This window comes from Amblyomma maculatum, chromosome 6, assembly GCF_055883805.1.
Source record: "Amblyomma maculatum isolate TAMU_Amacu chromosome 6, ASM5588380v1, whole genome shotgun sequence".
Classification (NCBI taxonomy): domain Eukaryota; kingdom Metazoa; phylum Arthropoda; class Arachnida; order Ixodida; family Ixodidae; genus Amblyomma; species Amblyomma maculatum.
In genome coordinates this window covers 143,645,188-143,933,545 of record NC_139349.1, presented here as the reverse complement: position 1 = coordinate 143,933,545, position 288,358 = coordinate 143,645,188, and the positions used below count along the sequence as shown (strand labels likewise).

General features: G+C 48.1%; 1 protein-coding gene and 1 long non-coding RNA gene across 3 annotated transcripts; both read right to left on the bottom strand.

Annotated features, from left to right (window-relative positions):
• Window positions 1-50,303: 50,303 nt before the first annotated feature.
• Window positions 50,304-180,837, bottom strand: LOC146186950 (uncharacterized). 2 transcript variants are annotated; one of them, XR_014707885.1, is made up of 3 exons: window positions 180,426-180,837; window positions 177,959-178,077; window positions 50,304-50,897 (listed from the first exon to the last, which is right to left on the bottom strand). It is a non-coding gene; the product is annotated as an uncharacterized LOC146186950 (long non-coding RNA). The 2 variants fall into 2 exon arrangements; XR_014707886.1 differs by lacking the exon at window positions 50,304-50,897 and adding an exon at window positions 171,556-172,078.
• A 4,592-nt stretch (window positions 180,838-185,429) lies between these two features.
• On the bottom strand, window positions 185,430-195,470 carry LOC146186949 (uncharacterized). Its single transcript, XM_084607516.1, has 2 exons — window positions 195,080-195,470; window positions 185,430-191,629 (listed from the first exon to the last, which is right to left on the bottom strand). The coding sequence occupies exon 2, from the start codon at window positions 191,624-191,626 to the stop codon at window positions 188,273-188,275; it is 3,354 nt and encodes a 1,117-aa protein (XP_084463642.1). The 5' UTR covers window positions 191,627-191,629; window positions 195,080-195,470; the 3' UTR covers window positions 185,430-188,272.
• Window positions 195,471-288,358: the final 92,888 nt, after the last annotated feature.

Genomic DNA, 288,358 nt, shown 5'->3' with positions numbered 1-288,358 from the left:
ACTTCCCGCAACACATAGTTGTAAACGCTCAAAGTAACCCAGCAAAAACTCTGAACTTGCAAGGAAAATTTAGCAAACTGTCACACTCCAAATATGCCTATGTTATCAAAATCTTCTTGAACGTTGGCAAACAAGAACTGAAGGAATTGGGAATTGATTGTTTACGCGCGCGAAGCAAGTAAAGATTCAACGAAACTACGCTTGTGCTCGCAATGCAATATTTTGACTGTGGCAATGCAGAGAACATGACTAGAATCCGTTGACATGCAACCAGTTAGCACAATCTATGAACCACAAGTATTGAATACGTAGTATCTGAAGGATATCTCAAACATAAATTTAGAACATCGCAGTGTGCCGAAATGTTTTGTGCGAATATAGGTTTCATAATTTTGTTGAAAACATATATCCGGAAAAATGCTTAGCGTTCATATTCTTTTGCTCCGACGGCCATGAAAATCGCTTCAATGTAGCGAAAACTTGAAGATCCCGTGCAGATTTTAGTATTCAGCTCTTTGCTTTAGAGAGGGTTAGGAACACGGATTGGAAATTGAAGTAGGCGCAACATAAGTGATCGCACAGGTCTCAAGACAAATTACAGGAAACTGATTAGTGTGGGGATATTGAGAACGCCCATATATAGTGTAACATGTTGCATTTTCTGAGAGGCATCTGGGTAAACCTTCGAAAAGCACAGGACAACATTCCTTCTCAACTTTCCGCCAAAATCATGAGACCGCAGTGCCTAATCCGAGTCTCCTGAGGAAGAGTTGCGGGATAGAGCAGACAGAGAGCTGGTGCTTTTCCAACAACTGAAGGAAAATTAGGGCCACATGAAGATCAGCCAAGCGGATACGCTGATGAGGGCTCCTGACACTAGAATAATGTCTGTTCTGTTTCGTTGGGCGTAAAGAAGCATTTCTTTCGACAAATTAATCTATGCTTTAATTTCGCGTTTCAAGTCACCAAAGTGAACAGTTCAGGTTAGGCGTTGCCTCTATTGGCCTAATTGCGCTCGCCAAATGTGCTCTTTAAGGTAGATGTTGCAGACTAGCCCAATGGCCCCATGCAGTGTTTTAACATATATGTCTAACTCCTCAGAATATGTTTTACGTGCTCCGACTGCGCAGTTAAGGCTGGTTCCCACTGGCGACACGCGGAGGTGGTGCGGCTCGATTCGTCACGGAGGGGGCGACCCGCGACAAGCGCCGATCGACAACGAGTGTTCACATCGGCATGCGACCCGCTTCACAACCCCTTCACCGAACGAGATTTGAACGAAGAGCCGACTTTCGCGCCTTTACGGACTCTGCTACAGTGCTAATGGTAGATCAATTCGGACTCATTTCGGGTATGAATATGTGTAATTATCAGCGAGGAAGTATATCTTATGGTTATGCCCATGTTTAGGGCGGTTTCAACCGTGAAAAGCGCTCTAGTTCAACGAAGACGGAAGCGGCGGTGGTGTGCGCGCTGTTATTTGCGGTCTCGCGCAAAGGCAGATCACGAAATCACCTCATGCCAGAGCTTCGAGCACATGATAAAGATTACGAATACAAACCCAAATTAGTGCGTTTCACTCTCGCAGTGATCCTTGACATGTGTGCCCAAAAACGGCGGGTGCTGTAATTTGTGCATACGCATGCACGCACTTTAATTTTCCTGCCCAAGGAAAAAGGCAGAAGCGCCACGGCTTGGCTGAGGAGTTCTGCGACTTTAAGTCGCGTCGCAAGAAATCGGTCAGCAAGCGACTCTCTCAAACTACCTCGGGTCGCTGGAGACTCGTTCGGGTCTCCCTCTCCGTTACTAATCGCCCCCTCCTTGACGAATCGTTTCGCGCTACGTCCGCGAGTCGCCAGTGTGAACCAGCCTTCACTGCTACATCATTATATAACTTGTTCCCATAACGAAAGCCAGTGCAATTTCGCCTTTTCTTTTACTGCACCAATGAAGGAAAAACTGTCCATTATTCTTCTGCAGTCACATTGCGTTAACGACGAACCAATAGGCCGTGGACTGGGTGCAGATGCAGCCCTTACTTTTGACGCACCAGGTACCACCACAGGGCTTAAGGCAGCATTCCAGGCCCTTGGTCGCGCATTCCTCAGGGGTACACTCAACGTACTACAGTCGAAGAAACCTGTAGTCTTCGGACACTTGGCTTCGGCAACGTTTGTTTAGGAAGCAGCGGCAATCAAGACGAAGGCGAGGAAGAGCGTGGTTATAAGTGCGGTGGTGCTTCTGAAGCAGAGACAACAGAAGTCGACACCCGTCGCCTGCGTTTTAATTTCTAGTCATTGTAGTGGTTGTTGCAAACGAACTAGCTAAAAGTATGTTAGGCGCACCTGTGTCTGTGCTTTGCGATGACCCTGTAGAAATTCAGGGCATACACGCAGAACAGTGAGGAGACAAACACATCCTTATTTTTCTATGTATTAAGTTTTCGCATGCCGCTATCAAATGCACGTGCCGGGTTCGGATCGTCTTTATTGTACGTATATATACTTACATAAAAAACATCCCTAGTTTTCCATGTATTGAGTTTTCGCAGGCTGTTATCAAATGCACGTTTCGGGCTCGGGTCGTCTTTATTGTACGTCGCATTATTGCAGGCCTGTTGCTCTGCGATGCGATGGAAAACATTTTTGAATACTGAATCCATGCAGAGCTTACGTGAATAAAAAGAACAGATTTTAATCATAATTTCATCTTTCAGTTAATATTCTCTTTTTCATTCCACTGCTCATTTCAGCATTTAAAAAGCCATGAAAGACTAGCGGTCGTTGAATGCGGCTTTCTGTTTTATGCGAGATGTTTTTTATAGAGCATCTTGCAGCATGACGGATAATTGAACAAATATTGACCAATGTTTCAGTGATGACTGTGTGTACCTCAGGGCCACTTTCTGAGCTCGCAGGGTTGAGTATTAACGTCGCACCCATCGTTGTCAACTCAAATACGACTGCCGTTCAGACATTCCTCTACGCTTCTTAGTGTAACTATTCTTAACGCCGCTCAGAGATTTTAGTTGTGCATGGGAAGAAAATGTGGAATTTCATAAAATAGCACCAACTTTCCTAAAGCTTATTGCAACAGTAGGACATCTTTAGTTGCCGGCGTGCGTGATAGTGTATTGACCGAGTTTCTCATGCGCAGGTTACACATGTGCAAGAGCTTTCCGAGTAGGCGCCGAACCTTAGTGAAAAACCCCGTATGAGTCACAATAACCTTATACAGATTTCTCTACTTAACTCATACAAATCTCATTAATTCTTATATATTTCTCATATAATTATTGAGTTTAGTTGGAGATTATATCACATTAGTGTGGGTTTAGTATGAAAATTTGTATAAGGTTATTGTGACTCAGGGTTTTTTCACATGCGGACATCGTCGATAGCCGATGCACTTCCAAATGTAATGATGGCTGAGGCTACAGAGCAGATAATTCGAACTTTCCTAATGTAAGGAGATTTGTCGCAAATGAGGTGCAGAGAAAGGGAAAGAAGACGGCAGGTCTGTTGTAGTTTTTTCGGCGTGTGTGGTCTGTGTTTGCTGTGACAGCTGAACAATCTTTTGCTGCTGTAACATTTGGCTAAAGAGAAAGGACGGCTCATAAACGTGTCGCGGATAACACTATGGCCGTTCGTTCCTTTGCATTCTATCACATCGCGACGGGTACACATTTCAGAAGGACGTGCATGTGGACGTGCATGGGAAGTTTTATGTTTATCTTGGTCTGGATATGATCCTGAAGCTTGTTCCTATTGATAGACACACTGGGCTGGGTTTCTGTTTAGTTGGGCGTGGATATGATCTATAATCATAATCCTGGTAAAGGTGCAGTGGACCTTGTGGCTGTTCTGTCTGCTGGAAATACACCTTTATGGAATGAAATTATTATAAACTGCTCACCGGGAAGGGCTGGATTTCACGTATATAGAAGTGAATATGCTGAGCAAAAATATCAGTGAGTGCATTGCTGTCGGAAATACGATGCTCTCTTCCGGTAATAGAAGCGACGTATCACCGTACTACGCAGAAAATCAGCATGCAATGTAAATTTCAGCAACTCTTTACAAACATTGCAATTCGCTTAATAACACCAAGATAAAAAGCTTTATAAGAAAAACCACGGGTGTTATTGTGGCTGGCCTTTGCCTACACTCGAAGTATTCTAATTGTAAGAGCCGCAGATTCAGCACAGGAGGAGTGTGTATATATTTAAATAGGAGAACACAGGCATAGGCCAGATGTCTCAACTCTTAGACATGTCTGTGTCTTTGACCCCTTCTGCTCTCGTCGAGCAGCCGGTATTTCATTTTGGCAGCTTTGATGGTTGTAATAGGGACCGCCATGAAATTGTTTTGTTTCGACGCGGCATTTACAACTTCCTGCCTGCTGATACTCAAAGTGCAATGCCCAACCCGCTTTTCCCTTCACATGTAGAAATATTCACCCCAGGGATATCACGCAGTAGGAAATTACAATCGCTTCAGCCTCATGGTACAAGTCATCAGAGCTAGATCAGAGACTAGCAAATTTATCAACACAATGCCGACGTCCCGCATGACACTCCTACGATAAAGCTCCTTTTCCACTAATACAGAACTGCCGCTTATGAAACACTAATACCCTCAATACTATTACCTCTATTTGTTGCTGAGAACTATAGACCGCATCATGGCCAGCGTTAAGCTATCCGAATCGAATACTTCCGAACGGTATCTTTTGCCGTAGAGCAACTACAACACGCCCGAGCCAATTTAGCTCTTTGTGAACCTAGTTGGGGCATACTTATAGATCGGAATATTCGTAACAACACTGAAATAACAGTCAAATCGGAGGACGGAGCTGGCTCATAAAGCTGACACTCCCAGACTTAGCCATTCTGGCTCTCAAACGGCGACAGGAGAAAACGCTGGTATAAACGCAATTCCTTGGTTTTTTGACGCCTCAGGCAGCTCGGCTGGCGTCACAGCGACCTTGCCTTGTGCCACACCTGTATATAGCATTTGCTAGCGGACACCTCCACCCCATTCGCCTTTTCCGGCGTCATTATGATTAAGTGTCGATATTTTATGCCATTTAAAATGTTCGAAGGCAGTACAGTGCTTAAATTTTGATCCCTGCAGTGAGCTATTGAAGGTGAAATAATAGTACCAACATAAGGAGAAGGTCACAGTAGGTCAGGGAACCAGAGCAATTAATTTGCATTCCAATGGAAGTGAAAAGAGAACGGCGCGTACAGGCTTATAATCGGCAGGGGAGAAAGCCGATGCTTCTAAAAGGTAACTCACTGAATTTGCGAAAGAGAAAGCAATCATAAGCGCCAGAGGGGCAGGCGGGAGATTAGATTAGTTCGGACAGGCTTCCGCACCTGACAGGATTGATAGGATGGATGTGGGGGATTTTTGTCCGCTGTTCACGTAGTCAAGCTATCATGGTGATGAAGAAACTGCTACTGAGGATTCGATTCCGGCAGTGGCCAAATTGGCCGTCTATCAGATTCCGTATCGATTCGTTTTCTGCATCCGCATATTCCGTACCAATAGGCTCCGTGCACACCGGCAGGCGCGCCATCTGGGACAATGCGCTCAGCGCCACTGGTGGCAACTTCTACATTCCGATTGGGATCTCACCCCATAGAAACACATGTACCGAAAATACATAAAATCATGTTCATTATTTCACATTGTAGCTACCTCGTCATGTCTTCGTGAAAGACGCCAAGTAAATCCTAAAACAGATGGCAAAAATGTTAAGTCTGATATCAAAGGCGATATATATTTAAAGGTTCGCGATAGGATATTTGTATTACCCGGCTGTCGGAATACCACAGGAGCGCCACACATAGAGATGCGCAACCAAATGAAATGTCTTGTTTCATCGTATGCTGGCGTCGATTGCCGTTAAAGGGGTGATGACAGGGTCGTACGATGTATTGTCGTTTTATATTTTTTGTGAATAATATACAGGTCTGTGATTCTACTCGCAAAGTTTCAGTGCTTAGTGCGCGGCGCATATTACAAAACAGTGCGATAGAAATCGAAATCGGGCAGCTACTCCCACCGAGAACAACCGCCATTTTTAAATGGTCGTGTCACTCCAGAAGAGAATATGCAGCGCAGCTTTGTCTGCAATGCAGGCTGCAGTATAAAAGGACACGTCTCTTTTTACTTTTTCGTGGACGATTGACATAGTGGTCGTGCCTCATGCAAAAGTGCTTGATGAAGATGTTACCGCACAAAAGCGATATAGAATAAGGCTTTTTTTTTCAACATAATTAAGGCGCGGTCACACTAGTGGGCTGCGCCGATATGTCGTTTGGGTCCTTAGCTTATCGACGCACTGATCTGTCGCATTGCACCGGCGACAACGCGATCACGACCCATGGTCACCTATCACCGTAGTGTGAGGTTGTCGTCCCCGCAACGCTGATGGAATTGATCAGCGGACAGTCACCCGATCTGTTTTTGTCGGATCGGAGGCCGAGCGAGAACTTTACACCCGATGAGTGAACGACCTGAACAGCTGCGCTTGTCTGTAGCTTAGCCGTATTGGAAAATTAAAAACAAGCAGGTAGATTTTATATGTCCCCCTTCTCATCAGCGACGAGTAGACCTAGTACGAGTACACGGGACTCGGGTATAGACTAGGGTACACGGGACTCGGGTGTAGACTCGGGTACACGGGACTCGGGTATAGACTCGGGTACACGGGACTCGGGTATAGACTCGGGTACACGGGAATCGGGTATAGACTAGGGTACACGGGACTCGGGTATAGACTCGGGTACACGGGACTCGGGTATAGACTAGGGTACACGGGACTCGGGTATAGACTCGGGTACACGGGACTCGGGTATAGACTAGGGTACACGGGACTCGGGTATAGACTCGGGTACACGGGACTCGGGTATAGACTAGGGTACACGGGACTCGGGTATAGACTCGGGTACACGGGACTCGGGTATAGACTCGGGTACACGGGACTCGGGTATAGACTCGGGTACACGGGACTCGGGTATAGACTAGGGTACACGGGACTCGGGTATAGACTCGGGCACACGGGACTCGGGTATAGACTCGGGTACACGGGACTCGGGTATAGGCTCTGGTACACGGGACTCGGATATAGACTCGGGTACACGGGAATCGGGTATAGACTAGGGTACACGGGACTCGGGTATAGACTCGGCTACACGGGACTCGGGTACACGTGACTCGGGTATAGACTCGGGTACACGGGACTCGGGTATAGACTCGGGTACACGGGACTCGGGTATAGGACTTGGGTACACGGGACTCGGGTATAGGACTTGGGTACACGGGACTGGGGTATAGACTCGGGTACACGGGACTCGGGTAGAGACTCGGGTACACGGGACTCGGGTATAGGACTTGGGTACACGGGACTCGGGTATAGGACTTGGGTACACGGGACTCGGGTATAGACTCGGGTACACGGGACTCGGGTATAGGACTTGGGTACACGGGACTCGGGTATAGACTCGGGTACACGGGACTCGGGTATAGGACTTGGGTATGGCGCTTTCGAAAATGTCGGCAGCAGCTACGTTGTCAAGCCGCCTGATGGATAAAGGAGGGGCGCAGATGAAATGTGATGACTACGATGTTCCTTGAACAGCGCCAGTGTGTTGTAGTTGGAATTCAGTTAGAGACCTTCTCGCTAGATTAGGTCTTTTTCTGACAACGCGATTCTCATCTGCTTCGGTGAAGCGCCAAAGCATATGCTTTAAAACCAGTGTGTGCTTCTGTTCACGATTAAGTAAATTCATCAAATAGACTCTTCTGCTTGAGAGCTAATTCATCGCTTTTTTTCCTTTTGATCTTTTTCTTTAAATTCAAGTTTAACACTCATGGTTTCCCCTATAGTCCACTTCTCATATCTTTAGTTTCGGCAATGCACCCAGGCCAATACCCCGCCATGGGTATGTGCCATTATGACTGAATGCATCATCATCATTGCAGGAGTGTCATTTTTATTTGGAAACTGCCTCCTTCCTGTCAGCTTGCCAATGCTGTTCTACCACACAAGAATCAAAGCCTTTTCTATGTCATTAACACTATGAGACTGAACTCTAACTCCTATTCTGGTGAAAATGGTGGAGCGCATAATTCATGCCCGCTTATCTCAGTTTATTTCAAAAAATAAACTTCTTTCTCTCTGGCACACTGGCTTCGTCCAGAATGCTCAGTGGGGTCTGCACACATTGACCTGGAGAGCAGAATTGGTTTGACTTGTCGGTCTCGTGAAATTTTTGTTCTAGGTACTTTGGATATTTCAATAAAGTTAGAAACAGGCTTGATAACAGGCTTCTAATTTCTCACATAGACATGATCCTATGCAAATTGCTCGGTAACTCCTACTAGTTCTGCCTACGCCGCCGTCGCTCCTACGAGACAAGAAAATATTTACGATCCAATTTCGCATAAAACTACCTCCACTGGATCAGAATAGGACACACGTTGTGCTGCTGTAAAGTATATCTGTTAACAAACTCAAAATTGGGATGTGTTCTGTGATTATAAACGTGGCCTACAATCTCTTCAATCTGAGCAACAGCAATCATGAGCAACTTGTCGCAGGGGTATGACATCTGCACCATCATGCATTGCAAGAGGGCCACTAATCATCTACCAGTGGTTACCAGGCCACAGTGGAATAGTTGGCAACGACTCAGCTGAGGATGCTGCTCAACCGGCTTATGATGCAACCAACCTCGTCCAGATACTATTCATAGGAGCCGACGCTGCAAGGCACCTTCGACTGCTCTACTGAAACGGGACTAGACAATCATGGTCTACGCCAGGAGGCTGGACATCGCGCTCGCACCACTTTGAACAATTACTTCAACTGCACATACCACTCGGCCTCCGCGCAGTGATACTATAATGTTGTCCCGCCTCTGGCTAGGACTAGCGCTTACAAACGCCTATTGCCCATCTCGTCGGAATGGCAGACTTTCCAACGTGTGAGCAGTGTGGATGCGATGAAACGATTGCGGAGGCGCTTTGTGACTGTCCTCAGTTTGAGCGAGGGCGTGCCCTTCTGGCTGCTACACTCTGCCTCTTGGACTCTCGCCCTCTTAGAGAAGCTAAGATTGTACGACACCTTCTTCAGAAAAGAAAACAGTGAAAGCGTTCCTTGAGATATTAAAGCACTCGGTGTTGACTTTTAGACTTTAAGTGTATGCTCTCTAACCCCTTTATCTACAGATCTCTGGAAAAGTGAGACTCCTTTCTTTGGAGCTCTTCCTTTTCTTTTTCTACTTTGTTCCCCTCCCACGTGTAGGGTAGCCTATCGGGTGCCGCCTAGTTAATCCCGTTGCCTTTTTGCTCTAGTATTTCTCCCGCTCCGATTACTCATTTGATAAAAATGAAATATCAAATTCAAGCATTTTTACCAGGAAGATTCTTTTTATTGTTATCAGGGCGGTATTCCATCTCGCAGATATATACTCAATTTAAGTGCATCCCTCACCAGTCGGTCCTATCTCCTTTATTCAAAATTTTCCTTTCTGCAACACCTATGCAAGACGATGTTCACCTGCACGTCTACGCAGATGGTATTGCCTTTTTCGCTTAGTTTACAGATATCCCTACCTTATATCATACCTTATAGAATTACCTAACCGATCTTGAATCCTGGCTATATATCCTTTCTTTTACTCTGGATGTCAATTAATGTTTCAATCTAGTATTTCCGCTCACTCAGTCTGTTTTTGCTTCTCTCTAATATCAAAAGCCTTTCTTGACTTCACTTAATTGCTTGGGTGTTTTCTATATTCCAATGAGTTGGAGACCTCATATTGAACGTACTAAGCGTAAAGGGTTCGTCGCATGAGCCACAGGAGGTATGGAATGAGATGACCGGCCCTTGTTATGATCCATAATTTTCTTGCGCGGCCTATTCTGGAATTCGTTTGCGTATTGTTTACAGGCTGCGCTGGTTACAATCTTCGACCTCTTCTTTTGAATAATTGGGCCTTCCTATTTTTACGGCAATGCAATAAATGTCCTGTACTCTGAGGCTCGGGTCATTCTCATGGATTCCCGTTTCCAGCAACTTACGTGAAAGTTCATTCTAAAAAGTGTATGATACTTTTCTATCGTGTTCAGGAACAATTTCAATACTTCCCCTAATTTATTTTTTGTGCATATCGATCTGGCCGTCAAAGACCGCAGGTCGTAAAAGTGCAGTCGCTTTTAGCTCCGCTGTCAGTAGATGTCTTCTCTCTTTCACAAGCCAGTTCTCGTCTATTTCAGCTTAATATGGTCTATGTGGACATTTATTCCAATCACGCCAATTATTTGCCAGTGTCTACCTTGGTTTCCATTTTGCATGTTCACATACACCATTTTCAAATATACTTCATAACTGCCACTGCTGCTGCACAGCGTGAGGAAGAAGGGGGGTTGTCGACTTCTTTCTTCAACTTGATTGGTGCTGTTTCACTCTGTCTACCTGATCATATCCTCATTATTATTGCAAAATATTAAGTCATTCTGTGGTCATCCGGAGAGTCTGTTTACATCACTGCAATGTTACTATGTTCACGGACGCTCTTTCAGTTAGCGCTGCATTTACTTCTTCTAATGCATCTTTTCGTTGACAGATTTTTGACCCAGCGCTGTCTCATATCCGGGAAATTAAACTTGTCTAGGTTCCCGCCAAATTGCGGAATTTCAATGAACGAATCCACGGACTATCTTCCGTCATCTTCCTAGTTTCCTTAAATGGTTCTATCCTTTATTTACCTCCCTACTTCTCTTTATGCATATGGCGACGTGATTCAAACAATTTCTTTGGATGCAGTCCTCAAATGCGCCCTTTCTAACGTTTGACGAATTCCGGCAATTGAAATATAAATGGAATACCTGTCTGTACCTTTTTCGCCAGTGCGAGGTTTGTCTGACAAATTTCAAGTGTGGGATTCTATCTCCTAACTTTCATCTTGATAGGTCTGGCTGTTCTTGTGTTCATACTCCAATGAATCTTGAACGTTGGATCATTTTTTCCTTTCGCGTCGCCGTTTGACCTCCGTATGAAAACATTTCCTTGAAATTCCTTGCGAAAATTTATCTATACTCTTGACTGTTCCAAATGTACTTTCACTTAGCATTACTCAGCTGGGCTTCAGCGGCAGGACAGATCGCTGCGCGGAAGATTAACAGCTAGGTATGCGAGTCTACTGTTCCTCCCCTTCAGGCTCTTATTGACTTGAAATTATTCATTTTCTCTTATTAGTGTGGCGTTTTTTCTATCTTAATTGATATTTACATCTATTAGTGTATAAATGTATAGTCTTATATAAAATAGTATAACACCCATCTCTTCTGTGACGAATCCGCCTCGTAAGTGCGTGCCATTGTCTAAAGGCAAAACAACAGCAATTCGTATCTACAATGCATCGTGCCATTACGACAGAGGACATAACCATCACAGCCATGTGTGGCAGTCTTGCGGGAGGAGTGATCGGCTGCGGTGATAGCGTAGTGTTCTAGTCTCTGGCCCATGGTCCTCCTGCTGCCATTAAAATATATCACTCTCTCTCGCTCTGGGCCAAGGAAGATAATATTTTTAATCTGGAGTTATAGTTCTGCACCTAGCCACGGGGATGGTTTTTTTCACAGTATCGGAATTAAACAAATTGTGGCGTAAAACGACCTTGACCAACGTCCGCAGTAGATGTAGCGCTTTAGAAAAGCTAAAGCATTCGCGTGATGGGTACTGCGTTCAACGCAATTGGCGTGCATCTCATGTTGTAGGAGAATACGGTTCACTACGGATGTGACTCTAGACTCCTGCATGCACAAATGTGCGCAACTGCATGAGCGACAGTTTCAGTTGAATAGCCCTGGGTCTGAAATTAGCCGGGACATACAAATTTGAAATTAAATCTATTAAAAAAGGCGCTGGTTTGTGCGCGTGGCCTTGGCTAGAGAATGTGATTTTACTGGTGCTGGCAGTTATAACCCAGAGATCGAGAGAATTTGTGCAGATTTTTGTCACCTCCAAGGAGGCATTAATAATCTGAGTGTTACCTTAGTCTCAGAAAGCAGCTTTTAGCACAGACGAACTTTTAAAGAACACTTGTTAAAGTATATTTATTGTCAGCCACAATCTTTGAAGGTTTTGCCGCATCGAAGGGCTCGTGGGTAGGCGTCGGACAGAGAAGACGTCAAAGGGCAGGTGTCCTTACTCATTCCCCTGCATGTTGGAAATAGAAAACATCAGCAAAAGGAGATTTTCTAGGCCATCAAAAAGCAGAAAGAATTCTTGATGACACAATTGGATCTACGCTTTCGATCCCGGCAGAAAGCAGGCATATTACGAGGTAGTTATTGCTGGTTTCCGTATTAAAGAGTTGAAAATGATTGTGCTCCTATAGACACCCATTTACTGTAGACGTTTCGGCAGGAGCACTGCCTTCCGCTAGAATTGAGAAAGGCAGGGCTTCTGCGAAATGTCGAAGATTTCGTTTTGCTCAGCCGTTCTCAATTTCAATAATGTTCTGCACCCTGCTGCTTCTTTTCCATTAATTTATTCAATTTTTATATTTGTGTTTTACGTGTCTTGTCCAAGTGCCCCTAATTCCCTCCTACCGGCTGTACCCTACAATAACCTATGCTTCATTATCCCGGCCTCTTTTCGCCCATTTGCCCTAACAAACGCTTCGAGGTTTCCCACATTTTCCAGTTCTTCGATTTCGCATACACCGAAATATCTCTATTATGCCATTCTGAAGATTCAGTAGCGCGCCGCCTGTTAGCTACCAGTACTAAATATTTGCACTTCACTTGTAATATTTTAGCTTTCGAGAACTTCATACTGTCATGAGTGGTTCTGTGCAAACTTGGTGATTATCGTATTTTGCTGTACCGCTGTTGTGGTTCAGCCTTTAAGATGTCCGTCTACTGTGTCGGACTTCTCGGGTTTAGTCCAGACCAACCGCGGCAGCGTTTCTATGGAGGGGAAACGGAGTGGAAATATCCGTGTACATTGAAGAACCCAAGGTGGTCGAAATTTCGGAGTCCTCCACTAAGCCGTCTGTCACAGCGTGAGTCACTTTGAGAGGTTAAATCCTGCAAACCAAACCTCCTCGCTGAAATATCTGTCATACAAAATGCCCCTCGTGCTCACAATTATTTCTACTGACCATATAAACATTCATGACCCATCGAATAACTGCAACTTTTCGAGTATTTTAGTGCAGAAAGAATCAGGACTTGCAAATCGAGCTCTGGAAATACATTCGATTGCGACGCACGTTTTTAAACTGTTCTACAAACAAAACGCAGGAATGATTTGTGTGGGCATATCCACAGCGTCCGGACGTGGTGTTTCATGGTGTTAACTTTGAGAAATCTAGAGCAAAGAACCATACACCTTCCAACCTTTTCGAGTTTATTACGCGGCTGAAATGTCTGCTCCAAGTCTCCATAGGCACAGTTAGTTGCCTCAGAGCTCAGCAGACTGTGTCTAAATTTGCAACACTAAGGCATCTCAGCGTGAATAAAGGAAAAACGCTCAAACCGCTGCTCTGTTGAGAACTTTGGACACCTTAACCATCGCTACCCTGTCCCGTTGTGCAAAACGCCCTTTACGCTCAATCACTCCAGGCTTTCTTCTCACATGACTGAAGCCCACACCCATACTACACAAATTGTCTGAGGCATTGGGGATTTTAGCCTCCCTGCTTTTTTCGAAATTGTACTTTTTATGACACTGGAAGTATACAAGCTGTCTATTTGCGAGGATTGAACAAAGGTTTAAGAATCTCGATGTCGAATAATGAGATTTAAGATCGGTCAAGGAATCTGGCAGCTGCTGCTCAATCCTTTACAGGCCTCACCTGCTAAGCTATTGCTCACAAGATAGTGTTATTCGGTAATACGAAAGGCCTGCGAGAAAGGTTCGCCTTTAGCGCTTACTGAACGTAAAAAAAAAATATTATTCCTAATCTTTCTAGAAGCACGCTACGGTAGCGATAAATTATAGGAGAGGTCGTAGATTGGGAGCATAGACTGCACTTACCTTTGACGCACCAGGTGCCACCGCATGGCTTGGGGCAACATTCCAGGCCCCTGGCCGCGCATTCTTCACGCGTGCATTGGGTGAATAGGCAGTCGGAGAAGCCTGTATTCTTCGGGCACTTAGCCTCAGACATGGCTGTCAGTGAACCGGTGATGATTATAACGGCGAGGAAAAGGGTGCGCATCATGACTGCGGTTGTTCGTCCTAGGTTGACTATACAGAACGGCTGGGCATCACGGTGAATATATATGTTGCGCATAGTAGTGAGCAGCCAAAAATAGCCATATTTTTCCTGCCAGTACTGTTTTCGCTGTCGGAAATAAAATACACGTGTCGACTTCGAGGTCGTTGATACGTTTATATGAGGACATGGGCGCACCTACTGCTCTTGAAAAGCTTGAATACCGCGTGATAGCGGGAGAAAAGCTTAGTTTGACTAACTTTTAAAAAAAAGTCTGTTATTAAAATTGTTGGTCGTAACGGCTGCGTTTTTTATGGCTCAACATAGACAAGTGCCGAAATTCGTTTCCGCTGAGGGCGGTTTTCCAATCTTTGCTTGTTTTTTGATGAATACGTTAACATTAGTCATTTAGAAAGCGGAGAGCATATGCACAGCTTCTTAGCGAAATACATATTCTAGAAAGCCACTTTTCGAGCCCAATCTTTTGAGTTCTATTATTATGAAGCCCACTGTCATCGTCAGTTAGGCGCTAATTTTTTGCGATGTCGTGCAGGTTTGGTAGAAATTACCCAGAGCCTTCTACTATGGCATGTCAGATAGCCGGGCAGTAGATCGTTTTGGTGGTCTAGTTGCTTAACCATAGATTGGGATAGAAGTGCACGAAAAGAGACTGGACAAGGGTAATATGAACAAAAAAGACACTACGAGCGCAGAATCTGAACAGGTGGTCGCAGCGCTGATGTTTGCACACGTAAAAACAGTATCTTGCCATCTTTACACAAAAAACAGAGCCAGGGTAGAATTGTAGTAGAAGTAGTGTAGTAGAAATTTATATCGGGCTAGCCGGGCCATAGTAAGAGACAAGCGTCTACTGGCATGTGTTCGTCGGGGGAAAGGTCGGCTGAGGTTGCGGAGAGAGGGTGTAGGAAGTGGGAATGGTAAGAAGTTGGGTGAAGCGATTTTCCATTACTTGGACCATTTTGTTGAGCATCGCGTCCATGCGCTGCGCCAGCTTTTCGGTAAGGGCGGCGGCAAGGTGCCTGAATTTAGCCTCAAGGCGGGCGTCTAGTTCTGTTACCGCATCCAGGCAAACCTACACGTGTTGCATGACTCTACCCATCACTCCAGCAGCCGAGATGATAGGTACGGGGGAAAACAGCTAATTGAACCCGAGCAGCGCTGCACCGACGGGCGTGACTGGTTTTCGCTAGACTGAGCATGGACGACTGTGTGCCTGTTTACGAATGAATAGCAAAGTGATCCAGCGGCGCTGCATAAACAGGACTTCTGTGAACTGCATTGCGTGCAGGGCATAAGGAACTGAGACCTGGTGCGAACGTTTCGCATACTGTGCAGTGACTGGGCACGAGATATATGCGTATGCATATTCTGAGGCAAGAATTGAATTGTGACCAGCTGTGCATGCGCAGCATGCCATGAAGGGTCCTTGAAAAAGGATTGTTCATCTAGGCTGTGTTCTAGGGAACGAAAAGACGCGGCCTTCAGTAAGTGTTCGGTTTGGCTGGGCAGATAAGTTCCAGCAATCCTCTTGTGCTTGGGTGTGTAAGGCCGTGTTGGCCCGCTTTCAAATGTTTCTGCGCGCACACTGTAGGAAGCTGCGCAGATGAAGTAACAAAAAAATTTCAGACGGAAGCGCAGCCGATTACGCAATTCCGGCCACCGCGCTTCGCCTCCTCGTCCTCGTCGACATGAGCGAAAAGACACGTTGACTCACGCGTGCACCTCACCGCGTGGACCGAATCTTCCTCCCTTTGAGTCCTTGGGAAGGCGGCGTAGCAGCCTATGGCTTCAAGAAACTTCCGGATTTCTCTATCGGGCCGGAGGAGAGGAGCATAATTTTTTCTGCGTTGCGGTGTTTGCACGCGTCCTCTACGTCTCGAATATTCGGCGGCGGTTATTTGCGCGCCGTGCGGTGATCGCCGGCTCTGGTTCTCGACGAAGCTACGGTAGCGATAGAAGGCTGGTCTCGGAAAGGAAAGCTATGAGCTCATGTTTCAGGTAACGCGCCTGCTCGTGGAACAGGGTGCAGCATGAGTCAGTCCCTTGCGTCACGTTTAGTCGCCTCGCTGTCTTTTGTAGGTAAGTTTTCTGTACTTCCTGTTTTTGTTATATAAAATTCAGTTTCGTCTTTTTGCTTCATGTTATTCGTCCTTCGTCTCAATGTGTGTGTCAACTACAAGTCTCCCGCAGGAGAGAACATAATGATCTGAATTTACTGCAAGATAGAACTGAAGCATTGCTTTGAAATGAACCACACTTAACCTACAATCCGTTTGTCAATTCTTAATCCACCTGCGGATACTGCACATACGCCTTACCAATTCACTAAGCCTTTAGTTGAAACCTCTACCAACTCACATATGCTCAAGAGAGTACAGTCGTAAGCTGACATGTCATGTGAAAGACATATCAACGTGGTGGCCAACTTTAGCTAAAATGTACGATCGCCCTGCACGGCCAAGCAATAACTTGCCTGACTTGGTACCTATGGCCTTGAATGGTAGATTCCTGTGCCACCCTCCCAACTGGGATGTTCTACCCGAAAGATTTACAAACATTATTGCTTCATATCGCTTGTTTCGACCATAGAGCCTGTCGGCAAAATACTGCCCGTTATGTCATCTGTAGAATTCTGCCTGCGACAGCTATGCGCATAAAGTTTCGCTGTCAACGCCGACGCAAATGTTAGATTTTGAGTGGAATGGGGGCTTTAACACTACTTTGTGAATAATGAAAGCACAAATATTGTCGACCTGTCTGCAGCACTGTCGCGAAAGTATCAAAATGGAGGAGAGAACGAGACCCGATTGTGTGCATTTGCAGATGTCATAAATAAAAGGCGGAGAAGGAAGACTCCGCAGAACATTCAGGGCAGCAAACGGTGATTACTATATGAAGCCCATCACACGACAAATTACCACTCTTTTACAGTGTTATTGTCCTAGCTGCTGAAATTTCGTTGTTGAATTTGATGCTTCTCCTGAGAAAGTTGTGTGCACATTCCCGCAGGATGATACCAATATATTCCTGAATGACTGTTTATTACTTCGGTATTTATGCCCTTACTAAATTGAACGGAATGGAGTGATCGTCTGCAATTCTGGTATATACTGAGTGAGCACTCGTTTCGCATGCACCAATTTACTGCTTTGATATGGGCTCAAGAAACCAATCGATATACACCAACCCAAATAACAGAACTTTGATCGAAATTTATCCAGAATGTGTCAAGCACGGACTTCCATGTACATACTCTTCCTGTGTCTGATAACAGCCAGAGAACGCTTTTCCGTTTCCTTTTTCTTCGGATAGAAGATGAAGATTTCCAACGGAAAATAGAAGCTCCCTACAAAAACAAATTGCTGTTATACTCAGTTCTACTTCAGAATTATGCGCACATTCTGCGTAAACCGGACGGTAATAGGTAACCCAAGCTGGAGTTCGCTCCGTGACGCCTAGCGCTCGGTTTCGGAAAGAACGGAAAGAAGCGACAAAACCTACGCGCTAGCCGCGGCCGCGCAGCGCATGGGGAGTTCACCTCGAGCGCGCACCAAGGGCTGACGTGTTTTCCGTTGGCTCCGGTGCCTCTCGCCGCGAACTGCGACCCGCCGACCCAAGCGGGGCTGAAATTCGCCGAAAAGCGTCTGGCCCAGGCCGCGCTGCCGCGGCTGCCTCCTCCGCCCGGCGGCTGACGCCGTCTCTGAGCCGAGGAGCCCTTCCGGAGAATATGGCCGCTCTGCAAGCTCAGCGAGGCTACGATCCCGAGACTATGGCCTGGTCCACGGTCCCGGTTGCCCCAACCGAAGAGCTTCCGCCGGGGTCAGCTCTCCGGCATGAAAATCTGTTCAAGCTCGTGGAACGCCGCTCCCAGCGACGAGCCAAGATAGCGTCCTCCGCCGCGTCAGCGAAGTCAGCGCTCTCAAATCAGCAAAATGGCGTCCAGCGCGAGGATGCGTCTCAAGGCGGTTCAGCTCATAAGCCGACACCGAAGTGGAAGCCCAGACCACTTCCAAGATTCCATCGGGATGACTATCAAGTCGTCCTCAAACCCAGCACACCGGTGGCCCTCCGGGATTTGTATCAATGCGGTCAGTTGGGAGAAGCTTTCAAGGCCCTACTGGGTGAGTCGGCAGCAGCTACTCTCACTCTGCTTCCTTCATGGGAGCAAAATCTCGTTGTCACGGGCACCCCGGTTGCCGACGTGGCAGATCGCCTCATTGGCGAATTTCAACTTGCCTCTCTGAAAGGCTCCATTGCCATGCGGGGCCATCTTAAGCAAACCGACAATGTTTCTAAAGGTGTCATCACCGTAGCGAGCTGCGAGACCACTGCGTCCCTGCAACAAAAAATTCAATGGCGAGCCGGAGAGATCGTCGACATCCGAAAATACGGCACAGCTCCAACGCGGCCCAGCTCACCTTCGCCGGGAAGACTGTGCCTCGGTATGTGCATTACAACTCAGAAATTGCCCTGGTCCGGGCATACAAAAGAACAATTCCGGCATGTGTGAAGTGCGGCACAGTTGGACACCGGGCGGACACATGTCCCAACCCGAATGGTGAAAACTGCGGCCTGTGTGGCCAAAAAGTGCCGGAAGTGGAGGGGGTGCGGGCTCCTCACGACTATCAGCCGAAATGTGCGACATGTGGGTTCGGGCACCCAACAAACTCTCCTGAGTGCTCGAGGAAATTCCGCTCGCCCTCTACGGCCAATCGCTCGGGGCCTGCAGACACACGGCATTCTGACGGGAAGCCAAAACACTCCGGCGACCAACATCACAGCGAAAAAGCAGCAAGAGTCCCCTGATGGAGGTGGCGCCAAGGGACAGACGCCTCCGCCACCACCGAATGGGGGAAAAGGCCACAAATCCCATACTAACAAGACGGATGGTACAGCTGACGCTTGGGCCCGTGCCGTGAAAAATGACAAACAGGTGAGTGGCATGGGTGGGGTTGCCTCCTCTCCTCCCCCTCCCTCCCATTCTCACGTTGATATCGAGCTCCAAAAACAGATGGCAGCAATCCGGGCCCAAAATGAGATGCTGCTTACCAAAATTCAAGCTTTAGAAAGCAGATTGGCTTCTAATCCTCCCTGCCCTCCTAGCCCGGAGAACATGGAGAGCGAGCCGGTGGCATCATCACCAGCCTTCCCGGCGGTCCTTGCTGAGATGGAGGCCCGCCTGACTATGAAACTTACCTCAATGATCAGTGCAGCAATGGAGCAGGTCCTGACCAAGGTCATGGAGACTGTTCCGGCTATGATTTCAAAACATGTCAGTGAAAATGCCCGCCTTCTCCGACGATCGGGACCCCTTCGGGTTGTGTCCTCTCGACTTCCCAAAACAAGCCGTCGAGTCATAGACTCGGACTCCGAGGAAGCTGCCCCTCACCCGGGGACTGAGCTCCATGCCCAGCCTTTGGGTGCTCGCTCTGAGGTAGTCGCTCCCTCCAAATTTATATTTAATCCTAATGATGGCGGGGCCCCCTAAAAGTAGGCGCTTTCCACCTTCAAACTCGGCTTCCCCATTTACAATAACACAGTGGAACTGCAGAGGTTTCCGTGCCCGCTGTAAGCGGGCCAACTTTCGTCTTTACCTCGCAACTTTTGAATGCTTACCAGCCGTGGTAGCCCTCCAAGAGCCAGGGATGGGCGCTGCACTCACAAGCTATACGACATTCCAACAAGACCCCTCGACTTGTCTTTGTGTCCACAAAAATTATACAGCTAATCTTGTCGACCTCGACCTCCAAATTGTATATTCCTATGTGATGGTGACTCTCCTCCCTCTCCGCAAGCAGGACCCACCACTTCACATTCTCAATGTATACTGTCCTCCTAAACTGCAACACATTTCTTTTTCAGACCTCTTCAGCCGAGCGCTGGGAGTCGCGGGTCGAGACCCCCTCCTGATTGTAGGCGACTTTAACGCCCCCCGTCGGCTTTGGGGCTACCACCGTGAAGAAAAGCGAGGGCGCAGGTTGGCGGAGCTTGCGTCCACGCTGGGCCTCACTCTTCACACTGACCCCGTCCACCCAACCCGACTTGGTAACTCCGTGACAAGGGACACCTGTCCGGACTTCACCTTTACTTATAACATCCAACATGCAGACTGGGTCAACACCGAGGAAACCCTCGGCAGCGACCACTGCATTATCAATACCACAATCAGAACTCGTCCACTCTCTAAACCCACAACACAAGCCCGTCTCCCAGATTGGACGAAATTCAGACAAAATTTCGACAACACAACATCCATTACAGAGCAAGGGTACACCTCATGGTCCCAGCATTTGGTTTCACACCTTCGCTCCACCGAAACTCAGATTCAGCTTTCAGAGGTGGTATCGGATGTGGACAACCACCTACTCCACCTCTGGGAAGCTCGGCACTCCCTCGTCCGCCGATGGCGCCGGCAGAAACATAACAGAAACCTTAAAGCTCGAATTGCCGAGCTCACCCAGCGAGCGGCTGAGTATGCGGCCCAGCTCGCCGACTCTAACTGGGTGGATAGGTGCAACACGGCAGCGCGTCAAATGTCCAGCCGAAACACATGGCGCCTCTTTCGCGCCCTCATTGATCCAACTCAGACCCGTAGAGAAACACAAAAACATCTTCAGCGTGTAATCCACACCTTCTCTGGTAATACTACACAACTCGCGCACAAACTCAGGGACCGATATTTGTGCAACATACAGGACACCCGTGGGCAGGCATACTCTTATGCAGGCTCTGAGAACGCTGAGCTTGATCAGCCGTTTAAGCTCCACGACTTACGGGCAGCCCTGGGCAAAATGAAACGTGGTACTGCACTTGGCGGGGCAAAATCACTGTTAAATTACTAGCTAACCTTCCCGACTCAGCTTATACCCCTTGAAAGGGGTTTTTTACTGTGCTTTAACAGGGATAATAGCCCTGTCGAAGTTTCACGGCGAACCACACAAGAACACAGCCAGCCTCAGTCTCCACAAGCGAGCACGAGCAGCGCAGCGGCACTTCGTCGTCCTTATCCTCGTCTTCGTGATATTCTCACCTACTTAATGCTCGTCTTCGTATATCCTCGTGTAGTTCACTACAATTTCCACCGGAGCGAGGAGGAGCCATCCTGGCGACCTATGGTGAGGGCAAGAGGAGCGGATCGTAGTAGGTTTTGAGGCGGCTCACGTGCACAGTTTCGCGGCCGCGATGACGCATGTCCGAAGAGGTAGTAAGTGGCTCCACGATGTAATTCACAGGGGAGGTTTGACGGACAATGCGGTAGGGGCCGTGATACTCGGTTCAAAATTTTGATGACAATCCCGGTGGGGTGCCGGGAACCCAAAGCCAAACAAGGGATCCTGCAGGAAAAACGTGTGGCGTCTGATCTTTGTCGCGGTGATGCTTTTGGCGGCCTTGAGATTCCGATGTAAAACACCGGGCCAACTGGCGACATTCCTCCGCATGTTTGGCAACGTCTGAAAGGAGAGTACACTCGGAGGAGTCGGGACGATATGGTAAAATAGTGTCCATCGTGGACGACGCCTCACGCCCATAAAGGAGGAAGAAAGGGCTAAATCCAGTAGTTGACTGCGTGGCGGTGTTATAAGCGTATGTCACGAAAGGAAGGACAGCGTCCCAGTTAGTCTGATCGGCGGCAACGTACATCGTCAGCATATTTCCGAGAGTGCGATTGAAGCGCTCAGTCAACCCGTTTGTTTGAGGGTGGTAGGCTGTTGTGGTCCGGTGTATGATGCGACATTCGGCTAGTAGAGATTCAACGACGTTGGAAAGGAAGACGCGTCCTCGGTCACTCAGCAGCTCTCGCGGCGCGCCGTGGCGAAGAACAAAATGATGTAGCAAGAACAGGGCAACTTCACGGGCAGTAGCGGCGGGTAAAGCGGCGGTCTCGGCATACCGGGTGAGGTGGTCGATGCCGACGATAATCCACCGGTTCTCTGAAACCGTGCAGGGAAGTGGCCCGTAAAGGTCAACGCCAATGCGGTCAAAAGGGCGGGCCGGGCATGGAAGTGGTTGTAAGGGGCCAGAAGCACGAGGTGTGGATGACTTTCGACGCTGACAGGCGATGCAGGAGCGGACGTATTTGCGATTATACCTGTACATGCCGCGCCAATAGTAGCGTTGAGAGATCCTTTGAAACGTCTTCACTACACCAGGATGGGCACACTGAGGGTCGGCATGGAAAGAGGTGCAAATTTCATGTCGTAAATGGCGGGGAATGACGAGAAGCCACCGTCGGCCATCAGTCATATAATTGCGGCGGTAGAGAAGACCGTCTCGTAGGGCAAAGTGTGGTGCTTGACGGCGTAAAGCCCGAGAAGGCGCAGCAGCGCTAGGAGAAGTGGACACGATCTCGATAAGAGATGCGAGCCACGGGTCTTTTCGCTGCTGCGCAGGCATGTCAGCGATGGTTAGAGAGGAGAGGACGGGATCAGCCGCCGTAGAGCAAGCAGGTTCGTTGGAGACGGGAGAACGAGATAGTGCGTCGGCGTCCATGTGTTTACGGCCAGAGCGATATATAACGCGGATGTCAAATTCCTGTAGGCGGAGAGCCCATCGTGCGAGGCGGCCGGACGGGTCTTTAAGAGAGGACAGCCAACATAACGCGTGGTGGTCCGTGACGACGTCAAACTGGTGACCGTAAAGGTAGGGTCGGAATTTTGTTAATGCCCACACAATTGCCAAACACTCCTTTTCTGTAACTGAGTAGTTGCGTTCAGCTTTAGAGAGGATACGACTCGCGTACGCGACGACGTATTCGTGAAAACCGTTTTTCCGTTGTGCCAAGACAGCTCCGAGGCCAACGCCACTCGCATCAGTATGGACCTCGGTGGGTGCTGTCGGGTCGTAGTGGCGAAGGATTGGTGGCGAAGTCAGAAGACGGCGCAATGCGTTGAACGCTTCGTCGCACTCGACCGACCACGCAGTTAAGTCACTGTTTCCTCCGAGTAGTTTCGTCAGGGGTGCAATTATCGAAGCAAAATTCTGTACGAAGCGCCGAAAATAGGAGCATAGACCTATGAAGCTTCGAAGTTGCTTGAGAGAAACCGGCTTTGGAAACTCCGCCACTGCGCGCAGCTTGGCCGGATCAGGGCGAACACCTTCCTTAGAGACGATGTGCCCCAAAATAGTCAACTCCCTGGCACCGAAGTGACACTTCTTGAGATTCAGCTGCAGGCCGGCGTCAGTAAGGCAAACCAAAACTTGCCGCAAGCGCTCTAGGTGCGTAGCGAAGTCGGTGGAAAAGACAACAATGTCGTCCAAGTAGCAGAGGCAGATGTGCCACTTGAACTTCCGCAAGATGTTATCCATCATCCTCTCGAATATGGCGGGCGCATTGCACAGACCGAAGGGCATCACATTAAATTCATAGAGGCCATCTGGCGTCACAAATGCGGTCTTCTCTCTGTCACAGGCGGCCATTGGTACTTGCCAGTAACCTGAACGTAAATCAAGAGATGAAAAGTACTCGGCACCTTGGAGGCAATCAAGAGCGTCGTCTATACGCGGAAGGGGGTAATTGTCCTTGTGAGTAATTTTGTTGAGGCGCCGGTAATCAATACAAAAGCGAAACGAGCCATCTTTCTTTTTCACTAGCACCACTGGTGAAGACCAGGGGCTTTGTGATGGACGAATTACACCACGTTGTAGCATGTCCTCAACTTGTTCATTGATCACGCGACTCTCTGCCGCTGACACACGATAGGGGCGCTGTCGAAAAGGCGAGTTAGAGCCGGTCTGAATGTAATGCGCGACTGTGGAAGTGCGGCCGAGAGGTGTGTGGGCAGCGTCGAAAGCAAAGCGAAATGTCTGTAAAAGGGCCACGAGCTGAGTCCGGTAGGTGGAAGGAAGAGCGTCATCGATGGCGGTTCGGAAGAAGTCGTCTGGCAACGAATCAGGCGTCGGATCGGACTGCAGAGCATCAATGTAGTTACTGCGGTAGGTCTCGGAGGCATCCAGGTCAGAGAGAAGGTGGGCTGGTTGAATGGAACCGGGAGATTCCCCACGTAGCAGAGTAATCGGGCGTGGGGACGGATTGTAGATGAGTAGCTTCGTGAAGCCACCGTGAACATCGAGAACAGCAGATGGCAGCGGCAGGTGCTTGCGGTGGATGAAGGATGCAGACGGTGTAAATAAAACACTAACGTCTGACGCGGCAGGACACGAAAGAGGCACAAGGGCACAAGCCTCTGGTGCTACGTCGACATCTTCAGCGATGGTCAGCTTTTGAGGACACACTGAACGGTTGTCGTCGGGCAGTGCGTCGCACAGTGCAGAAAATTCTACTTCAGCTCGGGCGCAATCGATCACGGCGTTATTTTTAGACAAGAAGTCCCATCCGAGGATCACGTCGTGAGAACAAGATGACAAAACTACGAACTCGGCACTGTACAAAATACCTTCAATGACGACACGCGCTGTACATGCTGCTAAAGGTGCAATCCTCTCTTCACTGGCAGTGCGGAGCGACAAACCGTTAAATGACGTCGTAACTTTTCGTAATCGTCGGCAGAGTTGCTCATGAATCACTGACACTGCAGCACCCGTATCGACCAGCGCATATACGGACAGACCATCGATAGAAATCATTATAATGTTCGTGGGCGGAATATGAGGCCTTGAGCTTTTCGCAGAGTACGCAGTTCTTGCCTCAGGAACCGCGGAGCTTAGTTTCCCTCGTCAGCAGGTGGTGGTCGCCGGCGCATTGGTGACAGTGACCGGCGACGCGGAGAAGGAGAACGACGCGTTGTATATGAACGCTGTTCTGGGGCATACGCAGGCGGAGAGTGGGCAGAACGAAGCAGCGGTGGCGAGTAATCAGAAGACGCAGGCTCGGCCATGCGACGACGACATCGGCGGGCCACATGTCCAGCGAAACCACAGTAGTAGCAAATAGGACGATTGTTCGAAGTACGCCAAGGGTTGTAATAGCGCGCAGTGGGCGGATGAAGCGGGGCCGTTTGAGAAAGCGGTGCAGGGCGTAGAACAGGCTGCATGGGTTGTGACGGCTCAGGCGGTGGCCGCGCAGCCACAGCCGCGTAGGTCAAAGGGGCTGGAACAGCAGGTTGACTATACTGGACTGGTGCTTCGACGTATGTCAAAGGAGCAACAGAAGGAGCTTCAGGAAGCGTGGGGAGTGCTTCCGCAACTTGTTGGCGGATGACTTGCTGCAGCTTTGGCACTAAAGGAGTGGGAGCGTCAGGACGTTGACGAACGAGGGATAGTTGACGGGCAACTTCTTCTCGAACGAACTGCTGTATTTGTGGCAGCAAGGTGGACTGGTCTGCTTCAGGTGTTAAAGCTGCAAGCGGCGCGGGGTTTGGCAGCGAAGAGCGAGTGATGTTACGGCGCTTGCGTAATTCATCAAAGTTGTGGCATGCGTTGATAACGTCGTGGCTGGATTTTTAGCCAGAAGCATCTGGAACGCGTCATCATCAATGCCTTGCATAATGTGATCTATCTTGGTGCTCTCTGACATTGAAGCGTCCACGCGCTTGCAGAGGTCTACGACATCTTCAATATAGCTGGTAAAATTCTCACCAGGAAGCTGTGCACGGCCGCGCAGGCGTTGCTCAGCGCGCAATTTGCGCACTGCAGGCCGGCCGAAAATATCGGCAAAACTAGCTTTGAAAGTAGACCACGATGTGATATCGGCCTCGTGGTTGCGGAACCATAGGTTTGCAACGTCCGTTAGGTAGAAAATGACGTTATTGAGTTTTTGGTTGTCGTCCCAGTGGTTGTGAATACTGACCCGCTCATATGAGGCCAGCCAGTCTTCCACGTCATGGTCGCCGGTTCCGCTGAAGATAGGAGGATCACGCTGGCGTAAAGCTCCAGCGCAGAACACCGCGGATGAGGGGCTGGTTGGACTGGGGGTAGTAGCGTCGGTCATTGCTTGTGTCGGGAGTGTGCGGCTGCGGAGCTCCAGGGCGGCAAGAAATGCTCACCACCACCAAGTGAAAGGGGTTTTTTACTGTGCTTTAACAGGGATAATAGCCCTGTCGAAGTTTCACGGCGAACCACACAAGAACACAGCCAGTCTCAGTCTCCACAAGCGAGCACGAGCAGCGCAGCGGCACTTCGTCGTCCTTATCCTCGTCTTCGTGATATTCTCACCTACTTAATGCTCGTCTTCGTATATCCTCGTGTAGTTCACTACACCCTTTATTGGACTACATCAATGCAATATGGCGAGGAGATACGCCACTCCCCATTGATTGGAAAACCGCTGTGGTCACATTCATACCAAAGGCCGGCAAAGCAATAAACACGGACAACCTTCGCCCCATCTCTCTTACCTCTTGTGTGGGCAAACTTATGGAGACGATGGTGCGGGACCGGTTGTCTGAGTACCTTGAGACACAACATGTCTTCGCGGACACCATGTACGGATTTCGCCCACATAGATCCGCACAGGATGTCTTGCTTCAACTACATCGGGAAGTCCTTGACCCCCTCGAGTGCCCTCATAACGACAGGGTCGTACTCGCCCTGGACCTTAAGGGGGCTTTCGACAATGTAACGCATGATATTATTCTCACTCATTTAAGTCAAACCAACTGTGGCCACCGTGCCTTCCAATATATCCGCCAATTCCTCACAGACCGCCACTCTTGCATCCGCATTCAGGATAACGAACACGGCCCCTTCCCCTAGGTACCAGGGGAACGCCGCAAGGCACAGTGCTTTCTCCCCTGCTATTCAATTTGGCCATGATGCGCCTGCCGGCCCAGCTGGGTGCTGTCGAGGGCGTGCAGCATGCTCTGTACGCCGACGACATCACCCTGTGGGCTACACAGGGCTCACTTGGACACATTGAGGCCAGCCTGCAGCAGGCGGCGACTATAGTAGACCGCTATGCTAGCCGCTGCGGCCTTCAATGCTCCCCACAGAAATCGGAATTTGCGCACATCCGCCCCTCTCCAAAATGCACTACTAAAATTCAACTTACTCTTCAATTAGGTCCAATTCCAGAAACACAAGAAGTCCGAGTACTGGGACTCTTCATTCACCAACACCGCCAGCCAGACACCACATTGGCTAAACTCCGCAAGGTGGGGGACCAGGTGGGCCGCATGGTCCGCCGGGTTTCCAATAAACGCGGAGGGTTACGAAGCAAGGATGCCTTGCGGCTGGCAAACGCCTTCGTAACCAGTCGAATCCTTTATTCGACTCCATATCCCCACCTGCGGAAGCAAGATGAGGATGCCCTCGAGGTCATTCTCCGCAAAATCTATAAGCGGGCCCTCGATATTCCGGTGACTACCTCAAACCAGCGCCTCATGGCACTGGGAATGGTGAACACCTTCAGGGAATTGAGGGAAGCGCACCTCACAAATCAACATACGCGTTTGTCGCAGACGCAGTCGGGCCGCCGCCTTCTTGCCCGGCTCCACGTCAAACATACGACACTTATGGAACAACGGGCACGCATTCCAGCGCCGTGGAGATGCGCCCTCCGCGTACGCCCTCTTCCCGCCAAAATGGCACGCGAAGACCATGATGGCAGACGCCTGGCGCGGGCGGAAGCCCTGGCACGCCATTATGGTTCTAAACCCGGCGTTTTTTATGTGGACGCCTCTGGCCCACACCATGGGGGGTGGTACACGGCCGCAGTCGTCCACGAGGCGAAAACAGTCAACGGTCTTAGCTTCAGGGCCCGCAACATAACTCATGCGGAGGAGGTCGCCATAGCATTGGCTGCTTCCCACTCTGACTCGAAATATATAATTTCCGACTCACGAGGGGCCTGTCGGAATGTCGAACAAGGCTGGACCCCTTATCTAGCCTACCGAATACTTCAAAATAGCTCCTACATTGGGGACCCCGCTACCCGATATATTATTTGGGCTCCTGCTCATCAGGGGCTGGCAAGAAACGAGGCTGCCGACGCCGCCGCCCGCGCGCTCTCTCTCCGGGAAGTTTCCTCCTCCTCCCCCTCCGACCAGGACGCTGATCCTAATCCGGCTTATACATTCAAAGATATCGTAAATTACTACCAATCTAGCCACAGCCTTTACCCCCGCCCATGTAAAGGCATTTCAAAGGCGGATGAGCGGCTCTTACTCCGCCTCTATACAAACACACTGCTGTGCCCGGCAGCTCTAAAACACTTCGACCCTGCTTTCTCTGGCAGCTGCCCGCACTGTGGGGTGGTGTCTTCGAACATCTACCACATGGTGTGGGTCTGCCCCTCAAATCCGGCTACCCCCCCTCACCCTAACCCAACCCGGGAGGACTGGGAGGCGACCCTGCTCGGCTGCTCCGACCTGAAGGCCCAATGGGCCTTAGTCGGGCGAGCCCGAGCGGCGGCAGACGCCACTGGGGTCCCGAACTAGGGACCTCCACCTAGTGTTTGTGAGGGTTGGCCCCTTCAGGGTCAGCTCACGCCTAACCTCCTGTTTTTGTCCTATATAAATGTTTTCTACCACCACCACCAGCGCATGGTTATCTGGGGAACGTGCGCACCCCGGCTGCGCGGGAGCGCGTGCCAGGCGCGGCCGCACGTGCACACGGAGCAGGTGAAGGAGAATAAGGAGGAGGGGGAACAGTCGCGTAAAGACGCGCAAAATGCAGGCCCTCCTTGCAAGTGGTGTTTCTCAAATTTGCTTTTTTTTCGGTTTTCCGGCTGAAGAGGCTTGCTGAAAACGTGTTTTTATCCGTGCTATCGAAAGCGAGAAATTATGATTAACTGATTGACTGTCGCCAGTGCTCGCCGCTTCAGGTCCTAAAAGGCGATCGCCGCGAAAATTGTTTTTAAATAGCGCTTGTTGAAAGGCTCTGAGTCATAAAGAAAAACGCGGATTCGCTACTCGAAGGCGAGAACCAGCGACAGGTATTTTCAGGCACTACAAGTGGCACCTCTGGAGTTGATAAGGCATAGGAGAGTAACGAATAATGCAGAAGCCACGATGTCTCTGTTCATGCTGTTCAGAGAATGAAGGGTGCAACCTCCTCGTGGAGAATCACTGATACGCGTGCACACAGCGACGAGTGCTCCGGGAGCCGGTTGTGGAGCTTCCCTTCCCTTTGTGACTGCTCACTTAAAAGGGCCCCATTGAACTCTGGGGACAGGCATTTCAGGCAACCCCCAACAAGATCAACGAAATTAAATGTTACGCCCCTAATGACCCATTCGCTTCAGCATGGTGCCGACTACACAACATGCTACCGGCGCCGTGATGCCTATTTCCTGCGCGTTCTGGACGTGTTCCCTACAAAGGCACAAAGGATACTGCCTTACCCTTTGGGTCTTGCCAACAGCTGCCAGGGGAAGTTCTCTGCTGCGGCGCTACCGTCCGTAATCAATTACCTTTAACGATGAGGGGTTTCTAACGACTTGGGTCACAGACGAGACGTCCAGGCACGCCATTTTTTGAGGCAGTTGTCTCTCTCCACGAGGCGAACACCGAGGAAATGCGTTATGACTTTCAGTGCAGGCGTGGATAGTTCTCCAGGGAGACATTTGGCTCCGTAGTTCTACAGCTACTCTGTGCAATCCCTAGTTCAGTTATCTTCTCTTTCGAGTGCGATGTTTGAGCCCCGGAAGCACGATCGCCTAAGAGGACAGAACGATTGACATATCTGTTGTTTGAGACCGACTCGGTTCCGCGATCGCCGCTGCGTCACCACCAGGGACAAACAGCGGTGCGAGATGCGAACTGTAGAGATACTTTAGCAAAAAGGGTTGACAACCACCCTGTTACCGCGTCTACCACACCAGTTGTACGAAAGAACGCGCCGAAAGTAAATCATTGTAGTCTTTTACTTCCTTTCTTAGAACGCGACGGCAGCCAGATCGCGGCAGGAGGAAGAAAGGAACAACCACGCGCGCGCACGTGAACACGCACTCGAATGCGGTGGGGAGTAGACGCTAATATGCGTTTCAATGCAGCGCGGAGCAACCGACGCGGACGTGCTGCGCAGAGGTTTTGCACAGCGCTCCACGGAGGGCGCTGGCACACAGAAAGGCATAGCGCCGCCTGGCCCAGGTTGTCTCCTCTATTGAGGTGGGCTGGTTGTACATACTGAAGCTTTTAACAACCTGCCGGTGCAGGGAAATTGCACACGCACGACCACACGATTGTGTTCTGTTCCTCGTCGTTGTCCTACGTGCACAGTTGCACTGCAGTAGCATGAAAAACTTTATATTGCAGCGTACGTTCCGCGTAAACAAGTTCTGTGCACCTCTCCAGCCTTGCGTGAAGCAAGCGGGCTTGGCCTTGGGAAAGTTGCGAGCAGCGAGAAACGCAGGCCAGCTGTAAAAACACGCGGTGTTTTTACAGCTTGTTGTTGAATGTGCGTGCCTATTTCCAGTTTTATTTTTGTCCAAGGGAAGAAATCGTTACTGCTACAGCTCTGTAATAAACATGAGAGCAGTAGAGACGGAGAAGTGCGGGTATTGCATAGCAAAGCCAGATCTGTGTGGTGCCTGCAATCTCTTGTGCCGTACAACATGATCATTCTGCGTAATACCATAACTGTCGCATTTGCTGACGTTGCCTACTAAGCATCAGTTGACTCTTAAGTGGACAGTGAAAACTGGGCAGAGAGGAATATTCTTGAAGGAAACATACCATATGCAAACAGGCCATCATCTTCAGTATCAATAATAATGTTGACACTAAAGTGCCAATGCCTTCTGCTACCAGTGCCACAAGAGCGCGAAAATTTGCAAATGGCTTATAACAGCCTGCTCACCTAAATCTCATGCGTTTATTTTTTAAAGCGAAAAAATGTAACAATTGTAAGTTTGGCTAGCCGTGGATACAGGGGTAGCTCACCACTATAAGAGGGCGGAAGATTGGACATCAGGTATTGCAGGCACACCGATAATAGTGTTCGTTCCAGCTGATTGTTATATTACGCATATATCTAAAACTTACATGGACGATCGAGACAAGAAGTGGGAAAGTCCCAGACATACTAATGGTAACTCTCCCTATAAAGAAATTGCTTATTTAATGCCAAAGCATAAGATCCTTATGTCAGCATGATCATGTCCGCAAAATGTACCACCGCAAGTTACTATCTTGTGATGTGATCGCAGAATGACCTCATCTGGCATATGTCATCAGGAGTCATGTAAATCACCACATATTTAAACGTGCGGTCATTGTCACAGGCATCAGGCATGAGTAATCGGATGCAAAAGTAGATGACATCTTAAGTTGCGCGATATCATGAGTATGACACCAGTACCAGTGACATGAGCGGCTTGACGACGCCACTGTCACTGCGATGTTCATTAGTCATAACACGTCATGAGTCATGTGACATCACTGCGACATTGTCAGAGAGATTTTACGAGTCCTGTGCGGCATAGTTGATTGCGTAGAGTATATAACGTCACTAACAGTGACGCCAGTGGTTTGACGACGTCACACAGCCAGATAATCTGAAGGCTGCTTGTTACTGCCCTGAATGCCGCGCTACATCGGTCTCACTCCAAAAAATGCAGCCTTGGCCATAGGTATTGAAAACCGAGAGCGTAAGATGGTATGTTTGAAGGATTAAAGCATGTTTTCTAAATATGACACCATGTATGTTTTTTCATATTCTTTATTCATTTTTTGCATCATGTTTAAACAGACCCATACAACACTGCAACACTCTGTGGTGGCCGCTGAAAAAGTGCGATATTGCAAATTCGGTCTATATTTTCAGATTCTCCCCCGATTAGGAAAGTTCGAAAACACCAAATTTAAAGCAGTTTTCCGCTGGGTCGTAGGCACATATGAGTTGGGTTTCATCTTAAGTCCGCAGACGTCCACCTACGCCACGCACGGTGGCTCAGTGGCCATGACACTCGGCTCTGAACCGGAGTACCCGGTTTTGCTCCAGACCGTGACGTTATAGCGATGTTAGTGTACGTTAAATATCCCCAGATGGTCGTTATTGTTCCGGAACCCTCCACTACAGCATCTATTTTTCTCTTTCTTTTTCGAATCCCACATTCCTCCCCTTGCTTAAGGCTCGGTTTATGTGTCCACCTAGAAGTTACAAATGCATCATTTTAACAATACATCGTCACGGCTCCTGGACGTTACACCCCGTTACGGCTTCAATGACCAGAGGTCGTCGGTAAGACTCCCTCACACATTTTAAAGCTCGAGTCGACAAGCAGGTTCATGTGCATTAACCCGAAGAACCGTTTAACAACTGTCCGAACCTCGGGTGACCAGCAATTAGAGGACAATTTTGGGACAAAATTGTGCCTCCCCTCCCCCTCCCCCTATTTTTCAAACAGGAATTTGGAGTCGCCGACAGACCAAGTGTCACGAAATCGGCGCACATTTTTACTAAGCCGCAGCAGCGCGAGGCCCGCGCGTCGCCGCATGGTACCTTCCACAAGATTCGAGAAAAACCTGCTTCCCCTCGCGAGAGAGCGCGTCGCCGTCGCCCTCTTTCTGACCACCCGACGATGAAGGTGGCTCGCCAGATTGGAAAACGCCAGACGTCTCTAGAACATTCTACGGGACCTAGCCAATGACGTCGCGCGGCTCGACGGGAGGAAGAGAGAGCGCTCTAACCAGCGAAGCTAAGTGTGTGTGCGCGCTAGGTTTGGCGCGTGCTAACAGACAGACGCGGCGCGCCCTATTTAGAGAGAACGCGCCGCTTGTGTAGTGAGTTAATCAGTCAGCCAGTGAGTTGCGTCGTGTTCGCAAGTGGGACAACTGGACTCCCAGGGATCACCCGCTGCTGGCAAGCCCACGAGCCTCCGAGGAACGGCGATCGTCTTGCATGGCGGCCACATCGTGACTCTCGAGGCGTCGGACTGCAACAGTGCCCTGTGAACCATTTGGTTTTTGTTTATGTGACTCTATCGTGTATTAATTGTTCTGTATTGTAAGCCCCTTTGTTATTGAATATATCTGTAGTTGCATGCTCAGCGTTTGTATTCTGTGAACCTCTGGTCTGTGAATTTCAAGTGTTCTTGTGTATTCTTTTGTATTGTCTCTTCATAAACTGTGTTGTTTGATACTTCTGACTCCGAACCTTAATCTGGCTTGAACCGGCGACAGCTGGGTACCAAACGGCCACCCCCTTCTTTCACTACAAGATAGTTGAATTCCGGCTGAGCTTGCCACGCAGGTCGAGGGCATCTCCTTTGCGACCGGAACAGCTACCCCCACTCACTCTAAGGGTGTCTGGGAGTGTGCGCACAGTTAAGGGAGCATCGTTAATAATACCTCACAATTATTGACGGGTGACACCAAGACATCGCCAAAGGTGAGGTGAGCTTACTGTCCTAAAAATTAAACACCGTCGAGTGGTAGCGTCAAAAGTCGCAATTGGCGTCCGGATCTGAATTGTTTGGGATTGATTGATTGATTGATTGATTGATTGATTTAAAACTTTATTGAGTGCATGGGAAGTCTCGGAGTTGTGGGTGGTCCGCCTATTCCGGCAGCCCAGTGACCTTCGCCGCAGCCTGGGCCCTGCTAACCAGTCCTCGTTGTTTGTCGGGGTCCTCGCTGTACAGAATGGCCTCCCACTGCTACAAATTATGATTAAGAAGATTATCGATAAAGGGATTTAATATTTATGTCCACACCATGTGAAAACCCGTAGCTATTTCTCCACAGTGTGGGTGCACTGTGGTGTGTAAAGTGATGGGTACCATTGGTGGAGTTTAAATGGTGTAACGAGAGTGTCTGTTTGCAGCCGGCGGAGGGTGTATTCTTCCGCCTTATCTGGAGTTTTGTGAGGTGTGGGGTATGTCTGTCGGGCCAGTCTGTAGGCCTGCTGATTGGAAAACGGTATGCAGAAAGTCGTCGTGTAGTATTCATCAGCGTCGATGCAGCGCTAATGCGTTCGTATTAATAATAATAATAATTGAGTGCCGTTTCTGCAATATTTGCTCATTTCGCACACTAACACACACATAACTCTGAAAGATGGAAGGGAAAGAATGTATGACGTTTTTAAAATTATATTTCCTGTGCTTGAAGATATCAGCTTCAAACGCGTGATTTAGATGCGCTAACGTAAGACATACGATAGTGTAACGTAGGTGATAGACCTCGCTCTATTGGACACTGCCTTATAACCGCTATATGGTTCAGAGCTGGCAATACAGCTGCAGCTATTTCATTACAGGTAATTAATAGGTGTACTTTAAAAGGTGTAAAAATGACTTTTGAGGTGACACGTGCGATGCAGACGGCGTGAATCAGGAGTTGAATGTCAGCTGATCTCCCCCCCTTCGGACAGTTCGCCGATCTGTCGCAAGGGGGAGGAACGTCCGACGAGCTGTGGTTCAGGGGGTGCACTGCCGCGCTGAATAGCAAACTAGTTTTCTGCACATTGATCTTCGCGTAACACTTTCATACTACAAAACGCATCCATACAGATGGACTAATCGTAGAAAAAACTGGCCTTCGGGAGCTTTACGAGTCTACAATCCTAATGATCAGCAGGGAGGCAACACAATGTTTTATACAATTTTAAGAACAAGCACATTAAGGAAACACGAAACAATACACGAAACAGCAATATGTATTCATAAGGAAACTGACACAACGTTGTTCAAAAACAAATTATGAAGTTCTCAACGTGAATACGAAAACAAATCGAAATTATTGTGGATATAATCATTTAAACGAGATGGAAGAGTGTATTGAATGCTTTTTTACCAAGATTTAGTCGAGGTGTCAGCACTGTCCATTCTTCGCCATTTCGTGTTGGATACACTGATTCTTTTTTCTTTAGTTCTGCTAAATTCCTAAGGTTTGTTATATTATTCCTGATTTCTGTTTCGGGAAGGTGACAATAAGGCGATATTTATGCAGAATATGTGCTTTAATCACTCTGGAACGACAAAAGAAAGCTGCACTTGGATTTCCTAACGGTGAAATATATGTATTTCAGAGATATCCTTTTTGCATTAAATAAATACGCTGAAGGTTAGTGAGTACGAAATATGTTAACCGTGTATCAGTTGCGAACCGACCGATAAATCTTATGCAAGCTGTTATAGTCAATTCTCTATGAGCGTAGCGATGGCTGGACACGAGTTTAGAACTGAATTTACGGTGCTCCCTCGCTCTACGCACGACGTTATTCTAGGAGTTGACTTTTTACAGCAGTGGGAGGCGGCCCTGACCAGCGACAACCCGGACCAGCAAGCCTGGATTATCCAGCTAGTCCGCAAGTCAGCTGCTGCCAGCGGAGCCCTGGACTAGGGGCACCGACCACCCAGCTCCTGCAAATTTTTACCGATTATTATGCTCATTAAAAGTTTTCTCTCTCTCTCTCTATGAGCATAAAAAGTATTGCGAAGCCGCCTTCGGCGTAGTGCTACGTACATAAGTCTTTTTCTGACACAGAATTAAAAGCAGCCTCTAAGCAAACTGGTTGTGTCACGAGAATGTTGAGCAGCTTTTAAACGTTCTGGTGAAATTCGGAGTCACTGTCATTGAAGTCGTAAGATATTGTCAGGCATGCGAACAGAAGAGAACTAGGAAGTGCAAAAAGAGGCTCTCCGGAATAGAAGTGGAAGAAGAGGAAGCTCACTATATCTTGGTTAGCACATCAGGCTAAGGGGCAGAACCACTTTGTAAATAAACCTTAACAGTGTGGTGGAAGGTGCTGAAAGATCACCACGGATTCCTCACTACCTCGTTCGAGTCGACGACTCGCTGGGCTCCCCACTTTGACACCCACAATGATTCAAGACGGCGATGCACGCCAGCCAGGTCCAGCGGCACCCGCATGGCAGCATTACCGTGAGCCGCGGACCTTTACTCGCAAGGCTGGCGAAGACGTGGACGACTGGCTCACGAATTACTAGCGGGTGAGCAAGTACAATCGCTGGGATGCCACTGTAATGCTGGCAAATGTTTTTTTTCTTCGCCTCCACAGCCCTGACATGGTTTGAGAACCATGAAGCGTCCTTAACGAGCTGGGAGCGTTTTGAAGAGGAGATTCGAAATTGTTTCGGGGATACCACGGCAAAACGGAAATGCGCTGAGCAGACTTTATTCCAGCGAGCCCAAGGACCTGGTGAAACATGCACAATGTACATATAAGAGGTCCTAAATCTCTGCAAAGCGGTGAATTCGAGCATGTCTGATGAAGACAGAGTTGGCCACCTCTTAAAGGGCATCGCGGTGGACGTATTTAACTTTTTAATTACAAAAGAAAACTTAGATTCTCCCACGGCCGTGATCAAGCACTGTCGTACGTTCGAAACTTTAAAGCTGCGTCGCATAACCCCGAAATTCGGCCGTCTCCCTAACGTGACCACTGTTGCAAGCGTGGATTCTCACGAGCATTCACATGAGCCTCCGCATTTGGCCGACATGATTCGCCAAATTGTCCGTGATGAGCTCTCCCGCCATCAAGATGTGAACTGCAGTGCAATCTCCTGTGATAGCTGCTCCCTGCAGGCAGCTCCCATCCAGCGCTCTTCTTGGCGTTCTACCGCTCCTCCTCCCGTCCGTGACCACCGAAACGCCACCTCCTCCGCAACAACCCCAGCGACTGGACTTTGCTGATCGCTTCGATCTTGTTACCGAGGACTATTATTTGGACCGTGCTCGTGAACCACCCGTCTGTTACCGCTGTGGTATGCTTGGCCACATATCCAGATTCTGCCGCCGCCGGAACCCGCCACCACGCTACCACCGCCAATGGACAAATCGCCGTTCTACCGTGAATCCAGAAGTCCGTGACCCGGCCTATCCCCCTCCTTCGGTCTCCTACCGCTACGTACCACCACGCAACGACTCACCAGTTTCTGATCGCAGCCTGACTCCTCCTGCCCGCCGCTCCCGACAATCGCCTTCTCCCTGCCGTTCTTCTCCGCCACCGGGAAACTAGCGTGTGCGGCCGATGGAGGTGCGGTCGCAATGTCATCGATATTGCCAATTCCTCTACCGGTCGTTATGCTGAAGAACCGCTTGGAAGTGTTAGTGGATGGTGTTTGTGTTATGGCCTTAGTGGATACGGGTGCTACAGTATCCGTGATGAGCTTAGATTTTAAGAACCGTTTCGGCCGCAAAATTATGTTTGGCTGGGATAGAACTGTCATATTTCGAGGTGTAGGGGGAGAATCGTTGCTTCCGCTTGGTATTTGTTATGTAAATGTAGCGATGGCTGGACACGAGTTTAGAACTGAATTTACGGTGCTCCCTCGCTCTATGCACGACGTTATTCTAGGAGTTCACTTTTTACAGCAGTGTGGCGCAACTGTCGACTTCAACAGTGGCGAGATACCAATAAGCCCCAGCCTTCGATCGGCCCTCATAGAAGAATCGCCGCGGGCGGTCCAAGTGTTTTCTGTCTTCGAGGATACCGTCATTCCGGCGATGTCCGCCATCTTCGTCCCAGTTGTGCCTTCGGGCGAGGTTCCCAATGCCTTCGACGCTCTGGTGGAACCCGCTTCCCTTTCCGGTGCCAAAAAGAGTGTGTTGGTGCCCTGCAGCGTTGTTCGAGTGAACGAGGGCCGTGCCACGCTTTGGACTGTCAACCATACCAATGAACCTATCGTATTGCCGCGTGGTTTGAAACTCGCCGACTTTGAAGAAGAACGCCTTTCTATGCACATCGCCGCGTTCAGTGACGGCGTTGCTCGTTCAACTAGACGTCCCGATCATGCCGATTCCCATTTTCAGTCCATGATAAATGAATCGCTACCCACCAATGACCGCCGAATATTGATGGAGGTACTTATGAAACATGCGGACGTGTTCGACTTTGCTCGAGATCAGCCACCACCGATTCCGCCTTCCCGCACCCATCACATGATCGACGCTGGATCTGCACACCCGATTAGACAGACACCATACCGTGTTTCACCTTCAGAACGTAAGATAATTGACGAACAGGTCTGTGATATGATGCAAAAAGGAATCATTCAGGAATCATCTAGCCCATGGTCCGCCCCTATGATTCTCGTGAAAAAGAAAGATGGCACCTGGCGATTTTGTGTCGACTATCGCCGCCTCAATACTGTCACCAAGAAGGATATTTACCCGCTCCCGCGTGTTGATGATGCCATTGACTGCCTCCATTCAGCTTCCTACTTTTCATCTGTTGATTTACGGTCCGGATACTGGCAGATACCGATGCATCCGAAAGACAAGGAGAAGACGGCATTCGTGACTCCCGATGGGTTATATGAATTTAACGTGATGCCTTTCGGCCTATGCAACGCTCCGGCTACCTTTGAAAGATTTATGGACACTCTTTTGCGTGGACTGAAGTGGCAAATTTGCATGTGTTACCTAGATGACGTAGTGATTTTCGGGAGGACCTTCGCCGAGCATAACAGCCGTTTAGCGGTGGTCCTTAACTGCATGGAGAAAGTGGGTCTCGTGCTGAACTCTAAGAAGTGCCGCTTCGGTGAACGACAGATCGTTGGGCTTGGGCATTTGGTTGACAAAGACGGTGTTAGGCCTGACCCACAGAAGATTGAAGCTGTGAGCTGCGTCAAAGAGCCCAAGTCTGTGAAAGTACTCAGGAGCTTCCTGGGACTTTGCTCTTACTTTCGACGCTTCATCCCTAAGTTTGCTGACGTAGCCTACCCCCTCACATGCCTCTTGCAGAAAGATATTCCTTTCAAATGGACTCCTGAATGTGATTCTGCGTTTCGCCAGCTCAAGTTTCTTCTTACCTCGGGCCCATACTACGTCATTTCAGCCCGTAAGCTCCCACTGAACTCCACACTGACGCAGGTGGCATCGGCGTGGGTGCTGTGCTCATACAACGGCATGAAGGAAACCAACACGTTGTCGCTTATGCAAGTCGCATCCCTAGCAAGTCTGAACGCAACTATACCGTGACGGAGCAAGAGTGTCTTGCCGTCGTTTTCAGTGTACAGCGGTTTCGCTCGTACCTTTATGGATGTTCCTTTACGGTCATCACCGATCATCATTCACTTTGCTGGCTGGTGAATCTACGCGACCCCTGCGGTCGGTTGGCCCGCTGGGCATTACGCCTTCAGGAGTTCAACTTTACAGTGTCGTACAACAGTGGCCGCCAATACACTTACACTGACTGCCTCTCGCGGCTGCCTCTCGCAACTACCCTCTGCGATGACAACTTTGACGACTATCTTGCCGCCGTTTCCGTACAATTTCCGGGTCTTGGCCCTTTCCAGCGAGAACAACGAAAAGATCAAGACTTGGTATCACTTTTTGAAAAAGCTCGTGATCCGGCATCTGCGAACCCTTTCTGCATTCGCGATGGTTTGCTGTATCGAAAAAATTACTCGTCTGGCGGTGCACGCTTTCTGCTAGTCGTTCCGGCTAGCCTCTACTCCTCTGTTCTACAATCTATGCACGATGACGTTACAGCTGGGCACTTGGGGTTTGCCAGGACTCTTACGCGCATTAAGGAACGTTTCTACTGGCCAAATATGCGTCGAACGCCTCAGCGTTACGTGAACTCCTGCGTGCAGTGCTAGCGGTTCAAGCTCCCCACGACTTCTCCGCCGGGCCACTTACATCCGGTGACACCACCGACCACACCGTATGAGCAAGTGGGTGTTGACCTCATAGGCCCGTTTCCCCGCTCGTCCAAAGGCAATCGCTGGGTCATCGTGTGCGTTGATCATCTCACTCGTTACTGTGAAACTGCCGCCATCCCTTCCGCCTCCGCCGCCGTCTCGTCCTTTCTTCTCCACACTGTCGTCCTCCGTCATGGGCCTCCTCGTGTAATTATCAGTGACCGAGGCCGCCAGTTTACGGCAGATGTTGTGGAGCAGCTTCTGCGCTATTGTACTTGCCAGTTGCGTCACTCTACGCCGTACCATCCCCAGACAAATGGCCTCGTCGAACGTACAAACCGGACACTGACGAACATGCTTGCGATGTATGTTGACTCGCGGCACAAGAACTGGGATGACGTGCTTCTTTTCATTACTTACGCCTATAACACCTCGAAGCATGAGACAACTTCCTATAGTCCATTTTTCTTCCTGTACGCCCGTCCGCCTCGACGTTCTCTTGATACCATTTTGCCGTTCTCTCTCGACACCGAGCCGTCTGTTTCGAGCACCCTCTGCCGCGCTGAAGAGGCTCGTAGGGTCGCCCGATTACGCACTCTGGCCTCGCAGGACCGCTCTAAGCAGCGCTACGATCGTCGGCATCAGGATGTCTCCTACCTTCCCGGCGACTTATGCCCGTATTCACAAACGCGCATCGACTCGACGCTCCACCTCCACTCGTTGGAGCGGAGAATACAGTCGCTACTCCACTCCAGGGCCCATTCGGATTCATGAACGCCCCTCGGCGTTTCCTCCGACAAGTTCTCCTCGAGAATACCTCCTCCACTCGGAGCAGCGCAAGTGGCATATGGGGACGAGATTAAGATGAACTTTTGGCCCGAAAACTGCGTGCTGAACTATGTAACATGCTTAGTTTTTCATTTCAAGTCTTCTAAACAACTTTCGCAACCGACCTCGACGTTAACAGCATAGTGTAACTTGTTTTGTGGGCTGGATGAAAATGGCGGCTGTGAAAAATGGCTGAAAATGTTTTCGCATCTGGCAACAGTCGCTGCTGGTGACGTCAGTTTCGAGAAATGGTGTGAATACTTCGGTTTATTTTTTGGTGTGAGATCTACACTCGGCCTTTGCCGCTTTGCCTTTTTTTATTGCCAGGCTTTGACAGACGTTTTTTATTATTATTTTTTTTTTGACAGGCTTGACCAACTTTTTTTTTACCATGCTTTTTTTTATTGCCGGGCGTCAAAATACATTGCAGGAAAAAAAGTACAAGCCACGAACTCCTACCGGCATGGCTCTGGCCTGCTCGGAGGCGAGCTAAACATGCGTGCTGCTTCGCAGCGCACTGCAGCTCATGCACGCTGAATTCGACCCTCCAGAAGAAAATGCCGCGTGCGGTTTCCAAACAAGTAGGGAGCCCTAATTGAAAACGTGCTTGAAAAGCCATGCTCTTCGTCGGCCGCGAATATCCCTCCGTAGGAGGAGCACACCAACGCGCTCCCTCAACACTGCCGCGCCGGCCGCGCGTCCGCAGACGTACTACGTACCCTCGGGCGACGGGCAAGCCATTTATGTCCGCACAATACAACACGCTGTTCCCCCACAAGTTCGGCGCCGTCTGCGGAAGCGCGCGGGGCGAGCCACGGAAAGTGCGCCGCCGCAGCTCGACTCCGGCCGCGGGCGAGCTCACCATTTGGCCAAATCGCGCCTCAACTCTGCACTCGGTGGGCTCCGAAAAGGTTATCCATTTATCCAGTGACGACTTATTGAAATGTACCCGCGCCACACACGCGCAGTGCGACGATGCGACGATCAAACAACACAGACGTCGGTGGCTAATCACGGCTATCCATGTTCGGCGTGAGCGGCAAGGACGGCCGGAGGCTATCCATGACCACATTCGTAAAACGATAGCGTGCCAGAAGTCCCGGGTCACTATCACTTTCAGCTGATGCTTTAGCGAAAGGTTCGGTGCATCCTTGTCGTATCTTCTTTCGTGAAACTTTTGGTATACCGGTAGAACGAATTCCACACAGCGAGCGAGCGATGCGATGTCGGCCATGTTTACAAGTGGAGTGGCGGTCGAGGAGCGGCCAAGGTAGCGTCGTCGCAGACTCGAGATTCTCGAGAAAACTCAAGTTTTCTCCGCCACTGGAGGAGCGATTCGAGTGGAGATTGCTTTGTGAAACGAAAAACAGGCCTCAAGGGCCGCTTGGAGTAGAAGTTCGAGTGAAGGCGTGTTTGTGAATACGGCGGTTAGTGTGGCTCTGGACACCTCTCCGCAAGCGTGGTTTGTCCCAGAAGCTGTTGTCGCACTACACAGGCCCATTTATTGTGCTCAAACGCATCAATGAGTTGAACTACGTCGTGTCTCGCCAATGTTCCCAAGGTCGCCCCTCTCGGAAAACACAGGTAGTTCTTGTCGCAAGAATGAAGCGCTGCCACTCTCGCTCGGGACTCTGACTGACAGCTCAGGGGCTTCGTCTGCGAAGGGGGAAATGTCAGGCAAGCGAACAGGAGAGAACAAGGAAGTGCAAAAAGAGGCTCTCCGGAATAGAAGTGGAAGAAGAGGAAGCTCACTATATCTTGGTTAGCACATCAGGCTAAGGGGCAGAACCACTTTGTAAATAAACTTTAACAATATACAATGCAAGGATAGGCCACCACCTCACTCGAGAGCAGCATTTAATATTTCCAGGCATACTTACCTGTGCAGCACGATTTCTTTGACGACAGCGCCTTTGACCCGCGAGGGTGAAACGAGCCCTGTGGTGGAAGCAAAATCAAAGCGCTGTATAAGTGCAGAATTATAGTACTTTCGGAATGTACATGTACAAGGAGACGATAAGGGGATGTACACGTTACATGTACTTACAAAACAAGCAAAAGCAGAGGCTGTGGAAAGGAGAGTGGATCCAATAAAAGTGGCGGAAATAGCTGCTGCGCATGGCCTGGTGTGCCTGTTGATTTCCATTGATCCTTTAATGAAAAAGTACTCTTGAAATAGGGTATGGAACTCCTTTCTCCGATGACGGACGTCTACTCAAATTGTCTTGACTGCTGCATAGTGTGTTGCTCCTGAGCGACTGGTGGTGCAAGCTGCTTGCTAGTCAGTGTGAACATTATAAGTGCGATTAAAAGATCGGTTCTGTCTTTCTAACCCCCCCCCCCCCCCCCCCAGGGATGGCAAGATACATGGCTATCAAGATTAGTAACAGTGTGTTATCAGGAAGCTGGAACAGCAGCTTGGACTTTTGGTTATTCATCTACAGGTAAGAGCGCAGAAAACATGGACGGAACACAAGTGCAAGAACACTCAAAAAGCGCTACGTAAGATATACAATGCGATATACAGCGCTCGTTGTGTGTTCTTTCTCTTGTGTCCCATTCATGTTTTTTGCGCCTTTGTGAAAAATCAGGAAGCAGTTTAACAATATTGAGGTCTGACTCGGAATCATAATAATCTATGCCGGATCCATATTGGCCCAGAGCAACATCTATGAGCCAATAGATTGATGGCCCTTCCTCGGCTAGCCTACATGATATCTTTGTATGACATTTGGCAGCTCTTGTATTCCTTTGTGGATTAACAGAATGAGTTTTTGGTAATTGGATATCAACTACTAAACTATCAAATCCCATGGTGGGGCTGGTGATGAGAAACGGACACTCTCGGCTATGGATTGCTGCCCTAGCACATCTTGAAGACCATCGATTTTGCTGAACGCATGTAGTCCTACAGAGCGATGCGGCTGTAGACCACTAACCAGACTTATCGCCTTATGGTGGATGGCTCTATGCTGCCGGCATTGGGTCGTTCTAAGACGCATATACAGATATGCGTACTGGGTTTTGATGTAATTGTGGATAGCGCTCGAAAATAATTATTTGGTTGAGACCGTGTCCCTAAAATGAAATCCGAGGACTATGCGAATGTATTTAACTGCCACGTGTACTCGGTCATGGTTTTTCTAAACTCTGCCCTCGCAAGTCAATGTCCTGTCCCATATAGCAAGCATATAATGGGAATACGAACACAGACGAGCAACTGTGACTGCCTAAAGAAATGTACGTGTAGGTTCCGATGACATTCGCTTGCGATTCGGTTGGAATAAGTTGTAAGCAGGACACTACGGCCAGTTTTCATTTCTCTAGAGATCACTGCTGCCAACACGCCCAAGGTATGCGCCCAGCCCAGAAGGAGGAACGAATGACAGCAGAAACGTGTCCGAGTGTCCAGGGAATTCTTTTTGCCGGTCATGAGATATCAACTATGCAAGAGTAAGAATTAATATGAAGTTACTGTGTGAAACAACTTCAGAAGTGTTTGCCATGGCAGCCTGTGAAGGACTGTTCAATGACCATAGCTGAGTGCAAACGAGTAAAATGTCTTGCAATTAAAGGTAATGGTTACAGCGACTGGGCATTGTTCATAATGACAAGAAAACGACCAGTATTTCAAACCACGACTTGAAATGACTGCAACTACTGGAAACAAGTAACAATGCTTAGCGATGAGCCATAATGAATAAATGATTAGACATGACCCATAATGACTGCGAATGAATGCGTAAACCGATATGTGAAGCGAAGACTTCAATGACTGCAACTTACTGCAAAACTACGAAAAATGCTTAGTTATGAGAAATAATCCCTGCAATGACTTAGCATAACTCATCATGACTTGAATACTACAATGATTGTAAGACAACATTTAAAATAGTCATATCACAACCTGAATGCTGGGACATCAACAAATAACCTCCAAACTCTGAAAGCTTCCTTAGCTCATTAAGGAAGTCTTCACTAGCGGTTAGGTTTCTTCGTGTTATCCTGGAAGCTTCCTTACTGAGGAGCCCTTAGCAAAGCCGTCCTTGGTGCTTCCTTTGAGCAAGGTAGCTAGCAGCTGCCTTCATGCGCCCTCGTCGAGCTCCGCGCTATATCCGCGCCCTGGGAGAAGCGCTTCACCTCACTACTGCCACACGTGATTCCACTTTTGCGCGCGCATGGCGAGGCGCGAGCGACGCGATCCCGGCTGCACCAAGGTATATGTACCACTTCAGCCATGGCTGCACCGGCGGTGTGACGGTGTGACGCCTGAGCGTGGGGGCGTGGGCGCACCGCCATGGGCGCACCCATGGGCGCACCAAGGTTCATGGGCGCACTATCGCGTCTATTCACGCCATGGAGAGCAGGCAGAGTTAGGGCAGAGTGGGCAGGCAGCTACCCCTAGGGGGGTAAAAAATAGCCCGCGGGCGCGGCATCTCGCATTAACAGCGTCAGATGGCGCCAGTAAAGCACGGGCTGTAGGTAGCTAGCATACGCACCGCATTTGCTGCGCTGAGAAGGCTGTGCTGTGCGCGCTTTGCGTAGCACCAAAAACTGACATTTGCTGCTCAACTGCATATTTTTGGAAAATTTGCTACCATGCGAAGATTCTCTGAAAAGAAAAATGTGGACGAGTGACAATAAAGCCGACGAAACGAGTGAAGAGACGGAACAGTAGACGATGCGGTTGATTTCAAAACTCACAGCTGAAGCAAACGGTAAAGCAGGTAAAATTATAATTGTTAAATCTCCTTTTTCCCATCAAATATTTTTCATACGGTCATAACGCCATAACATTCACTCTGATTAATTCAGCTATAATGTGGCGCGTGCGTAAAATGCATACCCTCAACAGAGAAGTCTCAATGGCGAGGATTTATTGCATCCAATGTGGCATTCCACGAATACTTACAGCGGTGATGTCATTGGTAGGCGGTCACGTATATTCACAGAGTGCTAGGAATTTCTTAAAACACCATAATAAAAGAGAGCAAGAAAAGCTAGAGACAACAAGCAACTGTTTATTGGTACTGAAAATCGGCAGCCACTCAATTATCAAGTACCTTTTGGCGGCTTTGAGAAAAAAATTAAAACAAAAACGCTATGAGCAACGGCTGATCTTCGCATGTAAATGTTTTTTCGCCGTTCTTGTCGTGATTGTTTTAGACCTTTTACATAAAAGTGCAATCGATTTAGCACATAAACCTTGGTCAGCTCTGTTGTGAGGGCATTAAAATGCTGGCTGCAGCCTAAGGCATACCCGAAATTGTCCTTCAGAAGCAACATCACATCCGCTACACTGTCGCTGCATAGCCTCTCACAGCTGATGAAGACAGTAAATATGTCTTGGAAAAGTTCTTGCGAAGGATAGAGCAGCTCTCCATTGTCACATATACCGCTGTGGACTCTCCGAGTTTGTGTTTCCCTTTTTTGGGCTTTCCAAAATGAATGCCCTGCACTGTGTGCAGTCATTGCGTTTGAGAAAGTTTTTAGCAACATATTTCTGCCATATAACGTATCAGTCTGTCATCACTCTTTGTTCTTTGGCTCCACATACTCTGTATTCAGCAGGAGTGTCATGAATCATGCGCTCGGCTGAAGCTATAGGTTCCCTTCCTCAATGAGATTGTCTATTGCAGAAACCTTGACTACTGAAGCATAAGCATTGCATGCACCCAGGAACGAACTGATTTCTCCACTAGCTATTAGCTTAACATCAGCATTGCCAGCGCGCACGGTTTTGGCGAGATTGTAGAACGAGAGACAGTTAACAATCAGAAATTGAATTGGTGTCGGATGGTCATCGGGCCCACATGATTGTCTTATTGCAAATAAATCTTCTAGGAGATCCTGGCTTGATCTAGATGTTATTAAGTACCTGCATCCATGACCAGCAAGGTAATCCGACAGTGACAATGTGCTTCATATCGTCACCTTCAGGCCATCGCCACTTGAATCGCTTAAAATGCCTCCTAATCCTTTCGCATGGCACTGCCAAGAGGAAATAAATGAAAGGAAGTCTATTAGGGTTTGTGCCGCTTCCAAATTTCGCGTCTTGCATCTTTCAGCACTGTAAACAACGATGGCTGCTTCCCTTTGGATCATTTATAACCGGTTTGATAGCCGGGAGCATAACAGTGTCGTTACCGCTGACGGCTAGACATCCCTACTTTTCGCTATGAAACACCATGTTCAACAGAAACGACAGAGCTTCGTGTACAGAGAGCAGCAAACATCGCGCGTGAGATAACATGCGAGAGGAGGCGAGCACAGCCAGACCAGAATTTACCCAGCCAGACCACGCGACTACAGCGCCGCCGCTAATATCCGGGTGTCGTCCGCACTCTCCGCCGCACCGTAATGCATGGGACGCGCAGCCTCCTGACCCACTACCCCCTTCTAGAACACTATAACGTTTGTGACTGCAGCGATGTTTTTAACCGTGCGTATGAATGTGTCTTCGATTAAGCGTACGTGTATCCCCCTACAGCCAGGTCACTTCGCGATGCGATAAATCCCATGGAAGTCACTCGGAAGAGGAATTCGCGTTTCGATTCCGATTTAGCAAGGCGTTCGTACTGGCCATCTTGGTGGGGCTGCAGATGAAGGCCTACACCGACCTGAGAGGAGCGCCGCTTCAACCGCTGGTGAAGGTGCTTATATGGCGCTTCGCTTCTACGACACCGGTGCTACGCAGACTGGGATCGGTAACTTCGTCAACGTTTCGCAGCAGTCCGTGTCGCGCTGCGTTTGGGAAGTCACACAAGCCGTGTGCTTACACCTGTTCCCAAAGTATGTGCTGCTCCCCAAAAAAGCAGAGGCAAAAGGAGTCATGGCTCGTTTTTTACAAAATAGCCGGTTTCCCGATGTCACTGGGTGCATTGACTGCACTCACGTCCCCATTGACAGTCCTGGAGGATAAAACGCCGAAGTATTCCGCAATCAAAAGGGAGTTTTCTCCATTAACGTACATGTAAGCTTCCATCGTTTTTTTTTCCCAGCGACGTGTGCACTTTATATCATATTTAGGGTTTCCAGGTACGAGATATTTCGATATTGGAAGGTCTTTATGCATGCACTGTCACCTTTTCTTTCGTGCTTGTTTTAGTACCTCTCTCACGACGAGCATTGTCGCAGGAGAGTGTTTACGTTTCGGCTCGAGGCCGCGCATTTGTCGCTTATATATGTCACGTTCATATTGTTTTGGTGCGCAAACGCTCATACAATCGTAAGAGGTAAGCGAAAATCTTGTGTAGGTGTCCACCGAGAACTGAGGCACCGCGCCTTTCTTTCCCCCAAAACCAGACCAACTAAACACGTTAAACACTGCGCCAGTCTCTTCAATGATGAACCGCCAAGCAAAATCATGCAAAACAATGCTTTCGCACGTCCTAATCGGTTTAAGCAGAGTTAAATCCCAGCTGATTTGTTTACGAACTAACATGAATTACGCGTCAAGTGTGCATGGATTTGTTGGTCACTTTTATTTTGCTTTTGTTTCCTTGCATTTGTCTCGGAGTCATGTATCGCCTGTAATCAGTCTCCTTGAAAGGCGTTTCGTTTCGAGCACGAGGCTCGGAATCTTTCGGCGAATTATCCCACGTGTTTTCCGCGTGTCTTGTATTATCTGGGCTGAATGTTTTATTTTTATTTTATTTCTTCAATATTGCCGGCAGCCTTTTGATAGCCAAGGCAGCAGTGGATACAACATGTAAAATATTTGCTCCACAACAGATTACAACAGTATATAAAAACATTTGCGCACAGTAATGGGCCTGCCGAACACATCGGATTATAAAATGGAGATAATTGCGTTAAATTCGCACCTAAACACAGGAAAAAAATATATATCAGGGGCATTCACTGGAAGAATCAAACAGCTATTCTAAACTTACTTTCTGGAACTCTGCAGATGAAAATGATTCTGGAGATGATAGAGTTGCTACATTGCAAGGTGACTTGTTCCAATCAGCTATCGTTCTTGGAAAGAACCAGAGCTTGTAGGCAGTTCTTCACTGAGGCTATAAAATTGTTTTCTCGTGTTCGAACCGTGCACAATTCTTTCCTCACAGGCTGTCACTGGTCCAGAGCTCAAGATTTACAACGTTGTCGAAAGCTGTCCTGGATCCGTCCGCAATAGCCGGATATTTGCCAATGGCAGACTAGTGGCTCTGTATGAACAAGGAGCTATGCCAGGCGTTCTACCTTGGCGACTAGAGCTATGCCTGTCTACCATTCCCGATACCACCTCGGAGGGATCCTCAAACAAGTACAGCAAAGAGGTATACGGTGATATAATGGGGTGCAGGAAAACACTCGTTGAAGGTTCAGAAAGAGAGTACATGTGGATACACATTTAAAAAGAAATGAAGTGCCTGGGAAACAACTTGATTCCTCGCCTTTACTGAAGTCGAACATGCATGAAGTTGTAAGTGTGTATGAATGAATTTGCACTAGAACATATTTCTTGTTTCTAATGAATTCTTCGCACACTTTCTGCTTAACAGGTACAACACGAGCCAGGTCAAAACCAGGAATACCGTGGAACGGGCTTTCGGTGTCTGGAAGAGGCGCTTCGCATGGCCGAGAGTAAAGCTGCTGACGGTCACTGACCGGTCCGCAGCAATCATAACAACTTGTGCACCTTTGCGCAATATTGCATGTGCACTGAAAGACCCTTGTCCAGGTCCTGAAGAGGAAGACCCCGACCTGCGTGAAAATTACACCCCAGAGGAATCCGATGCTGATCTGGGCACACAAACCCGTAGCTGCCTCATTTGCTGATGCTTTTACTCTGGGCGCTGATATGATGGCGTGGACTCTGTGCAAAGGTACAGCCACTGCTGTCAGTAATGCATAACTGACTGAAAAGCTATCTCTTATGTTTCAGCCCCAAACAGTGTGTATCTGTTCAGTCAGGCGGACACAGTCATCAGTAAAATACAGCATATACAGCATGCCAACTGTGCTCTGCGTAAGAATTCTTTGTGTTGTAAAAAAAAAAATGGAGGCCCATTGTTGATGCACTAGTTTAAAGATTTTGTTGAAACTTGAAAACATTTAACAATCGCACAGAGCAAACAAAAGAAAGAGTTGGCTCAGAAACTGCGCATGTTTTGAGGCTTCATAATGAAGTTGCAAGGACCGCTCTTGGCACAAGTATTGCTGTCAGTCCTGTCACATTGTCCCTTCCTTCCTCGTCTCCATGGACATGCAGCATTAAATGTTACCACATCGTGCTCCCATAGGGTGCACGATGTGGTACAATTGGCGATATGCTCAGAAGGACAGGTGACATTGAAACACATGAAAAAAATTAAATAATTGACTAGTCGCCTGCAAAATAAAAGAAAAGTTCAGAAGTATGTTTATCATCTGTGATAGAATGTATTTACGGCCCTAACTATATTTTCGTGATTGCATTTGAACATAATGTTTAAAATAATGTAGGTCACCAAATTGTTGGTTGCACGTTTTCTTTCAAGCATGCATTAGGCATTAGAAAAGATGGATCACCAGGAATTCATCTACAAATAGCAAAAACAATAATTGAACCACTACTTCATGTTGTTTCGGTTTCATTAACCAAATGATTGTTGTGCCAGGCTGTTCGCCTTTAGGTACAGGGACTCATTGTTTCATTCCTCGTGACTAAACACCAACTTCTTATCACAGGCACCATTTAGTTGATGAAAGCAAAGCAACATCAAGAAGAAATTCATTTATCTTGCAGTTCTAGGCAACAGACTCTTGGTGGTCCATGTATTACAATATATAACGCATCATTTGAAAGCTAGCAGGTAACTAAAATTTGATGTCCATAGTCCTTACTGCAAAAGTGCGAAATTAGAATTCTGCTATTTGGAGTCAGCTGCCGGCAGCTGCTTACCGAAGACAGCCTGCTTCAGTTTCTGCGCATTTTCTTTTTCTTTTAAAATCCGAAGCCGCATTTTATGTAGCACCTTGCGCTTGTTCTTCTCATCAGCCTGCGGTTCCCTCAAGTTGATCATTCTGCTCTCATGCTCCTCTGTGAGAAGCCGAAGCCTTTCCCTGTGTTCAGTTTCTTTGTGTGTGTGTTTTTTTTTTCACTCCTTATAGCATCAAAACGAGCCTCGAGCTCGGCGTCAAGCGTCTGCTACAACAGCGCTAATCTGCCTCCACGGGCACGCTGCACACTTGGTTCAGCTGCTGTCCTTCGGTTATGTGCAGAAGCATCCGTTCCATGCACCGTTGTTTCAGGCCCTGTGGTTCCATGGCTCATCTGTTGCTCCATCTTCACTTTTCCTGGGTGGTGTACTTGAGCTGTGCACTGCATAGCTGCCACATCACTTGAGCGGGGCTCCGGTGTTCGCTCTGAAAAAAAAAACGAAAAAAAATGCTTCCAAAATGAAAAGCACATATATATAACATGAAATAACGTAATTATGTGGAAGAGTTACTGTTTCCGTCTGGTGGACTTTCAGCGTACTTCAAAATTAAAAATAAAATAAAGGGATCACTAATGAGACCTCGCAACGGTTAAACCACGTATTGGTTAGCAGCAGTGGCCACAAAACAATGGCAGAACAAAACAGAATGCATAATCAGTTTCTTTTTTTTTACCACATTACTCACAGCTCCTGTTTGGCAATACAGTTAGGGGGAGGGGGGGCAGTCAACAGAATCATTATGGTATAGTGGCACAAAACCAAAATATAACTCATCTTAAGTTGTTGCAAACAAATACAAGCATAGATACTACAGCAGTGAGGCAAGTGATTAATTAGATTTTATGGAAACGACTTCTTGGGGCAACTTATACCATTAAATTATTTTGGGGAAAAAATGAATTCCACCATTTGCCTGCGCAACTTGATTGCTATATAGTTATCGCTATGCTGATGACTTCGACAGTACAGGGAAGTTGGTATGCACCTTGCAATATTTTATAGAACGCACTCTCGCGCGAGCAGCCTATCACTGTACAAACAAAAAACCTTATTAGCTGGTTTCGCATGTCTATAACTAACACCCATACACCCTCAAAACAAAGTGGCTTCCGAGTGCCAGAACACCCTAAAAGAGAGTGCTTCCGTTGTCATAAGACCCTTCTATGAGGCCAATGTACTGGGGTGTTTTCATCAGCATTACAAAATAATGCAGGTTGCCTTCCATATTGTCTCTTATGCGGGTACCTTGCAGTAATATATCACATTCCTTTATAAGGTATTGCATTTGCTACTAAGCATTCCCTAATTATTTTCCTGTATTCAAATTTGCAACTAAGCTCAATTGTATACCTGGCAACCATCTGTCACGCCAAGCCAGCACATGATACTACCAGGCTGAAGCTACATGCAATTAGTATGGTATTTCCAATTCCCCGTACCAGTATCAAATATAATTCTGAACTTCAAATGAGCATGTAATTAAAAAAACTCACAGCTCCACAGAGAATGAAACTGAGTTTTTTATTTAGTACTCGCAGAAAGTTCGGACTTTTGCAATGAAATAAACCCACAAGCAGTGTACCTTGGCTTGAACACAGGAACACCCAATAATTGCTGCTTAATAAGCAACAGAAAATATCCAGTCCGTTGGCATATGCAGGTTGGATAGCCAGTAAAATCCCAAAACGGCAACAATGACCTCTGATGTGTCGATTACTCGATGCAGCTGCTGCAGCTTCATGAAGAGAAACAGCTCCTCAGCTTCATCAGCGCCGCTCACAGAGTTCACAACGCATGGTGTGGCAGTCGTTCCTTCTTGTTCCTGGGTAAAATCGTGTGAATAAATATCATGAAAGACCAGCTAAGTAAATATGTACTGCACATGTCAAAAAGCAAATCAACAGCATTGCCTTTAGTGCATTTTGGTCATAACAATGCTCCCTTTGTGTAGAGTTGGACGCTGTAAATGCACCTGCTCGGCTGCCACTGGTGGTTATCTCAAACCCAACTACAATATAAAGCACTGTCATAGGTGGTACCGAAGGCATGCAGCTGGTAGTTCTTCACCAAGTCATGAATGAGAGCACTGTAAGCCCAATTCAATTGCATGCAAAGAACATGCTGTCACGTCGTAGGTATAAATTATGCAAGCTTGATTTTTTTTAATCAAAAGGGCTCCGTTAAGGCTATCTCATCAAAAGCACCTGTGATAGAGAAATGTCCTGCTTTCGACGACGTTCAATTTCAAGCATTCTATATCATTGATTGAAGCCAGAGCCATAGTAAAAACTGATGACAGCCCATTAAACTAAGCAGAAGAAAAAAATCCCAGCTAGATACCACACTTCCAACGTGAACATAATATCAGCTTGAAAGAATTATTGTTTTGCAGACATGTAATGGTAGGGTAAAACACCAAATGCTGTCTGTTATCAAAGAGCACTGAACAACGGTTGGTGGAGAGCCGCAGGTCACTAGCCGAGGCAACCTTTCGACAAGCTGAAGTGCCTGCGTCTGTGTAGCGAACTAATCACTGTTAGGGTTTAAATATGTTTTTTCTTCCAAAGAAGAAATGCCAGAGAGGGAGAAGGAGGGGAGAAGAAGTAGTGAATGAATGTTGCTTCAGTATGCATTTAATAGCCCGAAACCCGTGTTTAGCGTCATAAAGAAAATAAAAAGCTTCAGCAGCAGAAAAATTGTTTTTCGGGAAACGTCTACTGACAGGCCATTCAGATGTATGACAAATTACACTCTACAATAAAATTTACCATCAATGTGGGCAATATACCGAAACATAGAATTATTACTACTGGCCTCGGCGGCAGCTTTTCAATGGAGGCGAAAAGCAAGGCGCCCGTGTGCTGTGCGTTGTCAGTGCACGTTAAAGAACCCCAGGTGGTCGAAATTTCCGGAGTCCTCCACTACGGCGTCTCTCATAGCCTGACTTGCTTTGGGACGTTAAACAACACAAACCAAACCAACCAATTATTACTACTCCTGTAACTAACCTGAGTTATAAAGGATGTCCCATGCCTGACTCACACAGTTCTAGGGGTGTGATATCTTGCATAAATGTATCAAGGTTGATGGGATGCCGCACCAGAGTTGACCGGCAGGAATTGGTCTGAAGCTGGGTGCACAGAATGCACTGCATCTTTAGCCATCTTGCTCTTGTCAATGATGAGTGGTGACCGGACAGGGAATTTCAAGGTAGCTGCAAATAAAGAAGGCAAGACTATATGGAAAACAGATACTGAGTGGTGATAATTATGGCACCTGCATGCACTTAAGTGTGATTAGTTTGATAATAGTTGGAAATGCCATTCACAGAACAACAAGAGAAATTAGCCCACATGAATGAGAAAAGAAATTGAAGAACATTAGAGAAATACTGCTGCAGCATTTTTCACATTATTAATTCATCTGCTAATTCTTAAAAGAGGTAGCTATTTGTTACTCAAGAAAAAAAATCAGAAATGGTGTGGGCTAAATATTCTAAGCATAACCTTTAACCAGGCACTTTGCAGCTGCAGTGACTGCCAGTATAGACGATAGATGCATTTTTGCAGTTCAGGAACATGCACATCTTTGTGTATTTGCACACAGAATAATTTCGAAATGCTTATTGAAGAAATATTGCGTATAAGATAGAAGTGTTTTAAATTATATTGGGAGACACCTCGCAAGGAGAACAACCTGTCGATGCCATTCATTGACATAAAAACAAAAAACGAAACAGCAGAAAATTTAACCGTGAACAAGTTCTTGAAAGCCAGTGGAAGACACCTGCACATCTGCACAGGCTGCATCTCTTCTACTCAGAGGAGTGGTGAAGTTTATGTAGCATATGTTGGGGAGCTATAATTCATCAGGTTTTGGAGGGCTGCATAAAGAACACTCACACATGGTACGACCGAGTGCTTGTCTTGCATGCTGTGTCGTGTGTGTTCTTTGAAGTCTTTATACGAAGAGTGGTGAATCTTGTGAGTGGTACAAAACATATATTTTGGTAGACTAATGCAGTGCTCCCACTCAGAACATTTATTTAAAGAAAAATGACATTGTCGAGTCTGGTTCAGCAATACAACGATCAAAGAAAGAAACCGGTAGCAAAAGAAAGGACAACGGAGTAAGGTTCAGGAGGACGTTCATTACATTTTTTCAAAGGCCCCTATAAACAAGGATCAATAATATCGTTACGGACGAGCAACGTAGAAGAAGCGGGCAGTGGCGCGGGCAGGAGCGCTCGCACTTGGCCCGCTAACGTGTTCATTAAACGTCATCAACACCGCCATCGGTCATGTAACTCGGGGATGAACTGCAAATAATGATTGATGACCTAGACCGGAAAAGTATAAAGGTAGGCTTGAACATCAATATGCAGAAGACTAAGGTAATGGTCAACAGCCTCGGGTATTAATAGCAGTTTACGTTAGGTAGTGAAGCATTGGAAATCGTAGGCGAATATGTATACTTAGGACAGGTAGTAACCGCAGATCCGGACCATGAAAAGGAAATAGCAAGAAGAATAAGATCGGGATGGAGCGCATTTGGCAAGCACTCGCAGATTATGACTAGCAGCTTACCGGTATCGCTCAAGAGGAAAGTATACAACAGTTGCATCTTACCTGTACTCACCTGTGGAGCTGAAATGTGGAGGCTAACCAAGAGGGTTCTACTCAAGTTGAGGACAACGCACATGGCTATGGAACGAAAAATGGTAGGGGTAACATTAAGAGATAGGAAGCGTGCAGAGTGGGTGAGAGAAATTACTCAAGTTACTGACATTCTAGTGGGAATCAAGAAGAAATGGGCATGGGCAGGACATGTAGTGCGAAGAGAGGATAACCGATGGTCGCTTAGGGTAAAAAACTGAATATACCTCTTAGTCACGCCGGACAAAAATCATCCTTGCCTTCTTTTTTCGAACATCTCAAACATGACACGGTGCAGCATTCCTACCGCCTAAGCAAAGCACAAAAAAACACGGACATTTGCCGAAATAATAAATGCCCGTTTGCGTTAAACACTACATGTAGAAGGCGCTTCATAGGCGTACACACTTCTGTAACAGGTATCCACGCGAAACGCAACACATTTCACGGCAGTAAACAATCCAAGAAGCACATCAGTATTCGCCGAAACGAGATCGAAACGCACTCCACCATGCATGCTACCGGCGGCCTCCTGGAGGTGAAATTTTGTTTCAGTTTCATTTTTAGAAAGCACGAAAATGGATGGGCCACCCCTACCGCGTCCCCCGCCACCCGAGAACGACGGTTTCAGCGCTCCGCGTCGAAGACTACGCCAGAAAACCATCCAGATGCATCGGATACGCCTACCGCCGAAGACGCCAACATGGCTCCACAGCAGCCCCGGCAAGGCGCCGCGGCAACATCGCTATGCTGTGGCACAGATAACGCGGCCCAACCTGACGCCGTGCTGGACGCAGACGAAAGCATAACGGATCACGAATCCAGTCCAGTGGTTGCGACGATACCTGTCTCCAACCCTTTCTGTGTTCTTTCCATGGAGAACAAGCCGGAAAACACCCCTGCTCAGGTAGGATCTTGCACTTTTCCGTTTTCGAAATTTGCCAAGCAACCTAGGATGGGGTTAAGCACCTCGCAGATAGCTCAAGAAAGCACTCGCTTTGTGAACACACGACACGGCTTAAAACATGGCCACTCGCAGACAGCTACAAACGCTCGCTTCGCGGACGCGCATTATCGACCGCAAGGCGTTGCCTCAACGCCCATAGTCACAACAACGGGTGAAAACTATCACTTGGCTGATAATGAACATGCTGAAGATGATTGGCAGTTGGTTAGACGAAAGAACAAAGCCACAGCCGCCGATCCAATCAGTGTTAAATACAATGTGATAATTAAGCTAACCTCACCTGGACAACTAGGCACACTCCCCGCACACTTGCTGCACGAAGTTGTTGCCAATGAGCTTCGAAAAATCCATTTTCACTCTGGATTTCAAGTACGGCCACTTGAGTGAAGCAATCAGTTTGCAGTCGACATATCGCATGTAGTACATGCCAGAGACCACCTTATTAAACTGCAGTCTCTCGTCATTGCTGGAAAGGATACACCTATTCAAGCTTATGAAACCATACGTCCCGGCCAGATCCGCGGGGTCATTTATCGCGCCAACGGGTTAACAAGCGAACAGCACATGGCAAACCTCAAGTGCTACTCGTGCAGGATAATAAACGCCAGGCCTATGGGCAAGAACGGAACAGCTCTAATCACGCTTGAGGGCTCCAGACTTCCCCGCAAAATTCATCTGTACAGCATACTCCTTCCGGTGACACCTTATCACCCGAAGTCTGTCATATGTGAGACCTGTCACAAAATCGGACACAGGGCAAATTCGTGTCCATTAGTCGATCAACGACGATGCTGGTATTGCAGTCGCCTCGCGCATGGAAACCTCGAAGTTTGTCAGACAGAACCACTCTGCCGCAATTGCAGAGGTCCGCATGTAGCCACGGACCCAAGGTATCCTGCTCGGCAGCAGGCCACAAGAACATTGAGGAATGACGTCTTCCGCCGTATACGAGTGTCGCGACGAAAAGAGCGCGAACAACAAGCCGAGATTCTACGTGGTAACCAAACGGCGGCGACGACGGCGCACAACAGCCCTGTCAGCATACAGCAATCAACCTCGGAGGCACCTGTGCTTGATAATCAGGATTTCCCTCCCCTAAAAGACAGCCGTTGCCGAAGACACGAGACAATGAACGTAAAACTAAACGGCAAGACGCGCATAAATCCTCTACACAATCTGATAGCAATAGTCAAAGGAACGCCACCTCATCCCTAGCCACAGTTTCTGAGCATACCGCGACGACACCAAAGCAAGTGCGCGTACATCGGGCTCACGCTGAATCTCTCCATGATACGCAACGCGGGACACAAATGAATCTTGTGAAAGAACGTTCGCACAAGCTACACTTAGATTAAAACCAGCTCACGCACATTATCGAACTGGTCACCGCCGAGGTGATCAAGCGTATGCTGCCACTCTTGGGAATGTCACAGGTTTCTCCTAATCAAGAGTCCGAAATTGGGCACACATCATCTCCAGTTCCGCGTACCTTTCAGTTTAAAAATGGCAGGCATTAGCGCGAAACCACATGACATTTTTGCTTCAGACTCTCCTACATGGTTATTGCAATGGCATTGTCGGGGAATCCGTCGCAAACAAGCGGAACTTCAGAGGAGACTGTCCATCACGTCAACGCCTCCTATAGCTATCCTGCTTCAGGAGACCGCCATTAATAAGCCCAATTTAATAGGCTACAATTCTTACTGCACCCCTTTCATAGAGCACCGACGCCCCGGGCCAGGATCGCGAACAGCGGCTCCAATGGCCAATGGGCAGGCATGCGTCCTTGTTCTGTCGCGTACTGCCCATATTGAACTAGATACTTCCGCGTGGTGCACGCAGACGCAGGAGGTAGCGGGAGTACGCCTTAGCTTAGATAGCGACCAACAAGCCTTAGTTTTTTCAGTTTATGCGAGATCATTTGGTACTACGACATATCGAGTGGATATCTCTTTTTTAGAGCACTTCTTAAGGATATATCCCCAGGATCGCGTTGTGGTTGGGGGTGATTTTAACGCCATGCACACCAGCTGGGGATATAATCGCTCAGATGCTAGGGGAAGGCACCTTTGGCAGCAAATTGTCAGAGCGAAATTGACCATAGCCAACGACCTCACTCTACCCACTCGCTTTGGTCAGCACAAAGGTCAACAAGACACTTCCCCAGACTTGACACTAGTGTCCCATCCCAGTGAGATCCTATGGTAACGGGCTGATGATGTCATGGGCAGTGATCATTATCCCGTGGTGGTCTCATGGGCTCCTCGAAGGCGAAAGTCATTACAGCGACAACAAGGTCGTCGAATAGAGGAGGAGCACGTCTCATGGGACGATTTCCGTAGGATGCTCGGTGAGGTGAACGTTCCCACAGGATTAGACGAGCTCAGCACTCAGATCACCGATGCCAAGAAGAAAGCTACAACGAACCTTTCAGTCAAATTTGATGCCCCAAAGCCGGACTCTCACCTTTTGCGTCTGTGGAATCGTAGGCTTCGTGCTCTCAAGGCGTATCGCCGATGAGGCCGGACATCCCATCGGAGGCGTGCTCTCGCTCGCATTAGCCAAGAAGTTGAGAAGTATACTTTGCACCTCGCTCTCCAAGACTGGCAGCTGCTGTGCCACTCACTCAATGAAACAGTTAACTTGTCGAAGGCCTGGCACATATTTCGAGCTATCCTTGGGCGCAAGAAGCCGATTTCCCCTGCCCAAAGTATGGCCCTGAAATTGAACGTCTCCCCGGCAGAGTTAGCTATACAAGCAGCGAAGGTATTTTTTCCCCAACCTGAAAATGCGGATGCCTTGCCTGCGGACCCCTTATCAGGTACATTAAACGAATACGACGTTCCCTTCACATTAGACGAACTGGAGGCAGCACTTTATGACTCCAATCACAATAGCGCCCCAGGACCGGATGGTATAAGCTACTCAACACTTCTGAACCTTCCCAAGTCACACAAACTTGCCCTGCTGAAAGAGATGAACAAATACTGGGCCGACGGTGATCTTCCTCTTGCTTGGAAGAAGTCAGTGGTAATACCAATTCCAAAACCTGGCAAGCCAAGTCGAACATTACAAGACCTCAGGCCGATGTCACTGACGTCCAACCTTTGTAAGGTCATGGAACGTATGGCTCTAAGAAGACTTGAATGGTACTTAGACAAGTACAACGTCCTGTCTCCTATGCAAGTAGGTTTTCGTCGAGGGCTCTGCTCCCAAGATATTCTCAGAAGGCTTCATAACGACGTTCTCGCATACCCTAGCAGCGCACAGCTCCGAGTGGTTGTTGGGGTCGACGTCAAAAAGGCGTTTGATTCTGTGAACCACTCGACCATACTTCGCCGGCTCCAGGAAGTGGGGATACGCGGCAACCTCTACCGCTTCGTGAAAGCCTTTCTTGCAGAAAGAACCTTTTCAGTAATGGTTGGAGATACTCAGGGTGGTTGGCAATGCAACCAAACAGGTGTCCCCCAAGGCGCTGTCTTATCGCCGGCTCTCTTCAATATAGCTATGTCAGGTCTCCCGCCAATGCTGTCGTTGATATCCGGTCTCAATTTTGCCGTGTATGCGGACGATATAACGCTGTGGACCAATTCAGGGTCCCCTGCAGAGCAAGAACAAGGCCTACAGACAGGCCTCAATGCCGTCCATGAATACATCGAGAAGTGGGGAGCGAAAACCTCTCCGGAAAAAACCGAGTATGTGGTTGTCATAAACGGCCCGCGGGTACGAGCAGAGGCAGAACGCAAACTTATCTCTCTTCATTTAGGGCACTCGGTTATTTGCCGGAAACCAACAATCCGTATACTAGGCATGCTTATTGACGAGGATGGAGGAGCCAAAAGCTGGCTTCATAACACGATGCTTAGCTGTCATCAGGCTTTACACCTAATGCGCCGCGTCTCTGCGCGTGGATGGGGAATCAAGGAGGTGGGGCTCCGTCAGATGGCATTAGCACTCATAACATCGAAAATCCTGTACGCATATCCGTACATGCGACTTAACGCGACCCAACGCCTTCAGCTTGAGCGAATCAATCGCTAGGCGATGCGCCTAGTTACTGGTCTGCCACAGTACTGCCCAGTAGTGAACCTACACGCATGCAGCAATATTAATGCCCTTCAGGATCTGGCAGAGCAGCAATTGCAAGCCCAGCGAGTCCGTATCTCCACAACGGCGGCTGGCCGACAGATCCTGCAGGCATTAGGCCACAACGTTGACAATTTAGATCCACTTTCGTCCGCCGCCCCACCATGGGAGTTGATTGACTTAGTAGATGGTATACCATTACCAAAGAATATGAGTTCGGCTAATCCTCAAAGCCGCAATGCTGCCGCCAAACGTCATAGGAAGATGTCACACAAGCTAGCCCAGGAAGGAGCTATCCAACTATACACAGACGCCGCTCAGTTTCAACACTGCGCAGCTATAGCTTGTCACGACTCTGTGTCAGATACCTCGGTAGTTCAACGGCTTTCCGAGGAACACACTGTTACCAATCTCGAACTCATTGCCATACGACTTGCCAATTCTCGAATAGTAGCAAGACAGGATCGGGCTCCGTGCACCTACCATGTTTACACAGATTCACAAGCAGCGTACACTGCATGCCGCGCAGGGGGAGCAGACTATGCCATTCTGAACACTATTCGAACACAAGCCCGTCGCCTGAGAGAGGAGGGCTACACCTTAATTATCAAAGGGTTCCTGCACACGAAGGAATCACTGGAAACGAAAAGGCACACCAGGCAGCGCGCGCAGCAGCTCTTTACGCACCTTTGCCTGGATCCACATTCGTTTCCGCTTCGTGGCCCTCTGAGGACGTTACGCATCTGTCGTCGCCTCATATGGATAGGGCGGAGACATGGCATCGAGCACAATGCTATCGTCGAAGCATACTCCAGCACTTGGCCAACCCTGACCAACTATATCGCCGCCCAGATAGCTCATTCCGGAGAGTGGAGGCAGTACTCCTTCGCCGAGCCCAGACTGGTCAGCTTCTGTCACCCGCGAAGCTGCACCTCCTAAACCCCTAGGTATACCCCTCTCCTCAGTGTCCGACATGCCTGGCCCGAGGCACGGCCGAACATCTCCTGTGGAGCTGCCCTACCTTTGACGCAGTACGGGAGAGAGCACTCAAGTCCCTGGGCGGGCTTCGACCTGCAACCCTGCAGGCATGGGTCGATCCCCCATCGCACATCGGGCCATCAGACGCAACCCGGCTCTGGAGAACTTTTCTTTCTTACTTCAAGGAAGAAGAAGGACCAGGCCATTACTTCGCGGAGCCGACCTCGGGACGACCCTACCTCGAGGAAGACGTGGACACCGGTCCCTCATATCTATCCCAACCTTCACCCCCACCCCCACCCGTACCCTCACCCCCACCCTTAACCGCTCCCCTACCCCTACATCCATGAAGCAACTTAGTTCTGCCGCAAGGTAAACGCCTACCGTAAGCAGAAATAAAGACGTAATAAAAAAAAGCAGTTCTGTGTAATTTTAATTTTAGCGTTATTTTTGGTGCTTTATTCAGGTGTTGGGTTATATCAGCAGCGCCACTTGTGTATAAAAGGCTACGAAGTTACGCAGCCCCAGCATGTTAAGTGATATCCTTGCCCGTAACACCCTAAAGCATATTTTGCACCCCTTCGGTACGCAAGAAGTGATTTGCAATGGCACAAACACCCAAGACTCAGGGTGTCAGCGTGTTTTGAATTACACAAATATCCAAAAAGGCGTTTTTTTTCAGCTCGTTTCACGGCATATTTGACAAACGAGTTTAGGTTCCTTGATGGAAATGTTGTTCTTGTAGTGGCTGCAGGAAGAAGAAAAAGAAAATGCACGGTCCTGCTACTGGCTGTGTAGCTGAACCACCTCCGCTGCTTCGTGCAGACAGAAAAGAAGATAGACAAGAAAGGAAAAATAAGAGGGCAAGAAAGGCGCGCACCGCAACGGCCGCCGTCCACCACCGAAGCGGTGGCAGGTGCAATGACGGCCTACACTAGATAAACATTTTGTGGCAGGCTAGCCCCAGCCGCATGCGGCGGCGACCTACCTGCCCCAGCCCCATCAGAGGAGACTTTGATGAAAATAACCATATGCGCGCACATCGCACAACCCAGGGTGGCCTCTGAGCTGTTAATAATTGATTCACAGGAAAGGCAAGGCGCAGTATTTTTAAAACTTATACCGTGGACACCTGACCTGTGAACAATAATAATAATAGTAATAATAATAATTGCCTCACGGGAAAGCATGGTGCAGTATCTGTAATATTTGTTATGTGGACACTTAGACTGCGCCGTAGGGGGAGGGAACTGATTGCTTTATAGGAAGGGAAAGGCACAGTAACTGTCTCACTGGTTTTCTGTGGACACCTTAACCGCGCCGTAAGGGAAATGGAAAGAGAGAATGAGGAGCCGTAGTGGAGGGCTACGATAGTAATTTCGACCACCTGGGGATCTTTAACGTGCGCTGACATCGCACAGCATACGGATGCCTCTGATTTATTAATTTATTTATAGGAATGGAAAGGCGCAGTAACTGTCTCACTTGTTTTTCTGTGGACTGATTTATTTATAGGAAGGGAAAAGCGCGGTAACTGTCTCACTTGTGTTCTGTGGACACCGTAACCGCGCCGTAGGGAAGGAAGGAAGATGGGAGTGAAAGTGGAAAGATAGAAAGAGGAGCCGTAGTGGAGGGCTACGGAGTAATTTCGACCACCTGGGGATCTTTAACGTGCGCTGACATCGCAGAGCACCGACGCCTCTTCGTTTCGCCTCCATCGAAACGCAGCCGCCGAGGTCGGGTTCGAACCCGGGGACTCCGGCACAGTAGTCGGGCGTCTTACCACTGCACCACACCGGCGGGGCTTTTTTTTCTGTGGACACCGCAACCGCGCCGTAAGGGAAGGGAGGAAGATGGGAGTGAAAGTGGAAAGAGAGAAAGAGGAGCCGTAGTGGAGGGCTACGGAGTAATTTCGACCACCTGGGGATTTTTAACGTGCGCTGACATCGCACAGCACACGACGCCTCTTCGTTTCGCCTCCATAGAAACGCAGCCGCCGAGGTCGGGTTCGAACCCGGGTACTCCGGCACAGTAGTCGGGCGTCTTACCACTGCACCACCCCAGCGGGGCACACGGATGCCTCTTCGTTTGATGTGCGATGTCAGGGAAGGTGACAGTGTAAGTGGAAAGAGAGCAAGGGTAACAGTAGTGGAGGGCTACGGTTGTAATTTCGACCACTTGGGGATCTTTAATTTGCACTGGGATTGCACAGCACACGGACGCCTTTTTGTTTCTTATCCAGATAAAGGCAGCCGCCGGGGGCGGTTGGGATCGAACGCGGGTACTGTGGAACAGTAGTTGGGGGCAGAATACTGGACTGCATGCTGCGCAACAGCTCACCAGATGACAGTGACGAAGGTGCGTAAACTTTTTTTATTCCAAGACTTGCCATGCGGCATAAGATGGGGTAAGTTGATGAAAATAACTTGCACGACTTACCCCATCTTATGCTGCATGGCAAGTCTTCGAATAAAAAAACAAGTTTACGCACCTTCGTCACTGTCATCTGGTGCGCTGTTGCGCAGCATGCAGTCCAGTATTCTGCCACCAAGAGTACCATACAACAAGCGGATGCCCTGCTACGCAAAGCGTGTAAGAAGGCGCTCCGATTACCGCGCAACACGTCTACAGAAAAGCTCATGGCACTTGGATTAAAAAACACATTCGAAGAACTACGCGAGGCGCAGCTTGAGTCGCAAAAACCTCAGGCTGCTGTAGACAACGACTGGAAGAGCGCTCTTACAGACACTCGGATACTGTGAGCAGATGCGAGAAATAGCGAGGACGGTAACGATCCCCGACGAACTTCGCAAGTCCCTCAAGGTAGCTCCAATCCCGAGAAACATGGACCCTAACCTCCGCCAAGGTAGAAGAGAAGCAAGGGCCGATTTTATTCAAAAAACATAGGCTCCTCAAGACAAGACCGTGTATACAGAAGCGTTCTCGAGAGGAGGACACAACAAAATTGCGGTGGCCACGGTGGTCGATTCGTCTCTACGCGAAGTGACCAGCGCCTCTATCCGACACTGCACAGGAGCAGAGGCCGAGGAAGTAGCCATTGCCCTAGCGGTGGCGGAGGGCTATAGAGCTGGGCGGTCGCTAACGATACTTACGGACTCTCAAACAGCCTGTCGAAATTTCATGAATAGTATGAGTGGTCGTCGCGCGCTCCGTATACTCCTCGAAGCGAGCGACAGAATTAAAAACCACGAAGAAAACAATACCAGACACAAACTTATGCGGGTACCGGGGCACATGGGGTTGGCAGGGAACCAAAAGGCTGACAGGATAGCTCGAGCATACACTACTTTCCGAGCATCCGACGGGTCCGCGGAACTTTTGCCAGCACCCAAGGCATACTCGGCCATACTGGAAAACTATAGAAGAAGAAGAATGCGATATCCCCCACCGCACAGTTCTCTCACCAGAGAGGAAGCTGTCATATGGAGACAATTACAGACGGGTTCATACCCAAACCTACATATACTAAACAAAATGCACCCTACCATATACGCTGACAGATGTCCGTGGGGCGATGAAAAACCAACACTATATCACATGGGCCTGTCAAAACATAGATGTGGTCCCCAAAATTCGAAACACGAGTGTGGAGCAATGGGAGACTTTGCTGTCCAGCGACCGCTGTGAAGACCAGCAAGGTCTGGTACAGCGAGCCCAACGGGCGGCAGTAGCCAGCGGAGCCCTGGACGGAGGGCAACCGACCATTGTGCAAAAGTGGACGAAGTCGACGGAGAAGACTCTTGTGGATTCAACAAGCAGACATCTCTGAAGACGTCCAAAAACCGCCAAGTAATATAGGGCTAAATAAAGTTTTTCCTCCTCCTCTTCCATAGTACCCGCGTGCGATCTCGACCGCCCCCGGCGGCTGCCTTTTCCTGGAGACGAATCGAAAAGGTGTACGTGTGCTGTGCGATCCCAGTGCAAATAAAGATCAAGTGGTTGAAATTATTCCGCAACTACTGTTCCCCTTTCTCTCTTTCCACTTTCACTCCCACCTTCCTCCCTCCCCCTACGGCGCGGTTCAGGTGTCCATACATAACAAATATGACAGCTACTGCGCCATCCTTTTCCGTGAGGCAATTATTATTATTATTATTATTAATATTATTATTATTATTATTATTATTATTATTATTATTATTATTATTATTATTATTATTATTATTATTATTAACAGTTCAGGTGTCCACGGTACAAATTTTATAGATACTGCGCCTTGCCTTTCCTGTGAACCAATTATTAACCGCTCAGAGGCAAACCTTGTGTTGTGCGGTGTGCGCGCACGTTAAAGGCCCAGAGGTGACCAAATTACTTCGTAGTCTTCCGCTATGGTATCTCTTTCTCTCTGCTTCCTCTCTCATCTTCCTTTTCTCAAGTATGACAGATACTCCGCCTTTCCTTTCTTATAAACCAATGTACAATATAAAATAAAATATATGAAAACATAATCTTGACCAAGTTAGGTATAAATGTTCACAGTTCCGTGGCGTAGATTACAATTTTGAGGCCCCTGCTCCATTTTCTTAAATCCCAATTTAAATAAAATCTATGAAAAAAACAGCGCATTTAAAATTGGGTGTTAAAGAGGTTATCGCTGCAACACTCGCATCTTTCTATTACTAGGTTCAAGTCATGCTTAATCACTGCCAATTTTTTACAGGTGACCTCTCCGCGCACGTGGCAGCAGATTGTTACCACTGTACAACAAATAGTTGGTGCCGTCTCTGCTTCTTCCTTGCTACTGATTGTTATAGGAAGGGAAAGGCGCGGTAACGGTCTCACATGTTTTCTGTGGACACCTCAAGCGCGCCGTAAGGGAAGGGAAGAAGGTGGGAGCCAAAGTGGAAAGGGAGAAAGAGGAGCCGTAGTTGAGGGCTACGGAGTAATTTCGACCACCTGGGGACCTTAATTGGTTAATTGGTTCACTGGAAGGGAAAGGCGCGGTAACTGTCTCACTTGTTTTCTGTGGACACATGAGCCGCGCCGTAGGGGAAGGGAGGAAGGTGGGAGTTAAAGTGGAAATAGAGAAAGGGGGAGCCGTAGTGGAGGGCTACGGAGTAATTTCGACCACCTGGGGATCTTTAACGTGCGCTGACATCGCACAGCACACGGACGCCTCTTCGTTTCGCCTCTGGGGATCTTTAAAGCGTAAGGGCATATTTTGGTAGTGAGTGAGTGAGTGAGTGAGTGAGTGAGTGAGTGAGTGAGTGAGTGAGTGAGTGAGTGAGTGAGTGAGTGAGAAGACTTTATTTACAGAATGTGCTATGTGGTAAACTGATCAGTGGCGCCTATAGAGCTTCCTCCAATCTCTGTCGTCCGTGGACTAAACAGCCTGCTAATAATAATAACTGGTTCACAGGAAGGGAAAGGGCAGTATCTGTCACACTTCCTTCTGTGGACACCTGAATCGCGCCGTAAGGAAAGGGAGGAAGGTGGGAGTGAAAGTGGAAGGAGAAAAAGAAGAGCCGTAGAGGAGGGCTGCGGAGAAATTTCGACCACCTGAGGATCTTTAACGTGCGCTGACATCGCACAGCACACGGACGCCACTTCGCCTGCTAATTGGCTGGTTTTGGGATGGCAAGACATAACGTATGGCGCTTACCTACCTTCGCCTCGCACGCAAAAGTTGAGGTTGGAGCATGCCATGCATTTTCATTTTATCTCGGATGCTTTGCTCAAAATTGGTTGCAAAGTTAGTCAACCAACTTGACTCGTTTCGTTGGAAGACTCTCCGTCCTTAGGCTAGGAAGTGGGCATCGCATCATGTTCCACGTGACCTCGGTAACAGCGTTTCCAAAGCAGTCTCTCCATAGCCTTCTACGCCAACACGCTTCCTCTGTACACAATTTTAAGGAATGTGGCCTTAAAGAGCATGGCACTTTATACTCGCCTAAAGACTACATCATTCGTGTCTCTTTCCTTTCAGCCTGACAATCGACGAACATATGAGCGTGACCGCAGATCGCGACAGGTTTATTGCTCCAATGTTCCAGAGACATTAAGGGCTTTTTGTTCATGTGGATAGTGGGGGCTGCTCCCAAGAACTATTGGATGTACCCCTGAGGCTTGGTTCCTGACGACCGATGTGTATATTTCTCCACACTGGAATGCAAATACACGTGCTGGAAGGAAGGAAGGAAGGAAGGAAGGAAGGAAGGAAGGAAGGAAGGAAGGGAAGGAAGGAAGGAAGGCAGGAAGGAAGGAAGGAAGGAAGGAAGGAAGGAAGGAAGGAAGGAAGGAAGGAAGGAAGGAAGGAAGGAAGGAAGGAAGGAAGGAAGGAAGGAAGGAAGGAAGGAGGAAGGAAGGAAGGAAGGAAGGAAGGAAGGAAGGAAGGAAGGAAGGAAGGAAGGAAGGAAGGAAGGGAGAAGGAAGGAAGGAAGGAAGGAGAGGAAGGAAGGAAGGAAGGAAGGAAGGAAGGAAGGAAGGAGGAAGGAAGGAAGGAAGGAAGGAAGGAAGGAAGGAAGGAAGGAAGGAAGGAAGGAAGGAAGGAAGGAAGGAAGGAAGGAAGGAAGGAAGGAAGGAAGGAAGGAAGGAAGGAAGGAAGGAAGGAAGGAAGGAAGGAAGGAAGGAAGGAAGGAAGGAAGGAAGAAGGAAGGAAGGAAGGAAGGAAGGAAGGAAGGAAGGAAGGAAGGAAGGAAGGAAGGAAGGAAGGAAGGAAGGAAGGAAGGAAGGAAGGAAGGAAGGAAGGAAGGAAGGAAGGAAGGAAGGAAGGAAGGAAGGAAGGAAGGAAGGAAGGAAGGAAGGAAGGAAGGAAGGAAGGAAGGAAGGAAGGAAGGAAGGAAGGAAGGAAGGAAGGAAGGAAGGAAGGAAGGAAAATTTTATTTATCTCTATGATATTGTTACGTTAGGCGGTGCATGCACTGATATGCGCATAAGGAAGGACGAAGATATCGTGAGTTTTGGATACCTGGTGACTGGACACTAGCCAAAGTGATTCCATTACTGAAACATAATGGTGGTGGCTATAATTTGGACAATATCAGGACCAATATCATTAACATCAAACTTGGTAAAATTAATTGACGGGTTAGCGAGTTTGTGGAACAAAAACATATTCTTAGTCCCTGTCAAATCGGATTTCGCGCAAAATGTTCAATATGGAATGCGTATACCGACCTTGAGAGTCGAATTCTTCTTGCGCGGCGCAAAAATTGCATGCTGCATTAATGACTCTCGATACAGAGGAGGCTTATGATAGTGTAGAGCCCCGAATTTTATTGCACAGATTAGAAACTCTACGTTTTCCACAATATTTAATTGAGTGGATATCTACATTCCTACAAAACAGACAATTTTACTCGTCATTGAATGGCAGATATCACCGAACTAGAGGTGTTCCTCAAGGGGCAGTTCTTTAACATTTTAATGCTCTTTAAATGCTCTTTAATGCCCGTGCTCTTTAACATTTTAATGAGTTATACCCACTCATCAAGACGTTCGCACGTACGTCTATGCGGATGAAATCGCATTCTTTACGGCTGCATCTGACATTCAATCCCTCAATAGGCGCCTGCAATCGTACCTAAGCTCTCTTCAGAATTGGTTATGTGACTTAAGATTTACAATAAACGTAAAAAAGTGCGCTTTCCTTGTTTTCCAAATTCAGGATCCGGTAAATCTTTCTCTAACATTTAAGCAGGAAATGATTCCTCAAGTTAAGTCTTTGAAGTATCTAGGGGTGATTTACGATGATCATCTGGCACGGAGGGATCACATTGAACATGTTGCAGCGAAAGGGGCTCGTGCTGTAGGTATTTTAAGGTTAAGTAATCTAAGGTCTGGGATGCGGTGAGACGCTCTTTTAATTATTTATGTTATGTATGTCCGACCAATTATAGAATTCGGATCTGTGTTGTTTTCTAGTTCACATACTTACAGGATTCATCCGCTTGTTCTTTTAGAGCGAAAAGCGCTTAGATTATGCCTTGGTCTAGCAAAATTTGTGGCCAACAATATATTATACCTTGAAGCCAGAATACCACCGTTGTTAGCTAGATTACAATTCTTGACGGTCCAGACGTATCTAAAAATATATGAATCACAATTCCACCGCTCCCTATCAATTTTTTGTTGCGAGCCAGACTCCTTTTTTGGAGTTAGATGGCCTCGGTTTCATACCCCGCAGGTAATACTAGTGCAAAATCTGTTACAACCTTTGCACTTAGTCCTTTCTAACATCCTTCCAACAAAAATAGGTTCATCTTCGGTTCAAATTGTCTATGATGACATTTTCCCAAATAATGCAAAACACTTATCCGCTCAAATATTAAATGGATTATTAGAAGATCGTTTACAAAGTCATCCCGTTAGCATAATGATAGCAACTGATGCTTCTCAATTTCATGAAAAGACCGGCGTTGGAATATACTGTCCGCTTTTCAGTTCAGTTCAGTCGTTCAGTCGTGTCCGACTCTTCGTGACCCTATGGACCATATCACGCCACGCTTTCCGGTCTCTAGCTATCTTCCTAACATCACATAACTTCACCTGCAGCGCCTTGAGGATGCCATCTAACCATCGCGTTCGCTGCCTACCCCTTCTCCGGTGACCCTCAACACCGCATTCACTAGAAGCGCTTTTGTACCGCTTTCAAGCATCGAACTCGTGGCTGAGTGCAATAAAAAAAAAAAACGCGTGGCTGAGTGGTAGCGTCTCCGTCTCACACTCCGGAGACCCTGGTTCGATTCCCACCCAGCCCATCTTGGAAGTTGCATTTTATTTATGAAGTGCATGCCGGGATTTATCGCTCACGGCCAACGCCGCCGACGACACCGGCTTTTCTGCGACACGAGCTCCTTAACGCTACCGCGTTAAAAAAGTTGTACAGTGCACTTAGAAGTGTTGAGTATGAAAACTATGTCTTTGTGTGACTCAAGAGCATACCGAGCGAATGAGTTGGCGGTGCGAACGAGGTGCAATAACGCTATCGCGTTCCACTCTTGAAGGCGAAGCTTAAGCGTCCCCCAAATGTTTTTGAAAGCCTTGTCTTCCGTGTCCGCTGTCTGCAATCCCAATCTGAACTACCACGTAACACCTTGGTGGAGGCGCTTTCGATCCCCCTTGCCACAGCTCCTCGTATATTCGCGCCAGAAACCTGGATTTGCGCAGTGGACGCCATCTCTCCGAGCTCACACCACCGACTGCATGGCATCCCAGGACGCATCAACCGCTACGGAAACTCCAGCTGCCCACATGGGCTTAACCAAAATCCGCCATTTGCATATTTTTAACGGCGAAGACAAGGGTGTTGAAGATTGGTTCGATGAATAAGAAAGGTGCACCAAGAATAACCGCTGAGGTGCTGGCATAATGCTTGCAAATCATCTTCTATCTAGCGGGAAAGGCAAACAGCTGGTTTACCAAACACGAACAGGAGATGCCTTCAGAACTTGTTTGGCAAGCCAATTGGGCGAGCTCTATTAGCCAAAAAAGACCTGGCTACTCGTGCTCAATCGTCAACCGAATCATGCTTCACCTACATAGAGGAGGTCCTCTCCCTGTGTCGAAAGGTGGACACCTCCATGACCGAAGCTGATAAGGTGGGCCATATACTAAAGGGTATCGCTGATGACGCATTCAATATACTTCTCTGCAAAAAATGCTCTACGCTGGACTCACTCCTGCAAGTGTGTCGCCGTTTAGAACATTCGCAGCTGCGCCGCATCGTCTATCGGTTTGAGCGCCTTCCCAACACAGCGACTACATCCTCATGTCACGATCTGCCAACTTTGCAGCAGCTTTAAAGTCAGAATAACCTCACTCCCATCGTCCGCAGGGAAATCAAGGCCTTGACTCCTGTATCACTTGCATCACCACCTACAGAGGAAACAATAGCTATGATACAGGCTGTTGTCCGCCAAGAATTCGCGAATGTGGGCCTCGTTTCCAATCCTACCAGGCCACCCCCTGCACCACCGCCAATTCCAGTGGTTGCTGCTGCTACGACAACCCCGCCCTACACACCGCGCTACCCTGCCCGCAATCCTGCGGAGTGGCGCACATCTGACCACAGGCCTATTTGCTTCGTCTGCTGTCGGGCTGGCCATACGTCCTGCTATTGCCGCAGCCGCCCGAGTCTCCCCTCTCGCCCCTATTAAAGCTCTGACCGCCATGACTATTTGCACCACGACGCGTTTCTGTCACCCCAGTACAGCTTCATATCGAGAACATTGTTCAAGCCCATCGTCCTAGCCGTTCGCCATTGTCATACGCCCACCGTTCCCGATCGCCTACTCCTCGCCGCAGCTTGTCCCCAGCGTACCAAGGCCCCTGCTCGGGAAACTAGGCAACGCAGCGCCCGGACGTGACGCTGCGTTACCGACCCGGACAGCCAACAGTGTTTCGACCATCGCACCACACCGCAACCTGATCAATGTCCTCGTAGACACAGTCCCTGTGACCGCTCTTATTGAGACTGGAGCCCTTTTTTCAGTCCTTAGTTCGTCGTTCCACCAATGCCTCAAAAATGTTCTTACGCCCACTAACACCTCTACAGTTCGTGTTGCTGATAGAAACAATGCTACCATACCAGCCGGACGCCAAACTTCTCCGGCGAACGCCTCCTTCAGAAACTCCGGATACTTCTGTGCAAAGAACCGGTACTACTAGAGGCGTACCATGCCAAGGGGAGAGAAGCGACGTGTTTGAACATGAGCTGAGCATCCAGACAGCTCGGCGCCGTGGTTCTGGCGGTAGACCCCTTCTCGCCTCGCGTCATATTTGAAGCAAGAGCGCAGCAAGCTCTCCCATTGGCTTTGAGAAAGTGCTGCAGTCGGATTGGACCATTTCAGCGTCAACGGGTTCTCGGTTTACGGAGACTCAAGTGTTTCCGTTCGAGACTCCGAGTGTGAGTTCGTCACTAGCGTCCATCGGGAGCAGTTCGCCCCCCGAGAGAGCGCGGACGCGGCGGAATCTCCGAGGACGTCGCTGCGCGAGAACAGTCGCGTATGGCTATGTTAGCTTTTGACCCCAGAGGCGATCTCGTTGTATGAATGCCTATAAATAGTGTATAAAGCTTTTTCTTCATCTCACGAGCGCCGACTCGGATTCATCGCTACCGCCCAGGGAGCTGACTGCCCTCGTTCACGAAACGGGTGAGCAGCGCTACGCAACAAACTCCTTGGCACAACCCTGTTGACGTTGGGCTATTGTGTGATAACCCCAACAACAACGGTTAACAAGAGACACTGCACATAACATACCTTATGTCAAGGAAATACATCAAAAGACATCAAAATTCACTGTTTACATTCCGAAAAACAATAATTGGCTGATCGTATTGATATATAGTTTTGAATGACATTGTGAATGAAATTATACAATGTACAATAATTTGATAATAAATATAGGTACAAACATATACGGCAATCACATGCACAGTGTGTATTACACATGTATTTTTTTATATATACAGCTTTAAACTGACGTAGATATTTACATCAAATTACGAGTACCAAAGTGGACTGAAACTACCCGCACACGTCCATTCGACACGGAAACAAAAGGGAAAGACCATTGGCGAAGGAATTCTCGCTCCCCAAGGTAGAAAGGTTCCTCAGCCAGAAAGGTTACTATATCCTTTCGCATATGCTCCAGGACGTGAAAACGCGCACGTTGGCGCCGGCTTGAGGCGAAAGCCTCACAACGATTGCTCCGTACCGCGCACGCAGCAGCTACAATCAGCAATCGTGCGAAGCTACCACGAGAACATCTACCATGTATCTGAAATCGATTGATGGAAAGACTTCAGAAACCGACATGAACTGCTCTCCAAAAGACACGAGCAACGACGCATTGCTGAGCCATGTGACGTTTGGATTCTTGAAGTGGGCAGTTGGGGCACTGCGCTGTCCGCACAATGCCCCATTGTTGCAGCTGGTCTCGTGTGTGCAAAACCCCCACTCCAAGAGCCACAAAGTCACGTAAGTGCCCTGGTAGAAGCGATGCTGTGAGTGGTAACCAAGAAATAGAATCCGCCTTTCGCCTGTATTCTGCACGCACTAGCGGAAGAAGGAAAGTTCGCATTGATTCTATTCTCTGTTCGCCTAGATGTCTAAGTCAGGGCTCACGTGGCGGGCGTGGCGCCGAAAGGTCACCATACACGAATAAAAAACCCGGCATCCGGAAAGCCTGTGAACCCCTGTTGAGCTGTATATCAGGAACAAGCTCCCTAACACTTGTGCCTAAAAAAATTAGAGGGTCTCCTAGATCTCTCTTAAGAGGAAAATGGCGAAAGCCTACACTTCATATATAATTTGCCTCCCATCGATAGCCTCTGTCGGCATTCGTTGCAGTGCTACATATATTTATAATTGGTTTACAGGGAAGAAAGGCGCAGTATTTATCACACTTTCTCCGGCAAGTGCGAGTTTTGGACGGTACACCATCACTGCTGTCGCGTGGCGTTCCTTGGCGCGCGTTCAAATGTTGCATTGCGGATGGCAGGGACGCATCCCGCCTCGGCCAATCAGAACGCCGCAAACCCGGGACACACTTTGTCCACGACAACATGAGCCAGTCCTTAATAGTAGGCGAGCACCTGCGCTGAGCATACACCTCCTAGCAGCAAACGAAGAAGGTAGCACAGAGCCAGCAGCCGGGAGCGGAGACAAAGAAGGGAAGGCGAACCCACCCTTCGAACGCGGCTGGCCGAGTGCCGCAGGGCATACCAGTTCCGTGCTCCCTGCCCCCCCAAAAAATTAGCTGAGAACAGACTGAAGGGAGCGTAAACTCTGAGAGGAGGATAGTTACATGTGCGAGGTACCATATTCGGCCGCAGAAAACAGTGTGGACAAGGTAACGTTTCTCCAGCATGGGTAGTTGAAAAGCCCTAGCCGTTGCCACCTTGCTGCGCACCTCGTCTAAGATGAGACACCATAACGAAGATGCTATACCACGTGCGTCGTAATAAATGCCAAGAATGCGGATTATGTCGCTGTGTGCAATTTATAGGGCACCATTGTGGCGTGCTTCTGGCCAGTCAAAAGATATTTACTTTTGCCAAAATTCAGAGCAGCCCCAGACACCTTGCCGTATCTGTCAAAAAGATGAAGGCAGCGCTGCAGGTTTGCGTCATCAACCAGATAAAACGTAATGTCATCCGCGTAAGGAGTTACTCGCAGCGTCTGACACCCTGAGAGAGGGAGGCCTCGGATATTTTGGTCTGTAATGATGGCCCTCAAATAAGGCTCTAAGCTGAGAGCAAACAAAAGAGGCGAGATGGGACAAACTTGTCGGACACCGCGGGTCACAGGGAAAGGAGCTCTTTTCCACCCATCCATCGCCAGTGTACTTTGAATGCCATCATCGATGCCTTTAATTAAACTGATGAAATTTTGCAGAAGCTGAAAAGCATCTAAACTGTAGCCATGTTCTAGCCGATCAAAAGCTTTTTCTTGATCTAAAGAAACAAGGATACCACTAGCTAAGCGCCTCCGTGCGTAATCAATAATGTCACGAGTGGTATACGACAACCTATGTATTTCCCTGCCAGGAACAGAGCACACTTGATGGCCACCAATGAGGGAGGCCCTCATACCCCTCAAGCGTCGAACCACGATGGCTGCGAGAGCCTTGTAGTCTGCGTTTAGAAGCGTGATCGGCCTCCACTCTTCTGGATGAGATGACCCAGGATCACGTTTTGGAATCAGAATTGTTTGCCCTCTCCGAAAACTGGCCGGAAAATCTAAATGTTCAAAACACTGGCGAAGAACAATAGTGAGTACTGGAGCAAAAACATAACCAACAACCAAAAGAAAATTTTACAGGGAGCCCATCAGGCCTAGGAGCTGACCCGCGTTTCATTGACTCTAAGGCTGTCTTGACCTCTTCTGAAGTGGGACGTGCGCAGAGATGCATCTCCGGGCTGACCAGCGGCAACCCAGCTAAGATTGGATGCGTCTCTATAGCCCCTACATCAATAGTGATGTCCGAAGACGCCAATTCTCTAAAGTGCGCCTAGAAACGCATACAGTGACCAGTCTTACGGGTCGCAGAGGGAAGCGCTCCACTCAACGCTGAGCTACGTATGTAAGTTCTCTACTCAAATCGAAGCACCTCGGGATGTGCAGATGGACTACGCCTCCCACGCCACGCAGCCGCCGATACGGGCGATGCTCCAATAGGCCTTATGCAAAAATGCTGCCATCTATCGGCCTCCGCGCGCGTTTCCGCCATGTTCAAGGGCAGCTGCATTGAGGAGCGCCAACAAGCGGCATCGGGGGTTGCGCAGCCGGCTGCGTTAATGCTCGTTGTTGCCGATAATATCGACATACTGTTGTGCCCCTTGTTGTAGGCAAAATTAAAATAAGGGTGTAGAAGAAAAGAAGCAGCAAGTTACATCCCTTGAGCTTTTTTTTTTTCTTGAGGCTTGTGTTAATCCGCTCTTGCGTGGTTGTCGCGCTAGGCGCACTTTCCATCAATGGCGCGCCTGAATTGCAAATTATCTTATTTAGCGTGCATTGGAATATTGCAACTCAGTACCCGGTGCTAAGGCAGGCGAAATATACCGCCCACGGTGTTTTAAATGTGCCTGTAGATGGACTGCGCATCGCCTTTTCGCATAAAATATGAGCAAGTGTTGTTCCTGATTTCCTTGTTGCGCCAATTCATCTCAGCTTTTAAGGTTGCATGCATACAAGCTGTCAACAGATTTCGCCCGTATCAATACGTCCAGGTATCCAGATAGAACAGGTCTCGGCACTTAAAGACGCCAGACTGCTCTTCCAGCGTGATGTTCTAACGTCTTTACGCGTTCAATTCATGGATGAATTGAATAGTCGGCTACGTCCAGGCTTCAATTTCTAAGATGCGTCTCCAGAACACGACCTCCAAAAGAAATGACTCGGAGTATATACGTGGCCGCCACTGCCCTTACCGTTTAGCTGCTCTCGTCTGCCACGAGATCGCACGATTGTTGTTGCTATGTTTTGATGGCGATCACCGCGCTGTTTCTTTTTTTTTTTATTAGTGCGAGATTTTTCTTCTGCTAGTTGTGTGAGGTGCATCGAAAAGGAGTTACGCCTTAATTTGGACCACGCCAGTTTTTGTTTCTTCCATCCATATCACTGGATAATGCCGTTTCTTCGTTTAACCTTCGTGGCGCGCCATTAAATCAGTGTAATGAGGCAGGGATTGAAACTGCTAACCATTTGACACTATCTACAGAGCAATATCGTTTGTAGCGAGCCTTAGCGTGCTTAGCAGTGAGATTTGCTACTGCGGCTATCGCAGTAGAAGCAAGAATGAGCGCACAGGTCTTCCAACTTTATTTTATCTAAAAGTACCCAGCCCTTACATGTATGCGTCACATTTTCTGTATGCCCATTGCTTGGTAAATTCTACTACTTCCCTAAATGCTGCTGGCAATTAATGTTTGTTGTATTGCAATATGGCAAAAAAAAATCCCATGCATCAGAGCTCCACACTGAAACATTTGTGTTCTTTCAGGTGTCAACTGACTGGACGCCCCATAAATTCGGACTTTGCAAAATATGTACGGCAGCTATAAAAAGAATACCGCCATTTAACATTAGACAGCCCGTATACGTTCGCTACTTTTTCGCAAAATGATTTCGTGAAGAATGTCGCTAGTGTCGCATATTGCATGAGAACGCAGTGCGATTAGTTTTTTCATTCAATATCTTCGCAAGCAAAGAAAGCCATTAAACCTTGTCCCCCCCCTGTCTCACTACTAAGCTCATCCCTGACATGGACAACGAAAAACATTTGAAATATTTCAATTCCGTCAATAGTTACTGAAAGAAAAAGAAAAAAATGCGGTATTGGAGAGGAGAAAGACTTTGCGGCATAAACTGCGCATTGCACAAAGCACTGCTCGAATACGCGTCCACGAAGGAGCTTGAAATTGCGTCTGGCTATGAGGGAGACCTCTGCTATGTGACTTCGCAAGCAGCAGTATCTGCTATATATTGATTTTTACGAAATAGAACCACGATGTGACGGCAACAGGAGCTACATATCTGAGGAGGATCAGCGCGCACGGAATCACGTCGTTGACCTGTCGCGCTTCTCCGGAAAATTCACGTGGTTGGGGGTTTTAGCCAGTAACATATAGAATATGGGATCTGCTATATGGTTGATTCCACGCTGTGAGATACATCAGCTGCTAAACGTTCAGACAGAGGATGGGAAAAGTAGTGCGCGTGCTTCACTGGGAACTGTGAAGGTCCATCAGAGCGCAGTGTTTATTAGACATCAGTCCTATATTAAAACAAAAACAAGAAACAATATTAAGCTCCTTCGTGCACGCGTAATGACATCGCAGACATGTTTTACACCCGGAAGCAATATCAATGTGTTTTGCACTTTCATGGACGCTCCGCCGGGGTGGTACAGTGGTAAGACGCCCGACTACTGTCCGGAATACCCGGATTCGAACCCTACCTCGGCGGCTGCGTTTCGATGAAGGCGAAACGAGAAGGCGTCGGTGTGCTGTGCGATGATAGCGCACGTTAGAGATCCCCAGGTGGTCGAAATTACTCCATAGCCCTTCAATACGGCTCCCCTTTTTCTCCTTCCACTTTCACTCCCACCTTCATCCCTTCCCTTACGGCGCGGTTCAGGTGTCCACAGAGTAAGTGTGACAGATACTGCGCCTTTCCCTTCCTGTGAACCAATTAATTATTATTATTATTATTCATGGACGCGTATTTGAGTAGGGTATCAAGGAATGCCCCGGAGCAACAACGAAGGTTTTGCCATTTGTAGCTACGCTGTTACCACCGTTCGCAAGACGTTTTGGCAGTGCAGTATCGCTTCACGATGTACAATTGGAATGTAGGCGGCGTGGACAAGTCAATCGTCTATTATTCCGTCATTTTTTGCTTTGAATGCGAACAAATACATGGAAATCACAGCACAAAGCAGACGCAGCTAACGCGACGGCAGCAGCCGTATGCGCAGCCGACGCACTCAACATGGCGTCGCGTAGCGCGGTTCGCTGAAGGTCCGATAGATGGCAGCAATTTGCATAACGTCTATTAGGCACTGATACCGGCTATGTAACTCGTCACACCAGCACGCATCAGAGGGGAATGCCAACCCGCAATGTACACAATGCGGAGCTTCGTAGCCGTATCTGCCAGCTCCCGGGACACGCGATGCATAAGTGTGCGACCCTCTACCGAACTATGCATGCGCCAAATTGATTTGAGCATATCCCACTCATTTTCAGCATTATCACTAAGCGAGGCGCGCAAAGCTCGTGACAAGCTCTTATGCGAATGCGAATCATTAAGTAAGCGCGCATCAAAACGCCACGGACGAAATGAGCCAGCTCTACGAATGGAAAGAGGGAGCAATACTAGCCGGTAGTCAGAAATGTGAATCAGCGTCTGAGGCAAGGCCAGAACATCCATAGCCGTCACACATGTAGAAAGAGACTGGGGCACATGGTCTAGCCAGTCTAGCCTGCTCGCCGACAAACCACGACGCCATGTCCAACAGAAACGCGATCCATGTATGAATTTGCGCGCATCAAGAAGCACAAAGTTCTGAACCAGACGCTACAGTTCACGTGCGTTCCAAGTCGGTCAACCTCGACCAGGGTCTTGAACATCTACGATTGAGTCTATGACAATTAAAATCGCCCACTTATTACGTGGCGGCCATCCAGAAAGTAAACATCCAAACCTTTAAAGAAGTTATTTGTAAGGCTTGCGTCCGCCGACGAATAAATGCACAATATGCGCAACCTTGTCTTGTCAGATGGAGGGGAGGGTGCACTGAGAGAGAGAACAACTTTTATTTAAAATGCCTGCAGAATCGGTTAGGCTCCCTCCAAGCAGGGAGGACAAGCTTTTACCGCGACGCGGCCACGACGTCAGTCTCGTGCGTTGTGCTCCTTGAGGTCTTGTTACGTCCCTCGCTACTTCCGCGGGTTCGAGAGGGCCGCCGCCCCCTTCTTGGGGGTGCTGCCCTCCCTCTCCTCGGTTTCGCTCGGTCGCTGCCTCTCTAGAGCTGCCGAGACCTGCTGGACGGCCTTGAGTTGTGTTTCTTGATCACAGCTCCTCGTTGCAGCCTCTAGCTGCGGCGGGATCGTCGTCTTCTCGCTGGCTTCGCGCGGATTTACGCTACAGTCCCAAAGGATGTGAGCCGCGGTGGCTCTCTCCTTCGCGCACAGTCTACACATGTCGCTCGCGTGCACACTCGGACACATGTGCTTAGCTAGCACCGGGGTGAGCAGGGACCCCGTCTGTAACTGTCTGTATAACACTGCCTCCTTCCGGGTAAGCCCCGGGTGAGATGGCGGCATATCTGTCTGTTCAGTCTGTACCATTTCACTATTTCGTTGAAGGTGGTCATCTTGTCGTTGGCACTGCGCCGCGACCAAGACTCCGAGTCGGCCGTGCTTGCAGCCGCACGGTTGGTTAGTCCTCGCGCGGCCGAGTTGGCCGTCTCGTTGTGGTTCACTTTTCCGCGTTCCGACACGTCACTGCCCATGTGGGCCGGAAAACACTTGATCACCACAGGACTTTTGCGTCCGATGTCTTCGGCCTTGCGCAGTATGCGCGCGGCCTCACCACATACCCTACCCTTGGCATAGTTCACTGCCGTTCTAGAGTCACACAACACTGTAGTGCATCCGGGGTCGGAAACGGCCAAGGCGATGGCCACCTCCTCCGCCCGGTGCGCTTCTCGAGTCCGGACGCTCACCGCGGTCTTCGTTGCACCCGTCGATGCCCCGACAACCACCGCCGCGTATGCGTCGGTGTTCCCTCGATACTCCGCCGCGTCCACGTAGGCGGCGCCTTCTTCTCTCGCGTGGAGGTCTACGAGAGCCCTGGCCCTCGCCAACCTCCGCTCCCTGTTGTGCTCGGGGTTCACGTTCTTCGGGATCGGGAAGACCCTGAGCTTTCTGTTGATGCTATCTGGTATAGGTACGTATTTCTGCTGCTTGCCTTCCCTCGGTTCGAGGCCAAGGTCCCGCAGTATCTGTCTTCCGGTTCTCGTTTCAGAGAGACGCTCGAGTTGCGCCGTTCTCTGTGTTTCGGCTATTTCGTCCAGCGTGTTGTGGACTCCCAGCGCCATGAATTTTTCGGTGCTCGTGCCCCCGAGGAGACCGATTGCCGCCTTATACTCCTTGCGTATGGTGGCGTCTATCTTGTTACGCTCACTCGGCCTCCAGTTGTGGAAGGCGGCCACGTACGTTATGTGGCTAACTGCGAAGGATTGAACGAGCCTAGTCAGGCTCTCCTCCTTCATCCCCGCTTTTCTGTTGGACACCCTCTTGATGAGTCTCATTGCCGCAGCCGCTTTGCCCGCGAGCTTGTTGACCGTTTCACCGTTGGCTCGGTTTCGCTGGATGAGCAGCCCGAGTACTCGAATCTTCTCGACCTCCGGTATTACTTCTCCTCCCGCAGTCTTGACCGTGATCTTGGGACGCTCGTACTTGACTTCCATATTCTTTCTTTTCCTGCCCGATCCTTTCGGGGGAATCACCAGCAGTTCTGACTTGGCCGGAGAGCAAACGAGTCCAGACCCGTCCAGCTGCTCCTCGATGGCGTTGACCGCTTCTTGCAGCGTTGTCTCGATGTGTCCGTCGCTTCCTCCCGGTACCCATAGCGTAACGTTGTCGGCGTAGATGTGTGCCGGACTCCCGCTACTCTTTCTAGCCGGGTGGCCACCCCGATCATCACGAGGTTGAAGAGTAGCGGGGAGATTACCGACCCGTGCAGCCCTCCTGTGAGGGTACAGACCTCAACCAAAAACCATCACCATCCTACGGCAACCTCGGGCAAGGCCCCCCACACCACAGGGGTGGGGAGGTTTCTGTTTCGGAGAGCGGGCGATATCCCAGCCAAAGGGCTCATGCAATCTGGATTCGCTCCGTCGGGGCGGGTTCGCAGTGCCAATGCACCGCCCCCGCAACGCCCCGGCGGAGCGAAGCCTGGCGCGAGCAAGACTCCTAATAGCACACTTCTATTATTCTTTGAATATGATCATTGGTTGTCCCCATTCTTCATAAAATTTATTTGCGCCAAGGTGCGGTACTCCTCGCTGAAGGTGTAACCAAAGCTCCTTTCTGATCTTATTCTTCACTTAGAGGAGACACGGGGTCTTGGGGCTGAAGGCAGCGCGACATCTCGACACCAATATTTGGTAGTTGATTTCTGCGAGTGCCATGATGAATTGTTTCCGTGCTTCACTGGGCAGCGGTTTGAGGTACCTCACCGTGCAGTACGGGGTGCCTGGAAGCTTGAACAAATCTCTGAGTCGATCGAGGAGCACGGTTAGCAGGATGCAATCATGAAAATGAATAATCTAACGCTAGCACACGCCCTAACCCGTCATGTGTGAAGTGATGGTCGCGTAAAAGGCATCTGTCCAGCACCACCATTCCTACGCCACTTGAGCGCGAAGTAGCGAACGAAAAGAAGCACTCCAAATGAAACTGGCGTTTCAAAGCAAGTGCATCAGAAAGAGAAGTAAAATTTGTTTCCTGAAGACACAAAATATTGTATTGTGTTCTTAAAGCCAAATGTACTATTTCTGTATGCACCCCGCCGGGGTGGCGCAGTGGTTGCGGCGCTCGACTACTGCGCCCAAGGACGCGGGATCAAATGCCGGCCTCGGCGGCCGCTTTTCAATGGGGAAGCAAGGCGCCCGTGTGCTGTGCGATGTCAGTGCAGGTTCAAGAACCCCAGGTGGTGGAAATTTCCGGAGTCCTCCACTACGGCATCTCTCATAGTCTGAGTCGCTTTGGGACGTTAAACCCCAGAAACCAAACCAAACCTATTTCTGTATACTTCCGTTTGCTCCGAAATCCTTGGGCATTTACATTGGTTGGTTGGTTGCACAACATGGAAATTGGCGTCCTCTTCCCCGCCCCAGGCACGCGTGCCGGGGAAGAAACAATTTTGAGTACTAGTGACATATCGGGTATTGAGTTCAGGAAGCCAAAAAGGCAGATGCGTGACCTGAGGTGGCACCACGAAGGGGCTTTTTACTCACATTAAGCGGGGTTTCCTGGTCTTCTATAAAAAGGACGGGACTTCTTGGGAAAATGTTCCTCCGGGCGACCTTCTCATGTGATGTCCGATCCTGAGGGCGACGAAACACATCGCTTATTCTCGTCTCGCGGGAGCTCCATGTTCATGTCACATTCACTGAGTGTCGAAAGCGTTGGGCAGTGTCCGACACCACGGCTGAAAGAGCCGCTGCAGTCGTTCATATCCCGTTCCTTGTTCACAGCCACGAATTCCTCCTTTAGGTCCTTTGGCAATGCCAGTAGCTTCTTCAAGCGTCCTGTTTACTTCTCCAAGGCTCCACGAAGGTTTGAGACGCCAGCAATGGCGGGCGTCGCCGTAAGTTTCATGACACGACTAGCCGGCTTTCGAGGGCACTGCGGGCTTCCGGGGTTGCCAAAGCCTTAGACGCCGACTGTAGTTTCGTTCCCCGAATTCTATCCTTGGCCTGGACGCCGCGAACTTTAGACGTACACAGCGGTTCCGGCGACGATGTGGAAGGAGCTACTTCGATAACAGAAGGCTCACCTGAGGATTCGGGGTCCACCTTGGCGTCAGCCATGGTCGTGCATGCAACTGCAACTTCGGTTGGACCGACCATATGCTTGTCAACCGGCACGCCACCACTGCTGGCCATTTCTTCCACCGGTGTGCTGGGAGTAGATCTCGGCCCTGTTTCTGATGTGGGGCCCCCCACAGAGTCTACTTATATCTCCTTCTGGCCTTTACCTGACTCAGCTGGCTTGGCAGAAGGGGCTGGCACTGTAGGCTGCACAGGTGTGATCGGGGGAAACGCACTTGCCGCCGCGTCCGAATAGAAACGGCGCAAAGGTCATGTCACGATCGGGTGGTCATCACCGCAGCTTCGGCAGGGCAGGGCACAACCTTCGCCTTGGTGACCATAGACACCAGAGCGACCACAAAAAGGCGCTGAGCCCTGCGCACTAAACTGGTCCGTGGAGCCACACCTCCGGCAAACACGCTACATGCCTCTGTAGTCAAAGGTAAAGCGATGGCCAGCGACGCGTAGATAATTGGGTACTGGTGACGTGGATGACATCTCCATCCGCACATACCTCGTCCCAGTAAGAACACCCTTACGGCAGCCCATCTGGCCCGTAGTGACGGACAGGATTTTGCCGTGTTGGCTCAGGACTACGACCTATACAGTAGGTCGTGCTCAGGACCTGGAGGAGCGTTTCGTTGGACACATATGATGGCAAGAACAGGCATGCCATGGTGGACACTTGCGTGGTGGACACCTACTGGAACAATTGGGATGCGCTCGCTGCCGATGATGAGGCAGCCGGCGTTGACGATTAGAGTCATGGATTCCATGCTCTTCATTGTACCTTGAAAGGACTGGGCGCCCATATGTTTTACACAGTACACTTCAGGTAAACCAACTATTGAGGCCGAGGAAATACTGTGGCGCCACCGCTCGGAAGCGCCTGCGTGACGAACTAAGTGAAATAACGCGCGTTGAACGGCTGTTGTAGGATGCTCTCCTAAGTATTTCAGTTGAGTGTTAGCATTACATTCATTTATTTAATTAATATACACTTCGGTCTGGGTCTGTATAGACTTTGAGGTATTAGACCCACTCATTTGGCAAGAAAGCACTTCACCGAATCAGAGTTATCGAAGTTGGCAAAGTTTACATACGACGACGCCAACCGGCTGCACCATTGCTGCTGTTATGAGAAAAAAACCTGAAGCTGCGGTTCAGGTGTCCACAGAGCAAGTGTGACAGATACTGCGCCTTTCCCTTCCTATGAACCAACCAACCAACCTGAAGCTGCCACACAACCAGTCAGATTTAAACGGTCACTGAACAGGTAATAGGATTCCTCTGTAAGAGCAGAGGACTGTTCGGAGCATGACAGATGCTGAGCGCCTTCGCATAGCGCCGTTGGAAGCGGCACCGTTCGCATGCTGCCTTGAACGTAGACAGATTTGACTGTCGGGATGACATTGATTAACTTTTTAACAAGTATAAAGATGTGCATTCCACGCAGCAAATTTTTGCGCAGTGAATACCGGCATTGGCACTCTTGGTTAGAGTGGATATTTGTTTTCCCCACGCACAGTAGCTTCTTCTATGCACACTTCTACTAGATCAGCACATCACATCATGCATGCAATAATCCATCTTTCGTTTGTTCATGGACTCTGTCATTCGAACTACTGCAGCACTGGAGACGCTGCCTGAAACAACTCACCATTCACACCTTTGCCCGAGGCGGCAGAATCATCCAGTTCACTTCAGTGAAACTTTCGTGTCAACGCATTCATTTAGAATAATTTGAAACCTTCTGGCTGTCGCATGATCCTTCCTTTCTTTGGGAGCGTGCTGCTCCTGAAGAAGCCACCATCTTTACTACCCTCCCAGCAATAAGACCCCGCCGGGGTGGCGCAGTGGTCAGGGCGCTCGACTACTGTGCCCAAGGATGCGGGATGGTATCCCGGCCTCGGCGGCCGCTTTTCGTCGGTGGAGAAAAGCTAAGCGCCCGTGTGTTGTGCGATGTCACTGCACGTTAAAGAACCTCAGGTGGTCGAAATTTCTGGAGCCCACCGCTACTGCGTCTCTCATAGCCCGAGTCGCTTTGGGACGTTAAACCCCAAAACCACACCAAACCAACCAAGTGACAAGCGCAAATTAAAACGCGCGCGCCGTTTCTTCTGCCGCTCACCGAACAGTTTAGCGCCAACTCCATGGACGAAATCTTGCTCGCTGAAATGTCCGCTGCATACATCATGAGAATGATCCCTCGCTTCTCTGACCATTCCAATCTTGATTAAGAAAGATTCTGTGAACTTGTTTCGGGTGGTAATGGCAGCTTGTGCCGTATTTCCTGGCTTACCTCCGGGTACAGAGCAGTAACTAACCTTATCAACGGCCTAAATAAACTTCAGCAACCTCAGTAACTATGCAACATCAAGAAGCGTAAGGCTGGCACTCTTTACAAACCAAAAACTACATACATAAACGCGACTATTATCTTTTATAAATCGCACAAATTCCATCGAGCATCTGCTTCAGCAGCAGAAAGTGGAGTCACGTGATCCCACTTAATCCCCTAGGTCGACAATAGCGCCGTTCACTCCAGTCGTGGTGCTCGCGTCCATGAAGATTATGGTGAACTAGAATATTGTCCTAGTGGCGCTAACGGAGAGGCGCAGGCGTGCTCCTTGGCCTAGAAGCCATGGTGGCGCCACTGCAACTTCTAGCGGCGGCACTGCTGCTGCTTCAGACACTTGTGCGTTTTTATCTTTAATGACCTTCAATTCAATTATCTAGCCATTTTTTTTTCTTACCTTGACTTTCTGAGCAGTTCAGCAGTGGTGAAAAATTGCGTCGTTCTATGTTGTCTGGTACCAATAAGGGGCTACATAGCACTACAATCAGACCGACAGCCCACAAGCGACGATTTATTAATGTGAAAGCATTACTTCGCTATGATAACAGATTTTTGTCCGCAGGCCGCGTCCGCAAGCAGGCCGCCACACGGAAACGCAGAATGACCGTCCGGAGCACGTGGTCCGAGAGCCGTTCCGATTGCCGTCAGCAGCATTGAGGCAGCGGTGCGGGCCTAAGTAAAAGGCGCGGCGGCAGCGCCCCTTCCGGGAAGAGAGGCGTTTTGTTTCAGCCGTTCCGCTGGCGCGCACCTCCGTTTGCGCCACTGGATGAGTATTCTAGTTCACTATATCAAAGACCAAAGTCTTCGATGGATTCCATGGCGTTGCAAGTGCAATGGCAACCAAGTCATGGGACGCCCCCGACGCGTGAAACACGCAGGGACGCCCGCTCAATGCATCGATAAGAACTTGCTACTGGCTCTCGGCCGTTATGCGATAAAACTTATGGTGGTTAATTCTCGCAAGAATGCGCCACGGGGAGGCTAGACGATACAGTCGCCTTCTAGCCACGACGTGCCAGCCCTAGCAGACAGAACTGTGACCCCCAACCCACGGTGCAAGAAATCGCCACTGCGGCGGGTTCGGGCCAGAGGGGACAAACACGAGTTGCGCACTCCAACGAGCTTTAATCTACACGGCAAATCAACAGCACACAAATACAACCGCCGTGTAGCGAGCGAACGCCGCACACGGGGGTGAAATAAAGACCTCCTAATGGGGAAGCGCGCAAAGGAGGTGAGAGGAAGAGTCTTCTCACCTGACACGGGTTAGCGCTCACATCCCGTTGGGGTAAGTGCCTGCGGTCAGTGGGCGATTCTCAGTCACGGCGATGGTCACCTCGGCGGAAATCATGAACCGCGAGCGTGTGCGCCCAGTCGCCGAAGAACTCCCGAACGAGTTGCGACAGTCGCGCTCCTCGACACGGGACGGGAGAGGAGGTCTCCCGATTACGCCGGCAGGAAAGAGGGAAACCCGTGGCAGCGTCGCCGCAGGGCCCGGGAGGCGACGGGGGGTGGCCAGTGTGCCCTCTCCTCCGCCAACCTCTCTACCAGCGCGCGTAATCACGAGTGTTATTTACGCGCGGGTGTTATAATGGAGGAAGGGGATTGTGAATCCCCGCAAACTAAGCATTGTCAGATGGAAGGAAGGATGCACTAGGTGCGATCCTCCTGTGAGGGTACAGACCTCAACCTGGGACCATCATCATCCCACGGCTACCCCAGGCAAGGCTTCCCGCACCATAAGGTTTGGTTTTTTGTTTGTTTCGGGGAGCGGGCTTTTCCCACCCAATGGGCTCTTGCAATCCGGCCTGTTCGCACCGGGGCGGGGTCGCAGTGCATATGCACCACGTCCACACCATCCCGGTGGGTCGAAGCCTGACGCGAGCAAATCTTCTAATATCTCACTTCTAGTTTTCCGTTTTGTTCATTCAAGATCACCATGAGGTGTCCCCCTTCTTCAAAAACTTCTTGTCCCCCCCCTCAAGTGGCGTCTTTGTCTCTATCTCTAGGTCGAACCATAGTTATTTTCCGATTTTGGTCTTCACTTCATGGAGGCTCGCAGTGTTGTTCAAATAGGCCGCTTTGCAGCGGGCCAACCACACCTGATAGTTGACCTCTGCCGGTGTCAAGACAAACTGCTTGCTCCCTTCCTTTGGAAGCGGGTTGAAGTAGCGCATGGTGGGGTATGGGATCCCGGGCAGGCCAAACATATCTCTCAGACGCTCTAGGAGTGCTGCGGGAATTAGGCAGTCAAGAAAGATGTGCTCCGCTGTCTCTCGGGCCAAGCAGAAGGGCACAGGTCAATATTTCCCGACGTCGCATGGACGAAGGCGCGCCGTCTGATTGGAAAGATGCCTCTTCCGAGCCTCCACATCAGGGAGGCTCGGCGTGCATCGAGGATGTGGGCGGTGATGTACTGCCAACTGGGTCTTTCTGCACGTAGTATGTAGCTTGATCTTTAGAAAACGTTTTATTAGACATTAGACGTTCACATTAGACATTCCCATGAGCGGCAACAAATGACCAAAACAGGAAATACACATGATTAACAAGAAAGGAAAGGCGGGCAGGGAGCGGAACAGAAAAGGAATATATTGGGTACATACATTGATACAGACAAACGCACATTACTCACAAAACAAAGCACGATACAAAACAATATAGGTTGCATATGCATAATAAACTAAAACTAACATGATTCCCCAAAGAGGGGAAAACATTATAAGTGAGGAGGGTTCTAATAAAGGACGACAGGCATCTCAAGTCTGCTGCCTCGAACAACATTGAAGCGCGTGTGCCAGCGCCGCAGTAACCGCGCGCGCGCGCGCGCGCGTGTGTGTGTGTGTGTGTGTGTGTGTGTGTGTGTGTGTGTGTGTGTGTGTGTGTGTGTGTGTGTGTGTGTGTGTGTGTGTGTGTGTGTGTGTGTGTGTGTGTGTGTGTGTGTGTGTGTGTGTGTGTGTGTGTGTGTGTGTGTGTGTGTGTGTGTGTGTGTGTGTGTGTGTGTGTGTGTGTGTGTGTGTGTGTGTGTGTGTGTGTGTGTGTGTGTGTGTGTGTGTGTGTGTGTGTGTGTGTAAAAACTTTTCGGAGGAAGCTTGAGGTAGCCGGAGCAACCTCACGCAAACACTAGGTGGGCTCCTCATTACAGAAGCCCATTGGCGACCGCTGCGGCTCGGGCTCGGTGGACCAGGGCCTTCTGGCTTGCCAGATCGGAGCATCCGAGCAGGGCTGCCTCCCAGTCCTCCACAGTGGGGTTGGGTTTGGGGGTGAGGTTCGGTGTTGACTGACATTCCCACACCATATGGAAGGTGTCCGAAGACCTCCGCACAGTGCGGGCACTTTCCTGTACAGGCAGGATCAAACTGTTTTAAAACTACCGGGCACAACAGCGTTTTAGTATAAAGGCGGAGGAGTGTGTGTTCCTCCACCTTTGTAAGGCCCTTACAAGGCTTAGGATAAATTGCATGGCTGAATTGAAATAATTCAGTAACTTCTCGAAAAGTGAGAGCCGGATTGGGTTCGAGATCCGTATCATAAGGGACTGAAGGCGTTGTTCGGAGAGTGAGCGCGCTGGCGGCGGCGTCTGCCGTTTCATTGCCTTCGAGGCCCATGTGAGCTGGAGCCCATACAATCGTTCGAGACGCGGGGGCCCCGGGGTAGTCACTGTTTTGAAGGATGCGGTGCGCAAAGAGAGGAATGTACCCCTGTTTAATATTTCTGCAGGCCCCTCTCGATTCGGTGATGATGACTCATGAGTCCTTGTCTGCGGCGGCTAACGCGATGGCAACTTCTTCCGCATGTGTTATGTCTTGAGCTCGGAACGTTAGGCCATTCACCGTGATTTTTTGATGGACGACTGCGGCTGTGTACCACCCCCCATGGTGAGGGCCGGAGGCGTCCACGTAGAAAATTCCGTGTTTGTTCCCATAGTGACGGGCCAGTGCCTCCGCCCGCGCAAGGCGCCTGCCACTGTGGTCGTCACGTGTCAGGTTGGCCGGAAGAGGGCGTACGTGCAAGGGCGTATCTCCAGATTTCAGGAATGCGTACGCGCTCTTCCGCGTCTCGCCGTCAGTTTCTAACTGTCCAGACAGATACTTCCAGACCACGAGGCGCAGCCTCTGCAAGGCTGGGTACATTGCTCGGGCGGGAGTTCGGCGCGCCTCAGCGAGGCACCTGCAACGCCACAACACAAACAGAACCACACTGAACACAAGGTGTTCAAAAGGGTTGCGCCGGCGCCTGAGGCCGGGGTTCATGCGGACGTTAAACATCCTATATGTGAGCCGCCACATTGTTCTCGCAACTACAGATTCGAAAAAAACATGCGCGAGGCTTTCGGGAGCACCGCAGTTGGCACACTGGTCATTGGGTACAACACCCCATCTGGCAAGGCGCTGTCTCGTCGGGAGGACGTCCCAGCGCCTAAGCCAGTCAAAATCTCGCACTTTATTTGGCAGCCGACAAGCTGCGCACGCTCGCCATTTGTGTACAGCGGTCACACGTTGCTCATCAGCTGAAAGCCTGCGACGGCTACTAATTCGCTGATGCGTATGGCTGGTAGGTCGCCTACATTAACATCTGACAGGTCTGCATCGAGAATCGACATTATTTCGGCAACCTCGCGGTAAAAAGACAGAGGTCTGTCCGCTTGTGGACCGGTATTGTTCAGGTGTAAGCACATGACGCGCCGTGCTCATCCAGTACAGGATGAGCGAGCGACCAGGGTAAGACTCGTAAGCTCTCTACCGACCTTAACGCGAGTACTCGAGCCACTGTCGGGATGCACGGCAGGCCAAGGCCTCCCCTGCTCCTAGGAAGGTGTAGGATGTGACGGGCGACTAGCGCTGTCCTGCCATCCCAAACAAAAGTCCCTATAAGGGACGCGAGTCTGTTCACCCCATGGCACGGGATTGTCGCGATACGCGCCACATAAAGGGTGAAAGCACACGCTTGTGTCTTGAGGACACTAACTTTAGCGTTGAGCGTGAGGTTGAAACGCGCTGCGTCAGAAAGGGCGTGCGTGGCTCGCGAGAGAACTACGTCCCATGTCCGGGGAGAGACTCCGCTCGGCTGAAACAGCACGCCAAGTACACGCACTGCGTCCACAAATGGTACGGCGGCGGCTAAAGGGCCCCTGAACTGACCGAATCGGAGCGCGTTACTTTTCTTCAGGTTGAGCTGCGCTCCTGATACCGCTGCGTATTCTGGAAAGATGTTCAAAAAAACAATGAAGCTGTCATTGTCACGCACGAAGAGTGAAATGTCGTCCGCGTATGCAGATACAACGACAGTCTCCTGTCCTGCTGATGGAAAACCTCGAATACGCCTGAATAGAGGACTGGCATGCACTAAACAAGTCCTGAAGGTAGATTCGCACCCTACGGACCAGCATTGCGGCTACAAGTTTATAGTCGGTGTTAAGGAGGGTGATCGGTCGCCACTATAAGGGACTCGACGGCGTAATGCCCTCCTTCGGTATTAGAACGATACGGCCGACACTGAACGAGGGTGGCTTGGTGCCGCTCTTGAGGAAACAATTTGCGAGAAGTGCAAGATGCCGGGCTAGTTGGTACTGCATAATGAAATAAAACAGCGCAACGAACGGGACGGAATAAAATTTCAGTTGTTAGTCAGCGCCTGTGTCCTTGTCTCCCTTTCTTCGTGTTTCGTCCCGTTCGTTGCGCTGTTTTATTTCATTAATTTACGAGCTTACGTAAAGAAGGACCTAGGATGTCAAAGAAAGTAGAATAAAAACCGGTTACAAGTCCGTCAGGACCGGGAGCGGTCGACTGGTTCATGGCGCCTAAGGCACAACGCACCTCCTCCAAAGTAACCGGCTCCTTAAGTGCCGAACATGCGTCTTCTGGAACTTGAAGAAGAGGCCCATAGAAGGAGCCGGGGGCTTCTTGGAAATGCTCCTACTGGTGGAGGCCTTGGCACGAAAAGAGGGCCGCGAAATGCTCGGTAAATGAGTGGCGGATATCCGCGGGTTCCGAAGACGTCGTACTGTCCGCAAAAGTGACGCTCTCCACGCGAGTTCGCCTGTTACTGCGCTGGCCAACGGCTAGAGCGTGTTCGAGGTCTGCAGCGTCCTCAAGCGGCACATTTGATGGTCCTGCTGAGAGTGATGCGCGTGAACTGTCTTCGAGGATGCGGTGATAACGCTTGCGCAGCGTCTCGAGATATGCGCGCATCGCGAACGTAATCGTTTCGCCGCCCCGTACGATGCGCATACGGCACAGAACGTCATTCAGCATAGTTGTAATGCGGACACGCCGCGCCTTCCCCGCACACACAAGAACATCGCGCTATCGTGTTTTCAACGCGTCCCAGGTAACAGGTGTTATGTCACTAACTGCGGCCACAGACAAGCACAACTCTCGGCGTACATCAGTGAAGCACTGTTCATCGCGTAGTACCGCTGCATCCATGCGCCACCTCAGGGGGCTGTTTGTACGGCGGGGGGCTGCTCTCAGAGTAACCGTGACCGGGAAATGATCACTTAGTTTAAGGCTTGGTGGGCACTGTAGACCTCGCACTGTAGCAAGTCAGGTGCCATTGCAGAGGGGATGTAAACTCGATCTATTCGGCTCGCGCTCTGGCCTCAGACTCGTGTTGCCTCGAAATGGTCTCTGTGAAGAGTGACCCACGCGTCGTCTAAGTGTAATGATCGCACTAGTTTTCCAAGTTCTTTCGCGTGGTAATTGGAGGCGCCCTGACCAGGCCCCCTGATGTCGCGCATTGTGTGTAAAACACAATTGAAATCCACGGGCAGAAAGTGGGGCACGTCGTCGAGAAAGTATGTCATGGTGGATCTAAAGAACTCGTTTGTCAGACTACGCGTGACTGGCGCATACACGTTGACAAAACGAGTCCTGCGTATAGAAAAAGCAGGGGCAAGCCCAAATTGGGCTTGCCCGCTTGATCCCTAAAGGGGGCCCTCATGAGTGATATCGTGGTTGCCCAAGCCCAACTTGCCCATACGGGCCCCAGGTGGGCCACGTAATGTGTGCTACTTGGGGTGGAGCGGGCGTCGTCTGCAGCTTGTCGCCGTGCGTGTGCTGGCCCGCCACAGGTTGCGACTCCAATGCTCGGGACTCAGAGCCGGGTACGTCTGAGGAAGTCTCGGAGTCGCTCTGAGAGGTTGTCACCTCCGTCACAGGCTCGCTATCGGGGGAGGGCTCCGGGGTTGCCCCGTCATAGAGGGCCTCAGACGTGGTCGTCAAGGCCTCGGCGTCGTCCTTCTCTGCGTCCCTGCTGGGCTCCTGGGTGACGCCGGACAGCTCCAGGTTCGCGGCCTTTTCGGGTTGTACGCCAGGCTCTGAGGACGACTTGGCAGCCGCTGCATAAGAGCGCGGTAGAACACAATCCACCGTTGGATGTTCGCCGCCACAGCGCTTGCACGCGGAGCGGCAACTCGCACTATCATGGCCGTAAGCGCTGCAACGACCGCAGCGCACCGCCGAACAAGCAGCGCCAATGTGGTCCTCAACACCGAACCTGGAACACACGCGTTTCATTCCACGATACTCCAGCATCACTCGGGTCCCAGTTACCATCAGGAAGTCGGGGGGTGACCGCGTCATTTCCAACTTGACCAGCCGCGTCCCGTTCCGGACGTGGCTCCTAGACTGGAACGCTACTTCTGAGACGGATCGGACTTTTCCGTACGGGGAAAGCGCCGCAGCGAGAGCCTCGTCGCTGACGCACGGGGGAAGACGGTAAACCGTCACATAAACCACCGGAGCTTCCATCTACTCCAACGGCAGTTCTTGCCTTGTCAGATGGAAGGAAGGATGCACTAGGTGCGATCCTCCTGTGAGAGAGAGAGAGATATATATATTTTAATGGCAACAAGCGATGTCTGCCTGGTGGTAAGCCTAGCATGCTACTCCTGATGAGGGTTGAGGGATGAGGGTGACAGAGTGTGGGAGGGGAAGGGGAAATAAATGAGAAAAAAAGAGAATCGGTGTCGCACACTTTCACACGCACATAAGCACACACTGATGAGTTTTAAAGGGTATTGATCAACCCTGTGTCCTTAAGAAAAGTTAACTTTCACACGCACATAAGCACATAAGAGGTCGTACCCTCCTGTGAGGGTACAGACCTCAACCTGCGACCATCATCATCCTACAGCTACGCCAAGCAAGGCCTCCCGCACCATAAGGTTTGGGGGTTTTTTTGTTTCGGGGAGCGGGCTTTTCCCAGCCAAGGGATTCATGCAATCCGGCCTGTTCCCACCGCGGCGGGGTCGCAGTGCATATGCACCACGTCCGCACCACGCCGGTGGGTCAAAGCCTGACGCGAGCAAGTCTTCTAATATCTCACTTCTAGTTTTCCGTTTTCTTCTTTGAAGATCACCATGGGGTGCCCCATTCTTCAAAAAACTTCTTTCTCCCTAAGTGGCGTCTTTCTCTCTCTAGGCGAAACCATAGTTATTTACTGATTTTGGCCTTCACTTCATGTAGGCTCGGAGTCTTGTTCGAGTAGGCCGCTTTGCCGCGGGCCAACCACACCTGATAGTTGACCTCTGCTAGTGTAAAGACAAACGGCTTGCGCCCTTTCTTTGGTAGCGGGTTGAAGTAGCGCACGGTGGGGTATGGGATCCCTGAGAGGCCGAACATATCTCTCAGACGCTCTAGGAGTGCTGCGGGAATTAGGCAGTCAAGAAAGATGTGCTCCGCTGTCTCTCGAGCCACGCAGAAGGGACACAGGTCAATAATTCCCGACGTCGCAGGGACGAAGGTACGCCTTCTGATTGGTAAGATGCCTCTTGCGAACCTCCACATCAGGGAGGCTCGGCGTGCATCGAGTAAGTGGGCGGTTATGTACTGCCAACTGGGTCTTTTTGCACATAGCATGAGCTTGATAGGTGGGCAGGGAGCGGAGGGGTGATCATATTGATAATATCTTTCAGGTGCATGGTTCGTGGGTCAACGTCAGACGAGTTTTCTTTAAGGTACTCTAAGTCAGCGGCTGCGGTTCGGTAAAATGGTAGGGGTGACCCTGCATGCGGGGTGTTGTGGTGTAGGGCCTTCTCAGTGAATGTTCGCAGCCGTGTCGATAGATAGTACGAAGCCATCATTTTTGTTAGCGGCATGTCGCCTTCGACGGCTCTGAATGTCCATTTGACGTGCAGAGCCCTTGCGAGAATATCCAGATCGGGCAGTGCCTGCAGAAGAAATGGTTGGTTTGTTGGTTTGTGGGGTTTAACGTCCCAAAGCAACTCAGGCTATGAGAGACGCCCTGCAGAAGAAATGGGACGAGCAAGTGCAAGTCAAGTATGTTTAGTTGCAGAAGAAATGGGACGAGCAACTAAACATACTTGACTTGCACACAGTACGACCAAAGAACGGAGTGATGACTATTGTAGTCTCAACGCTTTCAAGATTGATGGTGAACTGCGCCTCGGTAAAATAGTCCAACCCCACTCACGCAGAGGAAGCAGCTATTGCATTAGCTGTAGCGTGTAACCCAAACGCTTTTGTGCTCACGGATTCCCAGAACGCCTTGCGCAACTTTAACAACGGGTTGATTCAAAGGTTAGGGATGTCATTGCTGAATAAGCATCCACCCAGCCAAGTCTAAGTCATCTGGTTTCCTAGTCATCTGGAAACATCAGGAGGAAACGAGCCGCCCACAGACAAGCCCGTGCTCTTGTATACCGGGCGTTTCCCCCTGATGACCATGGTAGGTGCACTGACCTAATAGCTTCAGCAGTTTATGCTGGCAACCTCGCGCCATAGAGAACTTACGGCTCCGTTGCAGTTTCCGGGGAGAATTGTGACAGAAACTGCATTTTTTGTTTCCTGTAAACCAATTTGAAATGCCGCTGATGCCTGCTGTACTGCGCCTGCTTCTATATAATGTACGGCTTGGCATTTGAGGAAGCGCCAAGTAAAAGGTGCCGCACGGACGTCTGGATCGAACGCCCGGCGGGGTCAGCTTCGTATAAGAATGGATGGATGAATAACAACTTTTATTGTCCATCATAAATAGAGGTCCTTTACTCCCCACCCCCTAGGCACGCAGGCCTAGGGGACGGGGCGGGAGCCTCCGCGACTGAAGGCTACCAAAGAGACTTTGTCTATTCGCGGCCTCGGCCCCCAGGAGGACGGCTTGTTGCTGCCGAGCGGGGTTTTCGCTCCGCAGCAGGGCTTCCCAGCTCTCTCTGCTATTGATACCTTCCTCGACTCCAAGGGAGTCGACGCATTTCCGTATGATGTGGTCGAGGGTACCCCTCTCTCTACATGGTTTAGAAAGATCATTTTCATTTTCCCCTGGTAGGACGTGAAAGGCCGCACTGGGTTAACGAGATTTTCAGCGTGCAGTCGGCGCCATGCGCCTTTCTAATAATTACTATCTTATCTCGTTGTGGCAGTATGTTTCTGTTTAATCTATATTTATCAACGATTTCAGAATATTTTCACGCGTTCATCCAGGTTCTGGAAATCCTGCGGTTCTACGGTTAACCGGAGGTAGATAGCTCGGGCTAACTTCTGTGCCGCTTCATTGCTGGGAACCGACACATGCGGTGGCGTTCATATTAGGCTGACTTCACTACGGCTGCGGGTCAACTATTTGCCGGCCGTGAACTTAGCCGCTTCCGGCAAGGTTCTGCCTTTCATAAAATTCCAGATAGCAGTTTTACTACCGCTGACTACAAATTTTGCTTCCATTCCAACGCAAGCGAGCACTACAGCAACTCCTTCGGCCGTCTCTATGTCGCGGCTTCGAACAGTGGCTGCCGGCTTGGGGGCTCCTAGTTCGTTGACTACTTAGGCAACTGCCGCGCCTGACTTCCCTTTAGCCGCGTCCATGAAGGCGACGTCTTCGGGATTAATTTTTTCGAAGCGTTTTGTTAGTACTTCGGCTCTCTTATTCCTCCTCTCGGTATTATGCTCTGGATGCAAATTCCTCGGGAGTGGAGGTATCGCTATTCTCTGCCTACATTTAGGGGGGATGTTAGTTTTTCGGTGCCGCCCGCGGTCAATCTGCGAGCCTGCCATCTGCAAGATGGCTCTGAGTGGGATGGTGCTGCTTAGTCTCTCTAGCTGAGACATGCGAGCTGCCTCTGCGTATTTCTTCCCTCATGGAGAGGGGTTTCTCCGTAGAGGTGCACAGCAGGACTCCTACGGCTCTCCTGATGCATCTTCGAATGATAGAGTCTAATTTGCTCTTTTCATCCGCTTTAAGATTTAGGATGGGTGCAGCCATGGAATTAGGAGACGCCTGCTTCTGGGAAAGAGGGCAATGGTTAGCCTTGACCGCCTAGTAAAGAGCAGAGACATTAGTCTGCCAACCAAGATCCGTATAACTCGTGCTATGGTCTTTCCAGTTGTGATGTATTGATCCGAGAGTTGGACTGTGAAAAAGGCTGACCACCGAAGAATTGACGCGTTTGAATTGTGGTGCTGGCGAAGACTCTTGAGAGTTCCTTGGACTGCCAGACGATCAAATCGGTCGATATTGTCGACCACAAACCCTGACTGCTCATTGGAGGGTCAAATTCTAAAGTTAAAGCTCAGCTACTTTGGTCATCTGATAAGAAGAGGGGAGTCGCTGGAGAAAGATTTGATGTTGGGAAAGGTTGAGGGTCGCCGGAGAAGGGGTAGGCAGCGAACGCGACGGTTAGATGGCATCCTCGAGGCACTGCAGATGAAGTTATGTGATGTTAGGAAGATAGTGAGAGACCGGAAAGCGTGGCGTTACATGGTCCATAGGGTCACGAAGAGTCAGACACGACTGAACGACTGAACTGAACTGTGGCAAATTCCCTTAGGAGAAAAGTAGACTCAAAATTCAAAATTAAAGTGGAAAGTAAAACCGTTCTTAAAGTAGAGCAAACCAGAATCCTGAGATTCTTTATCCAGAAAATTGGGTACAATGACAGCGTCATAAAAAAGCTAGACAAATACGCGTCGCAAGTTCTAGGCATCTTTAGGAGAAACCCCCTAAGGAACAGAGGCCTTAAAGAGAGAAGCCTACACGCTTACACCTTTAGTCGTATAAGCGTGAATCGACCGGTGACATCATCACCATTCGTGATGTCATGACGAAATGTAACGTCATTGTGACCTCTTTTCCAGTTAATAAACATGGCCGGGGTTAGCGTCATGTTGACGCCGCATCCAGTCATGATGATAGGGTCGATTAAGTCACAGTTACACTCATTTCAAGGCACGATATACTGCACCGCTGATGACATCATCATTTATTTTCAGGTTCCACATACTACACTACTGATGAAGTCGTCAATAATTTCAAGGCACAACATACTGCAGTATTGAATACGTAATCTAATAATTTCAAGGTACCCCATCCTACACGGCTGATGACGTCATCATTTATTGTAAGGTACGATATACTACGCCACTGATGAGGTCAGCAAACTAAAGCCTTACTGTCGGACAGACGAACACGATCGTGGCCGCGCGAATTACCCTATGAAGGCTTTCGCCTTAAAATTCTTCCTAGCCCGCGGATCAAACCGGGCTAACCAAGGCAGTTAGCTGATCAGATGGTAGGGCGACAGCGAAATGATCAAAAAAAAAGGTTAGAGGGTCTCCGATATCTCTTAATAGGAGATAGACTAAACTTTAATATCCAACAGTACAGATAAGGTGAACGATGAATGCCTCCTCTTCTCTTCTATCACTTGTTTCTCATCGTTTGCCGTTAATGGTCGTCGTTTGGCGTATTGGTCGTTCAGTTGTCATGTTGAGTTAAGCCTAGCCATTGTAGTCATTACCACTCATTAAGATTATATTCTGATTTCCAGTCAGCTGCGGTCATTACAAGTCGTTGTATGAAGTCATTCCTTAGTCATGCTGAGTCATGTCTAGCCATTGTAGTTACACGGCCGCTCGATAGAAGCTGCGGCCTGCTGCGTCGCGCCATCGTCAATGGGCAAGCTCATCCCTGGAGAGTTTACACTTGCGCCCGCTATTTTTGCTGAGGACGCCACTGTTCGGGGAGACATTGCCGCCGCGGTCGCCGGCTCTGAGCGCGTGGTTTCCTTTCTTTCTGGACGCGTTCGCCTCGTGTCTGCGTGGTTAACGCCAACTTTATTGTGTGCGCGTGTGTAAGCACGTTAACGTCGACACGGGGCGCGCTTGCTTTGTAACGCGAAAGGCTTTCTAAGCTTATGGAGCGAAAATCTCTACGCAGAAGCTGTGCGTACCATCTGTGCGCTGATGTGTCAGCCGCAAAATCCAGACGGGTGAGGAGGGCGAATAAGAATGAAAATGTTTCATGGTGATATCTAATTAATAAAAGTTATAGACATCGATGGAGGTAATGACTAATACGGATGCCTAATAATGATGAATAATAATGACTAAACATGACTTGTAATGACCAACATGTCAAACGACAACTTGTAGTGACCACAACTGATTGGAAATGAGTAAACCTGCTTAGCTATGAGCGGTAAGAAGTACAATGACTAGGCAGGCATGATTCTTCATGACTATGCAATGACCAATATATCAAACGATGACTTGTAATGACTGCAAGTGCGGCCAACGATAGGAGAAGAAAGGCAGGATTTCGCCGTTCTCCTCTTAGAGACCTTTTAATTTTTTTTTACGCTGTGCTAGCTTCAGGCAACAGCAGCAACAAGGAGTGGAAATGCTCCCACTTCTTTTGAAATAAAAGCTGCGCTGAGGTTAATAAGTCCAGATGCTGAAACATAATTTCCTACCAGCTGACGTTGAGCCTGCTACCAGGGATACCAGATTGGGCTGTTTGGTGATTCATTATAGGTTAACAGCGCGAACAACGTGCGGGAACACAGGAGAAGACGACACAAGAGCGCTAGTTGTGTCGTCCTCTTGTCCTCTTTTCCTATGTTCCCGTCACGTTGTTCGCGCTGTTAACCTATAGTTACCGGGGAGCTCGACAGTGAACTAGGACTTTTAACGATGTGTGTGAAGCAGATTAACATGTTGAGGTGACACCAGAAGCTTTACTCGCAGGTTATGTTGCGAGGACTTGTGAGGAAAAGGCACGAAGGATTTTATATAAGCATACAATTTGTTCTAAATTTTGCCGCTGGTCTGAGTCGCCTTGCAAGCAAAGAAGCCTGTTCATACAATATTTGTTTATACACTTGAGGCTGTATGAGCCGACGCGATAAAGTGAAAAGCTCCGTTCCACGGACAATCCGCCGCCCGCTTTGTCAGCAAAAAAGTCGAAAAAATGCCTCTTTAGAAAGAGGCACTTTTGGTGGTGATATTGTAACAGTTGTTGCACACAAGAATTGCTGCAACCGCTGAACGAGGGCACCGAGAGAGCTGAATCAGGAACGCGGGCAACAGGAACGGGCCGGCACTTCAACGTCCTCTACTTCGCCCCATTTCACTCCTTCTTTTTCTAGCTCTAATGCACGTGTCAATACGTCCAGACACCTGCGGCGCAACGCGAACACACGACATGTTCAAGGTGGCAGGAGCTGCTAGCCCACAGAGCGTCAATAAGATGTAAGGGTGAAATGGGAAATAAAAGTGGGAGATCCCAAATCAGGCACGCTGCTCCTACAGGGCACATATGCACGTTCGTACGGTTTCGGTAAAGAAGGTTTTATATATGTGTGGGGTGATATTTCATATAATGCGGTGGCTTCCGATTGTATTCTAATTCAGTATCAGTATCAGTTCAGTCGTTCAGTCGTGTCCGACTCTTCGTGACCCTATGGACCATGTCACGCCACGCTTTCCGGTCTCTCACCATCTTCCTAACATCACATAACTTCATCTGCAGTGCCTCGAGGATGCCATCTAACCATCGCGTTCGCTGCCTACCCCTTCTCCGGCGACCCCCAACCTTTCCCAACACCAAATCTTTCTCCAGCGACTCCTCTCTTCTCATCAGATGACCAAAGTAGCTGAGCTTTAACTTTAGAATTTGACCCTCCAATGAGCAGTCAGGGTTTACGGTCGACAATATCGACTGATTTGATCTTCTGGCAGTCCAAGGAACTCTCAAGAGTCTTCGCCAGCACCACAATTCAAATGCGTCAATTCTTCGGCGGTCAGCCTTTTTCACAGTCCAACTCTCGCATCCATACATCACAACTGGAAAGACCATAGCACGAGTTATACGGATCTTGGTTGGCAGACTAATGTCTCTGCTCTTTACTAGGCGGCCAAGGCTAACCATTGCTCTCTTGTATTATCTGTATTATGTATTCTAATTACTATGCGACAAAGGCGGTAATTAAGGGATGTGGTGAATAAGCGGATAGCAAACTACGGAGTATGCGCTAACAAAGATCCTCAAGGGGAGTTAAGAACCCCGAGTTTTGTTTACCTCTACCAAGTTGTTGCTTTATGCGATATTTGGTAATGGTTTTAAGGCTACATGTCAGTCGTACAAGAGCCGGTTGCAGGAAACCTGAGGTAGCTGGACCAGCTACGGGTTAATGAAAAACACGGACAATGGAGGCATGACGTACCCCGCAAGGGAAGAAATCAAGCTTTGTCGGCTTACGCGTTCATTCTTCAACCGGATAATGATGTCTCAACAGGTCCGACGAAACAGCAAGCTGTGTACTTTTGCTTTCAGTAATACAATATGATACGATACGATAAGTTTTATTTTCCACCAAGGACGAAAGGAAACGAGGCTAAAAGCTGCGGCCGCAGCTTGACTGGTCCTCCCCTCCCCCCCCCCCCCCCCCGCCCCTATATAAGAGCGACAGAGCTACAGGTGCCACTTGACAGCAACGCATACAATACCAATGGAAAATACTGGTTACACAGAAGATATTGGCGTGGACAGCGCACAAGGTCCACAGCAATGTGCAGTGGCAAACAGACATTCTAGGCCCGTAGTAGAGTCTAAGAAATCCAAAAATTAGGTAACCTTGAAAAAGGAGATAATCTGTGCAACTATCTTGCATTTGAAATCAGTTTAGTCACATGCACACACCGCATTCCAAAAAAAAAGAAAAACAAATGAGTATACTAATGCATCAGAAATGATATCACCATAAGATAACACCACAAGAAAGATTTATAATTTCCAAAAGTTATACAATACTAATACCGAAAGAAAATGTTCTTAAACAGCTTGACATTCAGCTGTAAAATGTCGGTATTATTAGACGAATAGGAATATAAAAGCGATGGGACAGACTATTTTAGTGTTTGCGCACCTTAATTCGTTCTACTGAAATCAACTTTCCAGATTTCGGGCTTCCGCGTGGAATGTCCAGACGAAACTTTTGGAGTTAAGTTTCCTAAATTTGTTAGGATATTACTATTCTGCTTTCTTCCTTTGATTAATGCGAGACATAGATTGTATTTGTACATGTCTTTCACTTGCAAAAGTCCCAGCTTTTGAAACAATGGTTGCGCATTAGTGTCGTACATAGAGTGTGTAATGATTCTAACTAACTTTCTCTGAAGCCTACTGAGTTTCTGCATATTAGTCACTGTAGTAGTACCCCACACGAGATTGCAATAATTAATGTAAGACAAAAAGAGAGTTATATAAAAGCATCATAACATTCTTAGATAAGAAAAACTGTTTTCTATGCAGAATACCAATTACTGGCGCAAGCCTAGAACATATGCAATCTATGTGTCGTTCCCAAGACATAGTATCTGTAAAAATGACTCGTAATGTTCCAAATTCGCGCACGATTTCTATTTCCGAGCTATTTAACTTAAGTTTTAACTCCGACGGTACCAGAGTCTTGTTTTCGCACAGAAAACGATCGCTTTCGTCTTATTGTTGTTGATTATTAAAGCGTTCTGTTTTCCCAATCACCTACTCTAAACAACGCCGAGTTTGCAATGTTAAACAGTTCTGTACAGTTTTCTGAAACACAAAAAATGCTAGTATCGTCAGTATAGATAGCGAACTTGGCCTGCGCTTCTACACGGATGATGTCGTTTAAGTATACATTAAATGGGAATGATCGTAAAATGCTTCCCTGAGGAAACCCCGACTGCATACGAACTATACTTGCGGGATGGTCATTAAGCTTAATATTGTACGCGATGTGAAAGGTATAATTTAATTAGCTCTAACGGTAATCCACGAACACCCTACTTCTTTAGTTTTCCAGGAAGCATGTTACGATTCAGATAGTCAAATTCCTTGGTGAAATCTAGGTATAGCCCTAGTACATACTGTTTGTTGTCTGTGTTTGTTAGAATGTATTTTTTTTTATCTAGCAACGCAAGTTGTGTGGATCTAAATTTCCGAAACCCATACTGCGCATCAATTATGCTGTTTGTTTTTTCAAAAAAAATGATTCAAGGCGCACCAACATAACTTTCTCTAACCCTTTAGAAAATACAGGAAGGATAGACATAGAATGTTATGATCACCTTTTTTTATATATAGCCCTCACCTTTGCTATTTGCATGTCGTTGGGAAATACTCCAGAGCTTATACACAAGTTAAATATGTGTGTTAGGACAGGTGATATAATATCAAGAACATATTTTACAGGCTTAATTTGCACATTGTGCATATCACAGCTGGCTGAGTTTTTTAGCTGTGTGAACGTTAAATACACTTCATTGTTCGTTACAGGACTGAAGAATATACTTCTGGGGTTTTCCTTAACGATGTGCTCTACGTGATTAGGCAATACAGGTAGAGGTAAGTTTACGAAGTGCTCTTTAAACGCATCCGCCAAAGCGGGACGAGAAACCAACTTGTTATTTATCTTAAGTCACTAATCGGACAGAGAACTTGTGAACGGCCAAGAACCTGATTGAGATTTCACCAGGTAGACTTGGAATCATGCATTACTGCACTAAATGAATTTGCAAGGTAATCACTTTTAGCCTTTCTGATTTCCTTATTAAGGTTATTTCTATACTTCTTAAATTCTTTCAAATGAGTAATGTCTCGGGACTGAATGAACCTATCGAACATGTCATTCTTAACTCTAATTTTAGCCATTAGGTAATCATTTATCCAAGGTTTCCTTATTTTTCTAGACACGCTGATGGTACGGAAAGGAAAATGTCGTCTGTAAAGCTCGACGAACTTCTCAGTGAATAAGCAGTATGAGATATTAGGATCTGTTGATTCTTGAACTTTTGACCAGTCCACTCTTGATATTTCATTACGGAATCGGTCTAACTGCGATGGAAAAATCTGCTGATAGGTAACTGTGATTTACTCTCTCTTTTTCAAAACGTTTCACACAAACAAAAATAGGCAGGTGGTCACTGAAATCACAAGCAAGAACACCCGATTTGACTTGATGATCTGCGAAATTGGTTAAGAATAGGTCAATTAATGTTGACGAACAAGATGTAATACGAGTTGGAAGGAATATGGTGTTAGCTATGCTTTGTGATTCAAGCAACAGATCAAATTCTTTGGCACGACTAGATATTGTTTGAAGCACATTTAAGTTGAAATCGCCGCCATAGACAAGGTCTAAATTAGAATCATTAACGTACGAGAAAAGAGATTCAAGAAAATTAAAGAACATTGTGAAATTCCCTTCATGGGGTCTGTATACCGTAACAAGGACACTCTTGCCGCTACGCAAAGATAATGCCTCAAAATCTCTTGTTGATTTAGTGAACGATGGAAGTATATTGCTACGGACGACAAGGAAGAAGAAGCGGGCAATGGCGCGGGCAGGAGCGCTCACGCTAGGCCCGCGAACATTCATTAAACGTCATCTACCATCGTCATCGGTCATGTTCTGTCTCCTGTCTTCATCGGCTTGCCGCTTTGTAACATTTGGTGGAGGTGCGGCGTACGGCATCCCCATCCTCGCCTTGGAGCATCGACGCCATCTTCAAGCCGGGACCATCACCGAGGGCCCAGGGACATCGCCGAGCAGCTTCGCCCCAGCCCTTCAAGCCCAGACCTGAACAACTACCACAGCCCAGCCTCCAGCGCGGACCTGAAGACAAGGAGAACCGACATACCGATCAGAACCGAGATGAAGGACCCGAAAGACCCGAATGACCCGAAGGAACCGATGGACACGAACACGCAGCCCCCGCCCAAGCTGCCCGACGTGACCTCGAGCCATCGGTCCCATGGACTCTGGTGACGGATGGTTGACAGCTCCAAGGGAGGCGGATCACCCACGCATCAGACATCGTACCGGCAAGCCGTTCCATTCCTCCTTCTTCCTCTTCTTCTTCTTCAAGCATCCAGACACGCCCATCGTCATGCCATAAAATCATTAACATCGCTAAACTTCCTCGTCCACGATCGGGACGATCGCTCGGTGGCCCCGAGTCATGCTACGGACGACAAGGAAGAAGAAGCGGGCAGTGGCGCGGTCAGGAGCGCTCACGCTAGGCCCGCGAACATTCATTAAACGTCATCTACCATCGTCATCGGTCATGTTCTGTCTCCTGTCTTCATCGGCTTGCCGCTTTGCAACAATATCATAATTTACACCCTTCTTTATCAACATGGCAACGCCGCCTCCTCTGCTATAGCTACGAATAAAATTGCATGTCTGGCATTCCGAAAAGAAAATTGCGTCACCATCGTCACGATACCATGTTCCGGTCAACATAAGTACACTGAACTGGGTCTTGATTTGATTTAACAGAACTTCCAGTAGAGTTGTTTTATTTCGAGCAGCTTGCATGTTCGCGTGATCTACTTTAAATGACGACTGAAAGGCGCTGCCAACAAAATTATCAAAATCCTTTAGAGGTACATATTGTGTCTCCATGACAAGTTTTGAGAAAAAATATATATGAAAGAACACCTAAGAGAAGTAATGAGGGTTGCTGCTTGCAACATTATCTAGTTTAAGGCTTGAATGCGCCATGCACGTTCGCCATTCCTTCGCCGAAGGAAAACCTTAGCATTCCTGTGCCAGGCATACTGAAAGTCATGACCTTTGGCCCAATTCTTTGCTGCATAAAGCAGTTCTCGTGAGTGCTTTGTCAAATTCTCCTCAACGAGCACTTGGGATGAATAATTACTTAGAGCCTGCCTCTTTTCAAACCATTCTTCTCGTGTCTCCTGTCTGACAAAACGAAGTATAATGCCAGGAATCTTGCCGCACTTGGACGGAAGGCGGTGAATAGCGACAACGTGATGTTTTGGTTAACTCTGGAATATCTACCGTTTCAGTGAGAGCACTGACCTCATTAAGCAGATTTTCGTTTTAAGTCTGGGGATTCCATGAAACTCTAGATTATGTTTACGGTTCCTCAATTCAAGATCATTTAATTGTTACCTCAGAGTTTGCACTTCTACTGTGTCTTTCTGTTCAAGCTTTTGTACCTTAGCTTTAATTTCCTTGATCTCTGTGTCATGACGTGCAGTGTCAGCAAGAATTCTGTCGTATTTTTTAGACAAGAGCTCTACAGCTTGCTGAATGTTTAGAACGGTATCCTTCAGGCTGCTCAGAAGCACTCCACGTTTCTCCTGTATATATCTGCAAGAGCGAGACTAATCTGAGGGACTTCATCTGCTGATTTCTCTAGCGTAGCTGCCTCTGAAACGTTGTTTTTTGTTTTTTTTAGTCCACCTCGTGTTCGCCCTACTCGGCATGTCTGGCACCGCCATGCCTTTCTCGTCGTTTCCTTCATGGAATTAAACTGGGATTCTTTGACCCAAGAGCATTTCCCTAAGTGATTTATCTAATTGCAGTCACTGCATGTCAAGTAGGAATCTTATTTGTCCAGTTCTGTCGTGCATAACAAGAATCTCAGTTCATCAGTCATGTTCACAACCATATTTTCTGGCAGCAGCAGGCAGCAGCAGGGAAGACACAAACAATAAATAAAAAAATAAAAACCAGCCTAAACGGCGCAAGTAAAACAAGACTTACCTGCGAAAGTGAAACATTGATTCCTCCCTGTACACAGTTCCTGCAGCTAATCTGTGAAAACAATGACCGTGCCCACGCTGAGGAGCTAGGCAAAGTATTTCCAAGTTGCTGCACCCACCGCCGGAAATGTCAACTCAACAGTGGAGCGACGTTCAGGGCTATTGCATAAACCTCTCCCAATTAAATGAGATTCTTCGTCTCCTTTGTGTGACAATGCAATAAACGTACCTAGCTGCTCGCTGAAGCTTGGCTGCAGTTGCGCTCGGAAGCGTTTCACAACTTCGCAATACTAAATCTATTTTTCTAACTTATGACAGTTAACATCTTTGACATTCCATAGAAATGTGCTGATTATTACATACTTGTGATCACAGGTAAGAATTAGTTTCACAGCTGGAACACTCGATGCGCATTCTCCCATTGCAAATACAAACGCGCAAAATTATATGGGCTCGCGAGCAGCAAATTAAAATAGGAATAAAAAGCTGTCGGCGCATATACGTAGCACCTTGAGGTAGACCGGCACTATAAAGTGCGCTCACTTTGACTGATTAAGTACAATGCCGACAGCCATGACGTATAGCGTTCTGTCGTACAAAGTCTAAGGTCTCCAACTAAGTCGAAGATCCCAAGCTATGATCTAGATTTTACCTAATAAACACCTTCCTATTTCCACCGTAACATTTGTCAGAGAGAGAGAGAGAGAGAGAAAACTTTTAATATGCATAATAATCAGTAAGAATTCGCAGGAGCTGGGTGGTCGGTGCCCCCAGTCCAGGGCTCCGCTGGCAGCAGCTGACTTGAGGACTAGCTGGTGTTACGTTTCTCCACCGACAAGTGGGGCAGCTGACGCGGCCACCGCATAGCAACAGGCAGAACCGCGAGCGGATCGGCCATTTCGACGCCGTTCATCGGCCGCGCAACGCTCCCTCCCGCCGACAAGTCTCAGCATGTGTGTGCGTGCGTGTGTGTGCACAAGCTGGCCAAGCCTGGAGATCGAGGGAAAGTGCGTCGCCCTCTCCTGTCTGCAGGAGGTGGAGGAGATGAGGTCGGAACACCTGCGATTGAGTCATTCGTCGTGAACCAACATGTTTGGCTCTCCCTTTCCTGTGAGGGTTTACCCTTTCCCTGTGGACTGGAAAAACTATACAAAGCAGCGGCCGACTCCGCTTACATAGAGACTACTTTGACGCGCCGTTGTTACGACGCTAGACACCAGCTGTGTGAGAGTGTCTGTAATCTCTCCGGGTCAGCTTCAGTGCCCGTTTCTTCCTGATGTTACAGTAAAGATTGTTTCGTTAAAAGACGCCTCGTCTTTGCTGGCACCTTTGATGCCGTCCGCCGTCCACGGAGCCGCCAGGCCAACGCTACCGAGAGGCCGCGCGCCGCAGCGGTACGCTACCCCGGCACTCGCGACCCCAATCCTAACAATTGGTGAACAGCGGTGGGATGACGACGACCAAGCCGTAACCGTGGTTGGAGGGACGAGCCAGGCGATACCGTCGTCCAACAACTGGTGAACAGCGGAGAGACGAGGACGACCAAGCAGTGACCGTGGTCGGTGAAACGAGCCAGGCCTGACCGAGGTGCAACATCTGGTGGGAAGAGCGGAGATGTCCGAGGCGTGACTCGTGAATCAAAGCAGCTCAGCGGAAAAGGCGGGAGCAGTGCAACGAGCCCTGTGTGATGACTGGTTGCCTGCAGCGGAACGACTGCGTTGGATTCTTGGCTGCGAGGTTTGGTGAGTGCGGGACTTTCTTCTGAGTTTTGCCAGGCTTTTGTTAAGTAGAGAACAGAGCTGGTAATTGTGTTGTCGTTGTTGCTGGGTTAATTGCAGCAAGGCAATAGTGGGCAGTAGAGAAGGCAGCACTCGGAACAGCCATGAATTTGGATTTGAAGTCGTTGCGCAAACCGAAATTGCTGGAGCTTGCGGAGGAGTTGGGTCTGGATTTGTCAGACAAACTCAGAAAACCAGAAGTGTTAAAGGCTATTCTTGCGTTGGAAGCTGAAGATGACGAGCTTTTGGAATGCCTTGAGATCATTGACGAACGTCAAGAGGATCGTGAACGTAGGGAACGTTACGAGAAAGAGGACGCCCGCGTAAGCAAACTGATACAGCTGGAGATTTCAGCACATGGAATGAGCGTGGAAAAGATTAAAGCTTTTAATGCCATTCATTGTAACAGTTCAATACCGCGAGACGGTCCGCCACCGTTCCTCATCGCCGAGGATATGGCAAAGTATTTGGCAGACTTCGAAAGTGTCTGTAGACGTAAACGCTTCGAGCGAGATAGTTGGACGCAAAAGTTGGTAGCTCTTCTCTTCGCTGAAGCGTCGGAAGAAATCAAGCGATTGGTTGGCAACCACTTTAAAAATTATGATGAACTAAAAGAGTCATTGCTGATACGATATCAGATAACGCCTCATGATCTTAGGAAGAGATATGAGAGCGAGAAAAATTGTTACAAGTCGTACTTTGATTTGGCGTATCAGTTGAAAGCCGCTGTAAGCGAATGGCTAGACAGTGTGGAAGTTTCGGAGCAAATCAAACTTGCACCGGAGTGTGAGACACAGCTTGGGGAAGCGGCCGAGCAACGTGACCGCAGTAGTGAGCCGACCGATTCTCGAACTGAAGAGCATCGTGTTACCTTGGTCGATCCACTAGCTGAGACGGTTAGCACAGGCTTAATCGGCGAGAAGTCCGAAGTGACGCCGTTAAGCGAGGTGAACTGCATGCCGACCCAAGTAGCTGTAGGAGATACAGTTCCATCAAATGAGAGTGGGGAACTGATAGTAACTGAACCGTCTCTCGAGTCGAAAGCAGAAGCTTGTGTAGAGCATGGCGGAGATGGAAATGAGCTAGAAAAGGAGAACTTTTCAGTTTCCGAAATCAGCTGTGTCGTAGAGCAGGGCACGCAGAAAAACGAAGAGCCGATCAGGGAAACTGCGCAGCCCGCGAGTTGTGATCAGCCAGGGCAGACCGACGAGGAGTGTGCGTCCGCTGTAGAGAGCGAGACTTGCGAAGGCGACAGTGAGCGACCAGAGCACAGTCAGAATCGTTCGTGCTCCGATACCACGCTAGGTTGTATTCGCGAAAGCAACCCCAGTGCGAACGTGGACGTAGCGCACATGACCCTCACGCTATCCGAAGCGCCCCAGCTGTCGCAGGAGCTTGATCCTGCTCCGGTTAGCTCTGAACGAGGCGACGCACTGAGTGGCGAGCCGCCAGAGCAAATGCCTAGAAGGGGGACTGACACGACTGAAGTCAGCCGTTGTTGTCGTTCGGACTTGACTGAAAGTGAGTCCTGCGCTGCGGGCCGCGATGCAGACGCGGCGCCGCACTTCGACGACACCCGTGTCCTACTAGCTCCGGTTACCGCTAGAACGTTGACCGCTAGCTGGCCAGAGCTCGCGCCGAAAGAAAGTAGGACTAGAGTATTCAAGTGCTGCCACCGAAAATCGCGGAAAGGCAGGCGCGAGAAAGAATGCTGCCATCGTAAGGAGAGCAAACGATTGCAGAAAGAAAGCAGAAGGCTAGTATTCCCGTGCTGCCGACGAAAAACGCGAAAGGGCAGGCGCGATAAAGAATGCTGCCATCGTAAGGAGAGGACACTCAAACGATTGCGAAAAGAAAGCAAAACGCATGTGTTCCAGTGCTGCCGTAGAAAAAAACGGAAAGGCAGGCGCGAGAAAGAATGGAGCAAGTTGAGGCTGTCGCGAAAAAGAAAGCGACTATCCCGAAGGCACAAATGCGCCCGTGCCGAGAAAATGCGTGACTGGTGCGCAACTCGTAAGGAGAGGGATGGTTGTTCATGAAAGTGAGAGATTCATCCTCATGTAGGTATTTGAACAGAAACAGGAAGGTACGGTTGTTCCGTGAAACGGACAGCCGAAGCTTTAGTGAAAAAGGTGATCTCAATGGTAATGCCGATGGCTTAAGTCGAAGCCCATAACTTGAGAAGAAGCCTCAGTTTTCACTTCTTGGTGTTTTTCTTCCTGGCATAGGATTTTGAACCTTTGTATTGTATTATCTTTGTTTGAAGTGCTGTTTTGAAAATGCGATTTTCAAATTTGTGGACGCGTTCCAAGTGCTGCTGAGCTGCCCTTTAATGTAGATGGGGGCATAAGAGGGAAATAGTCTGGCATAACTTAGTGAAGTTTGTGCCGTGCTTGCTGGCTGAACGGTTGAGTTTTTAGCGTGGTTGTGATGCTGTAGGTTGTCAGAAATCTCTCCTGAAGACAAGTTGCAGAGTGCCTTGGAAACCCGGACTTGCCAAGGACTTCTTCAGGCTGACTGGCTCAAGAGAAGCTGAGTCGGACGACCCGACTAGCAGCAACATCCCGATCCCTCCGGACAGCGGATGCAGTCCCCTGCCCTTCGGGATCTCCCTTCCCCGGCGGGGCAGTCTGTTACGTTGCTCCACCGACAAGTGGGGCAGCTGACGCGGCCACCGCATAGCAACAGGCAGAACCGCGAGCGGATCGGCCATTTCGACGCCGTTAATCGGCCGCGCAACGCTCCCTCCCGCCGACAAGTCTCAGCATGTGTGTGCGTGCGTGTGTGTGCACAAGCTGGCCAAGCCTGGAGATCGAGGGAAAGTGCGTCGCCCTCTCCTGTCTGCAGGAGGTGGAGGAGATGAGGTCGGAACACCTGCGATTGAGTCATTCGTCGTGAACCAACATGTTTGGCTCTCCCTTTCCTGTGAGGGTTTACCCTTTCCCTGTGGACTGGAAAAACTATACAAAGCAGCGGCCGACTCCGCTTACATAGAGACTACTTTGACGCGCCGTTGTTACGACGCTAGACACCAGCTGTGTGAGAGTGTCTGTAATCTCTCCGGGTCAGCTTCAGTGCCCGTTTCTTCCTGATGTTACAGTAAAGGTTGTTTCGTTAAAAGACGCCTCGTCTTTGCTGGCACCTTTGATGCCGTCCGCCGTCCACGGAGCCGCCAGGCCAACGCTACCGAGAGGCCGCGCGCCGCAGCGGTACGCTACCCCGGCACTCGCGACCCCAATCCTAACACTGGATAATCCAGGCTTGCTGGTCCAGGTTTCGCTGGTCAGGGCCGCCTCCCACTGCTCGTGTGTCGGGCATGGCACTAGTAACGTTGGGTCACGTTTGTCCTGGCATTCCCAAGAGATGTGATAGAGTGTGGGGCTTGCACCGCACCAAGGATAGTAATTCGTGTATTTTGTTGGGCTTATCTTATTTAAATTGTGAAGATTAGGGAATGTGTTTGTTTGTATTTTTCTCCAGTCTATAGCGTCCAAGGAAGAAAGTTGTTTGTGTGGTGGTGAGAAAATTCTTCTTTCTAACCGTAGGTGTTCCAGCCTGTCGCCGTAGGGTCCTAGGAGAGGGGTGGGGTAGGGATGGGGATCCGCCCGGTTTGTGAGAGCTCGGGCTAGATCATTCGCTACCTCATTTCCTTCTAAGCCTTCGTGTCCAGGTGTCCATGTAATTGTGTGCGTCTGGGAGATGGAACGTAATATTGCACACGCTCTTCTGTGAGGTTTTCCGGCCAGGTAGTCCCTGCAGGCTGGTTGAGAGTCCGTCACTACGTGTGATGACTTCTTTTGGTGGTCTTGTGTTTTTATGGTGATGGCTATTGCCAGTGATTCCGCTTCCGCAGGATCCTGCGCATAGATCGAAGCCTGAATAATTGGCCTCTTCTGGTGGTCAACTGCAGCTATTGTGAACTTGCCAGGCTCGCCGTAAGCCCCTATGTCCACGTAGACAACTTCCGCGTCTTTAGACAATTGTTTTTCCAATGATTTGACCCTGGCTTTCCTTCGACTCTTCTGTAACTCATGGTGCATGTGCTTGGGTATCGGGTTCACATAGATGTTGTTTCTTGTGGATGTCGGAATTTGTGATTTGATCTCAGAAGTTCTTAGTGTCTGCCATAGCCCTAGTTTTGACAGGATTTCCCTACCCGCCTGCGCTGTTGTTAGGCGTTGTTTCTGACTCTCTAGAACCGCCTCCTTGAGCTCCTCGAAGTTGTTGTGCACTCCGAGTGCCCAAAGACGTTCCGTTGATGTTGTTGTTGGGAGGTTTAGGGCCTTTTTATAGGCTCCTCTTATGATAGTGTCAATGGCCCTTTTATCAGTGATTCTAATTTCGTGATATGGGAGCCCGTAGGTAATTCTGCTAACGACTAGGGCTTGTACAAGGCGGAGGGTGTCCTCCTCCCTCATCCCTTTCCGGTGCCAGGTCACCCTTCTAATCATTCTGGAAATTTGGTTGACTGTGGTTTTGAGTGTTTTGATTGTATAATCCACTGTCAAATTGCTTTGCAACCACAGCCCCAAAACTCTGATCTTGTCCTTCTCTTGAATTGTCTGGTCTCCTAGAGAGAGCTGAATTTCTCCTGGGGACTTGTAATTTCTTCTGTGTAGCCTGATAAGTTCGGATTTTTCTGGGGAGCATTGAAGACCGCTCTCCCCGGCAAATTCCTCGACTAGGTCTATAGCGGCTTGCAGAGCTTCTTCTTTTTGCGCCAAGGATCCCTGAGTAGCCCAGATGGCGATGTCGTCCGCGTATAAAGTGAAGCCAATATCATTGCGGGTCAACAGTTTTTTTGCTAAATTTATCATTGCTATGTTAAATAGCATTGGAGAGATTATAGAACCCTGCGGTGTACCTTTGTTCGGCATGGGTACTTTTGGTGATCGGATCTCTCCAATTCCTATGGTGGCTGTGCGATCTGAAAGGAAAGCCTTCACGTATTTGAAGATTTTCTCCCCACAGTTGATATTGTTGAATTCGTGCAATATGGTTTGGTGGCCAATGTTGTCGAATGCCCCTTTGAGATCTAGTGCCAGAATGAAATTTTCGCCTTTTCGGGGTATGGTGTTGATGGCTTCTTCCCTAATCCTGAGGAAAGCATCTTGCGTGCAGAGTTCCTTGCGGAAGCCCAGCATGCAGGAAGGAAAGATGTTGTTTTCGTCGATGTAATTTTGGAGCCTGAGGTGGACTACTTTTTCATAGAGTTTTCCCAGGCAAGAAGTGAGGGAGATAGGACGGAGACTCTCCACAGCCGGTGGCTTTCCAGCCTTTGGTATGGTGATGATATCCGCGTGTCTCCAAACTGATGGGACCTGTTCCTTCTCCCACAGTTCTTCGTTGATGTACTTCGTTAGGTCTTGCAGATGTTCGGTGCTTAAGTTCCTAATAATGGCGTAGGTGACTTTGTCTCCTCCAGGGGCAGTGTTTCTTGTAAATGTAAGGGCGGCTGAGAAGACCTCCGCCAGTGTTATGGGGGAGTCAAGGGAGAGGTTTGGTTGACCCGCATATGAAGTTTGGCAAGCCGGAGTAAGGTCTCCTATGTATTTCTTGTGCATCAGTTCAGTTCAGGCGTTCAGTCGTGTCCGACTCTTCGTGACCCTATGGACCATGTCACGCCACGCTTTCCGGTCTCTCACTATCTTCTTAACATCACGTAGCTTCATCTGCAATGCCTCAAGAATGCCATCTAACCATCGCGTTCGCTGCCTACCCCTTCTCCGGCGACCCTCAACCTTTCCCAACATCAAATCTTTCTCCAGCGACTCCTCTCTTCTCATCAGATGACCAAAGTAGCTGAGCTTTAACTTTAGAATTTGACCCTCCAATGAGCAGTCAGGGTTTATGGTCGACAATATCGACTGATTTGATCTTCTGGCAGTCCAAGGAACTCTTAAGAGTCTTCGCCAGCACCACAATTCAAACGCGTCAATTCTTCGGCGGTCAGCCTTTTTCACAGCCCAACTCTCGCATCCATACATCACAACTGGAAAGACCATAGCACGGGTTATACGGATCTTGGTTGGCAGACTAATGTCTCTGCTCTTTACTAGGTGGTCAAGGCTAACCATTGCTCTCTTTCCCAGAAGCAGGCGTCTCCTAATTTCATGGCTGCAGTCTCCTTCCGAGGTAATCTTGGCGCCCAAGAACAGAAAATCTGTCACAGCTTCCACTTCTTGTCCATTGATGCTCCAGGACTTGATAGGGCAAGACGCCATGATCTTCGTCTTTTTAATGTTCAGTTTAAGCCCAAACTTCTCACTCTCTTCTTGTACGCGCATCAGTAGTCTCTTGAGTTCCACTTCACTTTCTGCCATTAAAGTGGTATCATCCGCATATCTAAGGTTGTTGATACGTTTTCCAGCAATCTTCACTCCAGCTGATGACTCGTCCAGACCGGCCTTCCTCATGATGCACTCTGCATATAGGTTAAATAGGCAGGGCGACAGTATGCAGCCTTGCCTCACCCCTTTCTCAATCGGAAACCAATCAGTAAGACCATGCCCAGTTCTGACTGTGGCCTCTTGCCCTTCATAAAGGTTCCTGAGGAGACAGATGAGGTGAATTGGAACTCCCATCTCTTGGAGAGCTTGCCACAATCTGCTGTGATCTACGCAGTCAAACGCTTTCGCATAATCAATAAAGCAGAAGTAAATGGGTTTCTGGAACTCTCTTGCTTTTTCCATGATCCAGCGAAGGTTGGCAATTTGGTCTCTAGTTCCTCTGCCCTTGCGAAACCCAGCTTGCACGTCCGGAAGCTCCCGATCCACATACTGCTGCAGCCTACCTTGCAGGATTTTTAACATCACCTTGCTAGCATGCGAAATAAGCGCAATCGTGCGGTAGTTGGAACAATCTTTGGCACTGCCTTTCTTTGGAATGGGGATGTAAACTGACCTTCTCCAATCCTGTGGCCATTGCAGGGTTGTCCAAATCTTTTGACATAATGTATGCAGTGTGTTAACAGCGTCGTGGTTGAGGTTTTGAAGCAACTCAGCTGGAATACCATCAATTCCGCTAGCTTTGTTCTTAGCAAGGCTGGCTAAGGCCCATTCAACTTCACTCTTCAGGATGCCCGGCTCGACATCAGTAATCACAACCGTCCTATGTTGGGTTTGCACATCCGGGTCCTTCTTGTACAGTTCTTCTGTGTATTCCTGCCACCTCTTCTTTATCTCTGAGGCTTCAGTGAGGTCCTTGCCTCGTTTGTCCTTTATCACGCCCAGCTTAGCACAGAAGCTTCCTTTGATATCTTTGATTGTCTTATACAGAGCTCTTGTATTCCTTAATTGGCTGTTGTCCTCAACTGCTTGACACTGTATGTTCAGGAAGGCATTCTTATCTCTCCTTGCTATTTTCTGAAAATCCGCATTGAGAACCTTGTATCTTTCTCTTTCCCCCATACCTTTTGCCATCCTCCTTTCCTCAGCTATTTGCAAAGCCTCTTCAGATAACCAGTTTGCTTTTTTGCATTTCTTTTGCTTTGGAACTACCTTAGTAGCAACTTCTTGTATTATATCACGAACATCAGTCCACATCTCTTCGGGCTCTTTGTCTTCTAGATCTAATTCTTGAAATCGATTCCTCACTTCCACAGCATATTCTAATGGAATCTGATCCAGATCATACCTGAAAGGCCTTCTAGTTTTCTGCGTTTTCCTCAATCGAAGCTTAATTTTGGCAACAAGAAGCTGATGATCGGTGCCACAATCGGCCCCAGGCCTTGTTTTTACTGCTTGTATAGCGCTTCTCCATCTCTGCCGGCAAATAATATAATCGATCTGATTCCTGTACAGACCGTCCGGTGAAATCCATGTGTACAGGCGCCTCTTGTGCTGTTGAAAATGAGTATTCGCTATGGTCAGGTTGTTTTCTTGACAGAACTCTACTAGCCTCTGCCCAGCTTCATTTGGCTCGCCAAGACCGAACTTGCCTGTGCATGGTGGTGATCAACTCTGCATCTGTGCCCGGGTATTTATGGGCTATGGTGTGGAGGGTTCTTCTTGTGGCCGTTTTGGTTTTTGAGGGGTCTATCACGCTTCTTAATATTGACCATGATTTAGCCGTGCTTAGGGTACCTTTCAGCGAATTGCAGAAATCTTTCCAGTTTTGCTTGGCGAGCTTTATAGCATACTCTTGTGCTTCAGCCGTAACCTGTGCTATCTTCATTTTAAGTTGTCTATTTAATTTTTGCATTTTCCACCGTTTTAAAAGACTTTTTCGGGCTTCCCATAAATGTAGGAGATGTCTGTCTACTTCTGGGGTTTTTGTCGTTGTGTTGATGGTCTGGGTCGTTTTTGCATGAGCATCCTTTAGGCTTTGAACCCAATCTTCAATTGTTGTGATGCCGTCGTGTGGCGGTCTAATTTGTCTGAACTTATCCCAGTCCGTTATTTTAGTAGAGCCAATGTTCCTTTTCATACGGGTTGTCATTAGGGATAAGCAAAGAATTTTGTGATCGCTGCCGAGTGTTTCTTCTAGATTTGTCCAGGTGCAATGTCTTATGTTTTTGGTGAAAGCTAGGTCTGGGCAGGTGTCTCTGCTTACAGTTTCCTATTCTAGTGGGGGACATGGTTTCCGTCATAAGACAGAGATCCAGCTGCTCAGCCGCTTCCAACAACTTGGTTCCCTTCGGGGTGTCCTTGTGGTAGCCCCATGCCGTATGTACAGCGTTTAGGTCCCCCATAATAATAAGGGGGTTCGTTCCCGCTATGCGTGTGCATTCCAGTAAAAGTGGCTTGAAATCTTCCTGCGTGTTGCTTGGAGGACTGTAAAGGTTTAGGACAAACACACTCTGCTTTCTTCTTTTTTGAGAGATGACCTCGATGAGAACTTGATTAATTTCACTGAAAGGAAGGTCGTGCGGTATGACTGTTAGTGTGGGGGCCACTAGTGTAGCTATTTTAGGTGCCGTGTCATGGGTGTATGTGAGGTATCCTTTGAGGTATGTTGTGCATCCTGTTTCTTGGAGACAGATGACGTCATTTGTCAGAGAATGAGACTAAAAAGGTTCGCTATAAGCCGCACTTTCAGAGAGGTTGCTGGCGGTAGGACTACACTCTTTAGTAGATAGCGCTGGTAACTTAGAACAGGTTGACATCAATTTTTTTTATACAAGCTGTATGCAGGAATGAGTAAATGGCGTGAAAATAACACGCATGGAATTCGCGACATTGGGATTTAAAGGGCTATGCATTAGGCTACCGTGGCCGCTGAACAACTTCGAATTGTTCACAGCCGGGTGACATTTCATGTGAAAAACAACTTGACCCGAATTCAACACCACAGTAAAGCGACCCCTCCAATCGAGTAGCCTTGAACTACTGTCACATTAACTTTTCATTGTACACTCCAGTACATCCTTGCCGAGTAGCGCTAACTGCTGACATGCTCACAATAGACATGCCAGCAAATACGAATTCATTTTACCAAATTAACAGACCTCTTATATTCTTAAAATAACAGGCTCCTATCAAGCCGACGCCTCATTCCAAGCGCAGCCAGGTGCAGCTCTCCGCGCGCGGCTCTCTCCGAGCGGTGGCGCCGCGGCGGTGGCGGCGGGAAGTAGACGCATCCCGCCGGTTTCGGGCGGCACTGCAGGCGGCACCTAGTGCGCTTCCATCGAGCGGCCGTGGTAGTTATTACTACTCATTAAGAATATTTACTGATTTGCAATCAGCTGGAGCATTTACAAATCGTTGTTTGACATACTCGTCATTCCGTAGGCATGATGGATCATGCTTAGTCATGCCTAGTCATTACCAATTATATATAAACGTATTTACTGATTTCCAGTCAGCTACGGCCATTAAAGTCGCAGTTTGACGTACTGGTCATTCCGCAGGCATGATGAGTCATGTCTAGTCATTACCGATCATAGCTAAGCATATTTACTAATTTCCAATCAGTTGCGGTCATTACAAGTCGTCGTTTGACAGATTGGTCGCTGCGTAGTCATTATATCCAATTTATGATCATTTTATTAGTCATTATTATTATTACTAACTCTATCGAAATCTGTCGTGTAACTTTCATTCATTACCACTCACCAGCAACACTTACAATTCCTAATTTATATCACACATTGGTTATAACAAATTGGCACCGCGAACAGATCCAACGCATAGATCCTACGCACCACTCTTTCGCTCGGGATTTCGTTCCATGAGCCTAGAAGGGGTTTCGCCTTATAACTCGAAGTGGGAATGGTGTTGATCGGATATTTAGGGGAAACCCTCTAAATAGAGTAGATTTGTAATAAGGGAGTGATTACTCATTGAAATCCACCCAAGCGCAAGCATTTAGCTCCAGAGAACAGCTATACAGCTTTCTCAGAAAATTCGTAGTTAAACAAAATTCGCCTTGTCACGAGTATCGAACCCGGCACCACCACCTTCCCAAGGCAGTCGATCTAGCAGTTGAGCTAACCAAGGCGGTCAGCAAATCAGATGGTAAGGCGAGAGCGAACTGATCAGTAACTCGAAATGGGAAAGGTGTTGATCAGATAATTAGGGGGAGTCCCCAAGGTGGAGTACTTTTCTAATAAGGGAGTACATGCGGCTACAAAGATTCCTTTGTAGCCGTATAATGGCTGCATATCAGTTCCCTAATTTTACACCTGAGATGAGCATTCTGGCACAAGTGATGGGTGGTTTAGAAGCGAAAGATATCAATACGCCAGCTTTTCGAGCCTTCACGTCACGGAGGTTTTCACCTTCAAGTGACCTTGCCAGATACTTCGTCTTTCTTTTTTTATTAACCAATTTATATTGGAGGCAAAAGCTTCAATAAGCTAGGTATAGCAGGTCTTCGTGTGATAAGTTTGCCCTTCAAGTGACATTGACCAAAATAAGTGTGGGTGTCCACAATTGTGTGGTGTTCAGCCATCCTTTCTCGCCCCGCCGCGGTGGGGCAGTGCTAAGACGTTCGGCTACTGTGCCGGAGTACCCGGGTTCGATCCCGACCGCAGGCGCCTGCGTTTCGATGGAGGCGAAACGGAGAAGCGTCTGTGTGCTGTGCGATGTCAGCGCACGTTGTTGCTGCGACTGTAGAAAGAAGGAAAATAAAGTGCACGGGCCTGCTACGGGCTCTGTAGCAAAGCCACATCCGCTGCCTCTTGTGGACAGAAAGAAAAATAGAGAAGAAAGAAAGAGAAAGAAGTGGGAGAGAAAGACGCGCGTCGCAACAGCCGTCGTTCACCACCGAAACGGTAGCGGGTGCAATGACGGCCTACACAGATAAAAATGCGGTGGCAGGCTAACCCCCACCGCAAACGGCAGTGACCTAGTGTTCTTGGTGACAGCGGCAACGCCACAATGCTTAGCCGATGTTTGTTTCTTGTGTAGTGCCTGGAATGCGTCACCGTAACACCGTTCTTCGGTCCCCCTGCGCTGCCTGGCGGGGGCATCGCGGTAACTACAGGTTCCCCTTCGACGAGCAAGGTGCGCGTAGATGCAGGATCTTTTCTTTACTCGGACTATCGTATCGCCCCATTGTGCGATAGTGAAGATATGTCCGTCTGCACGGCCATCGTCACTCATGCTCCTTGCTGGTCCGTCATCATTATCGAACAACCAATCACCATCGGCATTAGTCCAGTGACGTCGCTTGCCAAGGATATAAAAGCACGGGACTTGGACTGTATCTTCAGTGGGCTTGGTGACAGCGGCAACGCCACAATGCTTAGCTGACGTTTGTTTCTTGTGCAGGTATGTTATCTTCCCCATGCGTATTGTGTTCGATCTGACGATTGCTTCTTGCTGCTGTTACCTTGCCCACGCAGTCTTGCCTCAGCTTCACATGCTTTGTTTTGTTTCAGTCGTCGTCTCTTGTTAAGTGGCGATGTCGAGCTTAATCCTGGGCGGCCAGCGAAAAATAATTTGTCAGCCAAGTCAGGTGATAGGCCTGCAACACGCTCTAGAAATGGTTCTTCTGGTTCCGCGCCTGCGGCAAATGATGGTTTAGGCGTTGTTGGAAATGATACAACTTCAGTTACCTCCGTTGTTTCCATGTTTTCGCAACTGCTTGAAAATCAGAAAAAAATTGCTCGTGATGTAAACGATATCAAGCAACAGTTCTTAGCTCGTTTTGATCCTCTTGAATCTCGCGTAGCAGCGCTTGAATTGTCTTGTGGCCACGAATGCGAAGAGCCGCGCCTTGATCTTCCTCAAACTGACAGTAAAATCACAAACGTAATTAAAAAAATGACTTAGGAAAGCGTTCAAGACGCAATAACATTATTGCGCATGGCCAGGCTGAGGAAGAAGAAGAAACCAGTGACACTCTGCTTGGCAATGTTTCTCTGTTATTTGAAGAAAACCTAAGAATTCAATGTCTTCAAATCGAACGTTGCCACAGGATAGGCAAAAAGCGCAGTGGTAGGGTTAGTCCAGTTGTTCTGAAACTGCTTGATTTTCGAGATAAAATCAATGTAATGAAGAATGTTTCAAAACTTAAAGGCTCTGAAGTTTACATTACGGAGGACTTTTCGCTTAGGGTGCGGTCTATTCGACAGAAACTCTGGGACGCCTCGGCTTCTTTTCGCAGTAACGGTTCTCGGGTACGGCTGCATTTTGACCATATGTTTATTGATGGCGTTCGGGTACGATTGGGATCACGTTTCAAATTCTTTGGTTGTGCTTTCTTGTACCCCACCCGAGCCAGTTAGCCAGCATGCAATTACTTCTTGTGTAGAAAATGTGCATTCACCATTGCCAACAGCTGGTCCATCTATTTCATCACAGTCCCTTCCACCCACCAGTCCTAAGTGACTCGTTTGTGATTCTGTGAAAAATTCGACCCTACTTAATGTTCTCCTGGCGAATGCAACGTGAATTGTTTAATTCCACTGTCGACACGTGCGAGGCTCATATTATCGCAATAATAGAAACCTGGCTTCATCCTAACATACACGACAGCGAGATATTTGATGACTCCTCCCGTTTCTCAGTTTATCGATGCGATCACACTTTGCGACCAGGCGGTGGTGTTTTGCTGGCTATATCTAAATCAATACAGTCTTATCACATTCCTCTGCAAACTAACCTAGAATCTGTTTGGGCATTCATGGAACTAAACCATCAAAAATACGTTATTGGTGTATGCTATCGACCTCCTAACTATCCTTCCACGTTCACATCAGAACTTCATGATGTGCTTAACCTTGTTGTTACACGCTATCCTGCAGCACCCATCACTTTGTTGGGTGATTTTAACTTTCCTGAGCTGACGTGGTCTTTAGAATCAACTAATAAAACATTCCCATCGTCGCAAGGCAATGAGTTCCTGAACTTTGTTCACTTTTTTCCCTTTCCCAACTAGTAACGTAACCAACCCGGGTATCAGATACCACTGCTAGCACTTTAGATTTGGTATTAACATTCCATTCTGATCTTATTTCTCACTTGACCTGCATGCCCGGCATAAGTGACCACTCTCTACTCTCTTTTAATTTCTGCATTCCATCGAATAATGCTGACAAGAAAATCAGGCGTATACGTGATTACAGCCGAGCTGATTTTCAGGCCATTAATGAAGAGCTAGCTTCATTTGTGGATGTATATTTACCAGATTTCAATAACCGCCAGGTGGAAGTGAACTGGAGCATTTTCATTGCTAAAATTAACGAACTAACAGAAAGATATATCCCTCTAAGCACCATCACAACTTATAAAAATGCGCTGTGGTCTAACGCTCACCTAAAAAGGCTTTCTAACAGAAAAAAAAACGCTTTTACCGCATTGCTAAAAAATCTAACTCTATTTCTAAATGGGAAAATTATCAAGCGGCAAATAGCGCGTATATATCGGCAATGAAAAACGCAAAGGCTCACTTCCTACAGCACACTCTGCCGAACATGCTTACAAATGATCCCAAAAAATTTTGGCGTACCATCAATCCCGATAAAAATCAGTCAATTCAACTGCTAGATGAAAATGGCTCAACTATCGCTGATACTGATAGTCCTCAAATTCTGAATGAAACTTTTTGTCGTAATTTTGTACCTTGTCCTAACATCTTTCCTTCAGTAGAACAGTGTCGATTTTCAATTATCGATGCAATATACGTCGAGACCCAAGGGATAGAAATATTAATAGAAAATCTTAAACCTTCTACAAGCCCTGGTGCTGAGTTAATTAACGCTAAGTTCTTGAAAAGTACTAAACTTTATTCCTCAATCATCCTCTGAAAATATTTCAGCAGTCACTCGATACATCTGAGCTTCCAGCGGACTGGACAATCGGCAAGGTCGTTCTACTGCGCAAGTCAGGTAGTTCAAATTCCCCTCTTAATTACCGCCCAATATCGCTAACCAGTATTCCATGTAATATTTTTGAGCACATCTTATACACTAAAATAGTTAACTTTCTTGGATCTAACTCCTTCTTGACTAACGCTCAACACGGCTTTCGCAAATTATTTTCATGCGAGACACAATTACTTACCTTCACGCACAAAGTTCACGCTATTCTTGATCGTCGTTCATGCGCGGACTGTATTTTTTTTAGATTTTTCGAAGGCTTTCGAGAAGGTTAGTCGCAAACTACTTCTTTTTAAACTGAGCAAGCTAAATCTTCACCCCAAAGCTTTAACATGGTTAGAATATTTTCTTTGTAACCGAACACAGTTTGTACTAGCTAATAACATCCCTTCTTCATTGTCTTCCGTACTCTCTAGGGTTCCACAGGGCTCAGTCCTAAGACCGCTTCTGTTTCTAATTTATATTAATGACCTCCCTTTTTGCCTTTCTTCTAACGTTCATTTATTTGCAGATGACTGCGTAATATTTCGTGAAATTAATGACTCTAACGACACTTTTCTTTTGCAAAAAGACCTTGACGGAATCTGTGAATGATGTACCACGTGGTCAATGCAACTAAAATAACCAAATGTAAAGTACTACGTGTGTCGCGCATTTTGACCCAGCCCACTTCTTATCATCTTAATAATATCGAACTTGAACAAGTGCCTTCATACCGCTATTTAGGCGTTCACATAACAAGAGATCTAACTTGGTCCTTTCACATCACTTCCGTAATTAACAACGCCAACCGCGCTATCGGCTACCTTCGTCGTAACTTTTTTCTGCTCCCATCTCACTTAAACTTCTGCTCTACAAAGCTCTAGTTCGCAGTAAGTTGGAATATGCTGCATCCATTTGGGATCCCTTTACTGAAAACCTAATCAGCACCCTCGAACTAATTCAGAATAACTCGGCACGTTTTATCCTTCGGAACTATAACCGTACCGCCAGCGCAACATCTATGAAGAGTACATTAAAGTTAACATCTCTTGCTAGCCGGCGAAAGTACGCTCGTCTTTGTTTAGATAGGTTTTATCTAAACCTGCGCCGGCGGAGGAACGGTGCCGGTTTACACCTGCTGGCGCACATCAGTGAGTGTGGAAAAGATAATGACCATAGACAGAAAGCAGAAAAACTGTGTGATGCAACGCTACAAGGCACCGGCATCTTGTGCAGGAGCACTGACACGCTTGCGCGAGAATTGGCTGAGGCCTACCATATTAGAAAAAGCGGAAGTTCATGTATAAGCGCACCATCTGTGACAATGTATGATAAAGAATATGTCTTTTTAGATAAATTATATAAGAGGTGAGTGACTTGTGCCCTCCTTTGTGCTTTTCCTGGGCTCGCACGTGGCACTGATGATTATGCAATGATAATTTTTTTGGTATAAATGTCGTGTACATTTCCGGAATAAAACAGTTGAAAGTTGCGCTCCGTCCTGTCTTCCTTGTCTTTTTGTGTCGTTTTTTTGTGCGCATAAAACCTATCTGAGTATGAACCAACAGCCCCACAACGCATATTACTGGAACGTCTTTGTTTACTTCATAAAATAATGTTTCATAACCCCAGTCTTCGCAGCGATCTTATACCTCTCCCATCATATGTTTCGTCACGAGTTGATCATTCACATAAAATCGGTATTCCTTTTTTTAGAACTAAACATGCATCCGAGTCTTTCCTCCCGCGAACAGCAAAGGACTGGAACCACCTTCCCACCTTCCATTGTTGATCATCAGCATTTTTGTTCCGCGTTAGCTAATATTGTATGATTAGAATTGTAACACCCTGTACACAACTGCATATCTACTGCACTGCATATATATCTATTGTATTCTACCACCCCCCCTTAAATGCCCTCGGGCCTTGAGGGTAAAATAAATGCAATGAAATGAATCCTAGCCCCGCAGGGCCAGGAGCAACCACTGTAAGCGCACGTTAAAGATCTCCAGGCGTGTGGTAGAGTATGTTTCGGGAGGTTAAGTGCTGTTTTGTATGCCTGACGAATGAGTGCGTCACTTTCTCTGTTTCTGCCTTTGTAGACAGAGATACGGGAGTGAATATACCATTCGGCTGATAACAAATGCCTGTACAAGCCCCGGAGATCGTGCTCTCGCATGCCTCTGTGCTTGTTCGCTATTCGTTTGATGAGTCTGATAGTTTGGTGGGTGGTGATAGTCAGCTTCAGGATTATTTCTGTGTTGAGTCCATTGATTTGCAGGAACATTCCCAGAACTCGAATTGTGCTGACCTCGGGTACTTGGAGCAAATGGTGAGGTGTATGGAAGCGTTTTTTGCTTCGTAAGGCGGCATTTTGGGTGGAGCAACAAGAGTTCGGATTTGTTGGGGGAGCAAGCTAGGCCGATGGATGCTGCGTGCGTTGCCACTACGTCCGCTCCTGCTTGAAGAGTGTCCTCTATGTTTCCTACATTTCTCGTGGTTGTCCACAGGGTAATGTCATCCGCATAGAGGGTGTGGGAGAGGCTTGGGATTTGTGTTAGTTTGTGGGCCATCGGAATGAGGGTGATGTTAAATAGTAGGGGGGAGAGGACTGATCCCTGGGGTGTTCCGCGATTGCCTAGGGAGAAAGTGGGGGATTCTATAGGACCGAGTTTGAGTTCCGCGATGCAGTCGCGGAGAAAGGCTGCGATATATGAGTGGGTGCGTTCTGCTACCCCTAGGCCTGACAGGGCGTCAAGGATTGAGTCATGTTGTATGTTATCAAATGCTTTGGTGAGGTCCAGAGCCAGTAAGGCTCTCCTAAACATGGCAGTACACAACACAATCCAAGAACTAGTGGAAGCTCATCGTACTGCCCAGATCAACAGACTTTCCTCCACAGAGACGGGCAGGTTCATTCCCGCCGCGCTAAAACTCTAACCAATTGGTCCACTCATTGAAAACAGCCACCTAGTTCCCCAACACATCCGGGACAACCTTACCGTATAACCCCTACCTAAAAATATGCACCCTGCTCACAAGGCACGACGAGAAGCTCGAGCTAAGGCGTTACACAAACCCCGCGCGACTGACACCGAAGCGGCCTACGTACACGCGGCAGAATACTGTCAACCCACAGCACATGTCGTCAGTGTGATGTCTAACACTTTCAATAACATAGTCTCTGCCTCTGTCAAAGCAAAAACGTCGATAGAAGCCTAAGACGCGGCCATACCGCTAGCCATCTCCTCTTCCACTGCTACACTCATTTTCAGCGATTCTAAACCCGGCATTCAAAGTTTCGCAAGAGGGAAAATACACGCAGTCGCCCATCAAATGTTAACCTCTGGCTCCATAGCTCCCCGACCCATTCACATCGTCTGGGTACCAGGCCATGCAGGTAACCCCGATAACGAGGTAGCCCACTCAACTGCTCGAGCGCACGTCAACCGAGCGGGGCATACTGAAGACTGGGGAAGCACGCGAGACAGACCTATCATGATATAACACTTCACTACCGAGAACAACGACTCTTATATCCCCCACCTCACACCTCTCTCTCAAAACACCATCAAATAATCTGGCGACAGCTACAAGCCAAAACCTTTCCCTTCCCAGCTTGCTTGGCCTTGGCACACCCTGGTCAGTACAACTCCACATGCTCTCTACGTGGCGCACCTAGAGCCACCTTCAATCACATGTTTTTATGCGAGGATTTCAAGGCACGCCCCAATGGAGCCTCAGGGACCAAGAGGGTTGAGAGATCGCGGTCTCCAGCTCGGACCCAGCAGTGCAAAAGATGAGGGTTGACTGGGCTGAAGCGGTCGCTGCCAGTCACGGCCTGACAGATACCAGCCGGGATGCGTATTTGGGTTTGCTCGGTACGGTGGCTCCGCAAGGGACAAAACGACAGAAGAGACGAAGAAAGCGGGCTGTTCCGACTAGCATCTACCGCCCCCAGGAGCCGAGCAGCCTAGCGGTTAGCGGCGCATGCTTTTTTAATGGGCGTCATGTTAGACGCGCGGCACTAGCTTGAGAGAGCCTATAATGCTACTACTACTACTACTACTACTACTACTACTACTACTACTACTACTACTACTACTACTCTATAATAATAATAATAATAATACACAGAGTAATATTTATCTGCTAATGATTATTATTAACATTATAATTATTAGTAGTAGTAGTAGTATAGAGGAAGACTCGTTTCAAGAAGTTGGCACTGAATTGTCTGTAGGTAACGGCCGAATTAACTGGCTAAATATTATCTTCATAGTTTTAATTAATAATAATAATAATAATAATTGGTTCACAGAAAGGGAAAGGCGCAGTACCTGTCACACTTGTGTCTGTGGACACCTCAAGTCATCCGTAGCCCTCCACTATGGCACCTCTTTCTCTCTTTCCACGTTAACTCCCACCTTCATCCCTTCCCTTATAGCGCGGTTCAGGTGTCCACAGACACGTGTGACAGATGCTGCGCCTTTCCCTTCCTGTGAATCAATTACTATTATTATTAATAATTAAAACTGTGAAGATATTTCGCCAGATAATTCGCCCGTTACATACAGAGAATTCACTGACAACTTCGTGAAACGAGTCTTCCTCTATACTACTACTACTACTACTACTACTAATAATAATAATAATAATAATAATAATAATAATAATAATAATATTAATAATTAATCATAATATTAATAATAATACTAATTATAGTAGTAGCAATAGTAGTAGTAGTAGTAGTAGCAGTAGTAGTAGTAGTATAGGCTCTCTCAAGCTAGTGCCGCGTCTAACATGACGCCCATTGAAAAAGCATGCGCCGCTAATCGCTAGGCTGCTCGGCTCCTGGGGGCGGTAGATGCTAGTCGGAACAGCCCGCTTTCTTCGTCTCTTCTGTAGTTTTGTCCCTTGCGGAGCCACCGTACCGAGCAAACCCAAATACGCAGCCGGGATTAGGTACCACCTGAATCCTTGTAATGTACCCGGGTTCCCACAATAAATGTTTTACTACCACCAAGATGTCCAGATGGCCGATATTACTACTCAGTCCTCCACTACGGCTCCTCTTTCTCTCTACATTTTCACCCCCACCTTCCTCCCTTCCCTCCGGCACGTTTTAGGTGTGCACAGAAACATGTGTGCTATACTGCGCCTTTTCTTTCCTGTGAACCAAATAATATAATTATTAGTTTCCCCAAAACATACCTTAAACGAAGAGGCAGGCTCCGCCGCGGTGGTACGGTGCTAAAACACCGGACTACTGTGCCTGTGCCGGAGTACCCGTGTTCGATCCCGACCGCCGGCGGCTGCATTTCGATGGACGCGAAACGAAGAGGTATCCGTGTGCTGTGCGACCTAAGTGCAGGGTAAAGCTCTCCAGGTGGTCAAATTACTGGGGAGCCCTCCACTACAGCACCCGTTTCTCTCTTTCCGCTTTCACTTCTGCCCTCCTTCTTTCTCTTGTGGTGCGGTTGAGGTGTCCACAACAAATTTGATAGATAATGCGCCTTTTCTTTCCTATGAACCAATTAATATTATTAAACGGAGAGGCAGGTGCCATGCTAATCTGTTTTGTGCGATGGCCGCACATGTTAAAGGCGTGACCAAATTACTTTCTTTCCGCTTCAACTCCCGCCTTCTTTCTCTCATGTCAGGCAGATATTGAGCCTCCCCTTTATTTTAAACTAACGTGCAATATAAAAGCAAAATATGAATGAATGATCTTCAAATGAATAGGTGTAGGTGTCCACAAATCCATAAGTAAATCAGTCGATAGGTAAGGAAAGGCGCACTGTCTGTCACACTTTCTCTGTGGACACCTAATCGCTTCGTATAGCATGAGTGAAAGGTTGGAGTGAAGTGGAAAGTGAGAAAGAGGAGTTGGTAGTGTGCGGCTACTTTTCAATTTCGACTAGAGTTACTATATAGGCTTTGCCAACGTTCCGCGTTTATTTCTTTGGCCGCCAAGCAACCATCTAGAACCGTGAAGCCAACCCAACAGGCACGCTGGTTGTGTTGCAGTAGTAGTAGTAGTAGTAATAAAGTTATTACTGCTACTACTACTACTGCAACGCAGCCAGGGTGCCCGTTGGTGGTGGTAAAACATTTATTTTGGGAACCAGGGTACATTACAAGGATTGAGGTGGTTCCTGATCCCGGCTGGTGCCTGTCAGGCCATGCCTGGCAATCTAACGGGCACCCCGGATGTGTTGATTCATCCGTAATCGGAACAGCGTGCCGTGCTGTGCGCGAGCTGTAGCGACGTTGACTTCTTTAGATTAAGATAGCCAAGGTAATTCCTCCTTCATTGCTTTCAAGTCTGGATGTTCGGATCCTGCAAAGACGACGTATGGCTTTGCTGCACAACTTGGTTGCTTATGGGGCACTTTCGCGCAACTCTGGTAAAGCCTATATAGAAACTCTAATTTCGACCACCTAGGGATCTTTAAGTGCGCTGATATCGCACAGCACACGAATGCCGCTCCGTTTCGCCGCCAAGCGCAGCTGCCGGCGGTCGGAATCGAGCCCAGGTACTCCGACGCAGTAGTCAATAATTCCGTGGCGCCCATACAAAAGTATCATTTCCCAAACCCTAATTTAAATTAAGAAAACCTGCGGATTGAAACGCGGGTAGTGAACAGACTATAGATGCAACACAAAGCTTTCGCTCTGTCAGTAGGTTCTGCCTATGCTTAAACCCGCATAATTTTGGTAATATAACCTGTTTGTCCTATAATGCACTTTGTTATATCTTACTTGGATAACACGCTTTTTTAAGATCCGCAAACAGTCATCTAATCATTCTAGTAGATATATGCACTCAAGTAAGACATGTGATCCTTTCTGTTTATATTTTGTTTGTCGAAATTGTATAGGGCTTAAAGAACTTAAGAGGTCACTAGAGAAACTGCTTTCGGAGAATGAGACATTGCTAGCGCAGCCGCGACGTTTTGAAGCGAACGTTTTATTGTGCCAGGTATCAGCCATAGTCAACCTGGGCGTCGGCTTGAGCTCCAGTGAAGCAGAGGTCAGTGCGGCTTAACTATGATACCACCTATGCCATACCGCGCTTTGACCTTTAATATTTGACGACAGCTACAGCACCACGTGTTCGCTCTGGTAGTTGGTAATAACGAGTCCATATCATATTCTCGCCAATTTAATCACTGTTATACTGTCTACCCAAGTTTATACCTCAGCCTAGCCAAAGCATAATCACGCTTTGGATTAGCCTGACTATGCTCAGCAGAGTAAAACCCCAGCCAGTTTTTCATCAACTATCTATCGCTGGCTACCTACCACTTATTATTTTACCTCCAGATATATCATTGTATATTATCATATCATTAATAATATTACATGGACTATCTTATCAGTAATTGTGTTATTACTAATGATTTTAAAGGTAAACTTGTTACAATCAACCTCATCGCTATTTATTTATAAACAGTTATTTTATCACAAACCAACCAGCAGTAATTATCTAGCACTGATTATTTATATCAGTATTGTTATGACTAGTAATCACGAAATATTTTGTCATTATATTCCTGTTATCATTACCCTTTATCTACTGTGAAATGAACGAATATTGTACCAGATATACCAGGTTTTTTTCGTTCAGTTCAGAAAACGTTTTTCTGAAAAACGAGGCTATTCTTTCAATTTCATGGGGTTATGTTCATTCAGGAATTCCATGAAAACATTGCCTAACTATGGCTTCACCGAATGGCATTGATGTCTTGCGGAGAAGTTTCTTGCTTAGTTTGGGTGCTGTTGTGCCCGGCCAAAGCCGCGCAGAAATTCAGCCGGACGCCAAACTTCTCCGGCGAACGCCTCCTTCACAACATCTGGATACTGCTCTGCAGAGCACCAGTGCACTAGAGGCGAGCCGTGCCAAGGGGAGAGCAGCGACGTGTTTGAACGCTGAGCGTCCAGACAGCTCGGCGCCGTGGCCCTGGCGGTGGACCCCTTCTCGTCCGCCGGCATATTTGAAGCAAGGGCGCAGCAAGCTCTCCCATTGGCCCTGTGAAAGGCTGCCGTCGCATTGGACCACTTGAGCGTCAACGGTTTCTCGGTTACGGAGACTCAAGTGCTTCCGTTCGAGACTCCGAGTGTGAGTTCGTCACTAGCGTCCATCGGGAGCAGTTCGCCCCCTGAGGGAGCGGACGCGGCGGAATCTCCCCGGCCGTCGCTGCGCGAGAACAGTCGCGTATGGCTATGTTAGCTTTCAGCCCCAGAGCCGAACTGGTTGTGTAAATGCCTGTAAATAGTGTATAAAGTATTTTCTTCATCTCACCAGCGCCGAGTCCGATTCATTGCTACCGGCCAGGGAGCTGAGAGCCCTCGTTCACGAAACGGGTGACGATCGCTACGCAACCAACTCCTTGGAACAACCCTGTTGACAGTGGGCTACTGTGTGATAACCCCACTGGCACAACAGTGCGCAATGAAGAAAGGAATAAGGCGATAAAATGATAATAAAGTGGAAAAACATACACAAGTATAGTGCCTACATTTCAGAGCTTGTCAAGCAAATTTAGCAAGACACTTTCATTCGGTAATATTCGAAGCGTAAGTATGGCACGGAACAGATGCCCACAACACTGTATGCACCAGTACTGTTTCCATTTTTTTCTTTGATGCATCTTTGCTCCCAGGCTGGCAGAACGCAATGCATCTGCGCATTGATATTGCCTTTTTCTCTGTCGGGCTCACTAAGGGAAATGTTTTCGTTGGAATGGCGGCAAGTTGCTTCGTGAGCAATTCGCTCGGTGTGGCGTCGTCTCTTCATTTATTCATTTTATTTGAGCATACTGCAGGTCTGTAGGGCTGCAGGACATTGAAGCATAACATCATTAAAAATACAGACCATATAAAATGAGACACAAAAAGTCAATACAATGCAAAAAGCTCTAACTATTTATTAGTCGTTAAAATATGTTTAACGGAAGAGACCGAGCATCATCAGGCAACGAATTCCAGGATTCGACTACTCGAGGAAAGAAGCTGTATTTAAATGTGTTCGACCCAGCAAAATAAGGCGAGATATTGAGGGGATGATGTCTTCTAATATTATGGGGCTTAGCAATAATTAAGTACTTACTGGAAGAAATCCGGAAAGCTGAGTTCATATTACAATGCTGAAATTTCAGTGATTCTGTGCGCCGGAGATCAGAGAGCGGTAGCAAACTCAGGAATGAAAGCGCTGCAAAACGTCAAAAATCCCTATCAAACCTCCGGCAAAGCGAATCGCTTTACACTGAATGGCCTCGGCTTCAGTTATGCCACATTGTTTGTTGGAACTCCAGACAGGTTAAGCTTATTCTAGTAGCGGCCGGGTAAGTGATCTATACATTAGTAGTTTAGTATTTCTAGGGGATGAGTTGATTGTGCGACTGAGGTAGACTTTTTTCATTCCCTTTAATGTTATTAAATCTATGCGTTTGGACCAAGACATACTGGGAGTGAAAACGAGACGAAGGTATATTTATATTCATTAACACTCTCAATGGGAGTATTGTTAACTTTCTTGGTAAAACCAGAAGGCAACGGCTTGCTAGTGAAAGCCATAGCAATGGTTTTACAGGTATTGTCTTTGGCAGGCATTCGTCCATACGTCCAGAGGCCGTATGGTATGAAATCCGCTAGTGTAGTTTCCGAGTCCTTTGAGGATCACATATGGGCCAGTGCAGCGCGCTAGCATTTTCTGGTGTAAGCCGCACCTTCTCGCAGGCTTCCAAAGCCAGAATACGTCACCGGGGAGGTAGGTGATCTGGCGATTGTGGTCGTAATAGCAAGCTTTCTATCGCTCTTATGCCGCCAAAGTCCTCAGCCGGCCTATCCGCAGAGCTTCTTCAGCCGGGTAGAGCTCCAGCCAGGCCGAGCACGGGTCATCGTCAGTGGAAAATGGAAGGATGGTGTTGAGGGTCTGTCAAAGGGAACAGGCGTATAATAGGAAGAACGGACTGCATTCGTAGTCTCTCTCCTAGCAGTATTGAAGGTGAATGGAATGAACGTGAGAACACAGTCTCGGTTTTTATGGTCCGAAGCAACGTCCATTGGAAGAATATTGGTGAGGGTTCTGTTGACGCGTTCTGTTAAACCATTTGTTTGAGGGTAGTAAGGGGTTGAATATCTGAACAAGATGCAAGTAAACGGAGAAGTTCATCAATTTCATCGGCGGTAAACTAGCGGCCACTGTCACTTATCACAACTGTCTAGGGCCCATGCCGCAAGATGACTGAAACCAGCATAAAAAGAGAAACTTGGTACTCTGTAACGGCGGGAAGAGCGACCGTCTCACAGTAGCGAGTAGGATTGTCCATACTACAACAATCCAACGATTGCCTTGCGACTTTGGGAAAGAACACAAAACGTCGACTCTGACATTCTCAAAAGGATCTTTGGGCGGCATTACAGGGTGAAGCATTTTGAGGAATACACCTGTTGAAATTTTGTGACATGGCACTGAGGACAGCTAAGCCACATGCTGTTAATTCATGTGGCGCATCGGAGGCCAAAAAAACTCCCTCCTGAGTGCGGTTCCAAGTTCCCGCAGATCTCAGGTGTCCCGAAGCTGGATCGTTATGCATGACGCGTAAAACAAATACGGACACTTTCAGTGACTATCAGCAGGAACCAACGGTCGGCGTCTGATTAAACCTTTCTGTATAGCAGGTCATCACTTAAAAAAAGATGGCTGTTCAGGGTTGGGTCCTGAGCAGCATTCAAGAACGGCTCCTCGTACTGGTCGTTGTGCTGCTCTGCTCGGAATGCGCGAGTATTAGGAAACCTTGTAGATAAAGCAGCGATGTAATGATCGAAGTTCTGCCCTTCCGTTGGAGCAGAAGGGTTGAACTTCCACAAGGCAGAATGTGATGGTGGAAGTAACTGAAGTTGTTAAAGCAATTCACTGTCGTATTTCCACTGGAATGGAGTGTCTCTATGTAGTAGGCACGTGAGCGGGTAGACGACATCCGCAAAACGAGGGATGAAGTGTCGGAAACATGAGCAAGGGCCCGAAAAATTGCAGAGCTCCTACACATTCAGAGGCAGCTGAAACGCGGTAACGGCTATGGTCTTCTAAGAATCAGGCCAGGCGCCGTCATCATCGATGAGGTGGCCAAGTACCAACACCTGTCGCTCAACAAAAACGGCGCTTGTTTGAATTCAGAAGGAGGCCAGCTTGGCGTGTGCTGTCCAGCATGAGCACTAGGCGGTCGCTGTGTTCTTTGAATGCCCGACCAAAGATGGCTACATCGCCCAGGTAGCATAAACAGACCTTTCATATAAGTCCACGTGGCATAGCATCTATGAATTTTTCAAATGTCGGAAGCACATTTCACAAACTGAAGGGCGCAACAATAAATTCAAACAGTCCATCGGGAGTGATGAAGGCGGAAGGCGGTCTTATCTGCTGGATGCTTTGGGATCTTCCCGTATCCCGACCGGAGGTATATAAATAAAAATTATAGTGGGTCATCAATGTGGTGAAGCAGGTCGACGTCCTTTTTAGTGACGGAATTCAAGCGGCGATAATGTACACGAAATCGAAAGGTGCCTTCTTTATTCAGCACAAGAATTACTGGAGCCGGCCAAGAACTGCATGATTCTGGAAATAAACTGTTTCAAAATTTCGCGAACTTGCTCACTGATAGCCTTGCGCTCAGACGGCGCCACACGGTATGGCTTTTGGCAAATTCGGTGTGGATATTCGGTGTCAATGCGATGATTGGTCAGAAAGGAAAGGAGACTATCACATGACCAAGGCATTGTTGCTTGGCGCCTTGGACATGTGATAGTCTGCTTTCCTTGGTGTTCTTTCTTTCCCTGTTCTCCCTTTGTTCCCCTCCCCACGTGTAGGGTAGCCTAGGGAGGACGTGACGAAGGGTGGCTGTTCCTGGCCCTACGAGTGAGTGAGTGAGAAACTTTATTAAGTATATTTAAGGGAGGGGGATGTGTAGGTGGGGTCCCTAGTCCGGGACTCCAGCAGCTGCCGCTGCTACCCGCGCACGTGTCACGAGGGCCGTTGGGCCTCTAGTCCAGAGCTGGATAGGGCGGCCTCCCACCCCTCAATTGTTGGCACTGCATTCGGATCATCTGGAGGATTGTGTGGGCAGGTCCACACCATGTGGTGCAGGCCTGCCTTTTCCCGGCACTATTTGCATTTGGGGTCGCAGAACCCGGGGTGTATTGTGTTTAAACGGGCTGGTGTGTTATATGTACCTGTCTGTGGGCGTCGCCATCTAACTTCCTCCGCTTTGGAGAGCCTCTTGGCTGGGGGTGGATATTTTCTGCGAGAGAGTCTGCAGTGGTGTAACCTCTCCGCATACGTCGCCAGAGGGCCGGGATAGGGTGGTGTGGAGGATGGAGGGGTCGAGTCCCGGGGGAGGAGGGCTCGGGCAGCGGCATGGGCGCACTCGTTCCCTTCCACGCCTTGATGTCCCGCTGTCCAGACGAGGCATTTGTCTTGTTCGGGGTGTCCATAATTTTTCAATATTCTGGCAGCCTGGGGACATATTCGCCCTTTGATGTAGTTGCGGTAGGCAGCCATAGAGTCTGTTATTATATAGGCGCAGGTGATATGCGTGGCGGCTAAAGCAATGGCCACCTCCTCCGCCATTTATATATTGTCATCGCAGATGGTGAGGGCATCAACCAGTTGTTGTTGGTGAATCACAGCCGCTACCGTGTACTCCGCTTCTGACTTTGCTGCGTCTACGTAGTAGGATTCAGTGTCCGTCCCGTACTTTTCCTGGGTGTATTTGGCCCACGCATTCCGGCGCCCTTGGTGGAACAGAGGATGCATATTGCGGGGTAGGGGATTGGCTATGAACGAGTCTGACCACCCGGGCGGTATAGCCTGTTTTTGTACGAGACCTTGCGGGCTAGTCAGGTTAAGGTCCATAAGAACGGTCCATCCCGTGCGGGTTGCTGCTAGTCGATTTATCTGGGTGGCGCGTTGGGCGGCAAGGAGTTCTTCGGCTGTATTGTGCACCCCTAATTGCAAAAGACGTTCTGTGGAAGTGCTTTGGGGCAGGCCCAGCGCCTTTTTAACTGCGTTTCGTATAATGAAGTCGATTTGCTTATAGTCTCCCGTTTTGAGGTGCAGATTTGGTGTCGAATACACAATTCTATTAATGATGAATGCTTTAACCAGGCGCAGGGTGTCTTGTTCGAGCATACCCCTGTCGTTGGTAGTGAGACTGGAATGGTAGGTCAACGCCACTTGTGGCGGGGGCTAGCCAGCCACCCAATTTTTATCTGTTGTAGGCCGTCATTTCATCCGCCGCCGCTTAGATGGTGGAGGAGGACAACACATCTTTATTTATTTAGTCAGCGTGGGGGAAAGGGGGGACCCTCAGTCCAGGGTCCCGTTGGCCGTGGCTGCAGTAACAGCGCGGCGAGCCAGCCATTGCTGGCGCTTCTGGCAGGGGTCGTGCAGGGCGGTCTCTCAATCTTCCATGCAGGGGTGGGGGAGAGGGCTTAGAGAAGGGGTAACTTGGCACACCCAAACCATGTGGTAGAGCGTTGCCCGCTCACCGCAATGTGGGCAGTCAGGGGAATAAAGGGAGGGGTACGTACCAGAGGTTTACGAGAAATGGTGTAATAAAGGTATTAGTTTGCAGGCGGCGGTAAGTTGCTGCTTCTTGAGTAGAAAGGGTGGGAGAAGGGGGAGGTAATGTACGGCGAGACAGCCTGTAGTGTTCACGCAGTTCTGTGCATGCAAGGATCGGGGAGGCATACGTGTTATCCGGGAGAGGGGAGGCTCGGGGAAGGAGCGCGCGAGCGTGTCGATGGGCAGCTTCATTGCCGGGCATCGACTGGTGTCCTGGAATCCAGATCACACTGATCCTTTTCGGAGGATTAGGGAAGAGGATTAGGCGGCTGGCGGCACCGATACGTCCTCGAAGGTAGTTACGACTAAAGTCCCTTGATAATCAAGGGGCTTTAGTTACGGCAGGCGGTGCGGGAATCTGACATGGTGGTAGCTTGTGTATTAGTGGCGGCGGCCAGAGCGATGGCTGCTTCTTCGGCAATACTCGGTTTGGTGGTGCGAAGAGAGGCATAGTTGAGGAGAGTGCCCACTGGAGATGTCACGGTAATGGTCATGTGTCCGTTAACAGGGCCAGCAGCGTCTACGTACAGAGTATTCGGTTGGCTGTCCCATATTCGAGAGAGGTGAGCGGCTCTTGCCTGTCGGCGGTCTTGCTGATATTCTGCATGCATGTGCTTGGGGAGAGGTTTGACGGTAATGGCTCGGCGGATATACAGTGGAAGATATTTGCGGTTTTGGGTGGTATAAGGAGGGGCAATATTGAGAGATTGAAGGACATGTTTTTAAGTGGACGAGGCCGCTAAGCGGAGAAGTTGCGCCAGGCGATGTGCTTCATGCAACTCTTCAATGGTGTTATGAACGCCAAGTTGGAGTAAGCGGTCAGTAGACGTGCATTTGGGAAGCCCCAGGGCTGTCTTGACCGCTTTTCTGACAAGAGTGTTCAACCGATTGAGCTCCTTCTTACGAAGCAGAAGGTGTGGCGTGCCGTAGGTAATGCGGGCGATAATGAATGTGTTGACCAGCTGCAGTGCGTCTCGCTTCCTAATGCCGTAGTTTCGATGTTTACCTCGTTGAAGCATTTGTATAATTTGATCGGCAGTGTTGACTAAATGACGGAGAGTAGAGGAATGGGAGCGGCCGTTAGGGATAACGAGGCTGAGGACCTTGATCTCCGGCTTCACTTCTATCCTTTGGCCGTCCAGGATGACCTCAATTGGCGAGGTGTCACTGTAAGGGGGATGTCGCCGGCGATCAATAATAAGAATTTCCGATTTCTCATGGGCACAGGCAAGGCCACGAGAAGCGGCATAGGCACTGACCAGGTCTGTCGCCACTTGGAGGTTGTCTTGAATCTCGCCTTCATTACCATGGGCCGTCCAAATGGTCACATCATCCGCGTAGATGGCGCGTCGAACTCTCAGAAGGCTGTTGAGCTATTGGGAAGGTCCTTCATAATGAGGTTGAAAAGCAGTGGTGAAAATATCGCGCCTTGAGGTGTGCCCCTAGGGCCCAGACTGATGGGTGTGGAAGTAGCTCCGTCCACATTAAGGATGGCTTTCCTATTGGTTAGAAGCTCGTACATAGTTGTAGGTACAATAACCACAATTGGTGGAGTTCAGGATGGAAAGAATGCTGCTGTGGGTAACGTTATCGAAGGCACCGCGCAGGTCCTGGCTCGTACTTGATGTTGATTTGGGTGCGTAAGAACTTACGATTGTAGTTGAATTAGGATATCTTGTGTAGAGAGGGGGGCGCGGAAGCCAAACATTGCGGAAAGATGCCTTCATCTTCAACATATCTGATGAGACGGGTATTAATAACTCGGTCAAACAGCTTCCCCATGCAAGACGTAAGGGAAATAGGGTGGAGGTGCTCAACTGAGAAGCGTTTCTTGGGCTTTGGAATAAAGCGGATTTCAGCAGTCTTCCACGAGTCAGGCATAATTCCTTGTGCCCAACAGTTACTGTTGAAATATTCAGTCAAAGCCTCGAGGGCTGAATCGTCAAGAATAAAGAGAAGTTTGCCAATGATATGATCTGGCCCCGGCGCTGCACCTTTCCGCATAGCGGCCAGAGCTACGCGCAGTTCCGCGACGGTGATATCAGCATCCAGGGCGGGATTCTGCGTACCTGTGTAGCCTGGGTGGGAGCTAGAGGGTTCGGTGCAGAGATACTTTTTAGTAAGCGTTACAAACAGATACTCATTTCTACCTGCGAATCCGTGAATAATTCTTCGTAGTGCTGCTTTCTGTTCGAAGACGCCTCTTGCGGCGCGCTCTTTCTCTCCCTCTTCTCTTTCTTTCTTCTCTTCTGTCTGCACGAGGCAGCGGAGGTGGCTCAGCTCAAGAGCCAGTAGCAGGCCCGTGCATTTTCTTTTCCTTCTTCCTACAGCCACAACAACAACAACAAGGTATCTGGAAATCGCCTTCTTAACCTCTCGGGCTTTTCATACCATTCTCTCTCTCTCTTGTTCGCAACCGTACCAGCCGAAGCTTCGCACGAGGACACTGACGCTGCTAGGTGGGTTGGTGAGGCGCATTGCCACACGTCGCAGGGGTATGAGAGAAGCCAAACTGTGCAGGATCATTCAAAGCCTTCATGATAAGCAGAATCATATACGCTTGCCCGTACTATCATCTGCATCGTAGGAACGAAGATGCACTTAATAGCATAATTAGAACAGCATGCACAGCGGCCTTTGGCTTGCCAGTTTACGCTAACTCAGATCGACTACTGCAGTTGGGAATTTTTAACACGCTACCTTAACTAACTGAAGTCCACAAGACAGCACAAGTGACCCGCTTGTCACGCAATAAACCCACACCGCAATCAGCACCTCCGCCAAAATATGTCGCGGAAAACAGGGCATAACGTGACTAATCGACAGGGAGAAGCTCTACGAGCAGGCAGTGTTCCGCACACAGCGCACGAGCCGACTTCAGCGTCCTCTTTTTCCAGGCGCCACAAGAATATCAGGAACACCAGGGGGCAGTATTATGCACGAAATAGAAAGCTCAAAATCAGCCGATGGGCGCAGCCACGGTACGACGAGCGCCGTGCTCCGTCCTACTATACGCTTACTCATTTTGAAACCAGGCGGCGCTGGATGTCTGATACTAAAGCGCGTCCCCTGGGCAGTGCAGGTTCCCTATAGGCACTATAAAAAAATAAGCGCATTGTGGACACCAAGCGGGCGTTCATATTAAAAAATGATGTGTCTATGGTACATCGGGAAATGTGTATTTTCTTAAAATATGGTCTCTATGCATGGCCAACCAGCCTTGATGCACCATAGGGAGGTATTTTAATGTTCAGAAAAACGTCGTTGGATGTTACTCTGCGCGCTGTCCCCTTATATAATTTTGGACTTCGGTTGATTAAACGAAGAATCATTGTGTTTTGTGAAATGTGGCACAAATCTAACCTCTTAACTCTATTTTAAAGAGGGGGGTTGGTTTGTTAACTTTTCATATTTGCAACGGTTAAATTAGCACTCATTTTTCTTCCAGGCATATCATGTTAAAATATCCCAGTTTGCAAGGCTATGTAAAGAAAACCTATACCAGCGAAGAAGGCTTCATTTTTCTGATTCTAACTAATAATGTCTAATTCATCATTATCTGCATTCGAAGTAGAGCCACAGCGCTCGGCAACTTATCAAGCCAGGGCAGTTACTCCAATTGAAATTGCATTTATTCAACGACAGAGCTGCCACCTCATCAGCAATTTTAAAGGAAGATACGTTAGCGAGCAGCAATGTGCTGATTTCATTTTTGATTACCTGTATTCTTAGGCCTGACTTCTGACAGCCTGCGTCGAGAAGTGCACCCTAGCCTGGAGTCATGGTTGCTAAATGGAGTTAAATTAGGCTTGCAGTCACCGCATCAACAAATGTTTTGAGACGGCGTCTTTCTTACATGGGGTCTCGGTAGGTGGGTAGGTAGGTTTGCTAGTTTCCACACAGTACCCGAAATAATCTTAAAAAGAGAAGACGTGATCCAAGAAGGAAGCTTTGAAGTAGAATGTTCATTTAAACTGCACTCCCGTGAAATTATGTTGGTTTGAAGGAATTGGTAATTATTGTGTCTTGCAAGACAACAGCAAAATTGAATGACACCATACGCAGATCTTGTCGGTTATGATTACATTTCATTTAGTTGAAACAACAGTATAGTCACACGGGACAGCAAAAGAAATACACCCTAGCAGAAGAAAAGAACAAACCATTGGGTTTACACTGGGCACGCAGCACGCCGGTAGGACTGTGGGTAACACAGGGGTTATAAGAGCGAGGGAGAGCCGAGATTATTGTGCTCTGTTGAGATTACGAAATTCGGTCGTATACTATAGCGGCAGCTGGTGCAGACTAAGATTAATTGCAAATCTAAACTGGATGGGGGAGGCTTTGTGTTCCAGTAGAGTTAATCAGCGGAAGATGATAACGATTGTCGACAATACTGCACCTACCCTTGAGGCATGCGCTTATGCGTCCCTTTAGACACTGATGTACCGTTTCGTCATTTCAGAGGCACCTATTATTAGAGATGTTCCATTCCTATTTTCCACTTCATTACGTAAATACATTACCATGTCTGCAGCTTGCTGTCGTCTTCCTCTAATGAGTTGGTCTCATGGGCACTTGAGCGACAACTGTTGCGGTTCGTGATGCAGAGCTGTGCAGTCAAGGGCTCTGAAGTGAATAGAACTGAGAAAGTACCTCAGCCATTTCCGCTTCCCAGCCGTGCCGCTTCATTGCCCAGTTATTGTCACGGAGTCCGACGCTGGCATAGATGGTCCACTCGCTCCCGTAGCTGACCCGAAGCCGCGCTTCCGTAGTGGCTGCCTGGCTTGTTTGACGGAGTATTTCTTTCAGTACTTCTAGATGTGCTAAAAAAACATCGTATATCTGAGTCTTAAAGAATACTGAAGTGTTACGCTTCCGGAATCAGCAGCAAACAAAAACCCGGCAAAGCCCAAATTGTGAGCAAATGTAAGCCTGTTTTGGGCACGTCGATTTCAGCGCAAAACGTTTTGGTTTAGATACATTCATCCTCTCTTTTCTGCACAATAACAATCAATGCGCTGGTTGCGGTGAACACGTTTCATGCCCTGTATCGGAGTTTCCTTCACCTAGTAGATGACGCGCTCGCCGTGATGGACCATTTCTGTCGACCAGACCGCAATGTTGCCCACGCGCCGTCCGCTTATTGATTTACCTTCGGAATCACAACAGCTATTAAATGACTCCGCTGACTTTTGTGCACATTGCGTTCCCATTCTATTAAGCTCGTTTCACGACGAAATGTCCAACTGCATACAATTGACCGGGCCTTCGAGTAAGTTATATATAAATACTATCGACTGCTGAAAACACTCCGATCCACATTGACGCACCCTCAAACGTTTCTGTTCGTGTACCTATGAGACCAAACAAGCGGACAAGAACACGGACACCGAAAGCAAACAATCGTCGCAAAATGTCTCTGCCTCGTGTATCACCTTTCCGATTGATACAAGCAAGGTCGGGCTCCTATGGAGCGTCTTTGCCGCTGCGACCAAGAGGTCAGTGATTCACGCATCAAAGCCCACGCTCAAACATGCGAGTGCGCAGCTCAGTACAGGGGAGCATTCGTGGTCACCAGCATTCGCCCTTGTTTTGGGCAGTACCCGTCAATTTTCGTTTAGCATGTCCCACCCCTCACCAGTGCACCGCCACGGATACGGTGATACGACGCGCTTTGGTGTAGGGCAAACCGTCTCGCTTGTTTCTTCAATTGAAGCCGTTTCTTCATGAAGCGGCGCGGTATCTTTAGCAGTATATCAGCGAGATCCGTCATCCGTTCTAAAACAAGCGCGCGTGGCGCTCAAGCTTGTATGGTTTTCACTGTATCTCTTCATTGGCTGGCCCCCTAGGCAGCCGGGGCATGACAAGGCATCACCTTGGACAACGCACGCGTGCGCCCACTCAACCACAGAGAAAGAGGGGAAAGGATGGTGAGGAGAATATATGCGCCTCCTGAGGTGGCGAGGCAAGGATCGAGAGACACGCACTGCCAGAACACGAACGACCTCGGCCTGCGGGAGACGGTTTCGATTCAAATTGGGTCAAGTGTTGGCGCGCACCCGTACACGACAGCAAAACGGCGTCGATGCGCAGAGCGGTCGCGTCACGGCCGAGAAACAGCGCGACTCCGGATGCTTGCCCACAGGGGCGCTCTGTGGCTGCGTGTTTGTCGCGTGACCACTTGTCACGTGGCACACTGGACGAGTCTGGACGTCCGTGCAAATGATAATGAGGCAGACGAGCAGTCACGAGCGGGGAGGGTGCGAGGTGTCTTCGCGGAAGCGAAAAAGACGTCGCTGGACAAGTAGTCACTTTTAAAAGAGCACAGTACGTTGGTGATGTCACTAGATAAAAATGATTCTGAAGCCTTTTGTGGCCTTGTGGTTAAGCATACAGGCGGGCAATCTGGAGCTACGAGCGCTGTATTACATTGTCTTGGCACCACGTACACACAGAGTATTGCAATGTACTAAACAGTAAAGGGAACGGAGAGAAATGCAGGCAGTGCAATGGCGCTGAGCACACTGGCGATGCCGAGGTTTTAAACTAATATATTGGTGAAAATTATTCTAAACCCATGAGGCTGACGTCTCATCACACGTCACGCACGAACAGGTAAATAGACGTCAGTTTTTTACGTATCGCATTTTGCGTCATGTTTGGACATTATTCAGGAGCGTTGAGCACCTGACAGTGAAAAGCGCAAAAAGGAAATTTTGAGGGCGAAGGTTTACAGCACATCTTACTTTGTTGAGTTTCGCAGTTACAAACAATGAGCCTGACGTCCTTGCTTTCTTGACTCAACGAAATTTTAAGCGAGACATCTAGCTTTAAAATGGTCAATGGCGCTAATTTAGCCGCTCATTTTGCAGACAGCCGTCCAAGTGGCGAGGAGGCTCTTACACGCGCATGGATATGGTAAAGTTTATTAAGAAGTATATTTGTGCAAATTGAAAGCAAATGTAAAAATCGTCTAAAATTTAATGCCGCGTTTAAGGAAGCGACCTGTTTGTATTTACTTTGCAATTGCAAGTATTGCTGTAACGTTCAAGACCGCCTGGAAAGAAAACATAGTTGTTCTGTCAATCTCAATCGATTTACGTGCAGCAGCATTAATGGCAAGTGATCGCATTTGAAGTTTCAGGAAAGCCAGCCAGTAATTCGTAAAAATAGGTCTTTTGCGAAACGAAGGCGGCATCTGTGGCTGGCGAGATCAGCAAGCTCCTGAATAAACTTGAGTAGTAAGCTGGTTTACAACTTTCTGATAATAAATATTTTAACTATTAAGCGCCTGGTTACAATGAGATATTCGTAGCTCTCCGTTAGTAATAGCCACATCAATTTTTGAAACCTCGAAAACGCCTTTAGCTTCGGCGCTGTGGCTCGGCCAACTCTGGCGCCAATAGATACAAATTTCAAAAACCCACTCTCCAAGTACTGCGCTAGGGGCCGTCAATTAATGGAGCAAATGTGGCGTCACTTTCCCTCTCCTGGCCTGCTCTGCGGTGCTCGACGCTTCTTGCTGCTCTAGTCACGCCCGACAATTAAGGTGACTTGTCATTTGAGCCATTGTTTACGGCACGAGGTGTAGTACTTAGAGCGCGTGTTTTTCGCAATCTCGTGGCTCTTGGAGCGAGATAGGCTTGGTCGACTCAAAGCGGCGAAGGCAGTGGCTTTATAGAGAAAGGAGGTGTTTTCGAAGTTCTAAACACTAATATGGCTATTACTAATGAACAGCGACCTAATACTAGTCCCTTCTCTAGAACTATGGGAGGCTATATTAGCCAGCTCAGACCCGTTGAGGGCTCTAGCTGAGTGGGCTTAGAAGGTCGTCAAGAGCCACGGACTCAATGCCATCTAAGTGTGGTGCCCACATATGGCTCAGTGCGGATAATAAATGGTTTCCAATCTAATCCAAATTCAAACAGACGCATATATATATTTATATATATCTATATCTATGAAGGAAAGAAGCCGGCGAGGCCAAGGAAAGCGTAGGGGATGTTACTTTATGTCCTTCTTTTTTTAATGTTTACTTGGATAATCACAGAAATTAGTAATGTAATCTTGTTTAGGGGAATTAAAAAAAAAGAAGGACATAAAGTAACATCCCCTACGCTTTCCTTGGCCTCGCCGACTGTTGGCTTCTTTCCTTCATGTATTATAACGAGCACCCTCATTTCCCCTATATATATAATATATATATATATATATATATATATATATATATATATATATATATATATATATATATATATATATATATATATATATTCTGAGCCTTTCACAGATATTCTTTCATTTGTACATACCATAATCTTCTTCCTTTTGTACATACCATCGTCATCGTCCCGCGGCGCCGGCGCCAGCACGCGCCTGGGTTCACCATCAGTTTAAAACGCTGACACGGCGTACCTTGCCTGCCGTCACAATTTTGGCGTCTCGACCTCGCCTTCTTTCATAAGTGGTGGAGGTGAAATTTGATCCCCTTGCTGCCTTGTGCCCTGCCTCTCGCTGGAGCTACGTTCCGGTCGCCGTTTGGCACCAGCCACCATCGTTATGTCAACCGAGAGCAGTCCCGATCCGGCCGGACCCTCTACCTCGGCTACATCGCCGCCTCCCACTGTGCCCACTGTGCCCACACGACAACGCGACCCGCCGCTGTTCGATGGTCGTCGCAACGAAGACGTCGATGACAGTCTTGACACTTATAAACGCTGGAGTGCCTACAACCGGTGGGATGATGCTTTAAAATTCCTCAACGTTTCCTTCTACCTTATTGAGGTCGGCAGGAATTGGTTTATCAACCCCGAGCCCCACACCACTAACTGACCCACCTTCAAACAGCAGCTCCGCCAATACTTCGCCGACCCGGCAGTTCGGACTGAGATCGCGAAGAACAAGCTCGCTTCCCGTCTTCAAGGTCCCGATGAGTAGTATGCGTCTTACATAGAGGCCATACTTGCAGTTTGCCGGCGTATTAGTCCCACCATGCCGGAACGTGAACGCGTGCTCCATGTATGAATGGAATCAATTATGTGGCTTATAACACCCTACTTGCCCAGAATCCATCAAGTGTTGATTCCATTATTACGACCTGTCAACGCCTCGAACAGCTGACAGTCCTCCCGATTGCAGCCCGGCTTCTCTACTGGCCCGCCTTCTACTGACCTCGATCTACAAGCCCTAATTCGAGCGATAATCCGCGAGAAGCTCCAAGCCCTCAGTCCTTTCTGCCGGTACGGGTGTGATCACTCCTCTTCTAATGACGCCAGCCTCCGCACCATCATTAAAGAAGAGTTGGCAACTATCACCCACCTGTCGCACCTGACCCTCCTGCACCTCGCCCAGCGCCGACTTATGCTCACGTTGCTGCATCCCCTCCTCCTTTTGTTCCCCCCCCCCACGACAAGCACCGCCCTACAACCACATCAACGCCGTGACGACGTCTCATCCTGCGCCCCCCTATCACGCACCTTGGCGCCCCTCTCGCCCAGTGTGCTGCTATTGTGGAATCCGAGGACAAATATCCCGCTTCTGACGTCGACGCATTCAGAACGAGCGGCGTGGTTACGACGCCTTCGAAAGTGACGTACCCTCATTATCAGCGGCGACCTTTTATTCCCAGCCCACCTCGTCGATCCTCTCCCCCGCACTATACCCCCGCCGGTATCCTCGTCTGACCCAAGTGGCACCCATGTATCCCGACGCAGGTCCCTTTCCCCATACCGCAGCTCTGTTTCTCCACTTCGACCAGCAACAACTGTTCCTGTCCGTCATTCGGAAAACTAAGCGATGCAGTTTCCGGAGGTGAAACTGCACTTTGCGAACTTACCAAACCTCCTCCTCATCGCCCGTACAATATGATTTCCGTTTTAGCTGAAGGATTACTGGTCGAAGCTTTGGTTGACACAGGGGCTGCAATTTCTGTTATTCGCGCTGATTTTTGCCACCGTTTGCGAAACGTAACGACATCATATGATGAACCTGAACTTCGTGGAGCACATGACGTCCCTCTACATACTTCAGCAAAGTGTGCAGTTCGAATTGTTATAGACGGCGTCCGCCGCCATGTGCCGTTTGCTGTGCTTTCATCGTGTGCGCATGAGATGATTTTTGGATGGAATTTTTTGTCGACCGCTTCAGCGTTAATTTCTTGTGGCGACCATGTCATTCATATGACATACAGTGATTTTTCATCTGACATTTCTGAAGGACGTCATTCCCTCATTGCCACAGTTGATACTGTAGCGCCTCCACAGTGCGAAAAACTTGTTACCGTTGTTTCTGAACGCATTACTCACGGGAATGTACTCATCGCACCATCTCATCGTCATTTTGCACGTGGAATCGCCTTCCCATCAAGTCTTGTACAATTCCGCAGCGGCTCAGCGATAGTAGCTGCCACGAACACATCCCGTGAATCCTTCGTGCTGACTAAAGGAACTTCCCTGCCATGCATAGTGGATGCTCACCCTATGTCCATGATGGTGCTCACCGCACCGCTACTTCAGCAACATGATTCATCGCACGTCTCTCTTCCCATGCTGTCGAAGACAATCAGTCCGTCCTTATGCCGCACCAACGCAAAGAATTGCTTCAAGCCCATCAAGCCATTTTTGATGCCACTTCCCCACCACTAAGACGGACTAGTGTTGCACACCACCGCATCATTACTGAAGGTAACTCGATCGTACGCCGACGACCTTATCGGGTTTCTCTCTCGGAACGAAAAGTAGTCGAAGAAAATGTGAAAGACATGCTCCGTCGCGATATTATTCGTCCATAAACAAGCCCATGGTCCTCCCCAGTAGCATTAGTTAAAGAAAGGACGGATCGGTACGATTTTGTGTTGATTATCGCGCACTCAACAAAATTACCTGTAAAGATGTCTACCCTATGCCGCGAATAGATGACGCCCTTGACTCTCTCCAAGGCGCCGAATATTTCTCGGCCTTGGACCTCCGCTCAGGTTATTGGCAAATACCAATGCATGAGGGCGACAAAGAAAAAACTGCTTTCGCAACTCCCGATGGACTTTACGAGTTTAATGTGATGCCCTTCGGCCTGTGTAACGCACCAGCTACATTTGAAAGAATGACTGATACGGTACTTCGTAGTCTAAAATGGAGAACCTGTTTTTGTTACTTGGACGACATTGCTATCTTTTCGGCAACTTTTAACGATCATCTCACGCGCCTGAATGAAGTCCTGACGTGTCTTTCTTCAGCGGGCCTTCAGCTCAACACCAAGAAGTGCCACTTTGCACGGAAGGAAATTAAAATATTGGGACATCTGGTTAGCCATGACGGCATTCGTCCAGACCCTGATAAAATCATCGCGGTCTAGAACTTTCCTTGTCCGCAACGGACGGCGGATTTGCGCCGTTTCCTCGGCCTGGCGTCATATTTCCGGCATTTCATAAGGCATTTTGCAACTATTGCTGCGCTACTTCATGAACTACTTAAAGCTCGCAGCTCTTTCGTGTGGACTGAACAGTGCAACACTGCTTTTACCAACCTAAAGCACGCCCTCACATCAGATCCCGTTCTTGGCTACTTCAGCGACAGCGCTCCTACCATCCTGCACACTGCCAGTGGTCACGGTCTTGGTGCTGTCCTGCAGCGCGATGCAACTTCGCGTGAGAAAGTCATTGCCTTCGCCAGTCGGACCTTGACTCCAGCTGAGAAACACTACACCATTACCGAGGAGGAATGTCTTGCCGTCGTCTGGGCTGTTCAGACGTTTCGCCCTTACCTCTATGACACTTCACAGTTGTGACCGATCACCATGCTCTTTGCTGGTTGTCTTCACTGAAACATTTGACAGGCCGACTTGGCCGCTGGATTCTACGCCTGCAAGAATACAATTTCGACATCGTTTATAAATCGGGTCGCCAGCACCAAGACGCCGACGCTCTTTCTCGCTGTCCACTTACGGAAGCAGCCTGCTGTTTTTCTTCGCAAAGCATTTCCACCTCTGACCACAGCCGACCATCTCTTCCCCCGACGCATATCACAACAGTTTCTTTTGACGATTCTGAGCACAAACACGCACTCCGCTCGCAGCAATTAGCTCATGCCGACTGCCGGCCCATCATCGACCGCCTTATCGGCGCTTCGAACCCTCCCAATGCTAGGCTTCACCGACAGCTTCGCAATTTCAAGCTCGAAGATGGCATCCTACTCCGCTACGTGTATTGCCCTGATGGAACTCGCTGGCTCCCAGTCGTGCCGCGTGCGCTTCGCCCACGTATACTGGCGGCTTTCCACGATGACGCTACTGTAGGTCACCTTGGTTTTGACAAAACATATGACCGCGTGAAAAGATGATTCTTTTGGCCTGGCCTATCTTCTAACGTAGCTAAATATGTCGCTTCCTGCCATCTGTTCCAACGTCGCAAGCGGCCGACTTCTTCGCCCGCTGGCCTCCTACAGCCCCTCCATGTCCCGCCACGCCATTCGACCTAGTCGGCATCGACTTATATGGTCCCCTACCTCTCTCCGATGGGGTTAACCATTGGATTATAACATCTGTCGACCACCTTACACGCTACGCTGAGACAGCCCCTATACTGACTGGTTCCGCCGAAGAGGTAGCTAATTTTTTTTTTGTGATGAATTGCCCTGCGTCATGGCGCTCCTCGGGTGCTTCTAAGTGACCGCAGGACGGCCTTCTTATCGACAGCCGTTGCCGAAGTTTTTCATGCGTCATCCACTCTTCATAAGAAAACCTCAAGCTACCATCCCCAGACTAACGGTCTGACTGAGCGATTTCATCGCACTCTATCCGATATGATATTCATGTACATCACACCGGATCACCGAAATTGGGACACTATTCTACCATTCGTCACATTCGCCTATAATACAGCAGTACAGCGGACTACCGGTTACTCTTCATTTCCTCGTTTTTGGCCGTCCTCCCACTCAATGCTCGACACTTCCTTCTTCTCTACGCCCGACTACTCCTCATCAGTACCAGCCCAGTTCTATACCGCGAAAGTCGCTACGATTCTACGCATCGTGCGATCTCTTTTCGTCCTGGTGACGAAGTCCTGCTTTACACACCACTGCGCGCCCCTGGCCTTAGTGATAAAGTTCAGCGCCGCTATCTTGGTCCCTACAAGGTCATCAACCAAATTTCCCCTGTGAACTACCAACTCACACCTGTTGATCCCCCAGCCGATCGACGCCACCGTGGAACTGAAATTGTTCATGTCCCTCGCTTGAAGGCGTTTGTGCGCCGCGGTGCAACGGTTGGTTAGGAGCGGTCAGGCTGGCCGCTTCCGATCCCCCGGGAAGATTGTGTGAGTCTTCCACGGATCTTCTTTCATTTGTACATACCATCATCTTCTTCTTTCTTTTGTACATACCATCGTCATCGTCCCGCGGCGCCGGCTACAGCACGCGCCTGGGTTCACCATCCGATTAAAACGCTGACACGCGTACCTTGCCTTGCCGTCACGACTTTGGCGTCTCGACCTGGCCTTCTTTCACAATATATATATATATATATGTGTGTGTGTGTGTGTGTGTGTGTGTGTGTGTGTGTGTGTGTGTGTGTGTGTGTGTGTGTGTGTGTGTGTGTGTGTGTGTGTGTGTGTGTGTGTGTGTGTGTGTGTGTGTGTGTGTGTGTGTGTGTGTGTGTGTGTGTGTGTGTGTGTGTGTGTGTGTGTGTGTGTGTGTGTGTGTGTGTGTGTGTGTGTGTGTGTGTGTGTGTGTGTGTGTGTGTGTGTGTGTGTGTGTGTGTGTGTGTGTGTGTGTGTGTGTGTGTGTGTGTGTGTGTGTGTGTGTGTGTGTGTGTGTGTGTGTGTGTGTGTGTGTGTGTGTGTGTGTGTGTGTGTGTGTGTGTGTGTGTGTGTGTGTGTGTGTGTGTGTGTGTGTGTGTGTGTGTGTGTGTGTGTGTGTGTGTGTGTGTGTGTGTGTGTGTGTGTGTGTGTGTGTGTGTGTGTGTGTGTGTGTGTGTGTGTGTGTGTGTGTGTGTGTGTGTGTGTGTGTGTGTGTGTGTGTGTGTGTGTGTGTGTGTGTGTGTGTGTGTGTGTGTGTGTGTGTGTGTGTGTGTGTGTGTGTGTGTGTGTGTGTGTGTGTGTGTGTGTGTGTGTGTGTGTGTGTGTGTGTGTGTGGTAAAGTAAGGTAATTATAAGCTAGCTAAACGCCTTACTAGTAAACTTCATTCTTCAGATTTTGATGCCCTCCAAATCTTGTGCAATCATGCGACAGAAGCGGAGCCGTCTTCATCCGTCAAAAAGCCTATACTTAAAACCCACTGGCCTGCTTTCTTGCAACAACTGCTATACTAGAGCGCCCTCTGTCCGTATTAGGTTCTCTCTTACCGAGAAATTTTGAAAACTCTCTGAAAAAGGTTTTTTTATTCCAAATTTTTCACATTTTATTTAACTTCACTATAACAATCAAGATATTCACGAATCTTCCCTCAACAAGCTTCTAGCTTTTTCTGTCAATATTCAAACATGATAGCGTAAAGGCCACGTTCACCGAAAATCTGGCGCCGGCATTGGCATTGTGAGAGAAACAATTACAAGGGTTCAGCGCTGCTGAACCAAATATTGAGCGAAAACATTAGCTGCGGGTCACCGAGCGTTCGTTCTCTTTTTCTTCTTCCTCAGCCGACATATAAAGCCCCGCTTTAACCAAGCCGTATGAACGGGCCCAGCGCTCACCCTAGGGTCACGTGGGGTGTGACGGCACAGCGTCATGTGGGTGCGGCTGCGCTACGCCGACCACTCGAGTTGGTAGCCCAGCTGTCACCCTATTGTCACGCGGGGTATGATGTCACAGCGTCACGTGGGTGTGGCCGCGCCACGCTGAAGGTTCGAAACCTAAAGTAGCATTGCTTTCGCTATACAATCACGAGCATATAGCGCTGGCAGGCGGTAGCTGGCAGCGTCATGGCCGACCAGTAACTTATTTACAGGGTTGCCTGACATTAGGTTTGGCAGGAGCTGCCCATTGGGGTCTTCTTTCATATGAATCAGCCAGCGAGAACCGTTGCATCCACATTACCACTACGCCACACAGGCCCATTTGTGCGGCTTGGTTAAAACCCGGCTTTATATATGGGCAGGTATCCTACGCTACCGCGCTGTATCCCTAAATGTGGAGCTATAGTGTTCCCATAAATTTTTGTACGCATCGGTAGCTTGTACCGATGCATACAAAAAATGCGCCAGCCCCTTTACAGCGGGCAGACAATATTCTAGCCTGGTGAAATGGAATGCAGACGTTCTGCTGCTCATGCGCCACGTGTTGTGGTAGCGCCGTACAATCCCACTTCCCAAGTAAGCAATGCGGGCCTGCGCTGAAGTCGCAACAAAGCGGACGATCAATGGAAACACATTAACTATTACTTCCGTAACCGGTTTCTAACGAAGCACCTACTTATTAGCTGACAATCGTAAGGAAATGCATTCACTTGGCCCACCTTTATTCGGAGGCAAGTAAAACGAATATATAGCTAAAATAGTATGTTGTAAAGGAAGTGAATATATCGCCGAGTTCTGCCTGACAGTGTCGACAATAAAGAAAAAAAAAGGGATGTATGGTCGAGAGGGGATACTCTCCTACTCCATATATTTTAGACCAGTATTGGTTTGGTTTATGGGCTTTAACGTCCCAAAGCAACTAAGGCTACGAGAGATGCCTGGGACTAGTATTGATCCCGGATTTATGCCACTGACCTTTCCAAATAGTAATATTTTGTTAATATCAAAAACTAATCATAAGGAAAGCCCCCTATCTGTGGACCGCTACCAACCTATCCCGCCTTCGAATGTTGGTTATAAGACATTTGGTGCAGTCTTCGCAAATCGGCTGCAGCTTATCATATCTACTTTGGAACTCATCAGCCATGCGGCTTGAAGGCCGGTAAATGAGATCCTTGGAACCGTACACGTGTGATGTACTGTTTTGTAGCATTGCAGTGATGCTTTCGAGCAGTTGGTTGCAAATTGAACTGGCAAAAGCGTTTCATCAGATGTCTCTTTTTTTTTTCCTTTTTACTCCCTTAGTTCGCGCAAATCTTGCTTCAGCTGTTTCTAGTGGGATACTCCTTGCTACAAAGAATTTTCCGCACACTTGACAGTAAATGGTTGTATTTCATAACCAGTACCCACCGAGTCATCTACCAAAAGTGTCCACTTCGCCTGCTTTCGTTCGCTCTATTCTTGGAGCCACTTTGAGTAAGAATTATAAACATTAGAGCAGTTAGTGGTTTTTGTATAATTACTCAATACCTCTTTTTTTTTCTGCGCTAACAACGCAATCATAGACGAGATTATCCGTATAAAGCGGGACTTTGGGTCAGTGTCAGGTGGTCAGATTCATCCTCATCTTCATCAGCAGCAGCCGGACTATACCCACTGCAGACCGAAGGCCTCTCCCATATTCCTCCAATTAACCCGGTCCTGTGCTAGCTGGATCCACTTGACCCCTGCGAGCTTCTTAACCTCATCTAACCACCTAATCTTCTGCCGCCCCCTGCTACGCTTTTCGTCCCTTGGAATCCAGTTTGTTACCCTAAGCGACCATTGGTTTCCTCTCTTCGCACTACATGTCCTGCCCATGCCCATTTCTTCTTCTTAATTTCCACTAGAATGTCAGTAACCTGAGCTATTGATCTGACCCACTCTTCAAGTTTCCTTTCTCTTAACGTTACCCCTAGCATTTTTCGTTCCATAGCTCTTTGCGTTGTCCTCAACTTAGAGATCTTTTCGTTAGCCTCCACGTTTCAGCCCCATGCGTGAGAGCAAATAAGATGCAACTGTAATAAACTTTCCTCTTGAGCGATACCGGTAAGCTGCTAGTTATAAACTCTTTTTGGTTCCCGGGTGCTCCCTGGGCCTTGATTGCAATCTCGGCCTAGATTTCGATCTGGCTCGAGGTGGCGAAGTGGAATTCGAGCTGAACCAGCGCTTGCGAGCTGAACCAGTGCCGCGTCCACCCGCCATCATCGTCCTTCGTTCAGCTGCCGGATTCCGATTTCTGTTTTGACTGTAGGCTCGCCGGTTTTCTGAGACGTCGCTTGGACTCCTTTGTCCTCAGGATGCGACTCCTGGCACAGCACGCACTTCGGTTCGCACGAGTGTCCGTCCTCGATGACTGGCTCGAAGCAGACAACGGCGTGTGCTGTTGGGCATGATCCGCCCACTTCCCAGGCTTGATATTGGGCACAAGCTCCACCACTGGAGCGGCCGGCGCTAGTGTCGACCTACGGAACCAAGTGGGATCATGCTATTCCTGTTACTGCTGCTGAAACAGGCGCTGGATTGAATTTGTGCATTTTACAAGCTAAATGCCGCGGTTTTCTCTGAAGGACTGGTGCTAATTAAAGTTTATGTTCTCGCGCTTATCACTTGTGATGCTAACGAAGTGTGATTGTTAGGGGGTAGAAAATATACTGGCTTCTTCGCCGAACAGCACCTACCTAGAGCAAGGAATGTTCACCCGAAAGCAGGAAGGTGTCAAATTTCTTCTCAATGAAGGCATTGGCGCCCGAAACTAAACGTTTCTGCTACAACTCACAGAAGTACGCGCTGTGGCTCGCCTTAGGCAACTTTAGCAGTAATTTCAAATGGTTTGGTTTAGTTTGTGGGGCGTAACCTCCCAAAGCGACTCAAGCTATGAGAGATGCCGTAGTGGATGACTCCAGAAATTACGACCACCTGGGGCTCTTTAACGCGCGCTGATATCGCACAACATACGGGCGCCTTGCTTTTCGCCTCCATTGAAAAGCGGCCACCGAGGCCGGGATTCGATCCCGCACACTTGGGAACAGTAGTCGAGCGCCGTAAGCACTGCGCCACCCCGGCGCAGTGCTTACGGCCACAAGCATACACGCGTCCGAAGCTCAAGTGACAGTGATAGCTGTCAGTGTGCAAGAAGGAACACAGCTATGCACAGTTGCTTTTAAAGAATTGTTCGCGTGATCCCCACACTAAAACTTGGCTATTCAAGGATTAGCCGAATGGCGCCGCTTCTGCCGGCACTGTGCGAAGTTCCCCGCATCTCTCACCACCCGAGAGCTCCGTTTCTCTAGCAGAGAAATATGATTACCGATCAAAGCAGCGATGTAACTGTACAGCGCGTAATTTTCTCAAAACAATTACCGTGATTTATGGCCGCTTGAATCTGACTGCATGCGTTGCATGTTCACTTTAACAAAAGCGACAACGACGCTGCAGGTGCGTGGCGTCGTAGCAGTAGTTCAAACTCGCCGGTCTACGTTTCGACAGCTTGCCTACTCGGTGAACTGCTTCCTTGCCTTATAAGTGCCCCTGATACCTCAAATAGTATTCAACAGGCCTAGACCAAAGTGTATATTGTTAAGGAAAAGTACAGAGCGGTAAACGCTAGTTCACTGTTAGACGCACACACCACCAGAACAAATCCAGCTTAGCCTGAGCGTTGTCTGCACCACACCAGCACGTCGTCGTCGTCAGGATACTGTGCACCGTGGCAGTATTCCCGCGCGGGAGAAGTACCGTCCCGGTGCGTCCTACACAGGAGAACTTGAATGATACGGTTTCAGACGGGCGGCATTCACGAGTCCTGGATGGGGGGTTGTGGAAGGATACTTGGGCTGTAGAGGGGCGATCTCAGAGGTGACATCGGTGACTGCCGCAAGACGCAGTAAGGGCCCAAGTAACGAGGCAGAAGTTTCTCGCACATCCCCACACGTCGGGCCGAGAGCCAAAGAAGTACAAGGGTACCAGGAGGGTAGTGGACGTCACGGTGATGAAGGTCATAACGACGCTTTTGAGAGCGCTGAGACGCGCCAAGCCGGTCTCGAGCAATGTGGCGGGCGGCATCAGCGCGGGCGATGGCATCTGAAGCGTAACTGCAGGAAGAGTCATCAAGAGGCAGCACAGTGTCGTAAGGGAGTAAAAGGTATTGGCCGAAAAGTAGTTGAAAGGGAGAGTATCCGGCGGTATCACGGCGTGAGGTGTTATAGGCGAACATGACGAAAGTTAAAGAGACGTCACGTCCCAGTCACAATAGTGATCGGACACATACATAGACAGCATGTCTGTCAGTATGCGATTAAGGCTCTCAGTAAGACTGTTCGTTTGCGGATAGTAGGCCGTGGTGAATTGGTGATGATTAGCGCATGAGCGGAGAAGGTCATGAACCATTTGAGAAAAGAAACAGCGGCCACAATCTGTGAGTAGTTGACGTGCAGCGCCACGAATCAAAATGACATCATGCAGAAGAAATTCGGCAACGTCGGAGGAGCAGCTGGTAGGGATAGCCCTGGTTACAGCATATCGAATGGTATAATCAGTTGCCACAGCAATCCATTTGGTTCCAGAAGTCGACGTCAGAAAAGGCCCAAAAATTCGAGGCCCACACAAGAAAACGGCTGAGTTGGGGCTGGGATTGGTTGCAGGGGCCCACTAGGTTGAAGCGAGAGTGTCGTACGGCGCTGCCACAGCTCACAAGCGACAGACAGAGCGGTAGAGACTAGACCCCCGGGAATCGATACGTGCTACGCGCTTCTCACGTACCACGATATCATCTTGCACAACCGCCTTTCTCGTCTCGCCTTACCCCCTCCGCGGACACCAACCAGAAGCACGTACGACGACCTTTGACAATTTTAGGTCAACGTTTCCCCACGACCAAGCCCACGCAGTGGCGTTCGCCACCTGCGTCGCAGTAGCGATTGCCAGCTGGGCCGTAGACCGTTCCAGCGCCGTTGTTCGCCATGAGGGTCACCGTAGAAGGCATCCCAATTTCTCGAGAAGAATTAGCAACCAGTGATAGGTTGACTAAAGTTAACAAGCTCCGGGAAGCGCGAACAACATCAGGGCCATCCGTGCCAGATTTACCTGGAGACAAAGCGGGACCGAACAAGCGCACCAAATCAACAATGTGATACGGGAGAAGATGGCAGCTGAACTCACGTCTCGGCAGCGAGGACGCTTACTAGCAGAGAACTCTGTAGCTTCTAACCAGCCTCGCTTACCCAGAAACGTTCTCAATCTGATCATGCGCCCACGCGGCGGACTACTACTCTCAAAGATTACAACCTACCAACAACTGGAAACGATCTGCACTGCTGCTCACTTCACCAGGGCCGCAGTTCGTCACGAAGACCTAATACAAGCTAACCTGATTCAGAACAATTTCATGTACTGCACCCCGGTCGTCGAAACAGCTGAACGGGTCATGCAACTGAAAAAGATCACCGTCGACAACAAAGCATATCAGATATCCATCTACTGCGCTCCAGATGATAGTTCTAGCAGTGGTGTGATTCGCGGCGTCGATCTCCGACTGGATCGAAATACAATTCAAGCAGAATTACAAGACAAGCATAACCCACCCATTGCGGACTTTCGGCGGCTCGGAAACACCGCCGTGGTACTCATCACATTCGCTCAACGCCGAGTACCTACCTGGGTCTAATTTTGCAACAGTCGCAAAGGTGCAACTTATTCAAGAAGACGTGTGAGGTATGCTATCGCTGTGGCGAGCTCGGTCATCGAGCCGACGTTTGTGCAAGCACAACTACCAAATGCAGAGGCTTCGAACTATCCAATCCTACCAATGATCACACGTGCAAACAAATATGCCATCTGTGCGGCAAGGAACATCTCACAGGCGATGGTCGCGGCCGGTAAATCTTCAGAACTTCTTACGAAGTCAAGCGCAGGAAGTGAGAGAAAATTCAAAATGCTGAGGCAGATAAATTCAAGAACCGAGAGACAGCCAAGCGGGTCACGCTTCAGCGCACCAGCCGATGGGACCGGCAATGCTCCGATAGCCAGCAGCGGCAGCCTCGAGATCGCTCGAGCTCTTTACACCGCCTAAATCTCCCGCTCCACGTATGGGGTCTCAGGAGACCTCTCGGGCCACACCAGGACTACCTGCAGTCGCCCAGCAGACACGGGCCTCTCCTCATCCTCTCTAGCAGCCACCTGGACTACCACCATCTCTACCCGATCTACGAGAACGTCAAGAGCCAGTGAGTACGGAGGAAAGGGACTCCCATTACTCTAGGCACACACAAAAAGTGATCATGAAACTAACAGCAGTAATCCAACAATTGATACTCAGATTAGAGGCTCTTGAAAAGCCAACGGCCACACTCACTCCGTCTCCCCCGTATCCGCAGGGATCACCGGAGGCAGTACCTATGGATATCGCTCCTCCGAACCAATCCGCGCAAACACCTAGCGCAACCAGTCTTTTGACTGGTCCCCTGTTTTTAGGCGTAATAAAAGAGTTCACCACCATCGTAGCACCACCAACACTTGTGCTGCCACCTTCAGGCCTACACCTTTTTAACTTCAGCTCGTCTTACCCTCCTTCACCCCGGGACGTACTCGCCGGCCTGCCGTTTATGCGACAGCCCCTCGCCGATTATGCTCCTATTCACTACTACTGACCGGCACACTTGCCCCTGCTTCATGGCAGTTTACCAGTCCGCAGCAGTGGAAGCTACTTTGTCCAGCCCCGAGCCGAGTGTACAACTTCGGCTGGTGACGTGGGTGGAGGAAGTCGTGACTAGTCACGCCCTGGACGCTTCAACCGGCAGCCCGAAGGCTGCTCGCAACGCTGCTGTATAATTTCGTTTTTTTTGGCCTTCGTAATACTTTTTTACCCCCACCACCAACATGCACATAGAACAATGTTCCATTGAAGTTATTATCTTGTTAAAGAAAACAATAGATACATGGAGGAGTGTTTGCGTCCTCGCCTGGAAATAAAAAGAACCGAGTTAGATTCCGTGTTTGGGCAAGGCTTTTTGTAAGCGACAGCTTCACTACGCCACCTAGAGCCAAGGTCAGCGTGGACTAAAATTTCACATTCAAGGAGCGCAAGGAGATGTTGTTATGCGGGTCAGCTGTGCAAAGAGATTTTGGATTGCAAAACTTTATTTCGTCGCTCAAGCAAGTCTAAGGGAGACGTACTAGATGGCCGCTCGTCCATGGGTAGCAGCGACCTCATTAGCCCGCTCGATGGCCTGTAGTTGAATGATCGGGTCCAAACTGACCAGCACGGCTTCCCACGACAGATACTGGGCCTTCCGTTTCTATAAACCATTTTACACTGTTTAGAATTTCAGCCACTCGATCTTCAAAAAGGTGGTGTAGCCTTGACTTGATTAAGGTCAGGTGTCCACCATTCTGTAGAGTCTACCCAAAAGTATACTACTAGTCTCGTATCACTAGAGGTTCAGGGCATGCATAAACCCCCGCAGTTGTTTTGCTTCCTGTTGGTTTTCGCGTTAAGACCACGATAACCCCATTCTTGCTACAACAGGGGGCCCTTAAGGCTATAAGCAAAAAACTCTAGGGGCCACTTTGCAACACTATATTGTGATGAGGTGAAAGCCTTTATAGCGCGGTGGTCCATAGCCCTCTTTCTCTTTTTCTTCTTTCACTCCCACTTCCTCCCATCCCTTGCGGCGCGGTTCAGGCGTCCGCGGATGATAATGAATCAACATTCATCGGGCCTGAAAAAAAAAATCGGTGGTGCATGCCGGCACCAGACGGTGTGGTTCCCTAGTTGCGGGACCCATATGTTCCCAGCAGCTCCTGGCCCCTGTCCGTCACTGAGAGCTGAATCGATAGGGCGGGGCTCGAAGGTCTCCCATCGCTCATGGGGTTGGAGATTGGGGGTATTGACGGCAAGGGGAAGAGGATAGTCTTGAGTTTTGTGCACTCTGCCAACACGTGCCCTTTCCTTTTTTGCAACAAGGACAGAACACATCGTGCTCCACAGGGTACATGCAGTACGGGATACGCAAGCGATCCCGCCTGAGCTTGACGCAGGATCGTCTGCCATTGCCTTGTGAGTTTGGGGTGCGGTTCTAGCCGTCTCCACCTTTCCTCTTGTACATCCGGGTAATCTCCCGAAAACTGGTAACCGGATGCGGTAGCTCCTCCGGCTCGTGCTCGGTCCGTATTGACATTTATCGTTCATGGTAATCGGCGATGGTGTTGCCTGCTACCTACGAGTGAGCCAGGACCCACACGAGCTCTATGGCTCTTCGCGGAGGCTTTCATTTCGATAGAATGGCTCGGGCCGCGGAGGAGATAACCCCCCTGCGGAAGCTTCTGTAGGCTGTCTTTGAGTGGGTGACCACGATGTCCACGCTCGGCTGTGCGAGTGCGAAGGCCATGGCCGCTTCTTCGGCAACTGCGGTGTCAGTTGTCGTTATGGACGCGCTGACGATCAGCCTGTCTTTTGACGCAACCACCACCGCTGCATGGTCACAGTGTTTTCGGAGCGTGGCATCCGTATCTGTCCCTGGAGAAGTGGGACAGATACGACGCTTTTCCTTTCCTTTTCAAACACCGAATTCCTGCTTTTCTGCGTCTGTTTCTGTATGCTGTTTGGGGCGACGTTCGAGGAAGCGCCAAATGAAAGGCGCAGCACGGGCGCCTGATCGGACACCCGCGCGGTCACCTTCATAAATGCGTGAATCGCCTGGTGAAGTCATCGGTCGTGACCTTATGACATCATGACTAGATCTGAGGTCATGAAGACATCAGTTTTGTTTATTATACCTGACCGGATGTGATGTCACAATGATGTCACTTCCTGCCATGACTTCACTGAAGGGCATGGGCGGTGGCGTCACCGGGTGATCACGTCACAGTAGGTGATGAGTGATGTCATCACTATCGCTACTATCATATACTATCACTGTCATCATCAGGAACTATCACCATCATAATCACTGTCACTATCATCACCATCAGTGATGGTTACCATTACTAACTCCCGTATTTGTCACTACCTACCACTAACTAAAGTTCTCATTGACAGCTTTGAGGGCACTGGGAAATGGCTAGAGAGGCGAGTGATAAACATTCTGAATTTGTAGAACGAATGTTCCCGAGCATTCGCCCAAAGTACTACTCTGAACAAGGGCATCGGTTTATTATTAATCTTTAAAAACCGTTTTTTTTTTCATTCGCGGGCTGCTTGGTCCCTCGTGGCGGTGAGATTTGGAACTATTCTGCCATGAGGACATACGTCACTACAGAGAGCGACACAGGCTGCCATTTGCTGCGACCGCGACGGCCACTACGTCACACACGAGCTTCCGGTAGCTGTGAAAGTCGTCTGCTCGAGTGCTACATGTGCCCTTGCGTGGACTTGGAGCTGAGAGAAGCGTGGATGCTCTTAGCCCTACGGGGCTGGGATGGTAGCTCACTGCCGTTTGCGGTGGGGGCTAGCCTGCGACCGGAGGTAACACCTGTTGTAGGCCGTCATTGCACACGCCACCGCTTTGGTGGCGGACGACGGCCGTTGCGACACGCGTCTTTCTCTCTTCCTCTTATTTTCCTTTCTTCTCTATTTTCTCTTCTATCCGCACGAAGTAGCGGAGGTTACCCGGGTTCGAACCCGACCTCGGCGGCTGCGTTTCGATGGAGGCGAAACGAAGAGGCGTCCGTGTGCTGTGCGATGTCAGCGCACGTTAAAGATCCCCAGGTGGTCGAAATTACTCCGTAGCCCTCCACTACGGCCCTCTTTCTCACTTTCCACTTTCATTCCCACCTTCCTCCCTTCCCTTACGGCGCGGTTGAGGTGTCCACAGAAAACAAGTGAGACAGTTACCGCGCCTTTCCCTTCCTCTAAATCAATCAATCAGGTAGAGGAAGTGGCTCAGCTGCAGAGCTAACAGCAGGCCCATGCATTTTTTTTTGCTTCTACCTACAGTCTCAACAACAATCCTTGTGTTTGGCGCTTCGGTTAGCGACGTTAACCGTGAAGGTAGTGGCGTCTGACTGAAAGTTCGCGTTGGCACCCAAGTGTGAAAGGCGCACGAGGGGCCCAATTCAACATCGTACCGATTGTACACTTCTGCTTCAGATCATATTTGAGGAGCAGCACACAGCAACAGCGTATTTTGCTGGAGCGTCCCGGCTCCTTTGCAACATCGATCATTTGTATACAAGGAGGGCAGACACCAGGCCGCCTGCGACTGGTTTTAATCCCCGGCTGTCCCCACGCTATCGGTGTGCCAACATGGCGCTCATTCCCTCCCGCGCGCTCTAGTCCAAAAACTCTTCTTCCTCGTCGTTCCGCTTTCAGATTCTTGCCGAATCTGCAACACGCTCCGCGCCCTGAGATGAGGCGTAACGCGAAACTAGAAGAGTGTCACATCATTGTTGCATGATGTCCAGGGATTCCAGTTCCCTTAACGCAGACCAGAGCACCACCACTCCTGGTCTGAATTGTGACACCACTTGCTCTGCTTCCAGATGACATGCTGCTATGAAAAAAAAATGGGTTCACTCAGCTGCTCCGCATTATCTTAAAATGTGGCAATCTCAGTGCCCAGAGCAGTCATAGACAAGAGCACCACCACTCCTGGTCTGAATTGTGACACCACTTGCTCTGCTTCCAGATGACATGCTACTATGAAAAAACATGGGTTCACTCAGCTGCTCCGCATTATCTGAAAATGTGGCAATCTCTGTGCCCAGAGCAGTCATAGACCAGAGCACCACCACTCCTGGTCTGAATTGTGACACCACTTGCTCTGCTTCCAGATGACATGCTACTATGAAAAAAATGGGTTCACTCAGCTGCTCCGCATTATCTGAAAATGTGGCAATATCAGTGCCCAGAGCAGTCATAGACCAGAGCACCACCACTCCTGGTCTGAATTGTGACACCACTTGCTCTGCTTCCAGATGACATGCTACTATGAAAAAAAATGGGTTCACTCAGCTGCTCCGCATTATCTGAAAATGTGGCAATCTCACTGCCCAGAGCAGTCATGCTTTCACCTAGTTCCTGCTGGACCTCTGGCATTAGGCTCACTTTTTAAGGCTCCAGTTCGCTGTCTTCCTGGTGGCCTCCGTGTAGGGCTCGACGACGACGACGCCAAGGTGGAAAAGTTGGCGGTACAGGGAAAATGCGCAGAACTTGGATGAAAGCTGAGGTTGCAGCCCTGCTTTCTGTGATGGATTTCCATGCTCAGCTTGCGGACGGAAAATACCATTTCCGCAAAGAAGGTCTTGCTCTGGCTTCGTCCCGCTTCACTATAAGCATAACGGAATTGATCCTGTTCACCTTCATAACATGGTGAGTTCATTGCGCAGCTCGAAGTTATAGACGCACATCCTTGACATCATCACCATGTTCGTTTCCTGGGCAGTTGTCTTTGTTTCTTTCTGTGCTCATAAAAGAAGGGCCGCAAGTTTCCAGGCTGTTCGATGATTTGTTCTCTTTTTCCCCAAGCTTGCGCATTGGACAAGCACTTGCAGCATTGCACAACTCAGTTCTCGCGCATGTGTAATAAACGTCGTAGGCGTTCTGTTCTGTTTTCACCTCCGCATCTTTCGTAAGGTCAACAGAGGTAGGCATGTCAACTGGAATCACTGTTGCAGCATCTTCCTCTCGCATACACTTTTCAGAAGCCATACTAGGAAGCTCTTCGAGGGAGGCTAAGTGTCTATGCTGGTCACTGTACTGTCTTGTTTTTCTCAGGGCCACGGAATCCACTTCCATTGTTTCCTGTTGACGACTTCTCGGGGCCTTGAGTGAGGTCGTGACATCCCATAGGCTCCTCCTTGCCAGCCTCGCACCTCCGCAGGCCGAAAAAGTCGATTCCTTTGGACGATCGCTCCGTGTGTATATCGTCAGCCGCAAGATCAACATGTTGCGCTGGCAGTTTCGGGGACGCTGGATTGGAGAGCGGCCTCATCGCGGAATTCATCGGCTCGACGTTTTGAAGTTTGTGCCGAATCGACGGAACGCATCATAGGACCACAGGTATACTAGCTTTTCCAAGATGGGACTCTTTTGTCCATTTTTTTTTCGGACTTCGTGTGTTCGGTGGAGTAGTGGCGAAGCTAGGCCTAACGCGGTCCAGCCTCTCGCGGCAACCCGGGATCACGGCGGCCCCGTCGGGTGCTCACCCCTAGCCTCGCGAAGCTGACTAAAGCTAGGAAAATGGAAATTGTTGAAGGAACGGCGGTCGATCCGGAGGAATTTGAAGCGCCTAGCCAGTGATACACCAGCACAAAGTAGAGGTATGTGCCGCTCGAGAAGTCCGTGCAACAAGTTTAATGAATGAATGAAGCCTTTATTTGAAGGAAGAGATGGCTCTCGGCCGCTGTTTGGGTAATTAGGGAGTTAGGAGGGATGGGAGTGTAGTTTCATCTTCACAGTTCTTCAAGCTGTTGCTTCTTGCTCGCCATGCTGCCTATATTTGCGCTGTAAGTCGACCTCTCTCACACTATTCGAAGCAGGCCGCTCTGACTTCCATATGCAATGCAATGTTGTATTGCGGTGCTTGATAAAATCTGATCTGCTAGGGTGGGCATGCCTTCGTGTGGAATATGTGTAATTTTGTTTATTCCTCGTGAAAATAATTGACATTCCCATATAAGGTGTTTTAGGTCTGCTGTACGCTGTTCCCGACAGTGGGTGCATATTTTGTGTAAACTTTATTGGCCATTAAAATGCAGATGGGGACAGAGCCCCCCTCATGGCCTATTGGAGGGGCCCGCGAAACAGGTCCTCCCTCGCAAATGGTGTGCTAGAGCCTGGAGGGCCAGCCTGTTAGTGGCACTGGTGATCGTGAGTCGTTGATCCCATAGCAAGGGCTACCTCTGGGAAGGGAGGATGTCGATATGTGGAACATGTGAGTAGGAATCGGCTGGCTTGCCGCATAGTCGGTAGGTGGCGCAGAAAAGGTTGGCGAAACGTCCGTGCATGACTATCGAGTATGGGAGTGTGCGCGTTTGTAGCCGCCGCCAAAACGTTGATTGCGGGTTGGATAGTGATGGATGAGGAGGTGCGTATATCTGTCTATTGCAGCGATAGTATTTAAGAATGTCTCTGAAGTTTAGCAGACACTCCCCATCGACGGAGGCGACGTGGTGGTCTCCCACCCGGAGGGTATACGATCTCGGGCAAGGACGTGTGCCTCTTTGTTTCCAGGTAGTCCCGTATGGCCTGACACCCAGATCAGTATTACCTATCTGGTAGGAGTCCAGCGCCTGAGTATGGCACTGGCTGGCCGGGAGATGCGTCCAGAGCTAAAATTTATGATGGCTGTTTGAGAGTCGGATATAATTTTGGTGGCGACCGATGAAGAGATGGCTAGAGCGATGGCCGCCTTCTCTGCCGTGGTTATAGATGAGATGTAAAAGGTTCCTGCTGTGACAGGGCAGCCGTCGCTGCGAACAGCCACTATCGCTGCCTGTAGGCCTGATAGCGAGGCATCGTGCCGCTTACTTATACCGATGAGACCGTCATGGAGAGGCACAGAATCCATGGCAACCCGCCGGTTTTGGGTGTGTGGATACTCGGCAAAACTTTCAGAACGTACTCATTGTCTTTGAACAGAGAGAAGTACCAAGCTGGGTTCACCTGACTCCGACGGCGCAGCGGTTTCAACTTTACTGCAAAAAAATACGAAGTCTGCAATGCCTGTGGAGGACTCGGTCACAGGGAGGACGTCTGTCCATACCCGGGCAACCTCAAGTGAGGAGCTGCGGAACTGAAAGGCCACCGCAATGTTACCAGTGCGAAGGAAAATGCTAGCTATGCGGCAAGGGCCACCTTCTGGGCAACCGAATATGTAGGCAACTATACAGGACTCCCTACGAGGTTAAGAAGAAGAAGCAATGGGAGCGAAAAGTCATCAAGCAGAAGGCAGCACACGACGAAAACAGAGGGCGCCAAAAGAACAAGCAAGAAGGAGGAGGAGACCCCTGCGTCAAAGAAGCTTTTTCCGAAGGCTGAAATCTACCGCCAACGAGACGCTACCGCAGCAGCCAGAACGTTTCAATTCTCGCACCATGGGATGCGCCAGGTCAGGGTCCAGGAGACGCTCGAGTTCGAGGTTCGCGACCAACCCATGGACTGAGCGGAACGCCAGCGGAGACCGGAAAAACGCAAGCTTGAATGGCGGGGTCTCTCAGGCTAAACCTAAGAAAGATAAAGACGAGGAAGTCGCAAATCTTAAAAAAGAAATTTGGGAGCTTAAGGGGGTGATTAAAAAGCTAACGCAAAACAGCAGATGCAAAAGCAAGGGCCTCACTCTCCTGCAAAACAGCTGCCGCCAGCTCAGCAAGTCCCTCTGTCACAAGCGGCGCCAACGGCGAACGGGGATGAGCAAATGGTGACTGAGGCGTCTCGCCCGCCCTCGGTGGTGGTGGGGGTGGTTGGTTGGTTGGTTCACAGGAAGGGAAAGGCGCAGTATCTGTCACACTTGCTCTGTGGACACCTGAACCGCGCCGTAAGGCAAGGAATGAGGGTGGGAGTGAAAGTGTAAAGAGAGAAAGGGGAGCCGTAGTGGAGGGCTACGGAGTAATTTCGACCACCTGGGGATCTTTAACGTGCTCTCCCCTGATGGGGTTGGTACAGGTGGGTCCCCGCCGCTTGCGGCGGGGGCTAGCCTGGCGCCGAATTTTTATCTGTTCTAGGCCGTCATTGCACACGCCACCGCTTATGGTGGACGACGGCTGTTGTTGCGGCGCGCGTCTTTCTTTCCCTCTTCCTTTTCTTTCTTCTCTATATTCTCTTCTATTTGCGCGAGGCAGCGGAGGTGACTCAGCTACAGAGCCAGTAGCAGGCCCGTGCATTTTCTTTTCCTTCTTCCTACAGCCACAACAATAACAACACACAACATCGCACAACACACGGACGCCTCTTCGTTTCGCCTCCATCGAAACGCAGCCGCCGAGGTCGGGTTCGAACCCGGGTATTCCGGACAGTAGTCGGGCGTCTTACCACTGCACCACCCCGGCGGGGCTGGTGGTGGGGGTGAAAAACTTTATTTGGTGGAGCCACGAAATTTTTGTTAGAAGGGCTGCGCCGGCTCCTGATCACGGGTGGTTGTCGGCAGGCCGTGCCTGGCGGCGACCGCTTCAGCGCAGTTGATCAGCCTCCTTTGTGAAGCCGGTTCTGAGCGGGAGACCGCGATCTCCCAACCCTCGTCCGTAAAGCCCTATTTGGCCGGTGGTTGAAATTCTGGCATCTGAACATAATATGTTCGAATGTAGCTCTCGGGGCCCTGCAAAAGGAACATTGGGATTGATGCCTAGATGAGGAGGAGTGTCAGCAGTGCTGAGGAGGGAAAGGTGCGGGCTTGAATGTATCTCCATGTTTGTTGTGGTTTAATTAAAGAGGTGTGTGGTGGAGGGTAGTGAACTCTTTCAGACCGGTAGTGTAGTGTAGTATCGTTGTACGTGGTCAGCAGACCTCTGACGCTGCCTAGGTCCTCGGTATGTGTTTCTCGGTCGACGTATGCTCGAGCAGCATAATGGGCAGCTTCGTTACCGAGGTTGCCGGAATGGGCTGGTACCCAGAAAAGTTCTATGAGTCTAGGTGTTTGAACGATAGTAGTTAGCATTTTGTGAGAGGTAGTATGTTGCTGGCCTCGGGCGAAATTTGTATGGCAGTTTTAGAATCGCTGAGGATAACGATGGCAGTAGAAGAGAATATCGCGATCGCTATAGCGGACTCTTCCGCTCTGCGCACGTTCGGGCAATGATAGATTCTGATGCTATGTGTTCGAAGCGGCTGGACACCGCGCATATCGCATATAAGCTAAGCGGTGTGGATATTCTGCGGCTTCCACGAAAGCCGTGTCGCGTTCGTTCGCATCTGCTGTGTATAGGACACGTGCTCTCTCCTCCCGTCTGGCCTGGATATGAAGGGGGTGCATGTTTTTAGGAAGTGGGTGTACAGTGAGGTGATCGCGGACTGTCTTTGGAACAGCATAAGTTCCTACTAGAGGGGTAACTATGGCCTAAGTTAGAGATAAGAAAGAATGTGGCGACCAGTTGGGGTAGTGGAGAGCCGTCCTAGTTGGACGAGGCGGTGGGCTTCCACCAGTTCGCTGAGGGTACTGTGAACTTCCAGGCCTAAGAGCCGAGAGGTTAGGGTGTGTTTAGGTAAACCGAGGGCTGCCTTATAAGCCTGTCTAATGAGAGCATCCACCTTGGCTGTCTCTGTTTTTGTTAGATATAAGTACGGAAGAGAGTAAATTATGCGGCCTATAATAAATGCCTGTACTCATCTAAGATATGCTCGCGCATTCCACGCTGCTTGTTAGCTATACGTTATAGTGAGTCTGGAGATTGTACCCGTGTAAAGGCCATTGTCTTGCATGAACATACTTAGTATTCGAAGTTTGTGAACTTGTGGTACTGGTTGGCCATCAATGGTGCTGAGCATAGGGGACTGGTAGTGCTCCCACGGGCTTGGGTGGAGTATCAGGAGCTCGGATTTGGTGGAGGACCATTGAAGCTGTGCATCTCGACATCATATCCGCCCCCTCCTGAAGAATTTCTTCCATGTTACCGATACTACCAGCAATAGTCCACAGGGTTAAATTGTTACGTGGTGACAAGCAAGAAGACGGCACAACATGGCGACAGGAAGAACAATGATTTTATGTCTGGCCTAGCGCGAGGGCTCCTCACGCGCCACTGTTAATCTTCTTCTTCGCAACAATATCACCTGCATATATAGAGAATGGGAGAGGTTTGGGATCTATGACAGCTTTTTAGCCATTGGGATGAGTGAGGTTAAATAAAAAAAGTAGAAAGGACTGCTCCCTGCGGGGTACCCCTATTACTAAGGGTAAAAGTAGGAATTTTAGGGAACCGAAACGAATTTCTGTGGTACGATTCCGGAGAAATGCTGAAATGTAAGTGTGTGTTTGGTTTCCCACATTCAGACTGGATAACGCATCCAATATGGAGGAGTGATAGACATGGTCAAATGCCTTTCGCAAGTCTAGAGCCAGCAATGCTCTTGAGCGTTTGCAGTGTCGGGGAAGGAGGATGTCTTCGGATATCTGTAGCATGACATCTTGGGTGCATAGGTGGCTGCGGAAACCCAGCATTGTGTGAGGAAAAAAGTCACCGGTTTGCATGTGTATGTAGCTGATCCAAGATAACGTGTTCAAAAAGTTTACCAAGGCATGAAGTTAACGAGGTGGGTCTAAGGTTCGATAGAGTTAGCGGTTGGCCGGGTTTAGGAATAAATGTAACCTGAGCGTGTGTCCACTCTGAGGGAAGCGTTCCCTCTTGCCAGTGTTGGTTAAAGAGTTCAGTTATTGCCTGGATTGAGTTCTGATCAAGGTTTCTGAGTGTTTTGTTCGTGATCTGATCGGCTCCTGGAGCAGACGTAGTGCGGAGTTGGAGCATGGCTGCTCTGACTTTACACTTTGTGATGTCTTCGTCTATCTCGTGATTTTGGGTTCTAAAGTACTGCGGTAAGGGTGTCTTCGGTGCGATTTTGAAGTATGTATCTTCTAAGGATTGAATAATTTTGTTGTTGCTCATGTCTACGCCATGGATAAGACGAGTCACATTTCATTGCTGTACATTCTTGACATAATCATGTTCAGGAAGACATCGTAGAAATCGCCACGTGTCCTTAAGTCCTTTGTTCCCAGCAAGGCGGTCGCATACTTGACCTCCCTGCTAATGACTGAGCTGTGCTGTGCGTGTCTCTATTTCTCTTATAAAAGTGGAAATGCACAGCTTCACAGTTCGATTGTGTTTGTTTTTATTCCATCGCTTCTGTAAGCTTGCGTGAGCTTCCCAGATGTGGAGCAAGTGGCTGTCGATCACCTCCGAGTTTTGCGTACACGGTAATTCTGATGTGGCCATGTTTACGTCCTTGTTGAGGTTAGCCAGCCACTTTTAAGGTTGTCTGTCTGCGTGTAATGTTGTGTATCATTGAGAATAATTATGCCCTCGTTTTGGAGAAATGTCCACAGTCGGGCGCCATTAGTACAGTTCGTCTTTTATCCCCATGTGATATGGCGGGCATTAAAGTCTCCTGCCGCTATCAAGGGTTGGTTGGCTCTGATTTGAAGGGCTTTTTTCATAGCCGTCATTAGAGGAGCCGTTTTCCCTTTCGGGAAAGTGTAGATATTCAGAATGAATACACTCGTTCCTTTCCGCTCTTTAGGAAGCAGCTCTAACAAATGGAAGTCGATATCTGCAACGTCCATGTTGTGATCAGTTGCTGTATAGTTGCGGTGCACCCGTCTCGCCACTCTGCACTGATGATAGTTTGTTGGTGTATGAGGGGTGTAATTGAGCAGTTTTGCAGGGGAGTTTGTTTTTTGCAAGACGATTACCGTTGGCGTTAACGGCCGGGAGCGATTGAACGTAGAGCTCCCGATTACTACGCTTGGAGCGAAAGCCTCCGCAGTTCTGCCACACCTTAATGTCCTGTCAACGTCCTGCCACCTTGGGGCAAGGATGCGGGTGAGATCAGTTGAGGTACTGTTATAGAGAGTAGCTAGCCTTTCTAGAGCAGTTTGAATCTGTCTGGGAGGGGGGGGGGGGGGGGGGAGTTGAGTGGTATGCTACAGATGGGATTAGCCTTGCTTATTCTGCCGGCAACTGCTCCACCGTAGCGTCACTTAGGTATTAAAAAAAAGTCCTAATATCTGTGAAATCTGCTCAACTATACGCGCGGTCACTTATAACAGTACAGGGATAGTCAAAAGTTCCCAAGCCACACGGTCTTCTGAGCAGTATAGTTAGGCAGCTACGACCGCCCCAAGGCTCACAATATCTGTGCAGTGTACAAGAAGTATTATTCTAACCTCCGAGATAATTGCTTTAATAGTATCTTAATCGCCAGAATATGCCGAACATAAGCAGAACCTGCGGCCTGGGAACTTTTGACTACCCCTGTACATATTGTTACGTGGTGGCATGACAAGCGGTGAAACACGGCGACACAACATAAACAGAACGACGTGATGGCATGACGATGAAATATGCTTTAATGGCCAGCGGGCCTGGCGCGAGCGCTCCGCCCCGCGCCACTGCCCGCTTCGTCATCTTCGTAGCATTACCCGGGGCCACCGAGCGATCGTCCCGATCGATTGCTAGAAATCTAATGCATGAAGTGACGATGAGCACCAACACAGGATTGAGACATGAAACGCTGGACACCACAATGAATGCGAAGATGGGAGGAATGCTTGCACCGGAGCATCAAGTCCAATCTTCGTTTGCCGAAGGCCAAGGCTCATGGACACGCCGAACGGCTTGGGCGGGGGTGGTGTCTTCGCTCGAGTGGTCATGAGGTCGCTTCATCGTGGGGTCGGTAGGGTCGGTAGGGTCGGCTTTGGGCTCTTCCTGGTCGTCGTGTGTTGTGGTCAGGGCTGGGGACGAGGCTGGGGACGAGGCTGGGGACAGCGGCTGGTCGGATCTGAGCAAAAAGGGCTAGGGCAGAGCTGAGCGGCGATCTCCACGGGCTTTCGGCAGATGGACCTGGCGTACGGTTGGCTTCGACGGTGCGAGGCGAGGATGGGGATGAACCGCACCTCCAAACAAATGTTACGTGGTGGCATTACAAGCGGTGAAACACGGCGACACAACATAAACAGAACGACGTGATGACATGACGATGAAATATGCTTTAATGGCCAGCGGGCCTGGCACGAGCGCTCCGCCCCGCGCCACTGCCCGCTTCGTCATCTTCGTAGCAATATTCCACTCCAGCAGTCACCATCTATGCACACATTCACTCACAGTAGAACATAGTCCATTCCAGGTGTCACCATCTAGAGTCAAGGTCAGTGTCCTGCAGAAATTTGATGTTAATTCTCGAGATTTCGCCAGCAGTAGACATCCAGCCCGTCGACCCGGTGGCGGCAGCGGTGCCACATGCCAAACCCAGTACAAATTCTTGGTCGCCCTTAATCTGCTGTGACAATTTGGCAGAACACATGAGAACAGAACTCACAAAAAATACTGACAGATTTTGCTTACAAATTAGAAGCGAGCAAGAATAAGCGACGTCTTTGCTGGAAAAGAAATTTAGTCCTCTGGTGCCTTTCTTGCCGAGGTAAAATTTTCGTTGCTTCTTTTCATACTCGCTATCGGTGTCGGTGGATGCGCGGGCCTCAATTTCATTTTAACAACACGTCTTAACAGTACAGCTTCCTGGGCCTTCGTCTGTGCTGCTATGTCCTTTCAAAACACAAATTCATTTTCAGCCCCTTTACGCTTCGCAAGTATGATGTCGCGGTACTTCCCTGATGCAGCGGCACCACATAACAATCGACTTGATCGGATTAAGTGACCCAGAAATGCCTTCGTCGATTGAACGAAGCTCCAGATTTGAAATATTTCGAGGCTCTCCCTCAACTCGTTATATCGAGTTTTAACTGCAGATTTGACGTACACTCCCCGTTTTTTTGTCATTTTTTAGTTTTTTTTTCTTTCTTCGCAATCTTACTTCGCATTGGTTCAAGCCCATTGTGCTTTGGCAACGCGGGCTGGGCAACGCTATTTTTATTTTTTTAATTGGCCGCAGTAACTTTTGTTAGGAACTGTCGAGAGCGGTAAACAGTGCTAGCATTACCAGATAACTGCCCGCATCGATATCTTGCTAGAAATTATCTTCCACGGCACCAGCCGAACCAGAGATACTCCAATAAATGAGGTCAGTGACGAAAAAGGTACGCTTGAAATTAAGCATAGATGCAATAATCGCGATAATCGCGGATAGGGAAGCCATCAGTTCAGTTCAGTTCAGTCGTGTCCGACTCTTCGTGACCCTATTGACCTTGTCACGCCACACTTTCCGGCCTCCCACTATCTTCTTACATGACATAACTTCATCTGCAGCGCCTCGAGGATGCCATCCAACCATCGCGCTAGCTGCCTACCCCTTCTCCGGTGACCCTCAACCTTTCCCAACATCAAATCTCCTGCAACTCCTCTCTTCTCATCCGATGACCAAAGTAGCTGAGCTTTAACTTTAGGAAGCCATAACGAGGCCTAAAACGGCGAGTGACAAATACCTGTCTTGTGTAGTATCTAGTCTGCAGCGAAGAAATCCTAGAAAGAGACGGAACCTGGCGATACGGTCACGCAGTAATACCGCAGAGTAGCTGTACATCTTGGGACCGCTGTCGGCAGAGATGTTTTTGTTAGGGAGGGTCGTGAGAAAGCTTGTCGAATACCTTCAGTACATCAAATGACTTGAATCTAGGAAGAGGGAGGAGGGTACGAGTCATGTGTGGGAGGAAGACGGGGCTTTAAGTATGCATGGTCTTCTAGAAGCCAAATTGTTACAGCCGAAGGAAATGCGTGGAGTTGAGGTAGGCCTCAAGGCGGTTCAGAGCAATAGCCTGATGGTATTTCCAGCGCAAGGAGTTAGGAGGTCTCGCAGCTGGATTATCGCCTCTGTGAGTAGGAAGGGATGCTTCTTGAAAGTGAGTACAGAAGCCAGATTGTACCCAAGCAGTTTCTAAGTATGTAGATACCAGGTTCACTTTTTATTCGGCATGTTCCTGATGCTATTACAAATTGGAGTCCAGAGATTCGTGAAAAAATAGTACGAATGTCTTTTTTTTTTTTGTCTCTTGTGTTAGTAACGAGCTCGGCGGGAGGACTGTTGCTGAACTGAAAGCATACAGTGCCTAGGAGCCGTTTTCTTTTCTCTTTGATACGAGCAATGTGAGGTTCTGAGGTTTTCCAAGCAGCTCAGATGGAATCCTCCAGTGGATTCCGCGTCATTTCTGGACAGAGTGACAATTCTTGGCTGGCGACCTAAAGTGGAGCCAGAGTTATGCAGTTACAAACATAAAATATAAACCAGAATTAGGAGACTTTTTATTCGATCCTGTGCTTTTGAGTAAAATGATGGCTCGCTTCCAAAGATACATTGTAGTCAGCGAACAAAACATTCATGGCTATCTCTCACGCTGTCGATTGTTTACTAGATGAATTGAAGCAAGAGGCGGTTATGCACATCTCAGATCATCTTCAATCCCGGTGCAGGCGGATCTTACTATAGGTATCATAACAAGAAAATAAATATTAGTAGAAGACAACGACACGCAGTCTCTACATTTGACAGAGCTGCATCCGCTGGCCGCTCAATATATGCGGATTCGAACCACCTACAACAGGTAATTTCTCTCCTTTTTCTGTGGCTTCCAAGCACAGCTAACAAAGGCTGTAATAGGCTATTTCTTAATCGGGGGACAAATGGGAGTAAATTGCAAAAAGCCACTGGCGTCAATGCTAGAAAGATCGGCAGAAAAATGCGTCATTAGCCGATTCATAGATTAAAATAGGCATCACGTCGTCAAGCAACCGTATAACCCCCAGAGCAAGAGGAGCATCTTGAATGTGTCACTTGCATGCATTCAGACCCATCTGTTATCAAGGCCATCAACACTTCAGACAATCCTATAAATGTCAGTCTACTGTATGTACAGTCGTCATTGACCGACCACCACGTTATAGCGAACTAGGGTATAGAGTGCAGCTGACGGTGGCCTCTGCATCTCTCCAAAAGCATCTCCCGTTTCGGGCCAAGTTCAAAAGAGTGCGGTTGCAGCGCCGCCAGAAATCCTATATAATGCAATGGCATTTATCAGTCTCCCTTTTGCCCTCAAAACACTGTCGGAGCACTGAATACACAATAAAAACAAAATTTGTTGTTTTATGCACCAGGCACGCGAAGCAACACAAGTTAACAATATTGTTACTTAGCTGTATTCGCAGTTCGTGATGAGGATGAAGAAGTGCAACAGACTCCGAGAAGACGACGACGCTGAGTGTCGTGAAATCAGTGCCCTCATCAATGTTAGCTGTGCGGAGAGCTTTCAGACTGTATATATTCCACGTAACATCTCTTGGTGGAGGTCAATCTATTCGATCCCCTGTCACAAGCTGGATCTCCGCAGCGACCGCCACGTTGGAACCACTACAATGACAACAGACGCCTCTACCTCTACAGCCGCCGCACCTGCTGTTGTCATGGCCCACCCCCATGACCCCGGAACCTTCTGCGGGACCGACGACGTCGACGTGGACGACTGGCTAGCCCTATACGAGCGCGTGAGCAAGCACAACCGGTGGGATCCCACACTCATGCTCGCGAATGTAATCTTCTACTTGGCTGGGAAAGCACGGGTGTGGTTTGAAACCCACGTAGATGACCTAACATTTTGGGATATCTGCAAACAAAAACTACACGAAATCAGTGCCCTCATCAACGTTAGCTGTGCGGAGAGCTTTCAGACTGTAGATATTCCACGTAACAATATTATTTGCAGACGACCTCAGAAACGCCATAGTCATAGTAACGCGCGTAAACGCGTTCGAGAGTGCCCGACATTAGCGCCGTCACTTCCTTCCTCATTTGTGAGGTGAAGCGCCCATTTGAAATCACTTTCGTGTGCTTGGCTGTATATTCTAGTTCACTGTACCTGTCTGGTACCAGTTCTCCCGACTTTCGCATAAACAACAATTTATCATACACCATTCCAGTGTCATAAGATTTCATTGCACATAGCATTCATAGACGAACTGAAGTCTAGCTCATGACCGCGATTCGAGCCATGACATATGCGCCTGAAGCATGTTTTCAAACCAAGGTTTTGATGAAAATAGCTTCCAGGCGCCGCGTAAGGTATGGCAGACTACGTGGAATACGCACACACACACACCGATTATAGTAACGGCAGAACACCTTTAAAATGGCAATGGTTTTAACGCACCTAAACTGAATAGGGCGTGCAAAAGCTTTTTGCGCACAGATGGAGAGCACGTGGGTCGATCGGCTGCGGCGATAGCTACGGCTTTCTGTCCTCGCTTCCGCGTGGAATGTTCGCTTTTGTACACTGCGCTTCGACAGATATTGTTTTTTCGTCCGACCTCGGCATATATGCACGCCACAACATTCTTGATTGGTTTTCACCGTGTGAAACAGTGCCTTCACACTAAAACTTTCGGAGGCTTATCCTGCTTAGACGGAGGACGCCTTGCGGAAGCTCTGCTTGAATTACCCAGGCCAGGACACGTGAGCCAGCCGAGAGTAAGAAAGAGGGGGAAGCCTCAGTTCGCAGGTCGAGCCAACGTTTCGACAAGCGGACTTGTCTTCATCTGGGCCATGACGAAGACAAGTCTACTTAGCGAAACAATAGCTCAACCTGCGAACTGAGGCTTCCCCCCTCTACCCTTGTTCAGTGCTCGTTCATACCGTGTAGCCATCTTCTTCCTCTCGTTCTCGTCTGGAGTAAGGCCCACAAGATCCAAAATCCCAGGCAGCACAAACCATCAGCTTGATATTGGTACTGCTACGCCCGGTCCTACATCGGATCAGTACTGTGTCAACGCACCCCAATCTTGGGCCGATAGATTGTGCTGCCTTGGATCGTTGTTCGGCTCTGGCGTCCGTGTGAGAGCTTGCGCGCTAATGCATGTCCACAACATCACCCGAAAACATTTCACCAACATGAGTAAAACGCTTTCGAATTCATGCACATAAGCAGCCTTAAGCGGCCCTGCCGAATTGTTTGGTTACTGTCCATGCCTTGATTTCTGTTTACCGCCTTCAGGCTTTTATACGTAATTTACTACCATCCCGTCACGTCTTACACACTTCGCTTCTATCCAATTTATTGATTTGCTGCGACAGACATTACGTATATAACTGAGAGGTTAGACAGTTCTATACCCTTGCTTCTTTAAAGCCATATTATGTCTTAGAGAGATTAGCCTGTTCTTAGAAACAAACAAATTATTGCCGTATCCCAAGCAGCGACTTTTTATTCTACTTCATCTGAGCCCTCTGTAATCGCATTCATGAGCGAGCTGCTTTGCGCACACCAACTGTCACTATCATCACCCAGAAACTTCATTGCGGAACCCAAAAAGCCGGGAAACGCCGTATCAACAAGTGACATTCACGAGTCACGTGACAAGTTTGAAACGCATATACACGTCGTTCGCATTCCCATGACGGGCAAGCCACAGGCGTCACTAGAAAGTTGGAGAGAGGAAAGTAAGGGGTAGATGTATTAATTCCAGAATAAAAATCGATTTAACGTCCTCAGCTGCCTTCATGAGACATGTGAAGTGAGACAAGCACAGTCTGGTGACGTGCGCTCTCTAGCCCTAACCAACTTTTCGTCCGTCATGTGTGTCCATCAAGCAAAGTCTGAAAGGCTGATGTGAAGCAAGCTCTAACACGAAACATAAAAATAACTGAGCAGGCTACTTCAAAGCGTTCGGGACTTTGTGGCTGACTGTACTGAGCATTTTTAGAACGGATCGTCAGTTCAGCGAAGCCTCTATGCACAATGCTCTTGCGATAACGGTGTAAATTCGTCAGTGCATTTACCGTCGGACGATTTATGCTGTATAGGCTCGAGCGCTAGACGTGCGTGCTAAAGAGCCGTGATTATAGCCTGAAACTGATGTTTTCTAGCAGTCGAGTCGGCATTTGCTAAAAGGTTTACGACCTGGGATTGAAAACGTCTAGTTTTCAAATAAGCATTTTGCTATTGTAAATTGGCCATCTGGCTTCAGCATTCGAGGTTTTATTACTCAAAAACCTCGCGCTATGAGATTACCTCATTTTGCTCGCTTTCGCGAACATATTCATTTATCGTTACACGACTGCTGCCGGCACGATCCGCCAAGCAAAGTAGGCTACGCTGTCTTGCGGCGCAGATGGACTATAGGTCTAGACAAGACGGCGCGCGGGCGCATTGTACAACGTGCGGCTAATCAGTCTAACGCGAGTCTGAACCCGGAAAGTTTAGAATACATCACCTCCCTGGATGTTTTCTCCGTCTATAGTTATTTGCAAGTCAAGAATGTACCGGCAGAGACCCCTAGAAGGCTTTCAAGCCAACGGCGTCAGTGCTCAACTCTGGTCTCCTTCCAAATGAGACTAACCCTGGTCCATTTCTCTCAAGGCTGAACAGCTTCTTTCTTTCCTTTCTTCTGGGGACTGAACACTATCGCCTTTTTTTTACCAGTTGGCATGAGAGGGGAATAATTCTACTGTGTTGCTTGGAGGTTCCATTCTATCGACGCCATTGATTGGAGGGCGTCCTTTGAGGAACTAAGTCGCTACTTTCTTGACATGTAATTGGCTATATAGACCGCATTTTTCTACACAGACTTAAGGTTCAGCTCACTAAACAGCTGCGACCGATATATGGGTACCAATACGCTATGACCATTGAGTCATTTCTGTCAATATATTTCGTTTTATCTCCCCTTATGTAATTGGTAACCAAAGGTAGAATGGACAGTGTAATGGCTAGAAATAAGCAAGCACGTCAGCACCCTCGGCACTGTTCAGCAAGAAGTTTTAGTGCAATGATGCTCAATGAATAAGCAAAGAAGACAGCACCTCTGACGTCTCGCTCTGGTCGCTGATTGTGGAATGTCGCTCTGAAATATTATGCTTTGCGTTCCCGCTCATTCCTCTGCACTGTTTATCGTCACCGTTATCTCCGTTTTTCTTCCTGCGACGTGCCGAACGCAAATAGGCAGGATCATTAACTTCTCCCAGCGGTCACTGGGGCTCATGGACTTTTCTTTGACGTCGTCGAGATCGGAATTGAGCTTCCAACAGTCCTCTTCTAAGCGTATGGTTTAACGACGTAACTAATTCTATACACTTCCCCTCTGGTTATCATGAAACCACAGATGAAACACTTTCGACGAGACTAAGAAATCACTTCAACTGGTTCGCTGCACTAACCAGTAAACTCATAATGCCCAAAACACAATAACAATTTGAGTTAGGTTATCATTTAGCGCAGGCATTTGTGTGCGTACTCACTACAATAAATTGCAAAACGTATGTCTGATTTCTTTGTGTTCATATTATTTTCAGTATTTGTTATGGTAGATATCTATATACATGTGATTCAACCACGGGGAACTAAGTTCTGCCTCTTCAAAGGCATACACTTTCTTTTCAAGCACGTCAAATAGCTAATCCCGTTCACAAATGTATCGCTACACTGTGGCTGTCCCACCAATGAGACGACTGCGATCTACCAGCGAAATCAAAGTTAGATATGACCCTGCTGGTCGTTTCTATCCTTAATCAGAGACTTGCGCTGACACGCAAATCTCCAAACTGATAGGCCAAGCGTGAGCACACCACACGTTCACGGTTTGCAGGGGAGCGATGGCGCGCATTAGGTGTGCTTTAAAGTCAGGCTGAAAGTGCACCCGTAGTGTTTCGTTCCAGTTGCTAAGCAAAGATTAATCTAAAACTGCTGAAGTCTAGTCTTTCCCCATAACCAGCACACACTGCAGGTAAGTGCTACCATGCACAAGCTTCCGACACTTGTTCGCCAAACGAACTTCGTGAAAGCATGGCGAAGGCGCTTGAACTCTTCCAGAGCCACATCACTGACCTGTTTTGGGAGTTTACCTTTCCGCAAATTAACTGGACAAAACTGCCATCACCTTATAATGCCTCCAAAAATTATTTGACTTTAGATCTTAACCTAGTTTATTAGTTGTCTTCCCCATCCGTGGATCCAAATATATTGGTTTGGTTTGGTTGATAGGATTTAACGTATCACAGTGACTCAGGATATGAGAGGCGCCGTGGTGAAGGCTCCGAAAGTTCGGACCATCTGGGGTTTTTTAACGGGCACTTACATCGCAAAGTACATGGGCGCCTTGCTTTTCGCCTCCATCGAATAGCGGGCGACGCCGGATTTTTTTATCTGTGTCATTCCCCCATCTCCATTCAGCCATCCGTCAATGGAGCTTCATTGCTGAAATAAAGAAGTACAATTGTTTTTTCTTTTTTTTTGCCACAGAAAGCAAATGCTTCTCAATATTTTGAAATGTTCAGTAGGGCATATGTCGTGCACATTTATTTTACACAGGCCCCATAAGCACGATAGGTGCAGGGGGATGTCAATGGGGTTTAATGTTCCAATGGTTTATGGGGTTTAATATCCCCAAGCGACTCAGGCTATGAGACGCCCTAGAGAAAGGATCTGGAAATTTCGACGACATAGTGCTCTTTACCGTACACTGACATCGCACAGCAGACGGCCGCATATTGACTGCATCGAAAAGCAGCCGGGATTCGATCCTGCATCCTTTAACACAGAAGTCGAGCGCCCCAATCACTGCACACCGCGGCGGGGTTCCAATGTATTGGACCTCATATTTACAACAGCCCTAAAACATGCCGTAACATCATCTTTATAGTAAATGCATTTAGTGACCATGATCCCGACCCGTGACTAATAACATTCCGCTTCCCTTTTCTAGCATAGCGCGAAAACAAATTCCCGATTACAATGGAGCTGATTACCTTGCTTTTGACGCAGACCTTCAATAATTTAATACAAAATGCTGTTCCCTTCTTTCTTTGACAGGTCTTACAATGATAACTGTTTTTTGTTTTGTTTTTTCAGTGAAGCAGTCAAACTTGGCAGGAAAACACGGCTCCCTAGCTATAAGCAATCGCACATTCAGCCCTTCATTCGCACGGCAAATAAGAAAAGAAGCGTCTGTACAAAATGCAAAACGAACGGATTATCCGAGTGCTTGGAATAAGTAAAAAGCACCCTGAAAACATATTTCTCTGTTCTCTGTGACGGTAAAGATAAATATGTTTCGCAACTCCTTCTTGCATTATAGAACAATTCGAGAAAATTTTGGAAGATAATAGGTCTTTAGTAATGACATTTCGATAATGTCCAAAACCATCCAACTGTTTGTTTTTTCACATTATTATCCACTTGAGAAGAGCATTCCTGATGTTCCCCACGTACCTGATCCTGATTGTCTGAATATGGCTCCGATTAGCATCACGTTAGATGGCATAGCCCGTTTGATCTTAAGGCTTCCTCTTCAAGAAACGTGCATGAAATCGATTCCGAAATATTAAAGTATAGTGTTTCACCCCTTTACGTTTCAAGTCATCATTTCCTTTTCCTTCGAGACACGTAGCCCCCCTCCAAAAAAAAAAAAAAACGTTGCAGGGGTGCTCCACCTTCAAGGGTAAAGAGCGATGGCGTCCCGTCCCCAGCTGCACGTGTGGGCTTATTTTCGCATGCACGCACTTTGCCACCTCCCTTAATCACCGATCTATTCATTTGTGTCTGTTATCACATACACACTCTTGCGGTTAAGTTGTAAGGTATATCATATTGATACCATCGAATATGCGAAAGACCAAGCCCCATTTCATCTAGCGATGCGAACGTCCGGCGTGGCCAAGGATAGCATGTCTGACTCGGATTGCACGGGTCTTAAAGGGTGCGATTCCCTTTGCCCCCTCATATATTTCAAATTAAAAAACATATACAATAAATTCAGAAGCTCGAGTTGGCAGCTCCTGCCGAATTAGCCAAATCACGTGGTCGCGTGACGTCAAACGTCGAATCGGCTGTGTCACGTGATCTATTTTTTTTTTAATTTATTTATTCAGGTTACCCCTAAAGGCCCTCCAAAGGAGGGTATTACATAGGGGGATCGCCTGACGTCACGTCCATACGTCCAAACAGTGCGTGGCCACGCCAGCTACCCCCTGTCAGAGCCTTGCCGATGAAATTTTGCTCACAACGCTGAATCCCGATTTTCTGAATAACGGCTCCTTCAACGCTGTCGCATTAAATAAATATGTTTCATTACCCCACGTAGCCGAGGCTCCACGGACGTCCGTTATCACTCAATTCCGATACCTAAACTTTATGTATCCGTAGTACAGCGCTTGCTACTGGTGCAACTAGATGCCCTGACGAATATCAGCGTGTGCTATGGTACCCTTTTGTACTGCTCGTGCTCGAAGTGCTCTCGTGTTGGCGCATGTACACACCAGAACGAGAGCACTTCGAACACGAACGGTACAAATCGGTACAATAGCGCGCGCTGATCTTCAGTCAAGGCATCTAGTTGTATCAACAGCAAGCGCTGGACTACGGATACGCAAATAGGTGGCCAGCAGTGAAAGCTTGCGATAAGGGGAAGACGGCCGCTAGCGAGGAGTCATCTGTTCTGGTCATCCCGTGACGACGCATTTTTCCTTTCTACAGTCGTCCTTCAAGACAGTAAATCTGCCAACCCTTTTGCTCCTACGAGCAATGAAAGAAAAAGGCAGAAGTACCCTACGCACGCCGTTGGCTTGAAACAACGCAGGCTAAGCTTGTTCATAGGCTGTGTAAAGTCACCGCAAAGGAGGCAGACTTATCCATCCCTTTCCGCCGCTTCATCCGCTAACACTGGTGTTCGGATGTAGTACACTGCCGCGCCGAATTCACTCTTCGCCTCAGCCAGCTAGAAACCCAAAAAAGAAAAAGAAACAAGAGGGAGGGGCGATCGTCTTTCTCTCCGTGTTTCTTCACTTGTTGCTGGAAAAAATGGTAACGCTAAACTTTGCAGCTAAGCGCATCAATCAGCTTGAACCGGTTGGTATTTGCCGCCGAAATGTGCGGAGTGTGAAGTGATAGAAGGCTGTGGATCTCGGCCGAGAGCGCAGGCTTCGCTCTTTATGTCTGCTCTTTATCCCAGCAATAACGTAGAGCAGTTTGCAAAGTCGTTAACGCCTGCGGCGCGGCTGCCTAAGCGGATGCGGCCACGCGGCGTTCACGTTTTCACTTTCTCGCAAAAGTGGCTGCAGGGTCTTGCTTTGAGAACCGGCTTCGACACGAGTGGAATCTGATGAAGACCGCGACACGCAGTTCAAGAAGGTGGCTGTTTAACACGTGAAATGTCAAGCTGCTGGTGATACCTTAATTGCCTGATCCAGCTACCAGAGAAAATGACCTACGGGCTTCGCAGCCGTATGCTGTTTTCCTGTTATGTGTTTTATTTATTATGCGCCATCATGCGATGCTAGAGGTCACACTGTGACGATGTAAGAGTGGCTGTAGTATCATATTGATACACGCCAGATATGCGCCGATGAATACGAGGATAATCGTGCGAACGAGTAACAGCACACTAAAGCCAACCGCTTTCTTTGAACCGTTTTAAGTCTCATTCAGTGATTTGTTTCGAAGCGCCGTCGCAGAGGAGCCTGGAGGCGTGAAGCGGAAGTTGATTCACTACTACCGTCGCGCATGCGCAGAACCGAAGATCACGTTCAGGCGAATGATGTGGGGTCTTCGTTGTCTCACTGGTTTCCTCAGCAGTGCCTCTTAATTAAACCGCCTGGCAACGGTTCTGTCGCCGCCACCGAGCGATTTCATCGTCCACAGTCGCAGGTTAATTTAATAAACAATTCAAACTGCGTTTCTGTGTCCCAAAAGCGTGTGCTATTCTACTTAGTCCATGAGCATCTTCGGTTACAGGTGCGGAACACACACAGACACTAAGGTATAGGCGGGACTAGCTCCCGTCAACCTTCCTTGTGTCCGTGTTTGTTGATGAACAATTAGGCTATAAATACGGAACATGTATATACGTGGCCCGTGCCGTTTCTTAGTTTAGTTGGAAGGTATTATAAAAAAGGGAAGTTTGAAATGTCCTTTTTCAGAAAGGCGCATTAATTTTCTATGTGGCCTCTGCCGCCTGCTAATGAACGTTTGATACCGGTGCACACCACAGTTCCTGCATGCCAAGCGTGGAAAGATAGCGGCTGCTCTATCTCATATATCTGCACGCATCCTCAGCCATAAGACATCTGAAAGGTAAGCGTCTCGCACTGGTCGAAGGATTCATCTATGCACTGCGGCATTTGTGACAAGAGCCACCCCAATTCTTGTATACGGCGTACGGAAACCACAGGGCACCAGTAGCTTAAGTCAACCACCGCCGGTGAAGACTGTTCGAATTGTGATGTGCATGCACCTATATAACGGTAAAGAGCTATCCATCCCAAGAATTTTGAGCTGAAACAACCCATTTTGTTCACTTCACTTCATAATGAATTACAGCCTGAACGACAAAATCTACTGAACGTTCACCATATTATCACCGAGATAAGTCTTCACAAAGCACAAGCAACAGCAGAAGTCCTTACATTTACGCTTCTAATCCTAGTTCGTGACTACACTTACAAAGGTGGAAATGGGGCTGGCCTTCTCGTTCTTCTGTCAGCCAACTCGGAGAAATGCAAAAGTAGGAAAAACGCTTCTATATTTAAGGACATGATAGCCTTAATAGCTCTCGACTGCGGGTCCTTTCGCGGATCCTCGTTTGTGTGCACTCTGCTGATCGCCTAATCACTAACCGCTTAATATGTGCCTCTATCGGCATGCAGTCGTAGGCTAGCCGTTGATGTGAAGGGCCATCCGACGTAGATACCTTTAACCGAGCCGTACGAACATTCCTGCGTGGCCTAGGAATAGCGACGTGCCTTACTCCTCGCCCAATAACATTAATAGGAAGGCCGGATTTTCCCATCTCACTCGCACCTCAGATTAGAAGCCCGTGTTGGCAGCGCACCTGCCACGTCACGTGGTCTTGTGACGTTACACACACAGTCGACCAATCAGCGGTCGGCCATGTCACCTCTCAACTACCGCCTGCCAGAGTAAAATATGGGTGTGATTTTTCAACAGCACCAGATTTCTTAAAGAACGTGGCGTTTGACGTCATCGCTTGAATACGTTAGTACCGGGCATGCAACACGATCCCTTGAAGAACAAAGGCTTCCCCAGACACTGAAGTTATGTGGAGCGTGTAAGTTATTATAAGGAAGTGTTGAAGGCAGAGGAGAAGCAATGGACCGTTTGCAAAAGTCTGGAAGTCAGCTTCTCTACCCAACGAAAATCCCTTCAGCATGGCGGCGAAACCTGTTTTAGGGGCAGAAATTGAGTACAGTGCAGGACACATCCATTGTGACAATTCCTCCCCTCCCTTACCATCCCGCTTTGCTATCGCGAAGGGATGCTGCCCACCAGGTGTGTGCACACTTAATTCTCGAAATAGAAATATTCAGCGCTGCATCAAACTTCTCCCTCAGCGACAGGTCGCGCCGTCATGGTAAAGGAGTTTTTTGCTATGCAGGAAAGCTGACTTGAGTTTTGCAAATTGTCTATATAGTCACTTTAACGTGACAGTCAAGGCCCCGTTCACCAAGAGTGCCCACGTTGTGAGCGAAAAATTGTCAGCATTTCTCTGGCAGTCGACATGTGACCGCAGTCAGATTGGTCGGCGCGTTGTGCGGCGTAACGAGATCACGTAACGTGGAGTAGGTAGGAGTTTCCAACTGCGATAGCTCCATCTATGTAGGAGGGTGAAATGAGAATTGATCAAACCTGCGAGGTGCCTTAGATCCCGCACATGTGACAGCTTGCGACAGAATGCTTATGACAATGTGTGAGATGACGTAGGCAGGAAGTAAGAGATTCTTGGCTGAAAGTAACAAAGAATCACTGCTGGAGACATCCGTCCCTATTGCGCAGCAAAGCAGCAAAAGAGCTTCTCCCAACAACAGCGAAGCCCTCCGGCTTGTGTGCGTACAGGGGGAAAAGGCGGCAGAACGAAGCAAAACAAGCCTTTTGCGGTGCACCCACTGTTGAGAATATTCGTTAGGCCCCATCTAAAGTGTTCTTAATAAACTCCCGTTGCCCGCAAAGACTCTCAAACCTCGCCTCGCGGTATCCGCGGTGCAGCGCGCGCTAATCAATTTTTATCATCATGTGGCATGGTTGCAGTGGCGTCGCGAGGTGGGTGCGGGAGGTGCGGACCGCATCGGGTGCTGCTGGGCAGTGAGCGGGAGAAAGGGGCGGGGAGCGAAATTAATTATTGTGTAAAGACGCGACAAGGTGCGCATTGTTGCCGCTGAAACACTGACTGGCAAGTGTGATCTTCTCGCAGAACGAATTATTCTGTTGTGGGGAGTGCTTGAAAACACATGCCTTAGGTTTATGCCAGAGGCTCCACGCCATTTTAACGTTGGACCGGGCCTGTGTGCGTGCGTGTACCCTGGAAACACCAGCATTAACCTGACACCCATCGGAAACCGTCGCCGCGCCGCTTATTTTGGTGTAGGTGCAGTTCAATCTTCTTTTCCTAGCGAGGACCGCTGGCAGTATCTCTCCGTCAGTCTTTTGTCATATTCATTTATCTCCTGTCTTTCTCGCTCCTCGGCACGGTCACACATCCACCTCACACTTTCAAAACACCGAAAGGCACGGAATGCCAGTTTCTCAGTGGAAGGGCAAGTCTGATCACTACACAGAGGAGGTACAACGGAAGTTGCGATCCGGTCTTAAAACGCGGAAACGGGGGGACTTTGCGCCTGATGACCCTAGCGACGCCACGTACTGAATGGCTGGACAGGAAGAAATGAAATACGTTCCACCGTTGTGTTCAGATCGTAATAGTTAGTTTTCTTTGCGCACACATGTCGGCGCTACACTGACACCACTACACTGTACTATACTTCATCACCCTTTTTGCATGTGCATGGTAACCAACCATTCAAGCTGCCTCATTACCCCCTCCAATACCTGCATTAACTCTAACACCCATTTCACCTATAATGCGGTCAGATCTGTCGCTTTCCCTATACATTGTAGTGCCTATAGAATAAGTGCAGCAACATAATTCTACTGATTTCCGAAATTCAGACTCTCCAACTTTGCAAGGAAACTGCTTCCAGCTGGTGTGCTGGAGCCATATCCACCATTGCAGGGCCGCGTGTGCACCGGAAAACCCCCGCCACATGAATCATTTTTGCTTCACGAAACGATTCGCCGCTGCAAAATTCTAAGTGCGAGGCTCATCGATGGCCTCTTATTTTTAGCTACAAAAGGGTCCAAAATCGTCTTAACAGGTTGCCCTCGCCCGCGCACCTATGACGTGGTGAATACGAACAGCCGGAAGGAAGAACGGCTGCAAGCTTGACGGCATAAACGTTGAGGTGCGAATAGAGTGGCACGATTCATTCCTCCTCGAAATATGCGCAGTGTGTTACACTTTCACTCATTGCCGTTAACTGCAACCGGACATGTGCACATTGAGGACTTGAATGATGAGACAAGCAGCACACACAGTCTCTCCTAGAAGTAATTTATTACCTCAATGTTACATCACCTCATAAAAGATTTGAATACCCTGTATGCAAAAATGCTTTGTATATAAAATGGAATTAAATAAATACACAAAACAGTGTAAATACGTGATTGCCGTATTCCAAATCAAGTCACTTGGCTTCAGATTACTGTTTTTTTTTATTCTAACATCACTGTCGTGTTGAAGAGGTGGCACAGGTATGCAGCTAGAGCTTCGTTGAAAAAGCTCTTACACACAGTGCCACAATGGCCCTCTCCAACAAATACATTCATCACATGTGGAACAGTTGTAGTTGCACTACGACCTGCAGTGATTGAAACAATGTGCTGATTGGCTAGGTTGATTTCCTATTTGACTTTAGCACGCCTGTGTATTTATTCCTAGATGTAAATGCACACCAACCCCTCCTTAGGACAATGTGCACACACCCTGTGAAAGGACGATTGTACTCACTCACTCCTTCAGCACTCTACGCGTGACCAACACGAGAGCACACGTCACACACCAACAAGGAACTCTGAATAGCGCAGTGACAAGGACACAGAAAGGCTTCACAATGTTTAGCCTCCTTGAAAGAACAATGACACCTCCCCAACAAAACACTGGCATACCTAACAAGACAGAACCTTGAAAACAGCCATGCAGTCAAGAGGCCCATACAACAGGTCAAAAGCATCGAACAGAGCCCGTGCTGCATTTAGAGTCAGGCCAAATTATACTATCAAATCAAAGAAAGAAACTCCTGCAGGCATTCTGACCATGTCAAGCAGAGCAACGACAAAAATGGCTGCCCTTGCAATTCGCAAGGTGTTACTGCGGCTCTGGCAAAAGAATCCATTATGAGTGGCCAGTGATGCTCCACCGCACATTAAAAAATGACCTGAGCGGCCCAGACATTCTTCCACGCTGAACAACATTAAGTACAGCCAGTACCAATGAGCGCACCAATAACAAAGACTGTAGAAAAAAAGAGCACAGTATCTTGCCAGTGCACCATATTCACACAGATGAAAAAAAAGACGAAAACAAATCAGCCACTATTTAAACACAAGAGGTGTGAACAGCTTGAATTGCCGACCTCCCACTTCTAGGAATCATCAACCATGCAAGTGTAACAACAGCGAAACATCCCAAATAATAAAGAAAAAAGAAGCTATCTATTCTTCCATAAATATATTAAATAAAAACTCATAACACGACTAGCTATACCACAAGTGTCGTCGTTGCCTTCGTGGAATCTTTAATGGTGCACGTTCCCACTTTGGAATGACGGCATAAAAAGTAAAGAATGCAGCATGCACACAAAACAAAAAGAAAAAGCCTTCAGACAAATCTGCATTTCCACTGGCAAAGCTTCATGGTACATCTGCTAAAGCACCGGTGCAAAAATAGTTGCTCCACATTTTCTCAGCTTAAACTAGAAACGTCAAGAAAAAGTGCGCAAGAATACATATAATAGTATCTATATATTAGGCTCTGATGACATCCATCGGCAAGTGCAGCAAAATGCAGTGGTACTTCTCAAGTTTCACACACTAGTGCAATGGTGAACTAAGAAGAAATAAATATGATGTCACCCCAGAAAGACTAGGCTTGCGAAAAGACGCGGCTCTTGGGACATCTGTGGTTACTGAACACAAGGATGACAACAGTGGACATGTTGGCAAGAGGAGGAAAAAAAAAACCAGTGCAGTACATCATGACAAAGATAGCCCCAATACATTAAACTGTTTCTGTACTTGGTCACTGCACCATGGCACAGGTCTAGGGGGGAAGCTGCCAACAGTGATATGCTGCGACGCGTATCAATAGTAAAACTTCAGTTTCACATGCCAGCCGCAACATCTCATGCTCTAGCACCTAGGCTTAAATAAACCCCGCCACTGGAATGCGAACCTTAAAAGAAGCAAGAGTTGAGGCATGTAGTGAGGGACAGCCCTTAAACAAAGTGAACGCAAACAAAAATGCACATTGCTGTGTGCCCGTAAAAAATAACAAGTAAAAAAACATCATATTGTACTGCAGGAAAAGCTTCTCAAACGAGAAACAGAGACGACCCTCGCGCAGAGCATCCCGTCAAGTTGGCAAAACACGTTGGCAGAATACAGAATGCACTGACCACGTCTCTCCGCAGTGTAATACAGGTGCTGATCTAAAGTGTTCGAGTGGTCAGAGAGAGAGTCAGGCATTCAGTAAGCTCTTACAACTATATATTACCCTGTGCAATAAAGGTGAACCGTCCAACAATGTAGCACACCGAGGCATGTCTCTGCTGACATGCGCAAAAAAATGGAAATGAAACAGAGAACACTGCTGAGTAAACATCACTCGAGCCACTCGTCATCATGAAGTACACCTAGTGATTAGAGTTTGTACAAAGTATATTGACTTATTCAAAAACAGCACTAAGCACTCCAACCAGACACTATGATATCACGTTTTCCAGTGCAACACATAAATGCACCATGGGCAGGAAAGAGTGGGGCCAAAGGTACAGACTCTCACACTAGATGGCAAGAGCTCTTTGGAATATGCCATACAAGTATGCCACCAGAACGATCTTTTTTTTCCCCTTAAAAATAGATATAGTATATATATTTATATATATTTATATATATATATATTATAAGCAACATCTGTGTGTATACGAGTAACTGTGGTTTTCTTGCTCTCAACAGGTATATCAGTAGAAAATTGTCATGTCACTTCTGGTTTCACCGGTGCCCCTCGGAACGTTTAGTTTGTGTGGTTCTCTGCTTCTGGCTTGTTGGTCCTTAAGAGCAGTCCGCCAACATGGCTGTTTATCTGGTGTAGTGAATGGCAAATGGCAAAATGTAAAGGCTTTACACGGGGCCTCGTTTCTGGCCCACACAAACACCTTGCACAGAAAAATGTCTAGAAACAAAAAGCACAGCCGCTAGAGCAGCGGTAAAACAATAAATACAAGAACAACCTAGAGCACCGGAAGAAGAAAGGCATGCCTCCTGATCAGGCTTCCGCTCCATTCTTGTGGTGATGGGATTGCAGGTGCTTGTCGTATTGGTCCTTCCGGTAGAAAGTGCGCTGGCACTCGCCACAGGTGTGAGTGCTGATGCCAAGGTGCTGTCTCCGATGACGCTTCCAACTGCTGTAGTGGGTGAAGAGCCGTTTGCAGTCGTCGCACTTGAGCACCACATTTGAGGAACTACCAGCCTGGTCACTGGCAGGAGAACCTTTAGGCTCCCTTTCAGGCAACCCTGGGTCAGATGCCACCGCTTGCTCATCAGCTTCGCAGCCATCATGTTTGGAAACGACTGCGCTACCGTCTTTCTCCCATGGGTAGTCCGAATAGCCGAGGGGTGATCGCCTTTCACCGAGAAGCGTCTTGAGGATGTTTCCATTGCGATCGAAGGTAGATGGCAAGTTATGTTTCTTGGCTGTTGTCAGTGCCGAACGCAGCTGTGAGAATGGCTCAGTGGCTTCAAGCTTGATTGGTATCATGGTGATTTCACCATTTTTTGGCAGAAGCTCAATGATGTCCTTCGAGAGATGATGCTTCATCTCCCCATTGACTGATGCATCCTCTTGGCTGTGGCCAAGGTGACTGGTGCGGGTAGGAAAACCCTTCTTTGCTTCTTCAATCAGGATCTCGCTTCTTGTCTTCACTCGCTTCTCAGCAGGGACCGACTCACCGTTTGAGAGACTGGTGTTGTGTTTCCCTTCGGCATTCTTGGAGGTTCCATTGCGGCACCAATTGAGAAAAGCTTCCCGAACCTTTTGAAAAGGTTCAGTGTTCCCTACTGGAGGCACATGGGCTTCGGAGGGAGTCTCGGGAACCACGAGATTCCCAACCTTTGACATATGTGAAAGCACATGTTTCTCCATGACGTCCCGTGGACCACATGCGTCACAGGCATCGCAACAAAACCAATCCACCAGGAGATGGCTTAGCTCCTGGTGTGCATGTGCATTCTGAGGGTCGTCAAATGTTCGCAGGCACAGGTTACAAACTGACTTGTCACTGCAAATGTGCACCGAATCAATGAGTGGCTGACAGCACTTCAAGCAGTCCTTTGTTGTTGTTCCGTGCCTGTGCTCTGAATGGGGTGTGTAAATACTGTTTACTGCATCGCCTGCAATATTGATGATGTTGTGCACGTCGCGAAAGTGAGTTACCATCTGCTGCACTTCTGGAAAACATTCCTTGCACCATCCGCAGCGGTAAGGCTGCTTATCCACTTCGCAAAGCTGATTATCTGCGCCCGATTGAATCGAGCTGACAAATTCCTCGAGAGATTTTTTATTTGCAGGGTCCACATCGTGTAAGCCAGGCTTCTTCTGCACTGATATGTCGAAACTTGGCAGCATTGAGCTGTGCTTGTCGAGAACGTGCTCCACCAGAGCATTGCCATCTTCTAAGGTAAGGTCACAGCAGCAGCAAGTGTGGCTCTGAGCCTGCACAAGCTCCTTGTGTATAGAATCGATATGCTTGCTCAGCATGCTAGTTTCTTTGAAACAGTGACCGCAGTAACGACAGATGTGAACTATCATATGCTCCTGAAGATGTTTTTTCGTGGGGAACTTGGCAGAGCACAAAGCGCACGCCTCTAGAGCCAAAAAAGTGCGAGGCATACCAGCCAACCCATCATCCTTTCCATCCTGACTAGAAGAATCTTTTCCCTGTTCAATGGCTTTAGAAACGGCGGACAAGTCATCCTTACACTGGTGGTCGTAGTATGACTGTTCGTCGGGAAAAAACTGAAAGCACACCAGGCACGTATATTTGTCAGCAGCAGAGTTGAGGGAGTCTGCATCTCCGTTGAGGCCGACAAGAACTGTGTCGTCTGAAGTGGCATCACAGTCTTGGTTGCCTAGCTCAAGTTTCTTAACGCAAAGCATGGTTTCGTCAGCCGACTGCTGAGATGGCGTCTGGCCCATGAGCTGAGGCAGCATGGTGTATTTTGACGGTCTACCTCTTCGGGAACGAACTATTGTGTTCTTGTCGTACTCCTCTGGGAGCTTCGAGTGGGAAGATAAAAAATGGGAAGACAGGTCAGAAGCACCTTCCGCAATGTGTCCGCAGACAAAGCACTTGAACTGATCACCAGAAAGATGCTTCTTCTTGTGAGTTGTCAATGACTCAGAACGAAAGAAGCTCATGCAGCAGTGTTCACAAGTGTAGGGACGCACACCCGTGTGCATCTTTTTGTGCCTCAGGTAGCTGCTTCGATTTATAAAAGTCTTCTTACAGACTTCACAAAGGAAGACGCCCCTTTTGGTGGGGTCACAGAGCCCAGTGCCTGGAAAAGTTGGACTGAAAGCAGGTGCTGCTGCTAGATCGGCTGTTTTGGTTTCCTTCTTCACTTTCTGTGCCTCTGAAGACAACATACCTTGGAGGCTAAACTCTGACAGCATACCATGGAAGACTTCCTTAGCTACCTCCTCAATTCGCATCCGCTTTGCGTCGTCTGCCTCAGGTGTAGGTGTGGGAGCCTTTGGCGCCCACACACGTTTTCTGCCATGTTTGTCCTCTTTGTGCTTCATCAGTTGAGCCTTCGTCCCAAACACTTCAGAGCAAAGGTTACACATCCACTGGTGTTTCATTCCATTCAAACTTTTGGCACTACCTGCATCTCCACTGTCTGCCGGACTAGAATCTGCGCCCTCCTTGATTGGCTGTAGAGACAGTGAGTCAAGCACTATGGTTTCCACGGGTGTCTTTGCAGCAGAAGCAGAGTCGCCCACAAGATCAACATCACTGGTGGCACCAGTGGCAAACCGGTGCTTCGTCCGAATGTGCTCCTTGAGGGTGTCACTGTTTTTCAGCCACATTTCGCAGACAGTGCACTGGCACATATTCTGCATCATGCTGTTGTGGATCTTCTCGTAGTGCTTGATCCAGAGGTAGCGCCGAAAGAATTGCTTCCCACAGATGTCGCACGTGTAACGATGACCACACGAATGCATCCGCAAATGCCGACGATAGCTGCCGTAGTTGGTGAACGTCTTGGGGCACAACTTGCACAGGTGCAGGGTCTTGCCATCGGGCAGGGAGCTGGTTGAAGGAGAGTCTTCTCGGCTAGGGCTGTTCTCGCAATCGGCGGCATCGTCAGCTACCTCCATGGCGGCAGTAGGCGCTTCTGAATCTTTGGCTTTTTCTGGGGATGGGCTCTCTTCTTCCTCAGATTCCCTCGAAACCGAGTAGTCCTCGGAGAAGCATTCCAGGCAGTGTTGTTGCAGCTCTGTTGGGCTGCTGAATGACGTCCAGCAGAGGCCGCAAACATGCTTTGGTGCGTCGCCTCCATCACTGGCATTGCTGCTGTTGTGGTTGTTGCTGCCAACGTCCATGTTGCCATCTGGCATGATCTGCGCAGGAAGGAATCACTCATGAATAAATGACATCAGCACAATAAATATTGCTCCAAGAGCTTAATCCAAAAACAGAAAACACTGCTTTCAACAATAATTACCGGAATCTCCATATCAGCACCAACCCATTTGTTGCCATTGACAGGGTGCCATTTTCTTCGTCCCCATGAGCACGACGGAAGTGACAATTGATTGGAATAGCATTACAGGTTAGGTTCCTAGATCCTAGTGTGATGCTTATTTACTTGGCAGTCATCTCAAGCCTACGAGCATGTGCATGGCTTAATTCTGTTACACATAAATTTACATAATTTATGTTCACGCCTTAATGCAGTTTGCACGAAACAAACACGTGAAAAGCAATAGCAAGGGCAAGGAATTAAAACATGTGCTACCATGCTCTTACAATTTGCATCAGTTGTTATTTGCATCATTTGCATAATTTATGTTCACGCACTAAATGCAGTTCGCACGAAACAAACACATGAAAAGCAATAGCAAGGGCAAGGAATTAAAATATGTGCTACCATGCTCTTACAATTTGCATCAGTCAGATTTGCAGTGCATCTAGTTATTGTTCCATAGTCGGTTTCTGCAGGCATTGTGTTTGATTAGGGTACCTGTGATTGTGGCAAGTTGGTTATTCATGAAGACTGTAGCCCACAAATTTCTGCCACAGAGAGAAGATGGCAAGCAGGTATTGCATTTGGTCTACATTGATGGTAGGCCCACCTATGCTTCATCAAGCAATAACAAATTAAAGTAGAAGACAGGTCAAGACTCTTTCAAGTATCTATCTGCCTGCATGGTATGCAATATCAGGCGTGGAGGCAGCAAAGAATTTTTAATACATATATAGCAGTCAATGTTACAACACGGAGAGCATTTGTGACAAAGCTAAGCCTGCATTTTTATGTCTCCAAGCTGATTTTATACCAATAGAAAGAGCACTGCTGCAAACGCCTTGTAGAGAATCGTTATAAAATGGCACGGAGAAAAACCTAAGAATATTCCTCGCATAGCTGTCCCGTGCATCACATCCATAAAGCCATGTGCATATCATGCACGCCACAGAATAAACTCCTGTCGCCTATTTGCTTTCCACTCTGCAAAGTCTTGTATCTTCACAGAACTATAAGAACCACATTCTGTCAAAATTTTCTGAAAGTTAATCTCTAGTGCATGCTATCACAAATATGAATGACACATAATGAGACATTAGCTCAATTTGGTACTTCTTAAGTGCAGAATAGCCCTATTTCCCACAAATTAATTGCTGCACATTCATACAACACACAAACTACTAACAGCAGAATGAAAGATATTGAAAACGTTTAACAAATTCTGCCAAAGTTTGAGAATTAGACCAATTTTCCGGCCTAAAAATAGACAAATAGTTGACCAATTATTTATAAAACTGCTTCTTTCTACGTTATGCTGAAGGCAAAGTGCAGCCAAGTGAGTAACGGCAAAAAAAAAAAGCAGCATGAACTGGCCAACAACCAGGTCTTTAGATAGTAGCAGTTTTCTTCTAATAAAAAAAAAAAACAATGGAAGGACTGTGATGGAACCTTGGCTTGAGAGAAGCTGGTTATAAAATCTCCCATGCTGCCTCTCGTGTGGCCGAGCAGCGATAGCCAGCTGTTTGTGGAGCCTGCAGCCCTACGGCACACTGCCACACTGTCCAAGGTGCGCGTGATGTTGAAAGCTGGGTCAGCAGACGCACGTGCTGGGGCTCTGCTGCGTCTGGCTGCACTTTTGGTTTTGTTTACTCTCGCCCCCCTCTCGGCCACACCTGTGCGTGGTACCCGTACATCTGTGCCCTGTTTTCTGCACTCCTCCATTGCTTAACGCGGGCTAGGCACGACAAACAAGCCAGCGTATACATCACGGATATGATACATCCTGTATTCTGAATTCACTTTCGCACTCGCACTGCAATGGGTTCAATGCTTCATTTTATGTCATTTGAATACAAGCACTAGGCCTTCGTCACAGGACACTGCACAACTGAATGATCAAACAAAAATAGGCAAAGGTGAAAAAAATGAAAAGGTCAACATCAAAGAAATGTGCTTCAAGCTAAAAAAAAAGGTAATGTTCAATGCAGTCCTATGGTCCTCAGTATATATCACCAAAAATTAATAATTACAACATAACGGCCCTCGTCGCAAAGCACAAACAAACGGGTGTGATTCCAGGCATAGTTTACTGCGGTACAGTTTACCATTTTAGAGTAATGCAGATAAAGCCGTGGAATTGATTTGTTCAATGTAAAAAATAAAACTATAAAAAATGTGTCCAGCAATTGTGCGACCTGCCAGAGTACTAGGTACTGGTAGGATTGTAGAAGCCATGCAAAGCTGCAATTTAATGATACAACTGCATAAGAGATAATAAGCGGCTTCATGTTTCACATGTGCACTTGCATTATGTTCCCACGTGCGGTCTAATGCTCAAAATGCGATCACAGACCACAAGAAACATCAATAACAGTCAGTACCAGAGAAACTAGAGGAGTCATATGAGTGCAAGGGTCAACAATCGTAAACGCTGGAGCTTAACACAAAACGTGTAGTAAATGCGTGTAGAAAAAAAAAAAATTGAAACGGGAAGAGGCAGCATAACACTCCACACTCCGAAACAGAATGCATTTCGCATTAGCTACACGTACGGTTTCAGAAACCATGCACGTAAAAAAAAAGAAAGGGAACCGTCGCCCGCTTCACTTAGGGCTTCGCGGTTATTCCCTCGTTTTAAAACCAAACGTCGCTAAATTTCGGAGAAGATCATCCATAATGTTTATAACAGCCCATTCCGTGAGTCAACTTCCCCACGATCAGACAACAACAACAAAAAAAAAAATAACATCAAAGAATGATCCCAGCTCTTACGTTGTACCCATTGCTTATGGAAGCAGGCACGCAGCGACCGCGTCGGCAAAACATCCGCACATAAGCGAAAGACTGACCGCTCGCTCCTCCAGAGCTCCTCTCCCGTAAGGACACGCCGGCCTAATCAATCCGCAAGAATACGGCATGTACCGATCCGTTTCAAGCGACGATAAGAGGCGAATTACAAGCCATCGCGCCTTGCACGGTGTCATCAATCACTTGCGCTAACGCCGAGCTAAAGAGGAGGGGTGGTAAGCTTTCACCACCCTAAAGAGAGGGAGAACTGCGAACCAGACACGAACACCCACTTATGAGCCGGCGAGGCCCGACTTATCCCGGTAAATACAGCGTGGCCCATTAATTATGCCGGCCGGCCGCCCCTGGCCACCCCGGCAGCACCTCCGACGGCGGCGGTAAATAATGACCAGCGGCGCGATCGCCGGGGCTGGGCCGGCGGCCCAAGCCGAGTCGCCATCATAACGGCACCAGCGCGGAGGCTAGTGGTCACGGGGTCCTTGGGGGGCCAAGCACTGGCCGCGAAGGGAGTACTTACCTTGGCAGCGGCTCGCGGCAAGTCTGGTCGTCGAACCACCTAGACGACGACCCGCAGATCGGCTCGGACCACACATAAGTAACACGACGGGGGAAAGCTCGCTGGTAGGCCGAAAAGAACACTTCGTCGTCTTCGGTGCTGCCGCCGCCGCCGCAGACTCGACCGGGCGCAGCAGCAGTCGTCGTTCGCCAGCAACACCTGTGCCTCGCCGCCGTCGCTGCCTGCGGCCGCCGCGCGCCACCCCCGTGAGGCAGCACCACCCTGGTAGCCGTGATCGCTGGCGCCATCTAGCTAGCGCCGCGAGCCCAGATGGCCGACCGGTTTAATGCGCCACGAGCGGCACCGAAGCGAAGGGAGAGAGGGCGAGAGCCGCACCACGGGGGTGACCGAGGAGGAGGGCTGCTCAGCCAACGCACTCGCGCGAGCTCGGGCGCCGGGAGACCACGCAGCCGGAGCTCGGAGGAACGAAACCCTCGGGCGAGAGCGGCTTGCGCAAGTGCCTCACCTCGCGGGCGGCGGCCACTGCAGCGCGCCGCCGCGATGGCCACTGCTGCGCCGTCGGTTGTCGACATCGTGACGATCGTGACAGCGGGCGACGCCAGCCGCGCTCCGCGCGCGCGCCCGACCGCGAGATTGCTGCGCGCTTGCTTGTTTGTGCTTCCCTCCTGCGAGACACCGCTACGACTGCAGCGGCGGGAGGCGAACTGGTGCGGCGTTTGCGACGCCTAGCTGGCTTCGTCGGGCCTTGGCATTTTGATTACGGCCCGTCGGGCCGCGACGCAGGCATGCATGGCCCGCGTGCATGGTGTCTTGACGTGACGGCCGGATGTGGTCCATGGCCGGGTGGCACCCGCCTCCCACTGCATCGCCGAGTCCGCTCCTTTGCGTCAGACAGGGAGGACCGTGCGAAGGCGCCTCATGCGCGGCCCACGCCGCCCTGAGGGGGCTCTCTTTGTCTTTATTCCGTTTCTTTGCATTTCTCGCACCCTGTTGCGCTCAGGCATAACTTGAGAGACCCGACGTTGCCGTTCTCGAATAAGGGCCGGGTATTTTGCGTACAGCCCTGCCGCTGTGAATCCGCGGGCGGTTGTTTTTCGCTCTTTTTTGAAATGAGTAGGAAACAACACCCGCCAACGAAAAAAATAAAATGTAGGAAAACCGAACTGGTTCACATTCTTTTGGCGGATGAACCTGCAAAAAATTATTGGGTAAGCAGGCCCACTTCCGATAGCTTATTCCTCTAAATAGCTGCCCATAAATACGCGCCGTCAGTAGCAGCGAACTCTGTTTAGCACTTTCATTACACGGAAGTGCGCAATGCGAGTATCCACGAGTGTCAGCCTATATATTGTGCGAGAACCACTATTATACCATTTTTTGCCAGTTTTCAGCAGTACTCTTAGAACCTGCTCCCAGCTCGCCCGCTGAATCCCAGTCCCACATTCTTCACAAAACACCTTTAACCCTCCCCTTCCAGAAGATAAAAATATACAAAAGCCAGAGTTACCATGCTCCCCTGAACCTGACTGACGGAAGCACCACTCAGGACGTGAAAAGAAAATAGAAACGGGTTGCGAAGAAGCAAAGCACGAAGTAGATATAACATCTTTTTTTTTTTTATTCATTTACAACCCCTCTTCACCTTTCTTTTCCCTTAACAGCCCCATTTGTGCATCTGAGGCAATAATGTTATAAAAAGATGCTCTCAACCTCACCGCACTGTGAGCAAAGGAATAAATAGGAAGTGAAAAAAGAAAGAGATAGAGATTGTGTACTGTGACGTAATGTATGTGACATCGCTCAGCACACGGCGTGTTTCGCCTAAATCGAAACGCGTCTGTCGCGTATGGGATGCTCTATGTTGAGGGTCAAAACCCCGAGAAAGCTGCAGTTGACCCTCACAGCGCACAAGAGAGCTTCCTACAGAAACCAGAAATGGGACATTCGCAGGAATCGAAATTTATTATTTACAGGTTGCTTTGTGCGAAAGAAAAGTTGTTTCGCATTTCTTTCTGTCTCCGTCGGTATTGTGTTGAGCTATAGATTGCGATTAGAAAGACATGTATACACAGGAAATCAACTTTAGCTGCGAACCCTGCGACCTGTCTGAAAATATTTTGTGTGCTGATGGTGGCAAGGGTTTCTCACAAGCATTTGAGTGCAATGCATTCAAAAGTAAACAAAAGAAAAACACTTTTTCAGCTTAGCAAGTATGTGCGACGAGACACAATAAATGTAGAAGAGGTACAAGAGCTTATTTGTCGATTTTGTACACAGAGAAGACCGAGGAGCAAGCCTGCGCTATCAATTTGGCAAAGCCCGTCACACTTATATAGTGTGCATTTCATATACAGTACGAGTATTACTGATAGCAGCCACAAAATCAGTGCGCTCTGAGATCGGCTGACTAAATGGACTGCGGGTTTGAAGTCCACTACTGGCGCATGACCGATTTAGTTGAAGAAATACGGGAGAGCCCCTTGCCCGGCAATGGTTGCCGTCAGGCTACTGCGATGACGGTCACTTGTGATGAAACAAGTAGCATTTACATGCGCATTTAAGGACATAAGCCTAGCTATCAGTAAGCAAGAAAAAAATCATTTGTGGTTTAAATAAACTAAAGCAGGAAAAAAGTCTAAAGGACTACTAAGCCAAGTAGAGGCGACAATAGCAAACAATCAAGCCACATATTAAATGGGAGGGCTCAGGCTACGTAGATAAAGTGGGCTATAAGTTCTGACAGATTATTGTGAGGCGTAAGAAACTCATTAGAAATAAGTAGTTAGTGGTACGATCTACCTACCGATTGCAAGTAGTTAATGTTTAGAAACGCCAAAATTCAGTACTACTACTGTCGTACGAGGATAGAGTTAAACTGGGATCACCTAGTTGGCATACATAATCGGTTTTGGTTGTTGCCTCTCCTTTGCAAGCGTCCGTAAATTCAGCATCTTTGATTACCGAGCTCATGAAAACGTTTTCAGTACGAGGAAAAAAAAAAACGCACAGTCTCAAAAGAAAGCACATGCTGGAAGTTTTCTTTCCGTTAACGGGAAGCGGATCGCGCACTCCCCCCCCCCCCCCCCCCCCTCCGTTCGCCAAGCAAGTCGGTGGCCACGTTCACGAACATGTCACCTTAATGCCCCGCGGCGACGTACTGTTCGTGCCTGAAGCCGACGTCACTTCCTGTCACGGGTAGTCAAAGCCGCACCTCTTGGCCCGTCGGTGAAGGGGAGCGAACAATATCCGAGGAGCTCTTCGTCAGCCTCCGCGGGACGTATTGGCTGACTTTCTTGGAACAATGGCGTCCCCTGCCCCTAAAAAGAAATAAAGAATGACGCGAGAAGGAAGCAAAAGAAAACCACGAGTGGTGCCAAAGTCTCGAGGTTTCAGGGTGTGGAGACATCGCCACGGCATGTCTTGAAAACGACAAAAAGATGAGAGGAAAAAGAAGAGAGAAGGGGAGGGGTGGAATAAGACTCTTTCTTTGCAGTTTCGCACTTTCGCTGCGCTGCCATTACGCTGTGTGTCACGTTGCTGCAGATTTACCGTTCCTGTCGCTTTTGTGGAAGGTGCTGAGCGAAGCAGGTTTCGGAAGAGCTGGTTATTTTCCCGCCAGCGCCATCTATATCACATGTTGTCAGTTCATTTGCATTCGATGCGACATAAAGGGCACCCCCCCCCCCCCTACACACACACACACAAAAAAAAAAAAAAAAACATGACAGGTGTTAGGGAGCTTGACGCGTCCATAACGGCTGTTTGAAAGGCAATGGTCAGGCAGCAATACCCCCCCCCCCCCCCCCCACTCTTTTGCACACAGACAAACGAATGGATAGACGAATGAATATTTGTTGACATGTCGATGAACTAATAGTTAACTCGCAGTCATAAGGACACAAGTCGGAGACATCGTCGGAATGACCCACTAAATATGGTGAGAAACTCCCCCACCCCTTCACACTGCTCGTGTAAGGCCACTTCGTCTAGCGCATGCAGGCAACAAGGTCCTCCTTAATCCTTGGGAGACCGAAGGAACGAAGTTGATTGAAGGCAATAGCATATGTGGGTGTGACACACAAATAAAGCATCTACATAACGACCACGCCAGTATCTATAAAATAGATAAAGAACACTGTAATTTCCCGGTTGCAGTAAAATGATTGCACGAGGTCGCATAATTATAATATTGGCAACTTGGCCCTATTTTAAAAGCGACAGGAGAAACCTAGCTTAATCGTTCGTTGACGTAGTCTTCAATTGCGATTTTGGTGCCTTTCCAGGTCCCTAAGCGTATTTCCGTATGATGCGGGTCATTTCTTTTTTTTTTTTTTTCTGTTTCGTTTGACAGAGATGGGACACGGCGTTTAAACTATTCTGCTCCACTATCTGTATTACACTCCAGTAGTTGAGCAGTGAGAGTATACAAGGCTGCTCAAACCACCTACTCGAGTACATTTTGGTAGCCACTCAGTTGACGAGCACTGGTAACTTAGCTAGCCCAACATTTTCCACTCCCATGTCGACGCAGTCAGCAGGGCCTATTTGTTTTTACCTACAGTGGGACATATAACTCATATTTACAGTAACCGCCGTGCATGATATCTCCTCAGCTGATATTTTTCCGCAGTTAAAACTTTCCTCGCTACACCGAAATGGATGTATAACCGGCATACCATGTAACAAAACATATGCTCAAGAGTGTAAATGCTTCTGGCTTGTTTGAAGCAGTTGTGTATCAAAAACAGTTTCGTTTACGGTTCAGAGGAGAAATACACACGCCGAGTACTTTGGCTCATAGTTATCAACTGGTTCTTCTTTTATTCCTTTTTTTTTTTTTTGCTACACTGCTGTAGCTGGTGCAAGTTAAAAAAATGGTTCTAGTATGTCCGCTCTCGAACTATTTCCACTTGTAGCAACGAAAGTTATCCCTGTGTTTTTTGGCTGGTCCCTTTGAAGCGCGCAAATACTGCGGCTGCAAGCGTCATGACAGCAGCGCAGAAAGCGAGCGAGAACAGAGCAGGTAAAAGTTCTCTTTCCGTTTGCACCAGGTGGGACAGTGGTCCGTCCTGTTTCCTTGCTTTCAGAGACATGCTAAATAATCTTGTGGGGAATAGAAATGAAGCTGGGGTCTGATATATGACCTCACAATTCACTCGGTTGTATGCTGCACCCCCGTTCCTTCCTCTTCACCTTGTTATAGATTGCGATTGTTGTTACAGATTGTGTATAGACTGATAGCAACGCATCAACATTTCTCGCAGACACTTTTTTGTCGATAACATGAACCAGGGTAAAAGGTGAAAATGGATAAGATGTATTTGCAGATCACTCATTTATGTACTTCTAGTACATGGCGGGCTCATTGGTATCGATTAGAGGAGTGTTACAGTGTAAAGGGAGTGCAGCAGAAAATTTTAATCGACGACCAACAGCTTCACAATACAAAACGTTAGCTAATTAGGTTACACTGATACTACTTCTGATAAGACACTCCAATACTAACATTATTACTAAGTATGTGAAATTATATTTTCAAATTAAATTATACTAAACATTAAGGCTGTTCTAACTAAGGTGATGACTACGACAAGAATAATTAAAAAGGTTTACATACAGCCAATGAAAATGCGCGTGAGCTTTACTTTTCTGGAGCATGTTACATATTATTATATCGCCTGTAGGTGAAGAAATGACAAAGACGTCAAAATTTCCTACTCAGTCGTTTATTGCGACGTGGTAATTTCCTTTTAGGCGACTTAGACCACATGAGATGTCCAGTAGCCGTCCACTTTCGAGTGAATATTTCGAGCTCAATTGCGCCATCATAGCCTTGTTATCATTTAAATGACCACTCCACTGCCACAGGTAGGCTCGCACTTTTCCGAAGCGACAAGGCTTCAAATGGAGGAACAAATGGGGAGCGAAAGCTTTGCTTGTGGGCAACCAAGAGTTGCGTCGAACACGACCAGCGTTCCGTTTAACGCATCAAAGTTCGCCGGCGTTCTATGCAGTATCCACTTTCCCGCCCTGCGCACGCAATATTGGCAGACGCTCTCCTGCTCCACTCGGTCAGCTCTCGTCGGCGGCGAATGCATGCGCAGTGGGGAAACTGCCGTTCTCTCCGCATCTGTTGGGATGTCGCATTTGTGGCGAGCACCTGACAAGTCACTGGGTAACCTACGAACGGTTTGCGAATGCGCAGAGGGGCTGCATGACGAGGCACGTGACGTCACGCAGCGACGTCTGATGCCGCCACCGAATCATAGCTTAAATAATAGAGGCCGTAGCTTGGCGACGATTACAAGCCGGAAACTTCACAAACACTGTGCGGTTGTTTCACACCTAGACAGATGATAGAATCGGTGATAAATGCAAAATCTGCGAAGCGAAGGGGACCCTCGACCATACAACTGGGAATTACCTAGATCACCATGGCTCTAGGGAAACATTAAAGGTAGAGAATCCTGCTGTGAAGCGAGATCCTCGCTGACCAGCAACGACCTATCCGCTGGCGGCTGAGGCAGCGAAGAACCAATATATATTTGCCAGTATTTAGTCACGCAGGTCCCGGCCCCCGTTCCTCGATCCTGCGTCCCAGGAGCAGATAGAAGGCGGCCTTCTTATTCGGTGGAAAATAAAGTTTTAATCAATCAATCGGTGGCGGAGCACCTGTAGAACGGCGCAGCTGGTTGCTATGGTTTCGGCGCATGCGCAGTTTTGGCCTAGGACAGACAGGGCGAAACTCGCTTTTAGTAGCCTAGTGTAACGTTCGCAACAAAAAAAAAAAAAGAAAAAAGAAAAAGAAAAGAAAAGAAAAGCAGCGTAGGCTCGCCAGTGCATCTTCGCCCGATCAGTGCCCGACCATGTCACCTCCGAAAAACCTGCCTGTCAGAGCCACTTTCGTGAGTTTTTGAGGCTGTGGCACTTCATAAGAAGGTGCAACGTCCCGCTGTTTGCCACCTGCCAACGGCCATCTGTCAGAGGCATACTCGATTGTGATTTGCGGAGGAAGTAACATTCTCGCTTCACTGCGATGTTAGTGCACTTTAAAGGACCCATGTTGGTCGAAATTTCTTGAGACCTCCACTACGCCGTCGCTCATAGCCTGAGTCAATTTGGGACGTCAAGCCCTACAAACAAAGTCAGCATTCTCGCTTTAAAATCGCGCTAGAAGTTTCGCTGGGTTTACAGGAAAGGAAAAGCGCAGTTCACTTCTAGCGCCAAAATGGACAGCGTGCAGGAATACGGGGGACAGGTGCATAACATTTCGGGACAGCTTCGCACCTTAAGAGGGCAATGTGGTAGCATGTGTTCATAATTCGTTCTGAACGGATGGAAGCTTCTGAAGACGGCGATATGCAATGTACAGGGTCGTCCACTTCTAGCTAGAACACGGTCGCTGCTTTTAAAGCAACATTGTATCTGACGCAGGCAGATATCGATGCAAAGCGATGCAAGCACACAGAGACACGGATGTGCTGCTTCACATGGCCAGCCACTTTAGATTACTGCGTGGCCGGGTCTGATGCAATGACACCTTGAAAGCAGTGACCGTGTTATAGCTAGAAGTGGACGAGGCTGTACAACGCGAGAGGGTGGCCGTTGAATACGCGGGGTCACCTGCAACGGAACGGCGTATCCAGGCAGCGCGAACCATGTATGGCCCAACACTGACACTGTGCTGGCATTGTCCGGTCCTATAGGTCCAGTGCATTACCAACGCGCTACAAATACTGGACCGATGATTTGTTCTGTCTGGGTAGTGGTCTGAATCAATAGCTAGCAGCTTAGCTTTATTTATTTATTTAACTAGTTATTTATTTTTATTTATACACACTACCTACACCGCCCTCACTGGGGCATTATTGTTGAGACAAAACAACATAAATACGAACAGGCATATAGTACACAATAAATTAGGCAAATGATGCGATGTACAATGTACTCAGAAAACCCATGCACTATAGTAAAAAAAAAAGAAAAAAAAGAAAATTAAAAGAACTATTGTAGGCACACAAACACGGCCAGAAGACACACACAATATAAGGAAATTTTACAATGCAGCACTACTTTAACAATAGACCTTTTAGAATAATCAACTTTGGGCAAATTTCAATAACAGCTAAAAAAAAGCAACAACTATAGGACAACAAATATGACGCTCATATTGACATGTGGTTTTGCAAAGCGGCCAGAATGAACCGACGTAGGAGGAGCGCCAGCGACCGCGCAGGGAGACAGTTCCAGTCATGCACTGTTCTTGGACGAAAAAAAAAAAAAAGAAGCTATAATTGAATGCGTTTATACGGCAATTGTACTCGCGCACCCTCAGTGTGCGGTCAGTGGGGGCGGAAATGTAGCTGGATTAATTGATGTAATTGCCTTTGACAATTCCAGTTTTATTTTTAAGCGCGTTATAAAAGAAAGAGAGTATGCGATATTTGCGCCTGTCTTCAAGTAACAGCCATCTCAACTTCTCGTGCAAACTAGAGCTTTTTTTGGAAATTGTAATCGGCATACACAAACCTAGCAGCCCGCTTCTGGACGTGCTCCAGTTCCTCGACATTCGACATTCATGTGAGTGCTGCTCGCGCCGGCTCGGGTGTGAAAAACACTCGCTACCAAAAAGTGTTTTATTATAGATTATTTTAGCCTGAGCTTGCCACCTGTCTGAGGAGAAGGACCGGGCATACAATGGAAATTCTACTTGCCTTCCAACTATAGTTGGAAGGCATTTAGAACCTGCCGACTACCTCCTGCAAGGACCGAACAAGGATCGGTGACTAATGGCGGTAGTGCTAACGCTCTAAAACAATCACATGCCACTAGTGGCTTCCGAAGCCATGACTTCCGAATTTCGTGTGCAGTGCTCTACCAATTCAACTAGAGTGGTGACCGTTCAATCTGCTATTCTCTTTTTACCCAGAATAGGCTATATTTTAGACTTCTAGGCCGAGTCACACACTGCGCAACCACCATCTATGTAGTTTCCACCGCGTTTAATTTACGCCCCACGTATATCTTCGTATTAATGATAATAATTAGGCGCTAGTGGTGTATGGGCAATTAAAAAGTATTTGTACACATTCCATCTATATCGTTAATGACTTTCCTTGCGTGTACTCCGAGATATTGAAAAAATATATCAATTTTCGCGGTAGGAGTAAATACATATGACGGAATATTAGTACAGCCCATAACTTCAAAGCGACTGCCCCTCTCGAATCGCATTCTGTGGCCACATCCTAGCACCTGTCGTATGCTTCGAGAAAACAATAATTTATAATTGGCGATCTTTCTTTCTTTTTGGCTTCATAGAAATTGCATAAAGCGGCCGTTTGTAAGTTACAGGGAACAAAGCAAGTACGTCATGCTATTGAAAGCAGCGCAACAATTATGATGGCAGCACAAAAAAGGTATTTTATTTCGTTTTGCAAGATCAAGGACCCACAGGTGCGAACAGCTGCGGTTTTTAATAGGAATTGCGCGTATATATACACGATACAAATATGGTCATTTGTTTTCGAAAGAAATACCTTATTTCTTATTTCGAGTTTGTGCTTCCACAGCCGACATTATAGGCAACTGGTTCAAAAGCCAATTATAACCCAGAAGTTGAATTCGTGAAAATGTTGCTCCCCAAATACAACTGCTGAAGTAACTCGGGGAAAACTAGCATATGCCGCATATTTACAATATCAGTCACTGCAGTCGGTTGATAGCGACGATAAACATCCTTAAATCGCTTTCATCCACAGCACAGGTTTGAAAGTTTAGTTTATCTTTAAAAAAAAGGAGTATCAAAAAAAAAAAAAAACTGCAGTGTCCCAAAAAAGTTTTCTGTGAGTCCCAAATTAATTTTAGGATGGGCTCGGACTTAGTCAAGCTGCTCTAGCAGCTTTTATCCAGGAAACCTTCCAGCAAAACTGGAAAATAAACGATCTGAACTGAACTGAACTAGTACCTGTTAGAAAGTAGGCCTCCAGGGCATAGGTATACTAACCTGACATCTAGTCGGAACTGTCTGATGGAAAGTTTCACCGCAACACAGCGAACCAGAACATTTGGACAGCTGGAACTGCAGTGGTCTATTCGTTTTCACGAGAGCTCGTTCCTATTCTGGTCCTGTCTGGAATTTCATGCCACACGCACTGTCGGGAAGCAGCCCCAATATAAAGCCCCGTACTGCCCTCACGCAGCGTTGAATCTCGAAGGATAGCTGTGGCACCGCGAGGAATGTTTTCTTAGCTGATGAGCATAATTTTGGGCATACCTTACATGAGCGTCAGTATTCCGTGGATGTGGCTGGTAATGAGCGCTTCACACTATAATTGCAGTTATAAAAGAAATACGGGAAAATTTGCATTCGTAAACATCTTTTTTCGGAACCTGCCATTTCGGTTTTTGCCCGCGAAAATGAAAAGCAGCGAAAAACCATTCTCTGTCCCTCAACTTAACAAGTCATCATGTTGGCTGTCTAAATTGGCAGCGAAAACACGAAACAATGCACAACAAGCGCCGGACATTTGAAGTAACATTGCTTATGTATAAATTTACACCTTAAATTTCACTTGATTTCCGATCTTGTATTAGAAAATAGACAAAACCGGAATCTAGGCGCCGCAAACATAAAACGGTAAGGGACGTCGCTGCGGGTAGCTGTTATTCGCGATACTTATAATTATCAACGCTAGACACATGAGTAACCAATTTGCGAAACGATAGCTGTTCCCGAACGCACAGCAGGTGTCCTCCACTGCTTCATGCAATAGCGGTGGGACACACCAACAAAGTGCTCATCGCAAAAGCAGTGAAAGAACAACATAGGGGAACGCATAAAGTGTACATTTCACTGCTTGTTCAAATGAAGAACCAGCACGTTTGTTCCACACTTCATTGACAGCATCGCCACAGCTCAGATCGTTCACACTGAGAGAAAAGGCTGAAGGAATGACAGAAGAAGGGTCGCATGCTTCGAACGCAGTACTTTTTTACAGCTTTTTTCTCCGAAATGCCAGCAGCATGGCGCGTCAGCACTGCAGAATCGAATACACAGTCCTCCGCAAGTCATCGGCTTTCTTTTTTTATCCCTTCCCCTTTCCCTCCACTTCTCTGCGCAGTGTTCGTTCGTCCGTGGCTGCGGCTAGACGCGCTCAGAACAGCTGGCATGCAGTCATTGCTCCCTAATGCCAACAGCTGTCAGCTCGGGTTCAGGTGCATCCAACGGAATGCGTTTTGTTTTTGTCCCCGATGTTGATTAAAAGGCGCGCTGGCGCGTGTTACTGCAAGCATTCACGGGCCCACGCTTTTTCGGTCTACGCATGACGGATTTTCCTCCCAAGATTACCTGATTCGTGCTAGTTGAGGTAGCACTTGAACTGCACCCATCGAGGTAGGCAACATCGTGCACCACCAGTAGATGGGTGATCAGCGAAAAGCTCGGGGTGATTCGGGCATACGGTGCTGTTAACAGGGCTGCTAACTTGGACAGCTGTTTTAAAGGTGAAAGCATTAATGTCGGCGCGGTCCTGCGTACCGCACATGTCTGTGTTGTTTTCAGAAGAATTAGGATCAAACGCATAGTTGTGATCGATTGGGAATGATGTGAGGATTCTGCAGAAAAAAAATATGTCAATAGGATGACTAGTTAATTATTTAGAGCCAAAAATGTAGAAGTAAAATCAGTCATACCACACTGAACCAGCTAAAGGACACAGAAACACAAGAAGAGGAGTGCACGGGATAGCGCTGCACTAAGCACTAAGGTTTACTCGAAGAAACGGCCGGCCAAGGAATCACGTGACGTATACGTATAAAACCCTCACAAGAGGGCAAGTAAGTATCGATTCAACAGAGTGAGTCTCAGTTGCTAAAAAAGCTATCCACAAACTAGAAAAATCAGGATGCGAAACAATGGGAGAGCATGCTGTCCAGCGGCAACCCAATCCTCCAAAGAGGACTGGTCATCCATGCCCAGCAAGCAGCAAAACTCAGTGGTGACCTGGAATAGGGGCGCCAACCCTGTGAGACAGAGCCAAGCCATCGACGAAAAGAAGTAGAGCAATAAAGTTTATCCTATCCTATCCTGTCAACGCTGTCCCGTGCACCTCTCTTGTGTTTCTGTGTCTTTTGCTGCTTCAATACGTTGGATTCGCACCAACTATAGCCCAAATAGTCACCATGTTGGAATCGATAGCCATACGACTAATGTCGACATCCAAGAGATGTGACGTCACGCCAACCGGAAGTGGATGTGTTTCTGACTTAATGAGCCATATAAATGCGTGATAGTGACTAGAAGTGTGTAATGAGCATCAAAATCTCCCGTCGGCGAGATTTGTCCGCGACATATGTCAACGGGATTCCTCGAGTGACAGATGCTGTATCTTCCCTTTCCTGTAAACGAATTATAGAACGCCGGTGAACTTTGATGTTTTCAGCAGAAAGCGCGCGCGATGTACCGCGTGCAGCAGCAACGCTCAGGCTTTCGCATTTCACTACTGCATATTATGGAGTGATATGGGAACTTTTATGAAAGATTGTAATCGAATCCGAGACCCTTGTATCTCGAGCTAGACAGCTGCCCATTGGCCACGCAACCCCTTTCGCACTGCTTTCTTAAAACATAGCTCCTGATTTATTTATAGAAAGGGAAAGGCGCGGTAACTGTCTCACTTGTTTTTTGTGGACACCGCAACCGCGCCGTAAGGGAAGGGGGGAAGGTGGGAGTGAAAGTGGAAAGAGAGAAAGAGGAGCCGTAGTGGAGGGCTACGGAGTAATTTCGACCAACTGGGGACCTTTAACGTGCACTGACATCGCACAGCACATGGACGCCTCTTCGTTTCGCCTCCATCGAAACGCAGTCGCCGAGGTCGGGTTAAAAATAGCTCTATTTTTGTCGGGTTGCCGGTGGAGAGACGGAGGGTGTGTCGCAGGAGCTGCAGCTGGTATATGTCGCGTCGTGCTTTGGCTGACTCCCCTGAAAACACCGATACGCCTTGAGGTACTGCCAAGCAACAAAGTAGCCCAAGCAAACCAAGCTAAATAAGGTCAAAATACGCCAGCGCTCTTCAGTCGAATGTATCTTAATGTCATGGAAAATGGGAGCATTCTTTTGGCCACACGATCAAGTTGGTGCCAGAAGAAGTGAGAATTTGATTCTGAGGTTGAGATTTTGCTCTTGCGAAATGCTTGTCGGCCAGAATCTCGATGTCTGCAGCAGCACATTGAACATCACTGCCAGGGACGACAACAAAGCAGATTTTTTTTAGTTCGTCCTTTCTTGACGATGACATCGTTTATAAAGCGTCCCACATACGGCGGTCTGGTTTTCTTCCTTCACTATAGCCTCGAATATCATTGTTAGGCTAACCGCCACCTCCCACATAATCGTTGACTGAATCTGGTGGTGGATGCAGTGCAAAAAATTGTAAGATGCATTTGGCACTTAGATCTCTCTTGTGTGCACTGTAAGGCGATAGCCTTTCCCGCGACTCTGTACTCATTTGGTTCTTCTTCCATCACTCCCTTTATTTTTCGCTCCTTTTTCACTTTTTGTTGTTCTTTTCATCTAACGCAATGACGCAGCCTGACATTAAAGCTTTGCCACGTTTTTTGATTCCTGCATAATTTCGACGCCTGTGGCTGCTCTAACGTCTGCTTACTATATCGTCGTCCATGGCTATTTTAACGTCGAATTAAGGTTTTTGGCTCTAATTAATCAACTAATTATTCAACATCGACAAACATTTCCACGTAGAGACATTTTTTTGCGCTCTACCTGGTGCAGTCATTTTTTTTACTCATAAATGACGTCACTCTTCAGCAGGGATGGTGTGACACCCTCAGCGGACGGACACTTTCTGTGCACAAAGCCTATAAAACTTTCGCCTTAATAGTACTCTGCGCTTCGTGGCGCCGCAGCTTGCAACTGCAACGCTGTTATAGAAAGGCGCTGAAAGTTCACAAAAGTGACACAGAGAAGACAGTACCGGAGTGGAAGTCCCAGACGCGGCCGCAGCGCAGCAAAACAGATCGCTTCCGCCAGCACGCTTGAACACAAACAGTTCGCGTCTGCTTCCTGCTGTAACGTGAGGCTTAAATGTTGTTATTCTCGCCTCGGCCAGATATCCAAAGGCAGGAATCGTTGGGCGAGAACAACGGGTGCGTTGCATGCTCGTCAAACGTATCACCGCGAGAACTTGTCACCAGCCTCCAATTTTTCGTGATTTGCGTCATGCCAAGAGATTATACGTTGAGTTAAACAAGAGGCTCCACCTGGCTGCATCCCTTTAGTAACCAAAGAAGAATATTAAGGGTACTTATGATCACCCCAAACACCACCAAGGTAACCTTGTATGCTTCCCTTGAACACACTGAACAAAGGTGAGCAGACAGTAAGTTCCCGATAATATCCTGAGAAGACGAATTGAGATGGATTTTCATCAACACCGACGAGTGATGGCGCCTGCCATCGCACGTACTGCCCATGCAGCCAACTGTTGCTCGCATCACGCTAGCAGGGACGAAGGAAGGCAAAGGCTCAGACACAGATAAACTGCACAGTTGAGTGAAAGGGCGGTGTGTGGCTCCTTCAGCCAGGCAAGATCATTACATTGTGTAGCAAGTCATTCTAACTGATGTCATTTACTGGTTTTTGAGAGTTGACAAGCACTAGAGATGTAATCACAAATATGTCGTCGCAATGTATCCTCAGAACATTATGACGTAACGCGGATTCTTTCTCTCGTTCTTTTCGAAAAGAGAGAAAGAATCTCTTTCCTTGCGGAAGTTTGAACTAGGGATTTTACATGACGTAAGCGGCGCCAAAGCCGCAGTGACCGTTAGAGATCTAAAAGCATCTAAATAGCGCTAGCAAAAAGTGTGCAGCAGTTTTGTTTCTGAAGCATTGTTACCACCCTGTCAAGCTTGCTTCATTCCCACGAGCTGGATTTGTAGCACTTCCCCTGGAGGCTTGGAAATTACCATCGTCGCCATACAAATAGCGCCGCCGATGTTACGTTTTTTATTTGTAGGCCCTGAGTCTCGATCACCACCTGGTTTGCGTCAAATTTGCGAACGCTAGAATGAGAACTGAAATAAGCGGCGCATTTTTCTGCCAATTCAAGTACAGCATACATGCTGCCTGCGGGCAGTTTTGTTGATATAATGCGAATTCGGAATAAAGAGCAGGAGTGTGAGTGTGTTTTCGATTTGGTGTCTTTCCGTGTCACACCTCAAGATTAATCTCTGTCCAAGGTTATTTGATACCTATGCTCAAAATAATGACAGTGTTGTAGAAGCACAAGTAAAATCCACATATCACAAACGTTCGCAGATATTTATCATTTATGTTTATCAATTACATGGATTCAACACGTGCACGTTTATTTTTTGAACTTACATCGTTCTTTTTATATGATGTACGTAATGTTTAGGTATTCTAAGACTGCATGACTGTGATGCTCCTTGCGCTTTCTAGGGTATAAATATACGGCAGCGCATGAGGTTTGTGCCGCTGCCAGTTACATGCTGAGTTTAGTAACAGAGCAATATTTGGATTGTAGTTTCTGTGGATGAAATAAATTAAACACGGAAGATTATATTTCTAAGGCTGCGACCCACAGATTATTGTTCCTATATGTAACGCATGGCATAGTCCCTTTTCCGTATCGAACTAATTTAATTTTTGATTTGATTTTGGTGTTTAACGTCCCAAAGCGACTCAGACTATGAGAGACGCCGTAGTGAAGGACTCCGGAAATTTCGACCACCTGGGGTTCTTTAACGTGCATTGACATCGCACAGCACACGGGCGCCTAGCTTTTCGCCTTCATCGAAAAGCGGACGCCGAGGCCGGGATTCGATCCCGCGTCTTTGGGCACACTAGTCGAGCGCCTTAACCACTGCGCCACCCCTGCGGGGCCGTATCGAACTAATGTTATTACCTTGAGTACTTTTGCGTCCCCTCCCCTTCACTAGTCCTGTAGGTGCGTTGGTTGGATTCGAGTTCAAGCGCCTTCGGGCACAAACGACTACACAAACTGACAGTACTCCCAGCGTGTCCCTTACACAGCCTGTAGCGCGCACGAAGCTGCAGCAGGCGCCCTCCGTAGCAGGAACACGAGCGAGCGCTCCAGGTGGGAGTGGAGGCAGGGAATCAGGCGACGGGACGGGGTACGGGGAAGAGTAGTTCGAGGCGTCACTGCAAGATGTACCAGTTCGCGACAAAAATGAGGAAAAAGTGCATTTGCCGCTTAACTTTGGGCAAGAAACAATGTGATTTTAGCGTTTGGAAACTCCACATTTTAATGAGTACAAAAGAAAGTGACCTAACATTTGATGCAGTATCCTTTTTGAGAGGACATCGGTTACCTTACCTTCGTATCATGTCCTGCCCGTTCCCATTTCTGGTGTCAGCCATGGTGGCTCAGTCGATCGAGCATTCAGCTGTTGAACTAAAGGACGCAGCAAGATCGAACTACTGCTGCGACCTCTTTTCGATAAAGTCCAAACGCAAGTCCAAACGATGCCAGTGCAGGTTAAAGAACCCCAGGGGGTCGAAATTTCCAGAGCCTTCCAATACCGCACCCTCGCTTTAAGATGTTAAACCTCATAAACTAAACTGTTCTATTTCTGCTCCCCCCGCCGCGGTAGTGCTGTGGCTAAGATGCTCCACAACTGTGCCGGAGTATCCGGGTTTGATCCTAACCGCTGGCGGCAGCGTTTCGATGCAGGTGAGACGGAGAGGTGCACGTGTGTTGTGCGATGTAAGAGCAGGTTAAAGAACTCCGGATGGTCGAAATTCCTCCGTAGCCCTCCACTAAGGCTTCTCTTTCTCTCTGCACTTTCACTCCCACCTCCCAACCTTCCTTACCGCGTCGTCCAGGTGCCCACAGAGAAAGCTTGACAGATACTGCGCCTTCCCTCTCCTGTAAACCAATTTATTGTCAGAGAATGAAAAAATTATATGCTTAAAGCCGAGTAGGACGTTAGACAGTTTCAGAGCGTTAATTAGCTCTATTCCTGGCATTTATAAAGCTAGGTCGCATTATTCTGACACATTAGCGGCGCTCGGATGACGCACAGTAAAACTAAACTTTCGTTGATTCCGGTTTGTGAATCACCGAGGTCGGACACTTAGCACGCCCACTCGCATAAAAAAAAAAATGTGGACCACTATTTGACACAGAAAGTTCGGAGAGGTATCGAACGATTCAGTGCGTTACGGAGCACAAAACTGCTAGTTGAATCTGGGCCTAGTTTACGCTAGGTATTCGCACCGATTACATTTGCCATCCCAAACCATACTTACTACGCAGCGTGCCAGCAGCAGTAAAGCCGAGATTGTAGTCCAGGGAGCCTCCCTTATCACGCCGTTCTTAAAGTTGTGCAAAGGAAATGCGCAGCACCCGCCACACTGCTGGGTGGGACGCCTGAACTGCACCACAAGGTTGTTGTTGTGGCTGTAGGAGGAAGGAAAAGAAAATGCACGGGCCTGCTACTGGCTCTGTAGCTGAGCCACCTCCGCTGCCTCGTGCAGACAGAAGAGAAAATAGAGAAGAAAGAAAGGGAAGAGAGAGAGAAGGACGAGCGCCGCAACAACAGCCGTCGTCCACCACCGAAATGGTGGCGGGCGCAATGACGGCCTACAACAGATAAAACTTCTGTGGCAGGCCAGCCCCTGCCGCAAGCGGTGGTGACCTACCTGTCCCAGCCCCACCAAGGGAGTGCTACATGTGAACGGAGGAACGAGAAGCCGAAAGAACGCAGAAAGAGCTTCCGTGGGGGGGGGGGGGGGGGGGGGGGGGCTCTGGATTAATCAAAATTTGGTTCGTAATATAAAATCCGCCGGCGGCTGTTTGTTGGATACCCGACTCCGCAAGTTGCACATAGTAGATACCGGGGCTGGCAAACATCTTTTTCTTCCTTTTGTATATACAATAAATAACTACTACAACAACAACATTTCAGCTGGCAGTCATGAGAAGACTGCACACCCACCACTGCCGGCACGTTTTGGTCACACAGACTGCAGTTTCCACCATTCGGGGTGGGACATGTGTCCACCCGTTATACAACCGTGCCGAACTTCACACATGCTGCAATTGTTCAGATTAATTTCTCAGAAGTGAGATCTCGGATGTGCAACACCACCTCTTCCACCTCTGGGAAGCTCGGCACGGCCTCATCCACCGATGGTGCCGGCAGAAACATAAAAGAAAGCTTAAAGTTTGGATTGCTGAGCTCACAAAGCGAGCTGCTGAGTACGCGGCCCAGCTCGTCGACTCTAACTGGGTAGATAGGTGCAACACGGCCGCGCGACAAATGTCCAGCAAAAAACACATGGCGCCTCTTTCAAGCCTTCATTGATCCAACACAGACCAGCAGAAAAAGTCAAAAACATCTTCAGCGTGCAATCCGCACCTTATCTGGAAATACTGCACAAGTCGCGCACGAACTCAGGAACCAATATTTGTGCTCCATACAGGACACCCGTGGGCAGGCATCTTACGCAGGCTCTCTGAGAACGCTGAGCTTGATCAACGTTCCAGCTCCACGGCCTACGGGCGGCCCTTGGCGAAAATGAAACGTGCTACTGACCGGGCCGGGACAAAATCACTGTTAAATTACTAGCCAACCTTCCGGAATCAGCTTATACAACTTTATTGGACAATATATCAGTGCAGTATGGCGAGGATACACGCCGCTCCCCATTAAGTGGAAGACTTCAGTGGTCGCATTCATAACAAAGGCCGGCAAAGCAATAAACAAGGATAATTTCCCAGAGACATACTCACTCACGAGAAACTCCTGCGTTCAAATCTGCTCCGCCCCAACGGCTTGTACACGAGAGCTTACTGGTTTCGTTCTGTCGAAAAGCCGTCGCCGTACGACATCGTTCCAATCGTGTCGGGAAAAAATGCTCACGTGATTTCATATCAAAATTATGGCGCAGCCGTTCTTTGTGAGCCCCGCCGGGGTGGTGCAGTGGTAACACGCCCGAGTATACTGTCCGGAATACCCGGGTTCGGACCCGACCTCGGCGGCTGCGTTTCGGTGGAGGCGAAACGAAGAGGCGTCCGTGTGCTGTGCAATGTCAGCGCACGTTAAAGATCCCCAGGTGGTCGAAATTACTCCGGTGCCTTCCACCACAGCACCTCTTTCTCTTTTTCCCTTTAACTCCCACATTCCTCCCTTCGCTTACGGCGCTGTATCTGTCAAACACGTGTGACAGATACTGCGCCTTTCCCTTCCTGTCAACCAATTATTATTATTATTATTATATTATTATTTGTGACAACGTCACGGTGGTGTGATATACCATTTCGCTTCTCATTTAGCAGCCATCGGCTAGTAAAGTAGGGGGCTAGTTTGCGATACGGATTCGAAACGACATACGCCAAAGAGTTTGCCGATCAATGTAAATGTAGGCCTCCAACGAGAAGCTAGACAGAAACTGCTCCTTCCTTTCCCCAGATATCGACTTGGACAAAACAATAGAGGTCAGTGCAGAAGCTGCATTGTGAGAATGCGAAATCATAAAGCTGCCCCAACATTTTAAAATTTCTGCTGTTTTTCCTTCTTCTTTTATTGCGAAAGCAATACTACTTTCACTTTCAAGCCTTTGCGGTGCGACGTCGGTGCACATGAATTGACCTTTCGCATGACCTCTGTGTGACGTCACGCCTCAAAGCCGGGCGATCAACACGCGCCGTCCGTGAGAGACGGCGGTGCGCATGAACGGCGGCCTAACTCCCGCTCTTTCCGCCAGGAGCGCCACAGGTGTTATGACGTCACGCCTCAAAGCTAAATCGGTGGAAATTAAAGTTTTAATCAGTCAATCAATCAATCAATCAATCTGGGCGACCGGCCTGTGCACACAGGACGTAATGCTCCGCTTGAGACACGACATCATAGAAAGCGAAACCAGGGACGCGAGGGTACTACTAGGTATAGACCTGACAAAGGCGTTCGACAACGTAAAACACGCGGCAATTCTTTCTGGCCTCCAAGAATTGAGGGTCGGAAAGAAAACGCACGACTACGTAAAAGACTTCCTGTTGGGTATAACGATAAAGATAAAGTTTCAGGGCATTGAATCCTCCACCGTCAAACTAGGAAGCAGGGGTACGCCACAGGGTTCAGTGCTGTCCCCGTTCCTCTTTAATGTTGTCATGCGAAACCTCCCGGCAAAACTAAGCAAAGTGGAAAACTTGAAATTCAGCATGTACGCGGACGACGTCAACCTGTGGGTCACCCAGGGGAGTGACGCGAGCATCGAGGAGCGCTTGCAAGCGGCGGCGGATACCGTAGTGTCCTACACGGCCGAAAGGGGCCTCTCGTGCTCTCCACAAAAATCGGAACTGTTTATCTACCACCCGAAGGCGCTCAGGTGCAAACGCCAGATAAACATCAGCGTAACAGTAGACGGCCAAACAGTGTGAAAAGTCGAACAAATTAGGATCCTGGGCTGTTTCTACAAGCAGATAGGTACAACGATACAACGGTAAAGAACCTGAACGCGTACGCCACGCAAGTCACGGGTCTGTTCAGGAGAATCGCACTCAAGGGTCGGGGCCTTAAGGAACGAAGCCTCCTGAAACTAATGCAGACTTACATCACTAACCGCATATGTTACGCCACACCATTCCTAAACATCAGATCAGACGAAAAGCAGAGAATAGACGCACTCATCAGACGATGCGCGAAGAGGGCTCTGGGACTACCCATCTCGACCTCGACTGAACGCCTCCTCGAAATGGGGGTGCACAACAATTGGACGGAACTAGCGGAGGCTGTGCGCATGGCGCAACTAGAAAGACTGAGCAGAACCACCACGGGTAGAACCATCCTCGGCTGGGTGGGACTGCAGTCAGATAGAGGAACAAGCCACAAAGTAGACATTCCACGAAAGTGTCGCGAATATATAATAGTGCCCCCCCCCCCCCCCTACCTAAAAACATGCACCCCCAAGGAGAGGAGACAAAAGAGGGCCGAGACTGTCGCAAAGAAAGTGAAGAAAATGAAGCCGGGGGAGGTCGCCTACGTGGACGCGGCTAGCGGGAAGTCGGGGGCGGCGGTGGCTGCGGTGGCTGCGGTCGTCAACGGCCGCGGCGTACCCGCCGCCGCCGCGTCCGTTAGAAGCCGAAATGTTGACACGGCTGAAGAAGTTGCAATAGCGCTCGCTTGCGTTGGAACGGAAACCAGTATAGTTAATAGTGACAGCAAAACAGCTGTCTGGAACTTTGGAAAAGGGAGGGTCTCGAAGGAGGCAGCCAAAATTTTAGAGAAAGGATAACTTGAAAGAAAGATTCGAATTATTTGAACACCCGCGCACGAGTCCGCCCCCGGCAACGAGGCGGCGCAAGAGCTAGCCCGAGTTCTCTACTTCCGGGCAGCCGTAGAGCCGCCTGATTGCGATGGGATGGACGAGAGGCTGCAAACTTATAAGGAAATTTTAGAACACTACAGACTTAGCACAAGGTCCCCGCCACCACCGGACTGAACGCTAACTAACAAGGAGGCCGTCGCTTGGCGGCGCCTGCAAGCTGGGAATTTCCCAATTCCCGTCTGGCTTTACCACACGCAAGTGGAAGAAAAGGCGGACGATAAATGCGATTGATTGATTGATTGATTGATTGAAAACATCTTTATTTATTCAGTATTCTCAGAACATGTGGGTGGGCCGCCTATACCGGTAGTCCATTGGCTGCTGCTGCTGCGCTGGCCCTCCCCACCAGCCAGTGCTGACGGTCAGGATCATCGCTGAGCAGAATAGCCTCCCACTGCTCCTCCGAGGGGTTGGGAATGGGGTCAACTAAGGGATTAAATTGACATGTCCACACCATATGGTAGAGGTTAGCTACCTCTCCACAGTGTGGGCACTGCGGAGAGTATAGTGTAGGGTACCACAGGTGTAATTTAGCTGGTGTTGGGTATGTGTTGGTTTGTAGTCTCCTAAGGATGTTCTCTTCTAACTTATTGAGGGATTTCTGTGGTGTTGGGTACTCCTTTCTGGCTGTTCTGTATGGCGCGAGATTGTCAGCATACACTGCTAAACCTATCAGGTCACGGCACCCTTCATGGTCATCAGGGGGAGACGCCCGGTATAGAAGAGCTCGGGAATGCCTGTGAGCGGCTTCGTTTCCTCCTGGTAGTTCCAGGTGACCGGGAAACCAGATGATTGATGCTTGGTTGGGTGGGTGCTTAGTTAGCAATGACAACCCTGACTTATGCATTAATCCGTAATTGAAGTTGCGACAGGCGTTCTGGGGATCAGTGAGCACAACGGCGTTGGGGTTAGATGCTACAGCTAATGCAATAGCTGCCTCCTCTGCGTGAGTGGGGTTAGATGTTTTCACCGAGGCGCAGTTCACCATCGACCCCGCAGGCGTTGAGACTACAATAGTCATGACTCCATTCTGTGGTCCTGCTGCGTCCACGTAAAGGGTGTTAGTCTGCTAGTCCCATTTCTTCTGCAGGGCTTCTCCTCTTGCTACCCTCCTCTCGATGTTATATGCGGGATGCATATTCCGCGGAGTGGGGTACACGTTGATGCGTCTTCTCACATCGCGTGGGACCTCTTCCCTTTGGTCAATTGTATAGGGCTGATTAACACGGATCTTCTCGAGCAGTTCTCTGCCGGGTGTTGTAAGTGCGAGCCTATTGAGTTGTGAGAGCCATTGTGCTTACCACATCTCTTCGAGGGTATTATGTACTCCTAGAGCCATGAGCTTGGCCGTTGGCGTGGAGTTCGGTAGCCCCAGGGCCGTCTTGTAGGCTTTCCTGATGAGTGTCTCCAACTTTTCAATTTCCGACCTGGAGAGGTTAAGGAATGCCGTCCCGCACATTATCCGCGAGATCACGAAAGCTTGCACTAAGCGGATGGTGTCCCTTTCCTTCATGCCATGGTGTTTATTTCGGATACGATGTATCATCCGGAGGATTTGCTCGGTGGATGTTGTAAGCTTATTCATTGTGGTGATGTTCTGTCGCCCCTGCGGGATATACTGCCCTAGGATCTTGATCTCCGTGGGTTTCTGTACTGGGTGGCTCTCTATATACACCGAGATGTTCTGTGCTTGGGGTGTCCTCAGGTTCTTCAGAATTAGCAACTCGGACTTTTCCGGCGCACACTGGAGGCCTCTCTCCCTGGCGTACCGGGCCACCGTGTCCGCTGCTGCTTGAAGACGCTCCTCGATCTCGGCGTCACTCCCCGAGTTGCACCAGACAGTGATATCATCCGCATACAATGCGTGTTTGATGCCGGGAATTTCGGAAAGAAGGCCTGGCAGATCTTTCATAGCTAAGTTGAACAAGAGGGGTGACCGTACCGCCCCTTGCGGAGTTCCCCTCGGGCCTAGAGTGATGAGATCTGATTTTATTCCACCGAAATTTATAGTGGATTGCCTGGCTGATAAGAAGTTTTTGATATAGTTGTAGGTTCTTGCGCCACAGTTGGTATCGGCGAGGCTTTGCAGGATATTTTTATGTAGAACGTTATCGAACGCTCCTTTCAAATCAAGTGCCAGGATGGCCCTTGTCTGTGACTTGGGAGGTGTCTCAAGGAGGTCTTTGTACAAGCACAACAGGGCGTCCTGTGTTGATAGGTGTGGGCGAAAGCCGAATTGAGTGTTAGGTAGGAGGTTGTTATCTTCTAAGTATCTACTTAGTCTCGTGTTGATGACCCTCTCTATGAGTTTCCCCAAACACGAGGTCAGCGATATCGGTCTTAGATTATCCAGTTTAAGGGGTTTGTTCGGCTTCGGAATGAACCGAACCTCGGCTGTCTTCCAGAATATTGGTAACGTTCCTGTAGCCCAATGCTGCTCGTTGAAGCATTCCACCAGCGAGGTGATGGTGTCATCGCTGAGGTTAAATAAGAGCTTCGCTGTTATCTGATCTGGATCTGGGGCTGCATTTTTTCTCATGGCCGCGATTTCTGCTTTGATTTCTTCTTTCGTGAGTGGGATGTCCAGCTCGGGATTCGGCAGCCCAGAATACTCCGGCTGTTCCACGACTTGGTCCGTGCACAGATACCTGGTCTTGAGCTTTTCCATCAACTCTGTGTCCGTACCCGGGGTGGCGTGTACGATCTTCGTGAGCCTGTCTTTAGTGGCCGACTTGCTGCTGCTGGGGTCGATTAGGACACGTAGGAGCTTCCAAGTCTTTGACACCCCTAGCTTCCCCTGAATACCATCACAGAGCGAATTCCAGTTCTGTCTGGCTAAGGATATGGCATAGGATTCTGCCTTTTTGTTTATCTCCTTTATTTTTTTTCTTGAGTTTGCGGTTAAGCCGCTGTCTGCGCCATCTCTTTGTCAATGAGTGCCTCGCTTCCCATAAATGTAGAAGGTGCGGATCGACCGCTGGGCAGTCCTCTGTCGTGCAGACCTCTTTTGTAAAGGCTTTCAAAGTGTGCACCTCATCTTTAACCCATTCCTCTAGGTCGGTAATAGGGTTTGCAGGAGATGTCTGAGCCTTTCTCCACCTGTCCCAGTTCGTAACTCTTGAGATACCTATTTTGCGCTTACACGCATTTGTGCTTATCTCCAGAGAGAGTATGAAGTGATCGCTTCCCAGGTGCTGTTCGGTATTCTTCCAAATGGCGCTTGTTCTTGGTGAACGTCAGGTCAGGACACGTATCTCTACTGACACTGCTTCCCAGCCTCGTAGGGTAAGTGGGATCGGTGAGGGTCGATAACCCTTCTTGCGTCACTACTTCTTCCAGTTTTCTACCTTTTAGTGTCGCTGCCGGGTAGCCCCATGAAGGGTGTGGTGCGTTGAAGTCGCCCCCAATCACGCAGGGGGAATGGCCCACTAAGGTCAGAAATTTCTTTATGAGGGAACCCAATTTTGCGTGCCTGTCTTTAGGAGGGCTGTATACATTCAATACGTGCGTGCTTGCCGCTCCTCTTTGGAGAGGAAGAATAGTTATATAGCAGTGCAGACTCCTGAGATATAAGTAGATTTAGAGCAGCCTGCTTTCTCCTGCATCCCCGGCGGTTCCACTGCCAGATCTTTGCTCTAGGTTTGGCTGGCATGTTGAATCCGTATCAGATGGCTCGTCCACTTGTATTGTACGAGCGAATTTCGACTTATGTCTTTTATACGCATGTTCCTTCCGAAGTGCAGAAATTGCCGTCTCCGTGTATCGTCGGTTGTTTGCAATCTGCTCTCGAATTTCTTGGAATTGGGCGTTCACGTAAATTGGAAAAGCTTGAAACTCCTCCTTGAAGGACCTCAGTTCTTGGATAATTTGTTGATAGACCTCGCCTAAGGCGGGCTGGGAGCTAGGTACTACCTGCTGTTTTTGGTTTTGAGGAGTCGGCTGACTTACCGGGGTTATTGCGTTAGTAGTAGCTCGCTTAAGCTCTTGGTTTTGGATCGTTAAAGCACTGACTTGTTTTTTCAGACTTTCTATCTCTTTTTTGAGTGCTGCCAACTCCGTGTTATTCTGAGGGGAGGACGAGGGGAGGGGAGGAAACTCTGCAAAGCTCACCTTCGAATCTGAAAGCTGACCCGAGGACGTCTTCTTCGGCGCCCCGGTGGTCTTGATGAGGTTCTCCTTCCCTTGTTCTTTACCCGCCTCCACGTGACTGGCGTTCTGGGTGGAGCCTGTTGCCCGGCGTCTTGAGCTGGAACGGCCGCGGGAGGCGGAACGAGAGCGGGAGACTGATGACGACGCTCCTCTGTGTCGCTGTGCAGGCTGCTTCTTCTGCCTTGGCCTGCTCCTATCTTCTTCATCTTCAAGTTTCGTTGTTGATGCCGCGTTTGATGACGCGGCACTAGCGTTCTTGTTCAGCGGTCTTTGGAATTTCTCCTTGCAGTCTCTTGCATAAGTCTTGTGTGGGCCCTTGCACAGCGCGCAAACAGGTGTGCACTCGTGCGTCTCATCTGGACTCGGCGTTCCACAGGTTTGGCAAGCAGCCCCCTTGGGTTTCGGGCAGACATCTGCTTGGTGACCTGGCGTTGCACAGTTGATACAAGCCGCCCTTGTTTTCCGGTAGATGTAGCAGCGGCGCTCTGACCACCCGTAGTTGACCGTGAAGGGAACCTTCTGCCCGGCGAAGACGATGACTGCCGACGTAGTCTTGCCCAGTCGGCGCGCTCCCAGGATGGTATGGCTGGGTGAGGACACGTCTTGGAAGATAGAGTCATCACTCACTTCAGGCTTGATATTATGTATGACACCCCTCCAGACATCCTCTGGCAAGGCAACATAGGCGGTGACCGTTATGCTCTTGCCGTCGATGTGCAGACAATTAAGCTTGGCGAGGCGGAACGCGTCTTCCTCACAGTGAGTACACACCATTATAATGTTCTGCTGGCTAACAGCGCGCAGCGTTGGCTTTTCTTGTAGAGGGGTGTTGAGGGCTGCTTGGGTCCCTAATTCGAGATCGTAGGAGCGTGGAGCCACAGATTGCAGATCCACCGTGGTTTTAGGTCGGGTGATGACTTTGTATGGAAAATTCCTGAGACTCGGTAGACGCGGAGGTCTCGGTGCAGGAGGCTCTCGGTGTTCTTTGTTCTCCTGCTCTTCCTTGGGAGGCGTGGATTTAGCTTGCGCCGCTCTGTCGTTGTTGCGCCGGGACCATATGTTCCAGCCATGGCTGTTGTCTTCCTTCGGGAGATCCTGCGGGGGCATCAGCTGCTGCTGGGATGCTGGTACAAAGCTGAAGTCCATCTCCGTCGGGTCGTAGCCTCTTAGAGAATTCATCGTGGTCGTGGTAGTCATCAATGAAGCGGGAGCACTCACTGGCGGGCGTCGTTAGACCCGCGTTGCGCGAACGCTATGCCGCGCATCCGCGGGCGCACCGGCGTCTCCGCGGCGGTAAGGCACCCCAACCCCTTGGCCGTTAGGGTTAGCGCTCTTCACGGGGTAGCGAGAAGTCAGACAGCCGAAAATGTGGCACTCACAGGCTCACTGGTGGTATCAGGCGATGTCAGGTGTTGAAGGCAACCCGTGGATGCTAAATATATGGTGATCCAATATAAATGCGAAACCTGCGGAGAAAGGGGTACTCTAGATCACATAATCTGGCAATGCCTTGATTTCCCTGGCGCCAAGGAAAACATAAATAGTAGAGAAGCCTGGGAACCGCTACTGCCCGCCAACCAGCAGCAAGCTATCCGCCTGGCGGCTGAAGCCGTGAAGAAACACTGTCGCTTCGCCTGTCTCTAGTCGCGGAGGCCCCGGCCTCCGCCCCATACGCCTGCGTGCCGGGGGCGGGGAGTAGGGGGCCTCCTACATCGGTGGATAAATAAAGTTCATAACAACAACAACTCGGCGACCAACTCTCGCCGTCCGTGAAAGACGGTGGTGCGCATGAACGGTGACCTAACTCCCGCTCTCTCCGCCAGGAGCGCCACAGGTGTTGTGACGTTATACAGCTTTATAAAGCGGCGACCGATTCGCGCCGACCGTGAGAGACGGCGGTGCGCATGACTACGATGCCTCCTACTGCTAAGAATGCTTTCGCAACCTACCGGGCTTAACCAAGCTAAGCCTTTGCCAACTTTTTATTTTTCCACTTTTTAATTTTATTTTTCTATTTTGAATTTTTTCGTACACTATCCAAGGACACAGGGACGTCGGGAACCTTTGCAGCAGTATGCAATTATCATTATTATTCTTAATTAATACTATCATTTCTTATTAAGTCGAAAGCTTTTCTTAGCTCATGGTGGAAAATCTCGCGAGCGCGAGATCGGTCCGCGAGACAAGCTCTCCTTGTCTAGCGTTCCTGCCGTCTCCATGGCAACGTAGGGGTTGCGACGACGAGCAACGCCGTACCGCCAATCGCACACTTGCAGTAGCACTACAACGAACGAGTGCCAGGGAAAGAAAATTTCCTTATGCGGCAGGTGCCCTGGCCTTGCTAGCAAATGCTCTAAAAAAGGGTTCGTGATGCACCGTGCGCAGCAAAGCTTTCGCATTTCTCCACTGCAGATTCTGCAGTGCTCTCGTAAATTTTATTATTTCATTAAATATTATTATTAACTACTATAAAAATTTTGTTGTCCTTATTTGGCGTCGTTAACTGTTAATGACACGATTTTAATTCCAACTTTATACCCTGACTCAAAACTCACTTTCGGTCATGAGTGCTGCGGGATTCCGGCTTCCCGCCGGTGCCTTTTGAACGGTCACTGCCTTATACCCGCGGTTTTCCCTTGCCGGGGTGGCGCAGTGGTTACGGCGCCAAGGACGCGGCATCGAATCCCGGCCTCGGCAGCCGCTTTTCGATGGAGGCGAAAAGCAAGGCGCTCGTGTGCTGTGCGATGTCAGTGCACGTTAAAGAACCCCAGGTGGTCGAAATTTCCGGAGTCCTCCACTACGGCGTCTCTCATAGCCTGAGTCGCTTTGGGACGTTAAACCCCACAAACCAAACCATCTTTCCCTTTCTTCTAACTCGGGCAACGGAGGGTTGTTTGACGTAAAACTGCGCAACAAACTAATAGTAGCGCCATTTCCTCTCTCCTCTCCGGCGCTGCCGCTCCTCCTCGCGCGTTTCGACTGTGGCTCCACCTACGCGGTGCACGGCTAGCGCGCGCTCTCCGGAGCAGGTGGCGCGGTAAAGGCACTGGCGCCGGGTCTCACTAGAGCACTTCAGCTTGCCTTTTGTCGCAAAGTGTTCATGTTAAAATATTACTCGCTGCTGAAACATCTATAGAGAATGATGACTGGGATTTCCTACCAAAATAGTTTCAACTGTCAGTGTCTTACACCACGCGTACGTGATTTCGGCGTCGGTTGAACTCTCCTTTACCTCCGTGCGTCCGTCATTCGTCATCCATAGGCCAAAAAGTTCGGTCTACTTTAAAAAATTGTAACGAGACAGCAGACGGGAACAATTTAGCAACAGTCTGCGTATGGTTTATTTGCAGCTTTGACTGGCTTGCGAGCTACCGTTAAACTTGAAAAGCGTGGCAGCAGTAGTCTTTCATGTGTTTTCAACTTCAGCTGCAGATCTATCAGCGCTTAGATGCGTGACGAGTGAAATCAAGAACTAGCACACCAATCGAAATCAATGCATGAAACATGTGGCTTTATCCGGTCATCTAAGAGCCGTCGATGTTTTGTTAAATGAGGCGACACACTCAAAACATGTAATTAGCTTACATTCACCCCAAAGACAACGCCTCAGAAAGAATGGCTGAGTAGCTAAAAACCAACAATTTTATTCTATAGGCATGTTTAACGCGAAAAATGTAAACAAAAATATGATGCTTGGGCATGTGGCACTTTCCAAGGCGAAAAACTGAACGAATTTGTGCAGAGGGTTTGGCGGCATATTAGTTTAAAGATGACTTCGGGGTTTTTTTGACATTCGAATATTTTAGTAAAAATTTTACTGTAGATTCTCCTCTCCGTCCTGACGCATTCTACAAAATTTGGCCGCCGTATAATAATCCGTTCGAGCGCAACATGACTTTAAAATATGCTGTTTTCATGGCTTAAGTTGAGACTATTTCTGCCGGCAACGCTGAGTTTCTGACGTCACAAACAGTATACCGGCGTTACTGTCTACTTCCCGCATGATTATGAAATTGTCAGGCTTGTATTGAACTACCTCAGACATATTATGCAATGCTTCATGATTTCCATACTTTATTTTCACCATCCAACGCACGTACGAGTGTTTCTCTAATACTGAGTGTGACGTCACCATTTCGTCACCTGGGACGTCGTTTCTGGCCGTGAAAGCAGTTTCGGTTTTGATTTGCTGTTTTTTTCTTTTTATAGATACTTCTAATTGGAATTTCAAAAAACGGTTTTTTGTGTTCGAGTCAGTACGTGCTGAGGAATGTAATTCAATCACAAACATAGAATGATGGAAAAACCACCGGAGTTCACCTTTAACTCGCAGAGCAGCGGCCATAGCGTTAAGGTAGAGTCCGCCCGGCCGATTGGGTGCCGCGAAACCTTCCTCCGCGCCGCATCTTGATTCGCGGACGGCATTATAAACGACCGTTTGTCATCATGTCCATGTGTGCTGTACCAGAAAGCGCAGCAACATGGTATTTCGAACGAAGCAACTTAAAAAAGAAAAGAAAAGAAACATGCGAAAGAGGCGCGAGCAGTAGCAAAACACATGACGATATGCGCCGCGCGAGCGTAGTTTTGCACCGGGGGAAAGGAGGCGCGAAAACACATGACGCTCGTCCATTGGGAGGGCCGAAGGAGAGAGCCGGAGCGAAGAGTTTGACGGCTTGGCTGTCGTTCGCTCACAGGAACTGTTCTGTCCGTACAGAAAGACCAGTGTGTACTCGAGCTCTCCGCTTAGGGTTGTACCCTAGAGCGCAGCTCGAGCCTGTCGATCGGCATCCAGCGGTCCCTGACCGGGGTACCTTGCGTTGGTTCCCACTGTCTCTCAAAGAGGCCGTCCTAAGGTCACCGCGAGAGGGATCACAGCAGGCAATTGCTTGTTTGCGGCGCGCATTCCTCGTCACTTCGTGCGAGCACCAGAGTCTTGCTGCTCTTCGCGCGCTCCCGGGAAGCGGTGACTGAGTGTTTTGAGTGTGTCGCTGAAGGACGACGTTCCCCTAGGCGTCTCGTTTGTGTACTTCGAGGTTTGTTTCATTGCAGCGAATCGTTCGCCTCCCTGCGGAGGTTGAGTGCGCGTTGTGATGTTTCAGTATCCGTGTGGCGAACGCTGATCGGGGTCTTGGCTGGCGCGAGTACAGTTACATAGAACGTAGCACAACGCTCGAACCCGCTGTGGTTTGTGGCCTCTCCACGTAGAAACCACAGTGCTGACAACACCAGGCGAAGAGTTTTTTTTTTTTTTTTTTGTCAAAATGCGGCACAAAAGCAGAGCGCCGAAGAAGACGTGCAAGAAAACAAAGCAAAAACGCAAGAAAGGCCTCACCAGATACCTTGCTGGAGGTAAATAAATGAATAAATCTTTAGTAACGGAAAGCGAAGTATATGTCACACATCTTCATGAACACCTGAACCGCGCAGTAAGGTTAAGGCAGGAAGGTGGGATTAAGAGCGTAAAGAGATTCAAGGACTACAGAGTAATTCCGACCAGCTGAGGATCGTTAACGTACATTCACATCGCACAGCACACGGACGCCTGTCCGTTTCGCCTCCATCGAAACGCAGCTGCCGGCTGTGGGGTTCGAACCCGGTTACTGCGGTTCGGTAGCTGGGCGCCTTAACTACTGAGCTACCGCGGATACTTACCAGGTGCCGAGGTTACCGTGATCAGCGGAGGGAATTTTTGGGGGTAACCGCGCTGTGATTTTGTAGCGAGAGCTGTACTCAGTGCAAACGTCGAGCTCCAGTTTGACCTTCTGGTCAGCCTCAATATCAAACCTTCGCATTAGGCCATAGCAAGTGTTCTATCGTTGCGCAGCTAATGTCGAGTTTAATAGCAACGCAAGTTATGTTTTCATACCTCATGTTCGGGTATAACTGAGGTTTACTAATTACGCATCGTAAATAATTACAGTTGGTTAATTGCGATGAAAATGAACGTTGCACTACATACAGATATATATCGTTGGATAGCATATGTGTAATGGCACTGGACTAATTGCAGGCAGATGTTCTACCTTCATGTCGTCGCTGCAACACTGCATCACCTTTTTTGGTAAATTGAATATTTTCTTTGTCGCCAGCACGCCCACTTTAGCGGGTAAATTCAATGGCTCTGAAAACCGGTAAATGCTCCTTGTTCGTTGATTGATAGCTGATGCGGTTATTAAAATGCAAGCTGTCGTTCACACTGACAGCTAACACATATGTGTCATGACTTTCATGACCGCAATTTATTATAGTGCTATCTTAAAACGGCACCGACTGAACTTAGGTTTCAGCCCAATTTGAAACGAGGAAAACAGCAGCAAGTCAGGCACATCTTCAAAATGCCAAGCACGTGAGGCTAGTTCTGAATTTTCACTGGGTATGAATTACTGTCAAAATTGCAAAGTTGTATGTTAGAAAGGCCAAGAAACTTGCAACCAAAAGCCTAGTCTTGTGGCGATTTGGGCAAGGCCATGACTGTACCATGTGGCTGCCATAGTCGCCGGTGATGCAACAATGATAAGGGTTTTTGCCGTTCGGTAGTTCCGCGGGCAGTCCGAGAAGAGAAACTCGCAGTAGTTACCCTGTCAAACCGATTATAGCGTGTAAGCACGGGCTTTTTTTCGTCTAATTTTAACTCGGTATAATTGCTGTTCTTTTCACGATACTTACCTGCTACAAACTTTTTGTGGCTAAAAGTATGATGAGCTGTAGTTTCGGCAATACATGTGGTGCCATCTGGGAGCCACCGCGTCAAATGTCGGAGGTTTAACCGTGGCCTCCACGATCACTTGCGGTGCAACGGCCCTCTTGGTCTCGGAGACCACATGTTTAACGTTACTTGTGGCGCCATCTTCCAGCCACAGTTTCAAATGGCGGATGTTTACACCTACCTATACAAGCCTGGTTATAACGAGTGCGACAGCGTCGCTGAGGCTCAGTGGTTAAAACGCTCGGCTACTCAACACGAGTATTCATGCTTCGAACCAGACCTGTTTTTATCGGCTGCGTTTTTTCCTTTTGGGAAGGTTAGCTCTCACTACTTACATTTGTGGTTTCTCGTCCGTTTCTCTGTCACTCTCAGATTTAAGATGACAGCCAAGTCAGTGATTAGAAATAGAGAGAAAGTCTCTCTCTCTCCCTCTCCCCATTCGTCACGATCCTCCAAAGCTATGTGATTGAGCTACGTTTTTAATCATACGCTTGAGGAGATTGGGCTCTTTTTTAGTGTTTAAGCACAAGAGGTCAGTCAGTGGCCAGTCATATAGGCACTCTCTCTGTTGTCTGGCGAATTTGAGAGATCCGTCGAGCAGAGTCACTCGTTGGAGCAGTATAGTTTGGATTACCCGCGTGAGGCCTCGTGGTTGAGACCTCACTAAACAGCAGCTTAGCCAATCAGAGCGAAGGCACAAATAAACAAGAACGGTCGGACAAGGTTCTTCGTTAGCGGTGGCGCATTAAATCTATGCCATGTATTCCGATGGCGCAGAAACTTGCACAACGTTGCCGTAATTTCGAAGGAAGAAACCATACACTTTGTCTATATTTAATCAGAAAGTTAGCGTCACTGGTAAGTGTTCGCCTTCGTTTCCAGTATGGACGAATGTTTACGATTGAGAGAAGCACAATGCAAAATGGGACATTTTATCAAATTAGCGCTCAATATGCGGGTTGCTCAACCCCTTGCTCAAACACAGCTAGCGGACAGAGTTCTTTGTGAAACACAGACCCGTGGATTCTTAGAGAAGTATAGGAGCCCGCTCTTGAATACCTTGCTTATTTTTATGCTCAATCCCTAGAGCCCCATTAATCTCTTTCGCTTATGACTGTTTGAAGCCTGCTTGACCTGTAGTAAATAAAGTGAAGCAAAATTCCTCATGTCCATGAGTGAGTTACGAACGGAAGGCGGCGAGAACGGTTTACCTTTGCTGGACTTTGCATTACGCCCCTAGTCTATCGAAGTAGTCGTCCATAATTACAGGGAATTCAGCACAACACAAGAAAAGGGACACCATGGGCGATTACTCCAACTGTTTATTCAATTGCAAGTAACATACATATATATCCTTCTCGGCTAAAGCGTACGCGTGCAAGGTATCAAGGAGAGAAATCAACCTAATCACAGAAAGCGTGAAAGAAATATTTTCTCAGCGTCATAAAGGTATACCGGCGTATCACTGATACAATTCGAACCTGCTTGCTTTATATAGAAGGCCTCTAAAGTCTCACGAGCCGCCTGATGTCTGCCTCTGCCCAGGATCCTCACGTCGCGGAACCGTGGTATTCAACTGGTGGAAGCCCTACAGTGCAAAACAAGTCGCTCACCCTCATTATTGTCACTGTCTTTCGCATGTTCCCTAAGTCGGTCATCCACGCGATATAGGACTTTTCACAAGACAGTGGTATGTCATAGACCACACTGGTGGCGCACTTAGCGAACGTCTGCCAATGCCTGTTCTGACAGCCAACCTTTTTTTTTGTGTGTTTTTTGCTTTCGAATGTTATGCGACGGCTTAGCTGGGCAAGCTCGCAAGGGACCACCGGCACATTACAACGGTTTGCCACTTTCTTCTGCCCGTGAGAAATGTTTTGGACGTATGGAACCACAACAGGCCTTTCGTTTTCCGCCAGTTGATTCTTGCTCGCACCAGCCTTCATCGTCTTCAGAAGTGTTTCCGCCACTGGCACTAAGACCGACTCAGGGAAGCCGGCTTCAACAAGCCTGTCCAATTGGTTATTGGAGTAAGCGCCCGTGGGGTCCCCTTTTTTGTGCGTGTTCGTGGTGAGCTGAATTCTCTGTAATTATGTGTGACAACCAACTAAAACTTAGCAGTTAACTCTCTTAAAGTAGTCATCCACCCCGCGTGTTTTTAATTGCCAATTTCTATTTATTTTATTTTCTACACTTTTCTCATTCCATCTTTCTTCCCCAATTCCGTTTCTTACGATGATTAGCATGTCAGCGAATCTTAAACGCCGGCTAAAATCTACGCTTTTCATTAAAGAGTTCTCTCTTTTTTTTCTCGCACTGCACATTGCAGTCGTCGTCTTCGCAGGCTCCATTCGTGAGTTTGACCTTGAAAACACAAGCTCCAATCAAAACCGAAGTGAGAACCGAAGAAATATAGCGCACACAATTCGCATTTCCTCATTTGACTTAACCGCGATAAATCGTCCGTCATGATCGTTCATTAAAATAAATGTTTATACCCCCACCATCATAATCTTACGTCACTCGTTAGAAGATACTGACGAAAAGAAATGAAAACCGAACTTACGCAGCACAGGCGAAAATTTCGTCAAGTCAACTTTATTGCGAAAAGAAAAGGGAGTGGGGGGGGGGGGGGGGGGGGGGGGGTCAGCAGGTCTGTCCGAGGGGATGAAGATTCCAGATGACACACGCCACGGCTCGTGTTTGGTTATCCGTATTGTCGCTGACATTTAATAATTCCACAAATCAAGTGAAGGATTGGAACCGTGTTTTTGCAGAACGCAGTCTGGTCTAACAATTCCAAATTATGCGATTTTTCGCAGAAAGAGCGAAGGCCTGACTAATTTCCGAGGTCAGTAATCTGGAAATTAAGTATGTGTTGTGGAAAGCAGAAAATTTCGTGGTGTCAATTTGTGGAAGTATGTGGTGCATTCTCCGCTTTGCGCGCGCTCGCCGACTATATTTCTTCTTGCTGTATTGAACAGAAGTTTCTAATATTGCAACTTTTCTCTTTTTTTTTTTTTCTGTGCACAGCTTCTTCCAGAGGAGCAAGAATTTAACTTCGATTCAGTCTCATCACGTATCTCTATTCTTCTCATTTTACTTTTCTTTCTCTTAAGGATGCGGACAGTATGAATGCTGTTGCTTTTGATTTTAGCTCTGTATTTGCACTCACAACGGCACAGAGCTTTGCGGAAAGCTGAATGACATTGAATACTTATATTACCCCGACTCTTACCATTGCCGCTACACAGTGGAGCTTATCAAAGCAAACAACAAACGCGCACGAATATAAAGCTTAGAGCGAAAAGACACTGTCCACTTCCACTGCGGTGATCGACAGCTCAAGGACGTAGTAAGCCAAGCACAAACAGCCTATAATGTCCGACTTCTGCATATTCAATGGTTAAAAGTGCACAACGCACTCTCTGAGCACACATAACTCATGCGTTGACCACACCTAAACAACCGGAGAACAAGCTTTCTGCCAGATTAGTGGCCTTAACTTTAATCTAAATAGCTGGGAACACTTCCTGGATTCACTGACTCTGCTTTGCATAAAAGTAGCGCTTTTTTAAGCAACGACAGTCTTGGAAGATCGCGCCGCTGCCGCCTTTTCATATCCGCATAAGGTTTTACCAGTTCCGGTTTCCGCCTTCCGCCGGCAGTCGTCCATTTTGTATCCGCTAGTATCGCATCCTTCGCCCCGTGAGTCAGCTTGCCTTGCCTAGGAGCATCAGATGCCCTGGCGCAGCGTACTTCAACGTTGGAGCAGACCTTGTGTCATCCCACCGCTACGCCGTTTCACGACCTGTAGCAGAGTGATCGACTCGTTATATTAGTATTAGTCGCAGCCATAGATTCGCCCGCGAATGCAAAATGGCGGCGCTTCCGTTCAAGACCGGCAGTCGGAAAGCTATGCGAGGAGGAAGAGCCTTGGGGAAGAGAAGATTGGCGCTACTTGATCTGGTCGACAGAAAATGTCGTGTAGGGGCTCTAGCATAAACGAACGCCATGGAATACTGAGAGGAAAGATATTCGGCTAGGCCTAATGCGCCATTCACAGCGACACCAACAGTGATATAATAAAGCGACTCTACAGACATTTGTCGAATAGGAAGCGGCCATTATCATTACGTGTACCGCAATTCATAAATTTTACAGCAGATAAAGGGAGAGGACATAGAGACGGCATTGAATGCTCCCTTTCGCTCTCTGCCATAGTTCTGTAGCACTGTTGGGAATATTGGTGAAAAATATAAAGACATCCAGTCAGTCGCCCTTGACAAGCCTCCGCTTTATCGAGGAAAGCAAATAGCTTTATATAAAAGCCGCGAACAGGCTTAATGAGAAATACTTGAAGGCGAACAGCGACAACGCGAAACTCTGTAGTGAAATAGTTGACAGCTAGTGCAGCTTCAATGTTCATTTTAGTCTACTCCCACGAAATGTCGCCACTGAGTAATGCAGAACCTTTGATAAGTTGGGCCACCTCAGGTGGTATTACAGTGTACGCTCTTCGTTTGCATTCTGTTCACCATTACACCTTAATAAAATCAACTGGAAGCTTATCAAGACCCCTGCGGGATTCTTCTTTCATCTTTGGACTCGCGCTCCTCTGATCATAATCTTTGCCCTTGTTCTCATTCGTACCAACAGGCATGTCGACATTGCTGACGTGCGGCAGCGGGGGATTACTATTGTATCGCAGAGCTTATGTTGTGGCGATAATCGAGCAGACCAAGGAGATCAATCTTTGACGTCTGTTTCAAGTTCCTTTGGCACAAGAAGTCCTGTAAATCGCAACATTAGGAAAGTTTAAAATGTAATGCTTCCTATTCGTCGAACGACAGTGTGATTTCTTCAGTGGTCTTCAAAAAGTGGCTAATAAAATCGAGCAGCTGCTTGAGACACGTGCTAATTCCTCATGAACTGCGTTCGCATATTCAGGTACATTCTAGGAATACATGTCGTATGAACAGAGTAGTAACTAAATTTCGGACGTAGTAACACCTTCTTGAGGCAACGGTATATGATGGTATCGTTTGACTAAGGGTTCCTGCGCAAAACGGATTGTTGGGACCTTTTGTAATTAGAATAGACTTATCTGAACAACAACAGCCGAGAACTAGTAGCTCTTTTTGGTAGAGCGTCTTCCACTATGTTTTGAACCTGAAGCGAGAGGAGAAATATTGAGTTCTGCCACCGAGAGCTGTCCCCTAACTGTAGCCGAGCGCTGACTGCGATGTCCCAGAACTAAGCACAGTCAAGGTGGCTTCAGCTTCAGGAGAGTATGGCGCGCACCGCGCAGTTCGAAGCAAAAATGCTCCGGGAAAAATGAGGTGGCGTTTTTTTTATTATGAAAATATGCCCTTCGGCTTAAAAGTCTAAATATATTGATGCAGGCCTGTGGCACCATTGAATGCCAACAGCCCTCGGTGGCTGGCTCATTTGTCCGTACTCTTGCATCAGGCGGCCTGGTAGGGTGGTAAGCGTGGCTTCGAAGGTAAACCTTGAGGGCCACGCGAAAACCAGGACAAGTTGTAAGTAGATGGTCTGGTGTCAACTCTGTAGCGGAAGCTGGGCAGAAAGAGCAGTTCAGGAGAGCAGTCTGGGTAGGCCAGGAGGATTTGGGAGCAGGCGTTAACGCATCACCCACGTGGAGTCTGCTTAGCGCCACTTCCTCACGGCGAGTTATACCGGCAGGAACGTTTGATCCACACGGTGGAATCAAAGCACGCGTGGAGCGGCGGAGAACTTCTTTCGCAGGTACTATGGCGTCTCCTGGAGACAACTTCAACACAAGGAGAGGGTATGTCAGCATATGGGAACAGGATGCATCATCGGTTTCTGTCAGACGGTGTGTAGTGTGGGGAGCCCACGCCACACGCACAGGGCAAGGAAATTTTTGCACTAATAGCAGATGTCGTTTACGATGTCTAGAATACTAGCTACACCCCGTAAGGCTCAGACTGCTTGTTTGGATTCTTCATATAAGAGAAAAAACTTCTTTCGCAGGCACTATGGCGTCTCCTGGAGACGACTTCAACACAAGGAGAGGATATGTCAGCATCTGGGAACAGGATGCATCATCGGTTTCTGTCAGACGGTGTGTAGTGTGGGGAGCCCACGCCACACGCACAGGGCAAGGAAAGTTTTGCACTAATAGCAGATGTCGTTTACGATGTCTAGAATACTAGCTACACCCCGTAAGGCTCAGCCTGCTTGTGTGGATTCTCCATATAAGAGAAAATGGGTCGGCGGTGCAGCTCTCTGTACAGAGAGGAAGCTAGTATCGAAGACGTTTTGTAGACAATTCTGATGGAATCCATTTTGTTACAGCTGCTCTTTGTGTGATTGTCTATTATTCCGGAACTACCTCAAAATATTACCATTGACATGCCGCTCTCGCTTAATAAGGCGCCAGCGGCTACCGACTGTTCTGAGGCATTTCGAAGATGCCCAATTCACCTGCCGCGGAATGGCGTACACTATGTGGTTGTAACCATAACGTGCACTTCCGCGGAGATACCTTAGGACGCCAATGGTTATTTTAGTCTTTGCACTACTTCTCATCCTCCTCCTGAGTATTTTTTTCTTGCTTCAAAGGAGTTGACGATGTCTAAAATACTAGCTACACACCGTAAGGCTCAGGTATGAACAGTGAAGGTATGAAGGTATACGAACAGTGCATCAAAACTTGTTGTACGCTCCCTCCGTCAGCAGTCTGTTGCTCTGCCGGCGAAATGCCCTCCATGTGCATGTGCATATGAAACTTCCAACTTCTGGAAGCACTTCCGGTGGTAGCACTTCAAGGCACCCAGCGTTAAAAAAAAAAATTGGAAAACGCTCAAGTTCCTCATTTAAGGGACGCGTATACATGCAGTTTCCTACTCCCATTTCTCTATTTTTTTTTTCGTTTTTCGATCCGTAAACTTTGTAGAATCTTGCCTTTGGTTACTACAATATCTGAAAGGACACCCGACACAGATATAAAGCCCCGATTTAACCAAGATGCACAAGCATGCATGCTTGGTCTATATAGAGTTGCATGCCTGTCTAGGGATCCAAGGCTCTAGGATTTGCTGCCCACCTCACAGCATGTGGATCAAAAAATAAAGGTAGGAAATGTGCCAGCAATGTCTCTCTTGCCATACGCAGAAATTAAATTTCTATTCTTGGAGAATTTTTATGAATTGTTGCGAGGAAGCTATAGTACTTGTGTGTGTTTGTGTGTGTGTGTGTGTGTGTGTGTGTGTGTGTGTGTGTGTGTGTGTGTGTGTGTGTGTGTGTGTGTGTGTGTGTGTGTGTGTGTGTGTGTGTGTGTGTGTGTGTGTGTGTGTGTGTGTGTGTGTGTGTGTGTGTGTGTGTGTGTGTGTGTGTGTGTGTGTGTGTGTGTGTGTGTGTGTGTGCGTGTGTGTGTGTGTGTGTGTGTGTGTGTGTGTGTGTGTGTGTGTGTGTGTGTGTGTGTGTGTGTGTGTGTGTGTGTGTGTGTGTGTGTGTGTGTGTGTGTGTGTGTGTGTGTGTGTGTGTGTGTGTGTGTGTGTGTGTGTGTGTGTGTGTGTGTGTTGCTGTTTGCGATATTGTATTTGGTTTTAGTGTGTGATTGATTTGTTGTATGGGTACTGGCTTAGTTAGAACTCTTGCTAATTTTTATGTTTTGAAAGAAAAGTCATTGTTTATGAGCCTTAATCACGGATTATAGAAAGGTTGTGCGCCATTGCGGTCGGTCATTTGCTCGGGTGTGAAGGAGGAAGTTTTGTCTCCTTGTGCTAGTTTTAACAGCTTGTAGTGTGCGCTTGTGTTGCGTTCTCTTTTTTGTGCTGTTCGCTTAACGCCGCTGTTTCTGGATAGGGTCCAAGTGTTTGCGAATCACCACCAGCCAGTGGCAAGCTAGTAATTTTTCGAAGCTCCGAAGCTGCAGACGGTCAACGCCGCCGAAACCAGATAGTATTTTTTTTTTCGACATGGGGTGCTAACTCTAGTGAAAACAAGGCGCCGCTCCTCGGCTCACTGAGAATCCACCAGGCGCAAAACGAGGAAAGGACAAAAAAAAAAAAAAAAAAAAATGGACAGGAACAACAAACACAGAACTTCTTAGCCTATTAGGCGCTATCTCATTTTCGGCAGTGCAAGAGCAAAATACACTGGCGGGAAGGTACAACATTTTTTAGGATGGCAATGGCTAATGGTAGCCGCAGTCAAGTGTGTAGGGGTATGTGATCGGTATCTGTTGCTAACAGGCGACAGCTAGCTCGGCTTCCTTCGCCCTCTTTAGCTTGTGGTGACTCGCATGATGGTCATTAGCACATGCCAAAGTGGTGGTGCTGGTGGTGCCACTCTCTGCTACGCGTTCGGCTCCGCAGAATGTCGATGCAACTGCAGTGGTGTGTTACTAATTCGAAAGCCGCTCTTGCCTCGTGCTTCGTACTACCACAAAATGTGACCAGAAAGAGTGACAAGGAATTGTCTTTCGCACCTGTCAATCGTCCAGAGATCGATAATAATGAAAGCAATCGCTGAAAAAATATGCGTGATAATTATGAATTGAATCTTAGTCAATAATAGTCTTCGTTAATCACGGTTACATTTCTTGACGTCATTACATGTCAATGTTTGGTTTGGTTTGGTTTGTTGGGTTTAACGTCCCAAAGCGACTCAGGCTATGAGAGACGCCGTAGTGGAGGACTCCGGAAATTTCGACCACCTGGGGTTCTTTAACGTGCACTGACATCGCACAGCACACGGGCGCCTTGCTTTTCGCCTCCATCGAAAAGCAGCCTCCGAGGCCGAGATTCGATCCCGCGTCCTTGGGAAAAGTAGTCGAGCGCCGTAACCACTGCGCCACCTCGGCGGGGTACATGTCAATGTTTAATGGAGCCACTGCATGTTCAGATTTCCATGTACAATACAACGCCCTAAAAGGGGGGACGCAGGCGCACAAGCAGACCAGTAATGGAGAGAAATGTTACCGCATTGCCGTACGTAAAAAGACAAGTACCCGCGATTGTTTTTTTCTTTTTCTCTCCTCCATAGAGATGACACGTACCCACAGCGGGGAATCGGCCGGGGTTTAGTGCAGGCACTCTAAGTTATTACGGAATCCACCACTCCGCACAGTTCTTTCTGTTCTTTCTCTTTTTTTTTTCTTTCATTCATTTCTGGATCCCAACCGCTAGGGCGCGTTTGAGGTGCCTCCTTTTTGAAGCTAACCCGAAACCACTGAAGGAAGTTTAATCAAGAAGATGAAACTTGTAATATGTGCGGTAGATGTACAGCAACAATTGGACATCTTATACTGGAGTGTGGCGGCATTCATCCAGATGTCACTATAGAAGTAAGAAAGGAGAGTAAACGACGTTGGAGGTAAGCAAGAGACGTTTTGAAGATTGGTGGATAAACAGCAGGGAGGGGACGCATGGAAGCTAAATCGAACTTAAACACGGATGTTGAAAGATAACCTGGGAATGAAAGAAACGCGTTAAAGTTGACAGATTACCTAAGTTAAAAAAAAAAAACATAAAAAGTAAGGTAGAGCACGATAATGACTAAAACCACACCGTTTCAAAGGGGACCCTCCTAACACGCGTCCGTCTGTCCGTCCGAGAATTGAGACACTGAGCTTTTTTGTTACTAAAAGAATCCAACAGGGCGCAAGCTCCGTCTCTTGTATGATGCCTCTTCAGCGGCCTGGTGGAATAGCATTTGCATATCGCTTGGCAAACACGGACTCTGCTTTTTTTTTTCTTTTTTTTTTTATGTAAAACAATTTCTTGGAATACTAGTGGGGTAGACAGAGCGTGTCGGCAATAAACGTGCCCACAGGAATTTGCGCTTAAGAAGAAATATCCTGTCACCGCCATAAATCGAACCACCATGATTCCTCTCAGAGCGTTTAAGCCATTTTTTGTTCGCAATGGTCTTCGCAAACATGCGCGGCGCCGAACGAACCTATGAATGATGATGGATGACGATTTCTAAAGACAGCGCAAGAGGCTGTCCTGGTTCGTATGGGGAATAGTACCGGGTTTTTAGCACGCAACGAGCAAATCGGAGACTTGGTTGAAGAGAAAGGAGAAGAATTAAATGACATACAATTTATACCTGCCATTGCTCTCGTTTTCTTTTTCTGAACAGCGGTTATTTTCTTTTTATTTTGATCCTAATAGTCTCGATTTTTCTACTTTCTACTACATTTTTCTACTACATTTCTTCAACTGAGTTTTCTGTTAGGTAGTTGTTGAATAATATTTGATAATCTCAAAAATTGTTACTTATCGGACGCAGTTTCATGACCGCTGGTGCCTCTACTATTGGAGAACAGCCGAATTCTGGCCACGTTCGACGGCCGTTTCTTGACACATTAGTCTTATGGGAAGTTTCGCAAGTGGCATTATAAAAGAGCTCTGCTTGAAACCGCAGTGTCACACCCCTTGGGGATACGGTCAGCCTTGCGTCCGACCTGGAGCGTTGTCGCCGGAACGAGTTTTGTTTTCGACTGGATTTCACGCTGTTTCCAAAGGACTTGTCATAAGAGAGGCGCCCTATAGTAGAGGGCTCCGGCTAAAGTTTCAGTCACGTGAAAATCATTATTGAGCTCTGGCATCGCAAATCGCAGCGAGGTTTTTAGCTCTTCGCATCCGCCGCAATGCAGCCACCGTACCGGAACCCGCGTCGTTTGTATGTAAATGGTTACAAGAAGAGAATAAACCGAGCAGTCCTGTCCACTAACTGCAGCGAACTTCTCTTCAAACGCCTTTACTACGTGGATGACTCGTTGCAGCAGTGAGTTACAAGCGGGTATTAGGTGATCAATAGTTCCCGGTTATTGCTTCGCTCCATACAAAGCGTCACAAGGTGCACAGTGCCTCTCGATCCAGACCACCCGCGTGGTTAAAAAAACTATTCTTTAGTTGGTATGTGGTTCGGATGGCGTCATCGCGGCTACTGTCGAGGCCAATGATGAACTACACGTAATAAAAGTAGAAAGAATAGAGAGACCCGAAAGTAATCCACTGTAACGTGAATAGAGGAAAAAAATTTGAGACAGCCAACTTGTCCAAATGCTACGTCCGTTACGTCAGCCAACCCGTCTGCAAATCAATGCCCGCCTCGCCGCAACGGCCGCTTTTCGATGGAGGCGAGACGCAAAGCCTCAGTGCGCTACGCAATGTCCTTGCACGGAAAAGAACCCCAGGTGGTCTAATTTTCTGGAATCCTCTACGGCATCTCTCATAGCCGGAGTCGCATTTGGACGTTAAAGGGACACTAAAGAGAAAACTGAAGTGGGCTTGCATCGATAAAGGCCAATTCCTGATTACAAAAAATCCACTCTTACTGAAAATAGAGCTGTTATAAGGTAGTAAAGAGGAAGAACAGAATTACAGGTATCGCCGCCACAGCCGAAACTCGCAACTACAAATCACGTGACGCGCTGGGGGTCCCGGAGGCTGACAAATGCGAATTATACGTTTCCCGTTTCAATGCGGTGGTATATTTTGTCTCGAATATGATAACACGCTTTTATCATACGTAAACGACGGCGAAAAGACAACGTAAACGTTTCAAGGCAAATACAAAAATATACTGCGCCCACTTCAGTTTTGGTTATGTTTCGGCTCGGGCATTTCGTGCGCACTCGGATAGTTTGTTCGGACCTGCAGCGCCTGAATTACGAGCTTGGAGCAGCAGATGCGCCTGGCTGTTCACTTTTGAGCCTTCGGAGGCGCGAGCGAGCGAAATCCGCTGCCGCCGACATACTCTTTCTATCACACTTCTGAGCCAACATATCGCCGCCGTCGCCGCTTCGACTGCGAGCTCCCGTTAACCCAGACCTGACCCGCTCGCCACGAAAAGCATACATATGCTAAGTGCCGAAGGAAAAACGCATTATCATTCAATTGTTCACTAAGTTATGGCACATCTGACCCACATACTGTGGCAACAAGAGCTTCAATGTGCTATTTGCAGGCATCGTAAACAAAAGGGGCATACTTCCCGCTCATACCAAGGACAACGTCGATCTTATTCCATACGTCATTGATTGCATCCTTGCCTATTGCGCTGGTCGCAAGGCGAAAAAACGGCCTTAGATAAAAAGGTAAAACAAAAAAATAACGAAGCATCACAAATACATTAAAAAAGGTAAAAAAATCAATTTGTAGGAAAACAAAAAGCAACACTAACATCGGAGTTCAAACTCACGACTGCTTGCTCCGTTCCGCGCTAACCGTACGTACGCTGAGGCATAGGAAGCCGGGAAATATTTCTGCATGTTATGTCACGGCCGCATTTATAATGGAACTTCATGTTTCGAGGTGTACTGCTGCCGGTTTAAAATTACAACTCCTGGACCACCGGAGCATGCTGCCTTCTTTCACGACTTGCAACTAATGTTCTCGATACCTATGCGCACTATATTGTGCACTGGAACCATTTTAACATGTGGAATTTCACAACGCTGGCTCTTCGGTCATGCTGCGCTACCGTGGACGTAATTTTCGCTGAACTCGGAGCTGTAGCACAAAACCTCGAAGGAAAAAAGTGTGACGAAGCTTCAAAACTGGCAAGCGCAGCAGCGAGGACACTATTTTGCTGGTAACTAAATCTTATTTGTATGTAAACATTTCGGAAAGCGTTGCGATGACCAAGGGTTCGGTTTGTTTATACACAGCGCAAGAAGGAGTGCAAAAGCTTGAGAAACACGTAAAGTATTACGCATTACAAGCGCTTTGTTTTTTTTTTCTTCCTTTATGTGTCCATCGCTCGGTAAATTATCCTCTTTATCGTTTTATTTATTTCGGCTGTGGCCGTCACCTATTGTGAGCCGATGGTCGATTGCGAGTACGCTGTTGCCATGTTGGCCCCTGAGGGATGCTAACCGGTTGACGCCGCGGGCCGCGCCGGCTCGCCAGCAATCACGGAGCCTCCTCTTGCGTCTAGTGTGCGTCATTCTGCCCTACTACGTAGTAGGAGAAAACAGTTTGAATTTGACCGGCGGGAACAAAAAAAAAAAAAAAAGCCTCAACTGCTTATCACAATATCTCAGCAGTAATTTTATTTCTTGCTGCCGGATATGGGGCAACAATGTCACAAAATGGCGTTTATTAGATTTTGACAGCATATTTGGGTGTCTTAGTGTCCCTTTAACCCCATAACCAACCAACCGGTAGCGGTCTAGGGTAGCGGAAGCCGAGTCAGACGTCGGGCTGGAGGCCTTTGAACACCGGGCGGTGGTCGTTCAAGTAGAGACGGGCCGAGAATCAGAGATAACTTAAATAGGCATACTTACATGACGATATCAAAGAAGGCCCACCCAAGGAATTACTCGGACTCTCTTTTAATTGGTTTGTTGTCCCCAAGTCCCTAGATGGGGAACCAGTTTCTTGTGGCAAGTCCAATCACTTTCGAGTTCGTTATATACACACATCTTGGGAACTGCCCACCAGAGACGTCCTCCAGCACACACTTTCCACTCTTCGGCACGACCCAAACAGCATGAAACATCGGCTCAATATTGGTATTATGCTGGAACACACTGGCCCTATGTAGGCCAGGACATTGTCAACGCGGTACTAATACTGACTGGGTCGGGGGTTCTTCCTGCATTAAATATAGCACCTTTTGACATCGAAAGTAAGGTGCGCGGGCATTATGCGAGCGCCTTCATTATGCGAGTAAATACACCTCTAAAATATTTTCATAATCGCATGGAGGAGTGCACGGTGGACATGTCAGAGTGCAGATCGCTGGGTCTTTATTCTAATCGATAATGACAGAGAACTTGAGCGTGGGACATAGGGCGACGATCCTCAGCAACAAGAAGCGCCCCGTAGAAGAAAGGCGGCAAATGCTCATCGGCTTCTCGCGAATCTTCACGACGACGGCTGACTCCATGACGCCGCTGTTCTTCCACGTGCAACACGCAGGCGGTGAACACCGACTCCTACATTCTCAGGCGGAAACTCCGTCGCTTTGCTGTTGCGATGGAGAAGGCATTTACGCCTGGTTTATGCTGGTATAAATGTCATACTGCATGGTAAAAGCCATTTAGGCAGGCTGGTTTTACAGTCATGCAGTTGAATACAGCTTAGCTTTTTTCTCGTTGGCCGTTAATAATAATAATAATAATAATAATAATAATAATAATAATAATAATAATAATAATAATAATAATAATAATAATAATAATAATAATAATAATAATAATAATAATAATAATAATAATAATAATAATAATAATAATAATAGTCTTTATTTAATAACGGAGAGAACAGGGTGGGCAACCACACAGTGAACTCCAGGGCTTTTTTGTCAATATTTGTATTCACATACGTAAGTTGCGCTGCGCAAAAATTATGTTCTCTTATTTTGGTTCGAATTGATATTCCAAAAGCAATACTTCTGCTGGCATTGACGAAACGACAACACTACTACGCCAGTTGTAACTTGTATTAGTGCAAAACGTGCAGTTTCTTTGCTGCATAAAGTATTGGTTGAAGCTCGCGAGATCATCGTATCGCTGTGCCGACGCTTCTGCTAGCTGGAATTTTTAACACCGTTCTTTCTTTCTTTCTTTCTTTCTTTCTTTCTTTCTTTCTTTCTTTCTTTCTTTCTTTCTTTCTTTCTTTCTTTCTTTCTTTCTTTCTTTCTTTCTTTCTTTCTTTCTTTCTTTCTTTCTTTCTTATTTTTAATTTTTTAATTTAAGAAATAATTTAGTACAATAGAATAAACACTAAGATTTTGGGCGCATAGCCAAGGACTGTGGGCTATACACAATACACAATACCCAATACAATGCGACATATTGCAGCACGCGAAGACGAACACATTCTGTTCAAGAAATAAAAGTCCGAAATTCGCGACACCTTAAGAGAAAACAAAGGAAAGCGACCAAGGTTCATCAATCTTCGTAAAAAATTCACGCCATAACTTCGCATGTTCATCAGGGCCATTTTATAGCAGTCTCAGAGATTACAAGATATTTGTTTTCATTTTAATGTCATTGGGAATGCCATTCCAAATCAAAGCTTCACTGAGATCTATTAGGCGTTGCCCGTAATTATTGCGACACACTGGTAAATTGAAGTATTTAGCACTAGCTGCTCTTGTCTCTCTTTTCGGACCTAAAAGTAAGTATGTGGAAGTGGTTCAATAAATTGCAGAACTTTGTGAATTATCTGCTCTACTTTTAAAGTGTATATGGAGTGAAGAGGAAGAATTTGCAGACTCTCCTAAAGAGTGTTTTACTAGAGTCAGACAATTTTGGGAAAGTAATAATTTTTTACCGCTCTCTTCTGCATAAGGATTACCGGTCGAGATATGTTGGATATACGTACTACCTCATGACTCTGTGCAACACATTAAATGGTTCTTTTGCAACATGCCACGTAATAGGTGAAAGTGTCACATGTGACTTTTTTTATGAATTCCTAAAATATTGTCACATGGCGTATTATTATCGACACAATATGTACAGGGTCATCCACTTCTGGCTATAACACGGTCACTGATTTCAAAGCAATATTGCGTTGCACGCAGACGCATATCGATGCAAAACGATTCAAGCATAGAGGAAGCCGGACGTGCTGCTTCACATGGCCTGGCGCCTAACTCTATTGCGCAGCCGGGTCGGACGCATTGACGATTTGAAAGCAGGGACCTTGTTATAGCTAAAAGTGGACGGGGCTGTACTTTCGTCCATCAGAGGCAGGTGAAGTTTAATGAATGAATGAATGAATGAATGAATGAATGAATGAATGAATGAATGAATCCTTTATTTGAATGAAGGGATGGCTTTTGGCCACTGTTGGGGTAATTAGGGAGTTAGGAGGGATGGGGTGTACCTTCTTCTTCACGAAATTACAGAAATTTCTATTGGCTTACGTTTGTATTCAAGAAATTTCGCGTAGAGTTTAAATTGGAGAATCCACCGGCAATTAAACCCTCACAAGAGCCGGCAAGCAGTCTAAGTAGACTAGGGGGAGGATTTAAAGTGGATTCAAAAAGAGAACCAACTGTCGGCTGGAGTTCGAGAAAATGCTTTGTTTGAAATACATTCTTCGACAAGAAACGTCGAGGTTCCCCAGTACCGCGCACGAAACGCTGTGCCATCTTTGCGGTTACCCAATCTTCGCCTTTGAATTTCCACCACCAGACTTTGGGCTCGGAGAATTGAATGGAGGGAGTATAAGGTTCCAAACCAGCAGTATTCCGACAAAGTCAGGTTTCTACCCATCCACTTGCAATACGTGAAGACATCGAAACACTTCAGACATAGCCGCCTATCGTACACTGCGATTTATTTAACACCAAGGCGTCATCTCTGACAGGACTGACTTCATACATAACCGGTGTGTTGTTGCTATTTACTTCTTCACTGCTTCTCTTATTTCCTTGTGTGTATTTATTTCTTTCCCAGCAAGACGTCGAAGGGATTTGAATGGGTAAAGAATGCAGAAATTGGGTGCTAAAGTAAAGAAGCTAGGGAAGGCACGAGGACAGGAAAAAAAAAAAAAAAAAAGACGGGGGTGGGTAGTGAGTGCGGGGTTCAGGCAGACTGGCGGACTCTGAGCAACGTGGCATCGTGACGCTTCAAACAAAGCCGATTCGTCAGCGGCGGCTCTCGTTACAGCCGCGCAGGGTGACAGGGCCGTGAGGCAGCGGACAAAAACGCACAAACAATGGGACGAGGACGGCGAAGGTTGGCGATGCGCGCAGTTGGAACCGCAAAGCGGCTCGCGGCTCGGGCAGGGCCTCGACGCGGTCTGTGTGGCTCGATCGCTGGCAGCGTCGCAGCTTCGTCGTCGGCGGCGCCGCGGGCGCGTTGGCGTGCCAGTTGCTTTGCCCTGTACGACGCAGGTCAGCGTGTGACGCTGCCGTGTTTTCACCCGTATTAGCTGCTTCGAAAAAGGGAGCGAGCGGTACGGCAACACTTTCTTCTTATGCAACACTGAGCATACGCCGATTTCAAAAATAAAGAAGGCTATTTCATTTGCAGTAAATCGAGGTGCTCACCTACATATTAATAGTTTTCATGCCTCTAAGACGTGTCACCATCCCAATTTTTGCATTACTTCAGGGACTCGCCACTCTCGTGGCCAGCGGATAGACTATGAGACACCATGGCGCACGATGTGCAGTGGCGGCAGTTCCATCTAACTATAACCTTAATAGGTTTTATTTTGGTCATTACTTCTATTGAACGACGACCACTATGCGCCAAACCTAGAGAGTTTATGCAGCATCTTCTGCCTCAAACTTCAATTTTCTTTTTTTGTACCGCGTCATGTTATATCGAAAGCAGTGTAGGGAATCCTTCTCGAGATAAAGGCCTTCAGCTTCATCTCATCGTTTATAAGAACCGTGCCGTGTGCCCGCAGATAATACCTTATATTGGGCACGGTAAAAAGAGACAATGAAACAAAAACGACGTTACAATGCTGAAGAATTCACGTACAGAAGACTAGTGTACATAAGTTCTCCCCGATTGTGTAGCGTCTTTTTTTGTGGGCTGTTTTTAACTTTCACCATGAAACTACTAGCTGAGAAACAGGTGCGTATCTTTGGGCATGAAGGGCCTCGAACCCTCTCTTTCAAAGGAAGCAGAAGCTGCTGCCCTAATCGGGAGAAGTTCTTTGAACAAGCCGCCTTTTTCCTTAGTCGCCACTGCCTTTTATTTAGCCTGTGTAGTGTGATAATTCTTCCCCAGGGAATCCGCCGTACGCGCGAGTAATCTGTGGATGCTCAATGACCTAGTGGCGCACGATAGAACCCCTCTGGACTGCGCTTCTCTGCACCGCTCCCATAGGAAGCACATGTGAAGCGGTCATGGTTGTCTGCTCAGCCGCTTTCCAGCATGGCTGCGCCACATTTTCGAATTCTATCCTTTCAGTAATTCATCCTATCCTTTAGTTTTCTCTGTGGCACCGATTCTTAGATCTTCTGGCGATAGCTGGAGGCTCTTGGCAAGCCGATGCAAAGGGAAGAACAAAGCCAAAAATATGGAATGGAATTGCGGATAGCTCTATTTTCCTGCTTCATTTACTTTTCGGTTAGCTCTAGACACGCGATTTGCAAAATATTCGCATATCACATTTAAACTTTGCCCCGTGTGGACCGCTATACCCGCACCGGTGTTACAGCTTGAGCTCACGGCACGAGCTATTATAAGACGCGGAACAGCTGAGGAGTCACGAGTCGGCTATCGTACGATTCACCTCCTTGGACGCTCAGTGCGCGGTCGCCGGCTCATAAAGTGCCGTTCTCCCGCACCAACACCTCTTTCCGACCTCGATCGATGACTGGGTCGGTATTCACATAATCACGGCTTTATTGGTAAGGAGAGCAGGCGCCGCTGCCTCGTCACTTCAACTAGACTTACTATATAGGCTCTAACTGCAACACCAGGATACAGGAAGGGATGATCAGGGAAGGTGGGAATATTCGCGCCAGTTGTCCCCTCGGCAGCCCGAACTTGCTAAATTTAGCAAGCTGGCGTGTTGACAAGGTTAGGCAAGCTTATGAAGGATGATATCGAGAACCGTGCATCAAGGAACGCGCGTCAAGTTTATACACAAGCGTTTGCACTTTTCATCTCAGCTTAGCAAGGCAAATCATTCTCTCTCTCTCTCTCTCTCTCTCTCTCTCTCTCTCTCTCTCTCTCTCTCTCTCTCTCTCTCTCTCTCAATGTTTGGTATTAATTGGTAGTCGTTATTGAGCATTAACCTAATTGGTTAAACTATTATCAAGCACTTCTCATAATATTTTACGGCTATTCATGCGTAGTAAGTAGGCTGTCTAATGAATTTATCGTAACGGTAAATGAACTGAATTTCAGTCTGGTTGCGAAAAACACTCCCTCGCCTACATCGCGGGAATAACGAAGGAACCTTTACGGAGAGCTTGAAATGACTCGCATCCCTTTGTTTCAGTTCTTAAAACGATTGCGTGCTGGTAACGTGTCTTAGTCTTTCAGGACACATAGAGAAAAACTATGCAAGGTTCGCGTAAACTAAAAACGCGCACTCTAAATTTCTGCGAAACGAACAAGAAGGCGGAAGTTGTTACATGGACTGCACATTGCCCTCTTATGATGCTCGTAACTCAACGGTCCTCTTTGCAAAAGTCTGTCTGTAGAGCTATGCCATTTTTTTTTCTTTTTTAGCTTTTAACCTTCACCCTTTTCCAGAGACCGTTGGGTACCTTAACGCGCTGCGCAAAGCCAGGTTATAGGAAAGGCAACAAATTCCGTATTTCCTTGGGATCACGTGAAAACTAGTGGTTTGCAAAAAGTCTACAGTCTCCGTCTATGCATGTGCTAGGCATTTGAAGCCTGTGTGCTACAGTTTTTGCACGTGCCGAGACGCGAACCCGGTTTCCGTTTCCCGTTCAGGCGACCGGTGCCCCCGACTGCCTTTGATGGGATTAGTGGACTCGCTTGCAAGGGGCCGCGATTGTCACGACCACCGCCATTTTGCTGAACCCAATGCCATCCTTTTTTTTGAGAAAGCGCGCATGCACGCTTCCACAGTGAGCTCTCAGGAAATGAGCTGTGACAGGGCGTAGACGTGTAGCAACACCGTCTGGTTCCATATCGTGCATTCATGTAAGGCTTGCTCGTATATATACATGTTCGAAAGTTTCTTCGCCGCTTCTCAACTCTTATTACAACCTAGCAGCTTTAGTTGTTTATCGCGCGCTTCGTAGATGGTCATTTTCATCCCTGCACACAGGTCCGCCAAGCACGTGACAGTTTCTGAGGCCTGCGGCATTTTTTCCTTTTAATATTACGAAATGAACTAACACTATCATGGTTTTCGTGTCTGGCATGCCACCTGAGCGACGATAGTGACCGTCGCCAAGGCCAACCTCTCATTCTCGTCTCCGCCGCAGTATCGTTTCCCATTTGGTCGCAAGGGCCGTTCTCTGGCAGCGGCCTCATCGGATGGCTTCGCGCTCGTTAATCTTGCGGAGCCATCCTTCCGGTCGGTCTTTTCGTCACGTGCTAGGTGGTTACCTGCAATCGGACACCGCCTCCAGCGATGCCTATCCCTTACGCTGTCCTCTCTTATTTCTCTTGCACGTCTGCTCGGTCTTCATCTGGGCGTCCAGCTTGGGCGAAGGAGGCCGCCGCGGCGTGGATGTGAGTCACGCGTGCTGCGGCAGCGGCCCCGTTGCTGACGTGAAGCGACGTCCGCCGCGCTTGGCAGGGACCGTTGGACTCGTCGGCCAAAGGATGAGCGCCGGGCCAGGTACGGGCGCTCGGCGGCGCCTGCTTTTGCTGCCGCGAGGCATCGCGCGCTGGCGCAAGCGACGCGTCGCCGTGTACTCCGGCGTGCCATAACCGTGCAGGGTTGCGGAAGCTGTGTAGTGCCGACGTCGGCTAAACGAGAGCTGAGCTCGCAATGACTATGGCACGTAATAGGAGATGCTTCATTGCGAACAAGGCTCGTATTCTGGAAGCGACCTACCGAACGGGCGTGTCCAAATAGGCGTAGCGTATTCCGCCTAAAAACTCCTAAAAAGAAAAGAGAAATTCACAGAAAATGGCAAACGTGTACCGTGTCGGTATCGAAATCTGTTAACTGCATATAAGCTAATGTATCCTTTAAATGAAGCACCGCGAGTTTAGCAATTAGGAGATGGCCTCCTCTTGTTTCTTAAAGTGTAATCATTTCAATCCAAAATGGGCAAATTGAAATATTTTGGCACCACAGTTTTTTATACGTGAGTAGGGGCAAACACGTCGATTGCGTGTGTTATCCAGCTTAGCGAGTTCTGGGTTTCAAAAGAGAAGCTTTAATAGGCAGTGCATATTTATCGACTTCAGGCGTATCATCATGGCCCCGATCATTAGATTTGCAAGTGTAACACGAGACCAAAGTCACCTGCACCGGATCGATAAAACTGAGAACGTTCAAAAAGTTGGCTCTGAGAAGTATAGTTTCCCCTTATCTCAAAACAGAGCCGGAGTGGTTCTACGCATACGAGCTCAATTTCTTTAGCTAGCTACGCGTAGAAAAATGTCTTGGTCAAAGTTTTATTTTCTGCTTCGCAAAAATAAGTTTAACTTTGACTCCTCTAAATACTGCGTCTTCTACCTTACTAACCGCACCTCTATTGTTATGTCATAAAAACAAGAGCGCGTATTTTCGAATGCGTGTTCCTCCCAAAAATCATGATTCAATGGAAAAACTTGATTCACGTGTTTTGTGAGACGTCAATTTTACAGGACCTTTTAATTAGAAATGGTGTTGCCCTTAATAATGCCTCTATATTGCCTCCTGAGCCGTCGCAGGTTACATGCAATCTCCAAGGGAGAATTCGATTCGAAATTACTAAATTGCGACAGATCCGAGTTTGCGACACAGGAACATACACTCACAATTTCCTTGTTGTCGTTGCATAATTCCCTTCGCTGCTCCCAGTCCCTTCTCCTCCTTTTTCCTTCTCTTTTTTTCTCCTCCTCCTCCTTTAGCCCCTCTCGTCCTCTCGGCGCTATCCGATGAGTATCGATGGATGCATTTCTATGCATTTGTAATCTCCGGAGTTGATTGTGTACAACGCTGAAGCGCTGAAGTTGTGGGCACTAGGTATTGCCTGTACACTTTGGGCGTGCAAATCATGGCCCTGTATGACCGCTGGAACAATGCTCTCAGTAAAGTTTAATGCTACTACTCGTCTCCTTTTGTCTGCCCTCCTACAACACAACTGGAAGGGCTTGCAGTATTGAGGCAGGTAAATATGTACAGCATCTGTTCCTTATATTGAACTAAAATAATTTTCATACCTTAATACAATTTCTATAATATTTGCTTCTGTAGTACAATTACTGTACAGGTAAATACAGTTTTAGCCGAGATGACGTAACAAGACGCGCGCATTTGCTGTTCAGTCCAATCGGCGAGGAGCTGAGTGGGCGTGAAATTAGTAGAAAATAGCCGAAAAATGCATTCCGAAGAAAACGCCACGAATACAAGTGAAGCTTCAAGTCACTTGCGATTGTTCTTCAACAGGGCTGCTCACGAGGTGTTTTTTTTTTTTTTTTTTAATGAGTGCCTTCTTCAGGATGTCGATGATTGTGTCACAGTATTACCGGTAAAGCTGCCATAGCACGTCTTATTGATAAGGTTTGTCGAGATTACAGGCGCTGGGCGAAAAAATATATCAACAATGCCTGGTGGCGCAAGGACATCGTTGCATTATCGGTGGTTAAAACAAATCCTTGTGAGGCGATAAAACGCCTAAATGAAAAAGTATAAGAAAACCTCGTGCTCATACCTTACTTTACTAGATGCTACACAGCTCAACACAGAAGATTTATTTGAGCGTTGACCCACAGTGACCGCCACACAAGAGCATACTTCTCAGCAACATCCCGTAAACGACGACGAAGTTGCCCCGGAGTCCCCCAAAGGAAGCTTGAGCCGCCGCTAGATGCCCTCGTCGGCGCAGTAGTAATAGCTGCAAGGTGCCTATACGTCCAGCTCGTCTGTAATGACCTTGAATTTTACTAGTATTCCATTAGTTGTATCCGAAGTTCGTAGTAAGGGGCCTCAATTGCAGTACTTCAACCAAAAAAAAAGAAAAGCTAAATTCAACTAAGGTGGGATTTATCGCTTTCGATTTGGCCGGCGATTACGACGCTCAGTCAAGAAATTTGAGCGTAGCTCTTCACGTATTGTTTGAGACACATGTTTCTATGCATATGAAGCTTTAATGTTATCAAATGATCAATAAACTTTATTGAATTGGCTCTTAATCTTCCTCACGTCTTGATTTTTATGAACGCGCGCTTTCGAGACACCTGCCGACGGGACCGCCGTGTTTCAATGGCCTCGCCTCGAGCACCACGTGGGTGACGTGGACGCTTTATGCTGAGAAAATATATTTCACTGCGGATAATTTGTGCATTCCCTGAGTTCCCACTGTAAGGGCGTGGCGCGACTGCAGTGATGGCTCCCGTGTGCAGCTCCCCTTATAAATTTACACTCCCGTTCATGCACTTCGCCACTGGTAGTTAAATCACATGTCTATTAATTTGTGACCCTATTGCAACACACGTTCTTTCAAACATGCATAACATACAGAACTCCCACAACTATTTATTTATTTATTTGTAATAACCTCAGTGTACAGGTGTACATTACAGAGGAGAGAGGCGGATACGAAATACTTAATATAGAAAGACAAATTGTTCAGATAATATAATTGTACAAAGCTAAAGAAAACTGGAAAACAATTCCACTGCTGGAACTGGCACACACACACACACACACACACACAAGCCCACATTTAACCATGCAGTATGAAAGCTTCTGCGTGGCCTAGAAGTAGCACGTCTGATTCGGCAGCCAATTGTCCCGAGTTCGATGCATGTATCATCTTTCCATACGACAGTTGCTGTGTTGGCCGCTGGACACTCGACTAGCTGGTTATACCACCTTCATGCATGCCTGCAATCAGTATGACGTGCAAACTGCCATATTTCATAAGCATAGCCGTGACTTTTCGCTCACAATACTTGTGCCACCGCATACCTTCACCTCCGCTTCTCACCTTCCCCTTTTCCACTTCTACGCCGCCCACTATTCACGGGAAACAGCAGTATCATTCACAATGTTCGCCATAGCTGCCGTGCCTGCAATTCAGTCGACACCAAATGCATATTTTCCCAGGTACAGTTAGGCTTCGCCTTTAAGTATAGGACGCGGTTGCTTTAAAGGATCCCTTCGGAGCCCACACTGCCGTTTATCCAATTGCCCGAGCCGTCTGCGTTCCACATAACCATGGCAGGTTGCCGGAGGCCGAGCATAATATATTGCGTCCCTGGTTAGTCAGAGCAAAGTGCGATACGGTGGCCTTCTGGACTTCTTTGCAGGTATACCCAGCGGTTACGCCGATACCGATGGCGACGCCGGTCAAGCGAGGAACAGAAGAGCTGCGCCCTAAAACAACACTTATGGATGTCAGTTTCTTCAAAGCCGATGCTAACAGTCCGCTTTCTAAGCTCTCCAGCATGATCATGCACTTTTAGCCCAGGCTGTGTGAGGGGACCAGCCGCTCTACGAACGCAATCATCATCATCATCATCATCATCATCATCCTGACTTTACCCACTGCAGGGCGAAGAGGCCTCTCCCATATTCCTCCAATTTCTCCGGTCCTGTGCTAGCTGCATCCACTTGACACCTGCGAACTTCTTAACCTCATCCGCCCACCTAACTTTCTGCCGCCCCCTGCTACGCTTTCCTTCCCTTGAAAACCAGTTTATTACCCTAAGCGACGACCGGTTATCCTCTCTTCGCACTATATGCCCTGCCCATGCCCACTTCTTCTTGATTTCCACTAGAATGTCAGTAACTTGAGTTATTTCTCTGACCCACTCTGCACGCTTTCTATCTCTTAATGTTACCCCTACCATTTTCCGTTCTATAGCCCTCTGGGTTGTCCTCAACTTAGGTAGAACCTTTTGTGTTAGCCTGCATGTTTCAGCCCCATAGGTGGGTACAGGTAAGATGCAACTATTGTATACTTTCCTCTTGAGCGATACCGCTAAGCTGCTAGTCATTACCTGCGAGTACTTGCCAAATGCGCTCCATGCCAATCTAGTTCTCCTTGTTATTTCCTTTTCATGATCCGGATCTGCGTTTACTACCTGTCCTAAGTAGGCATATCCGCCTACTACTTCCAGTGCTTCTCTACCTAACCTAAACTGCTGCTCTTTCCCGAGGCTGTTGAACATTACCCTAGTCTTCTGCATATTGATTTTCAAGCCTACCTTTCCACTTTTCCTTTCGAGGTCATCAATCATTATTAGCAATTCATCCCCTGAGTTACTTAGCAAGGCGATGTCATCAGCAAATCGCAGATTACTGAGGTATAATAGCGACTGCAATCTGATTTTCAAGGCATCTGGTGGTAATTTGCTATCCATGCACCTTTTCGATTCTCGATGATGAAGCAGCGGCGAAGATTCCGCAACGAATGTTTTGCTCAGGATATACTACATCTCTGTTAACTTTGCGCTGCATCCACGTGCACGCCGCAGTAGGGCAGATAGAGGAGGGAGATCCAACTCGGCCGGCAACGCACGCACCGGACCTGATGGGCAAGCAAGGCATATTTCAAGTCTAATGTTCAAACCTCAAGTCGGGAGTACTTGTTGATCATCGGCTATATGTGCAGCAGTTTCCCTTTACACGCAGCCCCTTTATCATGATTTTGCCGCTCTTTTTGGTTCCATATCAGAAGCAAACGTTCGTTATAACTGTGGTCGTTATAAGCGTGCTCGACTGTATCTTGTCGCTGCGTACCGTAATGGGGCAGCGCGCAGCCAATCGCTTAGTCAGACACGGGTATGAAGTACCAGCATGGGCCCCTTATTGGCCGACGTATGCTCTGGCTTCTACAAGGATGTATAGTTTTAGGTATGGAAGGTATGATTCAGAAACCTCATTCGTGGAGGCCAAGTGCCAAGTTCGTTGTCAATCTGGTTCCAAAGAGGTGAAGTTCCTGGTTCTGACCTTATTTCGCTATAAACGCTCATCCAGTGACGCCTCTGTAAGCGAATTATTTAAGGAGACTAACAGGTCAAGATATAAAAATGATTTGCTTTAGTGATGGGAAATCGAATTATATGTAACGCTGCAAGGAATGACCCCTAAGACTGCCAATGAGAAGGTGCGTTACAGTGGCTGAAAAGGAGAACCACAGAAATATGCTTCCATCAAGCATTGTACCCACCTAAAATGCAAATCCAGGAAAGAGAAAAAGGCACCATTCCTTTCAAGGGAGCGGGAAAGCAATGTTCTTGTAGCATTCCGAAGAATAAACAGGCAACATTTTAGGAACTCTTCGCGCAACTTTAGTTTTTAGCCCTCATGAAGGTGCGAATATCTTGCCATTAGCAAGCCCTCGCCTCAGAACGGTGTGCCAGCCGGCGACGGTCGGCTTGACATCGAGAACCTCAGGTGCTTTCTTACGGACTAAACCGTGCTTTATAGTCATCGTCATCATCATCAGCAGCAGCAGCAGCAACCGGACTATACCCACTGCAGGGCGAAGGTACCTTCCACGTTCCTCCAATTAACGTGTTCTTGTGCTAGATGCATCCACTTGACTCCCAGCGAACTCTTAACCTTATCCTCTCACCTAATTCTCTGCCACTCCCTGCTAGGCCTTTCCTTTGGTTGGAATATAGTTTGCCACCCGTAACTGCCATCGGTTATCCTCTCTTTTCACTACATGCCCTGCCCATTCACATTTCTTCTTCTTTATTTCGGCTAAAATGTCAATAATTCGAGCTATTTTTCCAACCCACACTATGCGCGCTTCCAGTCTCGAAACATTACACCTACCATTTTTCGTTCCATAGCTCTCAGCACTGTCCACAACTTAAATAGAACCTTCTTGGTTAGCCTCCACGTTTCAGCCCGATAGGTAAGTACAGGAAAGATACAAATGTTGTATACTTTCCTCTTGAACGATACCGGTAAGCTGCTAGTCATGACTTGCGAGTACTTGCAAATGCGACCCATCCCATGCTTATTCTCCTGGTTATTTCCCTTTCGTGCTCCGGATCTGCGGTTACTACCTGTCTTAGGTAGACATATTCACCTGCCACTTCCAGTGCTTCAATCCTGAGTTACTTGGCAAGGCAATGTCATCACCAGTGAATTGCAGACTACTGAGGTACTTTCCATCAACATCATCCCACCCCCAACCTTAACTGCTCCTATTCTCAGTTTCTGAATACTTCCTCTAAGCAAGCGGTGAAGTACTAGAGAGATCGGATCTTGTGGCCTAAAACCTTTCTTTATGGAAATTTTAAGTCTTTCTTAATGGAGAACCATGGTTGCTTTGCCGACCCTATTGATATCTTCCAGTATTTCCTCATATGACTCATGTGCTCCCTGAGTTGGCAATGCCACCATAAGAGGGTCGCGCTTACTCGGAGTCAGCTTAGGGTGGTCGGTACTTAATTAATTTACTCTAATTGATTTGGTTTGGTTTGTGGGGTTTAACGTCTCAAAGCGACTCAGGCTATGAGAGACGCCGTAGTGGAGGACTCTGGAAATTTCGACCACCTGGGGTTCTTTAACGTGCACTGACATCGCACAGCACACGGGCGCCTTGCTTTTCGCCTCCATCGAAAAGCGGCCGCCGAGGCCGGGAGTCGATCCCGCGTCTTTGGGAACAGTAGTCGAGCGCCGTAACCACTGTGCCACCCCGGCGGGGTTTTACTCTAATTGAATTTGCTCGCTCTTTCAAAATACTTGTTTGAAGAATTTCGTCACCCTTGCTGACCGAGTTAGCGACATAAGAAGCAGCGTAATAAACAGCAAACTAAAACAGAACAATGCAACATTATATGAAAACGAAATAAACCCAGTCGCCTTTAAAATACTACCAGCGTAAGCTACTTTATGAACGTAATCTCACCATCTTCAGAGCCATTGGCCTTCAGCCTGCACTCAAATAGGTGTAAAGATTCGGGGGAACGCAAGAAATAACACGGAGATACGCAGATAACATGAAATTTTCCACTCTAGGTAACGTAAGCGATCACTAATTCTCGGAATTTTTCTATCGTTTCCTTATCTATGTAGTTATGTGTATGTTGTCTAACTTCGATTAGCATCGCCTCACTGTTTCTTGGCTCCGCTTTCCTGGATCACGTAGCTGCCCCCCCCCCCCTCCCCCACTCCTTCCTTCTCTTTTGGTTGCACATTTCTATGAGCAGTCGCTGTTTTATTTTAAGTCGTCAAAAAACATCAGTGGCAACAAACATTCTAAACACGGGCGTCGATGCCGCAGCTCTCGCACACTAGAAGGGTTCGCTGAGGCGGAAAAAGAGTAATATTAAGGGGCATTTAATTCTCTATGACAGTCCGGTAGCATAGAGCCTGCGCTGCACCGCCACATACCGCACATACATAGCACCGAGACGTAGCGAGCATTTTATTGCATCGAATGGTGAAATCAATCAACGATCAGCAGTAGCTTTAAACGTCCGTGAAGAAGCAAGATATCCGTCGCTGTATGATCAGAACTGAACAACGGGATTCAAATCGCCTACTGAAACAGGCTCTTCAGCCTTGCGCAGCGAGAAAATGCGCTCCGGAGCGCCGTAATGGAATACGCCATTAGACAATGTAGTTGCGCGTTGGCATGGCGTTCCTATCATTTCGCCTGTGTAACTCTCCCTGTCGTTTCGGCCTCGGCTCTCCGTTCCAGCGATCTCGCCTCTGTGTCGATTTTGTAGTAAAGTTCGAGGTTAATCTGCGATAGCGTTTCGAATCGACGACATGCGTACGTTCATTTACATGCCGTTGGTTCTGAATGTAGGTGTCCATCGAGAAGGGCGACAGGTACTGCGCCTTCCTTTCCCCCAAAACCAAAGCAACTAATGAAGTTTAACACTTTGACAAACTCTGTGCCAGTCTCTCAATACCAAAGATTAGCGGAATGAAAAGGAGGTTTTAAAATCTCTACTTCCGTCTACTCTTAAGGCGAAATATCAGCGTCCTCCGAGTTTTAGTTGTTTTTTTTTTTTTGCATCTTTGTACACACTCTCACAGTATGTGGAGAACGCCAAGAAAAAAAAATTGCCCAACTGCACGGAATGAGGGAGCAGAAAGCGTAAATATCGAATGATGTAATAATAGAAAGGAGAAAGCAATAATTAGTGTAAAATAAAAATAAATAAATATGAAGACCATGAAATTTCAAAATTCATAGACTTGGAAGAATTTTGGATAGAGTTGGTCAGTCGCAATAATACAGTTGTGAAGGAGTCAACAAGCACAACTTAACGCGAGAGATTTGGTGCTCGCATCGATTGAAACTATAGAAGTGGGAGTAATAGGCGGGGCCCTAACCGGATAAGTTTCACTGAAGTGTGAACCGCCTGCAAGGAAATCGAATTCAATTTCTCTGCACATCTGCATAAATGCAAATTTCAATGGAGAATTTTGCAACAAAAATAGTGTTATTGTCACTTTACATGACATTTACTGCATGAACGGGTATTCCAAAAGGGCGGTGTATTGGCCATCTGCAGTACTAAGCAAGGGGTTAGCCTTTTCATGATTTTCATTTCATCCTACTTAACTCTCACGTCGGCGCCAATGGCCTCAGCTTCCTTGGCAAGTACCTCGGTCTTCCGACGTGAAAACGCTTCCTCTACAAAGCAGCAGCTCAGTTCTTTTCATGGCACAGAGTTTGCGTACCTACAGGAACGCCGGCTGACCCCAAATAGCTTTTCGGACCTATTGATTCCATGTGCTTGCGGCCAGTTACTTCGATATGTAGAAACAGGATCTACCTTGGCGCAGCCAAGCACAGCTGCCAAAGATGAACTGATGTCAAGGCCATCACATCGCTCGGCCATGTTGCGTAACGAGGGCACCTCCCAACTCGACCGTGTCACGCTGTTTTATGTCGTCATTTGTTTTATTTATTTACAAAATACAGCAGCCCGAAAGCCAAGCAGGGTAACACTGGATTTATGCTCAAAGGAAGCTCAATTAAAAATAAAAAATCGAGCAGATGATCAGGTAGACTGATTACGAAGTCGCGTTAGCATGTGGTGCTTTTGCTTTAAAGCTTTCGCGTTGAAGCCCTCTCATCGGACTGGAGGCGATCATGTGCTTTTTGAGATTGAGGCTATATTTTAGGCATCCCGCCTTTCTTGTTGAGCACTGTCTATGCATAATCCAAAGCACGCTATAACCAAGATAGAATTCAGACTGTTTTGTGTTCTGTTATGCCGCACGTACTTCATGAATACGCAAATTATCCGTTGGTCTCGAGCCCCCAGCACCTGTCGATAAACTGAAGGATGAGAATGTCTCATTCTGGACAGGAGCTTTATTAGAGACGGAACCTAGTAACAATTAAGACGAGGATCCTATCTAACGAGCCTAACCTAACAGTGCTGTTCGAAGAGCTTTCCTGCATTAAATTAAATATCCAAAGGGCTTAGGTTACAAGGAAAGCTGAGTCACACACTGTGTGAAAAGTGGGAAAGTACTATATACTATGGCCGTACTAGAGATGCACGAACTAGGGACAGGATTCTTGATCAATATGGTTATAGCTGACGCCATCAACGATCCTTAATCAGTAACAAGAGGGTAATAGTTATCAAATAAAATCGCATAATAAAAAGTACAATTTGAATTTTCTCCATTGTTACGCCCTCGGTAGTGCCCGTGCGATGTTGTCCTCGGGATGTTTACCGAAAACAGGCTCATGTGGCCCGCATTCACTTTAGCTTATGTTTCGTGTGGTTATTGCTTTCTGTGTGACCTCCACCAGCAAAGGATTGAGCAGTGAGCGCCGACCACACAGGAGCTTTCATTATGCCAAGCACTCGAACTCTGTTGTTAAGTTTAGTTCACGCCAAGAACAAGCTAGGAACGCGAGGTCATCTTTCCAATGACAGAAAAAACTTGACTGATACGGCATATTCCCGCGTGTACCGATGTCAACCCCGAAAAGCCGTCATCTTGTGCATCTTTAGTTAACGCACTTGCTTCAGGCTGACCTTCGATCTTAGGTGGTCCTAGCTTCTGGTCGATACTTTCCTGCTGCTACGTCACGTGACATTCCAACACAATTGCAAAGAAGAAAGAGACCTTGGAAATATCTGTGCTGTCTGCACAGATAAAACCGAACATACATCTCTCTCCTATCCTCCTGCCGCATGCAAGATACATAATTTTTGCACATAAATCACATTCCCTTCACGCAAATACGCATCTCCTTTCTTCTGGGAAGACACAAGCCCGTAGATGCCACTGGGGGTCCTACCTCATCCCCAGAAATCGCTACGTCCGTTAATGCTGGCGAGGTGGACGAAATGTCGTTGAAATCGTAGAATCAGCGATGAGAAAAGTAGAAACGATGTTTATTGTACTGACTGGCAGCGTCAGTACTAAGTTAGGCAAGAAGCTGGCCAGGTTGCAATGGTCGACAGTAGAGGGTGGAGCAAGTAGTATAGTATTCGCAGAACCACATAGTTTATGGACCAAGAATGATTTCACAAATGAGAATGGAAGATCCCAAGCACGGATATAGAAAACAAAATACACTTCGCACAGTACGTGGAGGTTCTAAGCAGGGAAAATTATTCACAAAGAAACGCATAAATAAATAAGGAAGAAGATGAAAGTGCAACAGCCCTGAATCTTGTTCGAGAGAAGATGTCGCATGTTGACCGATCAAGATGATACCGATGCTGGCACAGAAAGTGAGGAGATTATGAGTACAATCACAAAATGCGTTGTAGAACTACGGCAGACGGAAGCTCGACAAAATAATAAGAGCAGCTCCTAGTAGACGACTCATATTTTTACGCCGATTACGCTTCGTGGCACGACGCTGCGCATAAGGTAAATGGGAACGAGGTCAAGGCGCAAGGACTCGGGCTGTTACTAGCCTGACGCGGACTGTCTCTGTTGTCATACACTCCTCGCTCAACCTGTAAATAAAGCCATCCCTGTAGCAATGTTATTAACAAACGCCAAAGCATAAAAGCCTCGAGCCACATAGCTAAAACAAAACCGGCAGAACAGTCGGAGCTATAAGTAAGTTTAAAAGCTGTACAATGAAATATGATATGGAAAGCTTCCGATGTGCTTAAAAGCAAGGCGCCCGTCTGTTTGCGATGACAGTGTACGTTGAACAACCCCAATTTTCGGAGGCCTCCACTACGGTGTATCTCAAAGCCTGAGTCAATTGGGATGTTCAGCTTAGTTTATTGAAGGGATTTATTTCAACACCATAAGCTGTGAAAGACAGGGACGGTCTAAGAGCACTAAATGCTCTAATAAGACGTGGGTAAAATTACTTAGCACTAAACGACAAGCAGGCCAAAATAATGCTTTAGGTGAAGCTCCGAGGAGAAACACGACTTGTAATGTGGGAGTAATTCCTCATTTACGTCCAGCCACGCGCAGCTATACGGCTACAGAGCAAGGACAGCTTTCACAAAAACAATATAGTCGAAGAAAAATTCATCGTGGAGTGGGGTTCGAACGCGCGACCGCCGCCTGGCGGGGTAGTCGCTCCACCAGCTAAGCCAACCAGGCGGCGGCCGGCAGGTCAGACGATGGGGCTAGACTGCATTGATCAGCAATTAAAACACTGAAAGATCGTTAGGCTTCGACTGGTTGATCAGTGAACGTGTAGGATTCTCTTGGTCGTTTTTAAATAAATGTTTGGTTTTTCAACGTACAGTTAACCGAGGTATGACGTGTTAACGTTTTTGCGCAAAGATAGAATTTGGCGGAGATGACGACGCACAATCCACAGCGCGAGAGTGTGTTCAGTCTGAACACGGAGCAGTAGGCTACGGCAATAACTACAACTCGCTTGCCACACAAAATTCCTGGGCTTGAATGCGCTCCGATGTTTCTTTTTCTCCTCCAATCTCAGCATACGCAAGCCTCTTTGATTCGGCTTGATGGTGCGATGTAGTGATTCGTTCTAAATAGTGAAGCCAGAGTTTAAGGTTGGTATGCTGCACTGTTTGAATTAATCGCGCCAGGGCATGCGCACTTTGACGTGACGATCTGGCGTGCCAATCAGGAGTCAGGCACAAGGCAATTTTATTGCTCGCCTCATGAGTTCGCATGAGTGCTTTCGCATCATCGTTTGACAAATGCAGAAGTCCTCTCCAGCATAAAAACTATAACTTTATAAATTTATAAGATGTCCAAGTATTTTGGACACCTTCATGGTATGCAGGCTAAGAGATGTGCGCTTAAAATGATACCTTATTTTTTGTACTTGTATTACCTGCTTCTTAAAATTAAACAACACAGTTTGCTCATATTATTACATCTCGTTCGCAAAGTTTTGTCACCATCTTATCGTTTAATGTGAGCGCCTCCGCAGGAGTTAAAATAAGGTCGTCTTTGGCTTTAGTATTGCTTTTCGGGTCTGCTTCCAAGCGCAGAACAAAAGTTTCATATTTTCCCAATAGTTGTTAGAAAGCTGTCCGCAACAACGTTATACTCCTTAAAGTATATCTCCGACTTGAACTATATATTTTCTTCATATTGTCACGCTAATGACGACGATGAGGGATGGTGATGGTGAGGCAGAAGAAGAAGAAGAAGCGTTGGTGCCTGGGGCTAGTAGGCTTCACCTTATCCCACTGCCATATCACTGTAAATAAACACCCCTTTGCTATTTCATCGTAACAACTTGGTGGAAGGTGCTCCGTTCGATCCCCAAGTACGGCGCAGCAAGAACCACTGAAGTTTCGACGTAGTCGCCGCCTTGCTGGACTGCCACCGCTTCCAAACATCATGGACCACAGCGATTCTAACCGCGCCGGCCGCGACGCTGCAAGCCAGGCTGGTGACAGGCCTGCCCCCTCCAGCTCTATTCCCTGCCAGCCTTACCGGGAACCACGACCTTTTGCAGGAGAGGAAGGTGAGGACGTTGAGAAGTGGCTACTTCATTATGAACGAGTTAGTCGGTACAACCGGTGGGACCCTATCACCATGCTCACAAATGTCGTCTTCTTTCTAACTCACACGGCGATGACATGGTTCGAGAATAACGAGGACAATTTGACAACTTGGGAACGGTTTGCCACCGAGATCAAACAGCGTTTTGGTGACTCTGTACCGAGCAAAAAACGGGCTGAGCAGACCCTTGCCCAAAGAGCTCAGTTGCCGGATGAAACTTGTACCACTTATACAGAAGAGATCCTCCGATTGTGCAGATGTGTCAATTCCAACATGCCCGAAGAAGATAGAGTCGGCCACATTTTGAAGGGTATCGCGGCTGACGTATACAACTTTTTAATCGCCAAAGACAGCCTTGAAACCGTCTCCGATGTCATTAAACACATCCGCGCTTTTCAAGCTCTGAGAACGCGTCGTATTGTGCCAAAATTTGGGCGGCTGGCCAACGTGCCTACCGTGGCCAGCCTTGATGACCACGCCCAACTAGATCTTCCGTCGACGATCCGGCAAATCGTGCGGGAAGAACTCCTGCGGCTCAACCCACTTCCCCTGCACGAATCTGCTGAGGTCTCTGTCCAGAGGGTATCTAGACGGCCGGCTTCACCACCACAAGCGATTACCGTTCAGCCTTTCCCACAAGCTCCTGAAGTTGCAGCTTCCATTGACTATCCTCCTATGCATTTCGCCAACCGGAATGCGTCGGTGCCTGACGCCCCAAGGTATGACGTCGCCTCAAGTGCCCATAGATCTTCCATTCGATCTACCAGGATCCCTGAGCAGTATGAGCATTCAGACAGACCTACGACGCACCCAGCTGTTCCCTGCTCTTATTCGCAACAGCATTTTCTACCTTCTCCGCCGATATGCTACCGCTGCGGCGTCGAAGGTCACATCGCCAGATACTGCCGCAGTAGGTTCCCACCTCGCTATAACCGTCCGGCGCTTCCAACAGTACCCAACAATCGGCAATACAATCCCGTTTTTCAACAATCAAATACTCAGCGTGGGTATTACCGCAACATCCATAACCAGAATATCCGCGACCACTCCCCTGCATCTGATAGAAGTGTTACTCCACCACCCGCCTTCCGTGCGCGTCGTTCTCCATCACCACGACGGCGCCCCATGTCGCCTCAGCATCATCAGCAGGAAAACTAACCAGCGCGACCAATGGGGGTGAGGCCGCTGGAAATGTGCTGTGTGCCAACATCCCTCCAACTATAATGCTCAAAAACAAAATTCGTGTGTTTATTGATGGTGTGTATACATTAGCTTTGGTGGATACGGGTGCGACTGTGTCTGTGATGAGTAATCAGTTTAGGCGCTTGTTGGGACGCAAAGTGATGTTTGAATATGACCGTGCTTCAACGTTTTGTGGTGTGAGTGGAGAGGCGTTGCGGCCACTGGGTGTGTGTAGTGCGCAAGTGTCTGTGGGTGGTGCAATTTTTCAAGCCGAATTCGTAGTCTTGCCCCACTCTACGCATGACATCATTTTAGGAATGGACTTCTTGAAGTTTTGTGGCGCTACCGTGGACTGCCGAAGTCAAGAGGTTCATTTTGATGGCTCGCATCTGCCGACACTTTTTGAAAGTGGCCGTGATGAAGAAACAGTTTTTAGTATTACCGAAGACACAGTAGTTCCACCCTTGTCTGCCATGTTCGTCCCCGTGTCCGTTCCACTTCTTGAGAAGGTTTCATTCCAGGCCATGGTGCACCCAGTTCACTCAGCATGCCTGAAGAAAAATGTAATTATCCCTCACTGTATGATATCCGTGCATCATGGTAGTGCCTCGTTATGGACCATCAACCCATCGTCCGAGCCCGCAGTTTTACCAACGGGATTGAAGCTTGCCTCTTGTGGACCCGATGCGCCCCACGTCGTTGCTTTGGTCACAGATGCTACGAGTGCCATCGTACCTTTGCCTGCTGATGAAACTTCAATCTCCCGCATGATCAGCGCCGATCTCAGCTCACCTCAACGCCGTACTCTTGTGGATATTCTTCTACCTTTTTCGCCTATGTTTGACTTTTCTGAAACAGATGGACCAACCTCTTGCCCTGCACATCGGACCCATCATAGCATCGACACTGGTTCGGCTCGTCCCATTCGTCAAAAGCCATATCGCGTGTCCCCATCTGAGCGCAAAGTCATTCATGAGCAAGTGGAGGACATGCTACAGAAAAAGGTGATACAGGAGTCATCTAGCCCCTGGGCTGCCCCTGTTATTCTTGTACGCAAGAAAGACGGTTCGTGGCGATTCTGCGTCGATTATCGGCGTTTAAATTCTGTTACGAAAAAGGACGTCTATCCTCTTCCTCGCATAGACGATGCCCTCGACTGCCTCTCTGGTGCGTCCTATTTTTCTTGTCTTGATCTCAGATCTGGCTACTGGCAAATTCCAATGGACCCTGCAGATAAGAAAAAAACAGCCTTCGTAACGCCAGATGGCCTTTATGAGTTTAATGTTATGCCATTCGGGCTGTGTAATGCGCCAGCTACATTCGAACGCTTTATGGACACAGTTTTGCGCGGCTTAAAATGGGACATTTGTCTTTGCTATCTGGACGATGTCGTGATATTTGGGAAATCCTTCCAAGAACACAATGACCGTCTAGTACGTGTCTTGAATTGCCTGCACAACGCCGCCCTAATTCTGAACTCCAAAAAGTGCCGCTTTGGAGAGCGCCAAGCGCTGGTGCTAGGACACCTTGTCAATGGTGATGGTGTAATGCCGGATCCCCAGAAAACTGCCGCTGTTGAGTCTTTTAAACCCCCGCAGACAGTGAAGGAGTTGCGCAGTTTTCTAGGGTTGTGCTCGTATTTTAGACGCTTTATACATCGCTTTGCTGACGTTGCTTACCCATTGACGTGCCTTCTCCACAAAAACTCTACTTTTAACTGGACACCAGACTGCGACGCGTCATTCCGTCAACTGAAGTTTCTTTTAATATCGAAACCCATCTTACGTCACTTCGATCCTACTGCAATGACAGAAGTACACACGGACGCTAGTGGAATCGGTCTTGGTGCAGTCCTTGTCCAACGGCACAATGAACGAGAGCATGTTATCGCGTACGCAAGTCGTACCCTGAGCAAGCCGGAGCGAAACTACACAGTCACCGAACAGGAATGCCTAGCTGTAGTTTTCGCTGTGCAGCGTTTCCGTTCATATTTGTACGGACGTTCGTTTACTATCGTAACTGACCATCATTCACTCTGTTGGTTGCGGAACCTTCGAGACCCATGTGGTCGCCTCGCACGCTGGGCCCTCCGGTTACAGGAATATGACTTTGCCGTGGTTTACAAAAGCGGGAGGCGTCATGCAGACGCAGATTGTCTTTCTAGGATGCCAATGGCCACGACTGGACCTGAAAGCGACGATTTCGACAATTATATATCGACCCTCGAGCCAGCGTTCCCCGACACGAATGTTTTCAAAACGGAACAGCAAAATGATACCAGTCTGCAGCCTCTCTTTGCCCAAGCCAACGTACCTACAAGCCGTTTTTGTGTGCATGATGGCCTCCTATGGAAAAAGAGTTATTCGCCTGTCGGCCAGCGATACCTACTCGTAGTTCCCAAGACGTTGTGCACGGACGTATTGCGTGTTATGCATGATAATCCAACTTCTGGGCATTTGGGATCGGTTAGAACACTCCACCGTGCTCAAGAAAGATTTTACTGGCCCAGAATGCGCTCGACGGTTGAACAATACGTTGCCAGTTGCAAGCAATGTCAACGCCACAAACGTCCAACTGCAACTCCGTCTGGCTTGCTGCACCCTGTGAAGACCCCGACAGCACCGTTTGATCAAGTAGGCATTGACCTCGTAGGTCCGTTTCCGAAGTCCGTGGATGGAAATCGCTGGATTGTAATCTGCGTGGACTATCTCACACGTTACTGTGAAACCGCCGCTCTTCCATCTGCTACGGCGCATCAGGTGTCGCTTTTCTTGCTGCACTCAGTCATCTTACGACACGGGCCGCCACGAATTGTCATCACTGACCGGGGCCGACAATTCACTGCTGATGTTGTTGAAGAGCTCATGCGTTTATGCGCCGTAACTTTCCGACACTCGACGCCATACCATCCCCAGACAAATGGCTTGACTGAGCGCGTCAACAGAACGCTTATCAACATGCTAGCCATGTATGTGGACGCAGGGCATAAGAACTGGGACACCATACTGCCCTTCATCACGTATGCGTTTAATACCGCCACGCATGAGACGACTGGATACAGTCCATTTTTTCTGCTTTACGCCAGACCGCCACGCTACTCTCTGGATACTATCCTGCCCTTCACAAGCCGTGAAGACCCCTGCCTGGCTGAGACCCTCTGTCTCGCCGAAGAAGCTCGGAGAATCGCCCGATTACGGTCTGGTGCTTCACAAGAACGTTCCAAAGTGCGATACGATTCCAGTCACCGGCGGGTCACGTACTCTGTAGGTGATTTAGTCTGGCTATGGCGTCCAATTCGGCGCCGTGGCCTACATCAAAAACTCTTGGCCCATTATGACGGCCCATATGTGGTTATCAAACGCCTTAGTGATTTAACTTATGGGATAGCCCGCCTGACAGCATCGGGTCGCCGGTCTGCCAAAACCGAACTGTGTCATGTTGCCCGCTTGAAGCCGTGTCAGCCTCGCACGACTCACGAACACGCCCAGAGGGCTTCGTCTGAGTAGGGGGGAAATGTCACGCTAATGACGACGATGAGGGATGGTGATGGTGAGGCAGAAGAAGAAGAAGAAGCGTTGGTGCCTGGGGCTAGTAGGCTTCACCTTATCCCACTGCCATATCACTGTAAATAAACACCCCTTTGCTATTTCATCGTAACAATATATATTTCCTCACTATACGTAAGCTACCACATTGTGGGCAATACCAACCAGTCGTAAGCCACCGTATTACGTGAAACACCACATAGATACGAAGCCCCGCTTTAACAAAACTATACGAACGTACATGCGTAGCCTAAGGTTAGTCTGACTGAATCGACATCCAAGGTCCAAAGGAGGATGTACAAGGGACATCCAAGGGAGGCTTCAGTTCCCATCTATCCGTCTCTTCTGAACGGAGCAATCCTTGTAGGCATCTCCTGCCAACTCGCCAGGTCATATCTTCGCGATGCGTAACACAGCCTGTCAACCAATCAGAGCCTGGCCATGTAACTTGCCAACTACCGCCTTCCAGTGGTATGACCGTGATTTTTAACGCCGACTCCTTCAGCGCTATCGTGTGAAAGAAAAACCGACAAATGCAATAAGGTAAAGAACTGGTAAAGGCCGATTCGCACGACGGACGAACCGTTCGCGGGCGGAGCACAACATCATCCGACGTCATTGGCTCCGCCTCAACCGCGGGCAGCGGACGAGACGGCGGACGGAAACTACCGCAGGCCGGGTCCGAACCACCCCACAGCTCCATCACCGCAGAGGACAGCGTTCCAAGCCAACCACGCCGCATTGTTGACTATAAAAAAAAGGCGAGAGCATGGACGCATTCTATTGTTGACACTACAAAAGCGCCAGCACTACGTTAAGAAAGGAACGAAAATACCATTATTGCCCCTTGCAAATGCAATTCTGCTAGGAAAATAGCAGACCACTTCCATATTTTGAGAGGAGAAACACGCGCGCCTGGTTTTGGCCTGCGAAGACTGCGCCTTCCGCGGACGAGGTAGAGACAGTGACGCCGGGTCACGTGGTGCTCGTCCGCCCGCGTACTCCAGCGATTTCGTCAGTCAGTCGGTAGAGTAGTCTGAATTTAAGCGGGTATTCAAACAAAAGCTAAAAATCAAGTGCGCTCTTAAAGCTATCGATTACAGCTATCGGTCACAGCATCTAAAGAATAAGCGGTGAGAGGCTGCGATAAGCTCGCATCGACATAAATGTGCAACGACTATCGTGCGCCGGGAAACTCAATTCCTGGGAGTGTTTTAAAAGGTGTGCTATTCTTTTAGCCGTCAGAAGAGAAGTTTTTGCTCCCTGAGTCCAATCGTGATACAAATATTTTTTTTCACCTGGTTATTCACGCGGCTTATTTTATTGTAACAGTCTCATGAGAAAGCTTATGATAAAGCGTCCGTGCCGTAATATGATGTAACATACTTAGGAAATGCAATGAAAAAAATGAGCTATTCATTTAGAGTAGCTTATTCATTTCCCTCGTCTCGATTATGGGCTGTTTTCATCTTGAAAAAAGTCGTCAGCGAAACTTTTGTTTCGTAACGGGTTGCTCCATGAAGCGGCCACTTCGATGGGAAAAGTTTCGGCGTTTCGTAAGAGCTTCTAAAATTTCTTCATCAAGATCGCAAGATCTTGCTTGATAATTCTAGCGAAAGACGATCCCTTTCCAACAATGCGCCTAATCTTTATGACTCCCGATGGACCCCATTGCATTTGATCCGGCCAGAATCAGAGCTATCATTAGTCAGCTGAAACGAACATCGTCATGTGGTATTGATGGAATCACATCACAATTACTACATATAACACTATTGAATACTGCTCTGTTTTACTAAGCTTCATTTTTACTAAATTGCTTAATGAGAGCTATTGACCAAAAGACTGGAAAACAGGGAAAGTTGTCTCTTTACAAATCTGGCGACTCACACAAACCATCCAACCATCGCCCCATATCCTTGACATCAATACCTTGGTTAATTGGTTTGGTTTGGTTTGGTTTGCGGGGTTTAACGTCCCAAAGCAACTCAGGCTATGAGAGACGCCGTAGTGGAGGACTCCGGAAATTTCGACCACCTGGGGTTCTTTAACGTGCACTGACATCGCACAGCACACGGGCGCCATGCTTCTCGCCTCCATCGAAAAGCTGCCGCCGAGGCCGGGATTGCTTGAGCACGTAATCTTCACCAACCTTGTTAACTTTCTTGAATCTAACCAGTTTTTTCACCCTTCCCAGCATGGATTCCGCAAATTCTACTCGTGCGAAACACAGCTGCTTATGCTCACTAACGATATTCATTTTTGGATTTCGGGTTCGTTACTGATTGTGCTTTCCTAGATTTCTCCAAGGCATTTGATAAGATTAACCATCAACTTCTTATTCTAAAACTCAGTCGCCTTAACATCGATCGTGTAGTACTTAACTGGATAATTGCATTTTTGTCCAACGGCACACTATATGTCACAGCTAATGATGGGAACTCCCCTCAGGTACCTGTCTAATCAGGGGTACCTCAGGGATCCGTCTTGCCTCCATTACTTTTTCTTAACTATATTAATGACTTACTCAATGTGCTTCTAGCTCCACCTGTCTCTTCGCTGACAACTGCGTAATCTATCGCAAAATAACTAATGATTATGATATGATATTACTTCAGAATGACCTAAATAACATCGCTTCTTGGTGCTCTCTTTGGCAAATGGAAGTGAACGCTACGAACTGCCAAACAATGCGAATTTCTCGCATTGAGTTATCCTGTCCCAGCTACTCTATTAATCATTCCCCACTGGATTCTGTTTCAGCTTATAAGTACCTCGGCGTTCATATTACAAATAATCTTTCTTGGAAGACCCATATTAACTACATAACATCCAAAGCCAATCGCATGCTTGTGTATTTAAAGCGGAACTTTTCACTTGCACCATCTTCACTGGAAAAACAATTGTATACTACATATGTACGACCGAACCTTGAGTACGCCTTTTTCATATGGGACCCCGGCCTCGTATCATTAAATAACCCACTGTAGAGTGTACCAAATCGCTCAGCTCGTTTTATCATCAACAATTATGACCGTACTGCAAGCGTCACTAACATGAAGCTAAGTCTAAACTTGCCGCTCCTCACTGTCCATCGAAAGATTTCCCATATCTGCCTCTTTCATAGAAATTATCACCACAGCGACCAACTCAGATCGAGTCTTCTTATACATGCCCCTGATGTTTCTGCACGTGTCAATCATCGCTACAAAGCTTCTATACCTCGCCAAAACGCGATGACCTACGGACACTCATTTTTACCAAGAACATGCCATGACTGGAACTTACCTGCTGACCTGGTCGCTATCACCGACAACCATCGCGTTCGCATTTCGCTTACTAACTTACTGTGAAACTTTTTACTGCTCGCACATCCCGTTAATTTCTTGTGTACTTCATTCCTAGATAAATTGGTACAGAAATGACTAATCTTACATGCAACAGCCTGTTCTGGTCAATTTGCCTGATATTTTGCAACTTACAAGTGTGTTTAAAGTAAGTGCAGTTTTGTTTATTGTTGTTCTTTCCCCCATTTTCTTTCCTTCAATCCAATTGTACTGTACCATCCCCTCTACAATGTTTTTGTAAGCTCTAAGGGTAAAATAAATAAATAAATAAAAATAAATTGTATGACACAAACGGTAGTATATGGTTTTTCCCCCCAAAGAGTCTTTTAGAAATCACGTTTTCATTCACAACCCAGTAAAATGTTTCGTTCGTGACGAACAGATTCCCGATACCTTTTCGTACCGAAATGACCACATCATGGATCTAGCCGCTACGAAATAAAAGATTCTTCGATATCTGTTTTCTAGGTGTAAACAGCCCAGAATCGGGATGAGGAACATAAACGTGCTACTTTTATTTTGGAACCGCGCAGTTGGGCTACGGAAGCTATTAATCAGTTCATTGTACGCGACTTTTTCTTTCTCTATAAGAATGTCCCCTTATTTTCATGGTGCGTCACGTGCGCCAAATAGCGGTCAATAAATTCGAGTAAAAAATTCCCCAGAGTGTCTCGCGCTCTTTTCGGCTGGGACGTTTAGTAAATGTCACGAATAGACGTGGATTGAATCTAGTTTGCTGGTTCTTTTAGGACGGAATTCCTCTGAGTGATTCAGACCCAGCACCGGCCTGCGATCAACACTCCATCTGTGTATGATCTAGCAAAGTTGGTCTAGCTAGTTTCAAACGGCATGGCGTCACTTGCTTGAAACAGATCAGAAGTAGAGCGGCCTTGTTCATCACCACATTGTATTAGAGCAGACTATCGTACTCCTAAGGCTCCTGTAGTGGAGTACGCGTTCTTTGTTGTTTTGTAGGTACCGTAAGCTGCGCTCGGCCTCTACTGGCTGCTAGGATTGCTGATTAGATACTTATGGAAGTGAGGTTAATAATGGCGACGCCTTCTTGGAACCCCGAGACTCTCGAGAGAGAGTTTTGTTTAAAACAAGGGCCAAAGGCTATAAGAAAGAGTAAGCCACTGTGCCGGTTCTTGAATCTGCTTCTCTGCACTGAAGCAGGCAAGAGAAGAAAAAGAGGTAGGGAATGTAAAGTGTGACGGTATGCTATAAAAACATGGTCGAATATACGAGTGAAGTCAGCGTCAATTTGGAGGTGATCGATATGATATGACGGCCGACGAAAAGCAAGATTTTTTTTTTTCTCTAGTCAGGCTAGCCCTCGCTCTTTAAAATAGGGGCGATAAATCATCCGAGGAAGAAAGGGTCAGATAGCGTCATGTACTTTTTTCGACCTGTCGATAGTCTCACGTCGCGCCAAAAAAGTCCAGAAGGTGTCTAGAATGGATCTGCCCATCCCGTGCTTGCACACAGCACATGCGCCCTGCATGGTTACTATCTACAACTTCCCGCATTTCACCGTCTGTGAGCGCTCAACCATGTGTTTCCGCAGTGTGGCATAAGCGTTCATGCACAATCAGGTCCTTTCGCGCGTATTAAAACATCGCTATAGAACACTTTGTCCGGGTATCTTTCGAGTGTATACATAGTTGTGCCCAGTATAGTCTTGCTAACGTGGACACCTTCACATTGTCTATGCACATCACAACACGGTCAGATCGTAGACGAATGTGAAGAACCGTCTACCGCAGAGGACACCCCCCCTTCCCTCCCGCCCTCCCCCTAAAGCCATATATGCCCCCAGCGCCGCCAATAGCTTCACCTCGATGTTATAGTCTCCACGCTTGATCTGCTCCTCCCCCCCCCCCCCCCCCACACACACACACACGTCCCCACATGCACACACACTCATCTTTTGCCCGCGCTGTTCCCATCGCCCAGTTTGCTTGACAGCAGGTTAACTTGGTTCACTCTAGTATTCTGTGGTTGCCGTCCTGTCCGGCCTGCTCAGTTTAACCTTAGCAGACCGTCACTAAAGTAAACTTCACATGAACGAAGTTCACTATTGCACTCAATGCTATTTACAGGGACAGCTTATAACCTTTGGCTTTTTGTTATCACAGGCCTTCTAAATACAGTACTTGATTCATCGGCGATCGTCTACAGCTAGCAGCAGTTCTTTTTAAACGCCTTTCGTTTCCGTACGAATTTCTTCAACAAGGACTTACTCGGCACGGCGCTTTTTCTCAAAGATTAAGTTGATGGTCAGCAAAAGCGCAACTGATAAAGGCGCACACGCGTTTTACAGTATTACTCGAAGCCGTCGGGTGGAAGATTCAGGCGGGAGGCGTTTCCTAGAGAAGCCGCCTTGACGTCATCTCGGATTAAATTATATTTTTGCCCAGACAACTATCTAACACTCATGAAAGGATTGTGACACGCGGTCTTCTGACATGGATGCTGCCTTGAAGGCTGCCGGTCTAAGTACACCATTTGTGTTAACGGTGACAGGCTCAGGTAACATGGTGACCTTTGGAAAAGGAAGCTGCGCGTGCTTCGCTGGTACTTATACTGAAATTACAAAAAGCAGAGAGGCTTTGGGGGAAAAAAAAAAACTGAAAAACCGAAACAGCGAACTTGTACGTGCTTAAAGAATGGAAAGGGAACAAAACAATGGAGAGGAGCAGTGCGGACACGGAAGTAAGAAGAGCATAAAAAAAATAAGAATAATATAACAACTCAGTGCACATCTTAAACAGATATCAATAATGTCATAGCATAGACACTAAGAAGCATAACATATAAGCGCAGATACATTGCAGACGCAAATAAAAACGTGTTAAGCATCAGCCTCTTGCAAGTGTTTTCTAAGAGCTAAGCCAAAGGAAAGAGCTCGTTGGTGGAAAACTCAATTAGGTCCATTTGCGACCAATTATTCAGTAGAGTCCTGTGTGGAACAGCGCGAACACGGATAAATAGAAGGGACGAGGTAAGAGACGAACACAGCGCTATCAGCTGGAGATTATAGCGCCGTTTTCGGCTGTTACCTCGTCCCATATTGCTCGTCTGTGTTCGCGCTGCTCGGTAGAGAATATTTACCTACGCAGCACTCAAAAACCGTTTAGCGCAATTTATTGAGTAGGCGGTAGCCTCTGTCACAGCGTAGTATACACGTGTTCGAACTTTCCCTGAAGAGCATCTTGCACGGGTGGGGATGGCGGACTCAGTAACGGTCTGCTTATTGCCGGGCAAAACTACCCCAACGATCTCATCTGAGAATAGCCGTCACGTGCTACGTGCAGAACTGACACGTATAGAGCTCGAAACGAAGCGGCGTTAAGTGGCCGTCGCTGGGCGAGAGCGAGAAGCCGTGGCCTTCTAATTGAAGCACGTTCCTATCTCCCCAGCTGTTCGTTCGCGCCAGCGAAGTGCGCCGGGAACTTGAAGGATTATGCAGTAAATGATCGGCGTCGTGTATTAATGACGCTAATAGCCGAGGGAAACCTACGCTCCAGTACCTGCGCTTCACGGCGTCACGTGCCCGTCGACCGACCGACGGCGATGCAACGCTGACTTCAAATCGCCCGTAAGGAATAGCGGATGGTCGCACAACGGCAGCGGAATCGTTGTCCGGGCCGTTGCACCGCGCTGATAGCAGCCGGCGTAGCGAGGGGCAGGGCCGAGATAGGCGGTCAAATGTAAAAAACGCCTGCACACGAAATGGAGCAATTCCTTCGTCTCTCGATGCGCTGCCACGTTTGGAAGAGAGAGAGGAAGGCGCCGCCGTAGGCGAGAAAAAAAAATAAGAAGAAGAGTGCGTGTTTCTTCCCGTCGCGGACAGGGGGTTCATCGCCGACCTTTTATGCGTATCGTTGAAAACAGCGGGTTACAAACAGGTGTCATATTTGAAGTAAAATGAAAACAAATGTGAATTTTTATTCTCAAGACGCGAGGACAGGCACAGAAAAGACAAAAACTCAAAATGGTATCATCCTCGAATCATCATCAGGTGGACTATACCCACTACAGGGCAAAGGTCTCTTCCGTATATCTCCAATTAGCCCTGTCCTGTGCAAGCTACCTCCGCAAAAACGCCGCGAAGTTAATAACGTCATCCGCCCACCTTACGTTTTGCCCTGCTGAGCTTCTGCCTTCCCTTGGAATCCATTTTGTTGCCTTTAGCGTAAACATCGTTGGTCAACATCGCACAGAATAATACTACATGACCGTGCGCTCACATCACCAGAAATAGAACTGTCGCGTTTGATAACAAATGCAGCCACGTAGACAATTTGGTGTCAACGCCGGTGGAGAAGTTTTTCTTTCATGTTGACTCCAGTTGCGCAGGAAGAAGCACCTAGACGTCTCGAACGCAGCAACGCCAGCTAGGAAGGTAAATTAACGAAACAGGGCAATGCTATCGCATTTTCAGGGAGAAATTCTGTTGCAGTTATAATTCAAACCTTTCGCAAAGCACTGACGCGATAGCGTCAGAAGTGTCATGAACGCCAAAACAGTCCGGCTTCTATGCGAATGCCAACCATGGCAGGTTGCAGGTGGTGTTTTAGAGTGTCTCACCGGGCAGGTAGCAGGGGCAGAGAGAAAAATCCCCCTATGTAATTGTTACGGAGAGCAGTGAGACGCCAGACAGTGAGTGACTCAACAGAAAACTAAAATCAGTATGAATGAATTCGCGAAAGTGAAAATATGAAATGACTGCAAATACATATGAAATAATAATGGAATAGGAGTTTGAATGACAAAGATGGAATGGAACGAATTGCACTCGTGACATAAAAATGCTTTGGGGCTTCCTTTGCACAAAGCCAATTTATCACCCCTAAATTGTTTATATAAATGCAATTTCGCGTCGAGCCCTCGTCAGAGGCATGACCAAGAGCCAAATACGCCAAAATAAAGGCGTCCGAGTCTACAACTGTTTCCATTTCTCTTCCGGTTCGCCTGTTCGCACAGAAAACTCCAGTTCGTCACATTACAATTCTAGCTGCAAGCACTCAACGACTTTGCTTCGACTCATTTTTATGAAGTTCTGCATCAGGCCTCGGGTCGAAATTCTAAGTGCCTCACACTTGAGTTGGAGTAAATGCAAAATTATGCGATATGTATTCGTGTGGTGAAGCAAAATTTTTACTTTCGATTGCTTTTATATTTCAAACCGTAATCAAAGGCAATTTGGAATGGCCCAGATTTGTGTCGACTGAATATAGGGGGTATTCACGTGACGTCACAGCTGACGTCAATATGCAGCCGACACCATCTTTGCGTCCTGTTCTGACGAGTACTAGTACGGGGCGGAGATTAGCTTAGCTGTTCGTGCGCGTCCGCTTGCTCTGTCACTCCGCCTCAAGCAGTACCGTTGTTATGAAAACTCAATCGGCATCATGAGTGACAGTTCCATTTATCGGCAAAGTGTGCGCGATGCGGACAGAGACCTGTACGAAACAAAACTTTTGTACCGACCCCTGTGCAGTCGATATGCGCAACTGCACGGTAAGCGCCGGCATATGCCCACTCATAAATATGTGCGGCATTCATGAATTCCTTGTCCTACGGTCGAGATTTGTCAAAAAAAAAAAAAAACAAAAAAAAAAACAATCGCAAGCCTACTGACCACTCGAAGAACGCAACTAAGTTAAAAGAGGCTGGGTTAAGAGCCGCAGTTGAAGCAGACGAACTCGCTCTTTGTGCAATTACGTGCGTGCCATCCAACGTTTTTAGCTGATATTCTGCATAGAAATCGCGTTTGGTAGTCAGTGTCATTTATACAAAACTTGCTTGGTGTACTTGCCCCAATCGATCAGAAGTCGGATGTTTGTATCGTCTGTGGCGGTAAGGAAGCAAAAGAAACCGCTGCCACGGGACACAGCGATGACACCGGTGGCGCCACCTCGTTGCCTTGCGGGCTCGCAATAACTTTTTGCAACAAAGCTCTAGAACTCTTGAAATACAGCGCAGTTTTGGCCAAGCTAAACTTTATTTGTTATTAGAGATAAATAAGTTTATAAAGTTCTTCAAACCTTCTGCAAAACAACTCTGCCCGCCTACGTTCCTTCGCCGAATCTGCATGCGGCCTGCATTGATTAGCAGCCGATGCGAACATCCGACATCTTCTGATCGAATGAGGCAAGTAGAGCAAACACAAAGTTAGGCGAGAGCCCTCTTTGAAGGATTTTATTGTAGCAAAACACGACGAGGAGATGTTGGCGGCGCGCTGCATGCATGCGCATGACTGGCAGCGATACATTGCCGCGCTGCTCTTTTACCGAGAATGTGTCTTCCGAGTGCGTGAAGAACAGTCGCGCACGGATAGTGACAAGAGCTGTCTGCTAGGGCACATCCGGAAGATTCCAGTCCAGCCCATTTTGACATACATTTCTCATATTACATAATACTTGTACGGTTGAGCAGTGCCAGCCATACGTGATGTCGCATCTCGGTGAGGTGTCTCGTTCGAGTGGAGTTGTTCGTGTGTACTTCCGGAACCTTAAAATGCCGGGGTCATTCGCGCAAATCTTCAACTTCCGTTGCTTACACTATGCACGCGTCTATTACGGTATACGATAGCTCAATAAACTGCCGCTGCTTGTAGAACCGCACGACAGCACTTGATACGTACGTTCGCTCTGTTCGTTCCGTGGACACAAAAATGGCCGACTGCCCCTCAATTACCCACAATGCACCACGCACAGCGCGTCAGTGAATACCCCCTATATAAGGACACTTCTATACGCGAAAAACGGGCTGCACAAATGTGTTTCTGGGTTGCTTCTCACACTGGAATTCGATAGCCAGTGGCAGAAACGGCTGGCTCTTTCACTTTATAGAGTGCATTTAGCCATACCTTGATTCACTTTCGCGAACACTGTGAAATAGTGATCATCCGATATGGTGCCGTTTTGATCGTGTCCGGTACAGAGAAGGTATCGACCTTCGCCTGACCAAAGGAGAAACAAATTGGTTAAAAATTGATGGCTGCTCAACTGTGTTAAACCTGGATATGCGTAGCGAAACCTACCAAGCAGCTTGTTCACAAAGTCCGACTCGAATGTTATCGTCGCCGATGCACTGGCTGCAAACCGTAGGGTATGATCGGTGATTTGGTGCGTCTTCTTGGCGCCTTCCGAATCGTCTTGCTCCATTTGACCGGCTTCTTCTCCCCCCGCTTCTCTCTTTCCTTCTTCTTTTTTCTCCCTTGTTCTGTGGCTCGGAGCAACTAGTTGCCATGGTTACGGCGCATGCGCAGCAGCGACTAGCTACGCTTACCTGAAATGAGTCGCTGAGTAGCCTAGTGTAGCTTTCGACACAAAACTTAAGTTCTGCTTTTACGGGTTTGGCGCTATAGCGTCGAACCTTTGCGGATCCTCGTTCGTTTACATGCACAATTGCTACTAGCCTAATCACTAATCACTTAGGTGGTGCCTCTCTTCCCTCACGCATGCTCATTGGCATCCAGTCATAAGTTATTGCATTGCGTGAAAGAGCGTCCAACGTAGATAAAACTCCCCCGCTTTAACCAAGCAGTACCGACGTGTGCGTGCCTGCGTCGTGGCCGCGAGCCTGACTTTGGATACGAATGTCCGTAAGGTTTGATCTCCGTCTTACCCTCCCATCTCACATAAGGTGTCTCACGCCTGGATCCTCCAACTCTGCCAAGCGATGTGGTCGCACAGTGTTATAAACCCGACAAACAATTGAGGTCTGAAAATGTCACCTCCAAGCTATCGCCTGCCTGAGGCATGGCCGTGATTTTATAACGCGATAGCGTCAGAGGCCCTAGCGAAACTGGTCATTCTCTTCTTCTGCCCCGATGCACTGCGCCGCTAGAAGTCTTATCGGAAATGCAGGGTCTGTTGTTGTGCGCTGAATACATGGACGAAGATGGCTACTTGAAACAGCACGTACGGAGTCGTATACTTTTAAAATCATCGTACAAAGTCGCTTTTTTCGAAGCGCCGTTGCGCCTAATACGGCCACATATTGAAGCAAAGTGAAGATGATATTGAGAGATCTGGAGGTGGTGCTTCGCATGGCTTCCCACTTAGCTACACTTAGCGGCCACGTGGTCGCGTGTTCACCCTTAATGTTGACGACCCTGTACATGACAGCATTGACCCCGCCGGGTTGGCGCAGTGGTTACGGCGCTCGACTACTGTTCCCAAGGACGCGGGATCGAATCCCGGTCTCGGCGGCAGCTTTTCGATGGAGGCGAAAAGCAAGGCACCCGTGTGCCGTGCGATGTCAGTGCACGTTAAAGAACCCCCGGTGGTTGAAATTTCCGGAGTCCTCCACTACGGCGTCTCTCATCGCCTGAGTTCCTTTGCGACGTTAAACACCACAAACCAACCAACCAACATGACAGCATTGTGTCTCACCTGCCACCCGCTGAACCCACTCGACGGCTACTCGAGAGCACGATCCGCGTGCCTGGCTCTGGTCGAGAACAAAGTATCTGTGTCGCGATGGCGGCAGAGCGCCGAGCGTTTTGCTCTCTTTTAGCATGCATAGAACCCAAGCACAAAGTTTAATCGTTCCCAAGACCCACTGACCACAAGTTCGAGGAGTTCTGTCAAATTACATTTACGGTTAATAGTTTTACGCTCTCCCGAATCCACCCAGCCTCAGCCCCGTTTACAGCACGTAAACGCAGCCGCGGACGTCCGACCAGATTGGTGTTGGTCATTATTTGTTTGTTTATTTTAGATACCCTAAAAGTCCAGAAGTGCATCACATAGGAAGGGGTTGGAATGGGACCAAAACAGGATGTGAACGCAAACACGATAAGAGATGATAATATGAGGGTATGACAGGGTAATACGCTTTTGGGCAAGTAATCTTTATGCAAAACTAGCGAAAATAGACGGGTAAACAATATTCCAACTTAATAACAGCAGTTGAAAAGAGAAACATGTGCATTGAATTCTGCAGAGCAGGTTTTAAAAGCATGTACGTTGTGAGTAACAGTCTAAGAGAGCAAGTAGTAGGCGCTAAAAGAAAAACGGAATATGGGCGCAGGAAACTAAACACAGAACAAGATGCTAAAAAAAGAATCTGTCGCACGCTCACCGAATCAGACACACAGATGACAGCGAACCTATACAAACAACGACAATGAAACACAATTTGACTACAATGTATCTGAAAAAGCTCACAATGCTGCCTGGAACGTGATAAATCTGCCAGAACATCGATATTAGCCGGAACCTTATTCCATTTATTTATGTCAAAGTTAGTGGTGAATTTTGCTGTTTTTGTTATTGCGAAATTGGGAAAATTTTGTTTGATTTGCAATGATCAAGGCTAGATGAAGCATGCGGAGCCGGAAAAAGATAGGAGCCAGCAAATTCCGATTTATTAAGGTGTGAAGAAAATGATAACCGCGCCAATTTCCTTCTGGAAGCGAGCGATGGTAGACTCAATCAAAATTTCTTTAAACGATGATACGCTCTAAAATCTTGAGTATGATGATGTAATGAACCCTGCTGCTTTTTTCTGGACTTCCGACTGGATTATAGGAGGAAACTGGTTGTTTCTCCACTACTGATTCATGAACGCGGCCCTCACAGCTGCCTGCGTAGAGTTTCAAGAATAACCTCTAGCATATAGCCGCATGCCTAACACCAAATTTCATTGAACCAAGCTCATTTTATAGCGAAAGCTACACTGCTGTAGGTTTTCAAGCCGTCGGCGTGGCACCGTGGCAGGAGCTGTCAACATGGGTCTCTCGTTTCACACGGGACGGATATGTCAGAATCAGCCTGCCAGGACTCTGATATTCAAGTTACCCCATATATAGGCCGCTAAGGCACGTTCATACGGCTTGATTAAAGCGGGCCATTGTATGTGGGCTGATAGCCTACGCACTTAAAGGCGGAGCTTAAGTGTCCCCCATATTTAGATGCAATAAACGCCTTTACCACCACCACCCAAAACGCCGGTGAAATTTGATGCGTTCAACGGAACGCTGGTTGTGTTCGATGCAACGCTCGGTCGCCTGCAGCCAAAGCTTTCGCTCCACACTCGGTTCAGCAGCGTTGAACCCGTGGAATTTTTTCTCAAATCTCAGAAAAACGTCGGCGTTCATTGGCCCATTGGGCGTAGTGCAAGCTTTGCTGACGTAACATGCTCCACTTAGTGACAAAGGAGAAGTAATTACGCGTTGAGTTCAGCTAACGTCGCCGAGAGGACCGTGACACGCCCTCAAAGAAGTGCGCCCATTTAATCATCCCCGCAATCTTTATCGTGAGACTTCTCGATAATCATTCGAAGCAGATGAAGCAAGACGGATGTGGTGAAACTCGATAAAAGGGGTGGAAAACAAAAGAAGTGCTGCCTATATGCCAACATTCGAGCCGCACTTGTGCGACTCGAGTAACGTCGCTTGTGTCCTTGAGTTCCGCTGACATTGAGCTAGAGGCATGGTGCGAATATCTCTCGCGGGGCCAGTGCTCTCTCGCGAGTTGTGAAGCGGAGAACCGAAATGCCACGTTGTGCGTCCGCATCGCGGCTTGAGGAATGGCGCCGGCTGCTGCTTGCACCTTCGCGCCAGCTGAAAGGGCGATAGGTCGTATCAAGTCAGCCTTCCCCGGCGCCCGGCCCTCGGAGATAGCGCGCCCGAGACATTGCCGTGTTCGCCGTTAGTTGCGAGAGGAATTCTCGTCGACGCGCGCGGCAGTGCTCAACGCCACTTCTGCCGCAGAAAGGCTGGAGAGAGGAGGAAACTGAGGAGGAGTCCTCTGCGCGACCGCTGATGTACTGAAGGATTTGCGTGGCGGCATTTCGCGCATGTGCGCGCGCAGCGGCATCGCCCGCGTCGCTGAGTGCTGGCAAGGTTGCGGCGGGTCACAGCACCCTGCCTCCACTCGCGTCGCCTCCCTGCACGCAGATGACCTCTGTCCTCAACAAAAAAGGGAACAGTGTAAAAACTGCGGTAGAGAGACTGAAAAACAAAAACAAAAGACAGTGCAGCTCACAGCTTGATGCTTGAGCAGGTCCGGACGCAAGAGATATCAATTAGGGAAAGGGTGTGCAGTCAGTGATTGCCCCCGTAATAGTAGTAACAAATCCTTTTTTCTTTTATCAGGATCGTTCTGCTTTCAACATATGATCACTACTCGCGTCATGAAGAAATGTATACGTATTGTTGGCTTTTGAATGAAAAATCAGTGTTCCGTTTCATACAAGTTTTATCTGCACCACCCGGCCAGACTCAAAAGTGAGCAATACCAGGTTGCATAGTTTTATAAACTAATCATAAGACAATCATAAAACCTTCTAAATCCTACAGAAGTGGCGCACGAACGCACTCGATATCAAAACTCCACTTTCAAATCTCTCAATTTAATGAATTCTCGCGCCAAGACTGCCCCCGGTAAGGGGCTCGCCTCACCTCAGCACAGGAAAGCGAGAGCCTCACACGTACTGCCGCGACAGCAGATTTGACTTGCAACTTCCTCTTGCTTCCGCGCAACCGCGATAGTGTGATATCTTAGTGCGCCTTGCAAACGTATTGCGTTTTCTCGGTGTAGATCGAAACAAGCAAATACCGTCCTTTTTCTGTGGTGCTCGAAGTGTATGAAACAGCGAAGGCAACTTCATGCGGTACTTATTCTGGATAAAAACTAATTATTTGCCTCTTTCCTGCTAAGCTATCTTTTGCCCGACAGCAGAACACGCATTTATCGCCTTGACCACAAACACCTTTTATCCCCTAGGATTAAAAACTTTCCCCAGCAGTCCAATCATACTCAGGGCATCCTCGCCAAAAGGGACGGGTTGCTGACATTTTGATGTTAATGGCTATCTAGGGTGACCTCCGGGACTCGCATCTATAAGTCGACGTGAGCGCATGTATTTTACTTGCGAAACCGGTCATCTATGACGCCCCTTGTACTTCATTTTCTGTTCGTTTGTAGCTTTCAAATGCTCGGTTTTCGGCGAGGGTTATCACTTTTCGATTAGAGCATGGTACTCTACCGATGCAGGCCAACTAGTGGTATTGCCTATATCCGTCGCCGCCAGCTTAATCGTCACAAAACTAATTCTTCAGGCTTTGAAAGGGTGTACCGAATCGGGTGGCATGAAAATATTTAATAATGTAAAGTTAGATTATAGGGAAGATGAAAGTGGGGAGAGGCATTTGTCCGGGACTCCACTGGCGCACTCTTTCTATGAACTGACGCTGAAGTTCTTCTTCCTAGCTAAATACAGCTGCCTCCCATCCCTCCAGCGTTGGCTGAGTTTTGATACCAACTGCTTTGGTTCTTTTTGGAAGATCCGTACCATATATGGTACAAGTCTTGTTTTCTCAGGCCAAGATATGCATTTTTATTCGATATGATTCGGGTTTACGTTGTGGAAGCTGGTCGTGCTATTTCACCCGCTCGCCGTTGTGCTGAAAGAAATGAGATATACAGGTCTGATAAAGGCCCTTAAAATGTAAAAATTTTAGTTTGATCAGAGTTTCGGCTAAAAACCACAAAGCCTTCAAAAGTGATGAGCGCTCTGCTCACAGCGTACGAGTGTAACTTTCAAATCTTAAAACCAAACTATGTGATCTGAATGTTACATATAAAGTATGAGCAGTGAACGGTTGCACATGCAACCGTACGGTATGTCACCGATAGTCTCGCGCTCTCATGAAAGCTAGAGTAAGGCGGTCTCAAACAATGTCCGACGACATATTGCAGCTAGAGGCTTAAATCTGTTCTGGCGATTTGCTCGACATCGAGTTATTCTAAGTAGGATTGGCGCGCGCTACCACGTCGCTTGCTCCTCCATGTCCGCAGTCACACTCGGACATTGTCAAAGTTTTGCTACAAAAATTGATCACGTTCGTATGTATCTTACGCAGAATAATTCTTCATCGCGCGAGTATGGTGTTTCAAGCATTACAAAGGAAACATGGGGTCAGTAAGTTTGTACTCTATGTAGCTGTGCAACAGCAGACAATGAAAACGCAGTTCGTGTGAAGAATGCCAGTCTCAATTCCTAAAGAGATGATTTGTGGGGGTGTATGTAAATGCGAAGCGCTGTTTGTTGACGACTACCGTTAAGCACACACGACTGAGGAAAGTAAAACAACTTTTGTGCATGAACGTCCCTGTGATGGTCTGCTTTATTGTAGATTGCGCCCACGATGATTTCTTTTGCACGAATGAAGGGAGGGGGGATATGTTCGTGAACTGCATTGCATTATAAATCTATTTGCTATTCAATGCTGCCCAAGTATGTCCCCGCTTTCAGATGTGTGGATGTTATGTAACAAATAAAATCCGGAGCAAATGTCATATAAGTGTGGTATTACATTCCCTATATGTGCCTTGATTCCATAAAATGTTTGTGAACAAGCAGAGCACACGACGCGGTTGATCTCTTCCCCTACACGCATGAGGAATAATGTACATTCGTATCTAAATTAGCAAGTGGACTTTAAAATTTGTGAGAAGAAAAAAAAAACAAGCAAACTTGGTCAGCTTTAGCAGTCAAACTTCATTCGACAGTGATAAAATATCTAACATGTTTTATGCACAGTGCCTAAGAGTCGCCCACTCTTGCTTACCTGTCGTGTTCAATGCTCAATTTGCATTTCTGTTTCTGTCATTCAGTAGTGCGATTCTGGCTTTAAAGTCGTTCCAAAGTGCGCAGCCAGTGTCCATCGCTCTGCATTCACGTCAGCCGTTTTCACACATCAGGTAGCTGTTACTTCCTCACCCAACGTTTATTCTTTACAACGTCGAGATGCAGCAGACTCTACACAGTCGAGGTCACTACCATCGACAAACAAGCTCCACTTTATGAAGAGATTTTAAGAACGGCTGATCTTACCTAGACTCATGCAGGAAGCAGTCCTCTACAGAGCCTCTATACCGAACGAAATGAAGCAACCCCTCTTGGCTGCGAAAATCTCGAATGCACCAAGGGCCTGAAGGGCCTGAAGGTGACCAAGCTAAGAAAGAAACGAGCGTGTCCAATGTCCCAGTGAAGCCAATTGACCGTTACCGAAAGTCAGGTGACCTATTCTGCATTCTATTTTGTTCTCATAAGTTAGTCCATTCATTAATTAGACGCGCCTTGTTACGCCGAAGCAGGCCACTGTCACGTGTAAGCTTCCGTATTGTGCGAGTTACCTTTTACGGCCGTTAAAAAGACCCACCTCATGAAAATGGTACCTTTGTGATCCGTTTCAAACCGCTTTTTTTCAAGACAATGTACCACTTCTGATCTGATGCTTTGTTGCCTAATCGATTGAAAGAAAAGTAACCAATTAGAATATCCTGCGTAATGACTGAAGAATGCTGCAGGCGGTCACGCGACCGTCAACAGCCCTCAGGTGGCTTCAATAGCATGCTGCGTCTTTCTTAAATGTCGGTTAGCTTCAGCTGTGGCGTCTGGTGCATGCTACTGCCAAGGATCACCTTGCGCCGTTTACAGATACATCCACCTATAGTTACTGCCGGCGCAGTGCGAACCGCGGGTGCTTTCTCCGAGCTGCGTCTTTGCCCTACGATAGTTGTTCCATTCTGCGTTTCGAGTGAGCGTGCACTGGCATAACGCCAAGAAACGAGCAGAGAATGTGGTCATTGCGGTAAAGCGATAGTCGCGTGTATTTTCTTCCAGCAATTTGGCCGCAGTACAACGCTGCAATCGTGGGGCCAATTTGAAATTTCTTGAATAGTGCGCCATCCAGTAGAGCGCGCGCTCCAGACGCTACAGTTTCGCTTTATCTTAAACAGCGTGTGCAGCAGAATTCCCTCTCTCCACTAAAGCGTTGTCTCGCTGGGATAAGCGGTTGCTTATGGCAACAACGTGTCGCTACTGCAGCTTAGATCTAGATTTTTTCCGTCAAAGTTGCAAGAGTCGGCGTTTCGCTCTTGTAATTTAGCCGTGCAAATCTGCGCCACTCTCAATCCACGTTTGTACTATGTTCCATAAATGGGGTCTTGTTATATAAAAGCAAATAGGAACGAGTGTAGTGCTCGTCATTCTCCAACCAGGTCTGTTCGAAAGCGTGGCTTGTTGGTGCAAAGCGATTTGCGTGTGTGTGTGTGTGCGTTTGTATGTGTGTGTCAGTGTGTGTGTGTGTGTGTGCGCGTTTGTATGTGTGTGTCAGTGTGTGTGTGTGTGTGTGTGTGTGTGTGCGTGCGCGCGCGTGTGTGTGTGTGTGTGTGTGTGTGTGTGTGTGTGTGTGTGTGTGTGTGTGTGTGTGTGTGTGTGTGTGTGTGTGTGTGTGTGTGTGTGTGTGTGTGTGTGTGTGTGTGTGTGTGTGTGTGTGTGTGTGTGTGTGTGTGTGTGTGTGTGTGTGTGTGTGTGTGTGTGTGTGTGTGTGTGTGTGTGTGTGTGTGTGTGTGTGTGTGTGTGTGTGTGTGTGTCAGTGTTGGTGTGCGTGTCAGTGTGGGTGTCAGTGTGTGTGTGTGCATGTGTCAGACATTTAATGAACGGAATATATCGAGATTAGGTGAGTGGGCCATCATTCCCGGAGCCCATTAGCTTTTGGCTTTACCGGTGCGCCAGCCTAAGCTGGTCTTCCCGTAGTGAGCGGAGCAGCTCTGCCTCCCAGTCATCACTTGTTTGGACATAGGTACTCGCAATGTCGTACGATCCGCATTGCGCCTCCTACGCTGAAGTGGATGAATTATAGCACATGGTATAGTGCACGGTTGAAAGAGAGTGTAGCCAAACACAAGACAAAGAAACAGAAGCGAAGACAAAGTGTTCGAGCTCTCGGGGTATTCGTGTCAGTTTCTGTGGTTTCGTCCTTTGCTCGGCTACTAGAGTGTGTCTATTCTAAATCTGATTTGGTGGCAAATATTTTTAGAGGCCTCTTTTTTTTTTTTAGAGAGATTTGAAACGCACTTTACCTGAGTGAGGACGCCTTAAGAGCGGCTCGCTTCCCTTCTGTCAACACGCCTCACTGATGATGGCCTAGTGAGGCTTCCCTTGGAACGCCCTTTGCCTTAGGTAGGCGCTGCGCTACCGTCAAGCTCCCTTGCATCGCCCCTTCACTTGAACGCACGCTTCCCTGCACAACTACTCGCTTTGCGATTGTGCAGTAGGGCATATCCGGCGGCTCGGGCGACGCCCGTTGCGAGTGGAAGAGCGCGCAGAGCGGACATTCGCTGCTGCTTCTGCAGAGCCCCTCCGTTGTAAACCGTTGCATGATGCAAGACCAACGATTTTTCTCTGTCAAGTACAACTTTGGAACACAACATGTCAGATAAAAATTAGAAGAGTTCAACGCATCTCAACCGAATATTGAGCGAAAGCAATAATTCTTCTAATTCTTCTTCTTCTTCTTCTTCCCCAGCCCACATATAAATCCCCGCTTTAACTAAGCCGTATGAATGTGCCTTAGTGGCCTAGAGAGGTAATGAAATGCCAAGGTCCTGGGAGGCTGATTCTCACATAAGCGTTCCATGTGAAACGAGAGACCCAATTTGGCAGCTCCTGCCAGTCCACATATAAAGCTCCTTTTTAACCAAGCTGTATGAACGCGCCTTATTGGGCTCTAGGAGAAACGTGAATGCCAGGGTCCTGGCAGGCTGATTCTGACATAACCATCACATATGAAACGAGAGACCCAAGTTGGCAGCTCCTGCCAGCTTAAGGTCGTCTACGGGGGTCGTCTAAAGGTCAAAGGTCAATGGGTGTCACCGCCGCTCTACGCTGAAGGCTCAAAATGTGAGCAGTATTGCTTTCGCAAAAAAAAAAAAAGAAAAAAAGAAATGAGAGCACCTCGAAAGGAACACAACGCTTTCAATGTGTATTTGTTTTTCACGGGATAGCGTTAGGTGCCTTGTGTCGTAGAAAAGCCGGCGTCGGCTTTGTTGCTGCAACGCGAAAATGAGAAGAAAGTAAATAAAAGTTTTGCAGAAATTAGCCGAGTCCAAAACGGTTCCTTCGCAGTGCGAGGCGAGCACGCAACCACTCCGCAAAAGAACCTCTTTGCGTCTGTCTGTTCGAATAAAGATGGACTTAGTGCATGCATTGCTTTATGAGATTGTCAGCTAATGTTCAGGTGCGCCATTAGAAGTAAACTAATTACGGAAGTAATAGTTAGGCGAATAGCAAAGAACATTTCCGCTTTGCTTACCTTCGATGCAGCCCTCATTGGAAAATTCCTTCCATCGTACGGCACTACCGCAACAGATAGCGCGAGCCGCTGCCCGATTCAGTTTTATATATCCATGCATTGTCTTCGAGACATTGGGGTTTAAGGACATATACTATGGTGAGGCTGCCCAAAAATGATGAAAAATAATATGCCTCTGCCCATGCCACTAAGTAAGGGGTTTAAGGACAGCGGAGAAAAAAAAAAGAAAAGACTACAACCTTTAGGCGGAAAGAAATAGCCAAACCGAGGTTATCTAATTGGTGGTTAAAAGCAAGGCAGCAGTTAAATTCACCCTGAACTAAATACAAAAAATGCAAAATACAGCACTTGACCTGGCTAGGTGGCGTGAGCTGCCGTCATTCATCCATCCGTCGTATGTAAGCAAGCGAAGTAGACACACGTACGTGCTTCTGCAACAATTTGGAACGTGTTTGCGAACGCTGTCGCGTTGAACTCCTAAAGGCGAAGCTTAAGCATCCTCCATATTTTTTTTATTATTTTAACCATTATACCTCGAACATTAAGTGCATATATCTCGACGCGAGACATATGCAAGCGGCTCCTTGTCGCTCTGAATGCATCCTTAGCCAAGGAGCAGCTGAGGATGGTTCGATAATTACACGCCTCCCTTAAACCCCTCATTGAGTTGAGGAAGTATGAAAGGCTCCTCGTGGGAGGTAAGGAAATGACGTAAGCCAAGAAACATCCTGAAATTCGGTCCTTAGTGAAGATTGAGAATTTCGATATTCGATATGCCTGGAATACTGATCATTTTAGAAAGGAAGTGGCAGTTGATCTATGCATCCATGCTGGGTATGAGCCAGTTACCTCTCTGAAATGTTCGAGGTCTAGCAATATTCCGCCATTGTTGCTGCAATTTTTCTTGTTATTGTGTTTCTTTATTCTGTAGTCGTCTTACTTCTACTGCCTTATCCAAGATTCCCACTTTATTAAATGGTTAGAACTACGAGAGTACAAGTGTTCGAAGCAAGATTAACTGGGAAAAATAAATAGAGTGCTCTCCCTACGGTAGGGCACAACTTAAATCAAGACCATTTGGAATCAATGGAGGGATGTATTAAACTATTGGTCAATCAAAACAACAACAAAACAGTTTCCTATACTTTAACTGGGTCCAACAAGCGGAAGGCAACAAATTTCGTTTAACAGCCCCTCCAATCTGAAAGATAACAGAATTTAGATATTGAAACCTGATTTCTCCTTATCTGCGTGTTAGGATTGTTCTTTCTATTCTTTTTAAATAATTTTTTCTCTTGGCGTGCAGTATCTTATTTCTAAATGCAGAAGACAAATAATCAAGAAGCTCGTTATTTCCTGCAAACTAATTACTCCTTTTCGTAGTGGAACCACTTATACAATTGTATTCTCTTTTTTAGCAGGAGATATTAGGTAGGCAAAAAGATTCTTGTCTTTTCTCGAATTCGTTACGTGTTAGTGCCATGAATGAAGGCGCAGCTCCGCTATAAGCAGTAGTTCCACCTCGCCAGAGGCAATTCAATGTACAGCCTTTGTCAAAGTTGAGAGTACAAGGAGGTTCCCTCTGTGCCATACCGTGAGGCTCGTATAACATCCGCAGTGCTCTGAGGCGCCTGAAGTTGTCAAATTTTTGAATCGGCCCTCTCGGATGTGTAGGGGTTCCACGAAGGCTAAAGGAGCCCAACTATAATATTTAGAAGCAAACACCCTGGTCTCTAAACGTTTGACGAAGATTGTACAGCGTGTTGATGCGTCAAGTGCTGATACGTCACAGTTCAAGCATAGTGACAAGTTCACATGCAAAATCACTAATTTCATTTATCGGTTAGGCTGGAGGGACGTGTAAACAACCTGTCCATGTTGCTCCCAAGCAAATCAGCTGTTTTTTGTGACAAAGGTTGAGCTGTGAGGTTATTTAATTTTTAATTTCCCTGCTGCATAATTTCGCGAGAATTTGTCATTCGCCGCACTTATTCTTAATTTCTATCCCACCTTTTTTCATTCGAAGCTTGAAGAGCCTCGATCCAAGAGTCCCTGGCATAATGTAAGTAGCCTCAGCCCACTGGCATTATTTTTCTCAAAAAAGTTATACCTAGAATAATATTATCTGACACGATAAAAAAGGCAAAAATCTGATATCTCAATTTACAGCGCGCCCATGTTAGAACCGTAGGAAGACGGCGTTTCTATTTACCTCTCCCACACCGTTCACCCTGTGCTCGGTTCATGCTATCTGTTCCAACATGCACTTTGTCAAATGGCCCACCTTTTGGTACTTCTTGAGCGGGGCCAAACGACCACTGTCCTGGAGTGCACGAG

What these genes read in the sequence shown, in the direction of transcription:
- LOC146186949 (XM_084607516.1), bottom strand. Translation starts at nt 191,626, where the DNA reads ATGCCAGATGGCAACATGGACGTTGGCAGCAACAACCACAACAGCAGC.